This window comes from Salvelinus fontinalis, chromosome 27 (assembly GCF_029448725.1).
Source record: "Salvelinus fontinalis isolate EN_2023a chromosome 27, ASM2944872v1, whole genome shotgun sequence".
Taxonomy (NCBI): Eukaryota; Metazoa; Chordata; class Actinopteri; order Salmoniformes; family Salmonidae; genus Salvelinus; species Salvelinus fontinalis.
Genome location: NC_074691.1, coordinates 30,987,556 through 31,214,217, shown reverse-complemented (window position 1 = coordinate 31,214,217; position 226,662 = coordinate 30,987,556). Strand labels below are relative to the sequence as shown.

The 226,662-nt window shown below is 44.0% G+C and overlaps 8 protein-coding genes across 10 annotated transcripts in view; 4 read left to right on the top strand and 4 right to left on the bottom strand.

Moving 5' to 3' along the window:
• Positions 1 to 5,720: 5,720 nt before the first annotated feature.
• LOC129825457 (sodium/potassium/calcium exchanger 4-like) lies at positions 5,721 to 58,297 on the bottom strand. Its single transcript, XM_055885568.1, has 17 exons — positions 57,231 to 58,297; positions 52,815 to 52,931; positions 28,778 to 28,854; positions 26,496 to 26,570; positions 26,113 to 26,197; positions 25,495 to 25,598; positions 21,978 to 22,052; positions 21,835 to 21,860; positions 21,606 to 21,659; positions 17,804 to 17,901; positions 15,029 to 15,198; positions 14,417 to 14,561; positions 13,743 to 13,909; positions 13,516 to 13,630; positions 13,197 to 13,309; positions 11,991 to 12,056; positions 5,721 to 9,088 (listed from the first exon to the last, which is right to left on the bottom strand). The coding sequence occupies exons 1-17, from the start codon at positions 57,385 to 57,387 to the stop codon at positions 8,939 to 8,941; spliced, it is 1,794 nt and encodes a 597-aa protein (XP_055741543.1). The 5' UTR covers positions 57,388 to 58,297; the 3' UTR covers positions 5,721 to 8,938.
• Positions 58,298 to 70,955: 12,658 nt separating this feature from the next.
• On the bottom strand, positions 70,956 to 82,474 carry LOC129825456 (cleavage and polyadenylation specificity factor subunit 2). The gene is made up of 15 exons (XM_055885567.1): positions 82,333 to 82,474; positions 81,827 to 81,992; positions 81,383 to 81,542; positions 80,770 to 80,875; positions 80,397 to 80,526; positions 78,030 to 78,145; positions 77,615 to 77,802; positions 76,866 to 77,156; positions 76,566 to 76,666; positions 76,051 to 76,254; positions 75,046 to 75,201; positions 74,547 to 74,769; positions 73,525 to 73,863; positions 71,850 to 71,984; positions 70,956 to 71,140 (listed from the first exon to the last, which is right to left on the bottom strand). Exons 2-15 carry the CDS (start codon positions 81,973 to 81,975, stop codon positions 71,048 to 71,050), a joined length of 2,391 nt encoding a protein of 796 aa, XP_055741542.1. The 5' UTR covers positions 81,976 to 81,992; positions 82,333 to 82,474; the 3' UTR covers positions 70,956 to 71,047.
• Positions 82,475 to 82,647: 173 nt separating this feature from the next.
• On the top strand, positions 82,648 to 84,422 carry LOC129825455 (NADH dehydrogenase [ubiquinone] 1 beta subcomplex subunit 1-like). Its single transcript, XM_055885566.1, has 3 exons — positions 82,648 to 82,743; positions 83,848 to 83,992; positions 84,221 to 84,422. Exons 2-3 carry the CDS (start codon positions 83,853 to 83,855, stop codon positions 84,255 to 84,257), a joined length of 177 nt encoding a protein of 58 aa, XP_055741541.1. The 5' UTR covers positions 82,648 to 82,743; positions 83,848 to 83,852; the 3' UTR covers positions 84,258 to 84,422.
• A 104-nt stretch (positions 84,423 to 84,526) lies between these two features.
• On the bottom strand, positions 84,527 to 93,094 carry LOC129825454 (ribosomal oxygenase 1-like). Its single transcript, XM_055885565.1, has 15 exons — positions 92,961 to 93,094; positions 92,559 to 92,696; positions 92,306 to 92,445; positions 92,104 to 92,203; positions 91,909 to 92,022; positions 91,520 to 91,626; positions 88,641 to 88,748; positions 88,440 to 88,474; positions 88,139 to 88,317; positions 87,817 to 87,921; positions 86,298 to 86,439; positions 85,425 to 85,545; positions 85,227 to 85,326; positions 85,038 to 85,124; positions 84,527 to 84,899 (listed from the first exon to the last, which is right to left on the bottom strand). The coding sequence occupies exons 1-15, from the start codon at positions 93,045 to 93,047 to the stop codon at positions 84,831 to 84,833; spliced, it is 1,632 nt and encodes a 543-aa protein (XP_055741540.1). The 5' UTR covers positions 93,048 to 93,094; the 3' UTR covers positions 84,527 to 84,830.
• A 1,867-nt stretch (positions 93,095 to 94,961) lies between these two features.
• Positions 94,962 to 154,077, top strand: LOC129825450 (exostosin-like 3). Its single transcript, XM_055885560.1, has 6 exons — positions 94,962 to 95,173; positions 135,943 to 138,541; positions 139,511 to 139,638; positions 147,573 to 147,717; positions 147,887 to 148,015; positions 149,541 to 154,077. The coding sequence occupies exons 2-6, from the start codon at positions 136,400 to 136,402 to the stop codon at positions 149,748 to 149,750; spliced, it is 2,754 nt and encodes a 917-aa protein (XP_055741535.1). The 5' UTR covers positions 94,962 to 95,173; positions 135,943 to 136,399; the 3' UTR covers positions 149,751 to 154,077.
• A 1,951-nt stretch (positions 154,078 to 156,028) lies between these two features.
• LOC129825451 (synaptotagmin-14-like) lies at positions 156,029 to 183,131 on the bottom strand. 3 transcript variants are annotated; one of them, XM_055885563.1, is made up of 11 exons: positions 182,597 to 183,131; positions 178,659 to 178,709; positions 169,932 to 170,078; positions 167,579 to 167,731; positions 167,160 to 167,413; positions 166,484 to 166,654; positions 164,648 to 164,914; positions 164,168 to 164,345; positions 158,632 to 158,688; positions 158,286 to 158,401; positions 156,029 to 158,130 (listed from the first exon to the last, which is right to left on the bottom strand). In XM_055885563.1, exons 1-11 carry the CDS (start codon positions 182,688 to 182,690, stop codon positions 157,930 to 157,932), a joined length of 1,689 nt encoding a protein of 562 aa, XP_055741538.1. In that variant the 5' UTR covers positions 182,691 to 183,131; the 3' UTR covers positions 156,029 to 157,929. The 3 variants fall into 3 exon arrangements, with proteins under 3 accessions (XP_055741538.1, XP_055741536.1, XP_055741537.1); XM_055885561.1 differs by lacking the exons at positions 178,659 to 178,709; positions 182,597 to 183,131 and adding an exon at positions 168,514 to 169,555 and having other exon boundaries at positions 169,932 to 170,019; XM_055885562.1 differs by lacking the exons at positions 158,632 to 158,688; positions 169,932 to 170,078; positions 178,659 to 178,709; positions 182,597 to 183,131 and adding an exon at positions 168,514 to 169,922.
• A 98-nt stretch (positions 183,132 to 183,229) lies between these two features.
• On the top strand, positions 183,230 to 192,960 carry LOC129825453 (cytosolic 5'-nucleotidase 1A-like). Its single transcript, XM_055885564.1, has 6 exons — positions 183,230 to 183,469; positions 183,585 to 183,752; positions 188,686 to 188,815; positions 189,119 to 189,241; positions 190,846 to 191,033; positions 191,368 to 192,960. The coding sequence occupies exons 1-6, from the start codon at positions 183,359 to 183,361 to the stop codon at positions 191,743 to 191,745; spliced, it is 1,098 nt and encodes a 365-aa protein (XP_055741539.1). The 5' UTR covers positions 183,230 to 183,358; the 3' UTR covers positions 191,746 to 192,960.
• A 20,830-nt stretch (positions 192,961 to 213,790) lies between these two features.
• LOC129825449 (cytosolic 5'-nucleotidase 1A-like) overlaps positions 213,791 to 226,662 on the top strand; it is an 18,870-nt gene continuing 5,998 nt past the window's right edge. The window contains exons 1-4 of the mRNA XM_055885559.1: positions 213,791 to 214,033; positions 214,163 to 214,336; positions 215,515 to 215,644; positions 216,792 to 216,914. Of these exons, the coding sequence (XP_055741534.1) occupies positions 213,881 to 214,033; positions 214,163 to 214,336; positions 215,515 to 215,644; positions 216,792 to 216,914 (580 nt within the window). The 5' untranslated portion in view covers positions 213,791 to 213,880. The remainder of the gene's footprint in view (positions 214,034 to 214,162; positions 214,337 to 215,514; positions 215,645 to 216,791; positions 216,915 to 226,662) is intronic.

Sequence of the window (226,662 nt, the reverse complement as noted above, 5' to 3'; positions counted from 1 at the left end):
AGGATGGCAGTCTGACTGAATGGATCGGCAGAAAAGGACTTCTAGGATGGCAGTCTGACTGAATGGATCGGCAGAAAAGGACTTCTAGGATGGCAGTCTGACTGAATGGATCGGCAGAAAAGGACTTCTAGGATGGCAGTCTGACTGAATGGATCGGCAGAAAAGACTTCTAGGATGGCAGTCTGACTGAATGGATCGGCAGAAAAGACTTCTAGGATGGCAGTCTGACTGAATGGATCGGCAGAAAAGGACTTCTAGGATGGCAGTCTGACTGAATGGATCGGCAGAAAAGGACTTCTAGGATGGCAGTCTGACTGAATTGATCGGCAGAAAAGGACTTCTAGGATGGCAGTCTGACTGAATAGATCGGCAGAAAAGGACTTCTAGGATGGCAGTCTGACTGAATAGATCGGCAGAAAAGGACTTCTAGGATGGCAGTCTGACTGAATGGATCGGCAGAAAAGACTTCTAGGATGGCAGTCTGACTGAATGGATCGGCAGAAAAGGACTTCTAGGATGGCAGTCTGACTGAATAGATCGGCAGAAAAGGACTTCTAGGATGGCAGTCTGACTGAATGGATCGGCAGAAAAGACTTCTAGGATGGCAGTCTGACTGAATGGATCGGCAGAAAAGACTTCTAGGATGGCAGTCTGACTGAATAGATCGGCAGAAAAGGACTTCTAGGATGGCAGTCTGACTGAATGGATCGGCAGAAAAGGACTTCTAGGATGGCAGTCTGACTGAATGGATCGGCAGAAAAGACTTCTAGGATGGCAGTCTGACTGAATGGATCGGCAGAAAAGACTTCTAGGATGGCAGTCTGACTGAATGGATCGGCAGAAAAGACTTCTAGGATGGCAGTCTGGCTGAATGGATCGGCAGAAAAGACTTCTAGGATGGCAGTCTGACTGAATGGATCGGCAGAAAAGACTTCTAGGATGGCAGTCTGACTGAATGGATCGGCAGAAAAGACTTCTAGGATGGCAGTCTGACTGAATGGATCGGCAGAAAAGACTTCTAGGATGGCAGTCTGACTGAATGGATCGGCAGAAAAGGACTTCTAGGATGGCAGTCTGACTGAATGGATCGGCAGAAAAGACTTCTAGGATGGCAGTCTGACTGAATGGATGGGCAGAAAAGACTTCTAGGATGGCAGTCTGACTGAATGGATCGGCAGAAAAGACTTCTAGGATGGCAGTCTGACTGAATAGATCGGCAGAAAAGACTTCTAGGATGGCAGTCTGACTGAATAGATCGGCAGAAAAGACTTCTAGGATGGCAGTCTGACTGAATAGATCGGCAGAAAAGACTTCTAGGATGGCAGTCTGACTGAATGGATCGGCAGAAAAGACTTCTAGGATGGCAGTCTGACTATGTATGTACCAATAGATAAAGCAGGGGAATTAAATTCAATACGAGTCATCAGGCAAATTCAGACCCAGAGACATTTCCATTTGAGTTATTTAGCAGACACTCTTATCCAGAGCGACTCAAAGGAGCAATTGGGGTTAAGTACCTTGCTCAAGGGCTCATCAACATTTCTTACCTAGTCAGCTGAGGGATTCGAACCAGTGACCTTTCAGTTACTGGCCCAACACTAGCCAGAAAAAGTAATTTTCAGAATACTCAGTAAGATATTGGAGGAACACTTTATTTGAACATCAGTAAATAATAGTTCAAAGTCTGTTCTGTAAAATCCTTTTTTGGTTTGGCATTTACAATCTGTTCTGGACGAATATGTATTGAGCTTCAGATTTATATAAAACCATAAATATATCTAACATAAGGTGTCCTTTATAAAAGAAACATCAGGTTTGAGGAAAGATTCAAAGGACATGCTTTCAGAATAAAAAATAAAATCTAAATATATTGATGTATATTTCATTTTGTTAAACAGATACCTGGAGGTTGTGACACGTTCCCTTTATATTGGTGACATCATCACAAGGTAAAACCAAGGAATTAGGTAACGTTGACATTTTGTACGTAGTGTACTTTGAGTGCCTCAGAGAAACTACAACAGGCAACAGCAGCCCAGTATGCCCACCATCCATCACTTTGAGCAGAGCAATTTGCAGAAACAGCAGGACCATGTCAAAAATAACAAACACAAAAACAAAATGTCCCCAAAATACTACCACAGAGATGGCTGGAAGAACAACATTTTTTCTCCAGAAGAGCAGTTGGATTGCTAGATCTATATAGGCCAACCTTCTAAACAGTCAAGACCATTCTCTCAGGATCTGGACAGGAGACAAATGGGAGACAGAGAGAGAGCAGAGAGTGAGATATTCATGAGATAAAGCAGTCCAAACAGAACGCTTGTTAGGGGCCATGGAGAAGAAGAGGATGTTCAGAGCACAAGATCACAGTAGAGAGAAGAGGGGACAGAAGAGAGAGAAAGAGAGTGAGAAAAGCTTGTTAACAGTAAAATGATAGCCAAGAGGCTGTCTCATTAGAGGAAGACACATCACCGGCTACATGGGGCCATACATGCTGCTACATCCAGATAGTCAGATCCCTGACGTGATGCGCATGGATGGAACAGGACATGGTCACCCATCTTGAAGAAATAGATTAGATTTAACAAAGTTAACATTGAAATGGAAAGGCAGTTGGGATGGAAAAGGAGCTATGCGTTTGGCATTAGAGATTCACTTAAAGGGATAGTCCACCCATATTACACAATTACATACTGGTTTCCTTACCCTTTAAGCAGTCTCATTTTGTAATTCAGGTTAACTCTCTCTTTAAATGAAACAAATAGTCTGCCAAAGCTAAAGAAGTTTCAATTAGGTTAGTGTAAATCAATGGAAGGCAGTGATGGTCAGGCAGCTCTTACATGATGCTCACGCTTCATTTCTGGACAGAAGTTCCTCCAGCGCTTCCTTCTGGACATGACTGTCTTCAGTTAGACACCAGCAGACCACTAGGTCTGAAATGACTGTGCCTCGAGTGCTTTCTTCTGGACATGACTGTCTTCAGTTAGACACCAGCAGACCACTAGGTCTGAAATGACTGTGCCTCGAGTGCTTTCTTCTGGACATGACTGTCTTCAGTTAGACACCAGCAGACCACTAGGTCTGAAATGACTGTGCCTCGAGTGCTTTCTTCTGGACATGACTGTCTTCAGTTAGACACCAGCAGACCACTAGGTCTGAAATGACTGTGCCTCAAGTGCTTCCTTCTGGAGTGGACTGTAAACCTCGTCGCTGGGTGAACCCAAGAACTGTAGCAGTTCACATGAAGTCTGAAACGGTTTCTGGCTGCTGATATGTATTCAGTGAAAACTAAGTATGCTGCGATCAAATACTAGTTTCTACAAATGTCTTGCCTGCTAGACCTGCCCTGGTCAACTGTAATTTCTGTTATTGTGAAGTGGAAACATCTCGGAGCAACAACCACTCAGCTACGAAGTGGTAGGCCAAGCATAAAATCACAAATGTGGGTTTGGCGTATGCCAGGAGAATGCTACCTGCCCAAATGCATAGAGTCAACTGTAAAGTTTGGAGGAGGAATAATGGTCTGTGGCTGTTTTTCATGGTTCGGGCTAGCTCCCTTAGTTCTAGTGAAATCTTAAAGCTACAGCATACAATGACATTCTAGACGATTCTGTGCTTCAAACTTTGTGGCAACAGTTTGGGGGAGGACCTTTCCTGTTTCAGCATGATAATGTCCTCGTGCACAAAGCGAGGTCCATACAGAAATGGTTTGTTGAGATCTGTGTGGAAGAACTTGACTGGCCTGCACAGAGCCCTGACTTCAACCCCATCGAACACCTTTGGAACGCAGACTGCGAGCCAAGCCTAATCACCCAACATCAGTGCCTGACCTCACTAATGCTCTTTTGGCTGAATGGAAGCAAGTCCCTGCATCAGTGTTACAACATCTAGTGGAAATGAGATGAGTAGAGGCTGTTATAGCAGGAAAGGGGGGGACCAACTCCATATTAATGCCCATGTATGTAGACACACACTACAGCTGAGAAATTCAAGTCAAAGCACTTATCAAAATCCATACTAAATTGCTACATTTAATAAGTGACTTTAAAATAAATTGGGTATTCAAAGACAGACAAATGTACAGAAATTCTTTTTGCCATTTAATTTTTTCACGTTATTGCTTTACAGTAAAATGCATCGGTTGGATATGTCCAGTATAGCGAGACAATACATTCATATAAGTTATACAGATGTTTTTGATGATGTTTCATATTAACTAACTTTACATTAAATATATTATCATGATGTTTTATGTCTCATTTTTATTGGTTGACAAATGACTCCCACATCACATTGAGCTCACAGTGCATCAGGTCGTTTCATTCATTCAATAGAATTACATACAGCTCCACTCCAGTGTTGAGAAGTCATAGTTATTGAACATACGTGTGTGTGTGTGTGTGTGTGTGTGTGGGGGCAACATTTTCACAGTGCAAACAAATTGTTGCTGAGTGCAAAAAAAATTCAGTAACCCTCTATAATCTGTTAGTTTGACAATTAACTTTTCTTCAACAAAGTGTGCTATAAAGAGATGATTTAACTATAGTTTAGTAAACTTAGCAATACAGTCTTTATAACACACACACTCAGGAAAAGTAAAAAATTAAAATCACACTACTAGATTATAAATTAGGTTTATGGTCATTTTTGCCATGGGGGGAGTGTGTGTGTGTGTGTGTGTGTGTGTGTGTGTGTGTGTGTGTGTGTGTGTGTGTAGATATGTGCACTTTTATTTTGTACAACATGGTTTTCATACAATCTGTATTTTCGATGCAGAGCTATGACATTTATGGCATCTGAACTCTACTTTTTAAAAAGTGATAAAGTTATGCGGCAGATTGCCCAGAGAATGATTACACAGTGGTGTGTGTGGGTGTTAGATGAATTAGGATAGTCAAGCAGTAAGAGCAGTGTGACCTGCTGTGCTGAGGAGTATTCATTAGGTGCAGACCTTTACAAAACGTTTTGACTGTTGCAAAACATTTCTTTAACAGAAACCATTTACTCTAGGAACCAAACAGGGAGGGACCTACCTGAATTTGTCCAATCGAAACTCTCGTTTTCGTTGCAAAACATTTTCAGTTTAAAGTAAACAGTTTCAGTTTCAAAACATTTTGCAGCGGTCTAACTAATGAATACACCCATTGTCACTCTCAGGACCTGGCACCGAGGGCCCAATTTAAAGCAACCCTTAGACACTGTACACTAGTGGAGATCTGAGTGGATTTGACTGGTATTAACACAATATGGTGAAACTTCCGAGCAAAGCATATGACTGACAGCTGTCAAACCCTCTCAGCTCTCCACAAGTACCTAGGGTTTATGGTCTAGGGGTCCATTGGGGATTGGACCAAAGACATGACCACACAGGTGTTGTACACAGACCCAAACCCACCGCTCAAAACCAAGACAAAGAGAAATGTACAAAGGAAATCAGGTATACTCTTGACCCAAAAAGCGAGCATCATATGTTCAAAAAATATCTATGTATGTACAGTTAATAAGAACCAGTGAAAAGATTGAGAATGCAGTGATCGTTAGGAAGAAGACAACGATGAGAATCAGAATGGCACTAGCAGAGAATACTCATTCTTCTATGGGGAAAAGACCCACTGGGGTATATACAGAGCAGTGGGGGTCACTGCTATAAGCTGATGGTCGAGAAGGGTGGGGGGGATCAGAGAGAGCATAGGGGTGTGATGAGGAGATAAGGGGGGGGGGGGGGGGGGCAGTAGAGTCTTGAGGACCTGTGTGGTCACTCTCTTTCAAAAGAACACAGCGAGTCTACCCCCCCCAGAGTATCAGTTTAGGGGTCCTGCTACTAAAATGTCTGCTCCTCAGGTCCTTCACACAGAGGGGAGAACTCATCTCACAAAGTTCTTTCATGGAGAAGGAAAACTTCCAGAAAGTTCAGAGGATTCTGGACTAAACCATCTGTAGCCAGCCTGGGGTGGGTGTTTCCCAGCAGGAGTGTTTCCCAGCAGGAGTCTTTCCCCGCCGCTCCTCAGGTAGAGTTGGTGATTGAGTAATGCCCTTGTACCAGAGGGTCGGACTCCCCAGCACACACAGAATCTCCCGTTCCAGAACCTTTCCTCCATGTCCTCTGGCTCGGTCCTTTAGCAGGTCATTCAGACCAGTGAGCTCAAATGTTCCACTAACGTTATGGCAACGCCAATGGAGTTCCTCCAGAGTCCAACACGCATTACGTTGAGATTGCATATACAAGTACCTGCTGCCAACACAAAAAAGGGAAAGATAAGTCCTCATCTTTAACACTCCCCTATCAATGCAAGTCTCTCAGCTTATTGTAGACTAAGTTCCTGCAGGTGTTTTTGCATGATGTCAAATGTCTTAGATTGCAGTAGCCTGTAGCTGCCATTTATTTATAAAGTGGGTGCTGGGGGGGGGGGGGGGGGGGGGGGGTCTGCCATGGAGGAGCCTGCATTTAATTGTCCCAACATGCATTGCACTGCAGACAGAAATGGGTATGTGCTCACGATGTTGGAAGTTCAAGTCTTTAGGGAAGGGGGAGGCGGTGAGACCAACCTGGGCTCGTCAAGTCAGCCCACACCCTCTTTATTCTCACACAAACACACAGTACACCCCCCCCCCCACACACCCTCGTCATTCTCACACAAACACACAGTACAGTACACCCCCCCCACACACTCGTCATTCTCTTACACAAACACACAGTACAGTACACCCCCCCCCCCCCCCCCCACAGGAAGCACTAGTTGATTCAGAAAGAGAGACGACAGCTTTGCTTGTTTTAAAGTGCAATATCTACATGTAATTCAGAGAGAGAACACCTATGTCGCCCACTACTGGATCTGCGGAGGCTCCAGATATTCCCTGATAACCAAACGGCTGTGGTTGCTTGAGACCCCTGCCATGCAGATAGATCAGAGTGAGGGGGCATTGCCCCCTGGTGGTCAAAGGGGGTAGAGCAGACAGGAGAACAGACCGATTCCTATCTGTAATACTATACACATTTCACCATGCTACTGTCCAAAGACGTCCCAATATGGACACCGTCCAAAAGATATATCTCCCAACTCTGGAGCAGGTGTTTTTTCTCTTTAGTGTTGTGCAGTCTGAGGGGGTGTGTGAGATATCGTCTCAGAACAAGAAGAAAAAAAACAGCTGAAATTTCAGCACCACGGATTTTGGAGTTGCCGCCATGAGCCAGGCTCCACCCTTTGAGGGGGAGCCAAATGTCCTTACAATAAATGCATTTTCTCTGTGTGCTAATTCATTACTGTGAAACAGGCAATGTCCTTTATGATTGAAACAAGCTCTCAAAGGTATTTCATACTAGTCATTTTTAAACTCTAAAAAACAAAAATACGATACAAAAACAAGAAAAAAATACATGTTCACAAGTTTTCAATTGTGCTGCAAATATACATGAAACTCTTCTGGTATTCTCAGACAAGCTTCCTGACAAATATACATGATACTCTTCTGGTAGTCTCAGACAAAGCTTCCTGACAAATATACATGAAACTCTTCTGGTAGTCTCAGACAAAGCTTCCTGACAAATATACATGATACTCTTCTGGTATTCTCAGACAAAGCTTTCTGAAACTCTTTTGGTAGTCTCAGACAAAGCTTCCTGACAAATATACATGAAACTCTTCTGGTAGTCTCAGACAAAGCTTCCTGACAAATATACATGATACTCTTCTGGTATTCTCAGACAAAGCTTTCTGAAACTCTTTTGGTAGTCTCAGACAAGCTTCCTGACAAATATACATGAAACTCTTCTGGTAGTCTCAGACAAAGCTTCCTGACAAATATACATGAAACTCTTCTGGTAGTCTCAGACAAAGCTTCCTGACAAATATACATGATACTCTTCTGGTATTCTCCGACGCAAAGCTTCCTGACAAATATACATGATACTCTTCTGGTATTCTCAGACACAAAGCCTTCCTGACAAATATACATGATACTCTTCTGGTAGTCTCAGACAAGCTTCCTGACAAATATACATGATACTCTTCTGGTAGTCTCAGACGCAAAGCTTCCTGACAAATATATTTGATACTCTTCTGGTATTCTCTGACGCAAAGCTTCCTGACAAATATACATAATACTCTTCTGGTAGTCTCAGACAAAGCTTCCTGACAAATTAACATGAAAGTCTTCTGGTATTCTCAGACACAAAGCCTTTCTGACAAAATGTCTTAAGAGGTGATCGAGAGAAGAGAAAAGTTAAAGAGTAGATAGAGGAGTGAAAGATGAGTGTCTGCTGCAGAGGGGTGGGACGTAGCAATCTGGAAAAAGTCAAAGTTCGGACTATGTCAGAGGGGTCCAGGTCTGAAAGAGAAGGAGGAGAATTCCTCCTCCAAAGGTTGAGGGTACAAGCAGGATTCGGGGGAGAGGTTGTGTATTCTCCATAGGGTCTTTGGGTGGATCGGTGTGGTGGGGATGAGAAGAGGAGAAGTTTGGATGGGGGAAGAGTAGGAGAAGGGGTGAGGGTCAATATTGAGGGTTAGGACTAACCCTAACCTGGACGGAGGTATGTGTGGGTTGTTTGTGAGAGGCAGACTACTGTAGGGTTGATTCTAGAGCCTGTGGGGGAATGCTAAGGAAAGCCCAGTAAGACAACAGATAGTGTGGATGGGAGAATGGAAAATGGACTAGTCTGAAAATGGGTCCAGTTTGTTAAATGCCTCTGTCCACTCGTCAGAACAAAGCCTCATGGGAAAGTGAGTCCAAGCACAGGGAAAGAAAAGATTTCAAGACCAGGATCAGATCAAGAGGTCAACAGGTCAGTTATGACAATGACAGGTGACCAGTCAGACAGGAGATAACCAGGTAACCAGGTTTAGTAACGTGGTGGAGGATGGGGAACGTTGATTGTGATTGGTTGCCGTTAGGGGTTGAGGGAGTGGAGCTTCCTAGGTCAGAGGTGGGCGTGGTCCAGCTACTCCTCCATGCACATGGGCAGGTTGACGAAGGTGAAGACGTTGTACTCGATCATGATGGAGAAACACAGGAAAACAGCGTAGAGGACCAGCGTGTAGATACCCAGCTTCAGATCCAACTTCCAGTGGTTCACGTGGATCCCCCCCACCTGCAGAGGGGAACACACACATATGTTGTCACTCTGCAGAGGGGAACACAGTCAATCCTATATATAGTCACTCTGCAGAGGGTAACAGTCCATCCTATATATAGTCACTCTGCAGAGGGTAACAGTCCATCCTATATATAGTCACTCTGCAGAGGGGAACACAGTCCATCCTATATATAGTCACTCTGCAGAGGGTAACACAGTCCATCCTATATATAGTCACTCTGCAGAGGGTAACACAGTCCATCCTATATATAGTCACTCTGCAGAGGGTAACACAGTCCATCCTATATATAGTCACTCTGCAGAGGGTAACAGTCAATCCTATATATAGTCACTCTGCAGAGGGTAACACAGTCCATCCTATATATAGTCACTCTGCAGAGGGTAACACAGTCCATCCTATATATAGTCACTCTGCAGAGGGGAACACAGTCAATCCTATATATAGTCACTCTGCAGAGGGTAACACAGTCCATCCTATATATAGTCACTCTGCAGAGGGGAACACAGTCAATCCTATATATAGTCACTCTGCAGAGGGTAACACAGTCCATCCTATATATAGTCACTCTGCAGAGGGTAACACAGTCCATCCTATATATAGTCACTCTGCAGAGGGGAACACAGTCCATCCTATATATAGTCACTCTGCAGAGGGTAACACAGTCAATCCTATATATAGTCACTCTGCAGAGGGGAACACAGTACATCCTATATATAGTCACTCTGCAGAGGGTAACACAGTCAATCCTATATATAGTCACTCTGCAGAGGGTAACACAGTCCATCCTATATATAGTCACTCTGCAGAGGGTAACACAGTCCATCCTATATATAGTCACTCTGCAGAGGGTAACACAGTCCATCCTATATATAGTCACTCTGCAGAGGGGAACACAGTCCATCCTATATATAGTCACTCTGCAGAGGGTAACACAGTCAATCCTATATATAGTCACTCTGCAGAGGGGAACACAGTACATCCTATATATAGTCACTCTGCAGAGGGGAACACAGTACATCCTATATATAGTCACTCTGCAGAGGGTAACACAGTCCATCCTATATATAGTCACTCTGCAGAGGGTAACACAGTCCATCCTATATATAGTCACTCTGCAGAGGGGAACACAGTCCATCCTATATATAGTCACTCTGCAGAGGGGAACACAGTCCATCCTATATATAGTCACTCTGCAGAGGGGAACACAGTCCATCCTATATATAGTCACTCTGCAGAGGGTAACACAGTCAATCCTATATATAGTCACTCTGCAGAGGGGAACACAGTACATCCTATATATAGTCACTCTGCAGAGGGGAACACAGTACATCCTATATATAGTCACTCTGCAGAGGGTAACACAGTCCATCCTATATATAGTCACTCTGCAGAGGGGAACACAGTACATCCTATATATAGTCACTCTGCAGAGGGGAACACAGTCAATCCTATATATAGTCACTCTGCAGAGGGTAACACAGTCCATCCTATATATAGTCACTCTGCAGAGGGTAACACAGTCCATCCTATATATAGTCACTCTGCAGAGGGTAACAGTCCATCCTATATATAGTCACTCTGCAGAGGGGAACACAGTCCATCCTATATATAGTCACTCTGCAGAGGGTAACACAGTCCATCCTATATATAGTCACTCTGCAGAGGGTAACACAGTCCATCCTATATATAGTCACTCTGCAGAGGGGAACACAGTCCATCCTATATATAGTCACTCTGCAGAGGGTAACACAGTCGTACATCATACCCCTGGACACCCGACTGGTCTTATGCAAGAAATGACTGAGAACATTTGGTTAATCTGTCTCTTCCACACAGTCCAACAGTTAAGAATGAGACATAAATGTTCACATTTAATTTATACCATCATTTTTATTTAGCTTTTTTTTTAACCAGCTGGGCAAGTTCTCATTTACAACTGCGACCTACTGCGACATACTGGTCGCATTTACTACTTACATTTACTACTTACATTTTTAAGAAATGACTTGTAAATGCAGTTTATAATAACCCAAATGAATAAAGTTCAGTAAAATAAGCTGGTTTCATTTATTGATAAAAAAAACAAAAAGAAATCACACACACGTTCACATCAAGTTCGGGGTCGATAAATCACAATATTATGCACAATGTCAAATCTAATTAGTGCATATTAACATTTATAAATGATTCCCTCAAATTTCATGTGTAAGCAATTACATATTCCCATTAGCTGTGATTTAAGATACAGCACCTATGTTTTTAACTGCACACGGTCCCTTTAAAACAAACTACTACAGTGCAACAGAAAGCATGTTGGGTACCTTAATAGCAAATTCATCTAACGATCCTTTCCATTAATTCAGCAATTCAGCTTATACCACTTTTTTCAAACACACAGGTTTACATAGAAGCCTTGCAGTATTATTCGTATCCGGAAAAGAGAACCAGTCAAATCTGGCGGCATAAAACTACGGCCAATCGGAGACACATAAACACATGCAAATAGTATATGCTTTCATCAACTGTCTGAGTTGCATTATGATAAAAGACACGTTTGTCGTTGGACAATCTTCTCCCTTGTACATCAGCCAACGGATGACTCCAATGAAAAACCCACAGGCAGAATTTGTAATTTTAGGAAACACAATCTGGCCACAGCCTAATAAATACATTAGCAGATTGGTCAGCAGCAGTCATAGATATTACACTACTGACCAGTCATACTGTGTATAGAGACTACAATACATGTATAATATATGCCATTTGGCAGACACTTTTATCCAAGTGACTTAGTAATGCGTGCATACATTTTTTACGTATGGGTGGTCCCGGGAATGGAACCCACTATCCTGGCATTACAAGCATCATGCACTACAACAGAGGGTATCTGCTCACCGTCAAAGCCACAGATCCCAGAAGCAACACCACAGAGTAGACCAGTCCTCGACTGTTGATCATGACCTAGAGGGGGAAGGCAGAGTGCACGTTAGACGTTAGTTAGACATTACATGGGGAATACACGGCTCCGGTACGAGTCAACCTCTGTAAATACACGGCTCCAGTATGAGTCAACCTCTGTAAATACACGGCTCCAGTATGAGTCAACCTCTGTAAATACACGGCTCCAGTATGAGTCAACCTCTGTAAATACACGGCTCCAGTATGAGTCAACCTCTGTAAATACACGGCTCCAGTATGAGTCAACCTCTGTAAATACACGGCTCCAGTATGAGTCAACCTCTGTAAATACACGGCTCCAGTATGAGTCAACCTCTGTAAATACACGGCTCCAGTATGAGTCAACCTCTGTAAATACACGGCTCCAGTATGAGTCAACCTCTGTAAATACACGGCTCCAGTATGAGTCAACCTCTGTAAATACACGGCTCCAGTATGAGTCAACCTCTGTAAATACACGGCTCCAGTATGAGTCAACCTCTGTAAATACACGGCTCCAGTATGAGTCAACCTCTGTAAATACACGGCTCCAGTATGAGTCAACCTCTGTAAATACACGGCTCCAGTATGAGTCAACCTCTGTAAATACACGGCTCCAGTATGAGTCAACCTCTGTAAATACACGGCTCCAGTATGAGTCAACCTCTGTAAATACACGGCTCCAGTATGAGTCAACCTCTGTAAATACACGGCTCCAGTATTAGTTAACTCAAGGGACGCATCTCTATAGTCTTAAGTGGCTTCCTCCGGCCATGATGAGCAGAGAAAGTGTTATACTATTGAGATGCACTCCTAGTAGACAGGTGGGAGAGAGCTGGAACGACAATAAGGTCAAGGACTCACACAGCACTGAAACACAACGCTACTTTGTCCTTAAAAATGTTTTATTCCCCTATTCAAGTGATGAACACTTGAATTCATTTGAGTGTATTCACTTCCAGAAAGATGACTACTAAACTACAAATATTTACAGTGCATATTGAGCTAAAGTTGTACGTCTCTCAGCAGTGGGCTCTGTTCCCTATGCTCCAGGGTGAAGGTATCAGCTTCCACTCCCCCTATCCTAACTAAAAAGCTAAACTGATCCAAGATCAGTGTCCGGGGGCAACCTCACCCTACTCCGTTCCCTATAGCTGTTCTTACCTCAGAGCCGTAGCTGACCGCCATGGTCTGCAGTGCCCAGGGAACGCCCAGCCCAACCAGGATATCAAACACATTACTGCCGATGGTGTTGGACACTGCCATGTCACCCAATCCTAAACACAAATAGCTGTCGTTCAAATATAAGCATTTACATAAAAACAACCTCCAGAATTGACTTGGAAAAGCCTTAAAGAGTATCGCTAAAGATGGTACAGTCCGAAGAGCCCCCCCCCCCCCCCCCCCCCACCCAATGAAAAAAAGCCAATGACTAGATGACCTATCAAACAGTTCAGGGAGATGACAGAAACTAGAGCTGTACCTTGCCGAGCAACAATGAGACTGGCGATGCAGTCTGGAACGCTGGTGCCCGCTGCCAGGAAGGTGATGCCCATAATGACATCTGGGATGCCAAGGGTGTAGCCGATGATGGTGACCTGTGACCCACCCCCCACACACGTTACGACCGATAATTGACCAGAACGACAGACAAACACCCCTAGCCCCCCCACCCCCCCACACACACACACCCTCTACCCTGAGACTCACCATCCAGACCATGAAGTAGGAGAAGACAGCGATCCAGACGGTAGAAAGGAAGAAGGAGACCATGAAGAACTTCTCCCAGCGAGGCTTGGCACAGTTGGGGATGGTGAAGAACAGGACGAGCAGCAGGGGCCACGAGATCAGCCACTTGCACTTGCTGCCGATGCCATCTGCAGAACAGCAGCGCCAGATAACCAATCAAATGTATGTATTTATAAAGCCCTTTTTTTTAATATATATATATCTTTACAGTAAACCAGGGGGCTAAGAGTCTAGAAAAGCATGCAGAAGCACAGTGGTGACAACTCCCTAGATGAACCTCCTACTCTAGAACATTCTAGAACATTGTTCTGGTCCTGGAGATCCACAGAGGTCTGAAGGTATTTGTTCCAGCCCACAAAACGAATTTAACTCATCAGCTACTTGAATCATTAAGCACTTGACAGCTGAAACAAGTTTGTTTCATACACAAACTTGGCAGTGTTTGCCATGCACATAAGTCTGTCAGAGATCATTAGAGTTTGTCATGATATGATAAAGTCACTGGATAATTTGGGTAATGGCAACACGTCGACTGAAGTGGAAGCAAATGGCACCAATCTTGTCTTGACGACAAAACATTTCCTATCAACAGTCATGTTAAACTCTGTCTGGATAAACATCACGCTAATACACACCAGGGATATGAAAGGGGGAGATGGTTTCATTCTCCTGCTCCTCCTCTGCTGGTTTGTCTTCAGGCACGTTGCCATTCTCAATGTCCACCTTCCCCTCCAGAACCTGGGTCTCCACCCCGTTGGCACCCTGGACCAGCTTCTGACGCTGTCAGGACGAGGCAAAACAGGGAGCTGTTCATTACGGTACACATCCGAAAACATCCAGGGGTGAATTCATTACTCGCAGACAAACTTTTGGCCTGTTGCGAAACGTTTTTCAACTGAAACAGTTTACCGTTTACTCTAGGAACCAAATGGAAACAGAACGAAACAGGGAGGGACCTACCTGAATTAGACCAATAGAACCTACATTTTTTGTTGAAAAACATTCCCTTTGGAGTAAACAGTTTGCGTTACAAAGCGCAACACTTCTTGCAACAGACCAAACGTTTTGCTACGGTCTGCGACTAGTGAAAACACCCCAAGTAGACCCCCGCTGTTTCCGTCAGATTCTTTCTGTTTGGTGTCTAATGAACAATATAAAATCTACATCTGAGACCATTGCATTTTTTAACATGGAAACAATCTGCTCCTCATCTCTCATCGTGTAGTTGCATCCCTTTCTATCCATACCTCAGTGATGATGAGGCGACTGGCCATGCGCAGCCGGGTCTTTGGTCCAAAATGGCTGGTGACCATGACGCGGAGGCCGGCCTCTGGGAAGCGTAACTTGGGAGGGCTGGCGTGCATAATCTCATCGACCATGACCACAGAGCCACGACTGTAAGCCTTACTGGGCTTAACTGGAGATGGACAGACACGTTAGTCCTTCTAACTGACATGCACACACACACACACACAGACGCTAACACACAAACATGCTAGCAAAAAAACACCCAAAATCCACTGAAGTATCCAGTGAAAATCTCACTTTAAAAAAGGTATTATTCTGTTAACTCGTACCCAAACGTTGTTGTTGACTCATCCTGTACTCGTATGTGGCCAGAACATAAATTGGAGAACAAAACACTTCATTACTCCTCAAACTTGTATCTCAAACAAAGATACCTCAGGTGATAAGGTCAATCCCTTAGTCCTTTTTGGCCTAAGGAGCTCTCTTTTGGTGGACTCTTGTAGAAAGACATGACTTTACATGTTGTCATTTGAACATGTATGTATTCAGTGTATTGTTAGTTGTTTGAATGTCATCTAAATCTAGGCCAATATGAGCAGGACTATTTTCTAAGAGAACATTTAACCATTTAACATGTAACTTGTCTTCTCATGAGATTAAAGTCTTTACAGTTTTACTGCAAAATATGTATTGCCACAATGTTTGTTCTTCAAATTATGCATTTTATTAAAACAGAAAAATTAAGTAAATTGCCCACATTTCGAAAAAAACACATTTTAAATTAAAAAAAGATGGATATCAGTGAAGTATTATATCTGTCAGATTTGACATAGCCTAAATTAATTAATGATCATTAGTTGGAGCCCTATACAATATACAGTGAGCTCCAAAAGTATTGGGACAGTGACAGAGGTTCAACGGCAGGCTGTCAGCTTTAATTTAAGGGTATTTTAATCGATAAATCGGGTGCGCCGTTCAGAAATTGCAGCAAAAGTATTGGGACAAATTCACACATGTATATTAAAGTAGTCAAAGGTTTAGTATTTCGTCCCATATTCATAGCATGCAATGATTACGTCAAGCCTTTGACTCTACAAACTTGTTGAATGCATTGGCTATTTGTTTTGGTTGTGTATCAGATAATTATTTGCCGAATAAAAAAATGTATTATAAATAAAGCTAGTCAACACTTGCTATTCAGTTGTCAATCAACGCACAGTAAATAGCCTATGTGCCACGACTCCACGTGGTTGGCTACGTGAAAGAAAATAATGTGCATTAAAACAATTAGGCTAAGTTGATTGACTCATCGTTGGCACTTACATTACATAGGATGCAGAAATGCACGAGCATCAGGCCCTCTCCCTCCTCTGTGTAAAGAAATTTGACTGCAACCAACCACAGTGCACACAAATTGTACTGGGAGTCGAGACAGACAGCAGACTGCGTTTCCCTGTCATCGCTTGCTTAGTGACTGACGTGCACCTATCCTATCAAAAGATCGCTAGAAGATGCATATCAGTCATTCTAGAGGGAGAGGGGCTTGATGGACTAGCGAATTTAAACTTTTAAATGAAAAACATAGCTTAGTTAATATGAAGTGGAAAAAGTAGCCGGGTGAAAATGATTAGCGGACGGTGCTAATGGAAAACACCATTCCAACACAGAAAATATTCTTTTTAACTTGTGTTTTTGGAAGGAAAACTTTTTTTCACTCATACTGTAACTAAATATATGTCATATCTAATAGAAATCTGGAAACACTGGACAATTATTTTAAAGATGTAAAAACACCTTTTCGCAAAAAGTTTTCACTTGTGTTTTAAACATACTCCTAGTATAATGCCTGGATGCAGGGTTTAATATGTGTTCTATGTTCAATTATCAAGAGTTAATTAATTATACAAATTGATATGCATACATTAAGTAAACAAAGCTGACAAACATTCCCTATATTTGGATATTTAGTACCATAAGTCAGTGGGCTGAAACGTCAAGAGACAAGCAGAGCAACATACTGCAGAGAAAAACTGCATTCTGGCATGCAGAAACAGTCACTACACACAATAAGCAACAGAAGGTTTTAGTAAGGCTAAACAGACAGGCGCTTTGACAGTGGAAAGAAAGCTGAAGATATGGGTCGCATCTACACAAGTTACAAGCCGCTTATGACATTAATACCAAAGATAAGGTGGCTAGGCTGAGAGAGAGAGGCAGTGAGAGAAAGAGAGCACTGTGGTTGAGCAGAAGGGTACCTCTTATCCAGTGTTAGTCAGCGTAGTAGAATGGAGACTGTAGCACTGCAACACATTCACCATACTGACAGAGGAATTCCTACCCAACTTCCAGAAGTCCATATTCCAACTTCACTTCCACAACCCAACCAAGACCAACGCAATTGAACCAAACAGCCATTCCCTCAAAAAAAACACCATTCCCTCAAAAAACCACCATTCCCTCAAAAAACCACCATTCCCTCAAAAAACCACCATTCCCTCAAAAAACCACCATTCCCTCAAAAAACCACCATTCCCTCAAAAAAACACCATTCCCTCAAAAAAACACCATTCCCTCAAAAAAACACCATTCCCTCAAAAAAACACCATTCCCTCAAAAAAACACCATTAGTCAATTTTGGGAATTTCAAAGAAGACCAGTGGAGAATATGTCTTCGAGAAGCCTTGGTGTGTACTACAGCCTGTCTGGTCAGCCTTACCTGCTGCTGTGCTGAGTATATGTAATGGGGTCATCAGCCCCATAACAAGCTGTATTACCGTCCTCCATCTCGCTGCTGGCTGCCGCGTTACCGTTGGCCTGGTTCTTATCTTTACCCCCTTTCCCCGTGAACAACTTCTGCAAGCTCTGGTTAAACCTGGGAGAAGAGGGGAGAGGGACACTGGTCAATGGCTCCCTTGTTCATCAACAGCCAATAACTGAATTGTATGCAGTGCTGTGAACTCTAGGGACTAGTTTGCTGGACACAGATTCATAAATGGATTTAACTCTCCATTGAAAAAAAAATACATTTTAGGACTAGGATTAATAGGTTTAATCTAGATCCTGTAAACTGTCCCTGTGTATACAGTAAACTGCAGCAAAATTGTTACAACTGGTCATATTTACAATAACTGTGGCAAACTCAGTCCTGCAACTTCTGGGGAATGTGAAACCATGTTATATATTTGACATCCTATGTATGCACACTTCTAATGATAGTATATACAGCCACCCCTGTGGACAGAATGGTCTGAAATAGTCAGTAATAGTCAGTGAGTAGGCTATTTTCCGAGTGGCTTTCATAATGGGTCATAGAAGGGCAGTCTGAGAAGTCCTTTCCTCCTAACTAGACAGGAGACAAGTGATATCCAGTTAAGTCTGGTGCTCTTTAGCCACTGCAGAGGGAGGATTAAAGTCTTATGGCTGGGCTGGGAGTGAGCAGGCTGGGGCTGAGACAGATTACTGGCAGCAGAAGTGACCTGGATGAACCAAGGCAGAAACAGACAGACAAACTCCCATCCCCCAGAAAATCAAGGGGGGACTCAAATTCAATATTTTTGCATTCAGTCTTTGTACATTTCTTAGAAATATATACAACATCTTAAAAGAGATGTTACGGAAAATGTAGACCTCTCACTTTGGGGTGGATGTGTCAATGTGTAGTTCGTATTTATTATGGATCCCCATTAGTTCCTGCCAAAGCAGCAGCTACTCTTCCTGGGGTCCAGCAAAATTAAGGCAGTTTATACAATTTTAAAATATTCACAACACACTGTGTTCCCTCAGGCCCCTACTTCACCACATATCTACAGTACTAAATCCATGTGTATGTATAGTGCGTATGTTATATTGTGTGTGTGTGTGCGCCATTGTTTGTGTTGCTTCACATGTACAATATATCACCAGAATTACGGTCTTACCTCAATTAGCCACCAAATGCCTAGGGTGTTTTCTGGAAGCTGTGCTTCACCATTTTCCCTACATTTTCCCCCATGTAGGCCAGCCCCCTAGCAATTCAAGTTCTAACCAATAATCTTCACCCCCTCGCCATTTGAGTGATAGCTAGCAAGATGAACACACAGCAGAGAGAGAGAGAGCAATGACGCGGTGCACATACAATAAAAGGCCCAAAGTATGTGCACACCCCTTCAAAAGGAGTGAATTTGGCTATTTCAGCCACACCCGTTACTGACAGGTGTATAAAATCGAGCACACCGCCATGCAATCTCCATAGACAAACATTGGCAGTAGAATGGTCCGTACTGAAGAGCTCAGTGACTTAACGTGGCACCGTTATAGGATGCCATCTCTCCAACCAGTCAAAATGCTGCCCTGCTAGAGCTGCACCAGTTAACGGTAAGTGCTGTAGTGAAGTGGAAACGTCCAAGATGAACAACGTCTCAGCCACAAGGTGGTAGGCCACACAAGCTCACAGAACAGGACCGCCGAGTGCTGAAGAGCACAGCATGTAAAAAGCATCTGTCCTCGGTTGCAACACTCACTACAGAGTTCCAAACTACCTCTGGAAGCAACGTCAGCACAAGACCTGTTCGTCGGGAGATTAATGAAATGGGTTTCCATGTCAGAGCAGTCGCACACAAGTTTAAGATCCCCATGCCCAATTCCAAGTGTCGACTGTAGTGGTTTAAAGCTTGTCGCCATTGGACTCTGGAGCAGTGGAAACGCGTACACTGGAATGATGAATCACACGTCACCATCTAGCAGTTCGATGGGCGAATCTGGGTTTGGCGGATGCCAGGAGAACGCTACCTACCCGTATGCATAGTGCCGACTGTAAAGTTTGGCGGAGGAGGAATAACGGTCCAAGTTCCACGGCGTACACGTCACCGACAAACTGAAATGGTCCACCCACACAAACAGTGTGGTGAAGGCGCAACAGCGCCTCGTCAACCTCAGGAGGCTGAAGAAATTTGTCTCGTCACCCAAAACGCTCACAAACTTCCAAAGCTGCACAATCGAGAGCATTCTGTCGGGCTGTATCAACGCCTGGTACGGCAACTGCACCGCTCTCTACCACAAGGCTTTCCAAAGGGCGGTGCGGTCTACACAACGCATCACCGGGGGCCAACTACCTGCCCTCCATGACACCTACAGCACCCGATGTCACAGGAAGGCCAAAAAGATCATGAAGGACCTCAACCACCCGAGCCACTGCCTGTTCACACCACTACCATCCATAATTTGAGGTCAGTACACGGGCAGCAAAGCTGGGACCGAGAGACTGAAATACAGCTTCTATCTCAAGGCCATCAGACTGCTAAACAGCAATCACTAACTCAGAGGCTGCTGCCTACTTTGAGACCCAATCACTGGCCACTTGAATAAATGGATCACTAGTCACTTTATACAATGCGACTTTAAATAATGGTTTAAAATGTCTATATTGCATTTAATACCATCTATTGTACTTTGCCTATGCCGCTCGGCCATATACATATATGTACATATTCTCATTCACCCCTTTACATTTGTATGTATTAGGTGGTTGTTGGGGAATTGTTAGATATTACTGCACTGTCAGAACTAGAAGCACAAGCATTTCGCTACACTCACATTAACATATGCTAACCATGTGTATGTGAGAAATAAAATGGGATTTGAATGTTTGGGCTAGCCCCCTTAGTTCAAGAGAAAGGAAATTCTAAACGCTACAGCATACAATGACATTCAAGACGAGTCTGTGCTTCCAACTTTGTGGCAACAGTTTGGGGAAGGACCTTTCCTGTTTCAGCATGACAATGCCCCCATGCACAAAGAGAGGTCCATATATAAATGTTTTTTTTTCGAGATTGGTGTGGAAGAACTTGACTGGCCTGCACAGAGCCCTGATCTCAACCCCATCGAACACCTTTGGGATGAATTTGAACACAGACTGCGAGCCAGGCCTAATCGCCCAACATCAGTGCCTGACCTCACTAATGCTCTTGTGGCTGAATGGAAGCAAGTCCCCGCAGCAATGTTCCAACATCTAGTGGAAAGCCTTCCCAGAAGAGTGGAGTCTGTTATAGCAGCAAAGTGGGGACCAACTCCATATTAATGCCCATGATTTTGGAATGACATGTTCAACAAGCAGGTGTCCACATACTTTTCACGTCTGCATATACAGTACCAGTCAAAAGTTGGGACACTACTCATTCCAGGGTTTTTCTTTATCTTTACTATTTTCTACATTGTAGAATAATAGTGAAGACATCAAAACTATGAATCATGTAGTAACCAAAACAAGTTTAAAAAAAACATAGATATATTTGAGATTCTTCAAAGTAGCCACGCTTGACAGTTTTGCACACTTAGCATTCTACAATGTAGAAAACAGTCAAAATAAAGAAAAACCCTTGAATTAGTAGGCGTGTCCAAACTTTTGACTGGTACTGAAGTAGTACACCATTTTATTTTTATTTTTTTCAGGGACCACTTTGGCTTGCTAGCTCTACTTTTAGAACTACTGGCTAACAAGTATACAAAAAGTACAGGAGAATCTCTTCAAGATATCTGCCCTCAGTTTCATTGGCCGTCCTGAGTTGCGTGATGTCACAGACTTAGTGGTGCAGTACTTACTTCATGATGAGGATGTATCCACAGTACATGAGCACCAACACCAGGCTTTCCCACCTGAGACGGACAGAGGGAGCACAGGCTCAGAGACAACAAATGATCTCCCAATATAGACCAATGAAATCACATCACAGTAACCCAATAAAATCACACATCGCCCAATAAGGAGCAGAGTTCAGGTACGTAACCAATGAAATATCAAGGTCATATTTAAAAAGGGCTGATCACTTACCACACCACCTTCTCATCGTAAATGAACTGGGGAGAAAGAGCACGGGCAGAAATTAAAACAATGCCAGTTAGGAATTATTTAATAAATATATTGTTTATGGTGGCATACAGTACATGTTAAGAGCAATTTAATGTCAGACTTACTGCAATAAGAGCTAGGATAGACAAGATGTAGTAGAATGAATCTCGGAAAACAGACCACCAACCCAACATTACGACCTAGAAAGAGAAAGAGTCAGGAAAGAGTTACTGAATACAAGAACAGGATCTAAAGGGTCTCAGTCTAGAAGTCCTGATCTAGGATCAGTTCCCCCTTTCTACGTATAGCGCATTTGGAAACTATTCAGAAACCCTGACTTTTTCCACATGTTGTTAGGTTTATAACCTTTAATATAATATTGATTCAATTGTTTTTACACACAATAACCCATAATGATGAAGCAAAAACAGGTTTACACATTTTTGCTAATTTATAAAAAATAAAATAAAAAAATGAAATATCACATTTACATAAGTATTCAAACCCTTTACTCAGTACTTTGTTGAAGCACCTTTGCTAGCGATTACAGCCTCGAGTCTTGGGTATGATGCCACAAGCTTGGCACACCTGTACTGGGGGAATTTCTCCCATTCTTATCTGCAGATCCTCTCAAGCTCTGTTAGGTTGGATGGAGTTGCGTTGCTGTTGTTCAAATTAGGTTCAAGTCCAGGCTCTGGGACACTCAAGGACATTGAGACTTGTCCCGAAGCCACTTCTGTCATCTTGGCTGTGTGCTTAGGGTTGTTGTCCTGTTGGAAGGTGAACCTTCGCCCCAGTCTGAGGTCCTGAGCACTCTGGAGCAGGTTTACATCAAGGATCGCTCTGTACTTTGCTCCGTTCATCTTTCCCTCAATCCTGACTAGTCTCCCAGTCCCTGCTGCTAAAAAACATCCCCACAGCATGATGCTGCCACTACCACGCTTCACAGTAGGGATGGTGCCATGTGTCCTCCAGATGTGATGCTTGGCATTCAGGCCAGAATAAACTATTAGTTTCATCAGACAGGAGAATCTTGTTTCTCATGGTCTGAGTGTCTTTAGGTGCCTTTTGGGAAACTCCAAACGGGCTGTCATGTGCCTTTTACTGAGGAGTGGCTTCCATCTGGTCACTCTACCATAAAGGCTAGATTTGTGGAGTGCTGCAGAGATGGTTGTCCTTCTGGAAGGATCTCCCATCTCCACAGAGGAACTCTGGAGCTCTGTCAGTGACCATCGGGTTCTTGGTCACCTCCCTGACCAAGGCCCTTCTCCCCCGATTGCTCAGTTTGGCCGGGCGACCAACTCTAGGAAGAGTCTTGGTGAATCCAAACGTATTCCATTTAAGAATGATGGAGGCCACTGTGTTCTTGGGGACCTTCATTGCTGCAGAAATGTTTTGGTACCCTTCCCCAGATCTGTGCCTCAAAACAATCCCGTCTCGGAACTATACGGACAATTCCTTCGACCTCATGGTTTTGGTTTTGCTTTGACATGCACTGTAAACTGTGGGGCCTTAAATAGACAGGCATGTGCCTTTCCAAATCATGTCCAATCAACTGAATTTACCACAGGCGGACACCGAATAACTTATTAACAAAGGATGATCAAAGGAAACAGGATGCACCTGAGCTCAATTTAGGGTCTCAGAGCAAAGGGCCTGAATACTTACAGTTGAAGCTAGAAGTTTAGACACTTAGGTTGGAGTCATTAAAGCTTCTTTTTCAACCACTCCAAAGTTCTTGTTAACAAACTACAGTATTGGCAAGTCGGTTAGGACATCTACTTCGTGCAGGACAAGTCACTTTTTCCAACAATTGTTGACAGAGATTATTTCACATATAATTCACTGTATCACAGTTCCAGTGGATCAGAAGTTTACATACACTAAGTTGACTGTGCCTTTAAACAGCTTAGAAAATTCCAGAAAACGATGTCATGGCTTTAGAAGCTTCTAATTGGCTAATTGACATCATTTGAGTCAATTGGAGGTGTACTTGTGGATGTATTTCAAGGCCTACCTTCAAATCAGTGCCTCTTTTGCTTGAAATTCATTAGGTATTTTTTTTTTTTAATCAGCCAAGACCTCAGAAAGATATTGTAGACCTCCACAAGTCTGGTTCATCCTTGGGAGCAATTTCCAAACGCCTGAAGGTACCACGTTCGTCTGTACAAACAATGGTATGCAAGTATAAACACCATGGGACCACACAGCTGTCATACCGCTCAGGAAGGTGACACGTTCTGTCTCCTTGAAATGAACGTACTTTGGTGCGAAAAGTGCAAATCAATCCCAGAACAGCAAAGGACCTTGTGAAGATGCTGGAGGAAACAGGTACAAAAGTATCTATATCCACAGTAAAACGAGTCCTATATCGACATAGCAAGGAAGAAGCCATTGCTCCAAAACAGCCATAAAAAAGTCAGACTACGGTTTGCAACTGCACATGGGGTCAAAGATAGTACTTTTTGGAGAAATGTCCTCTTGTCTAATGAAACAAAAATAAAACTGTTTGGCCATAATGACCATTGTTATGTTTGGAGGAAAAAGGGGGAGGCTTGCAAGCCAAAGAATACAATCCCAACCGTGAAGCACGGGGGTGACAGCATCATGTTGTGGGGTGCTTTGCTGCAGGAGGGACTGGTGCACTTCACAAAATAGATGGCATCATGAGGAAGTAAAATTATGTGGATATATTGAAGCAACATCAAGACATCAGTCAGGAAGTTAAAGCTTGGTCGCAAATGGTTCTTCCAAATGGACAATGACCCCAAGCATACTTCCAAAGTTGTGGCAAAATGGCTTAACGACAACAAAGTCAAGGTATTGGAGTGGCCATCACAAAGCCCTGACCTCAATCCTATAGAAAATGTGGGCAGAACTGAAAAAGCGTGTGCGAGCAAGGAGGCCTTCAAACCTGACAGTTACACAAGCTCTGTCAGGAGGAATGGGCCAAAATGCACCCAACTTATTGTGGGAAGGTTGTGGAAAGCTACCCGAAACGTTTGACCCAAGTGAAACAATTTAAAGGCATTGCTACCAAATTCTAATTGAGTGTATGTAAACTTTTGACCCACTGGGAATGTGATGAAAGAAATAATTCTCTCTATCATTCTGACATTTCACATTCTGAAAATAAAGTGATGACCCTAACTAATAACAGGGCATTTTTACTAGGAATAAAAGTCAGGAATTGTGAAAAACTGAGTTTAAATGCATTTGGCTAAGGTGTATGTAAACTTCCGAGAAATACGGTATTTGTTAATTTTTAATACATTTGCAAAAATGTCAAAAGAAATCTGTTTTCACTTTGTCATTATGGAGTATTGTGTGCCGATTGCTGATGATTTTACATTGTTTTAATGGGTCTGAATACTTTCTGAAGGCTCTGTAATCCTATTCATTATCATCTAAAAAAGGCAAAACTGATCCTAGATCAGCACTCCTGCTCTTTCTGAACACGGGCCCAGAAATATGCTTTCCAAGACAAACATCGACAGTCAACAGGACATGGTTCACCTTAGGGGAACTCAATCTTCCCATTTATTTCTCAGCCCATCAGTGATCCAAACGCAAATGCTGCACTAAACGAGACCTGCACGCACACATACGTACAAAGAAACACACACAGAAACACAAACACACCTGTCCGGCGAAGATTCCGCACACACCGATGATGCACAGGATATTGAAGACGGCTGAGCCAACGATTGTCCCCACCCCCACGTCACCGTGGGTGATGAAGACACCTGCACAGAGGGAGGGAGCCAACCACAATCAGCCCTGACAACAGCCATCTGGGAGAGTGTGTGTGTGTGTGTGTGTGTAGGTGTGTTTTTTATATTTGGATATATTGGTGTGTGTGTTGGTTAAACTCCGGTGAACAGATACACGTAGGGTCTGTCAGAAGACTGTGGGATGCGATGATTAAGTCACTGTTTTCCGGTACGCAGGTTTTTTTAGACACTGATCATTTGGACAAATCACAGTTTCCCAGGAGTTGACATCTTTCACATTTCAGAAGGGGGAGGGGGACATTTGGTTCATGCTTTGTCTGAAAGTTTATGTTTAGGAGAGGGGGGTGGAGACTTCTCTAGTATGGCTAGTATTTTATCCCATACCTCTCTCCACAGAACATAATCCTGCATCTGACGCAATATTTTACTTCTGGGTATCAGAGATTGTGTCGATGTGAGTGTGAATATGCCGGTGTGTGTGTGTGTGTGTGTGTGTGTGTGGTGGTGGTGGTGTGTCATATCTTACCAATGACAGAGGCAAACAGCTCTGGAGCAGAACTCCCAGCTGCCATAAAAGTGGCTCCGGCAACATCCTCACTTAGGTCTAGTTTCTGACGGACAGAAAGAGACGAGACCAGAGTGCTTACTCAAGGTGAGCTTCCAAAAATCTTTGCATTTAAATGTGGCACTTCACACCCAAATCAATCATAGAATAGAGAAGAACTTCATTAGGAATATTTGATTCAGTTCTCAAAGAATATTGATTAGTGAAAGTATTACTTGAGAAGTAAAGTGCCAACCTAGCTACTATGTTAGCAGAAAACCGTGTTCAGAACATAAGGCCAAATATCTCTGACCACTTTCACCAGATTGGGTTCATAACAAGGGTGGGGGAAAACTGTCCCTCACCTCACAGATCTTCTCCAGCGATGTCACAAAGTAGTCGTCACAGATTATAGCCAGGGCCAGAAACATATAGAGGGCCTGCGGAGAGACGGGAGAGAAGTCAGGGTGTGTGTGCGAGCATACGTGTCAAACATTAACTCAGCAGAAATTGGCTGAACTGATAGGAAACTTGGCAGATGAAAAAAGGAATGAAGGAAGATGAAGGATGAACCTAGAGAGCACTATCGACCAATCCCAAAATGGTCCCCTAGCACACAGCTGCTAGGTATGATGTAGATCTGAGAGGATTACAAACATCTAGGATTACATACGTAAGGTAATAAATGTGGGGAACATTCTACCTGACATATCTGAAGGAACTGCTACTACCAGGTAGAATGATAGCCATCTGATCTGGGATTGATACAATCACTTTGAAAATTGTTTGTATATGTCATTGCTTAGACATTAACTGAAGTGCATACTGCATAATATCCCCCTAGCCTGGTCCCAGATCTATTTGTGCTGTATAGCCAACTATTATATAATTTAAGCCAAATAACCATAGCATTTGGCAAGACAGCACAAAGAGATGTGAGCAGGCAATTGTTCCTTAGAAGTTTTTTTTCTTCTCACTCCCACAATGCTATTTCAGTACAGCTGACGTGATAGATATATAAATTATAGATCAAGACTGACATCACTGGGTCCAGAGGGTGTTGTGCTCCAACCCAGCCACATGGGGCACTGTAGGACCAGCAAATAATTGGCTCCAATTTACCATTTGTCCTCTCATCTCACCCTCATAGCATTACATTAAATGAATCAAGATTCTTCTTAACTTCACACCTATTACATGTGATATTTATTTTGTTTATTTATACAGCTAAGTCGATTAAGAACACATTCATATTTACAATGAAGACCTGTAAAATTGAGGAAAGGTTCCTAGACCGGGGCTGAACCCAGCGGGACAGAACCCCTAGACCAGGGCTGAACCCAGCGGGACAGAACCCCTAGACCAGGGCTGAACCCAGCGGGACAGAACCCCTAGACCAGGGCTGAACCCAGCGGGACAGAACCCCTAGACCAGGGCTGAACCCAGCGGGACAGAACCCCTAGACCAGGGCTGAACCCAGCGGGACAGAACCCCTAGACCAGGGCTGAACCCAGCGGGACAGAACCCAGCAGGACAGGGTTTGCTGTTAGTGAGGATACAGAAGGGGGCAGGAGCCCATGCTTTGGGTCAAATTAGTGTGAGATCAAGCTGGTGTGGTGGAGAACGGAGACGAGGTATGCCAGTCCATTCAATGGGTGGCCTAATTAAAAACACATGTTGACCAAAGGGTCAAATAAATCAAATTGGGGTGACTAAATCAGTGGAGGCCAGACAAAAAAAGCAGTCAAATATCAGGAAAATAGCATCGCCTCCAGAGCATATAAAACAATACAGCTAAGATACACATGACATGTAGTATTTTCAGATTTTAGTGTACGCTTTTAGATATTAATGCAAAATTCATGTTATTTTTCAAAGATGTCTCGCAAAAACACAGTATCTCTGTGAAATGTCAGAGCACTTAGCATACCACAAGTTTTTTATTTTCAAAGCCTTTTACATTTATTTCAGTTTGTGTCATGTTAATTTGGCTTTTTGCGACCACCACGCGTAAAAACCTCAAGTCGCTGTGAGAAAGCACACCGCTCGGTCAACAGAGCTCAGTGTGTATTATGGGATGTATTAGGTTACGAAATCAAACTTTTAGACATAATGTTAATGATATGGTTGAGACAGACCCCCTGAACGATTCACAACATGAACAATCATATTTGTCTTTGTAAAATGAATTTTAGAACAGAAGTGAAATGTCATCACCAAAGTACATTTTTCACCCACTCTGGGCAGTGTGAGTTGACACCCTACCCTTAGTGCCCTACCCCCAGACACCTCTTGATAATACTGGGCGGTACCAGACATTTCTTACCCACTGAAACCGAGGAGATCACTTGACCCCTTAAATATTTTCAATTTTCAGGATAAAAAAAAATACAAGATATAAAACATAATTAATGTGAAGATATTGAATTAAGCCATCAGTACCCCCGCAAATATTTGTGGTGAAAACTCCAGGCATCATTCTAAGACCAAGGTCTAGGTGGAGTCATTCCCATATTACTTACACCTTTCATACCGGGGCAATCAAGAAGTCAACCAACTAGGGCTAATGACGAGAGGTTGATTTTGGACTGGACCAGTGATGAAAGCATCATAATTAGTAATAGATGCATTCAAAGAGCTGCCTTACCGCCACTATGTGCAGCAGGACGGCCCCACTCTTGCGCTCGTTGTTGGTGAAAAGGTCTTCAGGGAACTCCTTGATCGCTGAGGAGAGAAAACATCACCGCATGTCAGTAATGTGACTGATGTGCCAGATGTCCCCACTCCAAGGATGAGGTCACCTTGTGACGTGGTGGTGGTGGCACTGACCAAGAGGTTTGTAAGACTTTGAAAATGTTCCAGTCAACTCCGAAACACATTACTTAATTTCTGTGGTGACGCGATTGACAAAGAGGTTTGTAAAGACAATGCGTGTACAATAAATGTCAACTCCAAAACACAACTTCATTTCTGTTTGCATTATGTCACCAATGGACCCATCCTCAGCGCCTAAAATAATGACTGAGGTAATTCTCATAGGGCATGAACTGGTTTGTGTGTTCAGTAGGGAGAAACAGTTCAGAAACAGAGATATACTACCTGAACTTGTTCAATATGAAACCCTTGTTTTCCATTGCAAACATTTCAAAGAGCTTTCTTTACAGTGTGCCCTACTGAACACGGCCCTGATAGAGTGCAAGGAAGCTAGGTGGCGACACAGACACAAGGCTCATTCACCACCTCTAAACCTGGCCAGAAGCCCATGAAAAAACACCAGAAGCCCTTTAAAACCTGGCCAGAACACAGGTTGACCCCTGACTCTACTGAACCCTGTACTGCTCAAAAACGTGGTCACTCTGCTGAGCATCTGGCCACAGCAGTGAGCAACAGACTGGCCCTCCATGGGACCCAGCTAGTGTCTGGAGTAGGAATGTTGTGTCCACCAGAGGTCAGATTTACACCCACCTGCATGTACCTTCTCTTCCCATTACTTCCATCATGTAGAATAATGTCACAGGCAATCACAATACCAGACAATGAAGTTATATGATCCTAGATTGTCCAAACGCCACCATAGGCTACATGTAGATCAGCTCTCCTGCATTTGCACATGGCTTGATACAATAGTCTGTGGAAAGCGTTTAACACAAGCGAAACAATCATGCATTACCGTTCAAATAGCCAGCAGAAGTACTAAGCACAGATTCATACAGAGTATGCACCAATAACCTACATTTGATCTTCTGCGGCATATCGACTAACGAAATGGCAGTGATCACCTGAGACCCTATACCAGTGCACCTGTCCCACACCTAGTGCAATACACCATCTATATACATTAGACGGCGCACATGACTGATTCACTAACCCAAGTTCTAAATCCTCCTTGGCAACACTGCTTTGGCCCAACTCTTCCAAGGGATATCATATGATATTACAGTAGCTTATGACATCCCTTCCCCCAGTAGACATGCAGGTATGGACGAGGAAAGAGAGAGTTTAAATGTCAGATCGGGGATTCCCGTTGGTCGCTGTCCATGAAGCTTAATCTCTGCTAGCAGCATGAATTGTTTATACACTGCTCAAAAAAATAAGGGGAACACTTAAACAACACAATGTAACTCCAAGTCAATCACACTTCTGTGAAATCAAACTGTCCACTTAGGAAGCAACACTGATTGACAATAAATTCCGCATGCTGTTGTGCAAATGGAATAGACAAAAGGTGGAAATTATAGGCAATTAGCAAGACACCCCCAAAAAAAGAGTGATTCTGCAGGTGGTGACCACAGACCATTTCTCAGTTCCTATGCTTCCTGGCTGATGTTTTGGTCACTTTTGAATGCTGGTGGTGTTCTCACTCTAGTGGTAGCATGAGACGGAGTCTACAACCCACACAAGTGGCTCAGGTAGTGCAGTTCATCCAGGATGGCACATCAATGCGAGCTCTGGCAAAAAGGTTTGCCGTGTCTGTCAGCGTAGTGTCCAGAGCATGGAGGCGCTACCAGGAGACAGGCCAGTACATCAGGAGACGTAGAGGAGGCCGTAGGAGGGCAACAACACAGCAGCAGGAGCGCTACCTCCGCCTTTGTGCAAGGAGTAGCACTGCCAGAGCCCTGCAAAATGACCTCCAGCAGGCCACAAATGTGCATTTGTCTGCTCAAACGGTCAGAAACAGACTCCGTGAGGGTGGTATGAGGGCCCGACGTCCACAGGTGGGGGTTGTGCTTACAGCCCAACACCGTGCAGGACGTTTAGCATTTGCCAGAGAACACCAAGATTGGCAAATTCGCCACTGTCGCCCTGTGCTCTTTACAGATGAAAGCAGGTTCACACTGAGCACATGTGACAAACGTGACAGAGTCTGGAGACGCCGTGGAGAACGTTCTGCTGCCTGCAACATCCTCCAGCATGACCGGTTTGGCGGTGGGGCAGTCATGGTGTGGGGTGGCATTTCTTTGTGGGGACGCACAGCCCTCCATGTGCTCGCCAGAGGTAGCCTGACTGCCATTAGGTACCGAGATGAGATCCTCAGACCCCTTGTGAGACCATATGCTGACACATGCACATTTGTGGCCTGCTGGAGGTCATTTCCACCTTTTGTCTATTCCATTTGCACAACAGCATGTGAAATTTATTGTCAATCAGTGTTGCTTCCTAAGTGAACAGTTTGATTTCACAGAAGTGTGATTGACTTGGAGTTACATTGTGTTGTTTATGTGTTCCCTTTATTTTTTTGAGCAGTGTATTAGCGCAGTGTCGTTCCTTTGCCACGTGACAAAGTCCCCACACAGAAATGTCTGAGAGTCCTCCCGAGTTCGGATGCTGCATGTCACAACAGATAGTCAACAAAAGCAATATGTGAAATTCAGTGCGGAAAAATATTACACCATTGACCAGATTTTGCCCATTGTATTTATGAAGGCAGTCAATGTGGCGAAAGCTTCGTGTAGGCTACTGTTCTGGAGATCACAGGTGCAATAAATTAAAACGACAGCTGCGCACGAGGAGGCTATGTAACATAACATTAATAGCCCAATTCGGGAAATACCACAGGCATCATTAACTTGACTCGTTTGGCAATGACGACTACAAAGCTTAGAGGAATCAAATAGAGCTGCCATCCAAGTAAATAACATACGTTTCCCCTAGAGTGGCTTTAACCCGCTCCCTGTACAGTCCACGTTTGCCAGTCACGTCTTCCAATGCCGACTCGTTTGTTGTGAGTCAATCAATCATTGAATGGCTCTACCAGCCATCACCATCTCTCCCTCTTTGTAGTTAATGGCACAATCCCTTGGTGCCACGATACAATCAGGTCTGGCTGTGCGCGTGGTATAAATAGGTACAATAGCAAAAAAGTACTTAGAGGACGCGACCGGAGCTAGCGCACAGTTGGGCGGAGGGAGGGGGTCGCCTCTCGCTCACCGCGTTGAACCGGACACCGTCTGCGCAGGGTTTGCCTGTGTCCTTTCCTGCGGAGGTCAGTCCGGACACGAACATGCTGCAACAGCCCTTTGCCACACGGGGATATGCGGAGAGTTCGCTAGGCTACTGCAGACAGAAAGGGGAGCAGCCCTTAGGAGGGCGCGTGCTGCTTGATTAAATGACGCGTCTCAAACCTGGCCCAAGAATAGCATCATATAGACTAGCTAGATTAATACCTTCACATAGCGAGCATATAAATAACCTTGGCCTTTCTGCCAAATGTCTCGCTATTAATTGGAAGAACGTCATTATGCATCGATATAGTTTTTCCGCCAGTGTTGTTTAAACATTGGCAATCTGCGGTTTCTACATCCATTCTTAGACGTTTAAAATTAATATATACCCTTCGATTGTTGAATAATAAAACGTGTTTTACTTTTGTTTACAAACGTAGTTGTAAACAAACACTGTATAGCATGGTTAAAACTATCATTTTGATATAATGGTCAGTCCTTGCCTCCATAGCTCTGTCCATGAGTTTGAGAGGGGTTACATTTATCCAGCCCCATCCCTCAGCTGTTCACCAAGTCAGTGGTTGGGTTGCCGATTTATTGTTTGAAATGCTGATTCACCCTTTTAAAAAAGGCGGCACACAAGTGGGATCCAGAGGTGACGGTAATTGCACTGACAACCCGCTGCTGCGTTGTGCACGTTGTTGCAGTTTGTCAGTGTGAGGAAACCTTTTGGGGGATATCTTTTTGGAGTAGGCGATGTATCATTCAGTTTCAACCCGAGTCAACTTTGAAATAATGTTCTTGTTGGATTTAAAAAAAATAAAAAGTCTCTCACCCCCCTTCCTACACATGCATAAGAGAGGTATATCTGTACCAGCTAAATGTGTAAAATGGACACCGCACCACTTTGATATGAATGTCAAGTGGCACACCATACATTAATGCATTGCCATAATGTAACTTCAAAATCACATGCAGTGATACACCTTGGCCCCGGTATAGACACTCAAGTTGTACAACTGATGTACGAACACAATGGTTGTGATCCAACGGAGAGTTTCCACAAAGTCTGCATTTATTATGGTTTAGAAAAACTCTCCTGTTATGAATCACATCTCGTGCCAAATGTGTTGCACATCAGTTGAACAACTTGTGTACAGGACCCTAATCCACAAAGTCATACTAAAAGCATGCCAATGGGAATCAATTTCAACCAGAATACCTTTAGTTATGAAAAAACAACGTACAAAGTAGTAGGCTAAGATAAAGTCTGAGTGACATATTGCACACATGCAAGGTTAAAATAGTTTGGTGCCTTTAAATAATGCTAACTTCTATCATATTAGTTTGTGCCAACGATAGTAGCAGTGAATGCTGTCATAGCAGCTTTACGTCACTTGAGCTGAGCCATCTGACTCAAAATACAATGTTAAAAATGATTTTATTTCCACCGAATATGACCTTTTTAAATGCCCAATTAGTATTTTAGTCAGTCTACAAAATGTGCATTCTATTAATATTGTTTTCCACAATGGCATTTAGTGTAAACCGGTATCAATGTGTGGCATTAACAAGCTACATTTCATACCACGTAAATACAGTGTGCTCAATGGACCTTGTGAAAAGGACAACAGCAGAATAACCTCCTTTGTCACATTGTTGTTGAATTTGTTTGGGATTGTTTCATTGGGAAGTCTAACTGGGAAGGCAGAGAGAAACGTCTATTAATAAATCACTGGATTTTCTGTTTGGACACCTGACGAGTGGCGGCTGCTTATGCAAGAAAATGCTGGCAACACTTTTGTTTATCCGTCTCCTCCACACCCACACACCACAGCCCCAGGAGTAATCTAAGTCCACAGAGCTCTGTTGGAGGGTTTACCAGCACAAGCCTTTGCCCTGCTAGTGCGAACCACTGGCACACTGGTTGGTTAATGAGATTCTTATCCAATCATCTCCCGCAGATGATACCAGATCCTATAGGCCACAACTGTCTGGACATTAGGCCTGTGATCATAAGTAGCTCTAGTGCTCTCCTGGCCACGTCTCTCTCTCTCTCTCTCTCTCTCACACACACTAAATACATTTGTTAAGCTTGGACTTGACATACAGATCTTCATATGTATTGGTACATCAACATGACTGAATAGGCTGTGTGTGTGTGTGTGTGTGTGTGTGTATAGTACACGGATATGGTCTGCCATATTTAATGCATGCATTTCATGTTCTTATCCGGGTGCACCTAGGGCTGTGGCGGTCACAAAATTGCATCAGCTGGTGATTGTCATGCAAATGACTGTCAGTCTCCTGGTAATTGACCATTAATTAAGAAACTCATTTAGCATCTTCTGGCTTCCACACAGCCATTGATTCAGACCTTTGGAACATCTACATTTTAAAATGTCTGGACCATCTACATTTTAAAATGTCTCAAATCCATGTGGTATAGCCTACACCTTCATAATAAATCCATTCTTTATTTTGGACAGGTCTAAAGCAACATGATATGAAGAAAATGTAGTCTATTTCAGAAGAACAGAATAGCATGCTCTGAGTTGTCATTATGTTAGGTCCTGATCTGGCTATGCCAAATGGCTGTGGGCTACACTAGTTCATTTAGCAGACAAGATTTGCTTAAAATTCCATGGCATTATTTTATAGTATGAAGAATACAATTGAACAAAGCTGAATTGAATAGAAAGGATATTTCCTCTAACGGATTTGAGGGAGCGCGCACATGCAGCTATTCTGTGTTGAGTTAAAACTTCTTAAGACTAGGGGGCGCAGTTTTCGCTTTTGGCTAAAAAGGCGTACCCATTTGAAACGGCCTATTTCTCAGCCCAAGAAACTAGAATATGCATATAATAGTCAGATTAGGATAGAAAACACTGAAGTCTCCCAAAACTGATTTTTTTATTTTTTTTTATTTGAAAAACACCCTGAAGATGGATTATAAACAACGTTTTACATGTTTCTGTGGACATTATGGATATAATTTGGAATTTTTTCCGCCGTTGTCGCGAACGCTCTTTCCGGTGGATTCCTGGGCATAACGCAGCAAACAAACGGAGGTATTTGGACATAAAAAATATCTTTATGGAACAAAGGGAACATTTGCTGTCTAACTGGGAGTCTCGTGAGTGAAACCATCCGAAGATCAAAGGTAAACAATTAATTTGATTGCTTTTCTGATTTGTGACCAAGTTACCTGACGCTAAGTGTTCTTATTGTTTTGTCGAGTGATCGATACATTTACACAAATGCAAGTATTGCTTGCGCTGTAAAGCATAATTTCAAAATCTGAGACGACAGATGGATTAACAAAAGGCTAAGCTGTGTTTTGCAATATTGCACTTGTGATATCATGAAATTATATTATATACCGTTCGCGCTAGACTACGCTATGCTAGTCAGCGTCTCTGATGACAAATATCCCGGCTCCGGGATGGGGAGTCCAGAAAGGTTAATTAACATAGAAATAGGTACTCCTAGATGTTTGAGTTAATATAACTTTAGTTCTACAAACGTTGGGCTATATGTTTTGATTTTTAATACATTGTAAGGCTGCATGACGCAACTCTAATGATGATCATTTTTTAAAAGTATTTAATTCACAATTTGACAAGCAATGTCTTGAATTTCCCGGCGGCATCGCCTTTGTGTGACGTAATGCACCCTAAAAAAAAAAAATCTATGACTTTTGCGACCAGTGGCCATTGTGCCCTTGTCCCGGAGTGCTGCGTTGTGCCCGTCTCTGAGTACTGCGCACTCCGAAGCACCTCACATGGCTCTCCATCACGTGATTGGGTCTCTCAGGCTACAAGCGAAGGCCGATACATTGGGGACATAACTGCGTGCATTATTATCCAATTACGAGGTGCATAATTGAAGATACCCCATTGTACAAAAGTTGACCTATTCTAGTCTGTGTGAGAAATAAATATTCCAAACATAGTCTGGGACAGTTGTGGGATGCGATCGATCCCAAATGAATTAATAGGCTATTTATTCACATAAGCACAGCAATGAGCACATAGCAGTAGCTATAAGCAAATATTCAATTTTTGGGAAAACACCATTATCAAAAGTGACCTTAAATGCAATTATGCATGTAAGGCTTTTACTATAAAAAGGTGCATTTTTATGGAGAAAATTAGCTTCCCCAATATTGAAACTCACGTGCTGCTTATGTATACCAGTTTGGCTCTACACTCTTTGTAAAGTAGATGAATGTGCTTAATTTTAAAGAAGTTATTTGGCCACTTTCGTTGTGATACAAACCTTATCAAAACATATAGGCCAGGCTACTACATGAGTTGTGCGACTAAGATTTTAAAAAGTCAGTGAAAATATATAATTCACAAGTGATTGGCTAATATTGTCACCCATCAGACTTTTCTTAATTTAACCCTTCTGTTGTGTTTGTTTCTTGTTCATTAATTCTGTGTACCTGGTCCAAAATGACCACCCCGTTTTAGCTGATTATAAATCCATAATAATACATATATTATCACCTAATGTTGTGTTATATCTTTCTATTACAAGTTTGAACTTATATTTGTTATTTATGGCCCCGTAGGCCTAACAACTCGCTTGAGAAAATAAAAAAATTAAGTATACTGTATGGATTATTCTGACTATAACAAAGTCAGATGAAACATATTGTGCTATTTATCACAGCCTACTTTGTGTCAAAGTTTAACAAGGACTCTCTCCTCCTCACCAGTGTCATGATCAGAGATATGATCAAGAGCCTCACATACAGTATATCATTGTGCTGACACCGCATGAATTGTGAGCAAGGCCTCAAAAAAGCTTTATATACCAGAGCTGCGAGAAAAGTTCTATATATTATTGAAACAATGTTGCAATTGTTTGTGAGAATGCCAACAGGTGTGGTTCCCATGGGGGAAGATTCTATTTGGGGAAAGGGGGTTGTCATGGAAGCCAAAAAAGGGGAGTCAGGTGTGTGTGCTCAAACACACATGCACGTGGGGGTCTGGGAGAGGAAGTGTGTCCATCTAATGAATGGGCATGTGCTTGAACTCAATTTTCTACACTAATTGTAGTCTCACATTCATTTCTAATGACCGGTAAGATTACAGGTGAACAAATGTTAAATAAAACACTAAAAATGTAATGAAAATCATCAAAATGTATTTTGTGTGTTCAGATGCCCTGTGTGGACAAAGTCATGGAACCTTATACACTGCTCAAAAAAATAAAGGGAACACTTAAACAACACAATGTAACTCCAAGTCAATCACACTTCTGTGAAATCAAACTGTCCACTTAGGAAGCAACACTGATTGACAATACATTTCACATGCTGTTGTGCAAATGGAATAGACAAAAGGTGGAAATTATAGACAATTAGCAAGACACCCCCCAAAACAGGAGTGATTCTGCAGGTGGTGACCACAGACCACTTCTCAGTTCCTATACTTCCTGGCTGATGTTTTGGTCACTTTTGAATGCTGGCGGTGCTTTCACTCTAGTGGTAGCATGAGACGGAATCTACAACCCACACAAGTGGCTCAGGTAGTGCAGCTCATGCAGGATGGCACATCAATGCGAGCTGTGGCAAGAAGGTTTGCTGTGTCTGTCAGCGTAGTGTCCATAGCATGGAGGCGCTACCAGGAGACAGGCCAGTACATCAGGAGACGTGGAGGAGGCCGTAGGAGGGCAACAACCCAGCAGCAGGACCGCTACCTCCGCCTTTGTGCAAGGAGTAGCACTGCCAGAGCCCTGCAAAATGACCTCCAGCACATTTGTGGCCTGCTGGAGGTCATTTCCACCTTTTGTCTATTCCATTTGCACAACAGCATGTGAAATTTATTGTCAGTGTTGCTTCCTAAGTGGAAAGTTTGATTTCACAGAAGTGTGATTGACTTGGAGTTACATTGTGTTGTTTAAGTGTTCCCTTTATTTTTTTGAGCAGTGTATGACAATCAGATTAAATGAGCTACATTTTTCAGAGAGGAAAACTTGTAAAATCGGTCCAATTCGACCAGAACACAGCAGGAGGGTTAATCTTGTCTTTACATATAAATTCAGCAAAAAAGAAACATCCTCAGTCAACTGCGTTTATTTTCTGCAAACTTAAGACGTGTAAATATTTGTATGAACATAACAAGATTCAACAACATACAAACTGAACAAGTTCTACAGACATGTGACTAACAGAAATGGAATAATGTGTCCCTGAACAAAGGGGGGGAGGGCGTCAAAATCAAAAGTAACAGTCAATGCAGCTGGTGGCCACACCAGATACTAAGTACTACAGTGCATCTCCTCCTCATGCACTGCACCAGATTTTCCAGTTCTTGCTGTGAGATGTTACCCCACTCTTCCACCAAGGCACCTGCAAGTTTCTGGATATTTCTGGTGGGAATGGCCCTAGCCCTCACCCTCCGATCCAACAGGTCCCAGACGTGCTCAATGGGATTGGGATCCGAGCTCGTCACTGGCCATGGCAGAACACTGACATTCCTGTCTTGCAGGAAATCACGCACAGAACGAGCAGCATGGCTGGGGGCATTGTCATGCTGGAGGGTCATGTCAGGATGAGCCTGCAGGAAGGGTGGTCCCGTGGTCCCGTGTGGCTCAGTTGGTAGAGCATGGCGCTTGCAACGCCAGGGTTGTGGGTTCAATTCCCACGGGGGGACCAGGATGAATATGTATGAACTTTCCAATTTGTAAATCACTCTGGATAAGAGCGTCTGCTAAATGACTTAAATGTAAATGTTGTCACATGAGGGAGGAGGATGTCTTCCCTGTAACGCACAGCGTTGAGATTGCCTGCAATGACAACAAGCTGAGTCTGATGCTGCTGTGACACACCGCCTCAGACCGTGACGGACCCTCCACCTCGATCCCGCTCCAGAGTACAGGCCTCGGTGTAACGCTCAAGCCCGCAGTCCAATCTCTCTCAGCCTATTGCGGAGAGTCTGAGCACTGATGGAGTGATTGTGTGTTCCTGGTGTAACTCGGGCAGTTGTTGTTGACATCCTGTACCTGTCCCGCAGGTGTGATGTTCGGATGTACCGATCCTGTGCAGGTGTTGTTACACGTGGTCTGCCACTGCGAGGACGATCAGCTGTCAATCCTGTCTCCCTGTAGCGCTGTCTTAGGCGTCTCACAGTACGGACATTGCAATTTATTGCCCTGGCCACATCTGCAGTCCTCATGCCTCCTTGCAGCATGCCTAAGGCACGTTCACACATGAGCAGGCACCCTGGGCATCTTTATTTTGGTGTTTTTCAGAGTCAGTCGAAAGGCCTCTAGTGTCCTAATTTTCATAACTGTGACCTTAATTGCCTACCGTCTGTAAGCTGTTAGTGTCTTAACGACCGTTCCACAGGTGCATGTTCATTATTTGTTTATGGTTCATTGAACAAGCATGGGAAACAGTGTTTAAACCCTTTACAATGAAGATCTGGGAAGTTACTTAGATTTTTACGAATTATCCTTGAAAGACAGGGTCCTGAGAAAGGGACGTTTCTTTTTTTGCTGAGTTTATTACATAAGATATGTGAAATTTGTTTTGATTTAGAATGGACCATTATCATGCACCTGTCTCGAAACAGGGGCAGGCAAAAAAATACATGTCATCTATGCACTTAGAGGAAATGGAGGACACTTTTCCCCGTGGTTTATTTTCATGCCAGCCAGGTAGGCTATACTCCTGTTGTAAAGAGAAGCAATGTGCTAAATATTAGGAAAGTTGAGAAATAAATAGAAAGCCTATAGAAAGCTGATGGGATCCTCATTTTTTAGATAGAGTCCATCACTCTGTTCTCCCACAATAGCCTACAGAAATGTTGCGCAACATGAGCTCATTGGCTCTCATTAAGTGTTAGATTAGATTTTCAAGTACATTTGCATTGATGTCAGAGTGATTAGAGGGACACGAGTGTTGAGTACTGAGTACCAGGCAGTTAGCAAGTTTGGTAGGCTACTAATGACCATCAGCAGCATCAGGGCTTGGAGAAGCCTAATTACTGTGACTAAACGGTCACGTGGAATTTGACTGACTTCATGACTTGTGACCGTCGGTGTGGCGGTAATACGGTCACCACAACAGCCCTAGGTGCACCTTTCAAAATGTCCATTCACTTATCAGCCATAGTCAAACAGAACACATTAACCATGCTGTAATTTAATGCATTTAGTCTGTAATCTGACCGACAGATGTTATGTAAGGCCTCAGCATACAGGGCTCGGTATAGGGGTCCGTCTATCTGTTGTCCCGGACCCATATCAGGACAGACCGACCACTCATCGCACTAGCCAGTTCTGATACCATTCTGCCAAGGACTAAACCAGATCCATAAGGTACCCCACAAGAAATGCCATTGAAATTCATACCACAGCATGACAGAATATTACATTCTGATTGGTCAAAACATAATATTCAACTGGAAAATGTAAATGATGAAAGTTGCAAGTAACGAATCGCAATTCATTATTTGTAGATAATCTGGTCACGCAAATGAGTAATTGTCATTCGTTATGCCTGCCAATGATGTCTTAGGTACACAAGAATTATGTGACATCATCAATGGAGGCCCACATCATACAGTCCACTCTAGGGAGCTGGTCAGGGTCAGGCTGAACATCTGAGCATGTTGCCGTGGCACCTAGAAACCATGTCAACACTGCAAATCACACTGTTGGCATGTGGCGGTTGACGTACCAGTCCAAGCTGTTCCTCCCCGTCACAAGGCTGGGTAAACCCACTACACAACAGCCGCGCACACACATACACCCTTGATTCGCACACAGAGACACACAGAAATGTCATTGACTGACACACACACCTTCTGCTCCAGTATATTGACTACACACGAGTCCCTTCAGACATCATATGTCAGTGTAGTGCACAGGGCAGTAGAGTGACAGGGCAGTAGAGTGACAGGGCAGTAGAGTGACAGGGCAGTAGAGTGACAGGGCAGTAGAGTGACAGGGCAGTAGAGTGACAGGGCAGGCTAGTTGTAGAGGTGGGAGGAGAAGCAGACTTGTTGGACCAGTAGATTGCTGCTTCAATAACCTAAAGGGGGTAACCGCTGTGGAACGTATGCATTCAGCCGTGTAATAGAGCGATAGGTAGAGCGATAGGTAAAACTCCCCCTAAAGGATCCCGCCATGGCCATGCAACAAACGCTTATAGCAGTGGGGCCTATTCAGAAATGTACTTAGTGGCCAAATTAATGCATGGCTGAATTAGAAAATTGCCTCATTACTCTAAACAGCTAATTCATGTAAAAACCATTCACTCATGAATAATATACAAACGTGTTTAGTCAAACCTCCCAATGGTGAGAGAGAAGGGGACTTGAATACAAATACATGAATAAATGGGAGTCTGATGTGGGCGTGTTGGACAAGATAGATATGAACATATAGACATGAACGAGAGAAGGTGCTGCATGCAGTACAGGACACTCACCCACCCATTCTACTGGGTTCTGGGCAGTACAGGACACTCACTCACCCATTCTACTGGGTTCTGGGCAGTACAGGACACTCACCCACCCATTCTACTGGGTTCTGGGCAGCACAGGACACTCACCCACCCATTCTACTGGGTTCTGGGCAGCACAGGACACTCACCCACCCATTCTACTGGGTTCTGGGCAGCACAGGACAGTCACTCACCCACCCATTCTACTGGGTTCTGGGCAGCACAGGACAGTCACTCACCCACCCATTCTACTGGGTTCTGGGCAGCACAGGACAGTCACTCACCCACCCATTCTACTGGGTTCTGGGCAGCACAGGACAGTCACTCACCCACCCATTCTACTGGGTTCTGGGCAGCACAGGACAGTCACTCACCCACCCATTCTACTGGGTTCTGGGCAGTACAGGACACTCACCCACCCATTCTACTGGGTTCTGGGCAGCACAGGACACTCACCCACCCATTCTACTGGGTTCTGGGCAGCACAGGACAGTCACTCACCCACCCATTCTACTGGGTTCTGGGCAGCACAGGACAGTCACTCACCCACCCATTCCACTGGGTTCTGGGCAGTACAGGACACTCACCCACCCATTCTACTGGGTTCTGGGCAGTACAGGACAGTCACTCACCCACCCATTCTACTGGGTTCTGGGCAGTACAGGACAGTCACTCACCCACCCATTCTACTGGGTTCTGGGCAGTACAGGACACTCACCCACCCATTCTACTGGGTTCTGGGCAGTACAGGACAGTCACTCACTCACCCATTCTAATGGGTTCTGGGCAGCACAGGACAGTCACTCACTCACCCATTCTACTGGGTTCTGGGCAGTACAGGACACTCACCCACCCATTCTACTGGGTTCTGGGCAGTACAGGACACTCACCCACCCATTCTACTGGGTTCTGGGCAGCACAGGACAGTCACTCACCCACCCATTCTACTGGGTTCTGGGCAGCACAGGACAGTCACTCACTCACCCATTCTACTGGGTTCTGGGCAGCACAGGACAGTCACTCACCCACCCATTCTACTGGGTTCTGGGCAGCACAGGACAGTCACTCACCCACCCATTCTACTGGATTCTGGGCAGCACAGGACAGTCACTCACCCACCCATTCTACTGGGTTCTGGGCAGCACAGGACAGTCACTCACCCACCCATTCTACTGGGTTCTGGGCAGTACAGGACACTCACCCACCCATTCTACTGGGTTCTGGGCAGTACAGGTGTCACAAGCCGGCTCATAGCCTGTGACAAATGAGAGGACACGAACAACAGGTATAGGCCAATTCAAAAGTGTTCTTTATTATTAAGCAAACTATTAACTTAAACTAAGAAATAGGAATGAGGTGTGGATGTATCATAATGTAAGGTGTATGTAAAGTGCATGGGTGCATGAATATGTGTGTGTGAACATGACTGAGTGGAAACTATGCAAAACTAAAAAGGAACAAACAAATCATGAGCATACCTGGAGGAGCAGAGAGAGAGAGAGAGCAAGAGAGAGAGAGAGGTGATTAGTAAGCAGTTTTATACCCTGAGCCCAGGTGGCTCCAATCACTTAACGACCCTCCTCTGCCTGCAGGAGGAACCGCCCCCTGCACTGCAGAGGAGGAGCCGTGACACCCCCCTCCTTAAAATGAGGGTCCCACCCTCAACCCAACTTCCTCCAACATATTCAAAATAATTCAAATTTCCCAAAAAACAAATAAACAACAAAAATACCAATCCCGGCTCCTAGCAGTAGCCCCGTGTCCCCCAGCTGACTGTCCGTCCCTCAAACTCGGCAGCCCTGGTACCTGGGGAGCAATTTAAGAGGAAAGAGGCACAGACAGCCCGTAGGGGTCAACAGAGAAAAGGTACAAGCTAGGTTAAAGGAGCACGGGACAGAGCATCAGCAATGATATTATCCTTACCCTTAATGTGCCTAATATCAAGGTTGAATGGTTGCAAGAACAAAGCCCAACGCATCAGGCGCTGGTTGGGGTTTTGCAGGGACCTCAGAAAAACCAGTGGGTTGTGGTCAGTGAACACAGTTAAAGGGGTCAAACCAGAACCAACATAGACCTCGAAGTGCTGTAAAGCCCAAATGAGACCTAAAGCCTCCTTTTCAATTACAGAATAGTTTCTGATACTTATTAAATTTCCGGGAGAAGAAACTGACTGGACACTCAACCTTGTTGTCATTCTCCTGGAGAAGCACAGCCCCAGCACCGATTTGACTGGCGTCTACCTGCAATTTGAAAGGTTTCCCAAAATTTGGTGCTGCCAACACAGGTGCCAAACACAAGAGCCTTAACTGCATCAAATGCCTCTTGACACTGGGTGGACCAGATAAATTCAGCCTTGGCCTTCAACAGATTGGTCAGGGGGGACACTACCGAAAAGTTTACAATAAGCACGGTAGTACCCCGCCATTCCCAGGAAGCGCATCAGTTCTTTCTTTGTAGAGGGCTGTGGAAACTGCTTCACAGCCTGAACCTTGGCTTCCACGGGACAGACAAATCCCTGACCAACAACCTTGCCTAGGTATGTGACTGTGGCTTTAGCAAACTCACATTTTTCCAAATCAATACCATTTTCCAACATAGGCTGCATCTCTGTTTCCAGTTTCAGTCTCTCCTCCTCAGATACACGATAAAATCTCTGTTTGATAGGCTTAGCATCTCCGATGTCTATATCATGTTCAATTAAGTGGGTTTGCGATGGAGTCTCAGAAAACAAAACAGGGTAGTTTCTAATAAGAGCTACCAATTCATCACGTTTCTCAGAGTCTAAATGATCTACCAAAACCCCAAGGTTTTGCAAAGTCTGGGAGTTTTTCAACCGTCCTTGTAAGACCTCATCTGAAACTTTAACTTCCTCTTCTCCCCCCTCCACCAAATTAAAGCCACAAGATGCAGGGACTGGGGCAGCAGTCAACACTGACCTCACTGCTGGAGTGCCTTCAACTTTACTTAGATCACGGGAGTGATAACATTTTAACAGGTTCACATGGCATAATTTAGAGGACTTCCTATGACTAGGGGTTTCAATAAGATAGTTCAAATCTGACACTTTACGCAACACAGTGAAAGGACCACAGTATTTTGCCTGAAAAGGTGAACTTACAAGAGGCAGAAGAGCAAGTACCCGATCACCGGGACTAAACTCACGCAGCTCAGCCTGTCCGTCATATTTCAGTTTCATTTTCCGTTGAGAACATTTTAGTTTTTCTTTCGCTAGTTCACCAGCCCTATACAACTTCAACCTAAAACCATTTACATAGTCAATAAGGTTCCGAGGTGGTTCCTCAGGCAAACAACCATCCTGCAACACTGCTAAAGGCCCACGCACCTTATGGCCAAACACTAAGTCATTTGGGCTAAACCCTGTGCTTTCCTGCACTACTTCACGAGCAGCTAGTAACAGCCAAGTGCCTCTGGCACAAGCTCGTAGACCTTCAGAACTGCTGATTTAACTTTAGCATAAACTTTACTGTCAGCTACACTCAGTGCTGCAAAAGCCTCACGTGCTTTACCTGTAAGTACACATTGCAACAACATAGTCATGTCCAAATCTGACCAAGCTCTAGCTTCCGCAATACGCTCAAATAAAGTAAAGTATGTGTCTGGATCTGACTCATCAAATTTAGGCAACAAACGAAGATTCTGTGAAACATCAAACTGTGGTAGTCTTTCCGGTCTATTAGCATTTCTCAATCGCTCTATCTCTAATTGCATTTGCATTTGCTCTAATTGCATTTGCAACAGTTCCCTCTGCTGCTCAAAAGTTAATGAAGGGCTAGCCTGAAAACTTGCACCCTCACTACTAGCAGACTGACCGCCAAAAACACCCATTTCCCTAAGACCCTGCTTTAAGCTAGTTTTAACAGTCTCTTTAATTTTTTTATCAACAATCTCAATCTGATAATGTTCAGCAATTTCAATTAACTGCTCCTTAGTACACAACTCTAAGGCTACCTCTGAAGGAGCTTGAACAAAACTACTCAAAATGGAAGACATTTTCCTCAACCAATACAACTATTACAAATGCTCAAAAAAACACAACTCACCTGCTGTCAATCTGGGTTCAAGGACAGGAGCCACACCCCACTATCCTCCAAAAACTACTAACTAACTGGCCCTGGTCTTCGTGCAGTCACATGTGGTGGGGTTTTATGCACACAAAACCAGTGGAGAGGAAAAGACAACCAGAAACTGGCGGCCCTCCCATAACCACGGAGGTGCTCCCGAGCCGATGTAGGGGAAAAGGGAAAGGGATGCTCTACCCACGTTCACTGCCACCTAAAACAAAATCACCACAAGCCTCCTATGGACACTTGCTGATATGCCTGAACAGGAGAGGACTCCCACCTGAACAAAACCCAGAAAAACACAGAGTGAATTGCTTAGCTACCAAGCTAACTGAACCAAAAGAACACATGGTTCTCAACTCTCTCTTAAACAAAATTTGCCCAACCAAAACATCCACTCAAACAAAAAAAAAAATTGTCAATCTGAACTAAACTAACCCAAGTTAACTACTATCCCGGACGAGTCCCCACTTGTCACAAGCCGGCTCATAGCCTGTGACAAATGAGAGGACACGAACAACAGGTATAGGCCAATTCAAAAGTGTTCTTTATTATTAAGCAAACTATTAACTTAAACTAAGAAATAGGAATGAGGTGTGGATGTATCATAATGTAAGGTGTATGTAAAGTGCATGGGTGCATGAATATGTGTGTGTGAACATGACTGAGTGGAAACTATGCAAAACTAAAAAGGAACAAACAAATCATGAGCATACCTGGAGGAGCAGAGAGAGAGAGAGAGCAAGAGAGAGAGAGAGGTGATTAGTAAGCAGTTTTATACCCTGAGCCCAGGTGGCTCCAATCACTTAACGACCCTTAACGACCCAGTACAGGACACTCACCCACCCATTCTACTGGGTTCTGGGCAGTACAGGACAGTCACTCACCCACCCATTCTACTGGGTTCTGGGCAGTACAGGACACTCACCCACCCATTCTACTGGGTTCTGGGCAGTACAGGACAGTCACTCACTCACCCATTCTACTGGGTTCTGGGCAGTACAGGACAGTCACTCACCCACCCATTCTACTGGGTTCTGGGCAGCACAGGACAGTCACTCACTCACCCATTCTACTGGGTTCTGGGCAATACAGGACAGTCACCCACCCATTCTACTGGGTTCTGGGCAGTACAGGACACTCACCCACCCATTCTACTGGGTTCTGGGCAGCACAGGACAGTCACTCACCCACCCATTCTACTGGGTTCTGAGCAGCACAGGACAGTCACTCACTCACCCATTCTACTGGGTTCTGGGCAGCACAGGACAGTCACTCACCCACCCATTCTACTGGGTTCTGGGCAGCACAGGACAGTCACTCACCCACCCATTCTACTGGATTCTGGGCAGCACAGGACAGTCACTCACCCACCCATTCTACTGGGTTCTGGGCAGCACAGGACAGTCACTCACCCACCCATTCTACTGGGTTCTGGGCAGTACAGGACACTCACCCACCCATTCTACTGGGTTCTGGGCAGTACAGGACACTCACCCACCCATTCTACTGGGTTCTGGGCAGTACAGGACACTCACCCACCCATTCTACTGGGTTCTGGGCAGTACAGGACAGTCACTCACCCACCCATTCTACTGGGTTCTGGGCAGTACAGGACACTCACCCACCCATTCTACTGGGTTCTGGGCAGTACAGGACAGTCACTCACTCACCCATTCTACTGGGTTCTGGGCAGTACAGGACAGTCACTCACCCACCCATTCTACTGGGTTCTGGGCAGCACAGGACAGTCACTCACTCACCCATTCTACTGGGTTCTGGGCAATACAGGACAGTCACTCACCCACCCATTCTACTGGGTTCTGGGCAGCACAGGACAGTCACTCACCCACCCATTCTACTGGGTTCTGGGCAGCACAGGACAGTCACTCACCCACCCATTCTACTGGGTTCTGGGCAGCACAGGACAGTCACTCACCCACCCATTCTACTGGGTTCTGGGCAGCACAGGACAGTCACTCACCCACCCATTCTACTGGGTTCTGGGCAGCACAGGACAGTCACTCACCCACCCATTCTACTGGGTTCTGGGCAGCACAGGACAGTCACTCACCCACCCATTCTACTGGGTTCTGGGCAGCACAGGACAGTCACTCACCCACCCATTCTACTGGGTTCTGTTCATTTAGTGCCTGCAACGTTTTAAAAACATTTTGCAATGGAAAACGGAAATGCCCGTTTCCTGTTGGACCCATATCATCCATTTGGTGCCAAATGAACAGGGCCCTGTATAGCTCTTCCCGTTGGCATGCAAGCGAGAAAGCGGAAGGAAGGTCATGTTCCATTATGCGGAAGCTGCAGCAGCATCATCCCCTGCTTGTGTAATTCCCCTTTTAAAATGCTTCCTTCTGGTGTTTCCCCAGAGTTGACTAACCTGCTTGACTCGCCACCAAAAGACGGCAAGCAGGGATGGTGGGCTGGAGAGCAGGGCGGGCTGGAGAGCAGGGCGGGCTGCAACAACCGGCAGGCTACCGTTTCTAACGGGTCACCCGCTCGCTCCACATCTGCCCAACCTTCGCCCCTTAAATCAATTTTCCCAACATTACAGCCTCCAATGTACCGCACTTTCTCCAGCCCTCTCTCCCTCAGACACACACCAACACTGCAGTTAAGGCTGCCAGTGCCATGATGTTTCAGTTGTGGGCAGTGACTCACCTTCCCATATCACCCCTGCCAAATCATGCAACATGTACACACACACCTCCACCTCTGTCCTGCAGATTAGTGTGATGGAGTATCTAAAACCACTGTAATCATTATTACATACTACAAACAAGGCTATACTAAAACCTTTACTTTATGGTTCAGTTTCACTTAGCTTTTTAGCGTTCTGTTCTGATACACCATAAGCATATTCATTATGCTACTGGAATAAGTCAATGTATTCCTCCTATGATTTAACCTTGCAATCGAGTAAGTGCCTGTAACAAAGTATAATTCAAAAGCAAGTTGTTCACTCGCCAATTTGGTTCACTTCCACCTGTAGGGGCTAATAAAACACTCAATTGTTGCAATAAAACAAAACTGCTTTCACTCAGTATTAATATATTCTGTCAAATTAGGCAGAGCTACAGTTCCAGCAGAGCTACAGTTCCAGCAGAGCTACAGTTCCAGCAGAGCTACAGTTCCAGCAGAACTAGTTACAACTACAGCAGAGCTACAGTTCCAGCAGAACTAGTTACAACTCTAGCAGAGCTACAGTTCCAGCAGAGCTACAGTTCCAGCAGAACTGGTTACAACTACAGCAGAGCTACAGTTCCAGCAGAGCTACAGTTCCAGCAGAGCTACAGTTCCAGCAGAACTAGTTACAACTACAGCAGAGCTACAGTTCCAGCAGAGCTACAGTTCCAGCAGAGCTACAGTTCCAGCAGAGCTACAGTTAGAGCAGAACTACAGTTAGAGCAGAACTACAGTTAGAGCAGAACTACAGTTAGAGCAGAACTACAGTTAGAGCAGAACTACAGTTAGAGCAGAACTACAGTTAGAGCAGAAATACAGTTAGAGCTCCAGCAGAGCTAGTTAGAGCAGAACTACAGTTAGAGCTAGCTCCAACAGAACTACAGTTCCAGCAGAACTAGTTAGAGCAGAACTACAGTTCCCATTCATCATTGGGCCAGTCAAAGGGGAATTGAGATCTCTAAACACACATTTTAATTAGATAAGGGGGTAATGATGACTCAAATAAAATACAGAAGCATTCCAGTACATATGATACTGTGAATAAAGTCAAATATCATACATTGTTTTAATTTGATGCCTGTGTTTCATAGTCTAGTGTACCAGCAACATAATTCTTAGCTTTTTTTAATAACATCAATTTCTAAGAACTTAATATTGCTAAACGCCCAATAAACCTAATTTACGATAATGGTCTTCATCGAGCGTCCTCCGCCTCCGATCAACATTAGCACCTCTGGTAAACCCAGGTAAGGACTTTCTCCTACTGAGCATAGAGATGATGATGAAGAGAGAGAAGACCAAAGCAAGTGGAAGACAATAACATTGGCCTAATTACACACAGCATAAAAAAAGGAAAAAGGCCTTGGATAATAATAATTCTCAACCATCCAGTTTACCCTGGTGCCATCCCCAACCCAACTCTCCCTGCTCTGTCCCAGGGGGCCGAGGGGGAGATGCCAGGATGCTACGTGGTCGTCCCGGTCACACTTTGAGAGCCCATTTCTGGAAACACAACCAGACTGTCCAATGAGCATGGTTTTTATATTAGAAAGACATATCATCAGCCAGGAGAATCAGAACAAAAGAGGAGAGGAGGAATGAATGGGGCAGTCTGTCTGCAGTGGGCAAGAAGGCCTTGGATGAGAATAAAGGTAATCCCCCTCGGGATTAGAAGTAGTACGATTTCCAGCTCATAATCTTGTCAACTGGCACTCTTCTCAAAAGGACCCTACTGCGTTTAAATAAAGTTAACAAAAAAAATAAAAAAATCTATGCACTTGACAATGTAAATCCAACATACTTTGAGAGTAATACAACAAAAATGAACTCTACAAAATACATTTGTAGAGTAAAAGTGTTAACTCATTCTGTTTATGGAGGCTTTACTTGAACACAAACCAAACTTCCTCTTAGGATGTTTCAAACCCCAACACTTCCAGTGAGGCCCTCAAACAGCTGTGCTCTTTGTGGACAGTAATGAGAAACTGTCAATCTCCATTGGGTCAAACATGTCACAAAGGAGCTATATATAGCCAGTCCATTACCTTCCAAAGTGTCTGTTACCTTGTGTCACCCTCTGAGTGTTTAAGGGACAACTTCCAATAAAGTCATATAACATGTTAAGAAGTTTTAAGGATTGGAATCACAACAATATCACAGTGGAACAGAAGCTTGAGTCTGCTCATACAAACGATATCCATTTAAATTATATACATAGTTGTCGTTACCAGTGTACTGTTAAAACAATGAGAATTCAGGCACACCTGAGCATTCATCACAATTTATCAAGTCAAATGTGGAACCTCCTTTCAGCAATGTCAGTGGTTTCTTCTGTGTACTACACAAAAATATCTAATTCCTAGGAGGACCAAGGCTGCTCTAACATAATCAACACCTGAACGTAGAATTGGTATTTTAGTGTGTATTGCAATGCAAATGTTTTAATGGCCTTGGAGCAAAACTAAACAATGCAGAGAGCAGGTCAATGGACCTGAAGAAAACCTCTGACCAATAAACCCTGATCAGTGTTTTAAATAGAACACTGATCAGTTACTCTTTGGGGGTTTAGGCTGAGTATCTAAAGTACTGCTGATAAAAAATACATTTCATTGATTAGTGTGAAAATATAAAACACTGATCAGTTTTCTTCTCGTCTCAAATAAAACTTAAAAAGGACCTTGGCGTTACTCTGGACCCTGATCTCTCTTTTAACAAACATAAAGAATATTTCAAGGACAGCTTTTTTCCCATCTTCGTAACGTTGCAAAATTAAGAAACTTTCTGTCCAAAAATGATATAGAAAAATGTATCCATGCTTTTGTCATTTCTAGATTAGACTACTGCAATGGGCTACTCTCCGGCTACCTGGATAAATCACTAAATAAACTTCAGTTAGTGCTAAACACGGCTGCTAGAATCTTAACTAGAACCCAAAAATGTGATCATATTACTCCAGTGCTATCCTCTCTACACTGGCTTCCTGTTAAGGCTAGGGGTGATTAAGGTTTTACTGCTAACCTACAAAGCATTACATGGGCTTTCTCCTACCTATCTCTCCGATTTGGTCCTGCTGTACATACCTACACGTACGCTACGGTCACAAGACGCAGACCTCATTGTCCCTAGAATTTCTAAGCAAACAGCTTGAGGCAGGGTTTTCTCCAATTGAGCTACATTTTTATGGAATGGTCTGCCTATCCATGTCAAAGACGCAGACTCGATCTCAACCTTTAAGTCTTTATTGAAGACTCATCTCTTCAGTAGGCATTAGGTCTTATGATTGAGTGTAGTCTGGCCCAGGGGTGTGAAGGTGAACGGAAAAGCACTGGAGCGACGAACCTCCCTTGCAGTCTCTGCCTGGCCGGTTCCCCTCTCTCCACTGGGATTCTCTGCCTCTAACCCTATTACAGGGGCTGAGTCACTGGCCTACTGGTGCTCTTCCATGCTGTTCCTAGGAGGGGTGCATCAGTTGAGTGGGTTGAGTCACTGACGTGATCTTCCTGTCCAGGTTGGCACCCCCCTCGGGTTCATGCCGTGGGGGAGATCTTTGTGGGCTATACTCGGCCTTGTCTCAGGATGGTAAGTTGGTGGTTGAAGATATCCCTCTAGTGGTGTGGGGGCTGTTCTTTGGCAAAGTGGGTGGGGTTATATCCTGCCTGTTTGGCCCTGTCCGGGGGTATCGTCGGACAGGTACACAGTGTCTCCCGACCCCGCCTGTCTCAGCATCCAGTATTTATGCTGCAATAGTTTATGTGTCGGGGTGCTAGGGTCAGTCTGTTATATCTGGAGTATTTCTCGTGTCTTATCCAGTGTGACTTTAAGTATGCTCCCTCTAATTCTCTCCTTTTTCTCTCTCGGAGGACCTGAGCCCTAGGACCATGCCTCAGGACTACCTGGCCTGATGACTCCTTGCTGTCCCCAGTCCACCTGGTCATGCTGCTGCTTCAGTTTCAACTGTTCTGCCTACGGCTATGGAACCATGTTCACTGGACGTGCTACCTTGTCCCGAACCTGCTGTTTTGGACTCGCTCTCTTACCGCACCTGCTGTCTCTAACTCTGACTGATCGGCTATGAAAAGCCAACTGACCTTTACTCCTAAGGTGCTGTCTTGTTGCACTCCCTACAACCACTGTGATTATTATTATCTGACCCTGCTGGTCATCTATGAACATCTTGGCCATGTTCTGTTACAATCTCCACCCGGCACAGCCAGAAGAGGACTGGCCACCCCTCAGAGCCTGGTTCTTCTCTAGGTTTCTTCCTAGGTTCTGGCCTTTCTAGGGAGTTTTTCCTAGCCACCGTGCTTCTACATCTGCATTGCTTGCTGTTTGAGGTTTTAGGCTGGGTTTCTGTACAGCATTTTGTGACATCGGCTGATGTCTAAATAAATTTGATTTTCAAATAATAAATACAAAACTAAGGCCAATGTCACCCAATAGAAGACCAACTCATTTAGAACAATGACAGTAGTTTTCTCCAGTGATGGAGCATACCTGGCTCTGTGCAGTTCTTCCACTCTGTCTCATTGTCGTTGTCGGGTTCATGTCCCATGAGCCTCCTTCCCCAATGTTCGTGCTTCTCGTGTCCATTCTCCAGGATCATTCCATGGCCTGGAAGAAAAAAAAGGATTAAAAAAAGGATGGTATCCTTGCTCATCAAAAACCATGTTACAAAGAAGCTGAGGAAACACTGAACCGAACATAACCAATGTTTCTGTGAAAAAGGTGCTCAAAATTCACTGAAGCATTCACAAATCATGTCAACCATCTTAACGTATATCTTTAAATGCTTAACTGATAGATTTTAAACAAAATGCATATGCATTTCTACCACACTTGATAATTAATCACATTGTTGGATGGAGTGGATTTTGTTCATTTCCCTCTTCCATTCAGGTTTGAATGTGTCAAAGGGTTTTAAATGGGATGAATACCAAATGAGAACTGTTTAATTCCTGATTACTGGATGCAAATCACCCATACACACGGCCAACTTCCGACGCTTGTGGCTTTTGATCAGTCATTTCTCAAAGGTTTTCAGGAGCTTTTGAATGACATTTTAAATGAGCAAAACACCCAGATTTGCAGGCTTTCAGTGTTTGACTCCAGTTAGATTATAGGCTCACTGATTTCAACCACCAACACAAAATGATTACAGTCCTAACCAAATGACTAAGTAACCTTTCCCTTTGGGTAATGACTTTTGGTCAAGTCTTTGAAAGAACAGAACAGACCAACCAGACTTAAGCTTTGAGGTAAGACAATTAAGATGCGTTACAACGTCTGAATTCCATTGGAGATAAAAGCCTCAAGATGAATCCATGGAAATTGCAAGACAAAACAAGCTAGGTTACAGAGAAAGGGGCTTAAAAACCCCAAACTAATTTGCTGTCTTGAGGCAGAATACAAAGACGTTAGCCAAGCAGAGGAGCATCTAGCTACCTTTGACTGCACTATGCTGCGAGAGAGAGGGAGAGAAATAGAGGGCGAAATCATCCTGCAACTTGGTCCAATCAGCTGGTAAGGGAGACGGACCAAGGATGCCTATCAATCTCTGCCACGAGCGGCTCCCCTCTGCCCTGATGTCCCAGCCACCTCTCCATCACACACACACACCTGTCAGACCGGGGCCTGGCCCTAGCTCTGTAACCACAGTCAGCCGTACTCTACCTTGTCCATCATGGAGACATACACCTCCTCCAATCAGACTGGAGATGAGAGATGGAGACTCCCTCCTTGACAGAACAGAGAAGCATAACCCTTAAGTAGTCCATCACTCAATTCCCATCCATCTGGTCCATTCAGCTTGGAACTACATTAGTCCCAGACATAAGCAACCCTGGAGTACTCCCTTCCAAGTCAGAGAGGGGACAGAGACATAGTATGTCATGATGAATGCCTGGTTATTATTCTGATGGTGGTTCAAGAATGAGAGGAACATGGAGTGCATTCAGATGAGTTCGAGGGGGGGGGGGGGTGAGTACAGGGGAGGTGAGGGATGAGTACAGGGGAAGTGAGGGATGAGTATAGGGGAAGTGAGTACAGGGGAGGTGAGGGATGAGTATAGGGGAAGTGAGTACAGGGGAGGTGAGGGATGAGTATAGGGGAGGTGAGGGATGAGTATAGGGGAGGTGAGGGATGAGTATAGGGGAGGTGAGGGATGAGTATAGGGGAGGTGAGTACAGGGGAGGTGAGGGATGAGTATAGGGGAAGTGAGTACAGGGGAGGTGAGGGATGAGTATAGGGGAGGTGAGGGATGAGTATAGGGGAAGTGAGTACAGGGGAGGTGAGGGATGAGTACAGGGGAGGTGAGGGATGAGTATAGGGGAGGTGAGGGATGAGTACAGGGGAGGTGAGTACAGGGGAGGTGAGGGATGAGTATAGGGGAAGTGTGTACAGGGGAGGTGAGGGATGAGTATAGGGGAAGTGAGTACAGGGGAGGTGAGGGATGAGTACAGGGGAGGTGAGGGATGAGTACAGGGGAGGTGAGTACAGGGGATGTGAGTACAGGGGAGGTGAGTACAGGGGAGGTGAGGGATGAGAGTACAGGGGAGGTGAGGGATGAGAGTACAGGGGAGGTGAGTACAGGGGAGGTGAGGGATGAGTATAGGGGAAGTGAGTACAGGGGAGGTGAGGGATGAGTATAGGGGAAGTGAGTACAGGGGAGGTGAGGGATGAGTATAGGGGAAGTGAGTACAGGGGAGGTGAGGGATGAGTATAGGGGAAGTGAGTACAGGGGAGGTGAGGGATGAGTATAGGGGAAGTGAGTACAGGGGGGGTGAGGGGTTATATTGCTCTCTGATCAAACACCTGCCTCACCTTCAAAAGGTGAGGATCAAGCATGTGCCATGTCCCAACATGGTTGGCGTTCACACAGAATGCCCCCTTATCAAATAACCTCTTATGGCCAACAATCACGGCACACGTCAGCAACCTTGATTAAACGCTAAATAAAGGCAAGCCATTACTGACCAAAGCCTTTACTTTGGTCCCCAGAGAGCCTTTTGGAGATGATATCACGCGGACGAGCTCATTCCAGAATCATCTTTTAAGCCTCTTGTTGTTTGTAATGTAATTAATAAAAATTCCAATATATCCGTGAGCGCTGACATAAGCCTACACCACATAGTGTGCTGATTTATTCGTTTCTGAGTTCAAGGGTCAGAGTGATTGACATCAGATGGACATGTTCTACTACTGGGTAGGAAATAATTTTGAGAACAAATCAGATTGTGCTCATCCCTGCAGGCAGAGAGGATGGCCTTCTATGCTGGTCTCCCCTGTGTACGTTAATATTACTCTGAATGCAAATATGTCAGGTGAATAGATTCATTTTGAAATTGCAGGATTACGTGGTGTGTGCGCTACAAGCTTATTGTGTCCATCCTAAACATGGCTGCCTAAACACTTTAGGCTGATTTTGACAGCCATTGGTAATTGATCTCGGGTGAAATCTCCATTCGTGTCAGAACAAGATGGAAGACAGTCTGAGTGACAGAGCTCTTATCAGTGGGACTTGTTAGTCATACATATGTTCTGTTCAAAAGCCAACTTACAGGGATACTTGTCTGTGTGATAAAACACACATCTTATTTTATTCCTGTTTTATTGTCACATACACTGCATAGATGCAGTGACGTGTTGTTTTACAGGGTCTGTAGTAGTTCAGTGCCCCTGGAGCAAATCAGGGTTAAGTGCCTTGCTCAAATGCACATCTACAGATGTGTCACCTTGACAGCTCAGGTATACCTACATCATCCTAATGTGTGGGGAAATGTGATTCTGTGAGCCTGTAAATGTTCACACACACCTGAGGTGAGTCCTGCATGGGGGTACATGTGCTTTGGTTGTTGGGCATGTCACACACACAAATCATGCATGGTAAGCCATCTGAAACTTAAGTTCACACAGAGCACACCTCTGAGCAACTGTGAATAATGTATTAGCCATCGAGAGAGACACACAGAGAGAACTCCTCATGTTTAAGCAATGTCCCAAACGACAGTGTAATCTTCTACGGCCTCTGCGTAATCGTATCTCTCCAACTCCTTGCGGAACCAGGGAGCAAGATGCTGGAGAGTGATTAAGGTGAGCCAGTGTGCAATGGTGTGTGAAGCCCCAGGCGAGACGCGATGATGCCAGCATTACCACAAACCTACGCTCACTCGCTCCCTTTCTCTCAACCGCTGGGTGACTGATGATGCGACTGGCACAGGCACATTTTGCCATAGGATGTCAACGCTCAAACCAAAATGTCGACCAACACATAAGCAACTTTCAAATATTTGTGGGGTTCCATGATTCATCCGAGGTGATGTAGGCTGCTACATGCTTGTCAATGTGTTAGCCCCCGTGGCCGCTTCTCTTAGAAACGTGTCGTTGCCCCTGCGCACACTGCGGCATATGGACAGACCGACGCATACTCGAAAACGAGGAACAAAAATATATCAGTGTGGTTCCCTCACAATTAACAGGTACATGCGAATTCTGTAATGACAGCGTGCAGAATGCCGAGACAAGCATAAGCTAGGCTACAGCGTCGACAATGAAACTAAATGCAGTTTCTCTCGACACTGGTATAAAGCAATCGTTACGCATTTTGCACTGAATAATTAAGAGTAATAACCCTGCACTATCCGTGGTTCCATCTTATCTCTCCATCGGTTTGATGGAGATAAATATCTATGGAAATACTGGGGGGGCGCACCATAAATGATTTGGACTGAATGCTCCGCTTGCATGTCCTTGAAAATGTATTTTTATGACCGTGGCGAAATACAATTCTCTGTAGACTATATAGTTAATGGCTAGCTGGTTATAGGGTGCAACATTACACTGCAGAATTCTCAGCTGTTCCGCTTCGTCCTCCCTGCCCCGCGTTAATCAGCAGTTTCCACGGCTCACACTCACCTGTCTTTGTCAGAAGCGCTGACATGCTCCACGCCATGAAGAGGACACTGCAGAGAAAACACACTTGCACGAAAAGCATCTCTCTCCTCTTGCGAACTTTGAAAATCTTTGCAATTATAGTCTTTTTCGAGACGCTCTTGTTCTCGTCCTGGTCCATGGCTGCAGCTCGGCCAAACCGTGACTTTTCGTCCTTGCCTCACTGCAGACGGGAGAGACCGAAGGAATTACCCGTTTTCGCAGCTTCACATAGAATATACTCGGGACGCGTTCCTCGTTTCAAGTGCCCGGAGCGCAGATGGGAAGTGGTGGAGCGGACAGTTTGCATGTGCCGCCGAGACAACGCTGTTCAGCTGTTGGGTTGCTAGAACAGCGCGTGAAAATTCCGTGCCTGCACAACAGGTAATGAATGACACAGGGCGGGCAATTCCGATGGTCTCCAATCAATTCAGCGTTCCCTCGCAAATCCCAGATTCTGCCATTTAAATTTTAGCAAATAAGCTTCCATTGCATTTGAAACGAATTATATCACTGGTTGCCTTCAAAGTAGCACAAAATCTACTACTGAATATCAATTTAAATCATCCTCTTCAGTGAAATGATTTAACTGGATGTGGCCGCAGAACTAGGATACACGCACCCGACTGCTTTCTGCCGCCGCATATTAATTGCAACCAATCTGATTTCATCAAGGTTCGCCTAATTGTTACATTCGGGTAGCAAAGTCGTGGCACCTCCCCTTAACTTCCTAGTGCAGAAGAATAGACCCGCAGATGACGAAACAATCATTAACTCCGTCGTTCCAGGTGTAGTCTTCATGTACAGGCTTTGGTGGACATGATAACACTTCGCCGGATTCCGCCAACTGCAACTTTTCCGAGGGTGTCATGCGCAGACACGTGATAGTTTGCAACAATAGATCATTCTCTCGTAGAGAGCTCGGTTACAACTGAACTGAAAATAACTGAACCATCATGACAGCCGGGTATCGACCACTCTGAACTACAACGCCTCTTCTTTGACCACACATTATTCGCAGGTTGCCGCTAAGGCAAAATAGGTTTGGATCAGTACGGATGAGGTGAGGCAAGCATGCTACCAAAGAGATACCCAGACCCTTAGAATACTGCAGTATTGGAGAAACGCAGTCTAATAGCTGTCTGCATCCTTCCTGAGCATCCACCCTTTAACAGCTGTCTGACCCTGGTCCACTGGGATATTCACAGTTTGATATACCTCAATGAAATTGAGGTGAAAGATCCCATAGCTCCGAGGTACCAATATACCCGTTTGTGTCCTCACCTTGAATTATATTCTCACAATCCCCAAATTTGGTCTAGACTTTGGGGCTTATACATGGCTCTATCCTGCTGAGCAAGAATGCATGCAAATCAGAATGCACAATTGAGTGCCTGGAGGAAAACTTTAACACTGACATTTCAATAGGCTTAATAATAGTGTCAAGTAGCCTATTTCATACAGTGTTGTGTATATAGTTCTATACCAGTGAAGTATGACGAATATAAAGTATGGTTAGCTGCTTTAGCTATGTGCCTTTGTGATGGTTGAGGTAAGGACAAGTCATTATCGGGTATCTATCAGTGGACGTGTTATCACCTTATGCTGTCACCTTGTGCGAGAGGTGGCCCTAGTGCACCTACTTCCCATGTAAATATATGGAGGTGTCAATATGTGTGACATGTAATCATTTGAAGAAAGTCTATGTAAAGGGTTGTGTGTATGCGTGTGTCTGTGGCTCTACTTCCTTGCACCTATGTGTGTGCCACCGGGTATACAGTGGTGTCACTGTGACTGTGACTGTGACTGCTGCATGGGCCCTCAGCTCTGCTGCTTGTTTCGCTCCGTGGGGCCGCATCTCCATATCTCCACTGCAGCAGTCGTGTGCAGAGGCCACCCCTATTAACCAGTCTATTAACCAGTTATATTTATAGACTTCTCCTGCAATAATTAACTCCATTCCCATTGTTGAACTTTTAATAGCTTGCCTTGTTCAATTAAATGTTGATGACTTTCCCACTAAGGAAGTATGACATACTTGAGTGCCACCAATGTAACCCACCATTACAAATCAAACACACACCTGTCTCACAACATAGACCGCTGTAGACCGTAGCCCTGAGAAGGTGCTGTGGGACAGAGATTGCTCCAAACCCCCCAGGTCACCTTAACTGACAAGATAACATGCAGGAGAGGAGACGCCACACGCACCAATCTGCAGGGTGCAGGTTGATAAGTCAGTAAGCAGCCTGTCAAAAAAGCAGCCTGACAAAAAAAACTGCCTTTCGGAAAACCAGCCTGTCAGAAATCAGCCTGTCAGAAAACCAGCCAGTCATCTTCCGCCAGGTCCGCCCACCTAGCAAAAAAACACCAAGGAGGATATAGAGGTCAGGGCACTTGCCTCATAATCTCCAGTGGACCTGCATTATGTCAGGACAGGTCACCAGTTTGTTAAAAACGACCTCCATACCTCACTCACTGTGCAGTTAGGGATGTACTGCAGTACCATTGATGCTTACTGATGGGCCTGTGTCGGCTGGTCGTGTGGATAGAAGGCGTCTTTGTCATTAGGGAGGGCTTTTTAATCTGGCCTCAGGTCTTGTCTTCATCCTGTAGGCTGCAGCTTGGGTCCCCAGCCACACACACACACACACACACACACACAACATGTGTGACACGCCCCGCGCCCATGCCAAAGGATTAGTCCCCCAGGCCGCGGCCCACACGGAAGGCAGGCAATCGGGGACCCTTGCCAGGGCCTGCTTACAGGGTTTTATCCACTGTTCTACACTCCCTGGCCTCTCCCTGGTCATTTCAAAGCTATACACACATTGCCTGCCTGCCTGCTCCCTTCTGCTCCTTCTGTGGGAGCCATCGCAGTGCCACAGACCTGCAGCAGAGAAACACAGAGAGAAAGAGAGAGAGAGAGCAGTGCGCGTATGTGCGTGCGTGTACGTGGACTGCTGTGGCCAAACAACTTATGAGGCAAAATAAAAAAAAGCACTAATCTCATTGGAGGAAAGGTTTTTAATAGGGACGAGCAGGCTGTCAGAGTAAACAATCAGTCTAGTGTGGTTGCCTGTTGCTGGGAATAAATGGCAAGCCATGTGTCATGTTCTTCTCCAACGAAGACAAGTGTCGAGGGCTTTAACAATGGACCGTGTGACACATAACAATTGGTGTGTTCAACCTAGCGACAGTTTCTCCCGCTGTGTGCATCCGCATTGGGGTGATTCATGCCCCGTTACTCACAATTCAAATGAGCAATGTCTGCATCTCTGCATTGTCATGCTACATAACTTGTTTGTATTCTAAGGGGGGGGGGGGGGGGGGGCATTTGAATGGGTTCAGATGTGCAGTTGCTAGGCTGAGCTGGGATATCCAATCAGTTGCTAGGCTGAGCTGGGATATCCAATCAGTTGCTAGGCTGAGCTGGGATATCCAATCAGTTGCTAGGCTGAGCTGGGATATCCAATCAGTTGCTAGGCTGAGCTGGGATATCCAATCAGTTGCTAGGCTGAGCTAATATTTCCAATCAGTTGCTAGGCTGAGCTGGGATATCCAATCAGTTGCTAGGCTGAGCTGGGATATCCAATCAGTTGCTAGGCTGAGCTGGGATATCCAATATGTTGCTAGGCTGAGCTGGGATATCCAATCAGTTGCTAGGCTGAGCTGGGATATCCAATCAGTTGCTAGGCTGAGCTGGGATATCCAATCAGTTGCTAGGCTGAGCTGGGATATCCAATCAGTTGCTAGGCTGAGCTGGGATATCCAATCAGTTGCTAGGCTGAGCTGGGATATCCAATCAGTTGCTAGGCTGACCTGGGATATCCAATCAGTTGCTAGGCTGAGCTGGGATATCCAATACTATACATGAGAGTGGCAGATTCACCAGTAACACGCAGAAAGCTGAGCGAGCATACGTGTCCATCTCTAGAGGACAGGAGAGGTGGGAAGAGGAGAGGATGAGGGAGGAGAGGAGGCCTGGGCCTGGGTGACAGTGGGAGCTTCAGGAGGAAGTCTGACACCTTGCATTAATGCCCTACTGGCATTGTAACCAATGTTTAGCTAATTGTTCAGGAGCTGGTGGAGGAGAGAGGGAGGGGAGTCCGAGGGACGCTAATCCGCTAGTCTCCGGTTCTGTATTAATAGCACAATGCAACGCAGAAGCCAGGACTGACGGTTTCCTATGTGCTAACGTTCCCCCAACTTTCCCCACCTGAACGAAATGCCACAAATAGCACAGTACAGCATCGTTGTGTACAAGGAGTGTCCCTGGGGAAACTCAAAATTTACTCCTCGCAAAAACCTCAGTTAGCTGCAGGAAAAATAAAATATTCATCCTCGAGGTGGAGCGTTGGTTCTGTGGCAGCACTGCAGGTTAGTTTGTATGCCTGGTTGGGTGGGAAGATAAACATCAGGGAGAGAGAAGCTGCAGAGAGCCTAATAATATATGCATTCTGGAGCCAACAGTCATCTCCACTATGACTGACTGATGTCATCTCCACTGACTGACTGATGACATCTCCACTATGACTGACTGATGTCATCTCCACTATGACTGACTGACTGTCATCTCCACTATGACTGACTGACTGACTGATGTCATCTCCACTATGACTGACTGACTGACTGATGTCATCTCCACTATGACTGACTGACTGATGTCATCTCCACTATGACTGACTGACTGATGACATCTCCACTATGACTGACTGATGTCATCTCCACTATGACTGACTGACTGATGTCATCTCCACTATGACTGACTGATGTCATCTCCACTATGACTGACTGACTGATGTCATCTCCACTATGACTGACTGATGTCATCTCCACTGACTGACTGATGACATCTCCACTATGACTGACTGATGTCATCTCCACTATGACTGACTGACTGACTGACTGATGTCATCTCCACTATGACTGACTGACTGATGACATCTCCACTATGACTGACTGATGTCATCTCCACTATGAATGACTGACTGATGACATCTCCACTATGACTGACTGACTGACTGTCATCTCCACTATGACTGACTGACTGATGACATCTCCACTATGACTGACTGACTGACTGATGTCATCTCCACTATGACTGACTGACTGACATCTCCACTATGACTGACTGACTGTCATCTCCACTATGACTGACTGACATCTCCACTATGACTGACTGACTGATGTCATCTCCACTATGACTGACTGACTGATGACATCTCCACTATGACTGACTGACTGATGTCATCTCCACTATGACTGACTGATGTCATCTCCACTATGACTGACTGACTGATGTCATCTCCACTATGACTGACTGATGTCATCTCCACTGACTGACTGATGACATCTCCACTATGACTGACTGATGTCATCTCCACTATGACTGACTGACTGATGTCATCTCCACTATGACTGACTGATGTCATCTCCACTATGACTGACTGACTGATGTCATCTCCACTATGACTGACTGATGTCATCTCCACTGACTGACTGATGACATCTCCACTATGACTGACTGATGTCATCTCCACTATGACTGACTGACTGACTGACTGACTGATGTCATCTCCACTATGACTGACTGACTGATGACATCTCCACTATGACTGACTGATGTCATCTCCACTATGAATGACTGACTGATGACATCTCCACTATGACTGACTGACTGACTGTCATCTCCACTATGACTGACTGACTGATGACATCTCCACTATGACTGACTGACTGACTGATGTCATCTCCACTATGACTGACTGACTGACATCTCCACTATGACTGACTGACTGTCATCTCCACTATGACTGACTGACTGATGTCATCTCCACTATGACTGACTGACTGACTGATGTCATCTCCACTATGACTGACTGACTGATGACATCTCCACTATGACTGACTGATGTCATCTCCACTATGACTGACTGACTGACTGACTGATGTCATCTCCACTATGAATGACTGACTGATGACATCTCCACTATGACTGACTGACTGTCATCTCCACTATGACTGACTGACTGATGACATCTCCACTATGACTGACTGACTGTCATCTCCACTATGACTGACTGACTGATGACATCTCCACTATGACTGACTGACTGTCATCTCCACTATGACTGACTGACTGATGACATCTCCACTATGACTGACTGACTGACTGATGTCATCTCCACTATGACTGACTGACTGACTGACTGATGTCATCTCCACTATGAATGACTGACTGATGACATCTCCACTATGACTGACTGACTGTCATCTCCACTATGACTGACTGACTGATGACATCTCCACTATGACTGACTGACTGACTGATGTCATCTCCACTATGACGTGGTCCCGTGTGGCTCAGTTGGTAGAGCATGGCGCTTGCAACGCCAGGGTTGTGGGTTCAATTCCCACGGGGGGACCAGGGTTCAATTCCCACGGGGGGACCAGGGTGAATATGTATGAACTTTCCAATTTGTAAGTCGCTCTGGATAAGAGCGTCTGCTAAATGACTTAAATGTAAATGTAAATGTTAAATGACTGACTGACTGACATCTCCACTATGACTGACTGACTGTCATCTCCACTATGACTGACTGACTGATGTCATCTCCACTATGACTGACTGACTGACTGATGTCATCTCCACTATGACTGACTGATGACATCTCCACTATGACTGACTGATGTCATCTCCACTATGACTGACTGACTGATGTCATCTCCACTATGACTGACTGACTGACTGATGTCATCTCCACTATGACTGACTGACTGATGTCATCTCCACTATGACTGACTGACTGATGTCATCTCCACTATGACTGACTGACTGATGTCATCTCCACTATGACTGACTGACTGATGTCATCTCCATAACAAGTGGACACAATCATCCACTGAGTGTTACCTCTGATACAGACAGGCCAGGCAAACACAATTTTCCCAAATAAAGGTAGATATTTTCTGCTGGCTGCTGCCATGACATATTGGTAAACATCACCTGTTCCACTTCAAAGAATATCCTTGAAATGGACGGAAAAGACAAGCAGTGTATAATACCCTGATTTCCGGTGCTTATCTATGGCTGGAACTTAACAACCGATGGCGTAGAATGTGGATTCATCTTGACTTTAGACACATTTTGAGTTCTGAAAACATCTGACCAGCTTTTATTTTGGAGTGAAGTGTCCCTTTAAACTCTGGTCTACTTCCTGACCTGCCCACATTCTGTCTAGTGAAAGCACTCATCCCTCATACCACTGCAGCACTTTACAGTCCTTACAAAATATCTCCTTGGTGCCACAGGACCAATGACACTCCAGTCATTTTGCTGTTTCAAATGATCTTATTCATTTGGACAAAAGCCCTAGCAGTACTTGACCAGATTGAATTACGTTTATTTTTTTACTGTAAAATGGGGCAATACTTCCAAGGTTTCTCATTCAAGTTCCGTCCGTAGTTCAGACGATTCAGACGATGGGGCTATCTCGGCAAGGGCACGGGCCATTTGTAATGAGCCTCACATAAATAACTTCATCATTCTTCTGACTGCCGAGCAGCAAGGAAGGCAGGCAAAGGAAAGAGCAACCTTTTCCCCTTGCAAAGCACTGCAAATAATCCCATTGAGACAGACCACAAAGGTTATTCCTGCAGTCCACCAAGCCCATTTATTATGGTAAGATAACATCAGTTGCAGAGACAGGATCCAAAATATGATGCGGCTTGACTGGGGAACTGATCCGACAAATGAGGGAGTGGAGATGTTCCCTGAAGTAGGAGCACTCTATAAGGGCTGGAGTGATGCAATAAAGCCAACGAGCCGCAAGGCTTTTTTTAATACAACTTCATCAGTCGCTGCCTACTAGGCTTGATACCTGCCTGGTGTGGTAATCAAGCAGTTGGAGCGTTGGGCTAGTAACCAAAAGGTTGCTGGTTCAAATACCTGGGCCTACAAGGACAAAGCTCCAGGGATGCTGTACCACTATGGCTGACCCTGTTAAACAACACATTTCACTGTACCTATCTGACCCTGTTAAACAACACATTTCACTGCACCTATCTGACCCTGTTAAACAACACATTTCACTGCACCTATCTGACCCTGTTAAACAACACATTTCACTGTACCTATCTGACCCTGTTAAACAACACATTTCACTGCACCTATCTGACCCTGTTAAACAACACATTTCACTGTACCTATCTGACCCTGTTAAACAACACATTTCACTGCACCTATCTGACCCTGTTAAACAACACATTTCACTGTACCTATCTGACCCTGTTAAACAACACATTTCACTGCACCTATCTGACCCTGTTAAACAACACATTTCACTGTACCTATCTGACCCTGTTAAACAACACATTTCACTGCACCTATCTGACCCTGTTAAACAACACATTTCACTGTACCTATCTGGTGTATGTGACAATATAACAAAAATGATGGTAATGGCTGGCATTGTGTTTTTCTATATGTTTGTGTCTTGAGTTTGTAAAGAACAGTTGCACTAAAGTCATCATTAGTTTGAAGCACTCCACTGGGCACAGATGTCAGTTCAACGTCTAGTTTTCATTTTCATTTGTTTAAGTTGTCCAGTCATGTGAATTCAATGTGAAATCAAGAAAACATTTCACCATGCCATTTGGATCTATGGTGCCTTCTGAAACTATTCAGACCCCTTGACTTTTTCAACATTCTGTTTTGTTACAACCTTAATCTAAAATGGATGAAAAATACTATCATCTTCAGCAATCTACACACAATACCCCATAATGACAAAGCAAAAACAAGTTTTTAGAAATGTTTGCTAACTTATAAAAAACAGAAATACCTTATTGACACAAGTACTCTGACCCTTTGCTTTGAGACTCTAAATTGAGCTCAGGTGCATTCTGTTTCCATTGATCATCCTTGAGATGTTTCTACAACTTGATTGGAGTCCACCTGTGGTAAATTCAATTGATTGGACATAATTTGGAAGGGCAAACACCTGTCTATATAAGTGCATGTCAGAGCGTTAACCAAGCCATGAGGTCGAAGGAACTGTCCGTAGAGCTCAGAGGCAGGATTGTTTCGAGGCACAGAGCTGGGGAAGGGTACCAAAACATTTCTGCTAGTGTCTTAACGACCGTTCCACAGGTGCATGTTCATTAATTGTTTTTGGGTCATTGAACAAGCATGGGAAACAGTGTTTAAACCCTTTACAATGAAGACTGTGAAGTTATTTAGATTTTTATGAATTATCTTTGAAAGACAGGGTCCTGAAAAAGGGATGTTCATTTTTTTTGCTGAGATTATATATTTGTCTAAAATATACAACTGTGAAATCCAAATGCTATTGTTTTTCCATTCTGCCTTTGTCATGTACAGATTGTCCAAAACATTCACAATGAAAAAAAACGTTGCTTTTTTCAGTTCAGCCACATCCACCTACTTTCCAATCTTGCTTAGGGTTGTGTTTTTTTGTTTGTTTTTTTACAAAAATAACATTCTGCTTTACAACAGTCCAAAGATGAGTGGTCAATTATTTATATGATGTATATGATGCCCTTACGTGACAAAGCACAAAGTCATCTGACAGCACAACACATTGTTATCTCACCATTCTCTACCTGTAAAACTGCTCTTAATAATTTCAAACATCGGCCATGCAGGCTGATTCATTGCCGTAAAGTACCATATTTACCAAGGGGGTTAAAAATGGGAAATCATTTTGACATGTAAATGTTTTTTAAGGTGAATTCAAAGATTTTACATTGGTCCGTTCCCAGAGTGACTTTTTACATTTCCAACCCCTGGCTGTAGCCTACTAACTACTGTGTACAGGTTTGCTGTATATCTTAACAGCTTTCAAATTAACACCGGGTATTGTCCCAAGTGACACCCTATTCCCTACATAGTGCACTACTTTTAAACACTGTCAGAATCCCAAATTACACACCATACCTACATAGTGCATTATTTTTGATCAGAGCCCAGTGGGCCCTGGTCAAAAGTAATGTACTATATAGGGAATAGGGTGCCATTTGAGACGCACACTGAACCCTACTCCTCTCATCACCAGCAGCTATTTTCACAGCATTGTCAGGCATGTCAAATCAGATAGTGCTCTTTCCCACTGACACAGGCTGATTAGGATGAGCCGGAGAGCCAGGTCTCATTCTGCTGACTCTAGCTGTAACTACATGACAGTGGGAGCTAGCGCTAGCTGTTTGCTACGGGCTGAAACTGCCCTCATCCAGCTAGCATCGCTTCAGATAACGCACACCAACTGTTCCGGTTGGTTTTGAATTGGAAAATATTCTGCCCCGTCTTTTTGCCAAGAAAAACTATCTTTCATGATATAGGCTAGGGTAATATACAGGCAGTCACACACGCACAAACGATCGGCTGTATCTCATCCATAGCTCCATCATCTCTATCATCCTTTGTCCTCCATCCACAAATGCACACTAACAACAAAAAGCACCATTGTCTTATCACAAAGGCAACGTGGCAGCTGCCTGTATGATTGGCCCCTGGGATAATCTGGCAGTGCCTGCCTGCCTTTGTGGATGGATTTGTGCTCACAGAGATCGCCTACCTTGCATTGTAGGCCGGTGTGAGGAGCAGATTGCGTAAGAGGATCACCACAGTAACTGTGTAATTCAGAGGATGCTCAGCCCATTGCATCCCCAGCTACCCCAGCCATGCAGCCCCAAGCCAGCCCCTCCATGTTTGCTTTACTAGTGAGTGGGCATGACTGGCTCCCCTGCTGAGGACCATTACCACAGGAAGACGCTGGCACAGGGGGATTACCCAGCCCCGTGAAATCGAGGGGGAATTAGAGATCTAGAGACGGAGGGAGAGAGAATGGGGGGGGGGGGGGGGGGGGGCAGATCCCTCCTCATACCCTCATGCAGGAAACCAGGGATGTTTCACACCCACATGAAACTGTTCATACCTTCTGGAGCCCAGTCAATGAAAGCTGGAATGGACATTGTGGAATTTTGCTTTGTGTGTCTGTGACATATGTTATGTTCAGAACATTCTGTTTCCTAGAAAACCACTCCTCTTTCACATTATTCCATTGATGTCACTGGCAGCATTACGTGGTCCGCCTTGTGGGGGTAGGGTGAGAGAGGATATTCACTCTGGTCCTCCCACCCCATGGTGCTCACGAATCAGGAACACAACAGCGACTTGACTAATTTAACCTGATCTCAGGATAGATTATAAGGGAACTTGTTGAGTGAGTGCGGGAGAAAGGGCCTTCGTCCCAAATGGCAGCCTATTTCTGAGGGCCCATAGGGCTCTACAAGGGCCCATAGGGCTCTGGTCAAATGTAGTGCACTATATAGGAAATAGGGTACCATTTGGGAAACACTCAGGGGGCATAACCCACAGGTCTCCTCCCTGGCTACGGGGGACAGAGTGGGGCCTTAGTGGACCGAGGTGGCAGAGCGACTCATGATGTCCCATGGCCACGCTAGGCAGGCTTAGCTACTCGTTACATTAAAACAGGGGCTTCTGTGACAGAGTCAGCATTATGAAAGCTAAGAGGATTATGCTGATGGACATTTCTGGCGTTCTCGCCGTCAATTATCAAAATGAAAAGCAGTGACTGGGCAGGCCTGGCATGCCCTGCGGCACAGAGGAGCCTCTATCTCTCTCTCGGTCTGTCTGTCTTGTTTATCTCTATCCCATTCTATCTCCCTCACAGTCACAGAAGGGGTTACTGACGTTCACAAGTTTTTTTGTGCGTGTGCCTGTGCCATGGATTATAAAAAAGGGCATTTAAATTTTAATGTTTCTAAAGTGCAAAACTGTATGTTACGTAACTGTACTGTATAAAACTGTCCTAGCCGCACGTCAGTGGGCCAGTCATCCATGCTGCTCATGCCTAGAACTCCCTCCATCCATGATCCCTCTCTCGGCCCACCGTGACTAGTGTGTTTGGCCCACCGTCCTCCGACTGGCCGCGGGGTCATACGTGGGGCGTTCTACTAGCAGACATGGACGTTGGTGTGACGTCATTGAGTGTGTATAGTGTGTGAGGTAGGGTGGTGCGTAGAGCCACGGCAGTGACCATGTGGTAGGAAGGCTTGGGCCCACCCTGGGGATTAGCACAACGCTGCCTGTCAACGATACGATGTGCCCCCACTGCTGCAGCAGCGGACATCAGCCAATGACGAGCCACGGCCGAGCAGGAAAAAAGGCTGCTTTGTTAGTCACAACACTGACACCCTCACACACGGCTGTGTCTGAAATGGCACCCTCCTCTCTTTATAGTTCACTACTTTTCAGCATAGGGCTAAAAGAAGTGCACTTGAAAGGAATTAGGGTGCCATTTAGGCCTACTGCACACACACACACTCCCGATACAATGGGTAATTCAAACTTCACAGGGATAACAACATTGACCTTATATGTGGATTAGAAAAATTAACAAACCAGCGAGCCATTTTAAAATCCATTTTTACTTTCCTCGGTCTCATAATAAACCTGATTTCAGTTACCTGAAATACAAGCATGAGAGAATGTACTATTCTAGTGTGTTATTTACATGACAGTGCATTATGCTAATTTACCAAGATATCACTGCAGGGACAATGTCATCTCTAACCCTGGAACTGCTGCTGTGTGAACACACTTGATAAAGGGAATCTGAGGCAGACAGAATGGATGAAACATGGCTCCATCTGGTGGCGTCAAACTGTAACTGCAGCAGTACCGTTTAGTAAAGCCCCTGTAATGGAACTTGCCTACATACAGGCAAATCCATTTAATCAACTCAGGAAGTAAAAATGAAAACTTAAAAAAATAAAAATAAATTGGACCTCATTGAAACACTGTTCACTTCCTGAATTGCCCCCAACCTTGCCTACAGCGTAAACACGTCTCGTTCCCCTCTCAACCCACGGGAAAATATATAGGAAACAAACACATTTATTTGTTCAGAAAAGGGAATTTAAAGGTCCAATATGCAGTAATCGCGCCGCCATTTCCTGGTTGCTAAAATTCTAATAGTTCTCCTAATCTCAGTTTATGTGACAAAACAGTACAATGATTCTCTACAGTATACATTGTTTATCTAAACCACGGTGAAATATCTTTTCAATAACCCAAAATACAGCATTCTTTGGCTGTTTGAAGCTGGTGTATGAATCCGAAAGTAAAAGATGCAAAAACAAAACGTAATGGGAAGCATCGAAATACAAAAGATCTACCACTTCATAGACTTGCTTTCAATGAGAACGACAGATCAAAAACTCCCATTTCTATGTGAATTTGGTTGGGTCACCAAAACATTACATATTGCAGCTTTAAAGAGAAACACAAAACAACAGATACACTGATAAACCATTCCGGCCTACGTCGAACGATGTTGGGACTCTCCAGTGGTGAGCTTTCACCTCGCCAGCCCAGTTCAGAGCCGAGGGGGCTTGAGGAGAGGTAAAAATTACCCTAAGGGTCACATCAAGGAGGTGTCACTCCAGAAAAGCCCATCTGTCTCTCACTGCGGTGGGGAAAGACACACAATAAACAGTAAACAGATTTTTAAATGGGGGGGGGGGGGACAAATCAACACAGCAGTTGGAATTCAAACAGCTGGAGAGGCTCCCGAGGGGAGCTCAGGTAGCCTGTGTGTGGAGAACACCTAGAACCCTGTGGTCCTCTGGGTAATAGTCCTCACTCTCCTCCATCCTGTCTGTGTGATACTGTCATGACTGACACCATCTCTGCTGCATGTTGCTCCTCTCTCCTACAGGATCCCACAGCATACTGCTGACGCAGCACCTCTCTCCTACACCACAGCATACTGCTGATACAGCAGCTCACGGATCTTATAATAGTCATCACACAGGCATCCTTCCAGGCCGATGCGCCCCGCCTCCGTCTGTACAGGGGAGGAGACAAGGGTTAGAGGGGTCACACGTGCATTATCACTGAAAACTCCCAACATCATAAAAAATGATATATATAAAAAAAAAATCACAAGCAGATGCAAAATGGAGATGAAGTGTTGCTGACTTTTGTACAGAAGCAGAAATGGTTTATTGTCACAGGTTCCTAGTCTTGGCTGTTACGTCTGAATAAAATGTATCATGTCGTTTCTGCCTCATCCTTCCTTCCCCAGAGCATTCTTGTAAATAAATAACAATCGCTATTAAATTGAAGTTAAATACATATATAGTTTTGTTGACAACACAGGCCACCCCATGCACCCTCTGGGCTTGTTTACTATTTCCCATGCAGCAGCTCAGTGAAAGGGATGGTTTAGGCTGTCACAGAGCGCTGAACGTAAGGAGCCTTGGCTAGTGTGACCTGGAACGGCTCATATCTCCTGTTTCTGTAGTGTGAGGCATCTTGATGTACAAGTACACCCCCTGGACAGGACGCTCGTCTATCACAGGGCCTTACCCCCAATCTCCTTAATGCTGAGTGCCAAGCAGAGACTTAGGTATGACTCGGCCAGGGATCGAACTCCAACCTCAAGGCAGACACTAACTACAAGGCCACCGAGTTGGTGCAGAATGAACACAGGGCTGAATTAATGACCGTACTGTGTGTTGGGGAGGGGGGGGACAGACGGACAGTAAACTTACCCTGCGGACGGCCACCATGTTGTTACACACCAGCACTCCTCCCACAAACTCAGCCTGGATGCCCTCCCTCAGCAGTACCTGCTTGAAGTCGGACAGGCGCGGCTCGTTGATAAACACTGACTGGTGGCCTGGGATCTGTGAGTTAGACAGGGTGTGCATGGGTTAGAACCACAACTGTTTTCTATACACCTGATCTAAGACCAGTTGGACTCTGTGGAACTAAATCCATACAGTCGCTATACATTGGAGGTGAGTTCAACAAGGCTTCTGTTTTCAGCGAACATGTTCAGTTGAACGATTTTAATGTATATTCCAAAATGTTATGGTGAAACATTGAACAGCACATTTTCAAAAGGATTACTGTGGCATTTTACAGGCAAGAGTCAGACTGCAAATCACTTTGCTATTACTAATACACGGCCACAGGATTATCTGTGACGGCAGTTTAGACCCGAAACAGACACTTACGTTTGTCGCACACTACCAACTTTTTACTGACGTTAGCGGCTAACAAAATATACTGAACAAAAATATAAAACGCAACATCCAACAATTTGAAAGATTTTACTGAGTTACAGTTCATATAAAGAAATCAGTCAATTGAAATAAATTCATTAGGCTCTAATCTATGGATTTCACATGACTGGGAAAACAGATGTTTGTCACAGATACCATATAAAAACGCGCCTCAGGATCTGATTACGGTATTCCTGTATTCCTCGCTCGCCCTCCCCCGGGGCCAGCGCTCGCTCGCCCTCCCCCGGGGCCAGCGCTCGCTCGCCCTCCCCCGGGGCCAGCGCTCGCTCGCCCTCCCCCGGGGCCAGCGCTCGCTCGCCCTCCCCCGGGGCCAGCGCTCGCTCGCCCTCCCCCGGGGCCAGCGCTCGCTCGCCCTCCCCCGGGGCCAGCGCTCGCTCGCCCTCCCCCGGGGCCAGCGCTCGCTCGCCCTCCCCCGGGGCCAGCGCTCGCTCGCCCTCCCCCGGGGCCAGCGCTCGCTCTCCCTCCCCCGGGGCCAGCGCTCGCTCTCCCTCCCCCGGGGCCAGCGCTCGCTCGCCCTCCCCCGGGGCCAGCGCTCGCTCGCCCTCCCCCGGGGCCAGCGCTCGCTCGCCCTCCCCCGGGGCCAGCGCTCGCTCGCCCTCCCCCGGGGCCAGCGCTCGCTCGCCCTCCCCCGGGGCCAGCGCTCGCTCGCCCTCCCCCGGGGCCAGCGCTCGCTCGCCCTCCCCCGGGGCCAGCGCTCGCTCGCTCTCCCCCGGGGCCAGCGCTCGCTCGCTCTCCCCCGGGGCCAGCGCTCGCTCTCCCCCTCCCCCGGGGCCAGCGCTCGCTCTCCCCCTCCCCCGGGGCCAGCGCTCGCTCTCCCCCTCCCCCGGGGCCAGCGCTCGCTCTCCCCCCTCCCCCGGGGCCAGCGCTCGCTCTCCCCCTCCCCCGGGGCCAGCGCTCGCTCTCCCCCTCCCCCGGGGCCAGCGCTCGCTCTCCCCCTCCCCCGGGGCCAGCGCTCGCTCTCCCCCCTCCCCCGGGGCCAGCGCTCGCTCTCCCCCTCCCCCGGGGCCAGCGCTCGCTCTCCCCCTCCCCCGGGGCCAGCGCTCGCTCTCCCCCTCCCCCGGGGCCAGCGCTCGCTCTCCCCCTCCCCCGGGGCCAGCGCTCGCTCTCCCCCTCCCCCAGGGCCAGCGCTCGCTCTCACCTCGTGGGCAGGCAGAGGCTCCAGGGTAGGGATGACATCACTCTCCTCCGACAGCTCGCGCACATCCTCGCCAAACAACGTCTTCATGGCGCGCTGCTGCGCCACCACGCTATGGTCTGTGGTGGCATCGTCAGCAGGGGTCACGTCCATGGCCAGCTCGCTGTCTTCCACAACCTCCTCGCCAGTTCCCTTCTCGCCTTTCACCATGCCCTCCTCAGGCAGCACGCCTGTGTCCACCTTGACCACGCGCATGTCCAGTACGCCGTCGATCCACGCCAGCTCTGTGTCCTTGGCGCGGCAGAACTGCAGCGAGCTCACCAGTGAGTCTTTCAACCGCACCTGGGGAACAAGAACACAACCTCTGATGTATATACGACAGAAAGTGGTTAAGCACAACGTTTACGTGTTTCTATACATTTCTGCACAGAAATAAAACTGCCTCTGTAGCTCAGTTGGTAGAGCACGGCGTTTGCAACACCAGGATAGTGGGTTTGATTCCCTGGACCACCCATACGTAATATTAATGCACGCTTGACTGGAAGTCGCTTTGAATAAAAGTGTCTGCTAAATGGCATATATTATAATATTATTATAAACCTTGTACACAATTGAGCCATTGTCTGGTCCAGAATTCTAAGATGGCTTGACCTGGGTTTGATTAGTTACAGCAGGGGTGGGCAATTCCAGTCCTTGAGGGCCTGATTGGTGTCAGTCTTGCCCCAGCTAACACACCTGACTCCAATAATCACCTAATCATGATCTTCAGGTTAGACCGACATCTGATTAATCGGCTGTGTTTGCTAGGGATGGAGAAACAGTGTGACACCAATCAGGCCTAGGAGGACTGGAGTTTCCCACCCCTGAGTTACAGTAACCGTGACTAAAGCACATCAACTTTCTGACTGGTGAATCGTGATAACACAAAATGATATGTCAAATGGGTCAATTAATCACAGGGCATTAGTCAAAAACCTGTCCCAAAATATCCTGCATGAGCATATATTTTTTGTATGACATTCTACCTGGTAAATGTGTGTCTCACTGGTGGCGTCCACAGTCTCCTGCAGCTTGGGCGTGTAGACCTTGATGTCCTTGGTGAAGGCCTTGCAGGACTCGGCCAGGTCCAAGCTGGCCTCGGGGGGGCCGTGCACGATCACCAGCTGCCGCGGCTTCATTTGGTTAATGATCTTCTTGATGGAGTCGCCGTCCGAGCGGCCCTCGTAGTCGATGTAAGTTACCCTGGCTCTGTACAGGAAGATCAGACCAGAATTGATAATTTCTCAATATTTTAAATATGCATTAAGAAAGAAAAACAATTACATTTTTAGAAAGAAATGGGCACAATTCATATTTTGTGCAAATAAAAAAATTGCTTAATAGTCTTGGCAGTATAATTAAAATCACAAGCTTACATTTTTCAGCAATATGCCTTGTATGTCATTAGAATATACGTCAGAATGATTTTAGCAGTGAGAGGCTCTGAATACATCTGCTCTCATTTAGGTGTTTGGGCCCAATTACTTGATCTCTAGGTTCTCCGTAGTGGAGGTACACTTGGTGGGTACTTTGGATGAGGAGTCCTGGTCCATGGGTTCGTCCCCGTTGGCCATGCCCGACTCCAGCTTGTTCTTCTCCTCCTCAGTGGCCTGGAGCTCTGGTACCAGGAAGTCCTCCGGTCTGGAGACAGTCATTCATTAGTACAATATTGTGTGACGCCATCTGGAGCTGCTACAACAAAGATTCCAATGCATAGCTAGAGCTCATTATCCAAAGGGATTTCCTGATTCGATTTCTATCTTTCTACATTACCTGATCTCTCCATAATACTACTAGTTCACTGACTACAGTACCTGATGATCTCTCCATAATACTACTAGTTCACTGACTACAGTACCTGATGATCTCTCCATAATACTACTAGTTCACTGACTACAGTACCTGATGATCTCTCCATAACACTACTAGTTCACTGACTACAGTTCCTGATGATCTCTCCATAATACTACTAGTTCCTGATGATCTCTCCATAACACTACTAGTTCACTGACTACAGTACCTGATGATCTCTCCATAATACTACTAGTTCACTGACTACAGTACCTGATGATCTCTCCATAATACTACTAGTTCACTGACTACAGTACCTGATGATCTCTCCATAACACTACTAGTTCACTGACTACAGTTCCTGATGATCTCTCCATAATACTACTAGTTCCTGATGATCTCTCCATAATACTACTAGTTCACTGACTACAGTATCTGATGATCTCTCCATAATACTACTAGTTCACTGACTACAGTACCTGATGATCACTCCATAATACTACTAGTTCACTGACTACAGTACCTGATGATCTCTCCATAATACTACTAGTTCACTGACTACAGTACCTGATGATCTCTCCATAATACTACTAGTTCACTGACTACAGTACCTGATGATCACTCCATAATACTACTAGTTCACTGACTACAGTACCTGATGATCTCTCCATAATACTACTAGTTCACTGACTACAGTACCTGATGATCTCTCCGTACTCATCCCATTTGACCCTCTCCTCGTGGGTGGGGAACATGGGGTAAGACTTCTTGGCCTGTTTGAAGAAGCTGCCCTTGCGGACGCCGTCTCCCTTCATCATGAGATCGTGGTGTTTGGTTTTCACCACCGCCGGCAGCTCCAGGTCATCCTCCATGTCGCTCTCATCACTCGAGTCCACGTCCACCCTGCGACAGACACAAATATATTAGACACACAATCTTGCTGCGTTTCGTCACCTCAAAGACGAACACATCTTCATTCCTGGAGAACAACCGTGCTGTTATGTGGTTGTCTCACCTAGTTCCCTTAAGATGGATGCACTGTAAGTCACACTGGATAAGAGCGTCTACTAAATGACTAAAATGTCATCTGTGCACACATACAAACACACAGAAAACAGCTAAATAATACCCCTAACCCACCTGGAAGAATATGATTCACAGTGCAGTAGTATTGTGAATACGAATAGGCCAGAAATAAAGTGTCAGTGACTCACTCTTTTTCTTGTTCAAGTTTTTTGGCAGCTTCCTTCTTCATTCTCTCTTTCTCCAGGTATTCTTCCAGCTCTCTGCCTTCCAGCTTCACCCGTTTCCTAATCTGTCAACATGACAACAAAAATGTATGAAAAGGGGGGGTGAGAAAGCCAGTGTGACATATCAAGCTGTTCCCATGCTTGAGTTGAGATGGAAACAGAGACAGGAAGAGCCATATGGACACGCTGCACAAACAGATAAATCCCCAAATCTGAGCCAAAATGGCAGCTCTTCTTCCCTAAAGTCTTCTCTTATAGTTTCACCTCCAGGTCCAGCATCTTCTCCCCGGGGTTGTCGATGAGGTAGCGGCCCAGGGTGCCGGGCGTGGTACGGTAGGTAAGGATCACAGAGTTCTTGGCATCCTGACACCATTGGATGAAGAGCTCGCGGGAGAAGCCAGACTCCAGGTCGGGCTGGCTGCAGAGCACCACCTTGGGGCTGGGCACACGGGCCAGGTCGGCCAGGCTGTGGCACAGGGACAGGTGGCGGAACTGGAAGGGGTTGTTGCGCTTGTCTTCGAAGCAGCGCATCAGCTTGTCACTCATCCACTCCACCTGTAGGGCAGAATATAACAGAGTCACCACTACTGTTACCATGCCTATTACAATGACAGAGTGATGCAAGACGGGCTGTTTGAGGTACCGTGTGACATGCTACATTTTGCAAAATATATTAATCCTGTGCCACAAAACGCTAACATTTTCATACCTTTCAGAAGATGCAGGATGTTACATATGACAGCCCATTTAAATGAGTAGTGAGCACACTATTGAAACGTGAATAAAAGCACATTAGCACTTATAAGTAGATGGTACTGGACCTGGGGATTTTTTTTAGTTTTTTTGATCTTTCAAATAATTTTTAGCTGTGCTCACATGTTGCAACTATACCAACAGAATAGTCCCGAAAGTGCAAACTCCACCCATCTGGCACTCCAGGCAGGCTGAAGCAAATACAGATTTGTCTGGTACTGTGTGGTCAGGTAATGAAAGGGTATGTGTGTGACTCAGACCTGAGACTTAGAGAACTCCACCACGTTGTAGCTGACGTTGTTGAGCAGGGCCAGAGAGTAGACCCCCAGCCCGGCATCCTTCGTCCTCCAGATCTGGTCCAGCAGCTGAGCCAGCTCCAGTACACGGCCTGCCGTATCCACCGCGATCAGCACGTTGCCGTCGCCGCGTAGGGTCTCCATTACATTGGCTGAAGGGGGGGGGGGGGGGCGGACAGACGGACGATTGTTATACCACTTTTTCCCCCTCTTCATATTCAACCAATAGGTATTACTGTAGCCTGGTCCCAGATATTTTTGTGTTGTCTGGCCAACTCCTATGGTCATGACTTTCCAGTGACCACAGGTAGTTGGTAAAACAGCACAAACATATGTGACCAGGCTAGGATTGCAGATGTTTGAGTGTTGATTAACTTACTAAGGAGCTGCTCGTCCCTTTGCTTGCGACGCGGCTGCACGTATGTAGCGTTGAACGAGTCTGTGATGAGAAGAGAGGGACGACTCACCGACTCCAACGTACACCCATTCAGGTGGCTGGAGAAAATAAACAAACAATATAACCACCGTTCCCCCTCTACTCAAGTCGCTGGCTTTCTCCGCCACCGACAGCTCTCTCGCCATCGCTCCACCCCTCAGCTCTCCTTCCCACCCCTCAGCTCTCCTTCCCACATCTATCGCTTGCTCTTCTCTCCATCCCTCCACTCACAGAGTGTTTGTTTAATAGCTTACTGATTCTGTGAGGCACCAAGCCTCAAACAAACACATGTCTGATAAACAATTTCACAAATTCAGCTGTTCTTAAATCTTTGCTATGCTTTAATAAAGGCTTTACACTTGTTCATTAGACCAGCCTCTCTGGTATTATTTATAATGTATTTAGTGTTGTTTACACTGTTCCAAATTGTCTGAAAAATTTGATTTATAATAACTCCCCTTTATCTCCTTCTTATTGCTATTATTAGTACTATAATGATCATCATTATAATAATGAATGCCATTATGATTAGTAGTATTAGTATAGCAGCCTATAACCACCACCAAGCTGTAGGCCTAAGAGCGCATCCTATTTAGACTTAATACCGTAACTTAGGCCTGCTTCAATACTTATATATGCTACTGTATCTATCTATCATTCATTCCTTCACATCACACATCAGGAGTGATTCATGTTTTTAAGTGCAATCAAGCCTTTTAGTTTTAAAATAACATAGTGACCCTTGAATAATTAGTAAATAAACTATTCCATGTTGGCAACTGCATTCACATATGCATGCAACCGTTTTTAGTATTTGCTGTAATAACCAAAAAATAAAACTTAAGACTCTACGGTACACTTATAATCTATCTAGTGTTGTTCCAAACGGTCATAAAAAGTATATTATAATCTAACAGCACCTGTTTGACACACATCATATGTACGCAGCGCTTACTCTCCACCTTTTTATTCATCTCCAGTATTTTACACAACTTTTTTGGTCTAAACTCCACTCGCCGTGTTTGGAGGAAGAAGAAGGATGAGTACAACCCCAAGAACACCATCCCAACCATGAAGCATGGGAGGTGGAAACATCATTCTTTGGGGATGCTTTTCTGCAAAGGGGACAGCACGACTGCACCGTATTGAGGGGAGGATGGATGGGACCATGTATCGCGAGATCTTGGCCAACAACCTCCTTCCCTCAGTAAGAGCATTGAAGATGGGTCGTGGCTGGGTCTTCCAGCATGACAACGACCCGAAACACACAGCCAGGGCAACTAAGGAGTGGCTCCGTAAGAAGCATCTCAAGGTCCTGGAGTGGCCTAGCCAGTCTCCAGACCTGAACCCAATACAAAATCTTTGGAGGGAGCTGAAAGTCCGTATTGCCCAGCGACAGCCCCGAAACCTGAAGGATCTGGAGAAGGTCTGTATGGAGGAGTGGACCAAAATCCCTGCTGCAGTGTGTGCAAACCTGGTCAAGAACTACAGGAAACGTATGATCTCTGTAATTGTAAACAAAGGTTTCTGTACCAAATATTAAGTTCTGCTTTTCTGATGTATCAAATACTTAGGTCATGCAATAAAATGCAAATTAATACTTAAAAATCATACAATGTGATTTTCTGGATTTTTGTTTTTTGTCTCTCACAGTTGAAGTGTACCTATGATAAAAAATTACAGACCTCTACATGCTTTGTAAGTAGGAAAACCTGCAAAATCGGCAGTGTATCAAATACTTGTTCTCCCCACTGTCTGTGTGTGTGTGTGTGTGTGTGTGTGTGTGTGTGTGTGTGTGTGTGTGTGTGTGTGTGTGTGTGTGTGTGTGTGTGTGTGTGTGTGTGTGTGTGTGTGTGTGTGTGTGTGTGTGTGTATATATATATATATATATATATATATATATATACACACACACACACACACACACACACACACACACAGTGGGGAGAACAAGTATTTGATACACTGCCGATTTTGCAGGTTTTGCAGGCTCTATATATATATATAGAGAGATTTTTTAACACAGAGCATCAAGTCTGATCCCGGCCCAATCAAATCAATTGCGTTCTAGACCTCTAGTCATCTGTGCGTCTTAATTATTTCATCAAACAATGCACTTAAAGCATCAGACAAGCTCAGTGCATAGAGTTGATTAAAACACATAAGATGTCTACATATGGAAAAATACACATGATCAAATTTCGACCAATCGATTGGTCGAAAGAACAGACGACTCTCGGGCAACCAAGATTTATTATTTTTTTTAGTCTGGGATGGCCTCTACTCACATCTCTCCCTCCCTCTACTCACATCTCTCTTTTGTGGTTGAAGTCCACAGCGTAAACAATCTCCTCCTCCCCATCCTTCACAATCTTCCAGATGGTCCCTCCGATCATGTGACCAGCAGGAAGTGGAGTGATGGACAGACCATGTCCTTTCCCTGTAAACAAAACGTAGAAAGGTCGATTGAACCAGTGTTTTATACTAGGGCAAAGAGATCACTACAACAGGAGGCAATCAAAATTGGACAGACCATGTCTTTCCCTGTCAAATAGGAAAGATGGATTACTGGAGACCAGTGTTATGGTTTGAACAGATACAGTACATTACTCAGCAGGAGTCAATAGAAATGATAAATATTATAATCGAGTCATTATGTAACACTGATACATGGATTACTGACCTTTCAGATTGACAATCTGGGAGTACTTCAACTGCTGGATTTTGTCGAAAGCGCAGTCCACATCATCCAGGGTGAACAGGTTGAAGTCCTCAGTGTTGTTACGCGACTACCAAAACAACAGATCACAAGTGAGAATAGTTTTACTGTTACCCCCTCTGCCCCCACGTTTCGGTTTTACAGTGCACTGTTAACCCCTCTGCCCCCACGTTTCAGTTTTACAGTGCACTGTTACCCCCTCTGCCCCCACGTTTCAGTTTTACAGTGCACTGTTACCCCCTCTGCCCCCACGTTTCGGTTTTACAGTGCCCTGTTACCTCTTGTACTCCCACCCCCCCCCCACGTTTCGGTTCCCCACATTATTAGTTTTTGCCCTAGCACTACACAGCTGATTGAAATAATCATCAGACTTTGATTATTTGAATCAGCTATCTAGTGCTAGGACCCCCAAAAATATGTGCACCCCTTGGGGTCCCCAGGACCAGGATTGGGAAACACTGGCGCAGTATATTGCATACATCCCCTAGCCTGGTCCCAGATCTGTTTGTGCTGTCTTGCAGAGTTGGCAAGACACCAAAAACTGATCTGGGACCAGGTTATCACACCTCTGCCTCACCTGATACAGGTCATACATGAACATCTGACCCATCTTGTAGACGGGGATGGTGGCATATATGGGGCAGTTTAGGCCCAGCTTGCCCACAGCATAGGGCAGGGCCCCCAGGTGCAGGGGGTCGGGATGGGAGAGGAGCACCGCGTCAACCTGGTGGACATACCTGGAGGAGGAGGAGGAATGGCCTATAAGAAATCTGATTGACTGGGACAAGTTCTAGTTGTTGACTTTAGGAATCAATTCAATTGAGACTGTGGTGGGGATGTCTAGATAGCTGACATCGAGAATCAATTAGTAACTCCAATCACATTTTGCCCTGCCCGATGTATCCCCTTCATGTGTAACCAATCATTAGGCCTATGTTCTGAGTCTTCCCAAGGAGTCCCTTTAGATATGCCAAGTACCCCATTGAGAACTACTGGCTTAGATTATGATGTGGGCTTCTACCTTTTCATGGAATCAATGATGTCCATGGAGAAGCTCTCATCCCAGCCACAGTCCAGGAGGAAGCGGAACTCATCCACCTGCAGCAGGTAGCAGAGGGCAGACTCCTCCTGCACCCCTGACACAGCAGTCAGTTTGATAATAGACGTCATTTTCCTCAGCTGTTATACTACAGGGACAAGACATAGAACCATTAGTTAACTAGCTATTAACAAGATTATATTTTGAACCACTTCACATGCAGCAATATGACTGAGGTATGCATGTATTGTAAAATGAAAACAGCCATGGTCCATAAATGGTATGGACATGATACAACTTCACAGCAGTTTCAAGATTTACTAGACAATATAACACTATTTATAATACAGCACTGACGTTAAGTAGTTGAGATCACAAGCTAAAGTAATTGTTAGCAGTCCCAGCTAGCTAACGTTAGCTAGCATGCTACGTTTGCTAGCAGACAAATGTTGCTATTACAATGGGCCATAGACTAACGAGTAACATACCATCAAGTGCCATATAGGTTTTAACTTCAATTGATCAAAAAATTCAATAACACGAAGAGTCTAACATTATAATATTATGACATTTTTAGCAACAATTGTCCACACTTCTTCCATCGACTCAGACATGTTTGCCGCTGAAACGTCAAAGGTCACTGGGAGATACTATTAAATATATCTATGGCGGCGTAAATATAAATAATTATATTGCCAAAGAAGAAATGCACTCGTTTTACTATTCAAATGAAAATGATCCTCCAGACTAATTAGCTCATATTCTGAAGTTCAAGACATATTCAATTTAAAAGCATTTTTCATTACATACAAGTTAACAAGTTAACACCACAATTTTAGAGCACTTGGTAGGTTCCAATGTCCTCTGAAGCCCAATGAGCGAGAGAAGCTGAAGGCTAGGTAAAATGTCACTTTTGTATATTTTACTATATGTTAATTCTTAGTTTGCTATATGTATTTCTATAGCCGTGCGTGCAATACTTCAACGTATATCTTGCAATCGCAATAATTATTGTGGGAAGAACAGTGGCTTATTGCTTGCTAGTTAACCAGCTGGAGTCCATGATGAACTAGCCCATGATCGTGACTCCCAGTTCCATAACACAAGATTCAAGAGACGCGATGTTCGTTTTGAACAATGAACACGCATCGCTTGCGGTACGGTTTTAGAAGCATAAGGACCTTCTCTTTCATAATGATAAATAATGTCCCACAAACAAAAGGTTGCATTGACACACATTTTTTATGGTCTGGGTTCCCACATGGACATAGTTCCATGTTACAGTGCTTGTTTACGGAAAACAGAGGAAGACACAGTGGACTACCTGTGCCAATTAACTATCTGTCTCTCCGAACACCTGTGTGTAAACTCAGTATGTCACTGACAAATACTGCCAACTGCAACTGTGTAAAACCCGTTTAAAACAGTGTACAGGAACAGTGTGCCTTTTGCATTTGTGAAATTATTTTGTGATATTAAACGAGTGATTTTATGTTTCTATAACCGTACCGTAATTGAGAATCGATTCACATTTAGATGGAGTATTTGGCTGTAAGAGCCAATTCACCATTTAAACACATGTATGGTCCACCTTGGACTAAAGAGTGAAGTTAGGCCCCTTTAGTCCAATATTGGGCTAAAGTTAGCTTGGTGTGATAGTAACATCAACGATAGCTAGGTAGCTCAACAACAACAAAAATGAACGTGTATTTGCTGATAACAGTTGTGTGGACACTAGGATAAACAGTTCGCTAACAACTAATGTTCATCTAACTTAGCCAACTGGTTGTGGCCCACTAACAGTTAGCTTGCTATTATTCCCCCGGGTTCCAGTCTCTTTATGCATTCTTGACAACTCCTTAGAACTTGACAGCAGAAACAGACTTGCATACATGCTGGTGTATTATGCTGTCACACAGCTATAGCTGCATAAAATATTTATTTTTATACAATGTGGCTGCATACAGTATACTGTAAATGCATATGTGTTTTGCACCAACCAGGAAACATGGTGAACTTTGCTGCCCTGATGCGTGACCATTGGGTGAACATATTTGTCCCCCTTGGCTTTGTGATTGGGATCTACATGGACAGAGCACAGGACCAGAAGCTGACTGCTTTCAGGAACAAAAGTGCATTGTACAGCAGGTGAGTTAAATCTGCACCCACTGATGCACAATATAGAAGCAAACCGTACTGTGCTGGCACAGATATTCTCTTTTCACAAACTATGGCAGATTCAAGACCAGGCCAGTACATCTTGGTCTTGTGGTTTGAATCAGGCATCAGTATCTAGCCTTCATATGAAATGATACATTCTTAGCAATAGTCCAAGTGTGTACTAATGGTCCTCTGAATATTCTCCCTTATGTATAGGGAGCTGAAGCCAGGTGAGGAAGTCACCTGGAAGTAGACGCACCCGTCACCTGGAAGTAGACCCACCCGTCACCTGGAATATTTGTGCCCCAGGTCACATCTCCTGTTGTCTGGATGGTTTTCAAACCAAGTATGCCATTAAGAAGTTTCCGTAACTGTATCTTTGTGGGTTGTATTGACTAATAAACATGTCCCTTTGTCAGCTAGTGAATCATGTGTGATAAAGTATACGCAATCGTAGCGATAATGCAAAGTTGGACATTTCCATAACAATGTACTTCCATTAGCAACACACAGAAACTAGGATTGATTTACACACCAATATGCAAGACGATTTTAATGCAATACTTACTGAACAAGTAAAGGTTAATATTGTAAATGGGCTATTACAGACCTATTACTTTGGATTGATCATTGTGTTCCAGCATTGCACCATAGTTTTTGGAATAGTCTAGAGGAGTTAGTTGTAGAGGGCAATGCTGATGCACTGCTCAGAGTTTATTCAACCACTGTCCTAAAACCAGAAATTCTTCCTACACATAGTGAGAGGTGAATGATGCTGGTGCAGCATATATTTCTTGTGAAACTTGTATTGGAGTCCCTCCATGATTCAGGATCGCTGCAGAGGTTCTGCAGTGTGAATAAGCCCTTTCTCAAACAGCAGCTCAGCCAAGGACACCTGGAAGAGAGCACAGAATTACATCTGTAAGAAAACTGCAGTGCAGAGTCTGACCCAAGCACTGATTAGCATAACACAACCATCCAAATATCTACACTACTGACATGCAGAAAACTGCGTACATGTTGATAAACATACCTTGTCCTCAGCCGACTCGCATGGTAAGCTGCCCACTGTCACAAACTTTGGATACGCATGGATCAGAAACTCCATGCCGTCTGTTTGCTGAAAGAGTTGCATCATGTTGAACACAAAGGCCATCACTGCAGTGCAGCATCTCAGGCAGGCACACGTCACTGCTATAGTAGCAAGGCAATTCATTCATACCTCTGCTCTTATTTCAATGCTCTTGGGCTCCTCTTTGTGGTAGACTCTGGAGTTGTCTGCAGTGTAGTAAAGCCAAACTGCTTCTCCATCACTGCATAACCTGCAGCAGCACAAAGAAAAGTCAAGGTCATTTCTGGGAACATTTTTGTAAGAGCTCTGCTTTTGTAAGTCATAGGATATTACATGTCCGAGATCTACCTGGCGATTCCAGAACGGATGAGTCTGACTCTGGTCTGGCCCCTGATGGTCACACCCACGTCCACAGCCTCTCCATCCTCCCACCTGGAAGGAGCTCCCTGGACACTGCTGGCCCGCTCCTCTGTGGATTATCACTAGAATCAGTAACACTGGCCACGTGGCAGTCTAGACCAGGATCCCCCCCCCCCCGGTGAACATTTTGGTTTTTGCCCCAGCACTACATAGCTGATTGAAATAATCAAAGCTTGATGAGATGGTTATTTGAATCAGATGTGTAATGCTAGGGCAAAAACCAGCAGGACTGAGTTTGGGAAGCCCTAGAGCAGAGGCTCCAGACTTTTCACTCAGGCCCCCCTTCCAGCATCAGGGAACATCCCGCACCTCATCCGTTTCTATGAGCACTAGCACTGTTCACACCCCTCTAGTTGGTGGAGAGAATATTTAGCAGGTTTAAAGCTTACTTCCTACAATTATCCACATTTTGTCATGGGGTGCATAGAAAATGTTGCCATTTTAAAGCACATTTTTGTGCAATTCTATACATTTTGCATGTCTAATGTGATATTAAATGAGTCACATGTCAACAAAATCTATGGGCCAAAAAAAATTAACTGCTGAAATGGGCTATTTGATCTGGCATTTCTGACAAGTTACAAATAGCTTAATAAATAGGTTTGCAATGACAAGAGGAACTGATGATGCACTACCCAATTTAGAAATTGCACCATGTACATTCTACTATTACAACTTTCAAGAGTAACTTAAACCGGATGGAGTTCCTTTATTTTTTGGGGGGGGGCACAGTTTGGGAACTACTGGCCTAGAGGAGTCACAAAAGTCAACGTTAGAATTTCAGCAGTAGATATGTGGTACCTGCGGTGAGCATCGGGGGGAGACAGTCATGGAGATAGTCCCTAGCTTTCTGATCCACAGCAGCATCCACAGGGGCAAAGGTTGATAGCTTCTTCATCAGCCCTTCTATTCTGGATAGGAACTGGGCCCTGCGTGGATCCTCCTACACACACACACACACACAGGGCTTTCAAGAGGGTGCAACATTACAGAGAATGTTCAGATACACACTACCTTTCAAAAGTTTGGGGTCACTTAGAAATGTCCTTGTTTTTGAAAGAAAAGCAATTTTTTTTGTCCATTAAAATATCAAATAGATCAGAAATAGTGTATACATTGTTAATGTTGTAAATTACTATTGTAGTTGGAAACAGTTGATTTTTAATGGAATATCTACATAAGCGTACAGATGCCCATTATCAGCAACCATCACTCCTGTGTTCCAACACCAGTCTCAACGTCAACAGTGAAGAGGCAACTCAGGGATGATGGCCTTCTAGGCAGAGTTGCAAAGAAAAAGCCACATCTCATACTGGCCAATAAAAAGAAAAGATTAAGATGGGCAAAAGAACAGACACTGGACAGAGGCACTCTGCCTAGAAGGCCAGCATTCCGGAGTCACCTATTCACCGTTGACTTCGAGACTGGTGTTTTGCGGGTACTATTTAATGAAGCTGCCAGTTGAGGACTTGTGAGGCGTCTGTTTCTCAAACTAGATAATGTACTTGTCCTCTTGCTCAGTTTTGCACCGGGGCCTCCCACTCCTCTTTCTATTCTGGTTAGTGCCAGTTTGCACTGTTCTGTGAAGGGAGTAATACACAGAGTTGTACGAGATCTTCAGTTTCTTGGCAATTTCTCACATGGAATAGCCTTATTTTCTCAGAACAAGAATAGACTGACGAGTTTCAGAAGAAAAGTTATTTGTTTCTGTCCATTTTGAGCCTGTAATCAAACCCACAAATGCTGATGCTCCAGATACTCAACTAGTCTAAATAAAGCCAGTTTTATTGCTTCTTTAACCAGAACAGTTTTCAGCTGTGCTAACATAATTGCAAAAGGGTTTTCTAATGATCAATTAGCCTTTTTAAAATGAACTTGGATTAGCTAACATACCGTGCCATTGGAACACAGGAGTGATGGTTGCTGATAATGGGCCTCTGTACGCCTATGTAGATATTCCATAAAAATGTGTTTTTTTTAATATATATTTTTTAATTCAGCCATTTCCCGCTACAATAGTCAATTTACAACATTAACAATGTCTAGACTGTATTTCTGATCAATTTGATATTTTAATGACTTTTTTGTGTGCTTTTCTTTCAAAAACAAGGACATTCTAAGTGACCCCAAACCTTTGAACGGTAGAGTATATATTCTGTAGAACAGACATTCTTACTTGTCATGGGGCATAGGCAATGATGTCAGCTCTATTCATTCAACATTCTGAATTGTTCACCCTTCTGAACACACTCCCGTTGAGAGTAGGTGCTCAGAGGTCAATTGGACTCCAGAGACAATTAAACAACATTGTCTGAAGTACCTTGTCTGAGTTCTGCACCCCCATGTAGGTCAGGTAATCCACAGGCAGGCCTTGTCTGAAGTCCACGTCCTCCTCCATGGCCATCTCTAGGGCTGCTGGGACCACCTGTCAAAGATCATGTTCTGCATCAACCACAACACAAGCCTATACTTCCAAGTACATCCATGTTGTATAGACATGACATTGTATATCATTCAATATTTCAATTTTTTTTTTTACTCAGTGTAAATTGATCCATGCCCAATCTACATCAATGTTGATACAAAATGAGACAGAACTGGATAGTGTCACATACAAGGAAAGCAGAGGATTGATAACACACCTTTGCCAGTAGGTTTCCCCAGCTGTTCCTCTGGTAAGATGAGACAGTGATGTGGAGGGAGTGAGCATCCGGCAGGCAGTCCCCCTGGTGGATAAACCCTCGGGGGAAGTAGAGGAGATCCCCAGCCTCCAGAACCACATCCAGGATGGGCTTCCCGATCTCCGACTGGCTGAAGTTAGCTGGAGGAGGAGGAATACCAAACCATCTGTAAGGAATGAGGCTGAGGCAGAGGGGACTGGGAAGTGATCTGTCGTGCTTATAGTCTATTTATAGGTAAAAGGGTGGACAAAGAAAAACTTACGACTGGAAACGACAGGCAAAACCTCATCTTCTGACCTAAAAAGTGTAGCAATCAAACATCCCACAAAATATACAGAATTAGTTTCTCAACAGAGTTTAATGATATGAATCGTGTTCAAAATGGGTTGATGCATGGTCTAGGTGCTGATCACCGTTTTGGGAATTTTATAAACTGGATATAGACTGTTCATAACTCAGTCACCTGGGGTTGTAAACTCTCCAGTGCTTCTTCCCTTCCAGCTGAACCACAAAGGCCTCGATGTCGTCATAATGTGGAGCAAAGCCTTGTGTTCCTGGAGGTGTCAGATACCTGGGGACACAAAACGACGTCACTAATGTCACATGAGGTGAATCAGTATTCAGCATGAGGTAAGGATACAACATAATAGTTTGTCCTCAAGGAGGACATTTTCATACATACATGTTCAATGACTTTCAGGGCTCTTTTTTAAACAAACCTAACACAATGGTAAATCTTAGCGCTGGTGAAAGGGGTTTAGGACCAGGGATGTGTCAGAAATATTATTTATATTTTCACTGGAGTAATTGTGAGCGCAATAGCTGGGGCGAAAGAGCTGGGTTTTGACGAATAAATAAAATTATAAGTGTGGAGAGGGCTTGGCTACTCACTGGCCAATCAATGCATGTCAACGCTTAATACTGTATGCTGTTGTCTTAAGTTCTGGTTGTTATTGACAGTCTGCATTGTCATCCTGGTGGATTGATACAGTTTATTAAATAGCACAGGCTACAGTAACGAGTTCTAGCAACAGTAAAAACATCCAGTGTTTGCTCAGTATGTTGAGTCTTGACAATCAACATTGTTGTAATAGGCTTCAACGAGTATAGGACTTCACTAGGCTCTCCTAAATTGTATTTTATGTTAGAGGCACGTTCTCAATAAGCAAGATATGGCCTAGGCCTACCGTTGACATGGAGTTATATGGCTGGAAAATGTGAATACTTTTAGAGGAGCGCATCTTTGGTAAGCGGACAAGAGGCGCTCTGTGGAAATGGGGATGGATACAAACCTAATGGAGTAGCCTATCCACTGCAGGTAGGCCTATGTGAATAATGCAAAAGCTTGACGGAAAAAGCCTCATGAGTAAACCATTTAGAAACGTTTTATGGATAGGCTATTTGGCAAATGCATGGCCATGACAAGAAAGACAGCAGACACATTGCTGTTATAGTAGGGTAAGGGTAGCCTATAAGGGATTGTTTAACTAACTAAATAAATAAACGAAAACAGGAAAATAACTGACATTTTCTAAAAACGAAGGTCACTGGATCATCTCATCTCTTATTCCAAAACAGGAGCTGGCTAAAACAATGTACTATAGCCTACATAGATAACAGGAGCTGGCTAAAACAATGTACTATAGCCTACATAGATAACAGGAGCTGGCTAAAACAATGTACTATAGCCTACATAGATAACAGGAGCTGGCTAAAACAATGTACTATAGCCTACATAGATAACAGGAGCTGGCTAAAACAATGTACTATAGCCTACATAGATAACAGGAGCTGACTAAAACAATGTACTATAGCCTACATAGATAACAGGAGCTGGCTAAAACAATGTACTATAGCCTACATAGATAACAGGAGCTGGCTAAAACAATGTACTATAGCCTACATAGATAACAGGAGCTGGCTAAAACAATGTACTATAGCCTACATAGATAACAGGAGCTGGCTAAAACAATGTACTATAGCCTACATAGATAACAGGAGCTGGCTAAAACAATGTACTATAGCCTACATAGATAACAGGAGCTGGCTAAAACAATGTATTATAGCCTACATAGATAACAGGAGCTGGCTAAAACAATGTACTATAGCCTACATAGATAACAGGAGCTGGCTAAAACAATGTACTATAGCCTACATAGATAACAGGAGCTGGCTGAAACAATGTACTAAAGCCTACATAGATAACAGGAGCTGGCTAAAACAATGTACTATAGCCTACATAGATAACAGGAGCTGGCTAAATTCATGTACTAAAGCCTACATAGATAACAGGAGCTGGCTACAACAATGTACTAAAGCCTACATAGATAACAGGAGCTGGCTAAAACAATGTACTATAGCCTACATAGATAACAGGAGCTGGCTAAAACAATGTACTATACCCTACATAGATAACAGGAGCTGGCTAAATTCATGTACTATAGCCTACATAGATAACAGGAGCTGGCTAAATTCATGTACTAAAGCCTACATAGATATCAGGAGCTGGCTAAAACAATGTACTATAGCCTACATAGATAACAGGAGCTGGCTAAAACAATGTATTATAGCCTACATAGATAACAGGAGCTGGCTAAAACAATGTACTATAGCCTACATAGATAACAGGAGCTGGCTAAAACAATGTACTATAGCCTACATAGATAACAGGAGCTGGCTAAAACAATGTACTATAGCCTACATAGATAACAGGAGCTGGCTAAAACAATGTACTAAAGCCTACATAGATAACAGGAGCTGGCTAAAACAATGTACTATAGCCTACATAAATAAAAAGTGGCTGCTCCCAAATCTGATCTTTTAATAAAGCTTTGGTGAGTAAGATTTATTTCAAAGCGTTCTCACAAGCCAAGCCCTTTATGATAGTCTTGACAACTTGGCGAATGCATTACCAAACAAAACAGCCTTCATTGAGAGAGGAGACTATGCTTGGTTATGTTTTTAAATACGAGGTTACAGCACAAATTGAACATTGCTCTCGTTCCATGTGCATATGGACACTGTGCGTCACGGCTGGATAGGCTGCGCTTCCGCTGTCAACCGGGTTACCGCTAAGACCAGCTTCTGGTTGGTCTTAAATAGCCCCACCAGCACTGCCTGAAAATGGCACACGTTTTTAAGGACACAGCTCAGATATTGCCACCCCTCCAACTAGCAAGCTCATATAAGACAGGTAAATCACCAATCCTGGCGTTAGGTTTACAAATGTCAAACGAGTATGCATTTGACAATTGTACTGGCTTAACGCAACCCGGAAGTAGAGCCCTCAATGTTGTGTGAGAGCATCGCACTAGTCAGAGGTTGTCAGACAGGGTCACTCACATGTTAGCTCCTGCCATGCTGCCAAACTGCTCCTGGAGGATGGACAGCACACTCCACACAGTGGAGGAGAAGGCCTGGGGGTTCAGCATACGGAGGGAGCAACCACTCTGTGGATAATAATAATAATAATAATAAGCCATTTAGCACATGCTTTTACCAAAGCGACTTAGTCATGCATGCACACATTTTAGTCCCGGGAATCCAACCCACTACTGGCGTCATGTTCAACCAACTGAGCTAGAGGACACATGGTTGGGTTTCCATATTATGAGGTACAAAGAACTTACAACATGTTACACAGATATTGGTACGATCTAAATTCTAACCAACACTTGCTTACACTAAGTAAATACAAATTGGCAATCAGGAGACTTTAATTTGTTTTTTACCTCATAGAACTCCCATACAGTGAAAGGAAGAGCCCTCCCTGCAGGATTGTGTGTCTCTCTTTTGCCATTTGTGTAGCTGGTGACATCCAGGTTCACTCCATACTGAACATCATCCTGGAAATGTCAACAGCAACATTAACCTGATCTGATCAAACAAAAATGACTGAAGATGTCTAGCTAGTCATGACACCTTACCTGTCTTAAAATGCAATCAAACTCTGTTGTGGAGAACAGTCCCTTGTAGTAGTCTGGATTCTGACGTTTGATCAAAACGGGCTTCTTTTCCCATGTATCCCTGCGATGAAGGAAGTCAATAAAGTTAAAAAAAGTATATCTCCCTGTGCAATCTAGTCCATGATTGTACTGAGAAAACCAAAAGCTACACAGGCATCAGTACCTGAAGAAGCTCTTGGAAGGAATGGGTTGGATAAGCCACTGGAACAGTTTGCTGGCCCTCTCCCGGCTGTTGCTAACTTCAGCCAGGTCACTCAGCAGATCCTCTAGTGTTTCTCCGCTTTTCTCTCCACACACATTTTCCTGCATACAGCAAGACAATGACAGGTATGGCTAGAGAACCACAGTCAAACAGTTACAGCACGTGAACAAGTGGCTTCAATATAGAGGGAGTGAGTTTGATTGTACAAACTAACTTCTTCAAGTCTCTCCAACCTCTCCTCTCTCTGAGACGATTTGATGACCTGCTTGACCATTGGTTTCATTTTGGCCTTTTTGATGGATTTAGGGGTCTGGATGCCATTTTCCTTTCGCTTCTTCTTCTTTGGTATAACCTAGAAAATCATCCAGTAGGCAGAGGCAATCAGTTTGAAATGGTTTCAGGTAATCATATGCACATTGCAAAAGTATATTCAACAGATGGACATTATTCAACAAGCCCACTTCACATTGCATCAGTTAGCTAGCTTTCTTCCGTAGATTTGTCAACCCAGTTGATTTGCGTGCCTGCCTAACACAAGACAATGTAAAGTCACTTTTACCAAAACTATCTGAAATTGCAGGGGGGCAAACACCAGTAATAACATAACCACAAGTACCTGCACAGATGATGTTTTAACTTCAGGAGTCGATTCTAATAGCGCATGTTGGTACAATTCAAAAGCTGACACATGTTTCTTCTCCATGTTGTCGAATATTTGTCATTCCTGACGTCATCAGCACGCGACAAAGGGGAATCCTTTTGTACTGTATGTAAATTAGAAAACTCCAGCGTAATAAAACACTTTATCGCCCTCTACTGTGCAGGCAGTGAGATGCAGCATATCTCTGCCAAAGATACTGGGGCCTCACGCAAAAGTTGGAATTTATAAAAATTTAACTTGATGTAAGAATGTGCTCACCTCCAGGCAAACGTTAGACCATGAGTATGCACATCTGCTATTGTGCGGTTCGAGCAGATCCATTTGTCAAGACGTTGACACATAAAACAATGAACCCGATATTTAACCGGATGTATAAATGTGAAGCATTCGGTTTAGCGTTTCCACTCACTACCAAATATGGTGATGAGAGTAAGCCCAGTGGCAAGCAGTGGGAGAAGATTGAGCTAGATGGGTTTTGGCTGACATTCTGCAAATTTTCTCATTGATGAAACATTTGATCCGAATGAAGTTATCTGTTTTGTAGACTTTATCCTTTGTCAAAGTTTGATAAAAAATTTTTTTAGAACGAGTGCAAGGGCGGATTGAGTTACTACACACCCGCACTTCACAGAGCAGGCGTTCCCAAATGGAAACATGCAAAAATAAACCCGTCAATAGGATCTCACTGCTCACCTCCTTGCTTAAAACTAGCTCTTATGAGAACCGCCAAAGGAAAAGAAGACCCAGAGTTACCTCTGCTGTTGGAAATGCATTCCAGGTGACTACCTCATGAAGCCAGTTGAGAGAATGCCAAGAGCGTGCAATGCTGTCATCAAGGCAAAGGGTGTCTACTTTGAAGAATCTCAAATATAAATATATTTTGATTTGTTTAACACTTATTTGGTTACTACATGATTCCATATGTGTTATTTCATAGTGTTGATGTCTTCACTACTTTTCTACAATGTATAAAATAGTAAAAATAAAGAAAAACCCTGGAATGAGTAGGTGTGTCCAACCTTGACTGGTACTGTACATTTCACTCGTACAATATTTTATAATAAGGCAGATCTATTACCGTGAGCATGTGACAGCAACAAAAAAAAGACCGAACACACCTCCAGGCTGTGTAAGGGCTATTTGACCAATAAGGAGAGTGATGGAGTGCTGCATCAGATGACCTGGCTTCAACAATCACCTGACCTCAACCCCATTTTTGTACTTTTAAATTCATGATGTATACCCATTGATTCTTGAAGAATACAATTTAGACTAAACTTGAGCTTAGTTCAACTGTCATACCCCATCAGGCTCCAAAATATAGGCCTAAGCGTGTTTTACTCCTTTTTTGATAAATAATGTAATTGTAAACAAACACTGTATAGCGTCAAAACATGGTTAAAACTGTAATGTTGACGGATGATCAGTCCTTGCATCCATATCTCTCTGTCTATGACTCGGAGAGTTGTTACATTTCTCCACCTCATCCCCAAATCAGTGGCGAGATATTCTGCTTTGTTATTGTTTGAACTGCAGATTCTCCCTTTAACTGTTCAAATAATGACATCGACTGTTTATGGATGTTTATTTCATTTTTCGTGTACATTAAGTAAATCGTGTTGGCTTGCCGTACACTAGTATCAGACACTGTATACAACTCCCGAGTGGCGCAGCGGTCTAAGGCATCGCAGTGCTGGAGGTGTCTCTACAGACACCCTAGTTCGAATCCGGCCGTAAATTGGGAGTCCCATAGAGCGGCGCACAATTTCCCCGGGTTTGGCCGGTGTAGGCCGACATTGTAAATAAGAATGTCTTCATAACTTCCTTGCCTAGTTAAAGTAAAACAAATATTTTACAACTGCTCAGTATACAGTCTACCTTTTATGGCCACCAGGTGTAGCACTTCACCTACAGTTTGTCCAATGTTCAGCATCTCCTACTCCCAGAATGCTTCAGTTATGTGTTTGCCTCAGTGCTCAATGCAGCCTTGATCGTGCACACAGGGGGATCTAGCTACTCGTACAGCGCGCGATTGGCATAGACATGCTTACAATAATACAACTTAACACCGAGCATGCCATTTTGTTATCAACTTGTAAAACGCGAAATATATTTTGAAGCTGATTGAAGTACATATATACATTTTACATTTTGGAGCATCATACCGGGTGAGTAGCACGCTAACTAAGCTAATGTTCGTCTGCTAGCAAGCAAATGCCCATTGTGGCTAACGTTAGCTGGCTAATTGTCCCCCCCCCCCCTTTTCTCAATCACATTATATTGTCTTATTATTATGCGGAGACGTCTATTCCTTTCTGTAGCTATTCCGTAATTAACTTATTTCGCCTCGAGTATTGTGCACTGAAAAAACCTTATCGCCAGCTGGTTAGCACTGTGTGTGTGTCGTGTCGTTATTGGTACCTTCTCAAGAGTGTTTGTGTTGATCTCTCCCTCTGACCGACACACGTCAACTCGAGCATCCAGTCAGCGTTAATCTGATGGCAAAAAATATATCAATTTGAAATTACAAAACGGCACTCGATGATTGTGTTACAAGTATGTTTATTGTAGCAAGCATCGGAAATAATTAGCTAGTTAGTCAATGCAACCCAAAAGTAGCGTGTCCTTTTCCCCATTTGATTTGCACGCTGCATTGTAGTTGGCTAGCCGGCACACTGGATACACTCATTTTCAAATGGCTAATGTTACCATTGAAGGGTGAATCATGGTACAGTACAATGAAGGGTGAAACCAACAACAAGGATTTAGAACCAATACATTGTAGCTTTTGTACCATTTTGTAATATTGTTCTGGGCTGAGTGTCCCAAAAACTTCGTAACACTATGATGCTTTTGAGAAACCCAGTCCTGTTCTGTTACGTTAAGCTTCAGTAGAGGTCCCAGATGAAGCTACCCCTTACTAATTGTGGTAACGGCTAAGACTAACCTCAGGGTTGCCTTACCGCTAGTGGCCTATTTGGATTTCATATGATGATTTCATATGATGTTTTAAAGTGTATCTTGTGACTGGAGTATGGATACTTTATTGAAAACAAGTTAGTATATGCACACTCCTCCATAGTCGCATTATCAACAGTAATATGCCTAGTTATCCCTTGACCATGACTATGTTTCATTAAACTAAAGTTATTGGAAGAAGGCATCTTCCATACCGGGGAGTTTTGTTTAGAACCCTCGACGATCAATCTGAACATTAACGGCAGATAGCCTAGTGGTTAGAGCTTTGGGCCAGTAACCAAAAGGTTTCTGGATCGAATCCCTGAGCTGACAAGGTACAAATATGTTGTTCTGCCCCTGAACAAGGCAGTTAACCTACCATCGAACAGTGGGCTGTCATTGTAAATAGGAATTTGTTCTTAACTGACTTTAAAAGATTAAAAAATGAACAGGCGTCTCTTGCGGTACAGTTTTGGAAGCATAATAAAAAAAGTTAAATTGATACAGGCCTAGGTTATAGGCAAGGTTAGTGTTCCCACACAGCCATATCTGAATGACCATATTCTAAATGTGTTTTCTGTCATTCTGAGCATCGTGGGTGGACGCCCTAATCGGGGGGCGTCCACCCAATGCATATGGGTCCAGTAAATTTCTCAAATGTCCGGTAAATTAAAATGTTGCCGGTCAAATGTCCAGCGCCACATTTTGTGCGCCACATAACGGAAACCCGGTTGCAGTTGATATAACACGTAGAAGATTTGAGGGCAATTCAGTGGGAAAGGCAACCTGAGCATATATAAGCTAATGATGGCCATATAGGCCAGTATGTCTAGGGGGGGCCTTGATGGTCACATTAAAACAATCTTAGGCATGTAGATAGTTTTATTGGTTCAATAATATTCCACCTGTTCAGCAGCATCAGATTTAGTTCATAGAAGTTTGCCGTGGGTGGGTGATTATATTTGTCCTTTTTCACACTGCCATTGTGAACAGCGACCATGGAGCAATTGGGGCAAGTGCCTTGCTCAAGGGCACATCAACAGATTTGCATCTTATTGGTTCAGAGTTTCGAACTAGTGACCATACGGTTATTGACCCTAACGCTCTAACCGCTAGGCTACCTTCTGCCCAGTAGTGACAGACCGGTGATGTAATTGTTTCCCATGGACCCCAGCAAGAGAATAAATCAATATGTACCACATGGGTTAACAGCCTTTAACAGTGGACAAGGTTATTGATCCTCTCATAGGTGCTTGATAGCTGTGTCGCCCAATGATCTTCTCTTGTGGTCACCAAGTAATCAACCTTAGCTGCAAGTTGTGATATTGACACAATCAGCATTCCATTACTGTGCTGTGACATGAGCTCTTGTTTTCACACCGCCTTTCATTAAACATTTTAACCCTTTACACTTGTACACAGGTTGAAGATGGCTGATTTGGACACTGATAAGGTCCTATATTGGAATGCAGTGGCTGTACAGTAACATGTTATAAATGACATGGCTGACTTCGTCGTCAGTTGAACGGTGTTTCCTCCGGCACATTGGTGCGGCTTGCTTCTTGGTTAAGCGGGTCGGTGTTAAGAAGGACGGTTTGGCGGGTCATGTTTCAGAGGATGTATGACTAGACCTACACCTCTCCCGAGCCTGTTGGGGAGTTGCAGCGATGAGACAAGATCGCAATTGGATATCACGAATTTGGGGGAAAAAGGGTGTAAAATACAAAAAAAACTATTAGGAAAAACAAACAAAAAAATGGTCAAATGTCTGTCACTCTTAACCTGAGGCCCATTGAGGCTCTGAGACACCAGAAATGTGGAAGCAAAAAGTGTGCTTGCTTTAGTTCCTCAACAGCACAGCTATGAGAGCTACAAATCACCTGATAGTTGAAGACTTCTTTGAATCATAATAGTGCATTGAAATGACTTAGGAACTGTGCACACTCTGGAGAGGTGTGTGTCCGCTTGGAGACACAAGTTAGTCCTCTCACTCAAACCCTTGTCAATTTGTTGTCCTATGTTGCACCTACTCCACATTTTCCAGGAATATTCTTATGTCAAATTTTGTTATCAACAAATGCAGCGAAAAGTACAGTAAATGTAAAATGCGCATGAAATCAACAGTGTAATGTTTGGATTCTGTCGTGTCAGGTGAACTGTTATGTCCTTAACTTTGGTCTAATAATATTTCAATGATCTCCAAACTGTTCCCTTTCAATTGCTACCATGGTTATGCATATGCGCTTCATATTTCTTCTGTAAGAAACATTTTAATTTAGCCCTATCCATATAGGCCAATTCCCACAAGTGTAAAGGGTTAATTCTTTCCTTATGCAGCAATATTGTGTGGGGAATTACTTCAGCAAGCTTAATGACAATAAATGAGCAAATAATCCAGAGGTGTTGCATATGGCAGTGTCTGCTCGACCTTCTCGTTGGCGACGCGGAGTGTGTGCAGAAGTTTGGCTGTGTTTGGCCTTGAGTGTTCGTGTTGCCGGGCGGGCTCTAAAGCCGTACTCGTCAACATCTGTTTTATGCTGTCTCGTTTTCTGACAGTGCAAGATGTATTTATATAGGGCCAAGCCACTCACTTCTGCAGTTCATTTTATTGCATTACAGAGAACATAAACAGATGTCAACTGTAGGTGGAGAACGTGAATGAATCAGAGGCTGATTTAAATGAACTTGAAGAGTGAAACATTGCACTGTGTAAGAGAATGTTGGTATGAGAGAGAGATGTCAGAATTCATGTGTCACTTGGTGGAGATACATGCATGTTCAATGGTGGCCTGCTTCACTTCCCGGGATTACTTAGCTAATCCATTATCTCCCAAACGACATTTTCCCAGAGCCCCGTCTGCCCTCTTTTTTTCTTTTTTCCCTTCTTTTTTTTCCGAGGACCTCGATAACAATCCTACCCACACACATGGTAAACATACAGTATGTGTTAAGATGAAAGCAGTTCAAAATAAATACCTAGCCAACCTAGCATGGGCCAAGGGTACATTTTTGAATGGCAGCCCTGTCAGTGTCTTTTCTTAGTGAGGTGCCAAAACAACAGGACATAATATCCTGTGAAAAGGCACTTAACCTTTCTGGCGCAGGCGTTCTGCTAGCGACCCACCTCAACAACATCCGGTGAAATTGCAGAGCGCGAAATTCAAAATTACAGAAATATAAATGTTTAGCATTCATGAAAATACAAGTGTCATACATCAAAATAAAGGTTAACTTCTTGTTAATCCAGCCGCTTTGTCACATTTCAAAAAGGCTTTACGGCGAAAGCACACCATGCGATTATCTGAGGACAGCGCCCTGCATACAAAAGCATGAAAAACATATTTCAACCAGGCAGCTGCGCATGAAAGTCAGAAATAGCGATATAATAAATGCCTTACCTTTGAAGATCATCTTCTGTTGGCACTCCAAAAAGTCCCAGCTACATAACGAATGGTCCTTTTGTTCGATAATGTCCTTCTTTATATCCCCAAAAACTCAGTTTAGCAGGCACGCTTCATTCAATAATCCACCGGTTTCCCTCCTACAAAATGAATCCCAAACTTTACCAACAAACTTATCCAAAACAAGTCAAACAACGTTTATAATCAAACCTAAGGTACCCTAATACGTAAATAAACGATACAGTTTAAGACGGAGAATCGTTATTGTCTTTTCCGGAGATAAACAACAGAGAACACGCTCTCATCCACACGCATGAAAACACTACAGCCAAAATGGGAGCCTGAAACTCTTTCTAAAGACTGTTGACATCTAGTGGAAGCCCTAGGAACTGCGATCTGGGAGGATTTCGCCTCATAATTAACATGACAGCCATTGGAATCAGTGGTAGGCTGAATTATTTTGGGGGGGGTGGATAGATGCTGCTGGAATGGTTTGTGGATCAATGTCCACAACATCGAATATTACCAAGGTTGATTACGTGTTACTGGAATGGATCAAGTATTACCATAGTTTTTCTCATGTCAACATGCTTTTTTTTTTTTTTTTTGCTATCGCATGCTTACGATAATAGATCTACCTTATTATAAAATAGTGTACAAGTGAAATGTACAGTACCAGTCAAGTTTGTACACCTACTCATTTCAGGGGATTTCTTTATTTTTTACTATTTTCTACATTGTCGAATAATAGTGAAGCCATCAAAACTATGAAATAACATATATGGAATAATGTAGTAACCAAAAAAAGTATTGAGCAAATCAAAATATTTATATTTGATATTCTTCAAAGTAGCCACCCTTTGCCTTGATGACAGCTTTGCATGCTGTTGGTATTCTCTCAACCAGCTTCATGAGGTAGTCACCTGGAATGCTTTTCCAACAGTCTTGAAGGGGTTCACACATGCTGAGCACTTGTTAGCTGCTTTTCCTTAACTCTGCGGTCCAACTCATCCCAAACCATCTCAATTTGATTGAGGTCGGGGTATTGTGGAGGCCAGGTCATCTGATGCATCACTCAATCACCCTTCTTGGTAAAATAGCCCTTACACAGCCTAAACATTTTTTAAATTCATAATTGTTTTGATAACGGTATTTACATTTTTAAAATGTATATAAGTTAAAAACACTAAGTAATTGATAGGTCTACCTTGTTACTTCTGTGAACCTTCATTATCCTCCCTCACCAGGGAGAGAAATTAGACAATATCTTAAGGGATATATGTGGGGTTTTTGGTAGCGGAATTTCAATTCACAAGGCAAAGGTTCTTAACCTCTACCGAGCACCTACCCCGGGTCCGGGAGCACCCCCCCCCCCCACACTGATTAGCATCGCTAGCATAGCGTCACAATTAAATAGTAGCATCTAAATATCATTAAATCACAAGTCCAAGACACCTAATGAAAGATACAGATCCTGTGAATAAAGCCACCATTTCAGATTTTTATAATGTTTTACAGGGAAGACACAATATGTAAATCTATTAGCTAAACACGTTAGCAAAAGACACAATTTTTTTACTCCAACAGTTTTTTCCTGCGTCAGTAGCTATCACTAATTCGACTAAATAAAAATATATATAGCCACTAACCAAGAAACAACTTCATAAGATGACAGTCTGATAACATATTTATGGTATAGCATAGTTTTTTTTTTTTAAATGTGCATTTTTCAGGTATAAATCACAGTTCTACATTGCAGCTGCAATCTGAAATAGTGCCGACGCAGCCAGAACAATTACAGAGACCAACGTCATATAACTAATTACTTGTCTTAAAACATTTCAGAAAAAATACACAGCGTACAGATATTGAAAGCCCAACATCTGGTGAATCCAAACAATATTTCAGATTTATTAAATGTTTTATAGCGAAAACAAAATGTAGCGCTAAATTAGCATAGCCACGCCAGCCAGAACCAGCTGGGCGCCCCCGACCAGTTCACATGCACGACAGATATATGAAATAACATCGTAAATTGGGTCTTACTATTGCTGATCTTTCATCAGAATGTTGATCAAGGTGTCCTTAGTCCTGATGAGTCGTTCAATCCATTCATAATGGCAACTTTCCCTCTTCATTTAGCATAGGTACTGGTCGACTGGCACGGTTCTGTCCAAAGTAAAAAAACTCACAGAACGGAACACGGCAAAACTCCCGAAAAAAATTCAAATAATCTGATTAAACTATATTGAAAAAACATACATTAAGATGATATGGTTACATGTATCAAACAAACTTCGAGACGGAGATAGTTTTCATCCGTAACGGCAGCATAACAGTAGACAATCGCACCTCAAAATCGCGCGATTCAGAGAACCGGAAGTTGTCGGTCACGCCAAAGAAATAGGTCTTATTTCACGTCAGTACAAGATAAATAAAACATTTATCCTCTGACGTCCTCTTGACACCCAGAGGAAGACGAATGAAGTGTGTTTCGGGTCATAGGTGGCGTGACCATATATAGGCAGAGCGTTGAAGCGAGCATACACATCTTGCATTCTTCTTCTTGGTCAGGGAAAGTGCTGTCAAATGACTTCTGTTTCACTCAGAGACAAAATTGAAACGGTTTTAGAAACTATAGATTGTTTTCTATCCAATGGTATTAGTTATATGCATATAGTAAAAGCAATAATTGAATAAGAGGCAGTTTAATCTGTAGAGGAAATTATGCTAATGCAAAAACAGCACCCCCTGTATTCTCAAGAAGTTAAACTTACAGAAGGCAGAAAAATGTATCCAAAACATATATATATATGTTGATATTAGTTGGCAAGGGTCTTCAACATTATTGTATTTTGATGTATTTCATAATACCTTCTAAGACCCATTTTCCATCTTTTTGACCGGAAATCAAAGCATTTGCTTATTCCACATTTTTTAGGATTTGTGAAAATTGTTAAATGTATATATGCCTTAATTTCTCAAATATAGACTCTTTGATTTCATTTGACACCCAATCTGACATGCTCCAATGAACTTCACATGTTGTTGCTCATGGGTCCTTTTACATGGAAATTACCTTAACTGTTAAAGGAAAGGTTCACCAATTTTGAATGTTACATTGTTTTTGTGCATCTGAGTGATGTTCTATCAATTCCCTGGGTGATTTGCTTGTTTTCATGTGTATCTGTTAGTAATTGGCATTCAAGCAGGCAGAAATCCATCCTGTATTACGTAGCACTGTGATAAAGTCGCTACAGTGGAAGTTATTAGGAATACGACGTTTAAATCGCCAAAACATCTATCACACATGTCAGATTTCAATACTGGCTGATGTCAACTTGGGAGGATGTCTTCTCTCGGATGAGCCATTGATTATATTTTTGCAATATTCCTCCCTATTTTAGCAGAGGGTCTAACACATTTTTCCTATTTGTCTGCCTGTAGTCAAGGGTGCGTTGCATGGTGCAGTTGCCAGATATTATAGAAAGGAGATGGGAATCCAATGAATTAGGGAACGTATAACGCCCTACACAGCATACTGTTGACCAATCACGTTCACGTTGTCATGCTGCGTCCCACGGTTGCTAAGCTAATCGTCACGCAATCCCTTCTCGAAGTCGCTGTATATGTTGAGAAACATGCATATTTTCCTCAGGTACGTAATGTCACGATTTCAAAGCGATACGATACAACAGATAGCAAGTTCATCATCTCACATCGCTGAAAAGATATGTAGTGATGTACTTTCTGTTGACGAAATTAAAGCAAATGTTTTTTGTAAAAAAAAAAAATGCTGGCGTCCAATAGACTCCCGATCACTCCTTGTCCCAGAATGGCCCAGAATGCACCGTGTGGCCCATTGACGTGCATGGGCAACTTTTCCCATCATAAGTGTATCTGCCATTGTGATTGTTATACTCCACTCTGTGAGGCACATCAATCTACAGGTCGAACATGGTGAGAGTGCAGTTTATTTAGGCGATTTTACAGCTAACTAGCTACGTTACATGTTGATATTGTTTTCTGTATTATTGTGTGTAGCTACGTTTGCTAGCTAGCCAGCCCATAGAGAGAGCATTGCATTGTGGATTTCGTAGTCAACTTGAGCTGCAACAGATTTCCACAATTGTGTTTCATGTTGCTACCAACCTTAATATAATGCCACAATGAAACACGTGTTCACAAAAAAAGATTGTGTGTTTATTTAACACTGTAAATTAAAGGAATAAGTGGTTTTGGGTGGATTTTCCCTTTAAGACTTGTGTCCCATCTCCATCAGGTAGTAATTCCCCCATGGTAGGGCATTATCACCCTGGCTGCTCTCCCACAATCCATCAGTGTCTTGAGAATGGGGTGGCTGCAGGATTGGGTGGGCTGGGCAGGCAGCTGTTGGCAGGACCTGCCTCTATCTGTGATGGGCTAGCAGCCTGGGGTGGGATATAGAGGCCCTGGAAACAGGGCTGACTTGGCCAGAAAACAAGAGGGAGAATGTTTTGTTGTTAGGGCTGGCTGTGGTGTGTGTGGGTGTGTGTTCAGCTGATCTGTTTTACATAACTTTTCATTGGGACGCTTCCAGCCTTGCTCCGATGTGGGCAGCCTTGCCAGGGATTCACAGGGCATGTGGGTCTCCATTCAGCTCAGGTATACCTGAGTGGAGTCGATAGCCACTGTACATTTTTGTTGACTAAGCTCAAGGTCATTACACTGACATTGTTTGGCAGGTAGGCTTAATATGTGGTGGCCTTAACATTCAGAGCACCTTTGTGGATGTCAAACCTGATGAGAGGTGTGTGTGTGTGTGTGTGTGTGTGTGTGTGTGTGTGTGTGTGTGTGTGTGTGTGTGTGTGTGTGTGTGTGTGTTACACTGTACAGTGCTTTCAGAAAGTATTCGGACCCCCTCACTTTTTCCACATTTTGTTACGTTACAGCCTATTTCTAAAAATGATTATTTATTTTTTCCTCGTCCATCTACACACTAGCCCATAATGACAAAGTGAAAATAGGTTTTTATAAATTTGAGCAAATATATTAAAAAATAAACAAAAACTTATGTAAATAAGGTACAGACCCTTTGCTGTGAGACTCTACATTGAGCTCAGGTGCATCCTGTTTCCATTGATCATTCTTGATGTTTCTTCAACTTGATTGGAGTCCACATGGTAAATTCAATTGATTGGACATTATTTGGAAAGGCACACACCTGTCTATATTAGGTCCCACCGTTGACAGTGCATGTCAGAGCAAAAACCAAGCCAAGAGGTCAAAGGAATTGTCCGTAGAGCTCAGAGACATGATTGTGTCGAGACAGTTCTGGGGAAGGGTACCAAAACATTTATCTCTGCAGCATTGAAGGTCCACCAGGAACACAGTGGCCTCCATCTTAAATGGAAGACGTTTGAAACCTCCAAGATTCTTCCTAGACCTAGCCGCCCGGCCAAACTAAGCAATCGGGCCTTTGTCAGAGAGGTGACCAAGAACCCGATGGTCAATCTGACATGGCTCCAGTGTTCCTCTGTGGAAATGGGAGAACCATCCAGAAGGACAACCATCTCTGCAGCACTCCACCTATCAGGCCTTTATGGTAGAGTGGCCAGACGAAAGCCACTCCTCAGTAAAAGCCACATGACAGCCCACTTGGAGTTTGCCAAAAGGCACCTAAAGGATTATCTGGTCTGATGAAACCAAGATTGAACTCTTTGGCCTGAATGTCAAGTGTCACGTCTGGAGGAAACCAGGCACAGCTCATCACCTGGCCAATACCATCCCTACGGTGAAGCATGGTGGTGGCAGCATCATGCTTTTGGGATGTTTTTTCAGTGGCAGGGACAGAGGGACTAGTCAGGTTCAAGGGAAAGATGAACGGAGCAAAGTACAGAGAGATCCTTGATGAAAACCTGCTCCAGAGCGCTCAGGACCTCAGAATGGGGCGTAGTTTCACCTTCCAACAGGACAACGACCCTAATCACACAGCCAAGACAACGCAGGAGTGGCTTCAGGACAAGTCTCTGAATCAATCAATCAAGTTTATTTTATATAGCCCTTCGTACATCAGCAAATATCTCGAAGTGCTGTACAGAGACCCAGCCTAAAACCCCAAACAGCTAGAATGCAGGTGTAGAAGCACGGTGGCTAGGAAAAACTCCCTAGAAAGGCCAAAACCTAGGAAGAAACCTAGAGAGGAACCAGGCTATGAGGGGTGGCCAGTCCTCTTCTGGCTGTGCCGGGTGGAGATTATAACAGAACTATGCCAAGATGTTCAAAAATTTTCATAAGTGACAAGCATGGTCAAATAATAATCATGAATAATTTTCAGTTGGCTTTTCATAGCCGATCAGTAAGAGTTGAAAAACAACAGGTCTGGGACAGGTGGCGGTTCCATAACCGCAGGCAGAACAGCTGAAACCGGAACAGCAGCAAGGCCAGGCGGACTGGGGACAGCAAGGAGCCACCACGCCCGGCAGTCCCGACGTATGGTCCCAGGGCTCAGGTCCTCCGAGAGAAAGAAAGAGAGAAGGAGAAAATTAGAGAGAGCCAAGATTTTCAAAATGTTCATAAATGACAAGCATGGTCAAATAATAATCAGGAATAAATCTGTTGGCTTTTCATAGCCGATCATTAAGAGTTGAAAACAGCAGGTCTGGAATAGGTAGGGGTTCCGTAACCGCAGGCAGAACAGTTGAAACTGGAATAGCAGCAAGGCCAGACGGACTGGGGGCAGCAGGGAGTCGTCATGCCCGGTAGTCCTGACGTATGGTCCTAGGGCTCAGGTTCTCAGAGAGAGAGAAAGAAAGAGAGAACGAGAGAATTAGAGAAAGCATACTTAAATTCACACAGGACACTGGATAAGACAGGAGAAGTATTCCAGGTATAACCAACTGACCCTAGTCCCCCGACACAAACTACTGGAGCATAAATACTGGAGGCTGAGACAGGAGCGGTCAGGATGTCCTTGAGTGGACTTGAACCTGATCGAACATCTCTGGGGAGACCTGAAAATAGCTGTGCAGTGACGCTTCCCATCCAACCTGACAGAGCTTGAGAGGATCTTCAGAGAAGAATTGGATAACTCCCCAAATACAGGTGTGCCAAGCTTGTTGCGTCATACCCAAAAGACTTGAGGCTGTAATCGCTGCCAAAGGTGCTTCAACAAAGTACTGAGTAAAGGGTTTGAATACTTATGTAAATGTATTATTTCAGTTTTTAATTTAATACATTTGCACACACAACCTTATGGGGTATTGTGTGTTGATTTGAGGGGGGAAACAATTGAATCAATTTCAGAAGAAGGTTGCAATGTAACAAAATGTGGAATGTGTCAAAGGGTCTGAATACTTTCCAAATGCCCTGTAACTTTAGCCATGGCGAACTGCAAAAGTGTCGCTACTACTCTCAACAGCATTGCTGCCCTGAATTTAGCAGGCACTATCGACAAAGATCAGTGGGAAAAAGTTGTGATCGATTACTTTTTTCACACAGTCAGTGTGAACCGGAGTGACTTGACACAACTTTGTCCAAACTAGCTTTACAAACAAAACTAACCTTACAGGACGTCTTACTTAAAGGTTTTCCAGTCTGCCGTGAAGCGTTCATCCATGTATACAGGTACAAGTCTTGCTACATTTTCCGATATTATACGCTTCCAATTTTGTCAGTTTTCGTTGTAAGTTAATTCGTACTGTTAGCTAGCTAGAGAACATTAGCTTGCTGGCTCGCTAGAGAACGTTAGTTTGCTGACTCGCTAGCTAATGTTATGTATATGATCTGTGTAGTAATTTTATTAGTATCTCAGAAATCCATTTGCATTGCTATTTATAGCCTAATGTTAACTAGCTAGCTAATATTGGACTCTAGTTGGTTAGCTTTTGCTACCTGCAGATTCATACTACAGCGTTTCATAGGCCTCCCAAGTGGCGCAATGGTCTAAGGCACTGCATCGCAGTGCTAGCTGTGCCACTAGAGATTCTGGGTTCGAGTCCAGGCTCTGTCGCAGCTGGCCGCGACCGGGAGACCCATGGGGCGGCGCACAATTGGCCCAGCGTTGTCCGGATTAGGGAGGGTTTGGCCCGGCAGGGATGTCCTTGTCCCATCACGCACTAGCGACTCCTGTCGTGGGCCGAGCGCAGTGCACTCTGACACGGTTGCCAGGTGCACGGTGTTTCCTCCGACACGTTGGTGTGGATGGCTTCTGGGTTAAGCGGGCATTGTGTCAAGAAGTGTGGCTTGGTTGGGTTGTGTTTTGGAGGACGCACAGCTCTCTACCTTCGCCACTCCCGAGTCCGTACGAGAGTTTCATCGATGAGACAGGACTGTAACAACCAGTCGGATACCATGAAATTGGGGAGAAAAGGGGTAATTTTTTTAAATAAATACTGCAGCTTTTCATGCGAACTATGGCAATCAATTTGCATTGCTAGTACTACTGTATGGGTTGGGATTATGGCTCATTATTTTATCTAGTCAGGAACTAGCTACATGTCTAAACAAAAGATTCTACTTCGCCAGATTATTCATGACCCATCAAGTTAGCCAGGTTTGTCTGGAGGTGATTATTGCCAATGAACATGTGTACATGTTTTGACAATAGTGACCCATCCACTTCGCTAGATGTGGCTGGGGGGTGGTTATAGAATTTCTTTCACATGACCCAAAAATGTAAACAACTGTGTATGGGAAAGCATTTTCTAATATCTAAATATTTGAATCTGGAGTCTTTCTATTTTTGATATTGCTATTATGCAAGTAACCATTTGACTGTGCTGTTTACACCTTCTGTATCCTCTGTATGTGACAAATTAAAGTTTGATTTTATGTTTACCATTGATGGTAAAGTGAAGAACAACATGACCTGCACCAGTCAGATTAGGATGTAGGGCACTTTCAGTCTTGATCTTTTGTTTACTACTGTACCTTACTCACTCTGTTTAGCACATGGCCTCACCTGAATCCTTAAAGAGATGGGTGGGGTAATACTTAAGTTGGTGTGAATGATGCTGAATAAGTGTAGACAAAGAATAGCTCCCCATTAGTTATACCAAAACATTCAAGAGCCATTTTCTCTAAAGTGGAGTAACAAGTTCATCAACTTTCAAAGCATAATTACTTTCCCATTGTTACTCAACTGCAGTGTATGATATACCATTTTGTAGCTCCGAGTCTCTACTTTTATCCAATGTAAAAAATAAAAATAAAATAAAAAAACGCAATTTCAAATTTTGCACCGTAAGGTGGTCAGTCACATTTATTAAACAGAAAAGACAGCTAGCACATTAATGTCTGTGCAAAAATGCCGCTAAGCCGTATGTGGTACCGCAATTCCGCACCTGACAGAAATGGAGCATTCATTTTCTACAATCGTGTTCGTTTGATACTGCCGTTTTTAGTATGGTCTGTTTTAAAATGTTTCTATTTGAGACATATAAAGGGTGTCGGTAGAAAGGTTAAGTTCTCATCAGTAAAATAATGTCTGTGTGTTTCAATGACCATATGACTGATTCTGTTGGACCATACCTCAAATGCAAAAAGTTGAAACTGCTTCTTTTTTTCAGATAGTAAGGAAGCATCTTTAGTCTTTGTTGTGAGTGACGGGGGGAAGGGTCTTCATCTCTGTCTGTGAGTGACGGGGGGAAGGGTCTTCATGTCTGTCTGTGAGTGACGGGGGGGAAGGGTCTTCATGTCTGTCTGTGAGTGACGGGGGGGAAGGGTCTTAATGTCTGTCTGTGAGTGACGGGGGGGAAGGGTCTTCATGTCTGTCTGTGAGTGACGGGGGGGAAGGGTCTTCATGTCTGTCTGTGAGTGACGGGGGGAAGGGTCTGCATGTCTGTCTGTGAGTGACGGGGGGAAGGGTCTGCATGTCTGTCTGTGAGTGACGGGGGGAAGGGTCTGCATGTCTGTCTGTGAGTGGGAAGTTTCACACAGCAGCCAAGGAGTCGAGACGAAATAAATAAATAGCCTTATTAGGCAGGCACATCATTTGTACGAGGACCATGAGGCCTTTGTCTGTAATTTGATTGTGGTCAGTCACTGTTTTTTAGTTTGTGAATCCCCTTGTTAAGATGGATGCTCAGCCTGGCAATGCATCATACAGACCATGCATTTATTGCCTATAGTGTTCTAACTAGAGGTCGACCGATTATGATTTTTCAACACCGATACCAATTATTGGAGGACCAAAAAAGCCGATACTGATTAATCGGCCAATTTTCTTTTATGTATTTGTAACAATGACAATTACAACAATACTGAATGAACACTTATTTTAACTTAATATAATACATCAATAAAATCAATTTAGCCTCAAATAAATAATGAAACATGTTCAATTTGATTTAAATAATGCAAAAACAAAGTGTTGGAGAAGAAAGTAAAAGTGCAATTATGTGCCATGTAAGAAAGCTAACGTTTAAGTTTCTTGCTCCGAACATGAGAACATATGAAAGCTGGTGGTTCCTTTTAACATGAGTCTTCAATATGCCCAGGTAAGAAGTTTTAGGTTGTAGTTATTATAGGACTATTTCTCTCTATACCATTTGTATTTCATATACCTTTGACTATTGGATGTTCTTATAGGCACTTTAGTATTGCCAGTGTAACAGTATAGCTTCCGTCCCTCTCCTCGCTCCTACCTGGGCTCGAACCAGGAACACATCGACAACAGCCACCCTCGAAGCAGCGTTACCCATGCAGAGCAAGGGGAACAAGTACTCCAAGTCTCAGAGCGAGTGACGTTTGAAACGCTATTAGCGCGCACTCCGCTAACTAGCTAGCCATTTCACATCGGTTACACCAGCCTAATCTCAAGAGTTGATAGGCTTGAATTCATAAACAGAGCTGCTTGCTGCTGTTTGAATGAATGCTTACGAGCCTGCTGGTGCCCACCATCGCTCAGTCAGACTGCTCTATCAAATCATTGACTTAATTATAACATAATAACACACAGAAATACGAGCCTTAAGTCATTAATATGGTCGAATCCGGAAACTATCATCTCGAAAACAAAACATTTATTCTTTCAGTGAAATACGGAACCGTTCCGTATTTTATCTAACAGGTGGCATCCATCAGTCTAAATATTGCACAACCTTCAATGTTATGTCATAATTACGTAAAGTTCTGGCAAATTAGTTCGCAATGAGCCAGGCGGCCCAAAATGTTGCATATACCCTGACTCTGCGTGCAATGAACGCAAGAGAAGTGACACAATTTCACCTGGTTAATATCAAGTTTATTTTATATAGCCCTTCGTACATCAGCTAATATCTCGAAGTGCTGTACAGAAACCCAGCATAAAACCCCAAACAGCAAGCAATGCAGGTGTAGAAGCACGGTGGCTAGGAAAAACTCCCTAGAAAGGCCAAAACCTAGGAAGAAACCTAGAGAGGAACCATAATATTGCCTGCTAACCTGGATTTCTTTTAGCTAAATATGCAGGTTTAAAAATATATACTTCTGTGTATTGATTTTAAGAAAGGCATTGATGTTTATGGTTAGGTACACGTCGGAGCAACGACAGTCCTTTTTTGCGAATGCGCACTGCATCGACTATATGCAATGCAGGACACGCTAGATAAACTAGTAATATCATCAACCATGTGTAGTTATAACTAGTGATTATGATTGATTGCGTTTAATGCTAGCTAGCAACTTACCGTGGCTTCTTACTGCATTCGCTCCTCGTGAGGCAGGTGGTTAGAGCGTTGCACTAGTTAATCGTAAGGTTGCAAGTTTGAATCCCCAAGCGGACAAGGTAAAAATCTGTCGTTCTGCCCCTGAACAAGGCAGTTAACCCACCGTTCCTAGGCCGTCATTGAAAATAAGAATGTGTTCTTAACTGACTTGCCTAGTTAAATAAAGGTGTAAAAAAATAAAAATGAATCGGCCAAAATTACCGATTTCTGACTGTTATGAAAACTTGAAATCGGCCATAATTAATCGGCCATTCCGATTTTAATCGGTCAACCTCTAGTTCTAACTTGTTTGTTCGAGCTTATTAGACAAGTGTATAAGAGCTGGGCGCAACATGTAAAGCGTTGGTCCTGTGTTTCATGAACTGAAATAAAATATCCCAGAAATGTTCCATACACACAAAAAGCTTATTTCTCTCATTTTGTGCACCAATGTGTTTACATCCCTGTTATTGAGCATTTCTCCTTTGCCAAGATAATCCATCCACCTGACAGGTGTGGCATATCAATAAACTGATTAGATAGCATGTTCATTACCAGTTTTGTAAAGTACTTAAGTGAAAATATTTGAAAGTACTACGTAAGTCGTTTTTGGGGGTATCTGTGCTTAACTTTACTATTTATATTCTTGACTACTTTTACTTCACTACATTCCTAAAGAAAATAATGTACTTCTTACTCCATACATTTTCCCTGACACCCAAAAGTACTCGTTACATTTTGAATGGCTAACAGGACAGAAAAATTGTTAAATTCAGGCACTTATCAAGAGAACATCCCTGGCCATCTACTGCCTCTGATCTGGAGGACTCACTAAACACTAACGCTTAGTTTTGTAAATTATGTCAGGTGTTGGAGTGTGCCCCTGGCTATCCTAAATTTAAAAAAAGAAAATTGTGCCATCTGGTTTGCTTAATATAGGCAATTTGAAATGATTCATACTTGTACTTTTGATACTTAAGTATATTTAAAACAAAATTATTTTAGACTTTTACTCAAGTAGTATATTACTGGTTGACTTCAACTTTTACTATTTAATGGGTGACTTTCTATTATTTTACTCAAGTATGACATTTGGGTACTTTTTCCACCACTGTTCATTACACAGATGCACCTTGTGCTGGGGACAATAAAAGGCCACTCTTCAATGTACAGTTTTGTCAATCAACTCAATACCACAGATGTCAAAAGTTTTGAGGGAGCATGCAATTGGCATGCTGACTGCAGGAATGTCCACCAGAGCTGTTGCCAGAGAATTTAAAATTAATTTCTCTACCATAAGCCGCATCCAGCGTTATTTTGGAGAATTTGGCAGTACGTCCAACCGGCCACAGCAACGTAGACTACTTGTAACTGTAACGGATGTGAAATGGCTAGCTAGTTAGCGGGTACGCGCTAGTAGCGTTTCAATCAGTTACGTCACTTGCTCTGAAACCTAGATGTAGTGTTGCCCCTTGCTCTGCAAGGGCCGTGGCCTTTGTGGAGCGATGGGTAACGATGCTTCGTGGGCGACCGTTGTTGATGTGTGCAGAGGGTCCCTGGTTCGCGCCCGAGGTTGGGGCGAGGAGACGGTTTGAAGTTATACTGTTACATTGATGCTGTTGACCCGGATCACTGGTTGCTGCGGAAAAGGAGGAGGTTGAAAGGGGGGTGAGTGTAACGGATGTGAAATGGCTAGCTAGTTAGCGGGTACGCGCTAGTAGCGTTTCAATCAGTTACGTCACTTGCTCTGAAACCTAGATGTAGTGTTGCCCCTTGCTCTGCAAGGGCCGCGGCTTTTGTGGAGTGATGGGTAACGACGCTTCGTGGGTGACTTGTTGATGTGTGCAGAGGGTCCCTGGTTCGCGCCCCTGTCGGGGCGAGGGGACGGTTTAAAGTTATACTGTTACATAACCATTCCAGCCCAGGACCTCCACATCTGGCTTTTTCACCTGCGGGATCGTCTGAGACCAGCCGCCCGGATAGCTGATGAAACTGAGGAGTATTTCTGTCTCTAATAAAGCCCTGGTGTAGTGAAAAACTCATTTTGATTGGCTGGGCCTCGCTCCCCAGAAGGTGGGCCTGTCTCCCAAGTGGGTGGGTCTATGCCCTCCCAGGCTCACCCATGGCTGCGCCCCTGCCCAGTTATGTTTCCTTAAGTGAACTATAACTCAGTAAAATCGTTTAAATTGTTGCATATTTTTTATATTTTATATTTTTCTTTCAGTATTGTTGTACCACCCATGTTTTTGCATACATTTGATAAAACACTGCAGGTTGCACCTTATTCAATATTTCCCATAGTCTTTCTCAACATGCTAACTGACGCGCTTCTGCTTCTTGTCCACCTTTCCCTGTGGGACACTGAAACTGCTCTTATCTCTGTCATATTCAGAGAGCTGGCTTGGAGGCACCCAGGCCCATCTGTCAGTGGAACACTCTGTACCCACCATATGTAAAACACACACACACACACACTGTGTGCAGTATGAGGTGGACCACAAGGAGCGCACTCTAATCACTATTGTATGCAAGGCTCCAATGCACCACCACAGAGACTGTCTTATCACAAACCAGCGAAATGTTATTTATTGGCGCTGAAATATCTGTCTGCTATTAATGAGGAGTCCTAGAAGAGAAAGGTTATCTGTGTTTCTCCCTCTGCCTTACTCTGTGGCTTTTGAGTAGATAGTATACAGCTACCGTCAGAATAGACTTTTCGCAGAAGTTTAGGAGAATTAATGAAGCAGGTTAGGAGGATGAGGTTAAGGTAATGAAAAGGGTGAGTTAGATAAAATGCTGAAATTTTCTCTGACATGCAACCTTTTGACATAAGATGTATCCCATCTAGCCATGTCACTGTGGTTCCACTAACTCAGGAAGAGAGAGGCCCTCAAGGTGGCTCCCAGCCAGCTGGCTGCATATGAGGCATGAGCCATGGCTGAAACAGCTGCTGCTCTCCTATTCTCACCCTCCAATGCCCTGTACAGCCCTGTGCCCTGATCCACAGCTGCCTTCCTCTCCCTCCCACAGCTCTGTGCCCTGTTCCACAGCTGCCTTCCTCCTCTCCTCTTCCTCCACACCCCTCCCAGTACAACCCTGTGCCCTGCTCCACAGCTGCCTTCCTCCTCTCCTCTTCCTCCACACCCCTCCCTGTACAGCCCTGTGCCCTGTTCCACAGCTGTCTTCCTCCTCTCCTCTTCCTCCACACCCCTCCCTGTACAGCCCTGTGCCCTGTTCCACAGCTGCCTTCCTCCTCTCCTCTTCCTCCACACCCCTCCCTGTACAGCCCTGTGCCCTGTTCCACAGCTGTCTTCCTCGTTTTTCTTCTCAGAGAATACTCTCCAAGGTTGCTGCAACATACCAGTGAATTCACTTGGTAGTTTACTGAAAACACACAGGGAGGGATGCTATTAGGAAATCAGACATGCCCAGGTGGAGCTTTTCTCCAAAATACACGTACTCACTACTCACACATTGGTTGCTTCCCCAATTGCACTCTACTGCCTAATATAGTGCACTACTTTTGACCAGGGCCCATTGGGTCTCTGGTTAAAGGTGATGTGCGATGTAGAGGATAGGGTGCCATTTGGGACGCAGTGTCATCTGCTGGGGTCATGTGTTCATCAGCAGAGCACCGTGCCAGTTGATGCCTTAGGAAACTCAGACAATCTGTTTATTCTGGATCACTAAGTCCCTCGTGTGCTGTTCACTGTTTATGACGGCCGTATATCGGCTCAACGATGGCTCCTCGAGGTATACCGAGGACCCCTGTCCCCAGCGGTCAGCATGCGTTGCCCTGTACTATTAAGTCAGCCGGGTACTAATGCAGCCTTATATAATGAGTTGTTGTGCTTTGCAGAGCTGCTATTTTACAACACTGATGCAAGAACTGAAGAATGATAGAGAGATCAGAGTGACCATCTGAATAGTTTAGAGTGCGTTCTTTGCTACCCTCCTGGAGGAGGAGGGTACCAAAGAATACACACTCCTCACAGTGTGTATTTTTACTGTCTGCCCTCTGTGTATCTCTCACGGTCGGTCTGTCTTGCTCTCAGTCAAATTCACATTCTAAATAACTTAGTAGGCAGACCTCACTCTGTTAAGCCTTTCTGCAATAGTGTTGCAGAAATAAGTAAAAAAAGAAGAAAGAAAAAAAGGTTTCTTCATTTTTACTATTTTCCATATTGTAGAATAATATTGAAGACATCAAAACTATGAAATAACACATATGGAATCATGTATTAACCAACAAAGTGTTAAATAAATCAAAATAGATTTTATATTTGAGATTCTTCAAATAGCCACCCTCTGCCTTGACAGCTTTGTGCACTCTTGGCATTTTCTCAACCAGCTTCACCTGGAATGCTTTTCCAACAGTCTTGAAGGAGTTCCCACATATGCTGAGCACTTGTTAGCTGCTTTTTCTTAACTCTGCGGTCCGACTCATCCCAAACCATCTCAATTTGATTGAGATCGGGGGATTGTGGAGGCCAGGTCATCTGAATCATCACTCAATCGCTCTCATTCTTGGTCAAATAGCCCTTACACAGCCTGTTGGGTCATTTGTCCTGTTGAAAAACAAATGATAGTCCCACTAAGCCAAAACCAGATGGGATGGTGGATCACTGCAGAATGTTGTGGTAGCCATGCTGGTTAAGTGTGCCTTGAATTTAAAAAAAAGTCAGACAGTGTCACCGTCAAAGTACCCCCACACCATAACACCTTCTCCTCCATGCTTTAAAGTGGGAAATACACATGCATAGATCCGTTCACCCACACCACGTCTCGCAAAGACATGGCGGTTGGAACCAAAAATCTCCAATTTGGACTCCAGACCAAAGGACACATTTCCACCTGTCTAATGTTTATTGCTTGTGTTTCTTGGCCCAAGCAAGTCTCTTCTTCTTATTGGTGTCCTTTAGTAGTGGTTTCTTTGCAGAAATTTGACCATGAGGGCCTGATTCACAGTCTCCTCTGAAGAGTTGATGTTGAAATGTGTCTGTTACTTGAACTCTGTGAAGGATTTATTTGAGCTGCAATTTCTGAGGCTGCTAACTCTAATGAACTTATCTTCTGCAGCAGAGGTAACTATGGGTCTTCTTTTTCTGTGGCGGTCCACATGAGAGCCAGTTTCATCATAGCGCTTGATGGTTTTGCGACTGAACTTGAAAAAAAAAATCGAAGTTCTTGAAATGTTCCTGATTGACGGACCTCCATGTCTTAAAGTAATGATGGACTGTTGTTTCTCTGCTTATTTGAGCTGTTCTTGCCATAATACGGACTTTTACCAAATAGAGCTATCTTCTGTATACCTTGTCACAACACAACTGAATGGCTCAAATGCATTAAGAAGGAAATCAATTGCACAAATGAACTTTTAAAAGGGACACATGTTAATTGAAATGCATTCCACGTGACTGCCTCGTGAAGCTGGTTGAGAAAATGCCAAGAGTGTGCAAAGTTGTCATCCAGGCAAAGGGTGGCTATTTGAAGAATCTCAAATATATTTTGATTTGTTTAACACTTTTTTGGTTACTACATGATTCCACGTGTTATTTCATAGTTTATGTCTTCACTATTGTTTTACAATGTAGAAAATAGTAAAAATAAAAACCCTTGAATGACCAGGTGTTCTAAAACCTTTGACCGGTAGTGTATTTATTGTCACATACACCGGATAGGTGCAGTGTAATGTGTTGTTTTACTGCGTCAGCCGTATTAGTATGGTGCCCCTAGAGCAAATTAGGGTTAAGTGCCTTGCTCAAGGACACATCGACCACATTTTCACCTTGTTTACTTGTATTCAAACCAGCGGCCCAATGCTGTAACCGTTAGGCTACCTGCCGCTCTGTACATGTATTACGTACTGTACACTGCGGACAAGCTACTAAACCGCTCTTCCTGCCATCCCCAAATCTAGTTGAGGCAATGTCCCAATGTCTGAGTCCACTCAAATCTAATATCCCTCTCTGGATGTAACAGTTCTCTCTGCCTTTCTTCCTTCTCTCCACAAGACGTGCCTTAAGGCTCACTCTCTCTCACTCACCCAGCCACAGTGTGCAGAGAGACTGTTGAAACATTTGGAGGCACTGAAGGAGCTGACAGACAGTGCGGATGGGGTGGCCCATTCATTTTCAATTCAACTTAGGCGGGGGGTGTAATTCTATCCAAGTGGAGTGCTCTGCTGTGCCTGTGGAAGCCGCTCAGACTCTGTGGAGAAAATAGGATTCTACTCTATTTTTTAAGCGGTGCCGTCGTTGTTGACCAATCATAGTACAAAACAGCCTGCATGGTGATCCATCAGCACGTACTGTATGTCCAACAGTAGAACCAGTTTACTTGCCCACCCCAGCTAGCTAGCTATCAGTTTAGGATCCTTTTTAACAAGGCACTAGCCGTGTTGACTAGAGGGACAAGTGGTGTACTGTGCAGGGTGTTCTGCAATATTCCACGGACTATCTGAAAAGCTTTAGAGGGTATGAAGCAGAAATAAAACATGGATTTTGCATTAGTATACACACAACATGTCCCAATGCAAAGTTACACCTCACTTCTCTATTTTACGAGTTATTACTTAAAACCAATCAGAATTCCGAAGAATCTTTAAATCAATCATGTCTGAAAACGTTTTTCCGGGAGGTGTTGTAAGATGGAGGGCCCGGCAAGCAATAATGTGAACTCTAACAAAACTTCAATTTTCAGCCAACTTACGAGCAGATATCTATGAATGTATTGTTACAAGTCAAGTTGAAAGTTTTTCACCACAATTTCGTAGTATTCAATTGGTAGTTAGTCTTGTCCATTCGCTGCAACTCCCGTACAGACTCAGGAGGTCGAGAGCCATGCGTCCTCCGAAACATGACTCAACCAAGCCACACTGCTTCTTGACACAGTCTGCTTAACCCGGAAGCCAGCCACACCAATGTGTCCGAGGAAATACCGTACAAATGGAGACCGTGTCGGCGTGCATGTCCCCGTCCTGCCACAGGAGTCGCTAGAGCGCGATGGGACAAGGACATCTCATCCTATGATTAAAATTTGCGAGGGCTTCACCTGTCGATGGAGAGTAAGCGAAATCCCGAATAGATACATTCCAGATGTCTGTCAGCTAGCATGATAGCACTAAGCGAAGGGGGACATTTTACAAAACTCCTGTAGACTACTTCACAGAGAGCATGCCGAAAAGTTTATGAAACAAAAATAACTGACGAGGTACTATGAAATTAGAGCAAGCAGGTATGATTTCATTTCGTTTCGAGCCCACAGGAAGAAGGCACCAGAGCCTGCCGTGCTACAGGGTTCAGCCACAAAGTCAGTGAAGAGGAGGGCCCCACATGCCCCCATTGTTTACATCACACTTCCTTTGATTGGTGGATTGTAGCTCACCACCGCCAACACTTGGTCTGGAATGTAATTACATGGTAGCATGGCTTGTGGCTAATGTTAGCCAGCTTGAGCTAGCTACCGAGCTAACATACGAACTCGGTAGCACAGAGTAGATCCTCCATATGATGTTAAGAGTGCATTGTGGGTAGTTTAGAAGATATTTGAAATAAGTTAATACATTTGTTGTAATCCAAATACATAACTGTTTGTACTTATAGATAACCAGATCATAACTGTTTGTACTTATAGGTAACCAGATCATAACTGTTTGTACTTATAGATAACCAGATCATAACTGTTTGTACTTATAGGTAACCAGATCACAACTGTTTGTACTTATAAGTAACCAGATCATAACTGTTTGTACTTATAGATAACCAGATCATAACTGTTTGTACTTATAGATAACCAGATCATAACTGTTTGTACTTATAAGTAACCAGATCATAACTGTTTGTACTTATAGGTAACCAGATCGTGACTGTTTGTACTTATAGGTAACCAGATCATAACTGTTTGTACTTATAGGTAACCAGATCATAACTGTTTGTACTTATAAGTAACCAGATCATAACTGTTTGTACTTATAGATAACCAGATCATAACTGTTTGTACTTATAGGTAACCAGATCACAACTGTTTGTACTTATAGGTAACCAGATCATAACTGTTTGTACTTATAGGTAACCAGATCATAACTGTTTGTACTTATAGGTAACCAGATCACAACTGTTTGTACTTATAGGTAACCAGATCATAACTGTTTGTACTTATAGGTAACCAGATCACAACTGTTTGTACTTATAGGTAACCAGATCACAACTGTTTGTACTTATAGGTAACCAGATCACAACTGTTTGTACTTATAGGTAACCAGATCATAACTGTTTGTACTTTTAGGTAACCAGATCGTGACTGTTTGTACTTATAGGTAACCAGATTGTGACTGTTTGTACTTATAGGTAACCAGATCGTGACTGTTTGTACTTATAGGTAACCAGATCGTGACTGTTTGTACTTATAGGTAACCAGATCGTGACTGTTTGTACTTATAGGTAACCAGATCGTGACTGTTTGTACTTATAGGTAACCAGATCGTGACTACTGCTAAGTCTTTGAACACACTGCTTTTACATTGGTGCTTCCTAGTTCCTTCTCTTGTAAAATTCCTCTCTCACTCACCCAGCCACAGTGTACATTTCGAGGAGCTAAGTCTCTCTCTCTCACTCAACCACCTGTTCTATCTGACTCGGTGTGATTCTTAAAGGGATACTGCGATATTCTGGTAAATAATCAATTTTTCTACTTCCCCAGAGTCAGATGAGCTGGGGCCAAATCCTCAAACCGTCTCTGAGTAGAAAATTGGTCATAAGTGATGAGATTAGTCATTTTACTCCTACTCTTATAGGTAGAAATACAAGCTATGCATGAAGACTTTAGTTCCACCCAGTCGACAGATATTTAGGAGACCTCATGAGTTGTCTTAACCATGTAACTGTTACCAGCAGGTGTCTTGATAAGAGAAGAGTCAGTGGTTTCTGCACCATAGACGGACAATTGCTTTGTAGTTATCGAAAGAATGCGTTGCTATTTCTATATGATCAGCCCATAAATAATCTAGACTGGCCTACATCCATCAGTAACTCTTGCGCTTTTCTCAATGATTTCACATGAGGTCTAATTCACATAATATGCCTAAGTACTTATAAATCGAATCAAATTGTATTGGTCCCATACACGTGATTAGCAGATATTATTGCGGGTGTAGCGCAATGCTTGTTCTTCTAGCTCCGACAGTGGAGTAATATCAAACAAATTACACAACATATACCCAATACACACAAATCTAAGTAGGAATGAATTAAGACAGTTGGATTTATTTTTATTTAACCTTTATTTAACTAGGAAAGTCTGTTAAGAACAAATTCTTATTTACAGTGACGACCTATATACTAATGGACGAGCAACGGACTAAGATACAGTAGAATAGTATAGAAAACAGGATATACATATGAGATGAGTAATGTAAGATATGTAAACATTATTAAGTGAATATTGTTCCATTCCTTAAATGGCCAGTGATTTCTAGTCTATGCCTATAGGCAGCAGCCTCTAATGTGCTAGTGATGGCTGTTTAACAGTCTGATGGCCTTGAGATAGAAGCTGTTTTTCAGTCTTGGTCTCAGCTTTGATGCACCTGTACTGATCTCGCGTTCTGGATGATAGCGGGATGAACAGGTAATGGCTCATGTCCTTGATGATCTTTTTGGCCTTCCTATGACATCGGGTGCTGTCTACCTTCTCCACTGCGGTCCCGTCGATGTAGATAGGGGTGGTGCACCCTCTGCTGTTTCCTGAAGTCCACAATCATCTCCTTTGTTTTGTTGACTTTGAGTGAGAGGTTGTTTTCCAGGCACCACACTCCCAGGGACCTCACCTCCTCCCTGTAGGCTGTTTCGTCATCGTTGGTCATCAAGCCCACTACTGTTGTGTTGTCTGCAAACTTGATGATTGAGTTGGAGGCGTGCTTGTCCATGCAGTCATGGGTGAACAGGGAGTACAGGAGGGGGCTGAGCACGCACCCTTGTGTGGTGCGGATCAGTGGAGTGGAGGTGTTGTTTCCTACCTTCACCACCTGGTGGATTCCTGTCAGGAAGTCCAGGACCCAGTTGTACAGGGTGGGGTTCAGACCCAGGGTCTCCAGCTTAATGATGAGCTTGGAGGGTACTATGGTGTTGAGGGGTACTATGGTGTTGAGGGGTACTATGGTGTTGAATGCTGAGCTATAGTCAATGAACAGTATTCTTACATAGGTATTCCTCTTGTCCAGATGGGAGATGGCGATTGCATCGGCTGTGGATTTATTGCGGCGGTAAGCAAATTGAAGTGGGTCCAGGGTGTCAGGTAACTTAGAGGTGATATGATCTTTAACTAGCTTCGCAAAGCACTTCATGATCACAGAGGTGAGTGCTACGGGGCGATAGTCATTAAGTTCAGTTACCTTTGCCTTCTTGGGTACAGGAACAATGGTGGCCATCCTGAAGCATCTGGGGGCAGCAAAATGGGATAGGTAGAGATTGAATATGCCTGTAAATACACCAGCCAGCTGGTCTGCGCGTGCTCTGAGGACGCGGCTAGGGATGCCGTCTGGGTTGGCAGCCTTGCGAGGGTTAACATGCTTAAATGTTTTACTCACGTTGGCCACGGAGAAGGAGAACCCACAGTCCTTGGTAGCTGGCCACGTCGGTGGCACTGTGTTATCCTCAAAGCGTGCGAAGAATGTGTTTAGCCTGTTCAGAACCACTAGGCTAAAAAGTCATCACATTTTTATTTTTATTATTTCATTAACCTACATTATATGTACAGTTATCCCTTTCCTAGTGCAATATCACGTTAAAAAAAAAATGCCCGTAAGTTGGTCAATTAAAGCATCCAGGGCCTATGTTAACGTTGATTGTGTTCTGTAAAAAGATAGACCTTTCAAATGTTTTATGCAACATTATCGGAAAGGGACTTGATGCCTACTGTGCCAACGTGATTTAGAGTTGAATGGGAGTGACGAGTGTGTTGATATAATGGTCATATCTAAATTCCACTTTTAACAACCGTCATACTACTATAATAAGAAGATTGTGGGAGCTGTACTGTTAGATTTCAGTGCAGCTTTTTGATATTATTGACCATAACCTGTTGTTGACTTATGTGTTATGGCTTTTCAACCTCTGCCATATCTTGGATTCGAAGCTATCTAATAGAACTCAAAGGGTTTTCTTTAATGGAAGCTTCTCTAATGTCAAACATGTAAAGTGTGGTGTACGGCAGGGCAGCTCTCTAGGCCTTCTACTCTTTTCTATTTTTACCAATGACCTGCCACTGGCATTAAACAAAGCATGTGTGTCCATGTATGCTGTTGATTCAACCATATATGCATCAGCAAACACAGCTAATGAAGTCACTGAAACCCTTAACAAAGAGTTGCAGTATGTTTTGGAATGGGTGGCCAGTAATTAACTGGTCCTGAACATCTCTAAAACTAAGAACATTGTATTTGGTACAAATGCTTTAAGTTTTAGACCTCAGTTGAATTTGGTAATGAATGGTGTGGCTGTTGAACAAGTTGAGGAGACTAAATTACTTGGCATTACCTTAGATTGTAAACTGTCACGGTCAAACGTATAGAATTAATGGTTGTAAAGATGGGGAGAGGTCTGTCCGTAATAGAGATGCTCTGCTTTTTTGACACCACACTCCAGAAAGCAAGTTCTTTGGCTGTAGTTTTGTCTTATCTTTATTATTGTCCTGTTGTGTTGTCGAGTGCTGCAAGAAAATACCTAATTAAGCTGCAGCTGGCCCAGAACAGAGCAGCACGTCTTGCTCTTCATTGTAATCAGAGGGCTGATATAAATGCTATGCATACTCGTCTCTCTTGGCTAAGAGTTGAGGAGAGACTGACTGCATCACTTATTTTTATAAGAAACCTGTTTGCATAGTCAACCTACACACAGCTCTGACACACACACTTATCCCACCAGACATGTCACCAGGGGTCTTTTCACCGTCCCCAAATCCAGAACAAATTCAAGAAAACGTACAGTAATATATAGAGCCCTTATTGCATGGAACTTCCTTCCATCTCATATTGTGCAAATAAACAGCAAACCATGTTTCAAAAAACAGATAATGCAACTCCTCACGGCACAAGGCCTCTCCCCTATTTGACCTAGATAGTTTGTGTTTATGTATTGACATGTGGGCTACGTGTCTTGAAAAAAAATATATATGTAGTTTTGTCCTTGGGTTGTTCTTGTCTATTGATGTTCTGTATTATGTCATGTTTTGTGTGGACCCCAGGAAAAGTAGCTGCTGCTTTTGCAACAACTAATGGGGATCCTAATACAATACCAAATACTGTATGATTCAGTGCAGTATTGTTTAGGTAATGCATGCCTACATATTAAGAAAGAGGTAAGAGTGGGCAAAGTGATTGTCAGGCAAAAATGATAACAAAATGTTTTACCATTGTGAGATTTGATGTACAGTTACATTCACGTGTTGCCTGACACGTGCTATTGAGTTCACAGCTGGCGATGCGTCATCGCCATTGGTTATTCCCCATACATCTATGACTTGGTCAATGAACGTCATCACTTCACTGCCTTCAGAAAGTGTTCACACCCCTTGAATTTATCCACATTTTGTTGTGCTACAGCTTGAATAAAACATTTATTGAATTGAGAGTTTTTTGTCACTGGCCTACACACAATAACCCATAATGTCAATGTAGATATTTTTTTGTACCAATTAAATAATACTGAAAAGCTGAAATGTCTTGAGTCAATACGTATTCAACCCCTTTGTTATGGCAAGCCTAAAAAGTTCAAGAGTACAAATGTGCTTAACAAGTCACATAAGAAGTTGCATGGACTCTGTGTGCAATAATAGTGTTTTACATGAGTTTTGAATGACTACCTCATGTCTGTACCCAACATATACAATTATATTTCAAACACTGATTCAACCACAAAGACCAGGGAGGTTTTCCAATGCCTCGCAAAGAAGGGCACCTTTTGGTAGATGATTCAAAAAAAGATATTGAATGTCTCTTGAGCATGGTGAAGTTATTAATTACACGTTGGATGGTGTATCACCTAGTCACTACAAATGCTTTCTTCCTGACTCGGTTGCCGATGAGGAAGGATACCACTCAGGCATTTCACCATGAGGCCAATAGGACTTAAAACAGTTAGTTTAATGGCAGTGATAGGAAAAAACTGAGGATGGATCAACAACATTGTAGTTACTCCACAATATGACCCTAATTGACAGTGAAAAGGAAGCTTGTTCAGAATAAAAAATATTCCAAAACATGCACCCTGTTTGCAGCAAGGCACTAAAGTAATACTGCAAAAAATGTGGCAAAGCAATCCACTTTTTGTCCTGAATACAAAGTGTTATGTTTGTGGCAAATCCAATACAACACATTACTGAGTACTACTCTCCATACTTTCAAGCGTAGTGGTGTCTGCATCATGTTATGGGTATGCTTATAATCATTAAGGACTGGGGAGTTTTTTAGGATAAAAAATAAAACCTGACAGGCGCTAAGCGCAGGCATACTCCTAGAGGAAAACCTGGTTCAGTCTGCTTTCCACCAGACACTGGGAGATGTATTCAACTTTTAGTAGGACAATAACCTAAAACATAAGTCCAAATCTATACTAAAGTGGTTTACAGTTACAGTTTCGACTTAAATCTGTTTGAAAATCTGAAAATGGTTGTCTCGCCAAGATCAACAACCAATTTGACCGAGCTTGAAGAATTTTGAACTAGAATAATCAGCAAATGTTTCACATTCAGGTGTGGAAAGCTCTTAGACAATTACCCAGAAAGACTCACAGCTGTAATCGCTGCCAAAGGGGATATTAACATGTATTGACTCAATGGGTTGAATACTTATCTAATCAAGATTAGGGTTTTTCTTCTTTTTTTTAACAAATGTTATAATTTTTCTTCCGCTCTGACAGACTTTTGTGTAGATCGTTGACAATAAATGTTTTTTTTTGTGTACTTTTACCCCCTTTTCTCCCCAATTTTGTGATATCCAATTGGTAGTTCGTCTTGTCGCTGCAACTCCCCTATGATTCGGGAGAGGTGAAGGTTGAGAGCCATGCTTCCTCCGAAACACGACCCTGCCAAGCCGTGCTGCTTCTTGACACACTGCTTGCTGAACCCGGAAGCCAGCCGCACCAATGTGTCGGAGGAAACGCGTCCAGCTGGCGACCGGAATCAGTTTACAGGTGCCCGGCCTGCCACAAGGAGTTGCTAGAGTGCGTTGAGACAAGGAAATCCCAGCAGGCCAAACCCTCCCTTAACCCGGATCATGCTGGGCCAATTGTGCACCGCTTCATGGGTGTCCCGGTCACGGCCGGCTGTGACACAGCCCGGGATCAAACCCCGGGTCTTGAGTCACGCCTCAAGCACTGCGATGCAGTGCCTTAGACCTCTGCGCCACTTGTGTGGACCTAAGAAATACATTTTAATGCCACTTTGTAACAGAACAAAATCTGGAAAAGGTCTATGGGTGTATTTTCTTTGGGGTACCTCAAACTGTCGTGGTTACCAGCTGAGAAACTTTTATGAGTTGATTTTACTCTTGCCTCAGAGTTTGTCTGAGCAGTGTCTTAACATCATCGAAAAACCTACTCAGAACTGGGAGGTTTTTTGTCTTAAAACAGGTTTTAACAGGCTTCCTAGAACCTTTTTTGAGATGCTTTTTGGATACGGTCCCATGTGGATACCATTTTTCTGGAAGTTTGATGTTTCGCGAGCCAATGCTAAATAGCGTTTGCGCAATGACTGGAATTGAACAGGTATGGTAGAGTATGTTTTGGTTATGTAGAAAAACGGTTTAATTGCCAGAATCTTGCAGTATCCCTTTAAACTTTGTTTGGAGGGTTAGCCAGTGACGCTTGTCCTGCTAGTCTAGACCTGTCTGGTTTTCACCATAAAGATATAAGCCTAAAGCCTTCCAGGCTCACTAGGCCTAGATTCACCCTTTTCATCATTCTAGGCTCAATGACTTTTCCCTGACACACATTATATCACTTGACAAAGTTAGCCAACATAGCTCACGAGTTCATAGCAGCGTTTTTTATACGGCCCGAAATGAAATTAATTTGGGAAATCGCCAATGCATAGACTGTGCCGTTCCCCAGCTCTGAGCACCGATGTGCTTACTAACCCATCGACTGGCTGCTCAGCAGTTGAGTGAAAATATCCTTTATCTGGGTCATCAAACAGACTCTGCCTCTCCCTCCTCCCGCCCTGGCCTCCTGATTTGAAAATGTTGCAGAATTCTGGCCCCGAAATAGAGCTAGCTCAAGCTCACACATTATCGGCCGGCGCCTTGACATATTCCTGTTGATGTAGCCGCTTGAAGGTGAAGGCAAGGGCACCACATCTTAATGCATGCATTGTAATGCAATGTGTTGTGGGCTGCCTCTGTCTATTCCTCCTTGCACTGCTCTTTCTCCCAGAGTGCAAGCGGACACCACCGCAGCACTGTCATCTATTAGGAGCTTAACATGAAACTGCCTCGCAACACGAGCCTATCCCGATGATTAGATTATCATTGATTCTCTCAACTGTCTGGCTTGATCGATACTGTCTGTGTGCGTTTGTGTGTTCCACATCCATACCATACAGGTTAAATTGAACTCGGTAGTAGAGGGTAAAGACTGTAGTCTGAGGATTAGCCAAATCCTGCCGTTGTAGATGAGACTCGGTGTGTGTGTGTGTGTGTGTGTGTGTTTCACCCCAGGGCTAACGTCAACACTCAATCTGTCTGTTCACAGCCCCAGATTAGAGTTAGCGTTGGTTTGGCCCCGAGAGGCTGCAGCATCTGTCTCCCATTTACTCTGGAGATCTGCATCACAGGCCTGAAGCCCCGCAGTGATTCATCTGAGGCTCCTGATAGGCCCTCTTAACACCGTCGATCTACGTGAATGTGGGTGGAGCCGTTTTTTTTTGGGGGGGGGGGGGGGGGGGGGCGCGGGGGCGCAGACTCTTTTTGCTGTGTTCCACCCAGAGAAGAAGTCCACCTTGTGTAGTGTATATCCACTCGGGGCTTGGGAGCCAGAGTAGTTTACCAAACAAGAAGAGCCTTGTGTAGTGTATATCCACTAGGGGGAGCCAGAGTAGCTTTCCAATGAAGAGGAGCCTTGTGTAGTGTATATCCACTAGGGGGAGCCAGAGTAGCTTTCCAAGGAAGAGGAGCCTTGTGTAGTGTATATCCACTAGGGGGAGCCAGAGTAGCTTTCCAATGAAGAGGAGCCTTGTGTAGTGTATATCCACTAGGGGGAGCCAGAGTAGCTTTCCAAGCAAGAGGAGCCTTGTGTAGTGTATATCCACTAGGGGGAGCCAGAGTAGCTTTCCAAGCAAGAGGAGCCTTGTGTAGTGTATACCCACTAAAGATGGAACGGTACACAGTATGTTGTTGAACCGTTCCGTACGCCCCCTACTGTTCAATACACACACATGAACAGCGAAATTGCGATATGCCTGTCATTTTCCATTTTTTTCCAAAACTTGCTTATTGCGCTGCAGACTACACGCACATTGTACATTTAGATCTACAGAACCAGACGCACAGCTTGTGAACAGGTAAGGCAGGCAGCTGCTTGGGTCCCCAGGCCGTTAGGGGGCTCCTGAGGGCTGACAAAGATTACTCCACAGCAATGTCTCCAAATGTGGCAAACGCAGTGACTGCAACCCACTCCCCCTTACACAACCAATGGACGATCTCAGTAGGAAACCTCCCTAAAGGGGCCCCATGAAGAAGGGGGAAACTAAAAACAAATATTCTCTCTGCTCCAATGTGACAATGGCGAGTGCTAGCGAGACAGAGTGAAGTAAATTTGAAGAGGCACCGCAGTCTTTCAAATCCGCTGTGTGGAAACATTTTGGATTCAGCGTTCAATACGATGACGAGGGTAAGAAGACCGTAAACAAAGTACAGTTTGCACACATTTCTTTGCCAGTGTCGGCTACTCGAGTGGAAACACTTCTAACATGTCATTTACGTCGCCATCACCCTTGTAGGTGGAGCTGGAGCAAGGAGAGTCGACTCGTTAGCCAAAACACAACAATCTCTCGCTGCTGCCTTCAAACAACAATTTGCGACAAATTCAGAAAAACAAAGAAATAACGAAAGCAGTGGGAGTGTTCATAGCTAAATATTTTCAGCCCTATTCGCTGGTTACTGACTCAGGATTTCGTCACCTGATGAAACAAATTGAACCGCGTTACAATGTCCCCTCGCGCACACATTTCAGCAGCAAAGTAATTCCCAAACTCTATGAAACATCACAGAGAGAAATTGAAAATGAATTGACACAGACACCCTACCTAGCTCTCTCCAAGGATAGTTGGACCTCTAGAGCAACTCAAAGCTACCTCACTGATGGTTCACTATGCACTGGAAGCTACCTCACTGTGATGGTTCACTATGTACTGGAAGCTACCTCACTGTGATGGTTCACTATGTACTGGAAGCTACCTCACTGTGATGGTTCACTATGTACTGGAAGCTACCTCACTGTGATGGTTCACTATGCACTGGAAGCTACCTCACTGTGATGGTTCACTATGTACTGGAAGCTACCTCACTGATGGTTCACTATGTACTGGAAGCTACCTCACTGTGATGGTTGACTATGTACTGGAAGCTACCTCACTGTGATGGTTCACTATGTACTGGAAGCTACCTCACTGTGATGGTTCACTATGTACTGGAAGCTACCTCACTGTGATGGTTCACTATGTACTGGAAGCTACCTCACTGTGATGGTTCACTATGTACTGGTCTGGGAGATGAAGAGCTACGTGTTGCAATCTCTTCCCCTGTATGAGTCATACAAGAGCACACTTACCCCTAGAATTAATGAATGCTGTGACTGAGTGGAAGCTAGAGAGGCCAAATATCACAATCCCAGCCTCTACAGATAACGCACAAAACATTGAACGCCATCCGTAAAGCTGATGGGTTTGGGCCCCACATTGGATGTTTTACACACTGAACCTCGCAGGCAAGAGAGCAGTGTCTCAAGGCAGTGTCCCGCCTCCTGGGGAAGGTCAGAAAAGTGGTGACTTTTTTTCACAAAAGCACCACCGCTCACCAAGTTTTGAAGGTCAAGCAAGAGATGCTAGATACAGTTGAAGTCGGAAGTTTACATAAACTTAGGTTGGAGTCATTAAAACTCGTTTAACTCATTAAAACAAATTTCTTGTTAACAAACTATATAGTTTTGGCAAGTCAGTTAGGACATCTACTTTGTGCATGACACAAGTAATTTTTTCAATAATTGTTTACAGACAGATTATTTCACTTATAATTCACTGTATCACAATTCCAGTGGGTCAGAAGTTTACATACACTAAGTTGACTGTGCCTTTAAACAGCTTGGAAAATTCCAGAAAATGATGTCATGGCTTTAAAAGCTTCTGATAGGCTAATTGACATAATTTGAGTCAAGTGGAGGTGTGCCTGTGGATGTATTTCAAGGCCTACCTTCAAACTCAGTGCCTCTTTGCTTGACATCATGGGAAAATCAAAAGAAATCAGCCAAGACCTCAGAAAAATAATTGTGGACCTCCACAAGTCTGGTTCATCCTTAGGAACAATTTCCAAATGTCTGAAGGTACCACGTTCATCTGTACAAACAATAGTACGCAAGTATAAACACCATGGGACCACGCAGCCATCATACCGCTCAGGAGGAGACGCGTTCTGTCTCCTAGAGATGAACGTACTTTGGTGCGAAAAGTGCAAATCAATCCCAGAACAACAGCAGAGGACCTTGTGAATATGCTGGAGGAAACAGGTACAAAAGTATCTATATCCACAGTAAAAACGAGTCCTATATCGACATAACCTGAAAGGCCACTCAGCAAAGACGAAGCCACTGCTCCAAAACAGCCATAAAAAAGTCAGACTACGGTTTGCAACTGCACATGGGGACAAAGATCGTACTTTTTGGAGAAATGTCCTCTTGTCTGATGAAACAAAAATAGAACTGTTTGGCCATAATGACCATTGTTATGTTTGGAGGAAAAAGGGGGAGGCTTGCAAGCCGAAGAAAACCATCCCAACCGTGAAGCACGGGGGTGACAGCATCATGTTGTGAGGGTGCTTTGCAGCAGGAGGGACTGGTGCACTTCACAAAATAGATGGCATCATGAGGAAGTAAAATTATGTGGATATATTGAAGCAACATCTCAAGACGTCAGTCAGGAAGTTAAAGCTTGGTCGCAAATGGTTCTTCCAAATTGACAATGACCCCAAGCATACTTCCAACGTTGTGGCAAAATGGCTTAACGACAACAAAGTCAAGGTATTGGAGTGGCCATCACAAAGCCTTGACCTCAATCCTATAGAAAATGTGGGCAAAACTGAAAAAGCGTGTGCGAGCAAGGAGGCCTTCAAACCTGACAGTTACACAAGCTCTGTCAGGAGGAATGGGCCAAAATGCACCCAACTTATTGTGGGAAGGTTGTGGAAGGCTACCCAAATCGTTTGACCCACGTGAAACAATTTAAAGGCAATGCTACCAAATACTAATTGAGTGTATGTAAACTTCTGACCCACTGGGAATGTGATGAAAGAAATAAAGCTGAAATAAATAATTCTCTCTGCTATTATTCTGACATTTCACAGTCTTAAAATAAAGTGGTGATCCTAACTGACCTAAGACAGGGAATTTTTACTAGGATTAAATGTCAGGAATTGTGAAAAACTGAGTTTAAATGTATTTGGCAAAGGTGTATGTAAACTTCTGACTTCAACTGTATATCAAAGCACAAATGAATCCATGATGTCACAACCTGTTGGAATACCGTACATGACATGCTGGAATGTTATGTGGAACAGCAACCGGCCATATACTCTGCTGTATTGGACAAGGCTGTGAAGAAGTCGGTCAAATACATAGCCATGCTGACTGACAGTGAACTGAAGCTGGCAGAAGAACCCATTCAGCTACTCAACCCCCCTGAAAACAATGACGAGTCTCATGAGCAGTGAAACAAGTCCCACCTCATCAATGATTCCCCCTCTAAAGACAATGATTCTCAACTCCATGGCACCAGGTCCTGAGGACAGTGCAACCATCAGGGAGGCCAAGGCAGCCATCACTCAGGACTTGGAGAGAAGATACACAGACCCAGATCTTCTAGACTACCTTCACAGAGCTACAGCTAGACTACCTTCACAGAGTCCACAAGGATCTCATCAAAGAAATTATGGTGCATGAACATCAGGTATTTGATCTATTGTTTAATTATTTTTCATATTGTTTTTTGTTTTTATCATGTGCGTTTAAAATGTGATGAGATGTGTGTCACTTACACTTAATAATAATATGTTTGCCATTTTTCTTTCAGTTTCAAGCAGTGCAAGCAGGGCCATCCACAGAGGACGAAAATCCATCCTCATTTTTCCCCTGCACTTACTCCCGTGTCAGTTATTTGGGGAGCTTTTCAGAGGAGCAGACCAAGCCCTTTTCTACAATTATTGAGGAGGAGGTCCCCTCATACAAGGCAGCAGAATGCCTTTATGTGGATGCTGATCCTTTTGTGTGGTGGAAAACAAACCAGTCAAAGTTCCCCCATGTTGCAAAGCCTCCGTGTCCCAGAATCTCTGTTGCAAGTGAGAGAGTTTTCTCCACCGCAGGTGACATTGTCAGTGCAAGCCGTTCTCGTCTTGCTTCAGAGAATGTTGACATGCTTATCTGTTGACATGCTTATCTTTTTACAGAAGAACCTCAACATGAAGGAATATATATCTCATATGGGGTACCAACTTGATGTTGCACTTAGTTCTTTTGACATTTAATATTGCCTATACAAGTATGTACCCTGTTTATTTAAAGTAGAGAAGGCAAAGCACCTACAAGTTGTCAAAGCTAAGAAGCACTTTTAATTTGAATGCTTTTCTCCCCTTGATTTCATACAGTAGAGACAGAAACCAAGCTTAGTCAGTCATGCTGCCATTTTTTGAATGTAAGGTTTGATTTGTCTTTAGGCAAAATAAAGAGTTCATTGTTTAAAGGGCAATGTGTTTTTATTTTTTTCTTAAATTTAAAGATACCGAAACCAGACCGTTACTGTGGCCCACAACTGTGATGCATACCAAACCCTGGGACCACTGAATCGGTGCATCCCTAATATCCACTAGGGGGAGCCAGAGTAGCTTACCAAGCAAGAGGGGCCAAGGCGCTCTTTGATTCTAGATAGCGACAATGTTTGAACTTCCGGATCCTGTGTTATATGCCTGTTTACAAATGCTAGCTACATGTCAGGCTAGTCTGGTGTGTTCAATACGATGAACCACTTGTAGATGGGCCCCTCAGGGCTCTGCTCCGTCTCTGGACTGTACAAGCAAAGGGTGAATAGAATGAAAGCAATCTAACACCATCTCCGTGGGTTCCTTTTGAGTTAAACATGTTTACCCTGAAGAACTGATTTCATGAACAACTCAATCTAATTAAGGCAGACACAAAACACTGTTTTCAGATGTTTGAAATAGCCCTGCTCATCATTATTATAACACAGGCACTCACAATTTCTCCCATTCAAAACAGCAGATTTCACATGCTCTAACTAGGTCTGCTAAACATAAGATCACAAGCACACACAGTGTACCAAAGGAGTCGGCTGCATGACGAGGACGTACCGTATCTGGCATATTGGTGTCTGTCTGATGTTTCACGTAACCTCAAAGCCAATCCAGTTGTCAGACAATCGGTGGAACTCACACCAGTGGCAGCCCCAGTCCTCGTCTCCTTCACCCTTTATAGATTGCCAACATACCAGTCTTACTCCATGTTTCTTTATATATATTCGTGTTCAAATTTTGTGGTATCTCCCTCCAGCTATTGTCTTTTGCTTGCTTGTCTGAATACAACCGCATTGAAGGGTAGTAAAGGTTCTTGTATTATCTCAGCAGCTCGCACAGACGCTCCTCCAAACTGGACATAGACAATCTCTAAATAAAAAGCACAAGAAAGGAAGCTTCGTAGAAACGAAGTAGCAGAACACCCATCTTGTCTGTGTTTATACCCGAAGGGATACGAGAAAAGATGTGACGTAGACACAGGGGCGGGACTTCCGTTGTAAAACTCACTCCGTACTGCCCCTCAGTCTTCGCGAGGAATGATATGTCAGGTCTCAACTTCAAGTTTGAAAACTGTCGAATGACTGAGGGTATTACAAGAAGCTGCCTCTTTTATGATGAAACAAGACCTTGTAACACTACGCTCCCTCGAGTCTGTTTGTCTGTAGACCCCTTAAGTCTCCCCGTGGCACCTCAGGCCCACCGCCAGACTTCTGGGGGGGTCAAGAGTCCCAAGGCAGAGATTAAATCATGTGACACAGGCTCCCTGGAGCTTGTCAGTCAGCTGTGCTGTGCTGATGACTACTGCTGCTGTAATGACACGTACTGTGTTGACAAGACTAGCCCCTGATGGCAGCCAGACTAGCCCCCGATGGCAGCCAGACTAGCCCCTGATGGCAGCCAGACTAGCCCCTGATGACAGCCAGGCTAACCCCTGATGGCAGCCAGGCTAACCCCTGATGGCAGCCAGACTAACCCCTGATGGCAGCCAGACTAACCCCTGATGGCAGCCAGACTAACCCCTGATGGCAGCCAGACTAACCCCTGATTGGCAGCCAGGCTAGCCCCTGATTGCAGCCAGGCTAGCCCCTGATTGGCAGCCAGGCTAGCCCCTGATTGGCAGCCAGGCTAGCCCCTGATTGGCAGCCAGGCTAGCCCCTGATTGGCAGCCAGGCTAGCCCCTGATTGGCAGCCAGGCTAGCCCCTGATTGGCAGCCAGGCTAGCCCCTGATTGGCAGCCAGGCTAGCCCCTGATTGGCAGCCAGGCTAGCCCCTGATTGGCAGCCAGATTAACCCCTGATGGCAGCCAGGCTAGCCCCTGATTGGCAGCCAGGCTAGCCCCTGATTGGCAGCCAGATTAACCCCTGATGGCAGCCAGGCTAGCCCCTGATGGCAGCCAGGCTAGCCCCTGATGGCAGCCAGGCTAGCCCCTGATTGGCAGCCAGTTTAACCCCTGATGGCAGCCAGGCTAGCCCCTGATGGCTGCTACAGTGTGGAAAATAGGAGCAGACCTGTGTGGTCTGATGCAGTGAGTGTTACCGGTGTGTGTAATGGGCTATGTTACACAAAGTGCACAGTACGCTTTGTCTCCATCTCCCAACCTTCCAGCAGGAGAGCACGTGCACGAGGCCATTTTGCAAGGTGCTCCATTAGGGGAGAGAAATGCCCACTCATCCTGCTGGATGCTTGAGTCTCCAAATCACCATAAGGCTTTCAGTTATCTGTACATACTGTGTGTGTGTCAGAAACCCAGTCAGATGGAGTCAGCAGGGGGGAATTCCTGTTTTTCTTGGCACCGAACCCAGGGAAAGATAGCTTTTATTTGGCATCGGGATCTATTTGAATGCCCTGCCAGGAAATGTTAGTGAACGTGACACTTCTGCAGACTAGTCCAATGACTGGTGCAGTCTTCGTCAGGGCTAGGAGTTTTTCAGGCTCATCAACAAATGAACCTTTTCTGTTGCCATGGTAAACACGTACTCCATCACACTTCGTCTTTTATGAAGATATATGTCAGTGGGAACTCTCCAATCTGATTTCCATTCTGTGATGTTAACCAGATCAGGATGTTGTGGGTTTAGTGTTCAGGCCTATTTGATAAGACCTAGGCACCAACATCTGCAGGTGTAGCAGTGAAGATACTACACCGTGACCTTGTTGCCTTGTCAGAGACTGGAACCAGCATGGATTAGTTTGTGTTCCATGCCTCTTTTTTTTTTTTGGTCTGCCAGAGAGTAGGCTATTTTCATTCTTCACTGATGCATTAGGGCTGTTGTTTGAGGAGTAATACCCAACATTTTATTTTAGGTGTCCTCCCGTCCACCACTGCCCTTTACGCTGAATCAGTCTCTTTTATCTGCACTAGGATTTATCTGCTTATAGCAACCCTAAACCTTTGTTGTTGCTGTTTACCCCAACACAGAGAGGCCTAGTCGGTATTGTGATTCTCAGCCTCTTGTTTTTGAGCTGTTCAGGAGGAAGACCTGTCTGGTAAGTGATGTAGTCTGTGACGTGAAAGCTGGTGAGGAGGAGAAAACCCTCGCTCCTAATAAGGATGTAGACTCCAGGAAGGAGATCCTGTTGGTAGAATCTCACCTTGTGTCAGCAGTTTTGATACAGTACGCCAAGTGCTGCTTTTCAGTTACTGATCTCAGGCCTGTCGAAAGAAATGAAAAACTAGGCTGTGTGTTGTAATGCAGTATATAGGACTTTTTAAATTAACTTTAAACATCTGTCACTCACACAAAAGCACACATTTGAATTCTTGACAATGTTATTTATCCTAGTGACATCATCAGTGAGTGTATTATTCTGGTTTGACGCCTATTTGGACTATGATGAGAAGGCTAGACTTTCCGTGAGTTTATTAATCTGATATACTAAGAATGCCAGCTAAAGGCCTTCTCACGCTGTACATCAGATTGTCTTTTACAATTATTACGCCACACTGTGCGATGTTACCAAATTACAATCTTGTTATCAACCTGGCCAGATGGTACATTTTGCTTCCGTTCTGTCGTCACATTCTGCGATTGGCTTGCGAGGCTATGTCAACCAATGTAGGCTATGTCAACCAATGTAGGCTACGTCAACCAATGTAGGCTACGTCAACCAATGTAGGCTACGTCAACCAATGTAGGCTACGTCAACCAATGTAGGCTACGTCAACCAATGTAGGCTACGTCAACCAATGTAGGCTACGTCAACCAATGTAGGCTACGTCAACTGCAGAGGTGTATTTGATCTGCGTATGTGCCAGTGCCAGCAGCTGAGACTGCAAAATCCTTCATTATGTGCGGGCCTTTAGGGATCTTATATATTCTAATTTTGACATAGTTTTTCTGTATCTGTTTTAGGTTTTGACATTTGGAGGTCTTTCGCTCTTCGGCAGACCCACTCGGACCCAGATAATGGGTACAACCTGAGCAGGAGCGGTCGACCGATGATGCCACTCTGCTGCACTGTGACCAGCCATGTTCTCGTCCAAGGCTTTTCCCAGAAGGGGCTCCCCTCCCCCGACACTGTGCTTACATAGGTCAGGAATACAACTACATCATACAAAAGGAACGATGGTATGGACTTGTCTGAACTATGGCACACCTGCAGGATAAAGGTGAGGTCCCCCGACATCTGATACCAAAAGGAAAACCAAGATCAAGTAGATCCATATTTTATAAGGACAAAACAAGTCAATGAACAACTGATGGTTTAGCGTCCACACTTTCACTATGTTGACGAGGTTGCACCATGGCTGCTGATTCCTGTAGACTAGTAGACTCTCCGGTGCGGCACTGAGCCCAGTGACCCTGACCCATGATGCAGCGTAACGGTGGCGGGGTGGGGGCTGGTGGACAGCCGTGGGTGCTGCGGCGCGTGCGTCTCACCTGGCTCAGCTTCATGCTCTTCTTCATCCTGGTCTTCTTCCCGCTCATCGCCCACTACTACCTCACCACCATCGACGATGCGGGCGGCCCCGACAAGCGCATCTTCGGCCCTCGGCCCGGTGGTGAGCTGTGCGAAGCCAAGCACGTGCAGGACCTGTGCCGCATCCGCGAGTCAGTCAGCGAGGAGCTGCTACAGCTGGAGGCCAAGCGGCAGGAGCTGAACGGGGAGATCGTCCGGCTCAACCTGCGTATCGAAGCGTGCAAGCGTAGCATTGACAGTGCCAAGCAGGACCTGCTGCAGTTGAAGAACGTCATCAGCCAGACGGAGCACTCATACAAGGAGCTGATGGCACAGAACCAGCCCAAGCTCTCGCTTCCCGTGAGGTTATTACCTGACAAGGACGACCCAGGACTACCCCCGCCCAAGTCTGCCCGTGCCTGCCGCCTGCGCTCCTGCTTCGACTACGCCCGCTGCCCGTTGACCTCGGGCTTCCCTGTGTACGTCTACGACATGGCCTCCTACCCCTGGGGTGAGTCCCTGGACCCGCTGGTCAGGCAGGCCTTCGCCACCTCGGTGAAGAGCAGCATCTACGTGACGGACAACCCCAGCATCGCCTGTCTGTATGTGGTGCTGGTGGGGGAGCTGCAGGAGTCTCCTTCCTCCCCCCTCCCGGCCCCCTCAGCGCTGGAGAAGCAGCTGAAGGCTCTGCCGTACTGGAGGTCTGACGGACACAACCATCTCCTGGTCCACCTTTCCAGGAAGTCCATGACGCAGAACTTCCTGTACAATGTGAGCACGGGCCGGGCGGCAGTGGCCCAGTCCACCTTTCTTGAGCAGCAGTACCGCGAGGGCTTCGACCTGGTCGTGTCCCCACTGGTCCACGCCCTCTCTGAGCCCAACTTCCTGGAGGTGCCGCCCCAGGTGCCTGTCAAGAGGAAGTACCTGTTTACCTTCCAGGGCGAGAGGGTGGAGTCTCTGAGGAGCAGCCTGCAGGAGGGGCCGCCCCAGTCCTTTGAGGAGGAGATGGAGGGAGACCCGCCAGCCGACTACGACGATCGCATCATCGGCACGCTCAAGGCAGTGCAGGACAGCCACCTGGACCAGGTGCTGGTGGAGTTCACCTGTAAGAGCCCGCAGCCGAGCCTGCCCACAGAGTTGGCCCTGTGTGGGGAGAGGGAAGAGCGGCTAGAGGTCCTTAAGGCCTCCACCTTTGCCTTGGTCATCTCCCCCGGGGACGGTCAACTGATAGCCTCAGCGGGCAACGGCATGAGGCTGTTTGAGGCCCTGGAGGTGGGGGCCATCCCTGTGGTACTGGGGGACCATGCCAGGCTGCCCTACCATCAGCTGGTCCACTGGAGCGAGGCGGCCATTATGGTGCCCAAGCCCCGCATTACCGAGCTGCACTTCCTGCTACGCAGCCTATCAGACAATGACCTGCTGGCCATGCGGCGGCAGGGCCGCTTCCTGTGGGAAACCTACTTCTCTACCTCAGAGAACGTCCTGGGCACAATTCTGGCTAGCGTCCGGACCCGCATCCAGGTGCCCCCCGCGCCCATCCACGAGGAGCCCGCCCAGGAGATCCCCCACAAGGCGGGCAAGATGGCGGGCACGGACGCTAACCTGGCCGACAATGGCGACCTGGACCTGGGTCCCGTGGAGACGGAGCCACCCTACGCCTCACCACGCTTCCTTCGCAACTTCACCTACACAGCATCTGACACCTACCAGACCTGGAACCGCGCCCCGGGGCCTTTCCACCTCTTCCCTCACACGCCTCTGGACCCGGTGCTGCCCTCGGAGGCCAAGTTTCTGGGTTCGGGCACGGGCTTCCGCCCCATTGGCAGTGGCACGGGGGGCTCGGGGAAGGAGTTTCAGGCAGCGCTGGGTGGGAACGTGCCCCGGGAGCAGTTCACCGTGGTCATGCTGACCTACGAGAGGGAGGAGGTTCTGATGAACTCCCTGGAGAGGCTCAACGGGTTGCCTTACCTCAACAAGGTGGTGGTGGTGTGGAACTCCCCCAAGCCTCCTTCAGACGACCTGCTGTGGCCAGACATCGGCCTGCCCATCGTGGTGAGTACCTTCCATCATCGCTGAATACCAAACATACCCCTGCTGCTTAGTGCTCTCACTGCTCAGAATGAACAATATTATTGAATGGGAGAGAATACTTTGAAATGCAAAAAGTGTAACCTCAACCTGTGATGTGGTGCAGCAGTCTCTGAGGCTGTGTGTCTGAGAGAGTGTGCTCTAGTACATCAGGCTAGCTCCTGAAGCTGATTTGATCTGCTCTCCCTGCTTCGCTTTGAAGCTTTTCCCTACAAGTCTGCAGGCCAGCCAGTCAAATTACACCCGCTGATATAAAAGGAAATAGAAAATTTTTAGTCCACAGAAAAAGTCTGGCTTTTATAGTAGATGAGAAGTTAAACAGAATATTCAAGAACCCCAAATTACACTGCCTGTAGGCGAGATTCCCTCTCTGCGGGGGCTTATGATGGGAGGATAGTTGAATGATCTTGAATTAATAGCCTAATTGGTTGACACATTTTAAAATCCTCTTAAATATTTATTGCTAATAGACATACTTTCATGTTTCTACAGAGGGGTTAGTCTAAGAATGTTGTTGAGAAAGGGGGGCTGAGTGGTTTGGCCCATGGTTTACTACCCTGTGCTGTAGGCCTACTTTAATGAAATTCCACATTAGGACTCAAAGGATGCACAACACACTGTTTTTGCTCTGTACTGGAAGTCCTCTATTTTGAACATTTGACTGCTGGCATGCACACATTATTGGGATTGTATTACAAGTGAACTAATTAACTAAATACTAAAAAATCGTTTTTCAGTGAAGATTCCTGTGGACTTCCAGTCTTTGTACTAACACAGGTTAGCGATGGCTCCAGAAATTACCTTCAACTTCCTTCAAACTGCACACAGAGACATAAAAATGGTATCCATGAGTTCATTTGACTCTGGGGAAGTAGACAAAAAGGCATTGCCAAGATGTTGCACTATCCCTTTAACATGTCTCCTGTCCTGCAGGTGGTGCGCACGGAGAAGAACAGCCTCAACAACCGCTTCCTGCCCTGGGACGTCGTGGAGACGGAAGCCATCTTGTCCATCGACGACGACGCCCACCTCCGCCACGACGAGATCATGTTTGGGTTCAGGTCAGTGAGGGGGGGAGTCTGTTTCAGGACCTGTTATTGGAGCCAAAGTTCTTTGGAAAAAGAAAGTGCCATATGTTTTGTGTTTAATAGATTTATAAAGATTTTAAAAAAAAATATATATAAAAAAAATGGAACCCAGCAGACAGATTATCTGTCTACAGATAATGACAAATGTGTGAATTGACACTTATTCCAAAATCATTTTTTATAAATCTAACATTCAGAGAGATAATATCAATACTATGCATGTCAGTCTCTCTTGGCTAAATGTAGAGGAGAGACTGACTGCATCACTTCTTGTTTTTATAAGAAACATTGTTAAATTCAAAATGTTTGCATAATCAACTTACATACAGCACTGACACACACATACTTACCCCACCGGACATGCCACCAGGGGTCTTTTCACAGTCCCAAAATCCAGAAAAAAAAAAAACTTCAGTATTATATAGAGCCATGATTGCGTGGAACTCCCTTCCATCAAAGATATTGTGTGTATGTACTGATATGTAGGTTGTGTGGGACGTTTTACATTGATGTAGTTCAGTCCTTTAGCTGTTCTTGGCTATTAATGTTCTGTATTATTTCATGCTTTGTGGACCCCAGGAAGACTAGCTGCTGCAACAGCTCGTGCGGATCCTAATAAAATACCAAATACCAACCCACAATGACATCGAAAAGCATTTGTAGAACAGAATATACCACACAAAACAAACACATATCTCACTGACCCTGACAGATCAACAAGAGAAAAATGGACCATGTTGAATTTTCAAGTACACCCGAGCTAGACTTGCCTCAACTTGAATATATACAGTGCATTCGGAAAGTATTCAGACCAGTTACCCAGTTCTTTGTTGAAGCACCTTTGACAGTGATTTCAGCCTCGAGTCTTCGGTATGGCGCTACAAGCTTGGCACACCTGAACTGGGGGAGTTTCTTTCATTCTTTTCTGTAGATCTTCTCGAGCTCTGTCAGGTTGGATGGGGAGTGTCGCTGCACAGCTATTTTCAGGTCTCAGAAATGTTCGGTCGGGTTCAACGGGTTCAAGTCCTGGCTCTGGCTGGGCCATTCAAGAGACTTGAGATTCAGAGAATTGTCCTGAAGCCACTCCTGCGTTGTCTTGGCTGTGTGCTTAGGGTCGTTGTCCTGTTGGACGGTAAACATTCGCCCCAGTCTGAGGTCCTGAGTGCTCTGGAGCAAGTTTTTAATCAAGGATCTCTCTACTTTGCTGCATTCATCTTTCCCTCGATCCTGACTAGTCTCCCAGTCCCTGCCGCTGAAAAACATCCCCACAGCATGATGCTGCCACCACTGTGCTTCACCGTAGGGATGATGCCAGGTTTCCTCCAGACGTTTCCTTGATCAGACCAGAGAATCTTGTTTCTCATGATCTGAGAGTCCTTTAGGTACCTTTTGTCAAACTCCATGCGGGCTGTCATGTGCCTTTTACTGAGGAGTGGCTTCCACGTGTCCACTCTAACGTAAAGGCCTGATTGGTGGAGTGCTGCAGAGATGGTTGTCCTTCTGGAAGATTCTCCCATCTCTCCCCAGATCTGTGCCTCGACACAATCCTGTCTTGGAGCTCTATAGACAATTCCTTCGACCTCATGGCTTGTTTTTTGCTCTGACATGCATTGTCAACTACGGGACCTTATATAGACGTGTGTGCCTTTCCAAATCATGTCCAATCAATTGAATTTACCACAGGTGGACTCCAATCAGGTTGTATAAACATCTCAAGGATGATCAATGGAAACAGGATGCACCTGAGCTCAATTTAGAGTCTCATAGCAAAGGGTGTGAATACTTATGTAAATAAGATATTTCTGTTTTTTTTATACATTTGCAAAAATGTCTAAATACCTGTTTTTGCTTTGTTGTTATGGGGAATTGTGTGTAGATGGGGGGGAAGTATTTAATACATTTTAGAATAAGGCTGTAATTAAACAAAAAATAATTTCCGAATGCACTGTAAGTACCATATATAAAGCTATGTTCTTGGATAAAAATAAATAACAAAATGGCTGTGCTAGGGAAATGTAACCCCTCCCAAATCCATAGACAGCGCTCTACATGCAATGACTGAACATATTTTTACAAAATCTTTACCATATTTTGAAGCTATGCATTGTTTACATTCTTGCTGTTTTTAAACAATGGAGAAATAAAACCTTAGCCTATATTTTGGGTTTTGGTAAAGACATAGTTATGCTACGTCCCTCAGGCATTTATAAGTTACATTCTTCAAGGATCAATGGGTAAATATCAAGGATTTAATTGACTATTGAACAGCTTTAAATCCCAGGCTGTAGCTTGAAGTACCGTTTAAAGCCTAAGTGGGGGCTTGTGATTATGTGAACAGCACTCTGTGCGTCATCTAAAGGTTAGCCACTGCAGCATGTCCGGGCAGGCAATATGCTGCACTGTATGAATGGTGTCATTTGTCATGAATTATCCTGAACTCCCCAGGAACTCTCCTGGAATCTTTCTCCTCTCCTGGAACTGACCTGGAATATGTATCCTCTCCTGTAATGTTTCTCCTCACCTAGAGCTATCCTGTAATGTTTCTCCTCACCTAGAACTCTCCTGGAATGTTCCTCCTCACCTTGAACTCTCCTGGAACTATCCTGGAATGTTTCTCCTCACCTAGAACTCTCCTGGAATGTTCCTCCTCACCTAGAACTCTCCTGGAATGTTCCTCCTCACCTAGAACTCTCCTGTACCTCTCCTGTAATGTTTCTCCTCACCTAGAACTCTCCTGGAATGTTTCTCCTCACCTAGAACTCTCCTGGAATGTTCCTCCTCACCTAGAACTCTCCTGTACCTCTCCTGTAAAGTTTCTCCTAGAACTCTCCTGGAATGTTCCTCCTCACCTAGAACTCTCCTAGAACTACCCTGGAATGTTCCTCCTCACCTAAAACTCTCCTAGAACTATCCTGGAATGTTCGTCCTCACCTAGAGCTCTCCTGTACCTATCCTGTAATATTTCTCCTAGAACTCTCCTGGAAAGTTTCTCCTCACCTAGAACTCTCCTGGCACTATCCTGGAATGTTCCTCCTCACCTAGAACTCTCCTGTACCTATCCTGTAATATTTCTCCTAGAACTATCCTGGAATGTTTCTCCTCACCTAGAACTCTCCTGGAATGTTTCTCCTCACATAGAACTCTCCTGTACCTCTCCTGTAATATTTCTCCTAGAACTCTCCTGGAATGTTTCTCCTCACCTTGAACTCTCCTGGAACTATCCTGGAATGTTTCTCCTCACCTAGAACTCTCCTGGAACTCTCCTGGAATGTTTCTCCTCACCTTGAACTCTCCTGGAACTATCCTGGAATGTTTCTCCTCACCTTGAACTCTCCTGGAACTCTCCTGGAATGTTTCTCCTCACCTAGAACTCTCCTGTACCTATCCTGGAATGTTTCTCCTCACCTTGAACTCTCCTGGAATGTTCCTCCTCACCTTGAACTCTCCTGAAATGTTCCTCCCCACCTTGAACTCTCCTGGAATTATCCTGGAATGTTCCTCCTCACCTTGAACTCTCCTGGCACTATCCTGGAATGTTTCTCCTCACCTGGAACTATCCTGGAATGTTCCTCCTCATCTTGAACTCTCCTGGCACTATCCTGGAATGTTCCTCCTCACATTGAACTCTCCTGACACTATCCTGGAATGTTCCTCCTCACCTTGAACTCTCCTGGCACTATCCTGGAATGTTTCTCCTCACCTTGAACTCGCCTGGAATGTTTCTCGTCACCTTGAACTCTCCTGGAATGTTTCTTCTCACCTTGAACTCTTCTGGCACTATCCTGGAATGTTTCTCCTCACCTTGAACTCTCCTGGCACTATCCTGGAATGTTCCTCCTCACCTTGAACTCTCCTGGCACTATCCTGGAATGTTTCTCCTCACCTTGAACTCTCCTGGCACTATCCTGGAATGTTCCTCCTCACCTTGAACTCTCCTGGCACTATCCTGGAATGTTTCTCCTCACCTTGAACTCTCCTGGAATTATCCTGGAATGTTTCTCCTCACCTTGAACTCTCCTGGCACTATCCTGGAATGTTTCTCCTCACCTTGAACTCTCCTGGAATTATCCTGGAATGTTTCTCCTCACCTTGAACTCTCCTGGCACTATCCTGGAATGTTTCTCCTCACCTTGAACTCTCCTGGAATGTTCCTCCTCACCTTGAACTCTCCTGGAATGTTCCTCCCCACCTTGAACTATCCTGGAATGTTCCTCCTCACCTTGAACTCTCCTGGCACTATCCTGGAATGTTCCTCCTCACCTTGAACTCTCCTGGCACTATCCTGGAATGTTTCTCCTCACCTTGAACTCTCCTGGAATGTTTCTCCTCACCTTGAACTCTCCTGGCACTATCCTGGAATGTTTCTCCTCACCTTGAACTCTCCTGGAATTATCCTGGAATGTTTCTCCTCACCTTGAACTCTCCTGGCACTATCCTGGAATGTTCCTCCTCTCCTTGAACTCTCCTGGCACTATCCTGGAATGTTCCTCCTCACCTTGAACTCTCCTGGCACTATCCTGGAATGTTTCTCCTCACCTTGAACTCTCCTGGCACTATCCTGGAATGTTCCTCCTCACCTTGAACTCTCCTGGAACTATCCTGGAATGTTTCTCCTCACCTTGAACTCTCCTGGAATTATCCTGGAATGTTTCTCCTCACCTTGAACTCTCCTGGCACTATCCTGGAATGTTTCTCCTCACCTTGAACTCTCCTGGAATTATCCTGGAATGTTTCTCCTCACCTTGAACTCTCCTGGCACTATCCTGGAATGTTTCTCCTCACCTTGAACTCTCCTGGAATGTTCCTCCTCACCTTGAACTCTCCTGGAATGTTCCTCCCCACCTTGAACTCTCCTGGAATTATCCTGGAATGTTCCTCCTCACCTTGAACTCTCCTGGCACTATCCTGGAATGTTTCTCCTCACCTGGAACTATCCTGGAATGTTCCTCCTCACCTTGAACTCTCCTGGCACTATCCTGGAATGTTCCTCCTCACCTTGAACTCTCCTGGCACTATCCTGGAATGTTCCTCCTCACCTTGAACTCTCCTGGCACTATCCTGGAATGTTTCTCCTCACCTTGAACTCTCCTGGAATGTTTCTCCTCACCTTTAACTCTCCTGGCACTATCCTGGAATGTTTCTCCTCACCTTGAACTCTCCTGGAATTATCCTGGAATGTTTCTCCTCACCTGGAACTATCCTGGAATGTTTCTCCTCACCTTGAACTCTCCTGGCACTATCCTGGAATGTTCCTCCTCACCTTGAACTCTCCTGGCACTATCCTGGAATGTTCCTCCTCACCTTGAACTCTCCTGGCACTATCCTGGAATGTTTCTCCTCACCTTGAACTCTCCTGGAATTATCCTGGAATGTTTCTCCTCACCTTGAACTCTCTTGGAATTATCCTGGAATGTTTCTCCTCACCTTGAACTCTCCTGGAACTCTCCTGGAATGTTTCTCCTCATCTAGAACAACAGCTCCACTGGGAATTTATGAAGCATGCATGTAATGAGAATGTGCTAGATCGCCAAGGAAAAGGTCTGATGTTTGGTAGGAGTATATAATTGATGTGTGTGGACTTGTGGAGAATTCCTCTGTTCACCAGAAGTAGAAATGTAGGTAACCCCAGAAGAGGTGTGTGTGCATGCAGAGAGGACAGCCCCTCAGAGATGAGGGTGGGTGCAGTGTGTGGGAGAGAAACGAATGCACAACACATACCTCGATACAGCTCTTCTCCTTGTAGATTGCTGTCCTTGCTGATGAGCTGTAGAGACCTTGTTGTCAGCTAAATCATTTTCATTATAGGCCTTCATGTACAGTAGAATATGTATATACTGTGGTCACATTTTGATGGAATTCTCTGTTCATTCTCCCCTGTATAATGCTGACTTTTCCTCTACATAATTGAATCAAACTGTATAAGTCTGGTTGGTATCAGAGTGTGGTTAGTAACTGTATAACAGTCTGGTTGGTATCAGAGTATGTTTGGTACCTGTATAACAGGCTGGTTGTGGGTATCAGAGTATGGTTAGTACCTGTATAACAGTCTGGTTGGTATCATAGTATGGTTAGTACCTGTATACCAGTCTGGTTGGTATCAGAGTATGGTTAGTAACTGTATAACAGTCTGGTTGGTATCAGAGTATGGTTAGTAACTGTATACCAGTCTGGTTGGTATCAGAGTATGGTTAGTAACTGTATAACAGTCTGGTTGGTATCAGAGTATGGTTAGTAACTGTATAACAGTCTAGTTGGTATCATAGTATGGTTAGTAACTGTATAACAGTCTGGTTGGTATCAGAGTATGGTTAGTAACTGTATAACAGTCTGGTTGGTATCATAGTATGGTTAGTAACTGTATAACAGTCTGGTTGGTATCAGAGTATGGTTAGTAACTGTATAACAGTCTGGTTGGTATCATAGTATGGTTAGTAACTGTATAACAGTCTGGTTGGTATCAGAGTATGGTTAGTACCTGTATAACATGCTGGTTGTGGGTATCAGAGTATGGTTAGTAACTGTATACCAGTCTGGTTGGTATCAGAGTATGGTTAGTAACTGTATAACAGTCTAGTTGGTATCATAGTATGGTTAGTAACTGTATAACAGTCTGGTATCATAGTATGGTTAGTAACTGTATACCAGTCTGGTTGGTATCAGAGTATGGTTAGTAACTGTATAACAGTCTAGTTGGTATCATAGTATGGTTAGTAACTGTATAACAGTCTGGTTGGTATCATAGTATGGTTAGTAACTGTATAACAGTCTGGTTGGTATCATAGTATGGTTAGTAACTGTATAACAGTCTAGTTGGTATCATAGTATGGTTAGTAACTGTATAACAGTCTGGTTGGTATCATAGTATGGTTAGTAACTGTATAACAGTCTGGTTGGTATCATAGTATGGTTAGTAACTGTATAACAGTCTGGTTGGTATCATAGTATGGTTAGTAACTGTATAACAGTCTAGTTGGTATCATAGTATGGTTAGTAACTGTATAACAGTCTGGTTGGTATCATAGTATGGTTAGTAACTGTATAACAGTCTGGTTGGTATCATAGTATGGTTAGTAACTGTATAACAGTCTGGTATCATAGTATGGTTAGTAACTGTATACCAGTCTGGTTGGTATCAGAGTATGGTTAGTAACTGTATAACAGTCTAGTTGGTATCATAGTATGGTTAGTAACTGTATAACAGTCTGGTTGGTATCATAGTATGGTTAGTAACTGTATAACAGTCTGGTTGGTATCATAGTATGGTTAGTACCTGTTTAACAGTCTGGTTGGTATCAGAGTGTGGTTAGTACCTGTTTAACAGTCTGGTTGGTATCAGAGTATGGTTAGTAACTGTATACCAGTCTGGTTGGTATCAGAGTATGGTTAGTAACTGTTTAACAGTCTGGTTGGTATCAGAGTATGGTTAGTAACTGTATAACAGTCTAGTTGGTATCATAGTATGGTTAGTAACTGTATAACAGTCTGGTTGGTATCATAGTATGGTTAGTACCTGTTTAACAGTCTGGTTGGTATCAGAGTATGGTTAGTACCTGTTTAACAGTCTGGTTGGTATCATAGTGTGGTTAGTACCTGTTTAACAGTCTGGTTGGTATCATAGTATGGTTAGTAACTGTATAACAGTCTGGTTGGTATCATAGTATGGTTAGTAACTGTATAACAGTCTGGTTGGTATCAGAGTATGGTTAGTACCTGTTTAACAGTCTGGTTGGTATCAGAGTATGGTTAGTACCTGTATAACAGTCTGGTTGGTATCAGAGTATGGTTAGTACCTGTATAACAGTCTGGTTGGTATCAGAGTATGGTTAGTAACTGTATAAAAGGCTGGTTGTGGGTTTTACAGTCTGGTCAGTAACTCGTGTTTCTCTACGTGTTGTTGTGTTTATCAGAGTGTGGAGGGAGGCCAGGGACCGCATCGTGGGCTTCCCCGGGAGGTTCCATGCCTGGGACGTCAACCACCAGTCCTGGCTCTACAACTCAAACTACTCCTGTGAACTGTCCATGGTGCTGACGGGCGCCGCCTTCTTTCACAAGGTACAGTCCCTCCCCCTCTCCCATCATTCAACCCTGTGACCCCTGACCTCTATGCGACATAACTCTGCTGCCAACTCGCCTGTTTTCCTCATCCCAATGTTTCAAATGTTATGTGTCTGAATGAACATGACCCTGGTTGATCCTCTGCTCCATGTTGTCTCTGCTGCAGTACTATGCGTACCTGTACTCGTACATGATGCCCCAGGCCATCCGCGACATGGTGGATGAGTACATCAACTGTGAGGACATCGCCATGAACTTCCTGGTGTCGCATATCACCCGCAAGCCCCCTATCAAGGTCAGTGGGCCATGCATGCACACACACCCACACCGAACGTACACATTCTGAACACACAGGTACTCTCAAAAACACCCACACCGAACGTACACATTCTGAACACACAGGTACTCTCAAAAACACCCACACCCGAACGTACACATTTTGAACACACACAGGTACTCTCAAAAACACACACACCCACACCGAACGTACACATTTTGAACACACACAGGTACTCTCAAAAACACACACACCCGGGGCCCTGCTTATTTACACCGACCATTACTCAACCTGACATGTTCAATATACTGTTGTGAATTATAAATCAGAACACAGCGAGATTGAATTGTTGCCCTAAGCTTGCGTTTCCCTCTAAATCTATTTTACAAGACATTTCTGACTAATATTTACAGATTTATGGCTAGTGGACTAATTATACCAACCAAGCCAAGTGGAAGATGTGAGACCCTCAGTTTTAGCCCCTTTGATATACAGAGGCTTGATTCGGAGGTGTTTCTTAGAATTGAAGGACATGCTTTGATGGAGTGTGTAACTTGACAGTTATTCCCTGGTAGGAATTAGGCTGGTGAATAGTGCAGGTAGTGGAAGTCAACTCCTGTAACTAAGTGACTTGAATTTTTCTGGAAAATCAGCCTTAAGAGATTCAGTAAGCCTCCATCTTGTGTGTCGTGGACAATTACATTTGACAATTTTGTAGACACTCTTATCCAGAGGGCCTTTCAATTAGATTTGAAGTGCTTCTCTTAAGGGCACATTGACAGATTTTTTACCTAGTCGACTCAGGGATTCTAACCAGCGACCTTTCAGTTACTGGCTCAATAGCTTTTGTGCTAGTATTCATTGACACACACTGAGTGTACAAAACATTAAGAACACCTGCTCTTTCCATGACGTAGACTGACGAGGTGAATATGTTTGAAATCTATGATCCCTTATTAATGTCACTTGTTAAATCCACTTTAGTCAGTGTAGATGAAGGGGAGGAGACGGGTTAAAGAAGGATGTTTAATCCTTGAGACATGGAGTGTGTGTGTGTGCCATTCAGAGGGTGAATTGGCTAGACAAAATATTTAAGTGCCTTTGAACAGGGTATGGTAGTAGGTGCCAGGCACACCGTTTTTTGTCAAGAACTGCAACGCTGCTGGGTTTTTCAGGCTCAACAGTTTCCCGTGTGCATCAAGAATGGTTCACCACCCAAATGACATCCAGCCAACTTGACACAACTGTGAGAAGCATTGGAGTGAACATGGGCCAGTATCCCTGTGGAACGCTTTTGACACCTTGTAGAGTCCATGCCCCAATGAATTGAGGCTGTTCTGAGGGCAAGGGGGGGGGGTGCAACACAATGCTGGGTATACTCCGTGTAGGAGAGGACACTGACAGTGGACTGTCATATGTTACGACTGCATGTTCACAGTATCAACAAAGCAATAAAAATGGTTGTTACAATTTAATTAGATATGTATACAAACTCACACGCTGTCTCACACACTCACATTTTCCCTCTCTCTCCCCATCTCAGGTGACGTCTCGTTGGACCTTCCGCTGCCCCGGCTGCCCTCAGGCCCTGTCGCATGACGACTCTCACTTCCACGAGCGCCACAAGTGCATCAACTTTTTTGTCAAGGTGTATGGCTACATGCCCTTACTCTACACGCAGTTCCGCGTGGACTCTGTGCTCTTCAAAACGCGCCTACCCCACGACAAGACTAAGTGCTTCAAGTTCATCTAGCCCAGGGCTAGGCCCAGCTAAGAACGTTGGGCAGAACGGAGCTAGAGAGTGAGGAACTCAGGCAGGATGGAAGAGATTGCAGAGAGGACTGGTTGTGAGAAAGAGGGAGGTTTTGGGATGAGGGCTTAAACCCAGGAATGGATCTTGGATGAATGACACAGACCACACCTTCACTGGAACCTCTGATAGGCTGGAAGCTGAGAAGAACCTCTGCCAATCAAGAAGCCTTTTCATTTTTTTACGTAATTGTATTCTTCATCATGTCGTTCATGTGTGTTACATCATCAACTACTACAGATTTAATTTAGCTTGTTATGGGCCTGCAGAGAGAAAGAGGAGAGGACACTGGCAACACTGCCTGTCCAAGGACAGTGACTTAACTTGACTCTGCGAGACAAATTCAAACTGCCATTGTAAACGGACTGGTTTTAAACTGACACAGGGTAAGAATGAGACAGTGGACTGTCATGTGGGCCAGCCCTGAGCTCCTGAATTGCTAGCTAGACAACAGACTGGTTTTAAACTGACACAGGGTGAGAATGAGACAGTGGACTGTCATGTGGGCCAGCCCTGAGCTCCTGAATTGCTAGCTAGACAACAGACTGGTTTTAAACTGACACAGGGTGAGAATGAGACAGTGGACTGTCATGTGGGCCAGCCCTGAGCTCCTGAATTGCTAGCTAGACATTTCACCGTTTGAGAGATAAACAAAGGCATACCCCATTTGTCATTGCACAAATTGTTTTGTTTTTTGTCATTTATTTTATTTTTGGTACTCATTTTACATGTATTTACTCTACTCTTGTATATGAAACCGTGAGAGAAGCACTGATGGTTGTAGAAGTATTCTATTCAATGATCTTGTTATTTTTTTTACGTGGTGTTTAATAGTGTAAATCTCCATGTGGGATGGTCAGTCGTCACCAGAACCTCTTGTGATTAGCTGACCCATAGAATCACTAGATCGAGTAAAGGCCCTCAGACCATGTCAATTTCACAGTAGATTATATTTCTATGGGCAGACCTAAACTAAGCTAGAAAGTGGTCTTTGTCATTCTGTCTTTAAATGACCTCAGATGGAGACTACAGGACCATTATGCCACAAGTTCTACAAGTTTACCAGAGAAATCTGTAAAATATTCATAGGAAACTGTATTAGTTGGAATCCCATTACCTAACACATTCATTAAGCCTACAGGAGACTACAATGGTGTAAAGTCAGACCTTGGCTTTTTTCTGACTTTTTGGATGTTAGTGATATTGATCTACCCAATAGTTATTGTTAAATGTCTGAGTAGTCCTAATTACGTGTTCAGTAATGGGATTAGGGTGACGTTGCCCCTAGATGCTGATCTTGGGTCAGTCTTTAACTTCTCCCACTAATGGTTAATGTTAGGATTGGGGAGGGGAAGCTGATTCCAGATCAGTACCAAGGGGAAACTTCCCGCGGGAGCATCAATTGGGCAATTGTACAAGGAATTGAAAAATAAGCTTATTTCGCCTCTGAAGATGTTTTGGTGTTTCTGTCTCTCATCATGGTCCAATCATGTCAACGGTTACAGTTCCATTCAGTTTGAGCCTTCAAAAGGAGCTTCTTCTCTGTACAGCGTCTCCTTGTCGGTCCCTCAAGTTTCATTTCATAACGATTTGATGCTCGATGAATGTTTTCTTTGCCAAATAGGTACGATGTTATATGCTGAAAAACAGCATAATGTTTTGTAAAGTGCACAATGCAGTCTGGTACCCCCCCCCCCTTTAGACGGTACTCTTCCACCTCGGCCCCCCCCCCCCTTCCCTTTGGACGGTACTCTTCCACCTCGGCCCCCCCCCCCCTTCCCTTTAGACGGTACTCTTCCACCTCGGCCACCCCCATCCCAACCCAAAAATGGTCCCTCAGCTATTAAAATGGCAGCGCCCGCCCTTGTACTATGCAGGTCTTATTAATTAATGTACTTTGACCATTTCTGGCTTCATTCCGTTTATTTGACTGGATGATCTAAACTAACAATACATCCTTTATTTGAGATGATTCAGGAGAGATGACAACACTGTTGATCAGAAAATAGGATCGGTCTTACTCTGGGAGGCTACTTTTATACAACTCAACATTATCGCCCCACATACTTTCTGTATATTTATTTAATTGAATATATTAAATGGATCATCTAAGGCTTGCTTCTAAATGGGTTTGTGAATAGAAATGACTGCAATAAAATGGAATGTGATCTTGGTCATTAGCTCTAACAACAGAACCTGCTCCTCGGACTGACCCTGCATCAGTGGACCCCATTACAACACTAATGAAAATCAAATCAAGTGTTATTTGTCACATGCTTTGTAAAGAACTGGTGTAGACTAACATTGAAATGCTTACCTACCCTTCCCAACAATGTAGAGAGAACAATAGAACGATAATAACACAAGGAATAAATACACAATGAGTAAAGATAACTTGGCTATATACACGGGGTACCAGTACAGAGTTGATGTGCAGGGGAATGAGGTAATTGAGGTAGACATGTACATATAGGTAGGGGTGAAGTGACTTGGCAATAGGATAGATAATAAGCACTAGCAGCAGCGTATGTGATGAGTCGAGTTGATTCAAAAGGGGGTCAGTGCAGATAGTTTGGGTAGCTATTTGGTTAACTATTTAGCAATCTTAAGGTTTGGGGGTAGAAGCTGTTCAGGGTTCTATTGGTTTCAGACTTGGTGCATAGGTACCGCTTGTCTATGACTTGGGTGGCTGGAGTCTGACAATTTTTTAGGGCCTTCCTCTGACACCGCCTGGTATTAAGGTCTGGGATGGCAGGAAGTTCAGCCCCAGTGATGTACTGAGCCTCACGCACTACCCGCTGTAGCGCCTTGCGGTTGGATGCTAAGCAGTTGCCATATCAAGCGATGATGCAGCCAGTCAAGATGGTACAGCTGTAGAACTTTATGAGGATCTGAGGGCCCATGCTGAATCTTTTCATCCTCCTGAGGGGGAAGAGGTGTTGTCGGGCCTTCACGACTGTGTTTGGACCATGTCAATTCCTTAGTGATGTGGATGCCGAGAAACTAGAAGCTCTCAGCCCGCTCCACTACAGCCGAGTGCTACGGGGTGATAGTGATTTAGACGGGTTACCTTGGCATTCTTGGACACAGGGTCTATGGTGGTCTGCTTGAAACATGCAGGTATTACAGACTGGGTCCTGGAGGTTGAAAATGTCAATGAAGACACTTGCCAGCTGATTAGAGCATGCTCTTTGTACCCGTCCTGGTAACCCATCTGCCCCCGCGGCCTTGTGAATGTTATTCTGTTTAAAGGTCTTACTCACATCGGCTATGGCGAGCGAAATCAAACAGTCGTCCGGAACAGCATTCCTCGAAGCGAGCATAGAAGGAATTTCGCTCGTCTGGTAGGCTTGCGTCACTAGGCAGCTCATGACTGGGTTTCCCTTTGTAATCCTTGATCGTTTGCAAGCTCTGCCACATCCGAGTGTCAGAACCGGTGTAGTAGGATTCGATTTTAGTCCTGTATTGAGGCTTTGCCTGGTTGACGGCTGTGATTTCCGGTTGTGATTTCTTATAAGTGTCAGGATTAGTGTCCCTGAAAGCGGTAGCTCTATGTGGCATTGACTGCACGTCGTAAAACTTGCCCTAAAATGCAGACCTGGGATCAGCTCTAGCCTGCACCAATCTTAACCGGAACCTTTGACAGGTGAAAAGCAAAACTGATCTGAGATCAGGACTTTGAGACAACAACAGTCTAGGTATGTGCTCAAACTCAGTTAAACCTGTTTTATGACTGGGTCAATCCATTTGCAATAAGGTGCACTTGCACATAGCAGTAGCTTCAGTTTGAGCTCCAGATCTTCCCTGCATAATTACCTAGCTGACAGACTTCTGACGTTTCCTGAGGCAGGGAGGGGTCTGGCCGGGTGACGTCTCACACAGTGGAAGTCCCACCTCCATCCTGCCCCTTTCAGTTTTCTTCAGGGCCAATGGCACAGGAGGTTTGGCCGTGGCAACAAGCAAGGAAAGAGGGCCAGGAAAAAGCCGACACTCATTCCTTTAGCTAGGTGTTTAAGTGTTCTAAAACTGTGCTCCTGTGACTGTCCCTCACCCAACCCTGGGTCTTGTTCATTATACCCCAAACAGACTGAAGCAGAGGGAATAAAGGCTTGTTTTAATTTAGTTGAAAAAACAACACTAAAGCTGTTTGCTTGTGTTCCCTAATGAATAGGGCCCTGGACTAGCACCTGCAACTACTACTGCCAGCCCTGTTCTGTACCAGACTGACCAATGATGACAGGGTAAAACGAATTAAAGTTGGTTAAAAACATGTCTCTGACTCGTGTCGTTCTTTCGTGGTCCAGCTCCGTCTCCTCCTTTACCGCAGAAATAGAACAGTGGCCTACATTCCTGACATGCATTGCTTCATTCACTCAACCCACGTGTTATTAGCCACTTCATGAGCTTGTTCAGCTTAGTCGATGATACTGCAAGATAGACTATGGGATTTAGTTCAGTCAGCAAACTGGGTCTCAAACTAGACTAGAGCAATGTGTCACCAATCTCACCATGGGAGAATCTCAATTGCATACTCCTCGCCTCCTCAAAACCCATTGGAGGAGAAGGTCACAGGGGAGAGAGCTCTGGTTTTCTCATCCAATCGGGTTTTGAGGAGGCGAGGAGAGTGGACGTGAGGCGTATGCAATTGAGATTGTCACAGTGACTCCATTCCACAGGACTTAGTGTTGTGAGGTGTGACTGTTTGCTGCAGGACCCCTGGCCCAATGGGAGTGGAGTGTGGGGCGTTGGGCAACATGCCTGAACTAAACACTGAGCCTCTGACATCACAGAGAGAGGAGAGATGAGAGAATACACCCCCGCACCCCGCTGCTCCAGCCAGGAGTGAGGAGGAGGTTCTTGTTACAGTAAAACATGGGTGCTACTACTCGTGTTCACCTCTGCCATCCAACATGTTTCACAGTGAAATGTGCATCCAGTCCTGCTTCAGAGTCAGCAGGACACGTGTCATGATACTACTGTGTGGAATGCTGCTTGTCATACAGTAGGTCTATTCCTCACCAGGGATTCTCTACATAGAAATAGAATAACTCGATTATATTTCCATGGAAGAACATAGTGTGGAGATGTCATGCCATTCATGCAGGGTGATACAATAGCTCTAATTTGTGACACATTAAAGGTGCTGGATTGGCCACCAACCGGTCGATCTCTAAGGCATTCCTAGTCGATCACCAACTATTTCTGTAAAAAAACAACGATAAAGCCTTGCATTCCTATTTCTTTTATGCGTTTCACGCTGTTGGCGGTATGTGCACTTGATTCTGCTGCCCTAGTACCGGGAAGGTAAATTGTTCCCAGAGAGCCATTTAAATGCCCCTATAGGCATACCGCTGGCCAAACAGATAGCTCAGATCATGGTGTCTGCACAGTATTCTGGAGCCATAGACTTTAAAAATAAGTCTCGTTGCACAGCAAAGAGACCCAACGAATACAGTGAAGAGCTGCTGTTTTTATGTGTAAGTTTATGTTCAAGTTCTTATTCAACAGTGTGAACACTTCAACACCTTTATAAGCCACCAGCACTGCAGCTGCAATGAATGAGTATAGCAAAGTGTTCCGATAAGCTTGCCTTGTTATTATTAGTAGCTTGTCTTTTTTTAAATCGAGGAATATTTCACTTTCTCTGGTCATAGGAGTAACAACATTCATTTGTGCATGAGGCAGAAGTAATGCAGTGTGATTTGAGTTTCACCATCAGCTGGAAGACTGTCCCCTTTTCTCCACGGAGGGAAGGAGTGCGGAGGGACCGTGAGTGAGAGGCTCCCTCCCTCCCCTCAGATTGACCATCAGATGCAGCCCATCAATCCAGTACAAAAAAAGGAGCTAATTATTCTGCTCACTAATTTGTGCCTCACAAGTACTACAACAAATGATCTATTACCAGTGTGATCATATACCTAAATGTTTTCAATTTAACTTCAAAATGACCTGAGAAGAACAACATTGGCAGGGCAATTCAAGCATAGCCAATGCAGTGATAATGTATTGGGCCTCATTGCTACAGAACTGTTTTTAATTGGTTAATGTTGCATAGGCTTAAGATTTTTCAGTCATGTTTACAAAAAATCTGAGCGGTAGATCTCAGCTTGCATTTTGACTCAGAAAGTGATCTTGGCTCAGAAAAGGTTGTTGACTATTTAGGTTCAGTGCTGTGTTTGATTCTGTAACAAAGTTTAAAAGACAACCCAGTGAGCCACAACAAAACTCATATTGTTTTTCTATTCTCAAATGATGATTCAGATGACCACAACAAAAAGACGTGTAACAAACAATGCATCGGGAGATGAAACAGCCGTAAAAAGAAACCCCTAAAATAAGACGAAAAATGAATCTGTCAAATGGATATTGCATAATGTAACGAGAATGTAAACAGTGAATAAATAAGCATTGCTCATTAGCATACAGTGCCTATAGAAAGTCTAAACCCCCTTGAACTTTTTTCCACATTTTGTTGCATTACAAAGTGGGATTGAAAAATATTTAATTGCAGTTTTTTTGTCATTGATCTACACAAAATACTCCATAATGTCAAAGTGAAAAGAAGATTCTACACATTTTTACAAATTAATACAAATTAAATAACAAAAATATAGTTGTTGCATAGGTATTCACCCCCTTTGTTTAAGAAAACTTAAATTAGTTCAGAAGTAAACTGTGGCTTAACAAATCACATAAGTTATGTGGACTCACTCTGTGTGAAATAATAGTGGTTGACAGGATTTTTTGAATGACTACCCCTTCCTCTGTCCCCCATACATACAGTACAATATATAGAAGGTTCCTTAGTCAAGTATCGCATTTTTTTTCTTCATTAATCGGAGAAAAAAATTAAATAATACATTTTGACATTTTCATCGTATTTTGTGTAGATCGTTGACCAAAACATTTGAATAAAATCCATTTTAATACCACTTTGTGGTTTATTACATTTTAAGAAATCCAAAGGGGTTGTAGACTTTTTCTAGGCACGGTAGTTGTTGCAGACTGTTACAGGCCCAGCTGGCTCTAACAGTCACGGTAACAGTATTCCATTTCATCATCCTCGTTGTCGATGGCTGTGAGCTTCAGATGAGAAATGTCTGATATGCTGGTGTCATTTGAGGACAGTACCATAGAAATGTCAGGCATATTGAGTGAACCCGTGAGTGTTCCAGTCAAATTGCCATGGTCTCAGGGGCTTAGTCCCTTCTAGTCATTCTATTTATATAGTCAGTACAACCCCGGAAGAACGGTTTGTTGTAGTCGTTGTTCTTCTCCACACTCTTCGGTCCTCGATTCAGGATGAAAATGGTCCATTGTAGGAGATATGTATGGTCGTATTGTGATCATCTTCTGTAAACAATTACATGAAGATATACTATTGTGGACCAGAATATGGGAAATGAATGACACAAAATTGTTCTCAATCTGAGACTGAATGGTCCATTTCATGGCCAGAGGTGTCCATTTCACCATTGAGGTCTATCAGCTGTTATTACAAAGATGAGTCTGACGTTGATGACCCCATCGACAATGACTGGAGCTTGGAGTTTTGCACCAGTCAGTCTGTCAACCAGACCAGTCTGTCTCAGATTAAGTGGCTGGTTTACCGATTAAAGAGTAGTAAAGCAGCTGTCAGTGAACGGGAGACTCCAAGTGGAATCCACGTGCTTCTCAAAGCGCTGCACCCGCACACACATCCCACACCAGGGCACCCTCACACACATCCCACACCAGGGCACCCTCACACACATCCCACACCAGGGCACCCTCACACACATCCCACACCAGGGCACCCTCACACACATCCCACACCAGGGCACCCTCACACACATCCCACACCAGGGCACCCTCACACACATCCCACACCAGGGCACCCTCACACACATCCCACACCAGGTGCATAGTATAGGTGGATGGTTCCTCACAGCTCCTCGTCTGCTTCTCTGAATGAAGGTCATGGAACCCATTCTCTCTCTCGACACTGAGGTCAACATACCCCGCAATCTTCCTCTTCCTCCAACGTATTCCTCCTCCTATTTAACCATTTAATTTCACATATATTTATACAGCTTATTCTTTGTCAACAAGATCAAATCTGGTGATTCTCATCAAGACCTGTTCAAGATTCCAAGAGCGTGTGCCAATGGCACACCTGCTGTCCCTTGGCCTCCTTCATCTGGCTCCAATGTGCCTGCTGCTCCTCTCCAGTGCTGTTGAGCCCCAGGGACAGCCAGCCCACCTTCTCCCTGGCCTTCATGCTGCTCCTTCGGCTGTACACCGACACCACCAGGGAGACCTCGGACAGCTGAAAGAGGGCCACCTGGAAGACAACAGAGATGGGGTGGGTTGTTTCTTTCTGTCTGTCTCTCTCTCTCTCTCTCTCTGTCTCTTTCTTTCTGTCTCTCTCACTGTCTCTCTGTCTCTCTCTTTGTCTTTGTCTCTCTCTGTCTCTTGCTCTCTGTCTCTCTCTCTCACCTGAAAGACAAAGGTCTCCTTGTAAGTGGGGTTGGGCTGACCGCGGCACACCGACGTCTTGCACTTGGACATCTCCTTGCCCTTGGAGTCCAGCATGGTCAGCTTCACATAGGTGTCTGAGGATGTAGGGAGGGAGTGAGAGAAGGGGAGAGCATGGTGAGAGGCTGCCATCTAGTGAAGATTAATGAACATAACAGTGAAGAACGGCCTGTGGATAGAGTGTCATTTTCCATCCCAGAAATGTTTCGGTTCTCTTTCACGATATGCCAACATTATCGGAGAGGAGCAGACACAGAGTCTCTGGTATAGATAGAACAGGTGTATGGATTGATAGCAGAGGACTCACCTCTCATGATATAAAGTTGTCCCCCTATGAGCTGTTTTATACAACAAAACAGACCGTCTGGGACACAACACACAGAGGGCCAGGAAGGAACGAGGAGAGAAGAGGAAAACAGGAGGGAAAGACAGTTTAGAGAGGATAAAAGGAAAGACAGTTTAGAGAGAGGATAAAAGGAAAGACAGTTTAGAGAGAGGATAAAACACTGTGAAAGTAAGTAAATAAGAGGCAAGAATATAGAGGTTATTCCACCATCAATAATAAAACATGTTATTCAAATCTATGGATTTTAATGCTATAGCTACCCTACTCAATAACATGATCAACTATGTCTTATAGTAGAAGAGAGCAATGCCTTCCATCCCTGTGTCATGTACAGACCTGGGTTCAAATAGCATTTGTTTCTTTCGAATACTTAAGCTGCGCTTGATTGAGCTTGCCTGGCACAATGGAACCAATGCACTACTATTTCAACCCGGGAATGCTATAGCTACCCTGCTGCTATATCTACCCTACTACTATAGCTAGCCTGCTGCTATATCTACCCTACTACTATAGCTAGCCTGCTGCTATAGTTACCCTGATACTATATCTACACTGATACTATAGCTACCCTACTACGATAGCTACCCTGATACTATAGCTACCCTGATACTATAGCTACCCTGCTGCTATAGCTACCCTACTACTATAGCTACCCTGAAACTATAGCTACCCTGCTGCTATAGCTACCCTGATACTATATCTACCCTGATACTATAGCTACCCTACTACTATAGCTACCCTGATACTATAGCTACCCTGATACTATAGCTACCCTACTACTATAGCTACCCTGATACTATAGCTACCCTGCTGCTATAGCTACCCTGATACTATAGCTACCCTACTACTATAGCTACCCTACTACTATATCTACCCTGATACTATAGCTACCCTACTACTATAGCTACCCTGATACTATAGCTACCCTGCTGCTATAGCTACCCTGATACTATAGCTACCCTGCTGCTATAGCTACCCTGATACTATAGCTACCCTGCTGCTATAGCTACCATGATACTATAGCTACCCTGCTGCTATAGCTACCCTACTACTATAGCTACCCTGATACTATAGTTACCCTACTACTATAGCTACCCTGATACTATAGCTACCCTGCTGCTATAGCTACCCTGATACTATAGCTACCCTGCTGCTATATCTACCCTACTACTATAGCTAGCCTGCTGCTATATCTACCCTACTACTATAGCTAGCCTGCTGCTATAGTTACCCTGATACTATATCTACAATGATACTATAGCTACCCTACTACTATAGCTACCCTGATACTATAGCTACCCTGATACTATAGCTACCCTGCTGCTATAGCTACCCTACTACTATAGCTACCCTGATACTATAGCTACCCTGCTGCTATAGCTACCCTGATACTATATCTACCCTGATACTATAGCTACCCTACTACTATAGCTACCCTGATACTATAGCTACCCTACTACTATAGCTACCCTGATACTATAGCTACCCTGCTGCTATAGCTACCAAGATACTATAGCTACCCTACTACTATAGCTACCCTGCTACTATATCTAACCTGCTACTATAGCTACCCTACTACTATAGCTACCCTACTACTATAGCTACCCTACTACTATATCTACCCTGATACTATAGCTACCCTACTACTATAGCTACCCTGATACTATAGCTACCCTGCTGCTATAGCTACCCTGATACTATAGCTACCCTGCTGCTATAGCTACCCTGATGCTATAGCTACCCTGCTGCTATAGCTACCCTGATACTATAGCTACCCTGCTGCTATAGCTACCCTGATACTATAGCTACCCTGCTTCTATAGCTACCCTGATACTATAGCTACCCTGCTGCTATAGCTACCCTGATACTATATCTACCCTGCTGCTATAGCTACCCTGATACTATAGCTACCCTGCTGCTATAGCTACCCTACTACTATAGCTACCCTGATACTATAGTTACCCTACTACTATAGCTACCCTGATACTATAGCTACCCTGCTGCTATAGCTACCCTGATACTATAGCTACCCTGCTGCTATAGCTACCCTGATACTATAGCTACCCTGCTGCTATAGCTACCCTGATACTATAGCTACCCTGCTGCTATAGCTACCCTGATACTATAACTACCCTGCTACTATAGCTACCCTGATACAATATAGCTACCCTGCTGCTATAGCTACCCTGATACTATATCTACCCTGATACTATAGCTACCCTACTACTATAGCTACCCTGATACTATAGCTACCCTGATACTATAGCTACGCTACTACTATAGCTAGCCTGATACTATAGCTACCCTGCTGCTATAGCTACCCTGATACTATAGCTACCCTACTACTATAGCTACCCTACTACTATATCTACCCTGCTACTATAGCTACCCTACTACTATAGCTACCCTACTACTATAGCTACCCTACTACTATATCTACCCTGATACTATAGCTACCCTACTACTATAGCTACCCTGATCTATAGCTACCCTGCTGCTATAGCTACCCTGATACTATAGCTACCCTGCTGCTATAGCTACCCTGATACTATAGCTACCCTGCTGCTATAGCTACCCTACTACTATAGCTACCCTGATACTATAGTTACCCTACTACTATAGCTACCCTGATACTATAGCTACCCTGCTGCTATAGCTACTCTGATACTATAGCTACCCTGCTGCTATAGCTACCCTGATTCTATAGCTACCCTGCTGCTATAGCTACCCTGATACTATAGCTACCCTGCTGCTATAGCTACCCTGATACTATAGCTACCCTGCTTCTATAGCTACCCTGCTTCTATAGCTACCCTGATACTATAGCTACCCTGCTGCTATAGCTACCCTGATACTATATCTACCCTGCTACTATAGCTACCCTGATACTATAGCTACCCTACTACTATAGCTACCCTGATACTATATCTACCCTGCTACTATAGCTACCCTACTACTATAGCTACCCTACTACTATATCTACCCTGCTACTATATCTACCCTGCTACTATAGCTACCCTACTACTATAGCTACCCTGATACTATAGCTACCCTGCTGCTATAGCTACCCTGCTTCTATAGTTACCCTACTACTATAGCTACCCTGATACTATAGCTACCCTGCTGCTATAGCTACACTGCTTCTATAGCTACCCTGATACTATAGCTACCCTGCTGCTATAGCTACCCTGATACTATAGCTACCCCGCTGCTATAGCTACCCTGATACTATAGCTACCCTGCTGCTATAGCTACCCTGATACTATAGCTACCCTGCTGCTATAGCTACCCTGCTACTATAGCTACCCTGCTACTATAGCTACCCTGCTGCTATAGCTACCCTGATACTATATCTACCCTGATACTATAGCTACCCTGATACTATAGCTACCCTGATACTATAGCTACCCTACTACTATAGCTAGCCTGATACTATAGCTACCCTGCTGCTATAGCTACCCTGATACTATAGCTACCCTACTACTATAGCTACCCTGCTACTATATCTACCCTGCTACTATAGCTACCCTACTACTATAGCTACCCTACTACTATAGCTACCCTACTACTATATCTACCCTGATACTATAGCTACCCTACTACTATAGCTACCCTGATCTATAGCTACCCTGCTGCTATAGCTACCCTGATACTATAGCTACCCTGCTGCTATAGCTACCCTAATACTATAGCTACCCTGCTGCTATAGCTACCCTACTACTATAGCTACCCTGACACTATAGTTACCCTACTACTATAGCTACCCTGATACTATAGTTACCCTACTACTATAGCTACCCTGATACTATATCTACCCTGCTGCTATAGCTACTCTGATACTATAGCTACCCTGCTGCTATAGCTACCCTGATTCTATAGCTACCCTGCTGCTATAGCTACCCTGATACTATAGCTACCCTGCTGCTATAGCTACCCTGATACTATAGCTACCCTACTACTATAGCTACCCTGATACTATATCTACCCTGCTACTATAGCTACCCTACTACTATATCTACCCTGATACTATAGCTACCCTACTACTATAGCTACCCTGATCTATAGCTACCCTGCTGCTATAGCTACCCTGATACTATAGCTACCCTGCTGCTATAGCTACCCTAATACTATAGCTACCCTGCTGCTATAGCTACCCTACTACTATAGCTACCCTGACACTATAGTTACCCTACTACTATAGCTACCCTGATACTATAGTTACCCTACTACTATAGCTACCCTGATACTATATCTACCCTGCTGCTATAGCTACTCTGATACTATAGCTACCCTGCTGCTATAGCTACCCTGATTCTATAGCTACCCTGCTGCTATAGCTACCCTGATACTATAGCTACCCTGCTGCTATAGCTACCCTGATACTATAGCTACCCTACTACTATAGCTACCCTGATACTATATCTACCCTGCTACTATAGCTACCCTACTACTATAGCTACCCTACTACTATATCTACCCTGCTACTATAGCTACCCTACTACTATAGCTACCCTGATACTATAGCTACCCTGCTGCTATAGCTACCCTGCTTCTATAGTTACCCTACTACTATAGCTACCCTGATACTATATCTACCCTGCTGCTATAGCTACCCTGCTTCTATAGCTACCCTGATACTATAGCTACCCTGCTTCTATAGTTACCCTGATACTATAGCTACCCTGTTTCTATAGTTACCCTACTACTATAGCTACCCTGCTTCTATAGCTACCCTGATACTATAGCTACCCTGCTTCTATAGTTACCCTACTACTATAGCTACCCTGATACTATATCTACCCTGATTCTATAGCTACCCTACTACTATAGCTACCCTACTACTATATCTACCCTGATTCTATAGCTACCCTACTACTATATCTACCCTGCTACTATAGCTACCCTACTACTATAGCTACCCTGCTACTATATCTACCCTGCTACTATAGCTACCCTACTACTATAGCTACCCTGCTACTATATCTACCCTGATACTATAGCTACCCTACTACTATAGCTACCCTACTACTATAGCTACCCTACTACTATATCTACCCTGCTACTATAGCTACCCTACTACAATAGCTACCCTACTACTATAGCTACCCTACTACTATAGCTACCCTGATACTATAGCTACCCTACTACTATAGCTACCCTGATACTATAGCTACCCTGATACTATAGCTACCCTGATACTATAGCTACCCTACTACTATAGCTACCCTGATACTATAGCTACCCTGCTGCTATAGCTACCCTGATACTATAGCTACCCTGCTGCTATAGCTACCCTACTACTATAGCTACCCTACTACTATAGCTACCCTGATACTATAGCTACCCTGCTGCTATAGCTACCCTACTACTATAGCTACCCTACTACTTCTACATACCATTATTAAAGATACAACAGAAGAGAGCCCATCCATATGTGATGTCATCCATATGTGATGTCATCAATAAGTGATGTCATCCATATGTGATGTCCACTCACTAGGAGGTTTGTCTGAGGCTGTGTTGTTGAACTGTCTGCCCTGGATGACCTCTGCAGAGAGCCTGCCAGTGGTGGAGTTATAGATGAGGCCCAGCAGGATCTCTGGTGTGGAGTCCCATGTAGAGCGGTAGGACAAAGCTGCCACGCTGCGAGACACACTCACCAACGACCCACAGCCCTGTATAGGGAGACAGGAGAGGACAGCTAACACCACATACAGAGTTACAGAGTGGCCTTGGTGGGAATCAGTACAATGCAACTGGATGGCTTGGATTGTGAGACTATGCTTTGTCTAAGGGTCAGTCTACGAGATACTGTACCATTATAGTGCATGCATTTTAAACGATAGCTTCTACTGGTCATTTATCTTCGTTCATATCATACAAATCAGACTTCTATGGTGAGAAATTGCACAAACAGACTCCTCCCACACACACACGCCCCTCTCCACCCCCCATCCCTATCTCCCCAGCAACTTACCGTTAGTGCTGTGCCAGGCTCCAGTGTAACGGGCAGAGCCATCTTGCCCTGCAGGTTGAGTTTGGTCAAGTAGAACACCTTCTCTCCCAGCACCTTCTCCTTCTTCATCCTCCTAATGCTGTAGAGACGGAACCTGACGGCGTGGTCCGCCAGCGCCCCCTGTTCCACCCGGGTGAAGCCGAAGGTCTCTGTGAACATGGGGCACGGCCCCCTCTGCACCCCCGTCTTGGCACGTTGCTTCTTAGTGGGCAGCAGCACCAGGTGCACCTACATTTTGATTTACAGATAACATTTGACTTAAAACATACATGTATCCTGTGTGGGGTTGAAAAATTCCAGGAACGTTCAATAAACTCCCTGGTTTTCCAGAATCATGGTTGGAGGATTCCGTATTTCCTGCTTATTCCCTGCTGATTCCAGGAATCCTCCAACTGGGATTTCGGGAAACCAGGGAATTTATTGAAAGTTCCCGTACTTTTGCGACCCTAATCCTGTGGCTCAGTCAGTAGATCATAGCCCTGGCAACTTCAGGATCGTTGGTTTGATTCCCGCTGGGGCCACCCATATGAAATGCACGCATGAGTTTAAGTCGATATGGATAAGAGAGTCTGCTAAATGGCATGTAGTATTTTTTATTATAGTTATAATGCTTTATAACTTGCTATATGCATGAATGGGTTATAATATATTATGCCTCTTTTCTGTATAATTTCAAAATCATTTTAACTGAAGCTGAAGCTCTTATCCAGGGTGACTCAGTACATTCAACTATGGTAGGTACTAAGGTAGTTACTAAGGTAGGTACTAAGGTAGGTACGAAGGTAGGTACTAAGGTAGGTACTAAGGTAGGTACTAAGGTAGTTACTAAGGTAGTTACTAAAGTAGGTACGAAGGTAGGTACTAAGGTAGGTACTAAGGTAGTTACTAAGGTAGTTACTAAGGTAGTTACTAAGGTAGGTACGAAGGTAGGTACTAAGGTAGGTACTAAGGTAGGTACTAAGGTAGGTACTAAGGTAGGTACTAAGGTAGTTACTAAGGTAGGTACGAAGGTAGGTACGAAGGTAGGTACGAAGGTAGGTACGAAGGTAGGTACTAAGGTAGTTACTAAGGTAGTTACTAAGGTAGGTACTAAGGTAGGTACTAAGGTAGGTACTAAGGTAGTTACTAAGGTAGGTACTAAGGTAGGTACGAAGGTAGGTACGAAGGTAGGTACGAAGGTAGGTACTAAGGTAGTTACTAAGGTAGGTACTAAGGTAGGTACGAAGGTAGTTACTAAGGTAGTTACTAAGGTAGGTACTAAGGTAGGTACTAAGGTAGGTACTAAGGTAGTTACTAAGGTAGGTACTGAGGTAGGTACTAAGGTAAGTACTAAGGTAGTTACTAAGGTAGGTACTAAGGTAGTTACTAAGGTAGGTACTAAGGTAGGTACAAAGGTAGGTACAAAGGTAGGTACTAAGGTAGTTACTAAGGTAGGTACTAAGGTAGGTACTAAGGTAGTTACTAAGGTAGGTACTAAGGTAGTTACTAAGGTAGGTACTAAGGTAGTTACTAAGGTAGGTACTAAGGTAGTTACTAAGGTAGTTACTAAGGTAGTTAGTAAGGTAGTTACTAAGGTAGGTACTAAGGTAGGTACAAAGGTAGGTACAAAGGTAGGTACTAAGGTAGTTACTAAGGTAGGTACTAAGGTAGGTACCACATAAAACAATCACTGCAAGTCAAACGTTCTTCAAAATAACCACCATCTGCACAAAATCAGTGCTAGTAAGGAAATACATTTAAGGGTGAGTGCAAGACAGACAAGTACAATAGTAAAGTGTTAGTTTGTTTATCCCCCACCTGCCACGCAATGTTCCCTGTCTGTTTGAGTGCGGGGATGTCGGTTGCTGCGGTGACAGTGACGGCAAGGCGTTGCTCGCCCGAGTCATACTCGAAGGCCACGTCCAGCGTGCCATACTTGGCCAGCGGCTCGGGCTCATAGCCCACGTGAAGATGGGAGGTTGAACCATCCTTGGGGGGGGGTGAAATAAAGAGAAAGAGAGGAAGACGATAGAGGGGAGGAAAAGATGCATTGAAATTCATGAATCTGTTGGATTCAGTCCTCATCTGTGACATCACAGAGTGAGGTTAGATATAGGCCCTTAGAGCAGGACACAACACTGGGTGAAGGGGAGACGGGAGGGTGAACCATCCTGTGGGGGAAAGGGGGTAAAAGAGAGAGAGAGAGGATGGTAAGATGGATTTGAATGAATCTGTCAGAGTCAGTCTTCATCTGTGACATCACACAGTGAGGGGGGGATCATAAAGCAGGACATGGCACTGGGTGAGTGAGGGGTAAGAGACTGATGGTAGGTCTATCATAGCCAAACAGAGTACTAGCCAATAGGCTTATGTTGTTTGCATTTGCTAGATATCCGGTATGCAACTGAGCGTGTCCGGCTAGCGTGACACATTTCCCTATGGGACATGCTAACAGTTCCCCATCTGGCATACGAGCGTCTATGTCCTAGCTCACCTCTGGTCCCAGGACGGCAGTGCTGTCACTTGGTACATCCTCATCGTAGCCCTTGTTGAGGTAACTCTCAGTGTCCGGGTCAACGCTGGCCTCACTGGAGCGCTGTGTACCATTACCGTCTGGGGACGACTCCCCCAGGCCCCCCGCCCCAGAACGCGAGCGAGACACCCGGACCGGACTATTCTCGTCCTGATACGGGGGTGGCTGGAGCTCATTGAGAGGAGAGCCTCGTCTCATCCGCTGGATGCTGTTGGCTGTGTAAGACAGTTATGGATATGTTTGATAGGTCTCTTGGGAAATGTTTCAAAGATTTATGCGTGTTCCGCCAATCAGACATAGCATGCCTGTCTGCCTGCGTGTGTGTGTGAGTGTGTGTGTGTGTCTTTCTATGTATGTTGTCACATCTGTGAGTTTCTCACCTTGTCCGGCGGAGGCCTCACTGCTCTGGTCGCTGGTGTGTTTGTGTCGGTTGTCCCAGACTGAGGCTCTGTGCTGGGCTGAAGGTTCAGAGTGTCCCCCTGGTCTGTCCTCTTCACTGTCCTCCTCAGAGCCAAGCTCTGGGCAGCTCTGCTCTGGATAGGTGCACACCGATACACACACACACACACACACACACACACACACACACACACACACACACACACACACACACACACACACACACACACACACACACACACACACACACACACACACACACCACACACACCACACACACACAAGATCATAGTACCTCATCACCATCAGCCCAACATAAGACACAACTCCACCCTCAGAGCCTGTATTCACAAGAGTAGGAGTGCTGATCTAGGATCAGTTTGGCCTTTGATATCATAATGAATCAGATTATATGGACACGGTGGGGATCATAGACAAGCACTGCTATTCTGAGACGCTATGTGGATATGGGCCCTGATCATAGAGGATGTGTTTTAACTTTTCAAACCCCTATTCCATCTCCCTGTTCTATCTATTTAATGGTCTCCAGATAGAGGACATATTAGATACCAAACTGATCAAATCGTACACTACAGTTGATCTTAGCCGAACATCATAGAGGAGAATTATCATATTTCTAACTGGTAAACTCTCTCCCTGTATCCATGATGTCACATCTACAACAATCATTGAGAGAAATAGGGAAACCCGTGAGAACTAAAACAAGTGAACATGACAGCGACAGATGTATTTTGATCCATCCATGACTGTTAAAAACTGAATTTGTTTAGAACCCTAAACACTGAGTAACAGTTAGATTTCAGTTAGGTCACAGGCCACAGCCATGAAGAGTAGAGGTGAAGAAGAGGGGGAATGTGGTAGAAGAGAGCAGGTAGGAAGCAGCACACCCTCTCACCTTTATCCTCTTTATTCGTCTTCTTGCTCTCTCTCTTCCCTTTCCCTTTCTCTTTCTTCTTGTCACTCTTCTTCTTATTTTTCTCAGAAGTGGGAGACATTGCAGGTTCAGTCTCTCCATCTCCCTCGGGACTCATCTCATTCTCTTCCTCCTCCTCAGCTTTCCCCTTGTTTTTCTTTTGGGATGCTCTCGACTCTTCCTCAGGGCAAAGAGATTGTGGTGGATCACTATGGTCGTCACTCTGGTGGACCCCATTGGATTTGTCCTCTTTCTGGCCCTCTTTGTTCTGACTAGCAGTGTGGTTCTCTTTCGGCAATGAGCTGGTTTCTTTATCTTCAGGCTCTTCCTCAATGGTCTCTTGATGGCTATTTTTCTTCTCTTCCTCCAGTTTCAGCCTCTCCTCCTTCTTCTTGTCTTTCTCTGCCTTTCTTTTCTCCTTCTCCTCTTTCTTCGTCTTCTCCTCCTCCTTCCTTTTCTCCTCCTTTTCCTTGTCCTCTGCAGAACTCTCCCCTGGTTTTACCACTCGCCAGCCTCCATCTTTCCACACCCATTCCAATTGGGCTGGAACATAGTCCTCTGCTGTCACGTCACTCGATTGGTTATTCTTCGAGTCATTGGATTGGCTGAGGTTGGAGCTATAGTCTGCCAAGCTTGAGCAGGCCTCAGAAGCCTGCCTCTTGATTTTGCTCCTGAATGAGTCTGCTATCCCTTCCTGGGCCTTTCCTTCCTTGCTGTCCTGGCCCCCCTCTGCCGCTTCTGCAGCCTCCTCCTCCTCCGTCTGCACCTTCTTGATGACCTGGTCGCTGAGCTCAGTCAGCTGGTCACTGACGCTGTAGGTGGCATCACTGACGGCGCTGGCTAGGTCGTCCACTCTGCTGCTGACTGAATCCAAGATGGAGGAGATGTTTACAGATGGTAGGTTCTGCCCAAAGCTCTTGAAGAACGCCATGTTGGGTGGACTTGCTGACGGCTGTGGTGGCTGTCCTTCTCCACACTGTCTGGTTGGTTCTAGATTATCTTATCACCTCATCACAGGCTCTGGCTGGGACATTTGGTTCATTAGAGTGTAGGTAGGTATTACTGCCAGGTATTACTGTCAGGTATTACTGTCTGAAATCCATGACTTACACTTTATACATGTATGAGGAGGACAATTTGTGGATAATGTCTATGCATGACCTTCTCATCCACAAGCATGTATCGTAACAGTGATTGTTTGTCAGACAATCAGATATGGATTTATTGGTATCATTTTGGGACAATCCCCAGAACCTACATTAAGCCTAAACCTGAATCAATACATTTGCTTTTCATTCCAGAACTAGGCTTTATCTGTGTCCAGGAAACTAGCCTAGGACCATAGAACAATAAACAAACTGCTTACAGACTTTGAGTGTTGTACCACTTGATGTGTTTACCTTGCTGGTTGGGCCTATAGTCGTCGAGGCGTGGCAGCTCGCTGGTGCTCTCCACTGACAGCTTGTTGCTGACGTAAAGAAAAAAGAGAGCCATCACGGCCACGAAGGCCGCAATGGAGGATAGGACTCCTAGCAGCTCTGGAGACACTGAGGGGAGGAGAGGAGAGGAGAGGCGAGGCGAGGCGAGGCGAGGCGGGGCGGGGAGGGGAGGCGAGGCGAGGCGAGGCGAGGCGAGGCGAGGGGAGGGGAGGGGAGGGGAGGGGAGGGGAGGGGAGAGGAGAGGAGAGGAGAGGAGAATAAAAGACAGACATATAGAGACAAAGAAGAAGACAAAAACAGAGACCAAGGAGACTGTGTGAGTAGGCTGAGTAGAGAAACCTGATAGCTTCACCAGTATAATACAGCAGAAACCTGATAGCTTCACCAGTATAGTACAGCAGAAACCTGATAGCTTCACCGGTATAGTACAGCAGAAACCTGATAGTTTCACCGGTATAATACAGCAGAAACCTGATAGGTTCACCAGTATAATACAGCAGAAACCTGATCGCTTCACCGGTATAGTACAGAAGGAACCTGATAGCTTCACCAGTATAGTACAGAAGGAACCTGATAGATTCACCAGTATAATACAGCAGAAACCTGATAGTTTCACCAGTATAATACAGCAGAAACCTGATAGCTTCACCAGTATAATACAGCAGAAACCTGATCGCTTCACCGGTATAATACAGCAGAAACCTGATAGTTTCACCAGTATAATACAGCAGAAACCTGATAGCTTCACCAGTATAATACAGCAGAAACCTGATAGTTTCACCGGTATAGTACAGTAGGAACCTGATAGCTTCACCAGTATAGTACAGCAGAAACCTGATAGCTTCACCAGTATAGTACAGAAGGAACCTGATAGCTTCACCAGTATAGTACAGAAGGAACCTGATAGATTCACCAGTATAATACAGCAGAAACCTGATAGTTTCACCAGTATAATACAGCAGAAACCTGATAGCTTCACCAGTATAGTACAGCAGAAACCTGATAGCTTCACCAGTATAATACAGCAGAAACCTGATCGCTTCACCGGTATAATACAGCAGAAACCTGATAGTTTCACCAGTATAATACAGCAGAAACCTGATAGCTTCACCAGTATAATACAGCAGAAACCTGATAGTTTCACCGGTATAGTACAGTAGGAACCTGATAGCTTCACCAGTATAGTACAGCAGAAACCTGATAGCTTCACCAGTATAGTACAGAAGGAACCTGATAGCTTCACCAGTATAGTACAGAAGGAACCTGATAGATTCACCAGTATAGTACAGCAGAAACCTGATAGCTTCACCAGTATAGTACAGAAGGAACCTGATAGCTTCACCAGTATAGTACAGCAGAAACCTGATAGCTTCACCAGTATAGTACAGAAGGAACCTGATAGATTCACCAGTATAGTACAGCAGAAACCTGATAGATTCACCAGTATAGTACAGCAGAAACCTGATAGCTTCACCAGTATAGTACAGCAGAAACCTGATAGCTTCACCAGTATAGTACAGAAGGAACCTGATAGCTTCACCAGTATAGTACAGCAAAAACATGATAGCTTCACCAGTATAGTACAGCAGAAACCTGATAGCTTCACCAGTATAGTACAGCAGAAACCTGATAGCTTCACCAGTATAGTACAGCAAAAACATGATAGCTTCACCAGTATAGTACAGCAGAAACCTGATAGCTTCACCAGTATAGTACAGCAGAAACCCGATAGCTTCACCAGTATAGTACAGCAGAAACCTGATAGCTTCACCAGTATAGTACAGTAGGAACCTGATAGTTTCACCAGTATAGTACAGCAGAAACCTGATAGCTTCACCAGTATAGTACAGCAGAAACCTGATAGCTTCACCAGTATAGTACAGCAAAAACATGATAGCTTCACCGGTATAGTACAGCAGAAACCTGATAGATTCACCAGTATAGTACAGCAGAAACCTGATAGCTTCACCAGTATAGTACAGCAAAAACATGATAGCTTCACCAGTATAGTACAGCAGAAACCTGATAGCTTCACCAGTATAGTACAGCAGAAACCTGATAGCTTCACCAGTATAATACAGCAGAAACCTGATCGCTTCACCGGTATAGTACAGAAGGAACCTGATAGCTTCACCGGTATAGTACAGCAGAAACCTGATAGCTTCACCAGTATAGTACAGCAGAAACCTGATAGCTTCACCAGTATAGTACAGCAGAAACCTGATAGCTTCACCAGTATAGTACAGCAGAAACCTGATAGCTTCACCAGTATAGTACAGCAGAAACCTGATAGCTTCATAATTACAGTACAGACCAGTTAACTTCACCATTCCAGTCCCTGGATGGTAGACCAGGCGCTGCTGGAAGTGGTGTTGGAGGGCCAGTAGGAGCAGTCTTCCCTCTGGTCTAAGGATATCCCAATGTCCCAGGACAATGAAGGGGACATTGCCCAGTACATAGGGTGCCGTCTATAGAATGCGATGTTCAAAGGGTGTCCTGACTCTCTGTGGTCATTAAAAATCCCATGGCACTTATCGTAAGAGTAGGGATGTTAACCCTGCTGTCATGGGTAAACCATTATAGTACAGTTAGCTTCACCATTACAGTATAGTACAGTATAGTTAGCTTTATCATTACAGTACAGTGCAGTTAGCTTCACCATTACAGTACAGTTAGCTTCACCAGTATAGTACAGTGCAGTTAACTTTATCATTACAGTACAGTTAGCTTCATCATTACAGTACAGTATAGTTAGCTTTATCATTACAGTACAGTATAGTTAGCTTTATCATTACAGTACAGTACAGTTAGCTTCATCATTACAGTACAGTATAGTTAGCTTTATCATTACAGTACAGTATAGTTAGCTTTATCATTACAGTACAGTACAGTTAGCTTCATCATTACAGTACAGTATAGTTAGCTTCATCATTACAGTACAGTATAGTTAGCTTTATCATTACAGTACAGTATAGTTAGCTTTATCATTACAGTACAGTACAGTTAGCTTCATCATTACAGTAGTTAGCTTCATCATTACAGTACAGTACAGTGAGCTTTATCATTACAGTACAGTATAGTTAGCGTTATCATTACAGTACAGTATAGTTAGCTTTATCATTACAGTACAGTATAGTTAGCTTTATCATTACAGTACAGTATAGTTAGCTTTATCATTACAGTACAGTATAGTTAGCTTCATCATTACAGTACAGTATAGTTAGCTTCACCATTACAGTACAGTTAGCTTTATCATTACAGTACAGTACAGTTAGCTTTATCATTACAGTACAGTACAGTTAGCTTCATCATTACAGTACAGTTAGCTTTATCATTACAGTACAGTACAGTTAGCTTCATCATTACAGTACAGTATAGTTAGCTTTATCATTACAGTACAGTATAATTAGCTTCATCATTACAGTACAGTATAGTTAGCTTTATCATTACAGTACAGTATAGTTAGCTTTATCATTACAGTACAGTTAGCTTCACCAGTAAAGTACAATACAGTTAGCTTCACCATTACAGTACAGTACAGTTAGCTTCACCATTACAGTACAGTACAGTTAGCTTCACCATTACAGTATAGTACAGTACAGTTAGTTTCACCATTACAGTACAGTACAGTTAGCTTCACCATTACAGTACAGTACAGTTAGCTTCACCAGTAAAGTACAATACAGTTAGCTTCACCATTACAGTACAGTACAGTTAGCTTGACCATTACAGTACAGTACAGTTAGTTTCACCATTACAGTACAGTACAGTTAGCTTCATCATTACAGTACAGATAGCTTCACCAGTACAGTTAGCTTCACCATTACAGTACAGTACAGTTAGCTTCACCATTACAGTACAGTTAGCTTCACCAGTATAGTACAGTGCAGTTAATTTTATCATTACAGTACAGTACAGTTAGCTTCATCATTACAGTACAGTATAGTTAGCTTCATCATTACAGTACAGTATAGTTAGCTTTATCATTACAGTACAGTATAGTTAGCTTCATCATTACAGTACAGTATAGTTAGCTTTATCATTACAGTATAGTTAGCTTCACCATTACAGTACAGTACAGTTAGCTTCACCAGTAAAGTACAATACAGTTAGCTTCACCATTACAGTACAGTACAGTTAGCTTCACCATTACAGTACAGTACAGTTAGCTTCACCATTACAGTATAGTACAGTACAGTTAGTTTCACCATTACAGTACAGTACAGTTAGCTTCATCATTACAGTACAGATAGCTTCACCAGTACAGTTAGCTTCACCAGTACAGTACAGTTAGCTTCACCATTACAGTACAGTTAGCTTCACCATTACATTACAGTACAGTTAGCTTCCCCATTACAGTACAGTACAGTTAGCTTCACCATTACAGTACAGTTAGCTTCACCATTACAGTGCAGTACAGTTAGCCTCACCAGTACAGTTATCTTCACCAGTACTGTTAGCATCACCAGTATAGTACAGTACAGTTAGCTTCACCAGTACAGTACAGTTAGCTTTACCAGTACAGTACAGTTAGTTTCACCAGTACAGTACAGTAGTTAGCTTCACCAGTACAGTTAGCTTCAACAGTACAGTACAGTTAGCTTCACCATTACAGTACAATACGTGATTAATATTTTAATTCAAAGCTCAGCAGACACGTTTATGTATGCCAACAATAAATCATGTTATTAAGCAGCATCCATTGTTATTGCTGAGCTACTATATTTACTGGGTGCAAATGTTCCTTTTGTTTTGTACACTCAGTGTACAGGCCATTGAATAGCCACTGGTGCATGAGTGGCTGTTGAATTACAAAAATAGAACAGAGATGCCAGAGGAAAGAAAAGTTCAGAACATACTTCAAAAGTCTACATGAGAGGCTGAATTTTGATCTGATATGCACATGCAGTGCCACTGAGAACAATTCAGGAACACTGAGAATAATTCAGGAACACTGAGAATAATTCAGGAACTATGAAGGGTCATTGGTAGAGTATTGTGGGCGGACGATCATCAATATGAAACTTCTATTGCCTGAGGAGTCAAGTCATTACAGCTCTCGTTCACACTACATCTCCAGAGAAAAGGCCCACCATTCATCCAACCTCTTGCCCTCTTCTCCAGTGCTCCCGCACATTGGCTAACCGGGCGATCTGCATTGTGTCCCACCCACCACCCGCCAACCCCTCTTTTACGCTACTGCTACTCTCTGTTCATCATATATGCATAGTCACTTTAACCATATCTACATGTACATACTACCTCAATCAGCCTGACTAACCGGTGTCTGTATATATATATATTTTTTTATTTCACCTTTATTTAACCAGGTAGGCAAATTGAGAACACGTTCTCATTTACAATTGCGATATAGCCTCGCTACTTTTATAGCCTTGCTACTGTATATAGCCTGTCTTTTTACTGTTGTTTTATTTCTTTACCTACCTATTGTTCACCGAACACCTTTTTTGCATTATTGATTGGAGCCTGTAAGTAAGCATTTCACTGTAAGGTCTACACCTGTTGTATTCAGCGCATGTGACTAATAAACTTTGATTTGATTTGACTGAGTTTAGAAGGAACTACTTCTCGTGGACTATCTCTTCTTCTCACCATGGCAACAAGCAGACACCACTGAAGCCTGACAACTGACAAGAAGTAGTGCCTTCTCCTGTGTCCTCCTCTCCCAAACGAATAGACTGATAGTCAAAGCTCAGCGAAAAGAGTGAAAGAGAGGGAGAAAGAGAAGAGAACAAAAACCCACGGGCACAGCTCACCTTCTCCATTCTAGCAGCTTTTCTTTTGTTTACATTGAGGATGTGTCTGAAGCCCCTACCGTCTAGCCTACAGCGAACTTTTCCATTCTGTCAAAACAGCAGTGTTGTTCCTCTTAGTGGTAATCTGGTTATCCAAGACAATTATTGAGTCCTACACAAAGAAAATGCTAAAAAGTCCAAAAACATAAAAATTGGTTATGATCCTAATATTGAGTCCAACATAACCAACAGCTGTTACAACACTTGGAAACCATGTGGTGATCTTTTAAGTTTGGTACAAAAATTCTTCGATTCTCAACAACACCTAACACAGTTACAGTACCTATCCTCTCTCACTGGTGACAATTCTGGTAATTGAGTCAAGTTAGGTGTCCTTGAAGTCCAAAAGTGTCCCTGAAGTCCAAAAGCCAGGCATAACTGTACTGTACAGTATGTCCCTCTCCCTGTCCCTAACCGGAGTGTGGTGGTGTACTGCTGTGTACATGTCAACTGCCCCTAAATAATTCAAACACCTGCAGTAACAGGATGCCTCTCTCATTGACAGATGCTAACTGAGCGTTAGCCACCCCATGCTAACCTGACCTGAGCCCGTGTTGACAAAGTCCAAGTGCTGATAGAGGAGCAATTTAGCCTTTTTAGATCTTAATGAAGGGGATTATATGGGCAGGGGGGACCTGATCCTTTGAATATGTACCCTAAGCTCCACGTTGTCCCACTCTGCACTCACTAAGGAGTACTGTAATAAAACAATGGAGACGATGGTCATGGAGGCTGGCGGTCATGGGGGCTGCTGGTCATGGAGACTGCTGGTCATGGAGGCTGCTGGTCATGGAGACTGCTTGTACTGGAGGCTGGCGGTCATGGAGGCTGCTGGTCATGGAGGCTGGCGGTCATGGAGGCTGCTGGTCATGGAGGCTGGCGGTCATGGAGGCTGCTGGTCATGGAGGCTGCTGGTCATGGAGGCTGGCGGTCATGGAGGCTGGCAGTCATGGAGGCTGCTGGTCATGGAGGCTGGCGGTCATGGAGGCTGCTGGTGAGTGAAGTCATGGATACAGTCGACTGACTCATTTTATCAGTCATAGGACAGATGGGATGGGCTTGTATGATGACTTTCCACAGCTGCAGAGTGGATTGGTTGTGTGTGTGTGTGTGTGTGTGTGTGTGTGTGTGTGTGTGTGTGTGTGTGTGTGTGTGTGTGTGTGTGTGTGTGTGTGTGTGTGTGTGTGGTGTGTGTGTGTGTGTGTGTGTGTGTGTGTGTGTGTGTGTGTGTGTGTGTGTGTGTGTGTGTGTGTAAGCGGGTGGTGGAGGTGAGTGTGTAGGGTTGCGTGGGGCAGTCTATGAACCGAGAATCAGAGAAAGGAAACACCAACGTGTCCTCTGCTGGACAGTTTGTCAACTGGAGTCCAGAGCCTCAGGGCTGCATCTGGTATCCAGGTAACAGCCACAATATATTTTAAAACGCAGTTCACAAAATCAGTAATTACAAGTGAAAGAACATGAACATTTGACATTCAACTAACGAAATATATATGTTGACAGCCGAGTTACTCTGACAAATGTGTACCAGGTTTGTCCACAGAATTCTAATTCAAGAAGGCATGTGATTATCTGAGATTCTTTGATCGGACAATAAAACGACTGAATAGAAAGAAAAAAAGCTTTTATTCTAATATTTCCTCTTTGCATAATTCATTGTTTGCATTCAGGCTAGCTGAGCATGGTAGCAATGGCAACAATGTTTTGATACCCTTTTTCAGGACCCACTATCAGGGTGCCATTGTAAGTGTGTTTGAGGTTACTACAGGAAATGTAGAGTGCGCGTAGTGGAAACGTTGCTTACACATGGACCCCCACATACGAAAACAAAACCTCTGTGGTAAATAAATCATGAATACTGCTGCTTTCTCCAGAGAAGAGCTTTAAAACTTGATATGCCACCCATTAATAATTCACAAGCAGATATACAGTAGAATATTCAAGAAGTTTGTAACTATAACTATTGAGTATCCCTCTATATATGTAGGATCTTAATTTGAGACAGTTTGCTGCGGCAGGAAAATAATCCTGTAGCAACAAGAAATGTGAATTATTACGTGGATTAAAATGAGCGTACATTTTTTTGTAGGGGTTGATACATTTTTCATTAGGAACAATAAAGGCTGACATTTTAAAGTGGAAATTACAAACTTTAGAAGCCTTTTTAACCTTGAATACACTACAAGTTTGCATTTCCTGCAGTGCAGAAACATTCTCAGCAACAAAAGAGTGATCAAATTAAGATCATACATGCAGTGAATTCGGAAAGTATTCAATTCCCTTGACTTTTTCACATTCTGTTATGTTACATCCTTATTCTAAAATGCATTAAATTCATTTTCTCTCATCAATCTACACTCAGTACGCCATAATGACAAAGCTAAAACAGGTTTTTAGACATTTTTGCAAATGTATTACATTTTTTAAACAGAAATACCTTATTTACATAAAAATACCTTATTTACAAAGTACTGAGTAAATGGTCTGAATACTTATGTATATGGTATATATACATTTGCAAACATTTCTAAAAATCTGTTTTCAGTTTGACATTATGGGGTATTGTGTGTGGATTGAGGAGGAAAAAAACAAATGTAATCAATTTTAGAATAAGGTTGTAACGTAACAAAATGTGGGAAAAGTAAAGGGGTCTGAATACTTTCCGAAGGCACTGTATGTGTACTCCAAAGATCCAACTGAGCATGTTAGATAGCTACGTGCTTTGATGGAGCCATCTTCCTATGTTTAAGGGGGATACAAGTACAGTCAAGCAGACAGACACAGATACAAAGAGTACAATGGAGTACAGACAGAGCATAGAGAGAAAGACAGACAGACATGTAGACAGACAGACAGGACGCCCCCCTGATCTTACCTCGTCTGGCACAGATGAGCTCATGCACGCCACAGCTCCTCCCTCCACCACCTAAGGGTTAAAGGGATAGGAGCGTCAGGGGTGAGGGGTTAAGATATTGCTCTGTGTCTCAAGGGTGCCACATGTCGGTCCCTATGATGGCTCCTCCACAGCCTCTCCCATAGAGTTAAACCAAGGCTATTAGAGGCAGGTGACACACTAATTAACTCCAACCAACTAATCTCATGGAGTAATCAAGTGTTTAATTACATGTAATTCCTGTGAGGAATCCTAACTGAATAGGGTTTTAAAATGGAACAACTGTGTCTGTCCTTAAAACGGTTTCATTTATAGTATACAGAAGTATACAGAGTATATGTAAGGGATGAACGCAGACGTTCAGCACATTACCTTGGAAATAATGGACAAAGCAGCAGACGAGGTGGAGCCGAGTCCCTTGACGGAATTCATTTTTCCAAGGTAATGTACAGAACGGAGGTGTTTATCCCGGTTATACCACAGTTGCCAAAGAAAACAATATGAAAACACACATTTACCGGTATAAATACTTTAAGAAATGTTTTTTAATGTTGATATTTTCATTTTTATAAGCAAATTCATACTTTTTCATCTTTAGGTTGCTAGAGGCGTTCGTTCGATTAGTTCGGTATTTACAGACGCGACCCAGTCGTTTGTTCTTTATGTTCCCTTGCTTGCTGCTAGCTAGCCAACTAGCTACAGCTATACAGTTACGACCTCTGCAGCCAGAACAGCAAAGTTTATTCTGTTGTGTTTGTTTAAGCTGTTTATCCCGCTTATACCAGTTGCCAAATAAAACTTTACTAAGCATACATTTACAGGTAGAAATACAAAATATTTGTTGATATTTCCATTTATATAAGCAAATTCATACTTTCTCTTCTTTTGGATGCGACCCAGTCATTTGTCCGATTAGTTCGATATTTATGTTCCTATCCCTTTTATCCCTTGCTTGCTAACTAGTAAGCTAGCTACAGCTAACACAGTCATAACCTCTGCAGACAGAATAACAGCAAAGTAGCTGTTTTCTATTGACATTCATTTGGATACATCCATAACAATGAGCTGATAATGCCCGATTTTGCCTGGCATAAATAGAAAAGTTTGCTTTCTCGTAAGGACACTCGTCAACACTGACTTTTAATTATGAGGAGATCGCATTGCATATCAAACACTCGGCTAGAAGCTAGCTAAATAATTTGTTGCTAGCAAACCTGCCAATATGACAGCCAAATTCTAAAATATTTGTTGATAAACAGCTGGTCAAACTAGAAACATGTGGGAGGATTTGCCAGCTATAGCGGCGGAGGGGTTAGGAGAAATTCATGTTCACCAACCACCATGTTAGGTCATCAGATGCTTAAAAAAATAAGTCTCTACAAAAACAAATCAAAGCTAGCTAGCTACGTTTTTCCTTGTCGCACCTGCGTTTACAATATATCCAATTTCAGTTTGTGTACGGTCTGCTTGTGTACGGTCTGCTTGTGTACGGTCTGCTTGTGTACGGTCTGCTTGTGTACGGTCTGCTTGTGTACGGTCTGCTTGTGTACGATCTGCTTGTGTACGGTCTGCTTGCGTACGGTCTGCTTGCGTACGGTCTGCTTGCGTACGGTCTGCTTGCGTACGGTCTGCTTGCGTACGGTCTGCTTGCGTACGGTCTGCTTGCGTACGGTCTGCTTGCGTACGGTCTGCTTGCGTACGGTCTGCTTGCGTACGGTCTGCTTGCGTACGGTCTGCTTGCGTACGGTCTGCTTGCGTACGGTCTGCTTGCGTACGGTCTGCTTGCGTACGGTCTGCTTGCGTACGGTCTGCTTGCGTACGGTCTGCTTGTGTACGGTCTGCTTGTGTAGAGGCATATTGCATCATGACTGCAAGTTCTCCTGATATCTTTTCCAACTGTCCTGATATTTTCTCCAACTGTTCAGTTATCTGGTTTTAATGTCCATTCTAGAATGCCCTTTAGCCAATCAGAAATGAGTATTCAGCCATGCTGTGGTATAATTATAAACTAGTTGGTTTAAACCCTGAATGCTTATTGGCTGATTGGCTGACAGCCGTGGTATACCACGTGTATGACAAATAATTTATTTGTACTGCTCTAATTACATTGGTAACCAGTTTATAATAGCAAATAGTTACCTCGAGGGTTTGTGGTATATGGCCAATATACCAAGGCTAAGGGCTGTATCCAGGCATTCCACAGCCCATAGCCATGGTATATTGGCCAAATACCACACCCTCTCGTGCCCTATTGCTTAAATAGATCAGTGTTCTTAACCCTGTATTCAAACCTTTTCAAACTCATAAGACAATAAAGACACACAGGCACGAATACAGACACACACACACACACACAGATACGGGGCAGATGCACACATGCAAGGCACACGCACGCACGCACGCACGCACGCACGCACGCACGCACGCACGCACGCACGCACGCACGCACGCACGCACGCACGCACGCACACACACACACACACACACACACACACACACACACACACACACACACACACACACACACACACACACACACACACACACACACACACACACTTGGCACTATGCTATGTAGGACTTAATGTTCTGAGTGGCTACAGAGAGAGTGTACTATAGCTCTTAGCCTTATTACTGTAGTTCAGGCTCTTGACTTTTCACCCTCCTATTACACTACTGAGTGTGTACTATACTCCCTATGGAGGGTGAGTTTACAGACACAGGAAATAAAAATACATCACTGAGGTCAATAAGGCAACAAGAGCAGTCAGAGCAACCTGTCTCCTGACCTTTCACAAACACCAACCTATGCACTCAGCCTTAGCCAGCTTGATTAAAGCTCTCCTTTCCCATCGACATTTCAGCAGAGGAAAAATAAACGGAGATTGCTCTAATAGTGCAACACAGGCTACTGCTTAAACATGTATGATGTTTTTACTTTGACGGTATATGACCAGTAGAGTCTACTCTTTCTATCTCTTTCCTTCTATGTTTTATATCAACCATGCAGCAAACAAGTCAGGTAAAAACAAAAAGCATCGTCAAATAGGCAGCTTTTATATCCTCTGCAAAAGCTAAAGCTGTAGCCTACAGAAAATGCTTCCTATTTGCGCTCAATGAAATGTTGTGTTGTGAGCCGAAGCCTGCCCCATAAAACATGGATATAGGCTACACAAAAGCTATAAGTAATTGATAAACATCTGCCTTTACACCGGTGACCAGTAAAGTATAGATGAGCATTGGCCAAAGACCAGCACATTCACCAGCTGACAGTGACTCTTTCCTCTCTTTCTCTCTTCTCTCTCGCAGCATCGCATTTGCCAGGTGTGACGGCAACACTTCCAGTGCTGAGACCGGATAGCAACCAACCAACGTGCGAGAACACGTGACCAAGTAGCCTATATATGTGTATGATACAATATTGCGCGGAAGCAGCCATGCAGCCTTGAATGTAGGCAGTGTAGGAGTTTACCTTTGACAGCATTTATCTGGCTTCAACAGTAGTAAAGTTCACATTCCATTATCCTTTAATAAACTTGAACACTTACTAGGCTATGCTATCCTGTTTCTAACGAACCATTCTTGAGGACTCGCACACGTCCATGCGTGAGACTCTGTCAAGACAACGTGATGACCGAGTCACATTTATTTTGTATCATCGCTGTCCACTTCAGGACCACTTAGCGTGGTACAGTAAAGTGTCACGCGGCGCATCCCACAACATCCCCACATCTTTGCGGCTACTCTTCAGCATCTCTGCAGGCTACAGCACAAGCTGACGAGACACCGCAATGTGCATGTATATCATCACTAGACATCTATCTTGCTGAATAAATGGTACTGTCAATAAGCATTCTAGCTCTGTCCCATGCAAGTTATATGAGTACAGCAGGTCACCTGTACCGGTGTAGGCTACTTACCATCAACCGCCATTATGTTCTGTTCCAGATTGAACCAAAGCGAGGGGGTGAAAACTGGGGAGAGGTTATTCTTGTGTTTGAAGGAGGGGGGCATTGTTTGATAGCCTGATCCAAGACCATTCTGACCGATGCGCTCTCGTTGCGTTTAGCGAAGCCGAAAGTAAACTCGCGAGATCAGGCTGATTTGTATGAGCACCGACTGACTTTAGCCTACATGTGCAATGAAAAATTGTAGGTTATTTGCAATAGCTACTTATCTTAATAATTGCATGTTTAGAAAGTATGATGGATTATGTATAAAAAATATGATAGTGCAACATAAATGAATTATATTTGTGTATCACATAGCCTATGTTATGTATTGCTACATACAGTTATGTAAAGTTATACTATTGTAATATTCAAAGTTTCATAAAATAAATGAAAATTGTGTAGTTATCAACAGGCCTATTGGTATTACTGTGTAATTATGTATTACTGTGTAATTATTGGTAAAAACACCCAGATAAAATTCCATGTAACGATATGGCGGGTTGGCCGATATGCAAAGAGTAGCCCGGTAATGTGATTAAAACTAATTATTATGTACATTTTGGTGTTTTTCCTTTTTTTCGAATGAGCATCATGGGTAAAAAGACACGCCCGTCGAAACCTCTCAAACGTTTCCGCAAACTATCCTGTGGGCGCTTGATCTGATCATCTACATTCGGAATCACTGTTACGGAACTATCAGACTTTGAACTTTTCCATCCCAGGACAAATATGAGTGAAATCAAACCTACAAATCCAGCAGCCACTAACACTGGAGAGGAAAAGGACTGGGCCGCAGCAAAAGCCTTTTTTGACAGTTTAAAAACAAGGAAACCTAGACCCGTAAGTGATACATAAGCCGTTCTTATTTGTCTTTGCAGATAAAATAATTGTCTACACGGGTCTATAGTATACTATTAGCTAATCTCTTGTATCGTAATTTTTGTTTTCCATATAGCCCAAACCCCAATATGCCGTTACTATCGCCGTCTCTTCTCGCACCCTGTTTAACATGGTTGCGGAGCGGAAGATCTACGAGGAAGAGGGGGTCGAGAAGTATGTGACGTTTCAACAGGAGCACGAGAATGAGCCGCTCATGCCAGGTGTGGCGTTCCCTCTCGTGAAGGTAAATTAGAGGGATTGAATTAACATAGTTAAGGGTATGGCCTACCTGCATGTCTGTGCGTAGGAGAGTCAGAGGGTAGGGTTCCCTTACAATTGCATATTGATTCCTTAGTGGAGGTGAAGGGGAAACCTCATTCACTGTCATGCCAATGCATTTAGGCCTAGATACAATTTGTGTAATGCATCTAGAATAGTGTTTTGCTCAGAATTACAATAGGCAATATTGTTTCCCACTGTTATGCACCATCTACACATCAATGCATGAATGACACTCAAGTGGTGCAGTGGTCTAAGGCACTGCATCTCACTGCATCTCAGTGCTACAGGTGTCACTGTAGACCCTGGTTCAATCCCAGGCTATATCACAACCGGCCATGATCGGGAGTCCCATAGGGCGGTGCACAATTGGCCCAGCGTTGTCCGGGTTAGGGGAGTGTTTGGCCAGAGTAGGCCGTCATTGTAAAATAAGAATTTGTTCTTTATTGACTTGCCTAGTATAATGAAGGTTAAATAAAAACACTGTGGCAGGTTATTCTGGTTCTTCTTCCCATGCTCTATAATGGTATGCAAGCACAGGATTAGGCCATGTTGTAATATATAGCAGAACAACAAATGTCCCCTTCAGATAATCTGTGTGGGTGTGTTCGTGCATTTGTGCATGCGTGTGTGCCAGTGGCGATTTTAGCATGTAGATCATGTGGGATGTATGCCAACAAAGCCACAACACAAAACAATACATTAATTAGCACTATAACGGTGACAAACGAAGCCCACAAACTGTTAGGGCCAACATAAAGCTGTCCCAACAGCACCTTACTACTGCTACACCTGGCTATCAGTGGAGCCTTCTCTGGCAGCGAAACAGTTCATTCAGCATCATTTACTGACTTTTAAAAAAACATAGCAGATATGGCTGACTTGCTTAAACAAATGTGGTTTCTAATGACAATTGATATGTACAAACTATGGCATAAGGGGACGACAAGCAGATAAGAAGCAATCTGTAATTTCGATTAAGACATTAATGAGCAAGCAACAACGGACATAGGCAATATAACTATTTGTTCAGCACTTTTGAAATGTACAGCAACAGAATTCAGAACATGGGCAATTCTTACAGTGTACTGCCTGTACAACAAGTCAGAACCATAGGATAGATAAAGGGGGCATATAAACAGACAATGAAAGCTTTTACAATATTCAATGATTACATTTCTCTAAAACAGGTGATAGACTACATGTGCACCACCAAGTTAGAGCAGTAGGCGATATTAACCTTTCACTCCTCCCTACCCCGGGTCCGGGAGCACCCCCCCCCCAACCCCCCCCCCCAAAACTGATTAGCATCGCTAGCATAGTGCCACAATTAAATAGTAGCATCTAAATATCATTAAATCACAAGTCCAAGACACCTAATGAAAGATACAGATCTTCTGAATAAAGCCACCATTTCAGATTTTTAAAATGTTTTACAGGGAAGACAAAATATGTAAATCTATTAGCTAACCACGTTAGCAAAAGACACCATTTTTCTTTGTCCACCATTTTTTCTCAACACCAGTAGCTATCACCAATTCGGCCAAATAAAGATATTGATAGCCACTAACCAAGAAAAAACCTCATCAGATGACAGTCTGATAACATATTTATGGTATAGGATAGGTTTTGTTAGAAAAATGTGCATATTTCAGGTATAAATCATAGTTTACAATTGCACCCACCATCACAACTCGACTAGAATAAATACACAGAGCAACGTGTATTACCTAATTACTAATCATAAAACATTTCGAAAAAATACACAGCATACACTAATTGAAAGACACAGATCCTGTGAATACAGACAATATTTCAGATTTTCTAAGTGTCTTACAGCGAAAACACAATAAATCGTTATATTAGCATACCACATGTGCAAACATTACCAGAGCATTGATTCTAGCCAAAGAGAGCGAAAACGTAAATATCGCCAAAATATATTAATTTTTTCACTAACCTTCTCAGAATTCTTCAGATGACACTCCTGTAACATCATATTACAACATACACATAGAGTTTGTTTGAAAATGTGCATATTTAGCCACCAAAATCATGGTTAGACAATGAGAAAAATAGCCCAGCTGGTCAGAAAATGTCGTGCGCCATATTAGACAGTGATCTAGTCTTATACATAAATACTCATAAACTTGACTAAAAAAATATAGGGTGGACAGCGATTGATAGACAATTTAATTCTTAATACAATCGCTGAATTACATGTTTTTAATTATCCTTACTTTTCAATACAGGTTGTGCCAAGCGAAGCTACATCTAACAAAATGGCGGCATCAGCGATTAACATTTTTCGACAGAAACACGATTTATCATAATAAATTGTTCTTACTATGAGTTGTTCTTCCATCAGAATCTTGGGCAATGAATCCTTTCTTGGGTCTAATCGTCTTTTGGTCGAAAGCTGTCCTCTTGCCATGTGGAAATGCCCACTAACGGTCGGCATGAACTGGAAACGTGCCCAGAGGTTCAAAGTGTCTCAGAAAGAAATGCCTCAAAATCGCACTAAACGGATATAAATTGCTACAAAACGGTTTAAATAACTACCTTATGATTTTTTTAACACCTATAACGAGTAAAAACATGACCGGAGAAATATTACTGGCTAAACTAAAGCTTGGAAGGAGGCGAGTCCGACGTCCTCCGTGCGCCAGGCGCAGGCAGCAAAAGGAAGCTACTTCCGGTATTTGCTGTTTTATTCAGGCCCCGATTGCGCAATCGACTCCATTCAAAGCGTCACCACGTACTGACACCCAGGGGAAGACGTAAGCAGTGTCTGTTTCTCCATAGCATTTACAGTGACCTTTAAACTGACTCCAGATCAGTGGCCAAGATGTCTGAAATCTGACTCCATATCAGGAAAAGTGCTGTAGAATGAGTTCTGTTCCACTCAGAGACAAAATTCCAACGGCTATAGAAACTAGAGAGTGTTTTCTATCCAATAATAATAATAATATGCATATTGTACGAGCAATAATTGAGTACTAGGCAGTTTAATCCGTAGAGCAAATTATGCTAATGCGAAACAGCACCCCCTATAGTGGCAAGTTTAAGAGGTGAAAATAGACAAAATTGTTAGGGTGAGGCACATTGAACGCTGTTTGGGTCTTTGTGTGTCAAAAAAGATACACGTCATATAACACTATTTGACGGGTTAAATAAACTTTTAATTTGACCCGTCAAATAACACAATTATATTATAGAATGTTGTGTGTGCTGAATTTGCACGTGCAAGCCAAGCGCCACCACTACTATCCGTAGCATTGTCAAAGCTGTACATGTAACAGTATAACTTTACGGCGTCCCCTCGCCCCGACCCGGGCGCGAACCAGGGACCCTCTGCACACATTAACAACTGACACCCACGAAGCGTCGTTACCCATCGCTCCACAAAAGCCGCGGCCCTTGCAGAGCAAGGGGCAACACTACATCTAGGTTTCAGAGCAAGTGACGTAACTGATTGAAACGCTACTAGCGCGTACCCGCTAACTAGCTAGCCATTTCACATCCGTTACATACAAAACAAGTTTGCAAACAAGCACACACCGGGCCACGAACGAAGTGTTTACAATACCGCGTTGGTGAAAATAGACCAAATTAGTAGGGTGAGGCACACGGGCTACTAACAGCTTACCCACAATATACACGTAGAATTACTTTCTTAGCTACAATATCCATATCTCTCTGGCATCCTACATAATTTATGAAGCAGCATAAGACATTTTTTGCACTCACGTTGTTGTGATGTGCTTGAACAGGAAAGTGGCGCGGCGGTCCTCCATGGCGAAATTTTGTCATTAAAGAGAATTGAATGACCGTTCAAAATGTATTTTCCCAGTTTTCGCTGTTTATTCCCGACTTCCCAGTTGCAATGCTTGCAGTTAGCCGCTGTCACCAATTCCTTACAAACCACTCATTGTTGAATTTGCGATCTCCAAATTGTTGTGAAATGTTTATGTCCGATGGCTGATGAGCACGAATGCATTTTATCTATCATTTTCTCTTCATTATTTCTCTTCATATGACAAGGATTAAAAAGGATTTGCCAGTAGATTGTTGACTTGATTCATGATGATGACTGCTAGCTAAGATTGTGAAAGTATGATGTTGACATGATCAGTCCAATCAAAGCTACTGTACTTATAACTTGATTTGACGTCATTTCTGTGACCAATAACCTTGAGTCTTCTTGGAAGGGCACTTGTAATATAACTCTATGGCAGGACCCAAAGGGCTAAACTGTTGGACGTCTACCCTTACTAAGGACTGAAGCTTGGCGATTGCGTAAGGTTCCCATGAGTGACAGAACACTGAGCCAATCACGGCGCAATGCTCTTATTTTCTGCTGGCTTGCCCCACCACCACAGAAAGCACTGAGCTAGGATGAAACACCTGCATTTTGGAGCTGCCTTACTCAAGTAAACAAAAAAGAGACCATGTTTGTATGGGGCTTTATAAACTCAATTATATATATATATTTTTACATTGTTTGCAAACTGATATGTGACATGTATTAATGCCAAAATAACATGCAAAACAGGCAAGCCCCCCTCCCCCTCAAAATATGTATTTATATATATTTATTTTATATTTTTATATTTATATTTATATATATATAACTGCCCCACCTGTTCTGAATGACGGGTCACCACTGGTGTGTGCACATGTTACAATTTGGGACTGAATATTCTGAAGCAACACCCTAGAAGTAGTTGCTCTGCTCTAGTACAAACCAGACAACTTTTGTCATTGTTTCTTCAATTCTGTCCTGAAAACACGCACGCACGCACGCACGCACGCACGCACGCACGCACACACACACACACACACACACACACACACACACACACACACACACACACACACACACACACACACTGCAGGCTCTGATGACGGTGAACTCCAGACTGAGGCAGCTCTACCCCGACAGCGAGGAGCTGTTTGATATCGTCCTGATGACTAATAACCACGCCCAGGTTGGGGTGCGCCTCATCAACAGCATCAACCACTACGGTCCGTAAAACACGCCTGCAACACGCCTACATCTCAAACAATGCTCTGTAACGCGTACTGCAATGTTACAGCCACGCCTACAATGGTATAAGACACACCTGTTTTGTAAAGTATGTTCATGTTTCATTGAATGATTGGACATCCAACTTTATGCTGTTCTTTTGACCAAATATGTTGTTTTTAATGTTTATATGCTGTTGTTCATGATATGTAGTGGCAATCTTTGGCTACCAGCCTGATGACCATACCATCACATTTCTATGAGTTTCTGATAAAAAAACAATGGTTCCCTCTACCTAACAGATTTACCCATTGAGAGATTCTGTATGACCGGAGGGCAAAGCCCCATTGGCTATCTGAAGGCCTACATGACCAACCTGTACCTCTCCAAGGATGGAGAGAAAGTCACCGAGGCCATTGAGGAGGGTAGGTGGGGATGCTACTGGTTTAAGATGGACTGGTTTAGGTTGGCATGGATGCTAAGTCAAAAACTGTAGATGTACATTGTGGTAACACTTTATAGTATAGCCTACAGCTGTAATGCATGGATGATGCTGTTGTAATAGGTTGTGACTAGATGGTATACAGCAGGGGTCGGGAACCTTTTTGACTAAGAGAGCCATGAAAGCAAAAAATTTGGAAATTTATTTCAGTGAGAGCCATATAATATATTTTAAAAGTGAATTCAACTAAATGTCAGTATAATAAGCCTCTGAATTTGTCGAAGTGCCGCTTTACATTCGACCGTTTCATCGATGTAATTTTGTCATTGCAAACTAGACACACCGCAGAACCTGCTCTCTCCACAAAGGCGAATTCTTCGGTCCATTCGTCCTGAAATGTACGATACTCGTCATCTTTTTTTCTTTTCGCCATCTTCTTCGTCGAAGGGTTAGCTTTGAGCTAATGACTGAGCAGACTGATTCAAAAGGAAGCGTTTACCTGTTTTACCTAGCAACGGCCAACGTAGGCCAGTATCATTTAATTCAAATAATGGACAATTGCTCTTGCAGCCCTGAACAGGACATGGGCAGTGAAAAATCGATGGATGGATTAAAACAAGTGAGAATAGGCCTCCCGGGTGGCGCAGGGGTCTAGAGCACCAGAGTCTCTGGGTTCGCGCGATTGGATACCACGAAAATTGGGGAGAAAAGGGGATAAAAAATTTATAAATTTTTATTTATTTTTTTAAAGTGAGAATATTTAGTTTTATCTGCGAGCCAGATGCAATCATCAAAAGAGCCACACCTGGCTCGGGAGCCATAGGTTCCCGACCCCTGGTATACAGCCAATGACAAGTTTTCAAATGAACTACCATAAGAGTTTGGACTTAATTTTGGAGAGGATGAGTTGGATTTCACTGTTAGTGTTACACACAACATAATTGTGCAGTTTCAGTTAATAAAACTGACGATTGTTTTATTTTTGTTGAAAGTACTGATGATGAGGGTACTGTTGGTTGTATGCGTGTGCTTGCTGTAACTGTCACCTACTAATGTCATCCCCCATCACCCTATGAAGCTAGTTCCACAGTACTTGCAGGATTAAGTATATTGTGTCCCGGTGTTGTTGCCGTTCATGTTCACCCCATTGGGTAGACTGCGTCATGGTGACATCTAGATGCTTACCAATATGAGTTATTTCTCGGGTAGTACAAGACTAAAATCCTAGACAAAAATTAACACAAATTGGTCACGTTATACTAGCTACCGCCGGCGACTCAGTGAAAGTACAGCTGTCCAGTGGGAAGCACATCGCCGGTGCACTGGTCATTCACACTGGTTTGCCCTGTCGTCGTTATTACAGAGGGCAATAACGTCAGCTAATTGTCATCGCCAAGTGACTCATAGCTAGCTAACTAACCTACTCTCTAGCTAGCCGTGGCCATAGTAACAGAAACAGACAAATTGCACAGCGAGAGAATGGCAATTTTTGCGTCACTTCCGTAGCTTTATACCATCTAGCCATAACTGTTGTAAGCGTTGCAAGACTTGTTATGAGCATATATGTCCCTTATGTCTTATAAACAGGCATTGCTGCAGCAACCATGTTTGCATCTGGAGATGTGGAGAACCAGCTTTCTGACACACAGCTGAAAGTAGCCTTTGATGGAGACGCTGTCCTCTTCTCTGACGAGTCGGAGATCATCGTGAAACAACACGGCCTGGACACGTTCTTTGAGCACGAGAAGGAATTTGAGAACAAACCTCTTGCACAGGTGATCATGAGAGGACTCTGAAGCGGAATACATGTCTCCATTTTATGTTAGCTTTTGACATGGTCGTTTGTGTCAGATTTCCATGATTTCCTTATCTCCCTATAGAGGGCTTATAGATGTTCGACTAACTAGCAAGAAACATTTTAACTAACTATCCCATTATTCCTAATACTAGACCTAACCCTTTCCTTATCCCTACCAAGTTGTTGCATATCTAAAGACCATCTATAATAGGGGGCTAGCCCAATAAAGTGGAACCCATTTATGTATTATATGCTTTGGACAAAAGTAAAAACAATACTATGCTAACCCTATGTCTCATTGTTTCACTCAGGGTCCCTTGAAGTGTTTCCTGGAGGCGCTGGGGAAGCTCCAGAGAAAGTTCTACGCCAAGAATGAGCGTATGAACTGCCCCATTCGTACCTACCTGGTAACAGCCCGCAGTGCAGCCAGCTCAGGGGCCCGTGTCCTCAAGACCCTCAGGAGCTGGGGCCTGGAGATCGACGAAGCCCTGTTCCTAGCCGGGGCCCCCAAAGGGCCCCTCCTGCAGAAGATCCGGCCCCACATATTCTTTGACGACCAGATGTTCCACATCGAGGGAGCCAAGGAGCTGGGGACCATCGCTGCACACGTGCCTTATGGCATCGGACAGAAGTATCACAAGGGGGAACTTATTGAGCATCCTGACAAAGGTGTCAAAGACAAGAAGTGAAGAGCCTCCTAGTGGTGGGGAGATATCATACGTTATGCAAATGCTTAGTTGCACACAAACCTGTCATCAGCTGTAGGACCTTTATTGTTTATCAGGATTTTGTATTATTTCTCTTTTTTACACTTTATTACAAACATCTTTATCAGAGAATGTTGTAGTAACAGGAGAGAAAAACACATAGTTTAGGACTGTAGATGTAATACTCACATCAGGGACCAATGCCGCCTAATGTTCTCTGTCATAAGGAGAGAAATAATCACTTTCCTACAATCCTCATCACCATCACATTGTAGTCTTTAATAGTATTTGGTAAAATATGTAGTTTTTTATGAAAATGTATGTCAGTGTGTTCAAATTTTGTATAGTGTGTTCAAATTTTACACATGAAAGTATATTTAGCAAAGTGTATTTTATATCTTTAGATATGCGCACTCTAGTAAACGTACAAGTTAGAATGGTTATTGATATGAAGCGCTGCAAAAAAAATATGCGTTTTGGTTTTACTGCACACCATACAAAAACATACATTAACACATTATTATTTATTATTTACACTTAGATGCAGTAATGATCTTAAGCACTGACAAATTCGTAACATATTGTAAGAAATGGAATTCAAAAAAAAAAAAAAATCTTTTTTTTTGCAGGACATGACATCACACAAAATGGATGATGTAGTACACAATTATGCATATTTTTCGGGGACCCATTTTGGCCTGTGAGCATGACTTAAAAAAATATTGTCTAAAATATACTAAACTTTAGAAGCAACACTTTAATATTCAATAATTATTTTTGCTATCCAAGCATTGTTCTAGTCTATTCCATTTTCTTATTCCATTTAAAAAAAAATGTTTTTAGACGCAAGAAATCTCACCTTGCTCTTAGTAAAGCTGAATTAGGCTATATGGCTATATCAACATCTCAAGCAAGCTAGTTCTATACATATCTATTCCACTAGTAAAATGTTACATGTCAGGTATTTTGTTACAAATAGTTTACAGTTGAATATAGAGTACGTAGAAGGACAGTCTATATTGTATGTTGAACATTAACTATTTGTATTTTTTCTTTTTTGTGTGTTAACACATATTTTTGGAATTATTCAAATGTCTATTTTTAAGAATATCCCGTCTGTATTTTTTCACTTTTAACTTAACATAAAGATTTATCTTGTGCATATTGCAGTAAGGTTAAATAAAGGTTTAAAATAGATGTAAATGGTTGATTCATGTTTTTATGTATTATCCACACATTGATACAAACCCGATTGAGATGTTGTGGCAGGACCTGAAACAAGAAGTTCATCCTCGAAAACCCACAAATATCGCTGAGTTAAAGCAGTTCTGCATGTAAGAGTGGGCCAAAGTTCCTCCACAGTGACGTGAGAGACTGAACAACAACTACAGGAAGTGTTTGATGGTGGTCATTGCAGCAAAATGGGATACAAGCAGTTATTGAATGTAAGGGGGTAATTACTGTATCACACTGGGACATTTGGGTGTTGTATAACTGTGTTTATAAAAAAATAAATAATAATATCTCATTTTTTATTATTTGTTCAGTCAGGCTCCTTTTATCTAATTTTAGGTTTTGGTTGAAGATCTAGTAACATTCAGTGTAAAAGATTAGCAAAAATAGAGAAAATCAGAAAGGGGGAAATACTTTTTCAGGGCACTGTATATAATGTGTGGATTCCCCTAGAGTCTGAATGTTAGGAGATGATCACACATGACTAGTGTATCTGTTGGTTATAAGTATGTGTCAGGATGGGGGATCCATTGGGGATGTCAACAACACTTGACTGTATCCTGCTCGCAGGGGGCTAGCATGTGGCACGCCTTTAGACTGTGTTACATAGTAGTGACACAACACATACACAGGGATATGTCTGCATAATGTCAACAGGAAACTGTGATATGATAATGACATGTCTATTTATAGCTTCCTGAGGCCCAGCAATTACATTTTGTCCACTCTAATGGACATTTGTTTTTGGTCTGTATCTCTGAGTACATACATGCCACTGTGTTAGGTCCTGTTGTCCCTTTGAGAGACATTCTGGGCTTTTCAATGATATCACATGTGCAGGGGTGTGACCTGGAGAACTTTATCTTCCTGGTTTTTCAAAATGGCTGCCAACTTAATTAGAACAGTTTATGGTAAGAAAAAAGGTAAGGCCAGAATTCAATCTGATCGTGCTTTGTCAGCAATGCAGGTTTTAAAGGCAATGTGCCCGCATCCGCAGAGACCACATTCACAGTAAACACTACATATGTTGGCTAATGGCGCATTGTCCAAATCTACAGTCAGATTAAATCCTGGCCTAAATGTGTGTTGTTGTGTCATTATATATGTTGTTAGTTTGATATTCTATTCTGTTTCTAGTAAGTCAAATATCTCAGAAATAGTTTGGTGAGTTTTCAGAGCAGTGTAATATTTGATTAGAGCTAAATAAGAGCTTGTTTATACTGTGATGTCCTCTTTAGTGGACATCATGATGCGTCAACTATGTTCTCTATACTGTACCCTTTTACTGTAATGTAACATGGTTCATATGTTCTATTAACCTATTCCTTATGTTCACTACAGAGCACATACAATAAAACATAACAAATATATGCTATTTCTTTACAAACTAGTGTAATAAAGATAGATCTGTACACACTTCAGTGGATTTTACAGTGGCTTTACATTTTCTTAGTACTCTGATTTTCTAGTTTACCCTACTTTGGGACAAGAAAGTTCTGCTAGCATACATTCCTGATTCAGTTAAGCAAACAAGGAATTGTATTGCAGTTGGTATGTCTTTTTGTCAGATCAGATTGGGTATAATCTATTTGCTGTATCTCCTTTTTAGTTTGGAATGCTTACAATGTCATCACGTATTTAATTTTCTCTTCCCTTTCCTCATTTCTTGTCACGCCCTGATCTGTTTCACCTGTCCTTGTGCTTGTCTCCACCCCCTCCAGGTGTCGTCCATCTTCCCCATTTTCCCCTGTGTATTTATACCTGTATTTCCTGTCTGTCTGTTGCCAGTTCATCTTGTTTGTTCAAGTCAACCAGCGCTTCTCTTGTTTTCTCCTCCTCCTGGTTTTGACCCTTGCCTGTCCAGACTCTGAGCCTGCCTGCCCGACCACTCTGCCTGTCCAGACTCTGAGCCTGCCTGCCCGACCACTCTGCCTGTCCAGACTCTGAGCCCGCCTGCCCGACCACTCTGCCTGTCCAGACTCTGAGCCCGCCTGCCCGACCACTCTGCCTGTCCAGACTCTGAGCCCGCCTGCCCGACCACTCTGCCTGTCCAGACTCTGAGCCCGCCTGCCCGACCACTCTGCCTGTCCAGACTCTGAGCCCGCCTGCCCGACCACTCTGCCTGTCCAGACTCTGAGCCCGCCTGCCCGACCACTCTGCCTGTCCAGACTCTGAGCCCGCCTGCCCGACCACTCTGCCTGTCCAGACTCTGAGCCCGCCTGCCCGACCACTCTGCCTGTCCAGACTCTGAGCCCGCCTGCCCGACCACTCTGCCTGTCCAGACTCTGAGCCCGCCTGCCCGACCACTCTGCCTGTCCAGACTCTGAGCCCGCCTGCCCGACCACTCTGCCTGTCCAGACTCTGAGCCCGCCTGCCCGACCACTCTGCCTGTCCAGACTCTGAGCCCGCCTGCCCGACCACTCTGCCTGTCCAGACTCTGAGCCCGCCTGCCCGACCACTCTGCCTGTCCAGACTCTGAGCCCGCCTGCCCGACCACTCTGCCTGTCCAGACTCTGAGCCCGCCTGCCCGACCACTCTGCCTGTCCAGACTCTGAGCCCGCCTGCCCGACCACTCTGCCTGTCCAGACTCTGAGCCTGCCTGCCCGACCACTTTGCCTGCCCCAGGCCCTGAGCCTGCCTGCCGTCCTGTGCCTTTGCCACTACTCTGGATTATCGACCCCTGCCCTCCTTGACCTGTCGTTTCCCTGCCCCGGTCGATACAATAAACATTGTTACTTCAACACAGTCTGCACTTGGGTCTTACCTGAAACCTGATATTTATCTCATTCCAACCACATTCTATGTGTTCTAATCTTTCTAAATCACCTGCTTGGTCATCCCATCACATCCCTGGCCTCTCCTCCCTCCCTTTCAGTTTCTCCATAGCACTGTTACAGGCACGTCGCCATCTTGGTTCATCTTTTAGCCAGCATGGTGTTTAACCTCTGCTTGTTACTGATAATAACCTTATATATCACTGAAATGGATGACGGGAATTCAGATTTCATGGAACAGAGCTGAAATACCTTACTTTACAAGTTGTAGTAAACTTAATAGGCTAACTAAAACTTTTGACAAGTCCTCTCAATTTACAGATGTATACATTTTAAGTTGGATGAGCTATAATTGTCACGCCCTGATCTGTTTCACCTGTCCTTGTGATTGTCTCCTCCCCCTCCAGGTGTCGCTTATTTTCCCTGGTGTATTTATCCCTGTGTTTCCTGTCTCTCTGTGCCAGTTCATCTTGTATGTTCAAGTCAACCAGCATGTTTTTCCCGTGCTTCTGCTTTTCTATTCTATTTTACTAGTCCTCCCGGTTTTGACCCTTGCCTGTTTTTCTGGACTACATTCCCGCCTGCCTGACCATTCTGCCTGCCCTGACCTCGAGCCTGCCTGCCATTCTGTACCTCTGAACTGGTTTTGACCTTTTTCCTGTCCACGACCATTCTCTTGCCTACCCCTTTTGGATTATTAATTAACATCTTAGACTCTAACCATCTGCATCTGGGTCTCACCTTGTGTCCTTATAATAATATAGTATTTTTCTCAACTATGGAAATTAATTTGTTATTGACAGATGGCTGCTATATATTTTTGACTTTGGTTGAGACAAGTATGTTAATTATTGTACTTAGAGTCCCTTTTGACTCCTTTCCTGTTTCAGTCCAAATCCAATCAATGGACCAGACATCCTGAATCAGTTTTAAGGCCAGATTCCACTCCCATGTACTCATGTGTCATTGCCAAACAATGAAGCAACATGATTATGACAAAGAGGGGCTAGGATTGGAATGTTAGCACATACAGTACAAACTTGATTTCTCCAGGCTAGACCAGACAGTGGGTTCTCAAAGCTGTCTCGAGTAACCACACACCACAAAACAAATCCATTTACTTTTTTGTTGCTATATCTGGTTTAATGCATCATATTTCAGCCTCTGAAAACCAGTATATGTTTTAATTGTAAACTGGTTCCTGAGAAGTAAATTAACTCAAATAAAGTAAAATACACGCTGAAAGCCAGATGTATTTTAAACCAACACAGTATTCTAAATTGTGGGTCTCAGCAAACTAAACTCTCTTGTTTGATCAACATGGCTGTTTCTGTTGCAAAGGCAAACTTCAATATTCACGTTCACACACTATTGTTTTTCAAACTCAATTCACATTGAGCAAAAATCATTGGGTTGATTGAGTATTTAATGTCAGCTCAACAAATTCCCAATTTTAGGTCCAGTCAACTTGGAAATCTAAGCTCACTGGACTTTTTCTAAGGCTGTTGATCCCTTTTGTGAACTCAGTGCAGTTTGCTTCATTTAGTCCATCGTGAACGCTCCAAAGAAACTCAGACCACTCAAAAGAGCACCAGAAGCGGACCCAGCTGAGACCATCTCAAGAGGTGGTCTGTGTTCCATTTGCTTGAATTCTTCAGTCCGGTTCCTTTTTTTAGGGCAATGTGAACACAAAGCTCTCCAGGTTCGTCACTTTTTCTATGTGATGGGATTACTCGATCCGGTAGAATACGATGATACGAGCGCTTATTTCAGAGAGCGTTACGTAAGCCACGCCCCAGTGGGCAGAGCTAGGCATGTTAGACTGGGACACGTTTTAAAGCGATAAAAAGCCTCTCATTTTACAGTGGGTCCGCAATGGTTCTGTATAGCATTGCTATCCTAATATATTTGAGACCAGTGTATTGCAATGAATTTTGTCTGTGACTTAATAAGTAAAATATCTTTGAATTTGTATTTATTATGGATCCTAATTAGTTCCTGCCAAGGCAGCATCTACTCTTCCTGGGGTCCAGCAAAATTAAGACAGTTACACCATTTTAAAAACATTACAATACATTCACAACAGATTTCACAACACATTAAGTGTGTGCCCTCAGGTCCCTACTCTACTACCACATATTTACAACACAAAATCCATTTGTACGTGTGTGTATAGAGTATTTGTTATCGCGTGTGTGTGTATGCATGTGTCTGTGCCTGTGTTTGTGTCTCGTCACAGTCCCCACTGTTCCATAAGGTGTATTTGTATCTGTTTTTTAAATCTAATTCTACTGCTTGCATCAATTACTTGATGTGGAATAGAGTTCCTTGAACTCATGGCTCTATGTAGTACTGTCTGTTCTGGACCTGGGGACTGTGAAGAGACCTCTGGTGACATGTCTTGTGGGGTATGCATGGGTGTCCGAGCTGTGTGCCAGTAGTTCAAACAGACGGCTCGGTGCATTCAACATGTCAACCGTAGTCCACACGACTGAACAGTAGTCCATGTGCAACAAAACTAGGGCCTGTAGGACTTGCCTTTTTGATAGTGCTGTTAAGAGTGGCAGAGCAGTGCTTTATTATAGACATACTTCTCCCCATCTTAGATACTGTTGTAACAATATGTTTTGACCATGACAGTTTTTAATCTAGGGTTACTCCAAGCAGTTTAGTCACCTCAACTTGCTCAATTTCCACATTATTCACTACAAAATTTAGTTGAGGTTTAGGGTTTAGAGAATGATTTGACCCAAATACAAGGTTTTAGCTTTTTAAATATTTAGGCCTAACTTATTCCTTGCTACCCATTCTGAAACTAACTGCAGCTCTTTTTTAAGGAGGTTTCCAAAAAAAGTCAAAAAATATTCTGTTTCATGTTTTGGGTTACCAGGCGTCATTTTTCAAAACGGTTTTAAATGCTTCATTTTGGCCTTTTAAAAACAAAATGTTATTTTCGACTATGAAATCCAAAAAGCACTTTTTTAAAGGGGTTGATAAGTTTTTTCTAATTTATTCACATTTTTGACTTCATATTAAATCAGATTGCAAATGCACAAAACATATTCCTTAAGTACAAGTAAACATTTCAAAAAAAATTATGATAATAAAATGTGACTAAAGTATCTTCATACAGTTCTTATACATGTGTAAATGACCTAAAAATCGAAAGAATTTCAAAAAACGGTCCAGAAAACACTTTTTTAAAGGAGGTTATACGTTTTTTCCAAATTTTGGACATTTTTTACTTTTGACTTCCTATGAAATCACATTCCAAATGCACAAAACATATACCTTAAGTTCAAATAAAATTTCCCAAAAAATTATGTTAATAAAATTTGAAAAAAGTATTTTCATATAGTTCTTACACATGTGTAATTGACATAAAACTCGAAAGAATTTCGAAAAATGGTCCAGAAAGCACTTTTTAAGGGGGTGATAAGTTTTTGCCAAAACTTTCAAAATCTCAAAATTTTACTCTTGGGTCTTGACTTGCGTTACTAAAGGCCTATGAAAAATTAGAATAGACCGCACTCGCCCACTATAGGAATTTTGGAGTGTTACACAGCTCATTTGCAGCATGGCATTTGCCATCAACTTTGGATGAAACACCGCCAGAAGTAGTGTACTTGTCCATCGTGTATATGCTCCGCTCGGTGCCAATAACTTGCCATGTTATTTTGTACAATTGGGGGGGGGTGACTTCCCTTACATTGCCAATTACTTTAATGATTTTTTAATTGGCAAGATTAGCAAAGTTAGGCATGACATTGTCAGCAACAAATTCTGACACTACACAACCAAGTATATCTGACCAAATTATGAAAGACAAGCATTGTAAGTTTGAATTCCATAAATTACGTGTAGAAGAGGTGAAAAAAAGTATCGTTGGCTATCAACAATGGCAAGCCACCGGGTTCTGACAAATTGGATGGAAAATTGCTGAGGATAACAGTGGACGATATTTCCACTTCTATTTGCCATATCTTCAATTTAATCCTATGAAAAGTGTGTGCGCTCAGGTCTGGAGGGAAGAAAAGTCATTCCGCTACCTAAGAATAGTAAAGCCCACTTCATGAGGGTTGCCTAATCACACACTTAAAGTTTTGGCGCTGTGAATTTTGGGCCTCCTCTGAAATATGTGATAGTTGGCTTCTAAAGGAGTTGGAAAAAGTGAGTTTGGAGTCAGATGGTATCAGTTTGGTGTCTGAAAATATCCAATTGACTGATGGACACTTGCTAGTTGAATTTTGTTGACACTTGCTAGTTGACTTGCTAGTTGACTTTTGTACAATTGCAATATGTTTCAACGCGGGGGTACCAGCACCAAAATCGACATGATGAAATTTCACGCAACGAGCGATGGAGAGGAACCACTATCACTGCCCGGCCATCCTGAGGTCATCAGGACGTTGACTTTTGTATTTCTAAGGTATTTAAAGAATGCACGTTACATTTGCAATATGATTCAACATCACATCATATTGCAAATCTAACGGGCATTTGCAATGTGAAAAACATCACATCATATTGCAAATGTAACGTGCATTCTCTTAAATACTTTAGAAATGCAAAAGTCAACGTCCTGATGACCTCAGGATGGCCGGGCAGTGATAGTGGTTCCTCTCCATCGCTCGTTGCTTGAAATTTCATCATGTCGATTTTGGTGATGGTACCCCCGCGTTGAAACATATTGCAATTGTACAAAAGTCAACTAGCAAGTCGGTGTCCATCAGTCAATTGGATATTGTCAGACACCAAACTGATACCATCTGACACCAAACTCACTTTTTCCAACTCCTTTAGAAGCCAACTATAACATATTTCAGAGCAGGCCCAAAATTCACAGCGCCTTCCATTTAAACCATAATAAAACAAGTAATACGTAGTTATGTTCTAGCTGCGGGTCCAATTTTCACATTATGTTTAGCCCTATGTGAGGCGACCTCGAATCCCAAGTTTCGGCTCGATAGGTCATTCGGTGCCCGAGCAAAACCCTAATTGGTGCTGAAATTCCACTTTTTTCATTGCCTTGCTACAGGGTGCTTGAATGAGCAATCGGACAGAATCGTTGGAGTCCGTCTCTATGGGCAGAGCCGGTTTCAATGCACCTAGTCTTGAGACTCTGGGACGTTTCTAAATGTCGTCAGTTTCGTTGAGCTCAAAATGAATTGAAAACACTGCAAATACACAAGGCTTTTTATCGGTCCGAGAACCTTCTAGAGCCACATAAATCACCGTGCACAATCGACTTGAGGTCTAGAACAGGTTTGTAAATTTTCAGAACTCTAGGTCTGACGGTTCTTTAAAAGTTCAAACAAAAGTAACTACTACATGCACTGTCTGCCTCTTAGCCCCTCAGTGTGTCCCTCCATCATTTCTGTGTGGGTGTGTATTATTATTATTATTTTTTAAATCTGATGGGATGAATGACTGATTTACAGTTCAGGAGGGTTGTCTATTCACATATATGAAGTTTTGGAAAGATTTGACATTTTTAACCCTTTGAAACAGCCCATTTGACACCAATTATGGCACTTCCGGTTGAAAATAAACACATATCATCACTGGAGTATGCTGTTACAGAATCCTGAGTTTTAAGTCTTTATGTTAAAAATTGACTGATTTACATAGGGTTGAATGCACTATTTCTCTCAAACTGCAGGTTGGGTATGGCAAACACTTTTAGGGTGATTTAACCACTTCCGGTTGCTCCAGGACGCTTAGAATCGACACAGATAGACCTCATGGTGGCTTGATGGACTGACATCAAAGACAGGTTCATAAGACAATCATAACCCACATAGGCTTTAGGTTGAATTTAGAGGTGCAGTCAATGTATTCCAATGGGAGACATTTCATTGTAAACTGTTTGATGTAAACACCTTCTTTTTACTGTCAAGGGTTAATGCCACAAGGTCGGGGTTAGGCTTGCACAGATCGGGAGGACCTTAAGAACACTCCTGAGGTGAAATTGTGTTTTTAACCTTAACGGTTCTCTCTCTGTGTCCCAAAAGCAAATGAAATTGACATTGAGGTCAAAAGGTCATTTGTGTCCGTTCTCTTGTAACGGTCGCTGCGCTCAGACCGAGCGAGCTACGGTCAAGCGTGGCGTCTCGTTGAACTCGGCACGGCCTGGAGATAATAGTAATGCCATTGCAGGCTTTGTGTGTCTTTAAGCACCGTACTTTTTCACTCCATCCTTCCTTTTTGTGTGTGTGTGTTTGTGTGAGAGAGATTTTTTTTGACATCTGTTGGGAAAAATGACTGATTACAGTTCATGAGGGTTGTCTAATCACACAAGTGAAGTTTTGAAAAGATCTGACCTTTATTACCCATCAAACCTGACCCTATGGCACCATTTTAAGGGACTTCCAGTTGACATAGGAAGCTGAACGTGAACACATACCCTCCTTGGCGTAGGCTCTTATATAATATTGAGTTTTAAGTCTTTATGTTAAGAACTGACTTATTTAAAGAGGGTTAAATGAGTGTGTGTTATTTCATAAAATCATATAAAATCACAGGATTCTCGCAGAGCTTCGAGACCCACTTTAAAAATGTACGTCTGAACACACTGCAACTGGATCTGTGATTTAAAAATAAAAAAAATCCTCTTTGTGAACATCACCAAAAGGTCAATGTACGATTTCTCTTAAATTACGATAGATAAATGGCTGTTTTTTTTCCCCCTGACACCGTATGCTTATGTACTTTGACATGAAGCGGTCAAATTAGCACCCTACTTGCGTTTTAACCCTTTAATCCCAGAAAAATGGCCATAACTCAAAAAGCTCCGAGGTCTCGACGCCATCTCGTTCGGGGCCAACTGCCCATTACTCCAAACCTACGCTCGCCGAGTTTCGTCTTCGAAATATTTTCAGTTTAGGAGAAAAGGCCGCGCTCGTTTGCCACGTGCTCGTGCGCTTGCAATATGATATATTTTCCCTCTTGTGGGAATTTTCGAGAATGCGGAAAAAAGTCAAAAATTTGTCATTTTTATAAAACGGAAACCGAAAGTCCGAGACGTTTTTTTGAGTGACTTCCTGAAAGAGCTCTCCGCCGCCCCCGGCCTGACGCCGTCCGCGATTTTCTGCGACGTCGCAAGACGTCAGGTAAGGGACCGTACATTTGCAATGGGACTTTCTTCACTAACCATACGGCTCCCGTCTCAGAGTTCCCTTAAGGTATGTCAGTGGGTTTGGTGATGAATGAGCCATCTGATTCAATGAATGATGGAACTGAGTTTGCCTGTTTGCCCCAAAATTCATTTAAGGTGCTCCAAAGCTTTTTACTATGATTCTTTGTATCATTTCGCACTGCTTTGCTATATCTTGGCCAGGTCGCAGTTGTAAACGAGAACTTGTTCTCAACTAGCCTACCTGATTAAATAAAGGTGAAATAATTTTTTTTACTAAAAATGTATCTTCACTTCATAGTATAGTTTCTTCTTCTGCTTATTCAGTTTAGTCATATGATTTGCAGTACGTTTGCCAATCGGGTTTGTAGCCAGACTTACTTGTGATTCCTTTTGCCTCATCACTCTCAGCAATAACATTTTTTAATTCCTCATCAATCCACTGGGATTTAACAGTTTTTACAGTCATTTTCTTAATGGGTGCGTGCTTATTAGAATTTCTTACATGTCAAGTGCAGCATCTGGATGCGCCTCATTTCCCACCACAGACCAACAAATATTCTTTACATCAACAACATACAGTAAGAATCACTACAAAACTTATTGTATGACCTCTTATACACTATATTAGGCTCAGCCTTTGGAGCTTTGGTTTACCTAGATAAGGCTCCTATATTGTGATCACTACATCCGATGGATTTGGATACTGCTTAAAAGCAGCAAGTAGGGGCGGCAGGTAGCCTAGTGATTAGAGCGTTGGACTAGTAACCGAAAGGTTGCAAGATCAAATCCCTGAGCTGACAAGGTAAAATTATTTTGTTCTGACCCTGTACAAGGCAGTTAACCCACTGATCCAAGGCTGTCAGTGAAATTAATAATTTGTTTTTAACTGACTTGCCTAGTTAAATAAATAATACAAAAATAAATAATAATAATCACATTTATGCAGCATCAGTGAAGATGTGATCAATACATGTTGATGATTTCATTCTTGTGCTGTTTTTAACTACCCTGGTAGGTTGACTGACAACCAGGTTGCAGGCACTGGTTACAGTTTGAAGATTCTTCTTGAGTGGGCAGCTTGATGAAAGCCAGTCAATATTTAAATCACCCAGAAAATATACATCTCTATTGATATCACATACATTATCAAGCATTTCACACATATTATCCAGATACTGACTGTTAGCACTTGGTGTCTGTAGCAGCTTCCCACAAGAATGGGATTCAGGTGAAGCAGATGAACCTGTAGCCATGTTACTTCAGCAGTATTCAACATGAGATCCTCTCTAAGCTTTACAGGAATGTGGTTCTAATTGGCAAAACCTCCACCTTTGGCATTTCTGTCTTTTCTGTGGATGTTATAACCATGTACTGCTACCACTGTATCATCAAAGGTATTATCAAGTGAGTTTCAGAGATAGTCAGAATATGAATGTCATCTGTCACTAGCAAATTATTGATTTCATGAACCTTGTTTCTTAAGCTACAAATGTTAACGTGGGATATTTGTTTCCCTTTTCTGGGATTCTTGCTTGTTATTTATTTACATTGCTTTATTGGGAAGCTTAGCACAAGGAGACATGATCATGTTATTTACATTAGTGGAGGGTGAGCTGCACATAGTGGACTTCCCACTAGGGCACACCGCCTCAGTGCTAACAGTGTAACTCTGGTTCATAGGCGCATGATTACGGCATATGATAGCTGTAAGATCAGCTGAGGCATTCAAGGCAGTTAGAGGGACATAAATTAGGTTACTTCCATTGTGACTTCCAATGCCCCTGGTTTACCTGATAGTGGCGCCGGAGGGCACGGCTGCCGCTTTCGTGCTCCTAACCAACTGCGCTATTTAAAAAAAAAAATTGCCATTGTTTGTACATAATGTTGCTGCTACCGTCTCTTATGACCAAAAAGAGCTTCTGGACATCAGAACAGCGATTACTCGCCTCGAACTGGACAAAGATTTTTCTTTCATTAGTCCGACGCAAAGGATATACTGCTTTACAGAGACCAAGCCCAAATCCCTGTCATTCACCTGAAGAAAATACATAAATACAAGTGGAAGAGGTTGGGGTGCCATGTGAGAATTCCTTGGTGAGTGGGTAAACCGCCTCTGCTATCCATTCTATTGGCCAACGTGCAATCACTGGAAAATAAACTGGATGATCTACAATTGAGACTACCCTACCAACGGGAGGGTAGTCCCGTTGGTTTCACGAAGTCGTGGCTGAATGACGATACGGATAATATAGAGCTGTCTGGGTTTTCTTTGCATCAGCTTGACAGAGAAGCCACGTCTGGTAAGACGAGGGGTTGAGGTGTGTGTCTATTTGTCAATAACAGCTGGTGCGCGATGTCTAATATTAAAGAAGTTTTGAGAAGTACCTCATGATAAGGTGTAGATGACACTATCTACCAAAAGAGTTTTCATCTATATTATTCGTAGCTGTCTATTTACGACCACAAACCGAGGCTGTCACTAAGAACGCGCTCTATAAGGCCATAAGCAAACAAGAAAATGCTAATCTGGTGCCTCCCGAGTGGTGCATCGCAGTGCTAGAGGGATCACTGCAGACCCGGGTTCGATCCCAGGCTGTATCACAACTGGCCGTAATCGGGAGTCCCATAGGGTGGCGCACAATTTAATCAATGTTGTCTGGATCAGGGGAGGGTTTGGCCAGGAGGGCTTTACTTGGCTCATCGCGCTCTAGCGACTCCTTGTGGCAGGCCAGGTGCTTGCAGGCTGACCTCGGTTGTCAAGTGATTAGTGTTTCCTCCGACACATTGGTGCGGTTTGCTTCCAGGTTAAGCGGCAAGTGTTAAGAAGCGCGGTTTGGCGGGTCATGTTTCGGAGGACGCATGACTCGAACTTCGCCTCCCGAGCCCGTTGGAAAGTTGCAGCAATGAGACGAGATTGAGTGGGCCAACGCAGTTTGTAATGGCCCAGACTCCGCTCAGGACCACTACCCAGAGTTCACCCGCCGTTTCCGGGCCGTGTTCGACCACCCTCCTGAGGGCCGAGCGGCGGGTGAACGGCTGTTCCACCTTAGGCAGGAGACAAGGAGTGCGCAGGACTTCGCGCTGGAGTTCCGGACCTTGGCTGCTGGCGCGTGGTGGAATGACAGGGCCCTGATGGACCACTACCGGTGCAGCCTCCGGGAGGACGTCCACAGGGAGCTAGATTGTCGAGACACCACTCTCTCTCTCGATGAACTTATAGACATGTCTGTTCGACTGGACAACCTGCTAGCTGCCTGCGGGCGTTCAGAAAGGGCCCTGTCAGTTCCATCTCCTGGACCTCCCGCTCCCATTCCGATGGAGTTAGGGGGGCCTCAGCGAGGGGGACCGGAGGAGGAGGCTCCTCCTGTACCAGCTGTGGTCGGAGAGGGCACACTTCCGACCGGTGCTGGAGGAGCTCGTCTGGGAGTCAAGAGGGCAGGTAGAGCACTTCTCGGTCACCCCAGGTGAATCAGCACCAAACTCACCCAGAGCTCCCTGTTGGTCACATGTTTTTATTAATTTATTTTTCTGAGTTTTCCCCCTCTCTCCAGCATAAGGTGCTAATCGATTCAGGCGCAGCTGGGAACTGTATGGATCGCGGACTCGCCCATAGGTTGGGGGTTCCGCTGGTGCCGATAGATCCTCCCTTCCCCGTGCACTCCTTAGATAGCCGACCGTTAGGGTCAGGGCTGGTCAGGGAGGCCACGGTTCCACTGGACATGGTAACGCAGGGAGATCATAGGGAGCGGATTAGTCTCTTCCTTATCGATACACCTGCGTTTCCGGTGGTGCTGGGGGTTCCTGGCTGGCAAATCACAATCCCAGTATTTCATGGAAACAGGGGTGGTCAGAGGAGTGTTCAGGTAGGTGTGTAGGAGTTTCCATCGGTGCTGCGTCGGTGGAGAGTCCAGACCAGGTTTCCAATGTGCGCATTCCTTCAGAATATGCCGATTTGGCTATCGCCTTCTGTAAGAAGAGGGCGACTGAATTACCACCTCATCGACTAGGGGATTGCGTGATAAACCTCCAGGAAAACGCTGCACTTCCCAGGAGTCACGTGTACCCATTGTCACAGGAGGAGACGCTGGCTATGGAGACATATGTCACGGAATCTCTGAGACAGGGGTACATTCGGCCCTCCATGTCACCCGTCTCCTCAAGTTTCTTTTTTGTGAAGAAAAAGGAGGGAGATCTGCGTCCGTGCATTGATTATCGAGGTCTAAATTCCATCACAGTGGGGTTTAGTTACCCGCTACCTCTCATCGCTACGGCGGTGGAATCATTTCACGGAGCGTGTTTCTTCACGAAACTGGACCTCAGGAGCGCATATAATCTGGTGCGTATTCGGGGGGGAGATGAGTGGAAAACCACGTTTAGTACCACATCGGGCCACTATGAGTACCTCGTCATGCCGTATGGGTTAAAGAATGCTCCAGCCATCTTTCAATCCTTTGTAGACGAGATTCTCAGGGACCTGCACGGGCAGGGTGTGGTGGTGTATATTGATGATATCCTGATCTATTCCACCAAACGCGCCGCGCATGTGTCCCTGGTGCACAAGGTACTTGGGCGACTGCTGGAGCATGACCTGTACGTTAAGGCTGAGAAATGTGTGTTCTCCAAACGAGCTGTCTCTTTCCTGGGTTATCGCATTTCCACCTCGGGGGTGGTGATGGAGTGTGACCGCGTTAAGGCCGTGCGTAATTGGCCGACTCCGACCACGGTAAAGGAGTTTTTAGGGTTTGCCAATTACTACCGGAGGTTTATCCGGGGTTTTGGCCAGGTGGCGGCTCCTATTACCTCACTGCTGAAGGGGGGGGCTGGCGCACTTACGGTGGTCGGCAGAGGTTGAAGGCGCTGTTTGTTGACGCTCCCGTGTTGGCGCATCCGGACCCCGCTTTAGTGTTCATAGTGGAGGTGTAGGAGAGGAACTATGATGTGGGGGACCGGGAGTTGTTAGCTGTGGTCAAGGCCTTGAAGGTGTGGCTTGAGGGGGCTGAGCATCCTTTCCTCATCTGGACTGACCCCCGCAATCTGGAGTATATCCGGGCAGCGAGGAGACTGAATCCTCGTCAGGCAAGGCGGGCCATGTTTTTCACGAGATTCAGGTTTACTATCTCGTATAGACCAGGTTCCCTCAACACGAAGGCTGACGCGCTGTCCTGTCTTTATGACACTGAGGATCGGTCCATCGAGCCTACTCCCATCCTTCCAGCTTCTAGGCTGGTGGCACCCGTGGTATGGGAGAGGTATGGGAGGTGGACACGGACATTGAGCGGGCGTTACATTTGGAACCTACACCTCCTCAGTGTCCTACAGGTCTTAAGTACATGCCGCTTGTTGTCCATGATCAATTGATTCGGTGGGCTCATACTCTACCCTATTCGGGTCATCCTGGTGTTGCGAGGACAGTGCGGGGTCTTAAGGGGAAGTACTGGTGGCCCACCTTAGCTAAGGACGTGAGGCTCTATGTCTCCTGCTGTTCGGTGTGCGCTCAGAGTAAGGCTCCTAGGCACTTACATAGAGGGAAGTTACAGCCCCTCCCCGTTCCACAACGGCCTTGGTCTCATCTGTCGGTGGACTTTCTGACCAATCTTCCTCCGTCTCAGGGGAACACCACGATCCTGGTCGTTGTGGATCGGTTCTCTAAGTCCTGCCGCCTTCTCCCGGTGCCCGGTCTCCCTACGGCCCTACAGACTGCGGAGGCCCTATTCACTCACATCTTCCGGCACTACGGGGTGCCTGAGGACATCGTTTCTGATCGGGGTCCCCAGTTCATGTCTCGAGTTTGGAGGTCGTTTATGGTGCGTCTGGGGGTCTCGGTCAGCCTGACCTCGGGTTATCACCCCGAGAGTAATGGGCAGGTAGAGAGAGTGAACCAGGAGGTGGGTAGGTTTCTGAGGTCGTATTGCCAGGACCGGCCAGGAGAGTGGGCGAGGTACGTCCCATGGGCGGAGGTGGCCCAGAACTCACTCCGCCACTCTTCCACGAACATGTCACCGTTTCAATGCGTGCTGGGCTACCAGCCAGCCCTGGCACCATGGCATCAGAGTCAGACCGAGGCTCCTGTGGTGGAGGAGTGGGTGCAGCGCTCTAAGAAGACCTGGAGGGCCGTCCAGGAATCACTAAAGCAAGCTGGTGGACGGCAGAAGAAGAGTGCTGACCGCCATCGCAGTGAGGCCCCCGTGTTCGCACCGGGGGACAGGGTCTGGCCCTCGATCGGAAACCTGCCCTTCCGCCTGTCCTGCCGGAAGCTGGGCTCGCAGTGTGTGGGGCCATTTAAAGTCCTGAGGAGGATAAACGAGGTGTGTTATAGATTACAACTCCCTTCTTATTATCGCATTAACCCCTCGTTTCATGTGTCTCTCCTCAGGCCGGTGGTAGCTGGTCCCCTGCAGGAAGTTGAGGTGCCAGAGGTCCCTCGCCCCCTCTGGACATCGAGGCGTGCACATTGCGTGCTGTTCTGGACTCTAGACGCCGGGTGAGGGGCCTGCAGTACCTCGTGGACTGGGAGGGGTACGGTCCGAAGGAGAGGTGCTGTGTACCGGTGGAGGACATTTTGGATCCATCACTATTGAGGAAAATTATGAATTTAGAATTAGCCCTTTTTAAACGTGAGGACAAGTCCTCCCGTTATTTGGAACTTAGGTGACTTTGGGTCACGGGGGCTTTTATAGAAATGTAGAAAAGGAGGTGGTTTATAATTTCCAACCAATGCCTATTCACTTGGGCGTGGCTCCTGAAAATGAAACTTTACAATGAAGGCCAATTCTCTCATTTTGAAAGATTAACATCACATTACATAATTTCGCAAATAGTTTCATCTTTACTCATTAATTTTATATAATAACTAGATGCAAGCCTCATAATTGAGGAACCTGTATAAACAGAGTTAGGGTAATGTGGCTGTATTGTATTTCATGAGGTCACAAACATGAAACAAAATGGACCGGCTCCTAGCTGGCTTCTCCACCGACCATTTACACATTCTCCAAAATATGGATATTGTTCAGTTCTCAAATTCAGTGATCTCCCTGCATGGCCAGGGAGAGTCTCTTTACGGAATTTATGATGTGGGGGTTAAGTTGTTAAACTGCCCCCCCCTCCTTCCCCTTCCTTCCTTCACATCTCTGCTAGTCAATTCACTGAAAGGGCTAGCGTCATAACATTGGTTAATAAGGGCTTGAAAGGTAGCATTTCACGGTAAGGTGTTGTAATACAACATGTTGTACATGTTGTATTCGGCGCATGTGACAAATACAATTAGATTTGATTTGATTGGATCATGCACTTTTGCTGAAGTATTATGACAATTCAACAGCACAATGGTAGGGATTAACAGAGCTGGGTTTGGGTCATTGATAAGTCATTGTGTTGCTGTGGACACTGGATAATCTAACACACACCTGTTTGACCTCACTGTGATACTGTAGGCCTACTTATTTTCCTTTTCTGAGTCAATTCAGGTAGCATTTAATGTCCTGCATTTGTGTTAACCATGGAAGCCAACATTGTAAATAAAGTGATGTGCTGAAAGATACTCAGCCACTGTGTCTTTGGATCCTTTCCCCTTAATATATGTTTTATGTCAGCCAGGCCCATCTTTTCAAAGAAACACCATTTATTAAATCTCTAGTTGAGTAAAATTAGTCGTTTTGTTATTTTAGAATGTTCTATTCTCAGCCAGGCCCATCTTTTCCCCAAATTTTGAAATGTTTATTAGGTCTCTATTTGAGCAATATAAGCAGTTTAAGAAAATCCTAAAAATTCAGGTAATGAGCCCCACAGTCAGGCTGACAAATCTGAATGTTCTGTCATAGAGTGACAATAATTTGTTTCCCTGGCTATTTTGGCATCTAATTAGAAACAGTATGAGAGTAAATGAATAGATTAAATTCAATGCAATAAACCTGTCACAACCTGATCCATTTCACCTGTCTTTGTGCTTGTCTCCATGCCCCTCCAGGTGTCGCCAATCTTCCTCAATATCCCCTGTGTATTTATACCCGTGTTCTCTGTTTGACTGTTGCCAGTTCGTCTTGTCTTTTCAAGCCTACCAGCATGTTTTTGTCGTACTCCTGTTTTTCCTTGAGCCCGTTTTCAGTTTTCCCGGTTTTGATCATTCTGCCTGCCCTGACCCTGACCCTGCCTGCCGTTCTGTACCTATTACACTCCTCTGGATTACTGACCTCTGCCTGCCCTGACCCTGAGCCTGCTTGATGCTCTGTACCTTACAGAATCTGCCCTGGACTTCCAACCTCTGCCTGCCCTTGACCAGTTGTTTGCCTGCCCCCTGTTTTATTCATAAATATCCATTATTCAAACTATCTGCATCTGGGTCCCATCCTGAGTCTTGATAAAAACCTGTCTCCAATACAATCGCATAATTTACACAGAACCATCGCAGACCTTCATGTGAAAAGGCTTTCTATGGTCTGTTTTGTCAATGAGCTTAATGTATTCCAAACACTTGTGGTAACCAGATGATCCCAATCATGTACAGTGCTTTCGGAGGGTATTCAGGCCCCTTGACTTTTTCCACATTTTCTTATGTTACAGCCTTATTCTAAAATTGACTAAATTGTTTTTTTCCCTCATCAACCTACACACAATACCCCATAATGACTATGCACATTTTTTTATTTATTTTTTGCAAATGTATTAATAAAATAAAAAAGGGAAATATCACATATACATAAGTATTCAGACCCTTTACTCAGTACTTTGTTGAAGCACCTTTGACAGCGATTACAGCCTCAAGTATTCGTGGGTATGACACTACAAGCTTGGCACACCTGTATTTGGGGAGTTTCTCACATTCTTCTCTGCACATCCTATCAAGCTCTGTCAGGTTGGATGGGGAGTGTTGCTGCACAGCTATTTTCAGGTCTCTCCTGAGATGTTCGATAGGGTTCAAGTCCGGGCGCTGGATGGGTCACTCAAGGATATTAAGAGACTTGTCCCTAAGCCACTCCTGCGTTGAATTGGCTGTATGCTCAGGGTCGTTGTCCTGTTGGAAGGTGAACCTTCAGACCCAGTCTGAGTTCCTGAGCATTCCGGAGCAGGTTTTCATCAAGGATCTCTCTGTACTTTGTTCCGTTCCCAGTCCCTGCCGTTGAAAAACAACCCCACAGCATGATGCTGCCACCCCCATGCTTCACCGTAGGGATGGTTCCAGGTTTCCTCCAGACGTGACGAATGGTTTTCAGGCCAAAGAGTTCAATCTTGGGAATCTTGTTTCTCATGGTCTGAGAGTACTTAGGTGCCTTTTGGTAAACGCCAAGTGGGCTGTCATTTGCCTTTTTTTATTTTTTTATTTAACCATTATTTAACTAGGCAGTCAGTTAAGAACAAATTCTTATTTACAATGACGGCCTACCAAAAGTCAAAAGGCCTCCTGCGGGGACGGGGGCTGGGATTAAAAAAAAAATATATATATATAAATATAGGACAAAACACACATCACGACAAGAGAGACAACACAACACTACATAAAGAGAGACCTAAGACAACAATATAACAAGGTAGCAGCACATGACAACACAGCATGGCAGCAACACAACATGGTAGCAGCACAAAACATGGTACAAACCATTGTTACGCTTGGCTATACACCCAGAAAGGAAAGGGCTACTTATTCATTACTCAAAGGAAAAACATCAACCAATTTCTAAAGACTGTTGACATCTGGTGGAAGCCATAGGAACTGCAAGCATATTTCTATTAAAACGGGCTTGCCATAGAAACCAGATTGACCTCAAAAATGTTTTCCATGGATGGATTGTGCTCGGGGTTTCACCTTCCAAATCAGTTCTGTTATACTCACAAACATTATTCAAACAGTTTTAGAAACTTCAGAGTGTTTTCTATCCAAATCTACTAATAATATGCATATCCTAGCTTCTGGGCCTGAGTAGCAGGCAGTTTACTTTGGGCACGCTAAAATACTAGCACAGAGAGGTAAATTTGGTTTGGTTTCTAACCTTATGGTCCACTTAGGAGCCTACAAGTCACAGTAAAACATGAAATTTTTTAACTATAAAATTTTTTACATTTTTTTTGTATACAATTTACAATCTAAATGGACCAAAAAGAGACAATAGAAATAACTGTCAACGTCTGCCGCACAGATCCCTTTAGCGGGATCATTTTCGTCTACATCCGGTGAATTGCAGAGCGCCAAATTCAAATTACATTTCTAAAAATATTTAATTTTCATGAAATCACAAGTGCATCACACCAAAACACAGCTTAACGTGTTGTAATCAGGCCGGCGTGTCAGATTTCAAAAATACTTTACGGTGAAAGCAAACCATGCGATTATGTGAGGACAGCTCTCAGCAGACAAAACATTACAAATAGCTAGCAGCAAAGTAGATTGGTCATGAAGACAACAACATAATTGATGAGAATCACAAAATAGGGTATACAATTATTTCTAGCTCTTAAAGTGGCAGTAGCCTACATTGGGCATACAGATTTCAATTACAGCATTATTTAATCTGCAGTTATTCTTCTGCTATTTATTCTGTTACTAATAATATTTATATGTTAATTGTATATTCTGATTACAATTATTATGTCTCATCTTTTAACTAAATACAATCTATTAGCTTCCAAAATGTAAGTAGGTATATATAGCAGTCCGATAACACGTTCTGATGGAATGGCTTGTCCTGCACCCATAGTGCATTGAGTGAATGTTGGAAAAAGATCTTGGTTCCTTTCTAAACATAACAATGTGAATGCAAAGAAGACTCAGACCACAAAATAGGTGAAGTGAACTGGCAAAACAGTGATAGTCAGAGTGACCTTCGGCCTGTCCCATGAGTGTTTGCGAGTTATATGACATGTCAGTTCTGATGTAAGAGAATGCTGAACAACAGAGTTACTGTAGGCGCGCCCATCCAAACATTTCCATAAACGTGCCTGTCATTGTTTGTTCTGATCATCTACATTTGGAATCAGTGTTATGGATCTACCAGACCTAGAACTTTTCCATCCCAGGCCAAATATGAGTGAAATCAAACCTACCAATCCAGCAGCCACTCACACTGGAGAGGAAAAGGACTGGGCAGCATCAAAAGCCTGTTCTGACAGCTTAAAAACAAAGAAACCTAAACCCGTAAGTGCTACATTTTTACATTTGCAGCTGTTGCTTGCCTTTTGCCTATAAAATCATTATCTTTAGATGTACAATATTGGTAATTTCTTTCATCAAAACTTTTGCTTCATAATCTTGCTTTCCAAATAGCCCAAACCCCAAAATGCCGTGACAATCGCTGTCTCCTCTCGCACCCTGTTCAACATGGTTGAGGAAAGGAAGATCTATGAGGAAGAGGGAGTCGAGAAGTATATGGCTTACATGAATCAACAAAAGAACGAGAATGAACCGCTCATGCCAGGTGTTGCGTTTCCCCTTGTGAAGGTATATTACAGGGATTGAATTAACTATAGATATGGCCTACCTCCATGTCTGTACATGGGAGTATCACAGCGTGGGGTTGTGCTACGACTTCATATAGATTCTGTATTGTAGGTGAAAGGGAAACCTCATTCACTCTGTGTTGCCAATGCCTTTAGGCCTAGATGGAATTTGTGTAATGTATCTAGAATAGTGTTTTGCTCAGAATTACAATAAGCAATGTTGTTTCCCACTATTAGGCACCATCTACACATCAATGCTTGAATGACACTTTGGCAGAATATTCTTGTTTTTCCCTATTTAAGCTGCTCTATACTCTTAGAAGTAAAGGTGCCTGGAATAACCTTTAGGGTTGCCACACCTACAGAACCTTTCCAGTTGAAAAAGGTTTCCTTGAGGAACCCCTCTGAAAAGTTAATTGGAGGAACCCTTGTGTAAAGGTTTGAAAAGGAACATTTTTGTGATGGGAGGTGTTCAGTTTTGAGCATTTTTGATGATATATTGTAGAGGTGGCTGTCTATCAGATTGGAGCCGTGGCTTATTGGAGCCGTGGATTTCAGTCTAGTACACACCAGCCAGGTTGTAGTTGGTCTAGTCTAGTACACACCAGCCAGGTTGTAGTCGGTCTAGTCTAGTACACACCAGCCAGGTTGTAGTCGGTCTAGTCTAGTACAAACTAGCCAGGTTGTAGTCGGTCTAGTACAAACCAGCCAGGTTGTAGTCGGTCTAGTCTAGTACAAACTAGCCAGGTTGTAGTTGGTCTAGTACAAACTAGCCAGGTTGTAGTTGGTCTAGTACAAACTAGCCAGGTTGTAGTTTGTCTAGTACAAACTAGCCAGGTTGTAGTTGGTCTAGTCTAGTACACACCAGCCAGGTTGTAGTTTGTCTAGTACAAACTAGCCAGGTTGTAGTTGGTCTAGTCTAGTACACACCAGCCAGGTTGTAGTTTGTCTAGTACAAACCAGCCAGGTTGTAGTTGGTCTAGTCTAGTACAAACCAGCCAGGTTGTAGTTTGTCTAGTACAAACCAGTCAGGTTGTAGTTGGTCTAGTCTAGTACAAACCAGCCAGGTTGTAGTCAGTCTAGTCTAGTGCACACCAGCCAGGTTGTAGTTGGTCTAGTCAAACCAGCCAGGTTGTGTCATCGTTTCTTAATCCCTGAAAACACACACACACACTGCAGGCTCTGATGACGGTGAACTCCAGACTGAGGCAGCTCTACCCCGACAGTGAGGAACTGTTTGATATCGTCCTGATGACTAATAACCACGCCCAGGTCGGGGTGCGCCTCATCAACAGCATCAACCACTACGGTCCGTAAAACACGCATACAACACGCATACATGCTCTGCCACGCGTACTGCAATCTTACAGCCACGCCTACAATGTTATAAGACACACCTGTTTTGGAATATAAAGTGTGGGGGTTTTTAAAAACCCTATCTCAAACCCTCTCTCTGGCCCTGGGACACAGAGACACAAACTTTAGAGAGAAACTCCAGACCAGCAGCGGTTACCATCCCCCGGCTTCACACCTCTGGCCCTGGCTACTCTGTTGCTAGGGGGTTGCAAAATGCCCTTCCAGAACACTCTCCCCCGGTTAGATTAATGTGACCTGGTCAGTCAATCACAGGCTGTACTTGGTGGGGATTTCAAACCTGCAACACAATCTTTGAACTTAGGGTTGCAGAGACAACATGTCATAAGAACCCTGCACCACCTTAACTAATTTCTGGACCTTCTACACGAACATTTCTGACTTTGGACATTCCCTGACCAAGCATCTTTGACACTATACACTATCAATACTACTAGTTCCCTCTGTAAAGTCGTGTGTGTCTGTTTGGTGAATAGGCAATAAAGTGTGGATTGTATGTATCCTTATCTCCTGCTTGTTATCAGACGTCTTACCGGGACTCTGGGACAGTTGTACCTATATATTTATACCAACAACAGTTGGTGGTGCTCTTTCTTAGGGTCCATTGAATGATTGGACATACAATTTAAAAGGTACAATAGGCAGAAATCGCTCCGTCATTTCCTTGTTGCTAAAATTCAAAAAAATTAGAAACAAACAGAACAATGAGTATCTAAACTGCTGTGAAATATATTTTCCATAAACAAAAATATTGTATTTTCACCTGGTATACAAAACTGAAAGTAAAAGATGAAACAAATTTACTTAACGGGAAGCATACAAATAGAAGATATCTACCGCTTGTTAGACTTGCTTTCAATGAGAATGAAAGATCTATAACTCATAACTATGTGCATTTGGTTGGGTCACCAAAAAGTTAAATTTTGCAGCTTTAATGCTGCTCTTTTGACCAAATATGTTGTTTTTATTGTTTATGCCTGTTGTTCATGATATGTAGTGGCCATCTTTGGCTACCACCATGATAACTATACATCACATTTCTATACGGTGAAAATGTTTTTGTTGTTTCGTCTATCTGACAGATTTAACTATTGAGAGATTCTGTATGACCGGAGGGCAAAGCCCCATTGGCTATCTGAAGGCCTACATGACCAACCTGTACCTCTCCAAGGATGGAGAGAAAGTCACCGAGGCCATTGAGGAGGGTAGGTGGTGATGCCATTGTTTTTTGGCCTCTAGGGATTTAACTGGTTTAGCTTAGCATGGGTGCTAAGTCAACAACTGTAGATGTACATTGTGGTAACACTTTATAGTATAGCCTACAGCTGTAATGCATGGATGATGCTGTTGTGACTCATTGTAATGGCTGTAATGGAATCAATGGAACGTGGTCAAACATGTGGTGTGATGTGTTTGTTACCCTTCCATATATTCCATCCTAGCCATTACAATGAACCTGTATCGTATTTACGTATTCATGCATGAGCTTATTTAGCCAACGTTGCCATGACACGGCCTACAAGTGTGATCAGGGATTTTAATTGGAGAAGCAGTTTTATCTTCATAATGTACTGTCTTTGTTATGTATGTATGTATGTATGTATGTATGTATGTATGTATGTATGTATGTATGTATGTATGTATGTATGTATGTATGTATGTATGTATGTATGTATGTATGTATGTGTATATGTGTGTGTGTGTGTGTGTATATATATATATAATACAATACAGTTGAAGTCGGAAGTTTACATACACTTAAGTTGGAGTCATTAAAACTTGTTTTTCAACCTCTCCACAAATTTCTTGTTTATCAAACTATAGTTTGGGAAGTCGGAGGGACATCTACTTTGTGCATGACACAAGTCATTTTTATAACAATTGTTTACAGACAGATTATTTAACTTATAATTTACTGTATCACAATTCCAGTGGGTCAGAAGTTTACATACACTAAGTTGACTGTGCCTTTAAACAGCTTGAAACATTCCAGAAAATGATGTCATGGCTTTAGAAGTTTCTGATAGGCTAATCGCTATCATTTGAGTCAATTGGAGGTGCACCTGTGGATGTATTTCAAGGCCTACCTTCAAACTCAGTGCCTCTTTGCTTGACATCATCGGAAACTCAACAGAAATCAGCCAAGACCTCAGAAAAAACATTGTAGACCTCCACAAGTCTGCTTCATGCTTGGGAGCAAATTCCAAATGCTTGAAGGTACCACATTCATCTGTTCAAACAATAGTACGCAAGTATAAACACCATGGGTCCACGCAGCCATCATACCGCTCAGGAAGGAGACTCGTTCTGTCTCCTAGAGATGAACGTACTTTGGTGCGAAAAGTGCAAATCAATCCCAGAACAACAGCAGAGGACCTTGTGAATATGCTGGAGGAAACCGGTACAAAAGTATCTATATCCACAGTAAAACGAGTCCTATATTGACATAACCTGAAAGGCCACACAGCAAGGAGAAGCCACTGCTCCAAAATCGCCATAAAAAAGCCAGACTATGGGTTGCAACTACACATGGGGACAAAGATCGTACTTTTTGGAGAAACGTCTTCTGGTCTGATGAAACAAAAATAGAACTGTTTGGCCATAATGACCATCTTTATGTTTGGAGGAAAAAGGGGGATGCTTGCAAGCCGAAGAACACCATCCCAACCGTGAAGCACGGAGGTGACAGTATCATGTTGTGGGGGTGCTTTGTTGCAGGAGGGACTGGTGCACTTCACAAAGTAGATGGCATCATGAGGATGGAAAATGATGTGGATATATTGAAGCAACATCTCAAGACATCAGTCAGGAAGTTAAAGCTTGGTCGCAAATGGGTCTTCCAAATGGACAATGACCCCAAGCATACTTCCAAAGTTGTGGCAAAATGGCTTAAGGACAACAAAGTCAAGGTATTGGAGTGGCCATCACAAAGCCCTGACCTCACAATCCCATAGAACATTTGTGGGCAGAAATGAAAAAGTGTGTGCGAGCATGGAGGCCTAGAAACCTGACTCAGTTATACCAGCTCTGGCAGGAAGAATGGGCCAAAATTCACCCAACTTATTGTTGAAGCTTGTGGAAGGCTGCCTGAAACATTTGACCGAAGTTAAACAATTTAAAGGCAATGCTACTAAATACAAATTGAGTGTATGTAACTTCTGACCCACTGGGAATGTGATGAAAGAAATAAAAGCTGAAATAAATAATTATCTCTACTATTATACTGACATTTCACATTCTTAAAATAAAGTGATGATCTTACTGACCTAAAACAGGGAATTTTTACTTGGATTAAATGTCAGGAATTGTGAAACTGAGTTTAAATGTATTTGACTAAGGTGTATCTAAACTTCCGATTTCAACTGTATATATGTGTATGTATATGTATGTGTTTGTCTTACAGTTGCACTTATGTTTATTCACCCCTCCTGCTGCGTACCGCCTCCAGCACCAGGCTCAGCGCACTTTCAAATGTTTTTTGCCATCATTGTAAGCCTGCCACACACACACTATACAATATATTTATTAAACATAAGAATGAGTGTGTCACAACCCGGCTCGTGGGAAGTGACAAAGAGCTCTTATAGGACCAGGGTACAAATAATAATATAATAATCAATAATTTTGCTCTTAGCCATCTAACATATAAAACCTTACTTGATCATCAAAAATTGTGAATAATTCACCACAGGTTAATGAGAAGGTTGTGCTTGAAAGGATGCACATAACTCTGCAATGTTGGGTTGTATTGGAAAGAGTCGCTGTCTTTTCCCACACACAGTCTGTGCCTGTATTTCGTTTTCATGCTAGTGATGGCTGAGAATCCACTCTCACATAGGTACGTGGTTGCAAAGGGAATCAGTGTCTTAACTGCGCTATTAGCTAAGGCAGGATACTCTGAGCGCAGCCTAATCCAGAAATCTGGCAGTGGCTTTTGATTTAAATTCAATTTTCAAAGAACGGCTTGTTGCAATTTCGATGAGGCTATCTTGTTCAGATATCGGTAAGTGAACTGGAGGCACGGCATGAAAGGGATAACGAATCAAGTTGTTTATGTTATCCTTTTCAGGAAAGTACCTGCGTAGTTGCGCACCCAACTCACTCAGGTGCTTCGCTATATCACATTTGACATTGTCCGTAAGCTTGAGTTAATTTGCACACAAAAAAATCATACAATAGTGGAAAGATCCGTGTGAGGTCCTTGTTAAGGCTGCCATCGGCTTTAGCTGTTTGTGGGTCATTGTATATGTCGACGTAAGTAGTTTGTGTGTACACTTGCGTTTGAAGTTTCACGATCGTTTATTGTTTTTGTTAGTGTTGTTTAATGCAGACACCAAGACAGAGCAGAGCTCCAACTTCTTAATCATATCCTCAATTTTGTGCCGCACATTGAATATAGTTGCGGAGAGTCTCTGTAGTCCTAGATTCAGATTATTCAGGCGAGAACAAACATCACCCAGAGGCCAGTCGTGTGAGAAACTCGTCATCATGCAAGCGGTCAGACAAGTGAAAATTATGGTCAGTAATGAAAACTTTAAGCTTGTCTCTCAATTTAAAAGAACGTGTCTGTCACGATCGTGTTGACATGAATGAGAGGACCAAGGCGCAACATGATATGAATACATCTTCTTTAATTATAACGACGAAGATGAACACGAAACACTTAACCTGTTTGGGCTGCAAGCCCGAATTCGGTACGACAATGACAACAGCTGCAGGGCGCGAAATTCAAAATCTATTTTTTAAAAATATTTAACTTTTACACATTAACAAGTCCAATACAGCATTTGAAAGATAAACATCTTGTCAATCCAGCCAACATGTCCGATTTTTTAAATGTTTTACAGAGAAAACACCACATACATTTATGTTAGCTCACCACCAAATACAAAAGTGGACAGACACGTATGGATATGATTATGAAGTATGAATTATGATTGAAGTAGCATGCACAAGCCAACCGAAATAAACTAAAACCAACCTAAAGAGCCCAGAAAAAACTACCTCAGATGACAGTCATATAACATGTTACACAATAAATCTATGTTTTGTTCATAAAAAGTGCATATTTTAGCTATAAATCAGTTTTACATTGATGCTACCCAAAAATGCTAACACATAGCTAGAGTCTGAATCCAGACGGGAGTAGCCAGAGAAAATACATACACCAACGTCGGCTACTAATTACACCTCATAAAACATTTCAGAAAAACATATGGTGGATAACTAATGAAAGACAGATATCGTGTGAATAAAGCCAACATTTCCGATTTTTGAAGTGTTTTACAGCGAAAACACAATATATCGTTATATTAGCTAACAACATAAGCTAGCATAAGTCAGCACTAGCATTGGTCAAGCGCTAGCCTAGCACAGTTAGCCCACTTAGCACAGCACAGCTCAACAGATATATGAAAAAGCATCCCAAATTGGGTCTTATCTTTGTTGATATTCCATCAGAATGTTGTAACGGGGTCCAATGTCCAGTAGAGTCTTTAGTTGGGTTCCAGAACGAATTATTTCCCTCTTTGGTTAGCAAGCACGATAGCATTGCGGCGCTACACAGCGTTTCTTCAAAAAATTCTTCCGTCGCATCACATCTAAAGTCCAGAATAAATTGCAATAATATAATTAAAGTATATTGAAAAAACATACTTTAGGATGATTTTGTGACATGTATCAAATAATATCGTAGTCAGACATCATATTCACCTTTATCTACCTTGTTCCAGAAGCCGAGACCAAATTATCCTTCGCGCCCGGAATTTTTTTTTAACTGCGCAGGTCTCACAAGAAGGTGTGTTATTCAGTCCATGGACGAGATATTCGACTCCTTTCAATTCTCACTTCCGCATTACAGCCTGACGAAGGCCTGTGACGTGTCCCTATGGTCCTAAGTCAAAGGGCCTTTTATAGAGAAGGTCTTAAAGAGACACATCGCATTTTGTAAATCTCAATTCGGCTGGGAAAATGGCTGTAAAAATATTTCTGTTCGACTTAGAGAAACAATTCAAACCTTTTTAGAAACTACAGACTGTTATCTATCCAACAGTAGTAAATATATGCATATTGGAAAATAAAAAGTTTCTTAGGAGGCCGTTTGAAAATGTGCACACATTTTCCAGTTTTTTCAATATTCAGCTTGCAGCCCAAACAGGTTTTAAATATGGCTCCCAATTAGAGACAACAGAAATCAGCTGTCTCTAATTGAGAACCCATTCCGGCCACCATAGACTTTCCTAGAAAACTACACACCCATAGACACAGCTAGATACATACACTAAACACAAACAATAAACTACAACCAACACCCCCTCTACCATATAATACCCCAAAATACACACATACCCCATGTCACACCCTGACCTAATTAAAATAATAAATAAAACAAATAATACTAAGGCCAGGGCGTGACATAACCCCCCCCTTAAGGTGCGAACTCCGGGCGCACCAGCACATAGTCTAGGGGAGGGTCTGGGTGGGCTACCTTCCACGGCGGCGGGCACTGGTCGTGGTCCCCACCCCACCATAGTCATAAGGGGCAGCACCGGGATAAGGGGCAGCACCGGGATAAGGGGCAGCACCAGGATAAGGGGCAGCACCAGGATAAGGGGCAGCACCAGGATAATGGGCAGATCCTGGCTGGATGACGACTCCAGCGAATCCTGGTTGGACGGCTCATGGCTGGCTGACAGATCTGGCTGCTCATGGCTAGCTGACGGATGCGGCTTCTCATGGCTGGCAGACGGATCTGGACGCTCATGGCTGGCTGACGGATTTGGACGCTCATGGCTGGCTGACGGCTCTGGCAGATCCTGTCTGGTTGGCGGCTCTGGCAGATCCTGTCTGGTTGGCGGCTCTGGCAGATCCTGTCTGGTTGGCGGCTCTGGCAGATCCTGTCTGGTTGGCGGCTCTGGCAGATCCTGTCTGGTTGGCGGCTCTGGCAGATCCTGTCTGGTTGGCGGCTCTGGCAGATCCTGACTGACGAATGGCTCAGACGGCTCCTGACTGACTAATGGCTCAGACGGCTCCTGACTGACTAATGGCTCTGACGGCTCGGGACAGACGGGCGGCTCTAATGGCTCTGGACAGACGGATGGCTCAGACGGCGCTGGGCAGACGGAAGGCTCAGACGGCGCTGGGGAGACGGATGGCTCAGACGGCGCTGGGGAGACGGATGGCTCAGACGGCGCTGGGGAGACGGATGGCTCAGACGGCGCTGGGGAGACGGATGGCTCAGACGGCGCTGGGGAGACGGATGGCTCAGACGGCGCTGGGGAGACGGATGGCTCAGACGGCGCTGGGGAGACGGATGGCTCAGACGGCGCTGGGGAGACGGATGGCTCTGGCCGGATGAGGCGCACTGTAGGCCTGGTGCGTGGTGCCAGAACTGGAGGCACCGGGCTAAAGGCACGCACTTTCAGGCTAGTGCGGGGAGAAGGAACAGGGCATACTGGACCCTGGGGACGCACATTAGGCCTAGTGCGTGGGGCCGGAACTAGTGGTACCGGACTGGGGACACGCATCTCAGGGCTAGTGCGGGGAGCAGCAACAGGATGCACAGGACTCTGGAGACGCACAGGAGGCTTAGTGCGTGGTGCCGGAATTGGTGGTACCGGACTGGAGACACGCACCATAGGACAAGTGCGTGGAGGAGGAACAGGGCTCTGGAGACACACTGGAAGCCTGTTACGTGGTGTAGGCACTGGTGGAACTGAACTGGGGCGGGGAGGTGGCGCCGGAAATACCGGACCGTGCAGGCGTATTGGCTCCCTTGAGCATTGAGCCTGACCAACCTTACCTGGTTGAATGCTCCCCGTTGCCCGACCAGTGCGGGGAGGTGGAATAATCCGCACCGGGCTATGTAGGCGAACCGGGGACACCATGCGTAAGGCTGGTGCCATGTAAACCGGCCCGAGGAGACGCACTGGTGGCCAGATATGTAGGGCCGGCATCATGACATCCGGCTCAATACTCAATCTAGCCCTGCCAGTGCGGGGAGGTGGAATAACCCGCACCGGGCTATGCACACGTACAGGAGACACCGTGCGCTCTACTGCGTAACACGGTGTCTGCCCGTACTCTCGCTCTCCACGGTAATTACAGGGAGTAGGCGCAGGTTTCCTACCTGACTTCGCCACTCTCCCTTTAAGCCCCCCCCCCAAGAAATTTTTGGGGTTTTCCCACAGGCTTCCTACCGCGTTGTCGTGCTGCCTCCATTCGCCGGTATCCCTCCTCACACTGCGCCAGAGAATCCCAGGCTGGCTCCGGCACTCGCCCTGGGTCGATCGCCCACCTGTCGATCTCCTCCCACGTAGTGTAGTCCAGATTACGCTCCCATTTCCATTCCTCCGTGCGCTGCTCCTGTTGCCGCTGGTCATGTTGCTTGGTCGTAGATTGGTGGGTCATTCTGTCACGATCGTGTTGACATGAATGAGAGGACCAAGGCGCAACATGATATGAATACATCTTCTTTAATTATAACGACGAAGATGAACACGAAACACTTAAACAACACTAACAAAAACAACAAACGATCGTGAAACTTCAAACGCAAGTGTACACACAAACTACTTACGTCGACATATACATATACAATGACACACAAACAGCTAAAGCCTATGGCAGCCTTAAATATGGCTCCCAATTAGAGACAACAGAAATCAGCTGTCTCTAATTGAGAACCCATTCCGGCCACCATAGACTTTCCTAGAAAACTACACACCCATAGACACAGCTAGATACATACACTAAACACAAAACCATAAACTACAACCAACACCCCCTCTACCATATAATACCCCAAAATACACACATACCCCATGTCACACCCTGACCTAACTAAAATAATAAATAAAACAAATAATACTAAGGTCAGGGCGTGACAGTGTCAATACTTTCCCCCTTGACAACCAGCGCATTTCAGTATGTTGCAAAAGCGTTACATGGTCGCTGCCCATATCATTGCATAATGCAGAAAATACACGAGAGTTCAGGGGCCTTGCTTTAACAAAGTTAACCATTTTCACTGTAGTGTCCAGAACCTATTTCTATTCCTATGTATTAGCTGAACAATAGGTAAGTAAAGAAATATAGCAACAGTAAAATGACAGTGGAAAATAACAGTAGCGAGGCTATAAAAGTAGCGAGGCTACATACAGACACCGGTTATCAAATCAAATCAAAGTGTATTTGTCACATGCGCCAAATACAACAGGTGTAGACCGTAGAGTGAAATGCTTACTTACAGGCTCTATCCAATAGTGCAAGAAAGGTGTTAGGTGAACAATAGGTAAGTAAAGAAACAAAACAACAGTAAAAAGACAGGCTATATACAGTAGCGAGACTATAAAAGTAGTGAGGCTACATACAGACACCGGTTAGTCAGGCTGATTGAGGTAGTATGTACATGTAGATATGGTTAAAGTGACTATGCATATTTACATTTACATTACATTTAAGTCATTTAGCAGACGCTCTTATCCAGAGTGACTTACAAATTGGTGCATTCACCTTATGATATCCAGTGGAACAGCCACTTTACAATAGTGCATCTAAATCTTTTAGGGGGGGGGGGGGGGGGTAGAAGGATTACTTTATCCTATCCTAGGTATTCCTTAAAGAGGTGGGGTTTCAGGTGTCTCCGGAAGGTGGTGATTGACTCCGCTGTCCTGGCGTCGTGAGGGAGTTTTTTCCACCATTGGGGTGCCAGAGCAGCGAACAGTTTTGACTGGGCTGAGCGGGAACTGTACTCCCTCAGAGGTAGGGAGGCGAGCAGGCCAGAGGTGGATGAACGCAGTGCCCTTGTTTGGGTGTAGGGCCTGATCAGAGCCTGAAGGTACAGAGGTGCCGTTCCCCTCACAGCTCCGTAGGCAAGCACCATGGTCTTGTAGCGGATGCAAGCTTCAACTGGAAGCCAGTGGAGAGAGCGGAGGAGCGGGGTGACGTGAGAGAACTTGGGAAGGTTGAACACCAGACGGGCTGCGGCGTTCTGGATGAGTTGTAGGGGTTTAATGGCACAGGCAGGGAGCCCAGCCAACAGCGAGTTGCAGTAATCCAGACGGGAGATGACAAGTGCCTGGATTAGGACCTGCGCCGCTTCCTGTGTGAGGCAGGGTCGTACTCTGCGGATGTTGTAGAGCATGAACCTACAGGAACGGGCCACCGCCTTGATGTTAGTTGAGAACGGCAGGGTGTTGTCCAGGATCACGCCAAGGTTCTTAGCGCTCTGGGAGGAGGACACAATGGAGTTGTCAACCGTGATGGCGAGATCATGGAACGGGCAGTCCTTCCCCGGGAGGAAGAGCAGCTCCGTCTTGCCGAGGTTCAGCTTGAGGTGGTGATCCGTCATCCACACTGATATGTCTGCCAGACATGCAGAGATGCGAATCGCCACCTGGTTATCAGAAGGGGGAAAGGAGAAGATTAATTGTGTGTCGTCTGCATAGCAATGTTAGGAGAGACCATGTGAGGTTATGACAGAGCCAAGTGACTTTGTGTATAGCGAGAATAGGAGAGGGCCTAGAACAGAGCCCTGGGGGACACCAGTGGTGAGAGCACGTGGTGAGGAGACAGATTCTCGCCACGCCACCTGGTAGGAGCGACCTGTCAGGTAGGACGCAATCCAAGCGTGGGCCGCGCCGGAGATGCCCAACTCGGAGAGGGTGGAGAGGAGGATCTGATGGTTCACAGTATCAAAGGCAGCCGATAGGTCTAGAAGGATGAGAGCAGAGGAGAGAGAGTTAGCTTTAGCAGTGCGGAGCGCCTCCGTGACACAGAGAAGAGCAGTCTCAGTTGAATGACTAGTCTTGAAACCTGACTGATTTGGATCAAGAAGGTCATTCTGAGAGAGATAGCAGGAGAGCTGGCCAAGGACGGCACGTTCAAGAGTTTGGGAGAGAAAAGAAAGAAGGGATACTGGTCTGCAGTTATTGACATCGGAGGGATCGAGTG

Bases quoted from the DNA above. Each gene is read 5' to 3' on its own strand.
- LOC129825457 (XM_055885568.1), bottom strand. From the start codon at position 57,387: ATGGACCAGGACGAGAACAAGAGCGTCTCGAAAAAGACTATAATTGCA. The intron at 12,057-13,196 runs GTAAGAACAGCT...TTCCCCCTCTAG, and splicing joins CGGTCAGCTACGGCTCTGAG to GTCATGATCAACAGTCGAGG. The intron at 9,089-11,990 runs GTGAGCAGATAC...TCCCCTCTGCAG, and splicing joins TGGGATCTGTGGCTTTGACG to GTGGGGGGGATCCACGTGAA.
- LOC129825454 (XM_055885565.1), bottom strand. From the start codon at position 93,047: ATGGAGAAGAAACATGTGTCAGCTTTTGAATTGTACCAACATGCGCTA. The intron at 92,204-92,305 runs GTACTGATGCCT...CCTTCATCGCAG, and splicing joins CCTTCCAAGAGCTTCTTCAG to GGATACATGGGAAAAGAAGC. The intron at 86,440-87,816 runs GTACTTCAGACA...GTGTGTGTGTAG, and splicing joins GGGTGCAGAACTCAGACAAG to GAGGATCCACGCAGGGCCCA.
- LOC129825455 (XM_055885566.1), top strand. From the start codon at position 83,853: ATGGTGAACTTTGCTGCCCTGATGCGTGACCATTGGGTGAACATATTT. The intron at 83,993-84,220 runs GTGAGTTAAATC...CCTTATGTATAG, and splicing joins AAAAGTGCATTGTACAGCAG to GGAGCTGAAGCCAGGTGAGG.
- LOC129825451 (XM_055885561.1), bottom strand. From the start codon at position 169,462: ATGGCGTTCTTCAAGAGCTTTGGGCAGAACCTACCATCTGTAAACATC. The intron at 167,732-168,513 runs GTGAGAGGGTGT...GCACCTATCCAG, and splicing joins GACGAATAAAGAGGATAAAG to AGCAGAGCTGCCCAGAGCTT. The intron at 164,346-164,647 runs GTAAGTTGCTGG...CTCCCTATACAG, and splicing joins AGCCTGGCACAGCACTAACG to GGCTGTGGGTCGTTGGTGAG.
- LOC129825453 (XM_055885564.1), top strand. From the start codon at position 183,359: ATGAGTGAAATCAAACCTACAAATCCAGCAGCCACTAACACTGGAGAG. The intron at 183,470-183,584 runs GTAAGTGATACA...TTTTCCATATAG, and splicing joins AAACAAGGAAACCTAGACCC to CCCAAACCCCAATATGCCGT. The intron at 188,816-189,118 runs GTCCGTAAAACA...TCTACCTAACAG, and splicing joins CAACAGCATCAACCACTACG to ATTTACCCATTGAGAGATTC.
- LOC129825450 (XM_055885560.1), top strand. From the start codon at position 136,400: ATGATGCAGCGTAACGGTGGCGGGGTGGGGGCTGGTGGACAGCCGTGG. The intron at 138,542-139,510 runs GTGAGTACCTTC...CCTGTCCTGCAG, and splicing joins ACATCGGCCTGCCCATCGTG to GTGGTGCGCACGGAGAAGAA. The intron at 148,016-149,540 runs GTCAGTGGGCCA...TCCCCATCTCAG, and splicing joins CCCGCAAGCCCCCTATCAAG to GTGACGTCTCGTTGGACCTT.
- LOC129825456 (XM_055885567.1), bottom strand. From the start codon at position 81,975: ATGACGTCTATTATCAAACTGACTGCTGTGTCAGGGGTGCAGGAGGAG. The intron at 76,255-76,565 runs GTGAGTCACTGA...TGTCTGTCGCAG, and splicing joins AAACTTGAACAAGAAAAAGA to GGTGGACGTGGACTCGAGTG. The intron at 74,770-75,045 runs GTAATTGGGCCC...CTTCCTGTACAG, and splicing joins ACGGAGAACCTAGAGATCAA to AGCCAGGGTAACTTACATCG.